At 51.1% G+C, this 261186-nt stretch overlaps 4 protein-coding genes and 1 long non-coding RNA gene across 9 annotated transcripts; 2 read left to right on the forward strand and 3 right to left on the reverse strand.

Annotated features, from left to right (window-relative positions):
• Positions 1-4237: 4237 nt before the first annotated feature.
• MCOLN1 (mucolipin TRP cation channel 1) lies at positions 4238-35310 on the reverse strand. Of its 4 annotated transcripts, none has more exons than XM_074979569.1 (14): positions 35209-35310; positions 31268-31485; positions 22031-22198; positions 21591-21750; positions 20742-20853; positions 17835-17931; positions 16945-17044; positions 16240-16346; positions 15485-15634; positions 13477-13578; positions 12397-12519; positions 10685-10891; positions 9567-9697; positions 4238-7734 (listed from the first exon to the last, which is right to left on the reverse strand). In XM_074979569.1, the coding sequence occupies exons 1-14, from the start codon at positions 35231-35233 to the stop codon at positions 7698-7700; spliced, it is 1737 nt and encodes a 578-aa protein (XP_074835670.1). In that variant the 5' UTR covers positions 35234-35310; the 3' UTR covers positions 4238-7697. The 4 variants fall into 4 exon arrangements, 3 of the variants coding, with proteins under 3 accessions (XP_074835670.1, XP_074835671.1, XP_074835672.1); XM_074979570.1 differs by lacking the exon at positions 35209-35310 and adding an exon at positions 35028-35151; XM_074979571.1 differs by lacking the exons at positions 4238-7734; positions 9567-9697; positions 10685-10891; positions 12397-12519 and having other exon boundaries at positions 13483-14972; positions 15073-15634.
• Positions 35311-44098: 8788 nt separating this feature from the next.
• LOC142002966 (uncharacterized) lies at positions 44099-103400 on the reverse strand. Its single transcript, XR_012642755.1, has 3 exons — positions 103351-103400; positions 102034-102251; positions 44099-45916 (listed from the first exon to the last, which is right to left on the reverse strand). It is a non-coding gene; the product is annotated as an uncharacterized LOC142002966 (long non-coding RNA).
• Positions 63404-72873, forward strand: LOC142002965 (macrophage mannose receptor 1-like). The gene is made up of 8 exons (XM_074979516.1): positions 63404-63491; positions 63772-63864; positions 64205-64309; positions 66297-66359; positions 67064-67465; positions 69677-69822; positions 71881-71993; positions 72554-72873. Exons 1-8 carry the CDS (start codon positions 63404-63406, stop codon positions 72678-72680), a joined length of 1137 nt encoding a protein of 378 aa, XP_074835617.1. The 3' UTR covers positions 72681-72873.
• On the forward strand, positions 103028-125511 carry SYDE1 (synapse defective Rho GTPase homolog 1). Of its 2 annotated transcripts, none has more exons than XM_074979515.1 (8): positions 103028-103774; positions 113196-114083; positions 114501-115274; positions 115624-115847; positions 116097-116223; positions 118002-118168; positions 121912-122143; positions 122638-125511. In XM_074979515.1, the coding sequence occupies exons 1-8, from the start codon at positions 103687-103689 to the stop codon at positions 123075-123077; spliced, it is 2940 nt and encodes a 979-aa protein (XP_074835616.1). In that variant the 5' UTR covers positions 103028-103686; the 3' UTR covers positions 123078-125511. The 2 variants fall into 2 exon arrangements, with proteins under 2 accessions (XP_074835616.1, XP_074835615.1); XM_074979514.1 differs by having other exon boundaries at positions 103029-103774; positions 113196-114119.
• A 3497-nt stretch (positions 125512-129008) lies between these two features.
• HACL2 (2-hydroxyacyl-CoA lyase 2) lies at positions 129009-182436 on the reverse strand. The gene is made up of 16 exons (XM_074979460.1): positions 182283-182436; positions 152848-153006; positions 150592-150793; positions 141368-141495; positions 140459-140597; positions 135779-135890; positions 135605-135704; positions 134929-135026; positions 134144-134280; positions 133583-133717; positions 133083-133197; positions 132572-132741; positions 132068-132138; positions 131596-131667; positions 130754-130859; positions 129009-130286 (listed from the first exon to the last, which is right to left on the reverse strand). The coding sequence occupies exons 2-16, from the start codon at positions 152971-152973 to the stop codon at positions 130108-130110; spliced, it is 1890 nt and encodes a 629-aa protein (XP_074835561.1). The 5' UTR covers positions 152974-153006; positions 182283-182436; the 3' UTR covers positions 129009-130107.
• Between the last annotated feature and the right edge of the window lie 78750 nt (positions 182437-261186).

Here is a 261186-nt window from a genome sequence, read left to right on the forward strand (position 1 = left end):
GCCGCCCCCCGCTGCAGGCACCGCCCCGGGCACTGTCCCGCCCCGCCCCAGCAGCGCCCCCATCCCACTGCAAGCGCTCCCTTAGGTTCGCACACAATCCCCCCCCCGTGGCTCTTCTGCGGCCTCTCACCTGTCCCCGGCCACCACAGTTGCTGGCTCATGGTCCCTTTAAATGCTCCCTCCTTCGCTGCCGCCGTCCGGCGCACTCGGTGCGTCATTGGCAGCGCGACGGTGAGGTCATTGCCGCCAGTCAAGGGTGCACTAGCGTCGTCCCTTTTCCCCGCGCATGCGGCCGCCATGTTGGGAGAAGCCGTTGGGCAGTCGAAACGCGCCAGTCACTTTCCTACCGCGCAGTTCGATGACGTTCCAGACACATCACGGCCCCGCGGCCATCTTGAATGCGGCAGGAGAGGTCGAAGGTGGAAAGCGGCCTCGGGTCGCACAGAGCTTAAAGGGCAGGACGGGGCGCTGTGGAGGCAGCAGATTCTAGGGGAGAGGCCCAGCTCCAGCGCACCAGCTTCTCGGGGCGTCAGCCGGCTCTGCCGCTCGTGCCCCGGAGATACCGGCCTGCTGCCTAGAGGCCCTACTGGCAGTTGTTCGGGCGGGGCAGGACCGCGCCCCACTGCAGAGGAGGCAACGCACCAGTGGGGCTGCCCGGAGCAGCAGGTTGCGAACGCTTTTCTTGCTGCCCCTGGCTCGTCTCCCCGCTTCGCCAGTGTACCAGGCTCCTTACGCCAGACACCACAACTAGCTGGAGCGGTGCCAGCAGCCACGTGCAGCAGCACAGCCGTCCCAAATCCACATGTACCACAACCCCCTGCTCCTCCCCAGACAGCCGTGTGCGCATCGCAGGACTACATGAGCCCCTTCACTAGCATTACACACGGAATTCGTATGTAGCTGATTAGCCACCACCCTGCAACTCTGGAAGTGGTAGCTCAGAGAGCAGAGGCCCTCACTTCATAGCCAAGGAAGTGTCTTGTTCTGAGTGGGTTTGTGCCCCTGGCCACCTTGATGCCTGCCCCCCCCCCCCCCCAGCCTCCCACTCCCGGAACCTCCAGGAGGCCCAGGAACCCTCTCATACATCTTAACAAGAGCTAAAATCTGCTAGTTTTAAAAGGGGCTCTTGCTGTTTGAGGAACACAGAAGTTGCTTGGGTGATGGGTGGCTTTTTCACACCCAAGCACAAGAACATGAGTGCTACAGGGCTCAATCTCACATGGTAGTTTATTGTAGTTAGTCATGCAGGCTAGCTGTAAACATTTCCGCAGCAGCAGATAGCACTGCCATGATAACAGAGGGCTGAGGCATTGGCCTTTGCACAGTAGCTCAGGGCACTACTGAACATCCTAGCCCCACCCATGATTTTATATTCTAGAAAGGAAAAAGTTAGGTTAAACAAAGTCCCAACCCACTTCTCCCTGAAACCAAAATTGGAGCAGCAACAACTGCCTTCACACCCTCACCAACAACACAACCACTTCTCCAAGACTGTGTGTATTTGCCAATTACCAGTAATAATCTCTCTGCACTATTTCCACCCATTCTACAGCCTTAGTGTGGCCCACCACTGTAGGTAGAAGTGCAAGGGCTGCGTTAGCTTTTGCAGCCTAATCCACACCCAGACATCTTGCGATAGGTAAGAGAGGTCCATGGGCAGGTGCAGCCTGGCACAGCTGAAGGTTTCGCTGACTGGGCACAGTTTGTGTACTAATAATTACATTGCAGGACAGGCAGCCCTCCACCCCTCCACTGTGCCTGCCGAGAAACTGCATATGCTTATGTGAGAGGCAGTATTCTGGTCCTACGTTACCAGGAAAGCAGGTGAAAGGTCATAGTAAGTAACACCCAAAAACACAGTTCATATAAGTTGTTGAGAGATTTACAGAAAGGTCCATTCCCAACCAGGATAGTTCTGACAGGGACTTTTTCCACCAGCCTGCTGTGCTGAGTCTTTGAGCTTTTCTTCACTACCAGGAAAGCTAAAAATGTTCCTTAAAACAAAAGTTGATATTCCTCACAGCATATGATGCTGCTACAAGCTGGGAATTAAGAGGTGGAAAAAAGTCACACCAACTATTGTAGCAAAAAGCAGTCAAGTAGCACTTTAAAGACTAGCAAAACAGTTTATTAGGTGAGCTTTCGTGGGACAGACCCACTTCTTCAGACCATAGCCAGACCAGGACAGACCTATGGCTATGGTCTGAAGAAGTGGGTCTGTCCCACGAAAGCGCACCTAATAAACTATTTTGCCAGTCTTTAAAGTGCTACTTGACTGCTTTTTGTTTTGATAGTGTATAGACTAGCACGGCTTCCTCTCTGTTACTATTCAACTATTGTAGGGCTCACACTAAAGTCACAGATGAGCACCACCACTAATCCCTACAGAAAAGGGCTGCGTGAGCAAAACAATGCAGACAGCAGCAGGAAGCTAGGATCATTGTCTGTAGCCAGAGCACAAAAGAAAGATGCATCTCACCATTGTCTTCCCCCAGTACCACCTACCACCTCCTCACTGCTAAGATTCTTGTGATACACTCATTCTTTCAACAGTAAGAGAGCACAACCAGGCCAGAGACTGGGGAGTACAGTGGAAATACTTTTCCCAAAAGTTTATCCTCAGCCCAGAGTGAGCCCTATAGCAGGTCTAGGACAGGTGCTTCCTGTAGAGACTGGAACATGGACTGAGGCACAGTGGCTGCACGTGCTACCCAGAGCGTGGTGAAAGGGTTTGCCATAAGCTCATTACAGACATGGCCAGATTGCAGTATGTGGAGCCACTGAAAGGGCTGACTGCAAGGGGCTTGCTAGACACAGGGCCCACTTCCTTCCCCGCCTGCAGTAGCCCCTGCAGAAAGCAGGACAGTACAGTTTGCAGGAGGCAGTGGAGCAGGTTTTCAAGTGGAGCTTTCCAAGAGGAAGAGGGAACACTAATTGTGCTGCACTGTCACCACACCAGAGTCTAGAAGGAAATTGCTGCTTGTGTCACAAAACATGCCCATGTCCTGTCTCATCCAACAGCCTGTAAGACATCCCAAACAACATTAACAAACCCTTTGGACAGCTTCAGCAGCACAGACCTCTGCCAGCCAGAGAGGAGACACTGTGGGTAGCAGTCCCCAGGGCCTAAGCCAGCTATGCACCAGACATTTCAGTGAGAAGGATGAGACACTGTGGGTAGCAGTCCCCAGGGCCTAAGCCAGCTATGCACCAGACATTTCAGTGAGAAGGATGAGACACTGTGGGTAGCAGTCCCCAGGGCCTAAGCCAGCTATGCACCAGACATTTCAGTGAGAAGGATTAGACACAGCAATGGAAGGGCCAGTGGAGCTGTTCAAAGGTGCTCCAGTCAGCCTAATTTGCTTCCCAAAAACATAGCAGCAGTGAGATTATGCTCACACTGGGAAATTTCCTTCCCCGCAGTTCATGTCTGGCTCCCATGATACAGAGCACCAGCTTTTCACAGAGCTGGGACAGATCCACTGCAGCCCCGGGACACCAGAGTAGCACACAGCTGGCATTATGCTAGGACAGGGATTCCCAACCTATAGGTTGCCATTTATTTTTTCTAAGGGTTCCTGGCTGGGTAGCTGAGCTGCAGGTGGCTCTTAAAGGAACTGTTTGTACCTCCAGCCGCTGCCACCATTCACTCCTCCAGCTCTTGCCCTGCCACGCTGAAATGGAACTCAGTTTAATTGGTTTAACAGCCATCAGGAGGGATGTGGCTGTTAAACCAATTAAACTGAGCTTCATTTCAGCAAGACAGGGCAGGAAACTGCCCACGGTGCAGGAGAAGAGTAGGAGGGCTTGGGGGAGCCAGGCAGAGGCAGCGGCCCAGCAGGGGGCAGCAGCAGCACTTGTGAGAGATAGGTGGAAGGGTGGTTTGGGGCTGCGATGGGGGTTAAGCCTGGGGGTAGGGGAGGGGGGCGAATGAAGATTTATAAATTTCTTTCCCCAGGGGAGAACCTTCTCTCTCTCCCCCTCCCCCGTGACCATTTTCAACTGCCTTGGGGCACAAGGTCTTACTGAATTGTCAAAATGGGCTGCCATCGTGAAAAGGTGGGGAACCACTGTTCTAAGTCAAACAAAATAGGTACAAGTATCTTGGCCTTCTGCCAGTCAAGAGAAATGCCACACCTTAAGTTGGGGGTGGTGTGGTAGGGAGACACCTCACTTGAGATGCTGCACATATGGCGCTGATGGGCAGCCTATGGAAACCCACCTGCCTGCTGCAGTATGAGATGATTAGGGTTAAGGGAACAGTCTGATTGAAGCACAATTTATCATTGTAAACAGCCCTTGGGCATTAAAAGTTGAAGCCCAGGCCACCAACACCAGAGCTAGCTCCCAGCCACACTCACCTGCCACCCATGCAAACCCCTCTGCATTCAGCAACCTGAGGACCTGCTTGAACCTTGATCTTCCTCAATGCTGTTGGCATCACCAGCCTTAAAAGTCCTGGCTATGGAGAAGGGCTGCAGCCAGATCCCTGCAGGTTTAGGTTTACAATGACCCCAACACCACAATCCTGCAAAGCACAAGGAGGTGCCAGTTTTGACAGGGAGAAAGATTTAAATTTTAGTGCTATTGCCAGCCCACAACATAACCCTTTCCTGTCGAGTCCCAGGTGTTATGGACAGGGTTGTGCTTCCACAGGACATAAAGGCAGGACATTAAGTATGTCCCAAGAAAATCCAGCTGCTGCCTAATTTCTCTACAGATCTTGCCCAGCCCCAGAAACCATCCCTGTCTGAACAGGGCACAAGCTCCATTTGGTGTTGGGACTGGAGGGCTGGCCCACACTGCACACCATAGATCAGTCAGTGTCCAACACACTAGGCAGTTGGCAGACATGATGTTCTGGCACTGATTACAAAAAGCCAGGGTCTACAGCTCAAGCTGAACAATGATGCATGGGCGATGGGGCAAACCAACCCAAAGAAGATTTGGTCTCAGTACCCAGCTAGAGATTATGTGGGCCTTCCTCTGGGCCCACTCTCACTGTGCTTTCGGCTACACGGCCTTAAAAGGAACAGAGGCTCTGCCCCCACTCTCAGTAGACTTCCCCCCCCTCCCCCAGCTGTTAAGCAGTGTAGACAACAAGGCATGGCTTAACCCATGTCTACTCTACAAAAGAAATTTAACTGAAGATAAGCAACTCCAGCTAGAAGAATTGCATAGCTGGAGTTAACATATGTTAAGCGTGGTCCCATTGCAAGGAGTACCAGAACTGAGGAGAGCACCCTCAATGTTCCACTGAATGTGTCCCTACAAGACATGCTAAATCAAACCCCAAAAGATTGACCTCTGGAGTGCCAACCTTCACGTAAGTATAGAAGCACCATTAGGCAAGGAAAGGCACCTGAAGAGATGGGTATGCACTCAAGTACATACGCCACACAGCTCTGCACACCTAAGTGTACCTCTCTACTGGGGCTGCAATTTTTAGCGGGATCATATCCTGTTGCTGCAGCCCTTCCTCCACCGCAGAAAATGTTTCCAGCAGCAGGGAAAGGCCCTGCCTCCTCTGTCATAACACTCCCATGCATAGCTACACTGTGTAGACAGCATGCTTTTCACTGCGGCACTAGCTACACATGCAGGACACTACATCACCAGGGGTATGTGTAGTGTAGCCACAGTCCAAGAGACTCCATCGCATCAGATCATGCCTTTCTAGCTGCCTGTTTCATACCTGCAACTGTTAGAAGTCACACTAGAGCTGTCTGGAAAAGGGGGAGGTCTCCTAGTCCACTTTCCTTTGACAGCTTTGTGCTGGGGAGGGGCAGCTGCACTTCCTCATCACCAGTAACAGCAGAAGCCAAGCACACCAGGGAGGTGGGTTTTGCTGCAGCTTGTGGGGCTATTCACAGTGACTTGCACAGCAGCAGGGTGCTAGAGACCCTGGCAATGAAAGATTTAGAACAAGCAGCAGGCATTGGATAAGATTCAGAGTGGTTCTCGGGGGATGAATGTTGACTACACCCCTTTAAAGCCCAGGAAGAAGGTTCTGACTGATCCAGCCGAACAGGCCCTTAGCCAGCAGCGTTCCCCACACACACGCTAGTGCCCAGCTGTGAATAATGCATGGGAGATGCTGGCAACACCACCACAGTGATTCCTAAGAACACAGAATTTAAAACTGTGGTGTCCAACCAGTTCTAACCACATTATTCTGAAAATATATTTATCATTCAAGCCAACTAGCCATACTCAACTGGCCAAATACCCACATGTGGCGAGTGACTAGCAGGTTGGACGCTACTGACTTGCAGAGTATTAAAACCCCAAGGTGCCTGGCCAAGGGCACTGGGCCCAGTAAAGAACATCCCTTTCCCACAGCTATTTCCATCATCAGAAACCGAGGCTCCCCTCTCTTCTGTGTCAAAGGATTCTAGAGGTCTTAGAGATTAGTAGAATTGTGACATCAGAGAGCAAGAGCCACAGCCCCTGGAGGGAAAAAGGGATTGGGACAGAATCCAACACTTTTCTAGGCACCCCAGGTGGAAGAGTTCTGCGCAAGGCCCCAGCGTGCCCCACTCTCCTCAGGAAGCAAAAGCCATAACTACCCTCCCTCCCCCCTGCCAACACACACACACACACCTTCTGCTCCTCCAAGGAGACCTCCAGTAGGATCAGAGGAGAGTAGACTGTTTCTAAAGGTAACAAAATGTGACAAAAAATAAAAAGCCTGAAAGGCTTTTTAAATATCCTGAAGCAGCAGGAAGGGCTCAGCCCAGAGACCCCACATACTCCTTCCCAAGCAGGTCATGCTAGGGGGTGGCCTTAAAACATTTAAAAAAAACCTTCACAACTCAAGCCAACTTATCAAGAAACCAGGCTGCAAACTGCACCCAGCATAGCATAAGGGCATCTCTGCAGCTGTCAAAGCAGAGCTGAGACTAGAAAAAGCCTGCAAAGAGAGACAACAGTTCCCAGGACACAGGCTCTGGGATGGCACCAGTTCCCAACTGGGAGAGGAGGGATTAAGAGCACCATCTTCCCGGAACTCTTTGTCCCTTGCAGAGCTCAGCTTCCCCTGCCTCAGGGGGAAAAGGCTTCACTGTGGGAACTCCTTCCACTACACAAAGTCAACGTTGTCTGTTGTGCTCCGAGAATGGAAAGGGCAGGAGAGGATGCTGCTAAAGGGTGGCATTGCCATGGGGCAGAAATACTGGCATTTCTGCAGTGCCCATCTCATTCAGAGAGCCATGCAGAAATGGAGCATGTGAAAAGCCACAACCTCTTTCCTCGCAGCCAAGGTAGTGACAGTGGAGGGCTCAATCCATTTCTTCTTCCTTCAAACCTCTCCTCTACTTAACCCCCACCCCCAGAATTGTACAGCCTGGTGGAAAGCCTGAAAAGGTGCTACAGAAAAGCTGTGGCTCAAGGTTCCAGCCCATGTGGCCAGCGCAGGCTGTGTGGTGTCCAGCTGGTGCTATAGGGTAAGTTAGGCTGACTCAGTAGATCCAGGGTTGTTCTTGGTGTGCAGCGCTCACCCACGTCTCTGCTTGTGGCCCCCCACAGCGCCCTATTCCTGCTACCAGTCCTTAGGAGTCTAACTGGGGAGCAGCTGCCATTGGGTGTGGTCACTGGGCTGGTACTAGTCTCTTCCAGGCAGTCCCACCTACAGGCTCTGCTCCCCAGCAGAGGGCGCACTCATACACAGACCAGGCTCTCCAGAAGCAGCTGCTTTGTCAATTCACCACCAGGGTGTTGTCCTGCAGTGGAGCCCTGCAAGGTGAGCAGAAGAAACAGTTCAGTGCTACATCCCTCGCTGGTTTCACGTGCAGAGATAGGGCTGCCCCGAGGGGAGCACAGGGCATGGGGCAACCCCCTGAGGCCCAGACCCCACCTTCACTTTACTTCTTTCCCCAAGCTCCACCTCTGCCTCATTCCCAAAGCCCCTTCTCCCAAGCTACATGACCCAGGAGATTGCTTGGGGGATGGGGGGACAGGACTGGCATGGGACAGAAGTAGGGTACCCCTCCTCCCCTCTGCACTTATTATGGGACAGGAGCTGAAGCGACACATGCAGCAGCCTGCACAACTCCACCCATCATGACCCAGCCAGGGTGTTCCACTTCACCACCCTGGCTGCCCCGGGCCCCATGGTCCACCATGAATATGAGGGGGACCAGCATGTCCACAGGACAAGTGGGGGCAGCCACTGCAGGGCCACCCAAAGTTTCCAGAGCTGGTCACTCCAATATCTCTTTCTCAAGTGGTAACAGCAAAATGGGAGCTCATCATTATACAGATGTAATTGGGACTTTTTTTCTAGGACTCATCTTGAATAATATTCCATGATCTGCAAACTTTGCCATTTCTCTTAACACCTCTTCCAGATTGTTAACAGATGCTGAACACCACAGGACCTAATACAGAACCTTAGGGGATTCTACTGTTTAACACTCTACATTTAGAACAGTGACCATTTAATTAACACCATTGGCGTTCTTATTTAACCAGTGACTGATCCATGAGGCCACCCACCTTCCCTATTATCCAATATCAACTTAGCTCCCAGAAGAGCCTGTAGTGGGACCTTGCCAGTTGTTCTGTAAATCCAAGTACGCTATCCACTGGCTTGCTCTTATCCACATGCTTGGTGACCCCTCAGTCATGCCTCACTATTTACAAACATCATGTTGACTCTTCCTCAACCCACCATGTCTCTGTCTGATCATTCTGTTCTTTATCACTGCTTGCCAAAAGCAGAGGGTGGGGGATCCCAAGGGGGCCAAGCCCAATATGTATTCCACCTTGTGCCCACAGCCCGCAGGGGACATCAGCTGGAGGATCCTTCATGATGCAGTGAGCATGGGTGTGTACTTAGCACAGTTCATCCCTGTCCATGACACTTGTTCCTTTTGTGGCACAAGGGAGGCCCTGGCACATATCTATCTGGAGTGTGCCAGGTTACAGCCCTCTTCTGGCTCCTCCAGACCTCCTGTCAAGGTTCTGGTTGGACTTCTCCCCATACCTACTGAACACTGCACACCCCATGAAGTCACAGGACCCTATGACCTCCATGCCTGTCCGTTTCTTTTAGTTATCATCATCCCCATAATTATTTGGGTCGCTGAGCCCAGTGGAACCCCTCTCCTCAGTTGGGAGGGGTGCGGGGGGCGGGAATTTTATAGCTGAGGGCAGCCTTGTGCCCACCCACTTCTTGGTTCCTAATAGGGCCACTCTTTCCACCAACCTGTCCAGGACCAAAGTAAGGTTTACCGGCCAGGATCATCCTGGCTTACGTCAGTGACAGTTTAGTAACACGGCCACTTCATATTTCAGTTTCAGGGGGTCGAGGGAGAAGAGACAGGCTAGTCCTGGTTACTTACTATTGTTTAATCAATGTGTTCCAAAGCCCCTTCTACTGACTAGGGTACAATGTGTAGTTCACTTTCTGCTTTGCACATGGGGGGCAAGGAATGGTCCTTAATTCCTAACAGCCACCCTCAGGTCAGACCCTAGCGAGTGACTACAAATGTTCAGCTTGTCCTGTCCCTACAGCCTGCTGGGCCCTACCTAAGAGCATTTTGGCTCCCACCGTAGATACGTACTGCTCACAACAGCAGAAGACCGAGCAAGAGGAGGTGCTCCTACGGCGGAACTTGCCAGACCTTGGGCTGTCTTTGCACTCGGAAATGTATGCGTGGAGCTGAGTGATGGGCATGTCATCCTCACACTGGTGCTGGAGAAATGGGGAGAGTGAGTCAGCATGCTGCTTGCCCACCAAGCCTGGGCTGATAACTCTGCAAACAGCCTCCTACCTCCTTGAGGACGCTGGGAGGGGAAGACAATGAATGTTGCCTCTAATTTTATCCATCCATGTGCAAAATAAATTTTTCTGAATGCACCAATGTGCACATGTGCAAATGTGCACCATCAGCAGAAACAAAAACTTAGCTGTGTGCACCATGCTAATCAGCTGGGTGGCAGTGGATCTTTCCTGAGCAGCTACACAAGCACTCATATTACAGGGTACACTGGAACACTCGTAGCTGTGTGGGCATGCTGGAGTCTTCATCATGGCCCGAAATCCTGATGATCTCAGAGGCCAAGGATCCGATGGGCCAGAGATAATCCCCTCTGTTGACAGGCAGCCCTGTCATGTTCAAGTGCAGCCTACGGAAACACTGCCCTGTACTGAGTGTTCCAGGACTAGAAGGAAGAGTTCCACAGACTGAAGAGAAGGCTATAGCTCCCACAGAAAGGGCTTTCCTACTCAATGAGGGCAGGCTCCAGGGCCCTCACACCCTCCCCCACTGTCCTCAGGAGGGCTGCTATGCACTGCTAGACATGCTAGGATCAGAGGGGTCAATACTCAGTGGTAAAACTTTGGATTTAAATTGGTGGAGTCTGGGTCATGCTGGGAATAGGCAAGCTCAGGCATACAAGTGAGTATGGTCTCAAGCAAAACTGTTTCCAAAGCATGTCCTAGGGGATGCTTGCCAGTTGAAGCCAGGCCAAGGGAGGTCCTGCCCCAGGCGCCTGTCATTAAATCACCAAATCCACCACTGGCAACACTGACAGCCCATGGAGCTCACTGCTGAACGAATTCCCCAGCCAAGCTTTTCATGCTCTACCCCAAGATGGACCTGAGATAAGGTCCATTTCACACAGGTTGGACATAGCCCTCGGGCCTTGACCCTGCAAAGGCAGCACTCCCCAGACTGACCTTGATAGTCTCATAGGAGCCAGTGATGAGTGCAATGAAGAGGCTGAGAACCATGTAGATGAAGAGACTGATGAAGGTGTAGAGGTACAGCTGGCTGAAGAGCCACACCAGGTAGCTGTTCTGCTGCATCTCAGCGAAGGTCACAAACATGTCATCCCCATTGATGAGGGAGAAGAGGCACTCGGACACCATGGAGAGGGAGCGGAACTACACATGGGGTACAGAGAGCCAAGCCCCTGAGTACTGGTATGGCTGGGCAGAACCTGGAGTGGCAATGCATGACCAGCTGGGCTACCACCATGACACACCTTCCCCTCCTTACAGCACAGGATCCTATGCTCTATGCCAGGCACGTGGAACCTTTTAGGGGCTGGGGGCCACTGACCCACCAAAAAGGGGGCACAAAAGAGTGAGAAGCAAGTAAATCCACAAACTCACTGATGTGGCCTGAGGGACACCTCTCCCTCCTCAAGCCCCTCAGTTGCCAGCCCCATAGGCAGTGGGTGGAGAAGGGGAGCCTGAGGTTCAGGGCTTTCCCCAGGCTTCTGGGACCCCAAAGTAGGACCAAAAATGGGAGTTCAGGATTAAGTGTGTAGTAGGGGGCTACCAAGGAGCAGGTGTGGGCTGGGGTTTCAGGATTTCCCCCCGCAGTGCCTGGGACAGATGGGGAGAAAAACCTCTCCATGGAGCCATGAGCTGCTGTTCCCTCTGCTAGGGTAGGGAAATCAGGAGCAGTGGCAATACCCCTGCTGCTTCCTGCCCAGCACAGCCTGTGGGCCAGATCCAACCCTGCCTTGCCTGATCCAGCCCACAAGGCTCAGGGCTTCTCACCCCTGCCCTGCCACAGACCAGATGCAAGGAAGGGGAGCCCCTTCCTTCAGGGGCCAAATCCAGACAAGTCATCTGAGGGCTCCCCAGTCCTGCTCTATATGGCCATTAGCCACCAATCCCAGATGGGCACATAGAAAGGACTGAAAGCAGCAGGCTCCTGTAAGCTCCCATTTCCTGTTTGTCTCACTTCCTCCCACCCTTCTTCCCATCCACTGCTTGGCACTGCCTGACCAGGAGCAGAGACCCTGGCAGAGTTGAGCCAGGGCAAGCCAAGTCCCAGACCAGAGATTCTATTGTAGCAGCCTCATCTGCTCCAGGCTCTGTGTTGGATTCCTCAGTGCTGCTACCCACTGCTTAAGGACAGGCTGATGCCAGCTGCATGTTGGGGAAGTGCTGCTGTATCCCTTGCATTTTTGCTTCTACTGGGAGGTTCCTTAAGGATTCCGCACTCCCCTGCACTGAAGGGACTGGGTGGGGATCAAGACTGGCTTGGTTCCCCCCTAATGCAGAGCAGTGCTTGGAGAGGTCACTGACATTTTAACAGGCAGGGAGAGAGGCAGGGCTGAGCTACCACAACAGGAGACGCCAGGCCCCTAGCCCTGGCAGTAATTCAAACCAGAGATCCTGAAACCTTGGAATTCCACTCAAGAAAAGGCACAAGGCCAGTGCTCCAAGCCACACAGATCTGATCCCTCCCACACATGGTACAGTCCTCTCTGCAATGCTCCTAGGCAGACCTAGTTCCACCCCCACCCCTGGCTCCCCAGTACACGGCACAATCCCCTCAGGCCCCTACCTGCACTCATCAGTGCCCACAACACTCCCAGCCATGGCCTTGGTCTCCGCAGTCAAGCCCAACACAGCACAGTACCCCCCGGTACCTTGACATGGTATGGCCCCAGAACAATCCATCCACAGAAGCAGTAGCCCAGGTAAATGACTGCCACACAGCAGCAGAAGCGGATCACATTGGGAAGGGCGACCCTCATGGTCACAATGAGAATCTGGGGGAGACAGATGTGATCGTGAAATGGTAGTAGCACAGGGACTCTTCCTCAGGATGCTCAGAGTCAGCAGGAGATGCCTGGCTTCTTGGGAAAGGGGACACAAAGATGGCACAGGGCTGAGATCTGTCACCACAGAGGTGAGAGGGGAGCAACAATACTGCGGGGGCTGCAGGAAGGGCTGGGAGAAAAGGGGGTAGATGCAGAGACCTGCAGACAGTTAGCAATGCCACAACTACTCTGCGCTGCATGTTCAGAGGCATCCAGTCTTGGAGCAGGGAGGCATGAGGATTGCCAGAGCCCTGCAAGAACAGAACCAGTGCCCAGGCCAGCAGTGTTCCTCCAGAGGAAAGGTTCAGGGAACTGAGTGTGCACAGCTGGGAAAGCCCAGTGTCCGCTGGTGCAAAGGCTGTTCCCAGGAATAGGAGGGACATGTCAACCTGGGAGCAGGGGGTATTTAGGTGACCAAGGGAGAGAAGCAGGTGCAATAATGTAACATATCAGGGCAATGAAGCAGAGTATCAGGGTGTGAGATCAGGCTGCTGAATAATTCTCCAAGGCAGAGCTGGGAGCTCCATTCTTTTGGAGGATTTGTGTTGAGTAGACAGAATATTCATTAGTTTTCCACTTCACTGCTCCACTGTTTGCTGTGAGCAAGGCTAGAATATCTGGGGATTGTGGGTCAGCACTGAGGGGCACTGTCAGAGCTGCGGGGTAGCGGAACCCCACCTAGAACAGCAGGAGCATGGCTGCAGATCAGGACTGAGGGGCATCAGCAGAGCTGTCTGAGATGAGCCAGGGGTAGGAAGATGCAGTGGCACGCTGCAGGTCAGGCCCGAGGGGCAAAGTCTGCCCAGGCCTCCACTTTGAGCTGAGTAGCCCAGGCAGCATTGCTACTCCCTGGGACAGAGCTCTCTCACTATGCACTGCATGTGTCTGCACACAGGCACCACTCACATTGTACTTCTGGAAGAAGCTGAGGTAGCGGATAACACCGACCCAGACTAGGAGCGTGGATGTGCCCAGGAGGATGCTGCATACATCATAGCTTGCGAAGTTCTACAGAGAGACAGACACATCAGGTGGTCCCTGCCCCTCACAGCAAACATGGGCCTCCCATCATTAACAAGAACTTCAGTGCTTCATGTCCCAGGCTACCTGCCACTCCCCACCATCCTATGCAGGGTTGTGATGGGTTCTCCATCAAGGGTAAATCTTAATTCAAGCTTGGATCTTATTCAAAGGGCTCTGCTCTGGTGAAATCTTCTGGCCGTCTCAAACCAGATGATCACGAAGGTCCCACCCAGGGAGCAGAACACAGCTGAAAGCTACCAGCAGGTGGACAAGTGACCAGGGAAGCCCCAGTATAAGATGCTACAGGCAGCATGCAGCCCACTACACGTTTGGGACAGGATGGACTGGAAGAGGGAGGCCTCCAGCAGGTAAATGCCCTGCGGCATCTAGAGTAGTGACACTGGGCAGCTCAGTGATGTCTGTGGCAGCATGGCACTTTGTGCTCTCAGGGGCCAGCGATGTGAGGGAAAAGCAACAAGACCAGCCAGAGGGGAGAGCAGGAAGCTGACGATGCCCAAGCCTGGCTTCAGGACAAAAGCAGCAGCCTGTCTGTCCTAACCAGGGCAGGAGTCTCCTTTGGGGTGAGCCTAGGGCCAGGAAGTGTTGGGTTCAGGATCAGCCGAGGGTTGGCTAGAATACTGGCATGGTTTCCCAAAGGAAGAGAGAGTGAGCCACTTGGTCCCTTTGAAATTGGACAAAAACCTGGCATGGTGATCTAGTGCCCATTATACAAAATAGCTGAGCATTTCCCCTATTTCATCTTCTGCTGTCCCTGCAATGTACCACCCCTTTTCCCCAGTTCCTCTCTGCTTGCCCTTGTAGCTGTAATGAAGTACAGGACCCCTATATCCCTCTTTACTTCTCTGCTGTCCCTAGGACCCTTTTGCTCAGCCCTGCTGTCCCGAGGGTTGGATTCTCTACATCTGTTATGATCTGTGCTGGGGAAGAAGCTGTACACTGGAGGGGCATCATTGCTCAGGGTCTGGTACAGATCTGTGCAGACCAGAGCAACACTAAACACTCAATCATCCTCAGTAGCGGAGATCACTCCCACACTGCAAACCATGGGAAGAGCAGAAGTACGTCTCTCATATACAGCTACTGAGCCACCCAGCCACAGAACGGGTCCTTTCCTGTCCTCTCTTCTGGGGTGGGAATGAACCAGGCCAATGGTGCCTCAAGCTCCGCAGGAGGCTAGGGTGCCACAGGATCACCGTACTTACCTGACACACAGCTCTGAACTAGGAGGGAACTGACCCAAGGCAGGCATGGTTTGGCAGCACTAGGCTCAGAGCTCCATCCCCAGCAAGCTGCTGCCAATTCTTAATTCCAGATTGGATGTTTTTCCTAAGGGCTCTGCTCTGGGGAAGTTCTCTGGCCTGTGTCAGAACAAATGGTCATAATGTCCCTTCCGCCACTGGAATCCATGAATCCGTTACAACCAGAGGAACAGGGCTGCTTCCCTGGTTTGTGACTCACTCCCTCTGAGAGGCCTTCTGATGTTGTGTAGCTGGTTCTTCTAGTTCCTCAGTCCAAATCCCCTCAGACTGCAGCTATTAAAAGCTCTGGCAGGGGCAAAAGGTGCATTCCCAGAGAACCAGCACCTCTCTTTCTTCCTCTGGCCTGTCTGAAAAACATCCTTGCCCCTAAGCCTCCCACAGAGGAATCCCAGGACCCCAGCTGTAAGAGAACAGCAGTCACCTGCCAGGAGCAAATGTATGGCCTTCCAGGGGCCATGCACTCTCCTGCCAGAACAGAACCCTGGCCCTGGCCTCATCTCCAGGTTGGAGAGAAGAGAGGTTTTGCCACAGATTCTCTGGGAAGATTCCCCAACACGGCCCCAAGGGAGAAAGGAGACAGCACACACACAGGAATGGATGCCTGGCCTCACCTTTGACTCAATTCCGATCTTCATAATGGTCCCAGACACTGTCAGGATATCACTCACCACCAGCAGGATGTACCAGCCATTCACAAACTCCATGCGGTCTGACAGGCAGACCTCCTGATTGTAGCGTCTCTGGAAGAAATGGCCCAACTCCTGCAAGCAGGATGGACAGAGGTGAGACAGGAGTCTGAGGTGCACCCCCGAAAGGATATCTGGTTTGGATCATGGCTGCTGGGCAGAGAAGGGAATAGCAGGGCCCCATCCCCAAGAATGTTCACACTTGCAGAAGGAGGAATAGACCAAGCCAAACTCCAAGCTCTACCCAATGCTCCAGGAGTGTGAGATTGTCACCCAGCTCAAAATAAATTCCGACTTGCCTTTGACCAGGTCAGATTCTCTCACTTCACTGGTCTGATGCCCTGCCCACTTGCCGGGACAATCAGCTGACAGCACCAGCCTCCAATAGCTCCTTCTTGGACTGACTGCATCTCCAAGGAGCAACTCCACCCCCAGAGATACCCACAACCCTCAGGTTTATGGAGCGGTTGTGTGCCTCACGACACTCCTCCCCTCCTGCCAGTGAGGGCCCTTCAAAGGGGTTTGCTGCAGCAAGCACAGACTTACACCCAGGTGGAGGCCCATCCTTCCTGTGTGGCTGCAAGTGTGCAAGGGGCTGTGCTGTCAGACCCCAATGTTTGCATTCAGTTGAACTCAAAGGTTTAATGCTTATTAGAGCAGCAGGCCAGGCTGGTACTCACGTGCTGCAGCATCAGGCCCCGGATGATAGAGCGGGCACACAGGATGAAGGACAGCACACAAACGAGGATCACAGCCACATCAAAGAACACACGGAAAGTGTTGTCTCCTGGAAGAGCAGTCGATCCCCTCAGCAAGGTAATGCCAGGGTGGCCAAATGGAATCCAGAGTGCAGTGTGGGGAAAGCCCCAGGGCAGAGAACCAGCTAAGGAGACAGACTCCTTCACAAGAGCTGAGCACCCCCAGGTGTGAGAACAGAGCCAATGGTGCCCAGAGCCCACATACAGCAGCAGCCTAGAGCACCCTGCAGAAGGCAGCCACCTCCAGCCTGCTACATAGCAGCGGTGACAGCCGGTGCCCATCCTGAAGCCAGGTTTTTATTTTCATTGGGCCAAGAAACAGTGCATCTCCTCCAATCACAGGAGTGGCACTGGTCTTCCAGGGACCTCTGCCCACAGTCAGCTCACCCAGAGACCACCCCAAAGCTGCTGAACCAATCCCCCACCCACCCAAATCATCCCCTGGCAGAGATCTAGCCAAGGAAGACTCAGCTCAGAGGTGCAGTTGGAAGTACGGGGAAATGTGTAGAATGGACAAGCCTTAATGGCGTACAGCAGTTCTAGTACAGCCCCACAAACAGCTCATTCCAGCAGGGCCTAAAGCGGGGGAGAGTGCCCCGCATTCTGTCTGCCTGGCCCAACCGCTACCTCGACCATAGATGCTGGGGTCTTTGCACTCTTTAATGTCGGCTTTGTTGTCCAGGCTGATCTTCACACGACCGCTGTGAGCCTTGTTGTCAAACGTGATCTGGGGAAGGAAGAAGACGACTGCTACTTCTCAGCAGGGAAGGGCCAGGACCCCCTCTGGCTGGATAGTCCTCACCAGCCCCTCCTCAGGATTCACCCCTTTAGTGCCACTCTGCAGAGCAGGACTGGACGTGCCATCAGCACTCACCCTGTGAAAGAGAACTTGCTCAGCTTGCACCCGTGCAGAGAGAGTGCACCTGGCAGCCCCACAGGGCTCAGTGAGCCTGCTGCCTGGGCTCCTCTGGGAAGAGCTCATGGCTTGGACTCATGAGCCAATGGGAGTCCAGACCCTGAACTTATTCTGCAGGGTTCAGAGGACAGAGGCAGCAGACTTTGCCTGTGCTGGAGTCTGCAGATGGCACTCCAGAGTAAGGAGAATTTTAACAGTTGCTTTCCAGCTGACACACAGGCGCACTGGAGCCGCACTTTGGCCAGAAACCTTGGCCTGCTCCCAGGTCCCTCTGATGTTGTGGCTGCTCACCACCCAGGGACACAGCCCAAGGAGCTACCTGCTATCTGCCTGCACAGTGCTGCAGCTTCGCATGCCACCCTAGGGCATCAAGCTAGAAAGAATTCAGCCTCAACTCTCCTTTTTTTCCCCTGACAGCAAGAGCAACCAGCCTTGGGGTGGTCTCCCAGGAAGCAGGCAGTGCAGTTTAGCAGGGCTTGTTTGTCGCACATACTTCCCATAGGCAGCTGCAGCCCTGGAGCAGGGAGTGCTAGTCATCTATTCCTCTGATACAGTGAGGCCTTGGGCCGCTCTGGCTCAGAGTTGGGCCATGGTTACTCACAGTGATGGTGAAAGTGTAGCAGTCTGGGATCTCATTGTTAATGATCGTCTGGATGTTGATGGCCTTCAGTTTGAACTGGATGGTGACGTTTATGAGCCTGCAGAAGACAGTGATCATACTAACAGGACAACCTCTGACTGTTACATTCCATTCCATTGCTCAAGGGGGAGCTGGGCTTCACAGCAGCAAACTCCACACTGTACAGTCCCTTTCAGCCTAGAGCTACACCTACAAAGTGGGTGTTGGCTCATTCTACAAATGGGGAACAGATGCAGTGACTTAGCTGAAATCACTGATGCAGTTTCAGAGCCAGAAACAGAACCCTGAATTCTGACTCTCTGCTCCATCCCAACTAGTAAATAACACCATCTCAGGTTCCCTGCAGGGTAGCTCTTGCAGCTATTTTGAGTGTCAACTTGAGTGCTGCACTTGACACACTTCCCTGCTGCACCTCAGATGTATCCTTAAAGGTAAGGCCATAAACGCAGCTGGTGGGATCTCTGAACCTTCCGTTCCCCCACCAGTACTGCCTCCTGCTTGCTAGTGCATGGGAAGCATCCCCACCCTGGTTCAACTCAACAGGGAGCCCTCACCTCGAGTCTCGCCCTGCTAGAACTAGAACATACTTCTTTCAGCCTGAGATGGTGATATCTTCCCCTGACCTGTGCTCTCTCAATTTACACAGTGGTCAACATACATCTTCAACAGCACAGAGCTCCTAGGTTCCTATCATGCCATACTCCAGAATTTGCCCAGTGAGCAGCTGTGCTGACTCAACTGCTGAGTCCCCAGATTTAGCAGTATGTTGCGTAAACCCTAGGGAAGTGGGATTTCTTGTCAGTGACACAGCAATACATTACTGTGCTAGCACAGGCTGGAGAAGATCTCAGTGCCCAGCCAAGAAGGGGAAAGGACAAGAAGAACTCAAGGCACATGAAGAAGAAGAACAAGAACAGCTGGTTCAACATTTTGGAGCCCTGCCCCACATGTTCAGCGGCTCCTAAGATATTGCTCTTGCAAGAATCCTTTTGAGGATACTGAGCTGTTCTGCTCAACTAAGCCTCTGCTTCATCAGCCAGCCTGCCCACCTGGGTCTCCCAATCTGTCTCCTGCCCCTCACCAACTCTGCCCTGCCAGCCAGCATATCAGCACATCTGTCTTCCCACCAGCACCCAGTGCCAACAGCCAGCCCACCCACCTGCGTCCTACCCTCCCAACTCAGCCCTGCCAACCAGCCTGTGTAGAGCCCATGCCACAGGGTCTAGCCACTTTCAGCTCCTCTCTCCCCAAAACCAGGTCGCCCCACTGAGAAATACGAAGACTGTCCTTGTAGTTTCACACTGAAGCCTGGGGTGGGGGGTGACAAGGGTAATGCTTGCTTCTTACACTCAGTAATCATTCAGCATGCACTATGGTCTAGTGGATAGAGCACCAGTCTGGGACTCTCCCACTGGCCTGTTGGAGTGTGGCAGAGTCACTTCTCTCCCACACCTCTTCCCCTTCTCCTTTGTCTATCTTGTCTGCGCAGATTAGGGGCTGTGCTAACTAAGCATCTGCACAGCAACCACTCTGTGATGGCTCTTGAGCAGTGCTGCAGTGGGGGCCGGGGCCAGGGCCAGCTCAGCTGAGCCCACAGGAGCAAGTGACACTTGTATGTATTTGGGGAACTGAGCTGTATGCTGTGAAGCTCAGGTGGTGACTCAGCCACTCTGGCCGAGGAAGTTAATTCATCTGTCTGACAGGTGGACTAGGCCCTGAGGTCCCCTGCTGGTGGCCTTGTGGTCCAGCCACACCCCTCTCAGGAAAGGGCAGTAGAGAGGTTCTCCAGAACAGCTGGGTGGGATGCAGCTGATCAGGGGCAGCAGGGCAACATAAGAAGGCCAAAGCAAAAACATTTCCTTTCTAGATGTGGGGGAGTCGATGGTGCTCTGGGCTGGCTGCTGGGACTCCACAGGAACAAGGCCCTGAACTGAAGTGAAGAATAGGCTGCAGCCATGGGGAAGTAGCTCAGAGAATAATAGTAGTAAGCAGTTATTTAAAGGACATTGCAGACAGCTGTTATCTACAGGGTCCCTGAGCTGAACCCCACAGTGGAGGCAGGTCTGGGTCCCACTGGGGGAAGGGGCCTGCATTTAAGGGCACACAGGCCCCTGTTGGACTTCTGCCCCACAAGGAATTTGCATTATTTCACATACCAACTGTGAGGATTTCAGCCAGAGGGCTGAGTCACTGAAGAGCCACCACAGCAGGCATGTGCAGCCACATGCACTCAGCCAGGTGGTGCCTGTGAGAGACGAGGGCGCCCCATCACACTGTCCAACAATCTTTTTCAGGAATAAGAGCTGTTTCCACTACAAAGGCCCAAGATGTGAAATCAGAGCAGGAAACTTTGAAGAGCTGAAGCCATACATGATACAAGCTGCCCCCAGTGTCATGCTGCCAGCATCAAAACCAGCCACTGCCTCAGTTTCACCCTCTTTGTCTCCCGAATAGTTCCCAACAACCAGTCTAGCCCCCTTCCCCTCCTCAGCAATGTGTGCGCCCTGTTGGTACAGGGCAATGTACACGGATACACTTCCAACCAGCCTAGGCCCCCATAGCAAGTGCAAAGCCAAATACTTTTCAACCCCTGCCCAGTCCTAGCCAAACTGCTTCTCAAGACACCTTCCAAGAGCCCTTCCACTCCCCTTCTTTGGCTTGTTCCTGCCCAGCAATAACCACCAGATCATCTCTTTTGATATATTACAGGCCACCAGCATCAGGAAGGCCGGGAACTTCCATGAGTCGACCTGTCACAGCCATCTCCCCTTTTCAGCAGTTAGTCATGCACGGCCCTTGGTAAGAAAAGTGACCCCAGCTCACTCTCAATCTCTCCACTGCTCGTGCCTGGAGAGATAAGGCACTTACTTGTGAAATTTGAGCGTGAAGTTCCGGTAGCTGTGGTGAGGCTGAAAGGAGAGCGACTCCACAGGCTGCAGGGGCCATGGCATCTGCTCCATGGGGTCCACGCCCAAGCAGTCTGCAGAGTAAGCGGAGGCTATCCTCAGAGAAGCAGCCCAGCCAGCATTCACACACAGGTCCTGCTGTTTCCTTTCCCATCTTCCAGAAAGGAGGAAGACCCACCCCACAAACACAATGGCTTCATTTGCTACAGCAAAAACTAGCCCTGACCCCAGGATGGAGCAGAGAATGAGGACTGAATTCTGTTTTTCAAACAAAAGGCAGAAGCTGGTCAAAGCCAAACCACTCCTCACATGTTTACAGAGCACATAACATTGCATCTCTCGCACTACCGAGGGACAATCATCACAGCTGGGTGCAAAGGATGGAGCCTCCCAGAAATCTTAACCATGTCCCTGAGGCCAGGGCAAGGCTCCCAGGAACTCACATGCCATTGGAGAGTCCCGTCCCCCGCACCTTGGGTCTAACCTGAGCAAAGCCTGGGGGTGTACTCTCCTTCCCAGGCACCACTTGGGACTTGCTCTATCCCCAAAGTGTGGGGAGCCCCCATGAGCGGTGCAGAACAAGAGCCAGGGTAGAGAAAGGCACAGACAGCAGCCCACACGTCACAAGGCATTGCCCCCACGCCCTGCTAAACCTCAGCTCCGCCAGCCAATGCCAGTTGCCAATACTTACCAGGCCAGGGTGAGGGGGCAGTAACCGGCATCAGCCCACGGGGCCCAGAATAGAGGTCCATCAGGGAACCTGACTGCACTACTGGGACCGAAGGAACCAAGCAGCCTGGGGCTTGCTTACCTGTGATGATCTTGGGGTCAATGTTGAAAGTGTCATTGGCAGGGTCAATCTGTCCTTTGCGGTAGTACTGTTGGCACAGCATGAGGGCCGACTGGTTCGCACCACACTCCCCACGCACGTAGGCATAGCGTCCAATAGTCTCGTTAGGGATGGCCAAGTACTGGGGAAGAAGACTACTTTACCATCTGGCCCTAGAGCCCCAGGTCAGCAGCGCTCCGAGACATGGAAAGACCTCTTGCCCAGCCCTGCACCACTGTGCCCCTCCCAAATGGTTCCTGCCCCGCAAATCCACAGCTACTTGCTTTGTACTCGTGGATAGCCCATGTCATGTTTGCAGATTGTAACCAGAAGCAAATTTGGTATCCACACAGGGCTCTACTGGTGACTTCCTCCCCAATCACCTAGGACTATCAAGGACCCCAGCATGCTCCCCCTCTCACCTTCTCCACAGCATAGAACATGTGATCGTAGAGGTCCCTCTGTGTATAGACAGCATATGTGTCCTCTGACCCATCCACATAGTCCTTCAGGAACAGGTGTTTGAAAGCAATGGTGTTCTCCTCCTTGAACGTCACCACCATCTGATTGCTGAGGCCAAAGAGGATGAGCTGCAAAATGGGAGAGGATAAAACCAGCTTAGAACAGTGGCCCTGGCAACAGCTTACCGATGGAGTCTGTTATTCTGCAGTAACACAGACTTCAGTCACTCCCACAACCTCTATCACACAGCAGCAGCATTCTGAATATCAATCTGCTCTCAGTCAATCTGACCCAGAAGCTGAGCGCTAGTGATTCTAGAATTACTTTCTTGACTAGAAAATTAAGAGCTCGAGAAGAGAAGCAATCATAGAATCATAGAACACTAGGACCAGAAGGGGCCTCAAGAGGCCATCGAGTCCAGTCCCCTGCCCCGGCGGCAGGACCGACCACTATCTACACCATCCCTGATAGACATCTATCTAATCTGTTCTTAAATATCTCCAGCGAGGGAGATTCCACAACCTCCCTTGGCAACTTATTCCAGTACTTGACCACCCTGACAGTTAGGAACTTTTTCCTAAAGTCCAACCTAAACTTCCCTTGCTGCAGTTTAAGTCCATTGCCTCTTGTTCTCTCCTCAGAGGCCAAGAAGAACAAGTTTTCTCCCTCCTCCTTATGACACCCTTTAAGATATCTGAAAACCGCTATCGTGTCCCCCCTCAATCTTCTTTTTTCCAAGCTAAACAAGCCCAATTCTTTCAGCCTTTCTTCATAAGTCATGTTCTCTAGACCTTTTATCATTCTAGTTGCTCTTCTCTGGACCTTCTCTAATTTCTCCACAATTTTCTTGAATTGGGGTGCCCAGAACTGGACACAATATTCCAGCTGAGGCCTAACCAGCGCAGAGTAGAGCGGTAGAATGATTTCTCGTGTCTTGTTCACAACACACCTGCTAATGCCTCCCAGAATCATGTTTGCTTTTTTTGCAACAGCATCACACTGTTGACTCATATTTAACTTGTGATCTACTAGAACCCCTAGATCCCTTTCTGTTGTACTCCTTCCTAGACAGTCTTTTCCCATTCTGTATGTGTGAAACAGATTATTCCTTCCTAAGTGCAGCACCTTACATTTATCTTTATTAAACTTCATCCTGTTTACTTCAGACCATTTCTCCAATTTATCTAGATCATTCTGAATTTCGACCCTATCCTCCAAGGTAGCTGCAACTCCTCCCAGCTTGGTATCATCTGCAAACTTAATAAGCGTACTTTCTATGCCAATATCCAAATCATTAATGAAGATATTGAACAGAACTGGTCCCAAAACAGACCCCTGCGGAACCCCACTTGTTATGCTTTTCCAGCAGGATTGAGCACCATTAACAACTACTCTCTGGGTACGATTAGCCAGACAGTTATGCACCCACCTTATTGCAGCCCCATTTAAGTTGGACTTGCCTAGTTTGTCGATAAGAATATTATGCGAGACCGTATCAAATGCTTTACTAAAGTCTAGGTATGCCACATCCACTGCTTCTCCCTTATCTACAAGTCTCATTATCGTGTCAAAAAAAGCTGTCAGGTTGGTTTGACATGATTTGTTTTTTTTACAAAACCATGCTGGCTGTTCCCTATCACTTTACTACCTTCCAAGTGCTTGCAGATGACTTCCTTAACTACCTGCTCCATTACCTTTCCTGGCACAGAAGTTAAGCTGACTGGCCTGTAATTTCCTGGGTTGTTCTTATTCCCCTTTTTGTAGATGGGCACTATATTTGCCCTCTTCCAGTCTTCTGGAGTCTCTCCTGTCTCCCATGACTTTCCAAAAATGAGAGCTAACGGCTCAGCTACCTCTTCTATCAGCTCCTTGAGGATTCTAGGATGCATTTCATCAGGCCCTGGTGCCTTGCAGACATCTAATTTTTCCAAATGGTTTTTAACTTGTTCTTTTTTTATTTCAAAAACTAACTCTACCCCTCTTCCACCAGCATTCATTATGTCAGGCATTCCTTCAGACTTCTCTGTGAAGACCGAAACAAAGAAGTCATTAAGCATCTCTGCCATTTCCAAGTTCCCCGTTACTGTTTCTCCCTCCTCACTGAGCAATGGCCCTACCCTGTCCTTGGTCTTCCTCTTGTTTCTAATATATTTGTAAAAGGCCTTCTTGTTACCCTTTATGCCTGTAGCTAGTTGGAGCTCATTTTGTGCCTTAGCCTTTCTAATTTTACTCCTGCATTCCTGTGTTATTTGCCTATGTTCATTCTTTGTAATTTGTCCTAGTTTCCATTTTTTATAGGATTCCTTTTTTAGTTTGAGATCATGCAGGATCTCCTTGTTAAGCCAAGGCGGTCTTTGCCCATATTTACTATCTTTCCTACATAGGGGAATAGCTTGTTTTTGGGCCCTTAATAACGTCTCTTGGAAAAACTGCCAACTCTCCTCAGTTGTTTTTCCCCTCAGTTTTTCCTCCCATGGGATCTTACCTACCAGCTCTCTGAGTTTACCAAAATCTGCCTTCCTGAAATCCATCATCTCTATTTTGCTATTTTCCCTCCTACCAGTCCTTAGAATTGGCTGACAATGACTGACAATCTCATCTGGCAGCAGCAGAATGCTCTGTGAGCTTCCACTGAGTTCCACAGAGGACATGCAGTCTGTGACAGCAGTAATAAGTAGCGTTATATCCAGCTCTTTGGGTCTTGCAGAGATAGCGCATGGGGATGGCTCCAATAAGCTTCCTTGTCATATTTTTAGAAATAAAGATGGAAATCTCTCTCTCTCCTCAAAGATAGCTCCTTCATGCTATGCTTCCTGCTTTAATACAGCTGTCTTCCATCAATAAGTAGGAACTGGGTAATCTCTGGAGTAAGGAGAAATATAGACATTTACCATTATTAAATATCAAAGATGTCATATTTCCCCATGCATGTTGAATAGTAAGAGAGGAAGCCATGCTCATCTATACACTATCAAAACAAAAAGTAGTCAAGTAGCACTTTAAAGACTAGCAAATTAGTTTATTAGGTGAGCTTTCGTGGGACAGACCCACTTCTTCAGACCATAGCCAGACCAGACCAGACTCAACTCATTATTTAAGGCACAGAGAACCAAAAACAGTAAGCAGGGAGGACAAATCAGAAGAAGATAATCAAGGTGAGCAAATCAGAGAGGGGAGGGGTGAGTGGGGGGGAAGGTTGAGAATTAGACTGAGCCAAGTATGCAGACGAGCCCCTATAGTGACTCAGAAAGTTCCCATCACGATTTAAACCATGTATTAATGTGCCGAATTTGAATATAAAAGCCAGCTCGGCTGTTTCCCTTTCCAGAACGGTGCGATAATTCTTCTTCAGTAACACACGTACCTTTAGGTCATTGACAGAATGCCCCATTCCATTAAAATGTTGACTAACTGGTTTGTGGATCTGGAGTGTTTTGATGTCTGTTTTGTGCCCATTGACCCTTTGTCTAAGGGAGTTAGTCTGTCCAATGTACAAAGCATCTGGGCATTGTTGGCACATGATGGCATATATGATGTTAGTAGAGGAGCATGAGAAAGTGCCCGTGATTCTGCGAGTAACCTGGTTAGGTCCAGTGATGGTATTTCCAGAGAAGATATGTGGACAAAGCTGGCAGTGGGCTTTGTTGCACATGTGACTAGATCCATTGTTTACAGTCAAGCTCTTAGGTACAATCGCATTTGCTCTGATCCAACTGACAGAGACCAAAAACTACAAGAACTTTACCAAATATTCATAAACCTGAATTACCCACCAGGAGAAGTAAAAAAACAAATCAACAGGGCCAGACAAATACCCAGAGACCAGCTACTCCAAGATCGGCCCAAAAAAAGCCAAGAACAGAACACCACTGGTCATCACCTACAGCCCCCAACTCAGACCACTGCAACGAATTATTAAAGACCTACAACCTATCCTTAATCAGGATGCCACACTCCAGGCAGCCCTGGGTGACATGCTTGTTCTCTCCTACAGACAACCTCCCAACCTTATGAGGATCCTCACTAACAGCCACAGTCTATACCCCAGGAATACCAGTCCTGGAGTCTTTCCCTGCAACAAAGCCCACTGCCAGCTTTGTCCACATATCTTCTCTGGAAATACCATCACTGGACCTAACCAGGTTACTCGCAGAATCACGGGCACTTTCTCATGCTCCTCTACTAACATCATATATGCCATCATGTGCCAACAATGCCCAGATGCTTTGTACATTGGACAGACTAACTCCCTTAGACAAAGGGTCAATGGGCACAAAACAGACATCAAAACACTCCAGATCCACAAACCAGTTAGTCAACATTTTAATGGAATGGGGCATTCTGTCAATGACCTAAAGGTACGTGTGTTACTGAAGAAGAATTATCGCACCGTTCTGGAAAGGGAAACAGCCGAGCTGGCTTTTATATTCAAATTCGGCACATTAACACATGGTTTAAATAGTGATGGGAACTTTGAGTCACTATAGGGGCTCGTCTGCATACTTGGCTCAGTCTAATTCTCAACCTTCCCCCCCACCACCTCCACTCTCTGATTTGCTCACCTTGATTATCTTCTTCTGATTTGTCCTCCTTGCTTACTGTTTTTGGTTCTCTGTGCCTTAAATATTGAGTCTGTTCTGGTCTGGCTATGGTCTGAAGTAGTGGGTCTGTCCCACGAAAGCTCACCTAATAAACTAATTTGCTTGTCTCTAAAGTGCTACTTGACTGCTTTTTGTTTTGATATTTCCCCATGTGTAGCTAGAGCTACTCAAACTGAAACATGGACGGCTAGGCTCAATCACAACTAAGATGCCTCTCATCAAGCAAGAGACGCTACAGAAGAGGGGAAAGAATCCTGCAGCAGCAGCAGAGGCAATATCCATCCCTACGTGGGGCTCACATGAGTCTCTGGTAGCTGTAGATTGGCTACAGATCTGAAGCAGGAGGTTCCATACTCCTTCCACAACATTACTATCAGTTACAAGTCTGCATATTATTGTTAGCTATATAAGCAGCCAATCACTTTTCAAATATTGGCTTCAACAACTCAAGACAGAGCTACGGCACAGAGCTCCACAGTCTGATCTCACACTGAGAAGTGGGATATTCAAAGCAGAAAAGAAGGTGTTTTCAATCGTTTTAGATTTATGCCCCCCATCTATATTAATAACCTCTGTTTCAGTCTCCCTGAATCAGAGAACTTTCCAGGCACTTGATCATTCTCAGTACCCTTCTCTGAATCTCCTCTAGTTTTTCCAGTGTCCTATGAAGTTTTCACCCCTGCACAGTGTCCATATGAAGCTGCACCATTGATTAGATGAATACATTAGCATATTTGCTGATTATTCACTGTCCTACTCTTTATGCAACCGTTCATTTGGTTTTTAGACTACATCTGCACTTTGAGGACTCTTCTCTGCATTGTCTAACTGCGGGTAACTAATTTATACCCACCAGGTGAAGGAGTTCAGAGTTTTCCTTCAACGTGCTTTGCACTTAATCACCCTGCTGTTGTCTACTCATTCTGGCTAGTTAAGTGTCTCTGAACCTCATCAACAACAAAGAGGAAGTCCACAGAGACACACAGAAAAGTTATTGGTGCTTAAATATATTTGTATAAAAGCAATGGAACTTTCTTCTGCAATGCTCAGACTGACTAGAAAGAGGAAGACGTGTGCTCTTTTGGGCAAAAACTCCTCTCGAGTCACAGCTGATTAATGTGAACAAAAAACAGAATGGAGAATTTGCAGACAGCTCAGAAGATCATCTTCAGATACGTCCCGTGCCTTGCAGTTTTCCACAACACATCATCAGAACATAACAGCCACACTGGGTCAGACCAAAGGTCCATCCAGCCTGGGACCTTGTCTTCCAACAAAGGCCAATGCCAGACGCCCCAAAGGAATGAACAAAACAGAACATCCTGATATACTGTGGTCTCTCACTGCATCTCCCAGGCTCTCTACACTGGGGTGCATTTCCTTTACAATCTAGTAATGTCTTGGATCTCATTCGACTCAGACTAGGCCTGGCAACACGGTCAATCGACTGCCTATTGTTTGACCACAGTAAACTACTGTCAAATATCACGGCAAGAACAGGCAGCAGCCTACCCTTCTAGTGCATCAAGGAGCTATTCTTCCATGTTTTAGAACTTCATTTCTTTGTTATTTGCACCTTTTCCTGAGCTAAAATCTCAAGTAGACTTTTTTGTATTTAAGCATAAGTATCTAATGCTGAGACCATAAAATCTTACTTTTTTAAGTGTCCCTAAAAGTTAGTGATTTAGAATATTTTACCAATGCCTGATAGAGAAACTGACCGTTTACTTTTTGACTGCTCAAATCAGGCAGCTACTCAGTGAGGAATGGCATTCCTCTTGAAAGGGCATTTACTCTAGCTATCATTTCCATTTAATTGTGTGTTCACTGTTTGCTCACTAAAATTTCATCAATGGCTATAAGGGATAGTGATTTTTTAAAGAGTGCTCAAGTACCAAATGGGGTTTCTGTACGCAGCAGATGTGGGGGAAGGAGTCAGCCAGATCTGATGACTTCAGAGAACACAAGTTTGTTTTTTATATAATGCTTGAATAGGAAACTATGGCAACGTCTATGCTACAGAGCCCATGCTGCCATAGCTATCCTGGCTCAACCTTTAGCATAAAGGCAGCACACATCCTCAAAAGTCTCTCTCCCAGTAAAGGATCAGCAACTTGCCAAACATTAGCTACTTAAGAGAAGCTTCATTCTGTGTTATCTGTATACTGGGGATACTGTGGGCATTGATCTGTGGCTGGGGGAAGTGCTTTTTCCACAACCTGACTGCTCCCAGTACGCCAACACAAATTTTAAGTCCAGACCAAGTCTAGAATAATTGGTCCTCCCTCTTGCACCTTCAGGAACAGTCACTCTCACCCAATGACAGTGGCATCCTTATCCAGCTGTAGAATCCCAGCCCTCCTTTTACATCCTCCTTGGTGTCACTGTCCAGGGAAAGCCACCAGCTCAGTTTATTCAAACTGCCTGCTAGATGCTGAAAGCAGAGAACTTTCCAATCCATCTAAGCGAGCAGGACAGCAACAAGCAGGAAAGAGAAGCCTTCAGAGAGCTGATTGTAAGAGGCTGAAGAGTAGGAAAGGACAGTACTCAATGTATGGAGTGTATTGGGACACCAGCCAGCATGGGGGCAGCAAAAAGAGGGGTAGATCTGAGGAAGTGAGATGACAAAGGGAGATAGTAGAAGGCAAGGACATCTTTGGGTGAGTCTGTCGGGGTAGGATGCGGGTTTGCAGGGCCCAGGGCAGAACTGACAAATCAATCAATTCCAGGACCAGGGAAATGCAATTCACACTGGCCCCAGGGCCCCTCAAAGTGGCTCTAGAGGGGGAGTCTAGATGGGACACAAAGATGTAAGATGACAACTAGGCAGGATGGGAGGAAACAACCTTGAATCAAATGGGATTATTTTGGGGACTGGAAGCAGAAGACAGCAAGTTTTACCAACCCCTCAAAGATCTAGACTCCAGCACCTTACTACTAGGAGAAGACCTGCTTAAGAGGGAGGCCTTCCTAGACATGAGGGTTCTCACCTGGAAGTTGCTTGGTCAGCAGTAGTTATTCCCCTTGTACCAACTGTTTTTCTCCCTGCTCTTAAGTGCTTTGGATATTCTCCTTGACAGTCACACATTAAATACAGAGGAATGGTCTCAATGAACAAATGATGCAGAACTCACTGGGTGAAGATTTTCTGGCTTATGCGTCAGATGAGATCATCACCATGAGCAATTCACGTAGTTCAGCCTCAGCAAGGGCTACTGATGTGCAAGCTTGGGAAGGGCTTGGAACAGCAGCTTGAGAAGCAATTCCAACATTGAGATGATTCCCAAATAGCTAATGGAAGTTTTTAATTACATTTCTGTCTGCACCCAGGAGTTACCCAGCAAACCTGGGGATAGGAAAGTATTTGTTTATCTAGAACCTGAGGTACTTTCAAGCCTACTGAATTGCACAACTCTATTGTGCAACTATGTGGAGTCGCAGTTTCAGCCTCATTCAACTCCAGTTCCTAATATAAACTTAAAGTAGAAAGGGGAAAGAGTTAAATCCCCCACCAATACAATGCTGAGGCTGCACATTCGAAACACAAGGCAGGAAATGCACACACTGAGGTTACAATAGCAGCACATATGCCCTAATCTCACGTAACATTATAACAGCCATACTGTTTCAGACCAAATGTTCATCTAGCCCAGTGTCCTGTCTTACAACGATGGCCAATGGCAGGTGCTTCAGAGAGAACAAACAGAACAAGTAATCATCAAGTCTTCCATCCCTTGTTGCCCATTCCCAGTTTCTGGAAAACAAGGTTAGGAACACAATCCCTGCCTATCTTGGCCAATCGCCATCAATGGACCTTAAGTTCCATGAACTTATCTAGTGGTTTTTTTTTTTCAAACCCTATTACAGTCTTGGACTTTGAAACATCTTCTGGCAAGGAGTTCCAGAGGTCAGCATGAGTTATGTGAAGAAACACTTCTGTTTCTCTTAAACCTTCTATTAATTTCATTGGTGACGAGTATTCCCTCTAATTTTTCCCATGCCTGAAAGGATGGAATTTTCTTTTGTGCACCGAAGTGGAGGTGATGTGCAACACAGATGATATACGTCATCACCTACATACTGGTGAACATAAAATTCAGGTTGCAGGAGAGGGACCCAGGGGTTCTGAGTGTGGGAGGGGCCTCAAGACTGGGGCAGAGGGCTGGGGTGCAGCAGTGGGAGGGCTCTGGATGGGGGGGTAAAGGCTCTAGAATGGGGCTGGGGCTGAGGGGCTCAAGGCTGGAAGAGAGGCTGAAGATGCAAGGGCTCTGAGGCAGGGCTGGGTACGAAGGGTTTAGGATGCAATGGAGGGCTCCAGGTTTGAGGAGCTCATGGCTGGGGGTTGGACTGTAGGAGAGGGTACAGCTTCTGGGCTGGGGCCAGAGGTGAGAGCTTTGGGGTTCAGGAGGGTTCTCAGGGATGGGAGGCCCAAGGAGGGGAAATGTGTACCCCAAGCTGCTCACTGCACAGCTGGAGACGGGAGTTACCCTAACTGATGGAACCAGAGTGACATAGGCTGCAGGTGACCACGGTCCAAGAAGAGTACAGTGCTTTGCTGAGCACATCCTCATATCTGTGCCCCCAGCCTCCACACACCTGAATGGTGACAATGATGATCTTGATGATCTGCAGCACCAACTTGAAGGGTTTGCGGCCCTTGGCACGGAACTTGTCACATGGGCTCATGAAGAAGTACTTGAGGCGCCTGCGTAAGTCTTCCTCCTCAGGCAGGAGGGAGGCAGAGCCCACACCAGGCCCAGCCCCCATATCCTGTGATCCATAGCTATTCACAGGGGTCAGCAGCCTCTGTGTCTCTGCAGGGTGGGGAAGGAGAGTAGGCAGAGGTAGAAGAGACAAGAACATAAATATAAATCACCATGGCCCTTAACTTGATGACATACTTTCTGCACCAAACTCTAGGAGAGATTTCAGATCCTAGCCACATTTAGCCCCCTTGCTCTCTTTGCCCACCTGCCTCCCATCCCACAACCCAGTCCCTTCAGCACAATGGTTTGTCTTGTTGGCCTAACTTAATTCCAGTTTCTAAACAAAGATCTGAATAGCAGGTGGTTGGAGGAGGGCATGATACCTATCCTTCCATGGGCTCAAATGTGGGGTGCAGCCTAAACCCCCAGGCTCAATAATCCTTATGAACTGAACACCTCACCGTCTGCACAGCCAACAACAACAACAAAACACTTCTTCCCCCATGACCCTGACAGGAGCAATATGGATCCAGCCATTTTGGCTCCTCAGATGATTCAGAGAAGACTGGACTTGAGGGCTTCTTACCTGGCACTGGCCTCAGCAATGACCTAGATACCAGCTCACCATGGGCTGGCCAGATGATTTAATCTCTTCACAGGGTTTGGAGGAAGCAACAAGATCATCATTTAAACACCATCCTGTTTTTAAAGTGCTACATGACTATTGTTTTGTTTTGTTTGAATAGGGACTAACATGACTACCTCTCTGTTACTATCCTGAAAGTTATTAGGTGCTCTTCAGAGGTAACGACAACACTAACCCTGCCCTAACGAGCCTACAGCCTAGCTTTAGGCTGGAGTGTAACAAACAAGGAGGGAGGGATTAGCATTACAAGAAGAAGATCTTATACTTAAGCATTCTAACATTATAATAAATCAGCTTCAATAGGGCAATGTTAGTAGGTACAGAGAAGTTAGAATAATTTTTATAGGGGGCTTTTGAGAATCACTGAACCAAACTATTAATCATCTACATAATCGAAGAGACTTCCAAGTCTGGGGGTGCAGCAGCACTTCCAACACCAGTGGTTTCAGCACCTATATATAGGTGACAGGAAAAACAGGGCCTGGATGAGGAAGGAGCTGAACACATGTAAATGGTTACAGTGGAGTCTCCTATTCCACATTCATTGCCTTCATTCAGCAGGAAGAGAAGGAACAATTCTGCTCACTACAAGTCATCTAGAGTTGACTCAGGAGCAAAGATGGAACAGCATGGACAAACATGGTCAGCATAAAGAATGCAAACACTGACAACTCCAACACAGGAGAGTTCCCCAGCTTGCAAACATTTCCTCACCCAAGGACCTGGCCACACTAAGGCTCTGGAGAAACATGGAGGTTGTGGGAGCTAAACATCTCCTTTTATCATGCTGACCCAGAATTTTACACTCCAATCTCCAAAAGGCATGTCAGGTCTTTGGCCTCAAAGGGGCTTCAGGGGTTCCTTCAACTCTACCCTTGTATCAACAGCAAAATTACCAGCCAGCAGAGCTAGACACAATGACTGAACAATTGTCTCAGATCAGGAAAATACATTTCTGGGAGCTACCTCTCTATTAGTGAGGTCCAGACTTTACTGACTGCAGATGCTGCCTGCATTTCATTTAGAATCACAGTTGAACTTTGATCTCCAAGGTAGTCAAGCCACCAAGGTTGTAACCCAAACAGAAAGTTTTGCAAGGAGAGAATTTGCTGGCTGTTTGGCACAGTCTTTTGGGCGATTGCCAGGCCACATGGCATTTCACAAGATACCAAGATGAAGAGTTCCCTCAATTCATTCCACTTCAGGAAATCACTGCTGCCCTAAAACCTACAGGTAAGAGACCCTGTAGGATCAGACCACTGTTACCAGGTGTGTGTGTTCTGTTCTGTGACAGAGTCCCTTTGTCAAAGGAGCTTATTATATCAGTCCCAGCAGGGAAAACAGGTGTAACCGCAGTTAATACAGCACGTATGATACATGGGGATAAGAGCCTGTGCACATGGAACCTTGACCCTAGCATCCACTTAAATTCTGCCAGGCCTTGCCCCACAGCAGCAGTGAGCAGGAAGTGCTTTCAGAGGCATGAGGGGCGTACAGGAATGGGGAGAGACTCTGGTCATCCATTTCAGCACCCCTTTCAGCCTTCTAGTAAAATATCCAATCCGTCAACTTGTGAAGAAAGTTTCCCACATGTCCAAGGAAGCCATGCTGGCAGGCAGCTCCTGCACCACTACAGCTCTCAACTTCCCCAGCAATCACAGCAAGATTAATAAGCTGTAGAGAAGGACTAGCTCTGCTATTCAAAATTGTGGGGCAGCAGAGAAATTTGCTTAGCTGCTGCTTGAGGAAAAGTTCTGGAACCACAAGCACTGGTGCACACACAATTCAAAGGGTCCACCACCACCAAAAAAAAACTAAAGACAAAAGCCATTAGGTTGAGGAAGTGGTAGGGTAAATGATACCCCCCCCACATCTCCTCCTCCACCGGAATCAAGAAAATGAGGAGCAGCTCCCTAGCCAGCAGGAATCTGAGGGCTGAAGAAGAGATAAAGGAGGGGTTCTCAACTTCATTGCACCAAGGCCCCTCCTGACAACAATTACTAAACCAGGGGTCAGCAACCTTTCTGAGGCAGTGTGCAGAAATTTGACCTTTTGTCCTCTATGTACACTCTGAGTGCCAGTGATACTTTTTAAACGCAGCTCTACTTACAACAGCTTCATTAATAAAGAAAGATGCAGAACTTTACTGTTTAGTGGTGGTTGGTAGCATTAGTAGTCTTTTGTTAGTCCACAAGTAGAATGGCTTTGAGCAAGCTCGACTGCGCGTGGAAGGAGGGGCAGAGCTGAGCTCCTGTCTCACATGCCCATGAGAATCAGGTCATGTGCCACTCTTGGCACATGTGCCAGGGGTTGCTGACCCCAGTATTAAACAACTGTAGGAGGAGGAGGAGCAGAAGCCAGAGCGAGCCAAGCCCTGCCACCCTAAGGCATTGGGAGGCCAAAGCCAAAGGGTAGCCTGTAATCCTGGCCTCAACAAGTCTAAGGCTATGTCTACATTATGCAGCTCTTAGACACAGTTCTGCAGCAAAGTCAGCACACCTGCACGCTGTCTGCTGGCACTTTTGTCAACAAAATGTTTTCAGCACGCAGGAGCGCACCCGGTGAGAAAGCAGCATTTACACTGGCTGCAGAAAAACTTTTGTCATTGGGGGATCAGGGAAAGGGGACAGATTTCAGCACCTGCGAACGAGGAAAGTTTTGTTGAGCCATTGCAAATGTTGACAAAGTTTAAACCAACCTAGGCAACCACTTTAAAACAAGGTCACAAACTGCTCTTGGGTCTTGAGCACCATCAGATCCAGACTAAAAGCCACAGGCGAAACACGAGCCCACCCAGGAAGCTGGGAAAGTTGCGGGGAAACATTACAGATCCCCTGTGAAAACCAGCCCCGCCCCGCCGATGCTCCTCCGCAGGGGAGGGGGCAAAGGTAAGGCGGCGCTCACCGCTCAGGGCCACTGACAACAGAGACGGCCGCGCGAGAGGGAGCAAACCAGGGCGACCCGCCGGCACGACAGGGGAGGAGGGCAGAGGAGCGAGGCCCACCCCGGCAGCTGCGAGACGCGCTTGTGCCGGGCGCTGGGACGGCCAGAGGAGGCGGGACGGCCAAAGCCCCCGGCGCGCGGGGCAGGAGCCACGAGGGGACTGAGGGAGGCGCCCGCCGAGCAGAGCCGAGGGACGGGGCCGCCGGCAGCGGGCAGCAGAACTGGGCCCCGGGCGGCCTCACCTGCGGGCGAGCGAGGCGCTGCCATGGTGGGAGCGGCGACCCGCTCCGCCGTGTCCAGCCGGAAGTGACGCAGAGTCGCGCCACGCCCCCAGCACGCGACGGCTCCGCCCGTCACGTGACTCTCCTGGCCCTGCCCGCGCTCGGACAGCGGCGGCTGGTCCCAGACTGCAGCGCCCGGCTGGATCCAGTCGCTGCCCGCATGTGCCTCCGGCCCCGGGTCCGCCTGCGAGCCAGGGGTCACAGTAATGCTGATCGCTTCCGTGGGCGGTGCTACGGCTGCCCTGAGGGAGCTCAGGTTGGGCGGGGGTGGTGTGGGGGAGCTCGGGCAGGGGGTTGGGGGTGTGGGAGGGAAGCCCTGGGCTGGGCGTGCAGCAGCTCTGCCGGGGCTGGCAGCCACACTGCTAGGCCACCTGGGATGCTAGGCATCCTCAGCACCCTCCTGTATGGCAGCGAGACTTGGACCCTGTGTGCCCGCCAGGAAAAGAGGCTGAACGTCTTCCACTTGCGCTGCCTCAGGCGCATCCTTGGAATATCGTGGAAGGACAGAGTGACCAACACCGCTGTCCTGGAGCAAGCTGGAATCCCAACCATGCACACCCCCCTCAGGCAGCGTCGACTCCGCTGGCTTGGCCACGTCCACAGGATGAACGATGGAAGGATTCCAAAAGACATCCTGTATGGTGAGCTAGCCTCTGGCAAAAGACCTCCCGGACACCCCCAGTTGTGCTACAAAGATGTCTGCAAGAGAGACCTCAGAGAGGTCGACATCGAGCTGGACAACTGGGAAGAACTAGCAGACGACCGCAGCAGATGGAGGCAGGGGTTACACAAGGGCCTTCAGAAGGGCGAGATGAGGATCAGACAGCTAGCAGAGGAGAAGCGAGAGCACAGAAAGCACACTAAGGACTTGCCAGACACCCACCACACCTGCAAGAGATGCAGCAAGGACTGTCACTCTCGTGTGGGTCTTCATAGTCGTAGTAGACGCTGTAAATGAAGTCCTCAATGGAAACTTTAAAGGGCGTGATCCATAGTCTATGCAGACTGAAGGATGCCTACTACTACTAGGCCACCCAAGCACTGGAGCTGGAGCATGGATGTGCTGTGGCTGTGCCACCCAGGGTTGTGGGCGCTTGCTTGGTGGCTGGGGCCTCAGCCTGGGGCTGGGGCTTGGGTTCATGGGGGCTGGTTTGGGCTCCTGTGAGGGAAGGAGGCAGAGGAGGAGAGATTGAACACCCATGCCCAGCACTGATACAGGAACCTTACTGGTATACAGTGGCTACCAGCAGCATCCAGAGCCTTTTACCCAGCCAGCCACACCCTTACTGGTGCACTGGCTGGCTTTAACTTTTGCCACTGAACCTATAGCTGCTATAGTCCCCTGTGACCCTGAGGGCCATGGACACTTGCTCCTGCCCCACTGTGTCACTGATCTCACAGGCAGTAGACCCCAGCCCGTACCTCAAGCCCTACATCTTCATGCCCTTGCCCCACTCCCACAAGAGTACTAGTGACAGGCAGTTCTGCATGGGACCCCCAGGCCTCTCTATTTCCTTGGCCACATGGATCAAGTGTTTTTGTCTGGTGCCTAGTCCAAAAATAGGGGACAAGCTCACTTCTGGTGCCTCCTAAGGGATTGGTTGGGTTCAGATCAGCTGGGAGAAGCATGCAGTAGTGACGGAATCGGTGACTTTGAGCTCCTAGAGTGACGATTGACATCCGTAGACCTGCCTTGGAATCACACACACTGACTTTAAAGTTGTGTGTGACGGTAAAGAGACCCATTTGAAACCCTTCCCCACACAACACAAAGCCATCATGATTCAGTCACTGTTTCCCTCCCACTCTTCCTTTTTTTTGGCTGGCTGCAAGTCCATTGAGCAGCTTGATGGAAGTCCCTGAGTCCTCTGTCTGGGTCAGCAGCTCAAGCCAAAGTCCCACCCAGAGCAGGGGGAGCTTCACTTGGAGAGTCAGGGCTGGTGGCTTAGCCCCTACTGCTGGGTTCATCAGAAGGACATCACCTGTCTCCACTCCTCTGAGCTGGGCTGGCTGCAGGATATATCTGGGAGAGAGCCTGGGACAAAGCCTGGAAGACAGAAGTGACAATCAGGGTCAAGGCACCCCACAGGGAGGACAGAAGCTCTGAACCCCAAAGACTAAGCACCAATTCCATAGAGAATTCTGGTACCATGCGGGGGCATCAAGTCAGGTCTGTAGGAAAGCTGTGAAGCTGCTGGTAGAGAAGATCCTGGTGTGACGTAGGCCTGGGAGGGTGTCATGACCTGTGTGCGGGTTCTTCAACTGCGTTGTAGAGTTAGGCTTAGCGCAGAAGTTCGGCTTATAGACAGGAATGTGGGTCATGTGGGCCAAGCTTGGTAAGCCCAAGGCCAGTGTTCTGCACTGCCAGGCCTGGGAGCCATTTCCATTTCCCGTCAGCCCAAAGTGAGGAGTCCTCCCCAGAGCTCTGTGCTAATTGCTGGCAGGGGGCAAGACAGACCCTTCCCCAGAGTTAGCTGCAGCCTAGGGAGGTAGTTGGGGAGAGACCTGTAACCCCAACTCTGGGGGAGCCTGTGTGCATCCCAAACTCCTCATTCTTGGCCCCTCCCCAAAGCCCTCACCATCACTCCTTTCCTTTCCCTTGCACCCCAACCCTCTCCCCCAGCCCTGAGCCCCCTCCTGCACTTTGAGCTGCTCAGCCCCAGCCCCGCACTGCAGCCTTCAGCCGCACATGTACCCATTGGCTCTCACATTCAAGGCTTTTTGACAAAGTGGCCGCCGTCTCTAAAACTGTGAAGACCTCTGTGACACACAGTACTCCGGACACACCCAGCAGGATCCCACTCCAAGCTGGCCCTTCTCCCCCTACGTCCCCTCCCAGCATCACAGCTTCTGCTCCACTGCAGCCTCAGCTGCACCTCCCATTTCTCTGTTGCCCCACCTCTCAATTGCAGACTGTTTCCGTTATGAGTCAGGCTTGGAACAGAGTCACTCACTGCTAGGCCTGGGTCAGGCCTGGGTTCACAGCTTTCCCACTGGGCTGGCCCCTCTTTGGCAGCCCCTCTGGCAGTATGTCAGTGTGCTGGCTAGGAACTCAGCCCTCCAGCCCAGTGACCAGCCTTTGGGGCCTCTCTTTCCTGGGTTGCTCTCATCCCATCCTGAACCTCCCAAAATTTCTTTAACAGAAACTATGTCTTCCTCTCTGTTGGGAGCTCTTCCTCAATCTGACTCCAGCTTGGCCTGCCTTTACTGCCCCGGACTCTCGGTTCTGCCCCAAAGTCCTGTGCCAAACAGCTAGGCCTGCTCATCTGTTTTAGCTGTGGTTTCCCCTGAGGTGGTGCTTGCTCTGTTATCCATTAGGTTGAACCCCAGGTTCAGCAGCCAACAGGCCAAACCAACCTGTTATAAACCTCTGTAGAACCCAGCCTGCACAAAGGGCAAGTTTTACCCTTGTCCAAACTCCTGTCCTTGCCATCTCGTCCCTGTGAATGGCTGGCTGCTGGTACCCCTGGGAGCTAGTGTCTTCAACTCTCCACCAACTCGATCACCAGAACTGAGAGGCGATCCGCCTCTTCCACAGTATTCCAATGCCTGTCCTGCAGTTACACTTTCTCAGTGGCAGTGGCTAGCATAGACTCTTTGGAACCATTAGCTTTACTACAGCTGCTGCATCCCCCAAAGCCTTTTCTGTCAGGGTCTGAGAACCCACCATTGGCAGCTCCACTCCTGTGTTTGTCCCTGCTCTCCTGGGCTAACCTTCTCAGCACAGCCCAGACATGCTCTTTTTCTCGCTGCTTTCTGTCCAGGTGCAGAAAAGAGCACTGGGCTGATTTCCCTTTGCAGGATGTCACACGGGAAGTGTTGCTGCTTCCATGCAGGTACCATCTCTAGCTCTGCCTACCTTTCCCCCGGCTCTGTTGCGTGTCTCAGAGCTACTGGAGAAACACTTCATCCTAGTTAGGCTACTTAATCCACCCTTAAACTGAGGTGGGAAATCCTTGGCTCAGTCCCTCAACACGCTTACTTCAGGGGACAGAGCTCCCTTCAGCTACTCAGACTTCCTGCCATGCTTTCAGATACCTGGGGAGAATTCAGTCCTCTGGACTATGCCAATCATAAGTAAATCTACTCATCATTGGGCCCCCTTGCAGCCAGGCCTGGAATCACAGCCCTCTTGCCAGGCTAGTGTCTCCAATCAACAATTGCTCCAGCACCAGGACACTTCTCTAGCTGGTTCCTCAGCCTCCAGCTGGGTCATCACGTTCAGTCCACCCTTCCGGGGCCCAGTTTGTCTCAGATTGGGGATCCAACAAGGTATTTGCACAGAAGGAAGTCCTTCTGCCCTGGGTGGGGCTCTTGCTCAGCCTGTGGCCTCCTTACATACACCCCCTTCTCTGGGGCAGGAGTGAAACTTAGTCCCCTGCCAGTGGTAGCAGCCCAGGCCCCTCTACCAACCACTGAGTCTGCTCCTTGCTCTTTGCTGCAACTTTTCCTGGGCATGTCCTGCTTCTCCTAAATTCCCCACTAGGCTTTCCTTGCTGCTCTGAACTCAAACCTTGTTCTTACAGTGCAGAGTCCAGCTGGGTTTTATTACCACTGCTGCCTGGCTCTTTGTGGGAGGTTCATCATGTCTCTCAGGCAGGGCTCATCCTTTCATTAGTGAAGCTAGGCCCTAGGCTCTGCACCCCAGTGGGAAGTCCCCTCTTCCAGGTCTGCTCTGTTCAGTCCTGCCACTCCTGGTTTGAGGTTCTTGCTCACCATTTCCCAGCTGGTTCCCAGAGGGGCTGAGGACATACAGGCTTCACTGTCTGGAACCAAAGTTGGCTTGTTATGGTGACTCGTGTTCAGGGCCTTCCTCATTCTGAGTTGAGAAGAGAGGTGAGGCCTGGGGAAACCCCACTGCTGATGGGAGGGAGGTGAAGTTTGTTAGGCTGGAGAGTGAAGAGACCCTGGGAAGGAGACTGCAGGATACTCTCTTCATGCCTGAGGGGCTGGAGCCTCCTGCCAGAAAAGGCCATCACTGGGGACCTCTTCCTGGGATGTCTCTATCCCAGGGCTGGGATCCAGGGACGGGAGTAGTTCTTTGCTAGGCTATAGTACAAGGATCACATTGCTCCCCAATAGACCCACATACAGGGCCATCCCAGGAAGGATAAGGGGCCTGGGGCAACCCCACCCCACCACCAACGCCCACCACCCCTGCTTTACTCTTTTGCCAAACTCTACCCCTGCTTCATTGCAATTTTGCCATCTTGCCCCGCCATCCTACGAAATGTGACCTGAAGGTCACAGGGGCCTTGCGTGGCAGCATCAGGGGCCACCTCACCCCACTCAGCATGCAGGCAGTAGGAGACGGAGTAGACGGGCAGCCTGTTGTGCCCCTGCAGCTCTGCTGTGCCCCACTTCAGCTCTGCCCACCTGTTCCAAGGATTCACTGGCCCTTACCTCCATGAAGGAGCAAGGTCTTCATCCCCGCCTCTGAGACCCAGCACTGCCTGGATGAACAGGACGAGGTGACTTGGCCCTACTGGGAGTATTTTAAAGAAGTCTGACTGAAGGCATGGGAACAAACCATCCTGCTGCATGGTAAGAAATGTAAATGTGGTAGGCAATCAGATTGGCTTAGCAGGGATATCCTTGGTCAGCTTAAACTCAAAAAGGATGCGCATAAGAAGTGGAAATGTGGACAGTTTACTAAGGAGAAGTATAAATACATGGCTGGAGAATGTAGGGCAGTAACCAGGAAAGCAAAAGCACAGTTGGAACTGCATCTGGCAAGGGATGTGAAGGGTAACAAGAAAGGTTTCTACATGCGTGTTAACAATAAGATTATCAGGTAATGAGTGTGGCTGTTACTGGATGAAGGAGGTAACCTAATGACAAATGATGTAAGAAAAGCTGAAGTACTCAATGCTTTTTTTACCTCAGTTTTCACGGACGAGGACAGGTCCTGCACTACGGTGCTAGACAATGTTGTACAGGAAGGTGGAGGGCAGCCATCAGTGGGGAAGGAAAGGGTTAAGAGCTACCTAGAAAAACTAAATATACACAAATCCATAGGTCTGGATTTAATGCACCAAAGGGTACCGCGGGAATTGGCAGACATTATTGCTGAGCTTTTGGTCATTATCTTTGAAGACTCTTGGAGATTGGGAGAAATCTCAGGTGACTGGAAAAACGCAAATGTAGCGCCCATCTTTAAAAAAGGAAAGAAGGACAATCCTGGGAACCTGGACAAGGACAAGACCAGTGAGCCTTACCTCAGTCCCTGGGAAAATAGTAGAGGGGATCCTCAAGGAATCCATTTTGGAGCACTTGGAAGAGGGGAAAGTGATCAAAAGTAGTCAACATGGATTCACCAAGGGCAAGTTGTGCCTGACCCATCTGATCTGCTTTGATGATGAGGTAACAGGCTGTGTGGACATGGGAGAATCAGTGGATGTGATATACCTTGAGGTCAGCAAAGCTTTTGATACAGTCTCCCACAACATTCTTGCCCATAAGTTAGGGAAGTATGGATTGGATACATAGACTGTAAGATGGATAGAAAGCTGGCTTGACGGTCGGGCCCAACGGGTAGTGGTCAATGGCTCGATAGCTGGATGGCAGTGTTTCAAGTGGAGTGTCCCAAGGCCTGGTTCTGGGGCCGGTGTTGTTCAACATCTTTATTAGTGACCTGGATGAAGGACTGGATTGCACCCTCAGCAAATATGCAGATGACGCCGAGCTGGGGGGAGAGGTAGACACGTTGGAGGGTAGAGAGAGGATCCAGAGTGACCTGGATAAATTGCAGGATTGCGCCAAAAGAACTCTGATGTGGTTCAACAAGGAGAAGTGTAGAGTCCTACACCTGGGGCGCCAGAATCCCAAGCGTTGTTATAGGCTGGGGATTGACTGGCTATGCAACAGTATGGCAGAAAGGGACCTAGGGATTATGGTGGATGAAAGGCTGGATTTGAGTAAATAATGTGTCTTTGTAGCCAAGAAGGCTAACGACATATTGAGGTGCATTAGGCAGAGCATTTCGAGCAGATCTAGAGAAGTTGTTCCCTTCTATTTGGCACTGGTGAGGCCACATCTGGAATATTGTGTCCAGTTTTGGGCCCCACAGTATAGAAAGGATGTGGATGTGGTGGAGCAGGTCCAGTGGAAGGCAACAAAAGTGATTGAGGGGCTGGAGCACATTACCTATGAGGAGACACTGAGGGATTTGGGCTTATTTAGTTTACAGAAGACAAGACTGAGGGGCAATTTAATAGCAGCCTCCAACTTTCTGAAGGGGGGCTCTAAAGAGGATGGTGAGAAACTGTTCTCAGTGGTGACAGATGGCGGGTCAAGGAGCAATGGTCTGAAGTCACAGAAGGAGAGGAGTAGGTTGGATATTAGGAAGAAGTATTTCACCAGGAGGGTGGTGAAGCACTGGAATGCGTTGCCTAGAGAGGTGGTGGAATCTCCATCCCTAGAGGTTTTTAAGTCCTGGCTTGACAAGGTCCTGGCTGGGATGACTTGGTGGGGATTGATCCTTCTTGAAGCAGGGGACTGGACTAGATGACTTCCTGAGGTTCCTTCCAGCCCTGTGATTCTACGGTACTGCTCTCTGAGGGGGCTCAGCTGCAGGCTACACCCGTTGGGGAAGCTGGGACAGCACCCAGGCCCAGCAGATAACTGGGAAGAAGGCTCCTCTTCACGGCATGCACCAAGACCCTGTAAAAGTGCAAAGGTCAGCACACAGGGCAGGAGGTGAAGCTGACCCTGAGCCTCTGGCCCTTCCCCACCAGCTCCAGAGTGGAGGTCTCTGAGCTGCAGCCAGGCAGTCAGGAGGCTGTACTCCAGCTACAAAGGCCCTTGTGCAACATGTGCGCAGGGAGATCTCTGCCTGGGAGCAAGGGAAGGGGATGGGAACAGGCCAAGCAACATGGGAGGGGAAGTGCTCCTCCTACTGATGAAGGGATCTGTGGGGAGAGGGAAGGATTCTGCTCCACAGAGAGGGGAGAGAGTTTTGGCAAGGACCAGGGGCTCCATCTCCTTTCTGGTCGCTCCCCATGGTCAGTCAGCCAGCGGATGCGTGGGAGTCACTGGCTCCCTCACAGCCACAGTCCATGCAGGGCCTCGGGCAGTTGGCACAAGTGGCGGATGAGGTGCAGCTGGTGCAGCACATTGGTCCTCTGGCTGCAAGGGAATGAGAACCTGTCAGAGACTCGGCCGCCCCCAGGAGTCAGGGGGCAACTGGCACCAGCAGCATTTCCACCGCCGTCCCCCACATCAGGGACAGATTAACCCTCCTAATCTCAGTTTGGAAGCCTGTTCTCTCTATTCACCTCTCATGTCAGCACCCCCCTCACCCTGTAGGGTGGTCTCCCCCGTCCCCTGTGCCCTGACAGCTCTTCCACCTCCCACCCCACTGGTTGAGAGTTGGAATGTTCTCACCACAATTGAGTGGAGGGGCGGGGGGTCTTTGATTTTCTTCTTGTGCAACAAGTAGCCCCAACTTGGGTCAGTGACGAGGTGCTTCTTTGGAAGAGCAGCTGAAAGCCAGACACGGCCGTACTCTGACCAGCTTCGGAGATGTGAGGTGGGTGCATGTGGCCCATGTTGGTCTGGAGGTCGCTGGATCCCTCATGCAGTTCCCACCTGGGCCTTCTGCTTCCTGATTGGCTTTGGCTGTTGGCCAACCCACCTCCTTCCTCTTTCTTTGACAAGGAACAGGGAATCCTGGGCAGGCAGTAGTGACTCACTGATCCAGTGGTCTCCTCTCAGACCCTCAGCTCTCAGCCAGGAAGACAAGGAGCTAGGAGTCTCCCGAAGCCCTCATCCTACTTTAACTCCTCCGCCCACTGTGACCTGACTGGATAGGAACGTGAAGACAACCGTTGCATCACTGGGATATGTTTGCCCCAAACTTTGCACATCATGGGACAAGTGAGATGTCTATGGAAAGCTGAGGCCTCACTGAGTCTGTGTATACTCCTCATAGGTCTGTCTCGTGTGTGTTTGAAGAGATGAATATTGACTTTTTACTTGTTTTGCAAATGTTTGCTTCTGGGAGATTATCAGCCAGCCTTGCCTATCAGTTGTGAAAGGCTGGACAGTCAAGTGAGTCAGAGTACTTGGGAAGGGGCCTTGTGCGGTGCAATCCACATCTAAGGAATGTTGCCGTAAACCTGCAGATCAGGTGGGTAATGGCTGCTTTTCTACGAAGGACATGAACAAGTGACTTCTCATGCAACAAGCTCCATTTTGGGAGGTACTTTCATACAGCAAGAACCATGGAATTCCATCCACAGGAGCAAGGTTCTGAGGACCCTGGGGGTTCTTCCAGGTGGTTCTCACTCCAGCTCATCTCTTCAGGCATATCTGTGAATTGAGCTTGGAAGGGTGGTGACCCAGCCTAACAAAGATTGTTTTGTAGGGACTTTTAAGAGCCCATACCAGGCACTTTCTAACTGGTGTCTGTAATTTGTTCCTTTAACAAGTTTACTCGTAACCAGTTCTTCCTTTTATTATTGAACCTTTAGGTTTTAAATTCCAAATGACTGACACTGTGGCTACGTCTACACTAGAGCGCTACGTCAAAGTAGCGTATTTGAAAATAGCAACATCAAAATACACTACTTTGACACGTAGCATCTACACACTCGCCGAGGCCGGCACCGTCAATGTTTGATGTCGAAGTAGCAGCATGGAACGTTGAAAGGGGCCACCCAGATGTGGAAAGGGAATGTCCACACACACTAGTAGCCCCTTTTGAAATAAGGGGCCAGGAAAGCCTGCGGACGGGGTCACAGGGTGGACTAGCCCTTCTGGGGCAACAGCAAGCCACTCCTTTAAAGGGCCCCTCCCAAACACACTCGGCCTGCATAGCATGAGTTCTGTGGTGGTGCCACTAGCCTCACAGACCCAGTGCCTGCAGTTATGGATGCCCAGCAGCAGAAGCAGCTGGAAGCCCTGCAAGCCATCACCCAAGGAGCTGGTGCCCTGCTAGATGCTGCTCAGGTGGCTGCCCAGCAGCTGCTGGCAGGGGAGCCCTCCCCAGGAGCAGAAGGGGATGCCCCAGACTGTGGGGCCCACCTGGTCCCCCCCACCAGGTGCTCTGCCTGCTCCAAGTGGTGGGAGAACCTGGTCATGAGAGAGTGGGACAATGACCAGTGGCTGCAGAATTTCCACGTGCAGCAGCAGACCTTCATGGAGCTCTGCCAGTGGCTGACCCCAACCCTGAGGCACCAGGGCACATGGGTGCGGTGCACCCTCACTGTCTAGAAGAGGGTCACAGTTGCTGTCTGGAAGCTGGCACCAGTTCAGTAAAGGCAAGGACACGGACAGGGCAGGTCCTCGGCCCAGGCATCAGCCCCAGTGGGTTCCTGCCCTGGAGGACTGGCAGGAAGGGCAGCAGGGAGGGTGGTGGGGGGCGGCAGCTGGGCCACCAGCTCTTCAGAGAAGGCAGCCACCCTTTTAGAGATGGCCAAGTCCCGCCAGGCTTCCTGGCACCAGGTGGCCTCCTGCTCCTTGAATCATAGCTGCCACTCCATGATGTCCACCTGGCACCAGGGGGCGGCAGCCACCTCGGGGTCCATGGTGCTATGCCCCTAGCCCCAGCAGGGGTGGGTCTGTCCTCGCGCTGATGGTGCCCCTGGGTGGTCACAGTCCGGGGACCTGGGGGGGCTGTCCAGGACAATGGATGGTGCTGTGCTGTCCTGGCCCTCAGATGGTGCAGCTGCGGAAATGGGGGAAGAGAAAGGGAGGCCGTGAGTACCAAACCCTGCCCCTTGGCCCACATCCCCCATGCCCCCGTGGGCGTCAGGTCCCCATCCATGCGTGCAGTGTCCCTGTGGGTGGCCCCTTGTCGTCCGCCCCCTCACCTTCCTCCTGGGGGCTGGGTGTGGTGCTGTCTATGGGTGCAGGTGCTGATGGGCACTGGGGCTGTGCTGCCGTCCTGGGGCCGTGGTCTGCCTGAGTTCTGGTGAGCTGGGGTCTGCTGGGCGTGTGGGGAGCCCCCAGTCACGTATGGTGCCCCCCCACCATGGGTGCGTGCCTTGTGGGGTACGTACCTGATGGTCCACCACCATGGTCGGGGGAGGCCCATCGGGTGGATGCCTGGCTGGAGCTGCAGGAGGGGAGGTCAATCATGAGCTCCCCCTCCTCACTGGACCACTCGGATGGTGCCGGCTCTGGCCCTGAGAGTGCAGGGCTGGCCTCCAGTCCCGACTAAGCTCCATGTCGCTTGGGCTCTTTGGCTGTGGTGTTGAGGACGGCCGGTGGGGAGGAAGTGTCCTGGGGACCCAGGATGGCCCTGAGCTCCCAGTAATAGGGGCAAGCAGTGGGGGGTGGCCCCCAACTGGCTGGCTGAGTCCTGCATCTGGGTGTAACCCTGCCGCAGCTCCTTGACCTTACTGTGGATGCGGTCAGGAGTGTGGGCAGGGTGAGCCTGGGAGGTCAGGCCCTTGGCCAGCTGGCTGAGTGCATCTGCATCCTGCCGCTTGCTCCCATTACGTGGAGCACCTCCTTCTCACCCCAGAGCCCCAGCAGGTTGTGGAGCTCAGTGTCGGTACAGGAGGGGCCCCGCTTCCTGCCCTGCCAGCTGGAGGCTTGGGAGCCCTAAGATGGCCTAGAGGGGGAGCCCTGGGTATACTCGGGGGGGGGCGCTGGCTGGCTGCCATCAGCTTTCTCTGGACTGTGCAGGGGCACCACATGGTGCAGCTGCTGCCTGCACAGTCTCAGCTTCCTGCTAACAGGTTTTCCGGGTCCGTGTGGCCTTAAGAGCTGCTAGGTGCAGAGATCATAGAGCCCTGCAGGGGCTGGGCAGCACATCTCTGCATCCCAGCTGATTGCCGCCATGGCAGACCCCGCTATTTCGAAGTAGCGCCACATGGATCGTTTATACGTGTCCTACTTTGGCATTAGACATCAAAGTAGGCTGCTATTCCCATCTTCTCATAGCAATAGCAGTTTCCATGTCTCCACACCTAATGTTGATTTCAACTTCGAAGTCGCACATGGCACACGTAGACATGGCGCGTGCTATTTTGAAGCTGTGCCTGCTACTTCGACGTTGTGCTTTAGTGTAGGCAGATGTAGCATGTTGTTTTGGGTAAGATCTGAGGCATAAATTGAGCTGGGACTATGGCTGGTCCTTTGGGATGAGAAGAGCCTATTCGGGTTTGGAGAGACTGGTTTTCCTAACCTCTTATTTGTGTTAGGTGTGGTACTGGTTATGGCACAGGAGAAGCTGGAGTATGTAAGGGGATTGCTTGTGTGGCTTCTTGCAGCCAGTGTGATAAACATGCAAGCTTTTTGAATAGTAACAGAGAGGAAGCCATGCTAGTCTATACACTATCAAAACAAAAAGCAGTCAAGTAGCACTTTAAAGACTAGCAAAATAGTTTATTAGGTGAGCTTTCGTGGGACAAAAAATCTGGATCTGGGCGAGTTTTTTCATGTAGTTGATGGATCTCCATTCAAAACGGCTAAATGTAGTGCCTTGCATGTTGAATAGTAACAGAGAGTAAGCCGTGCTAGTCTATACACTATCAAAACAAAAAGCAGTCCCACGAAAGCTCACCTAATAAAACTATTTTGCTAGTCTTTAAAGTGCTACTTGACTGCTTTTTGTTTTGATACAAGCTTTTTGTGACTGGTTTAGTGCCTTATAGAGAAGGACCTGTAGTCTTCGGCTGTAAGTAGCCCCAGTTTCTCAGCAATTTGCCCTGATTTGTTCCTCTTAGCAGTTAATCCCCCAGAGCCCTTTATCTTACACCTGATAGTTTTCTTTATGCTGGGTAGCAATGGGTCCCTGTCAGACACACAAATCACAGCAAATAGCGAGATTCCAATGTGGGACCCTTAGTACCAGCCTCCCCCTCCTCCCCATAATCTAGACAGTGAATTCTGAGCTGGGAGTAAGGTCTGGGACTTCGGCTTGTCCCCAGGCGCTGCAGCGGCAATGGCAAGGCACTTCTCAACTGCCACCAAGCTGCTGCAGTGACAGAGGGCTGGGATAGTCCTCTTGACCCAGGGCAATGTGTGTACTTAACCTCTCCACCCCAGTCACACTCAGGACAATGATTTACATGAAGGAAAGCAAAACTGCTGTGAGTTAAGGACCTGAGTAATGGCAGATAAATTTAGTAATGAGTAAACATGTTTGAACTGACTCACCAGGTGCAAGGTAATGGCTGGTATCAAGGTAATGTCAGAGGGAGGCAACCAGCTTCGTCGGAGTGAGATGGATCTTGCTTGTATCTGTGTGTAGAGATGTGACTTGCCAGGGCTGTCTTTTTCCATGCCAGGTGGCTGTAGGTGGTGTGGGCTCTGTGACAGAATCTGAGTGCAGAAGGGGTTTCAGGACGTGGGAGGGGTGCAAGGCCTTAGATCCAGCCCCATCCCAGTCATGGAACCAAGCAATCTGGGGCCAAGGCAGAGAGAGCCCTTAGTCCTGGCTCCATCTCAGACATAGGGCCCAGCACTCTGGAAGCAGGATGGCCACAGCACCATTGCAACTGCAGGGCAACACTGTAGGCCAGGTTAGACAGAGCACTTAGTTCCAGCCCCATCCTAGCCATCAGACCCAGCATGCTGGGGCCCAGGTGGACAGAGCCCTTAGTATCAATTCCACCCCAGCTGTACGATTCAGCGTCCCAGTGGTAGGGCAGGAAGAGTCCTTTGTGCCACTTCCATCCTAGCTGAGGGACCAAAAACCCTGGGAGCAGGTGTCAAAGTCAGACTCAGGACTGACAGATTTGTCAGACCACTCCGTTTATTGGCAAAGCTGCTCTGCTAATGCACCCAGAAAATGTTATACAGATGAAAGAAAGCAAAATTAACAGGAGCAACGAGGGTCCTTTGGCACCTTACAGACTAACAGAAAGGTAGGAGCATCAGCTTTCCTGAGCAAAGACCCACTTTGTCAGATGCAGGTCAAAATTAACAAGATTACAAAAGGGGCAGGACTCACATGGTTCCCATGAGACTAGTTGCCGTATCTTCATTTCCATATCAAGCCTCAGCAATCTCCCGTCCCTATCTCCCTGGTTATCTCAATTACTTTCTGTCTAACACCTAATGTTCCTTTTTCTGTTATCCCAGACACACCTGGCTCCACTCTGATCCATCCTGCATACCTACAAACAACAGTAACATAATCGTCTCCTTCCTGTTCAGGAACAAACAGTATTCCTTGAACTTATACTATACTACAGTATAATTCATCTTTTGACTTTCACACAGGGCATACAGAGCCCTTAGCACCAGCCCCATGTCAGCTGTGCGGCCAGAGCTACAGGAGCAGGGGTGGCAGAGCCCTCAGTTCCAGCTCCATCCCAGCCATGGGGCCCAGCACCTCATGGACAAGGCAGGCAGGGCTCTGAGTGCCAGCCCCATAAGGAGCCATGGGGTCCAGGAGCAGTGTTCCTTGTAAGCTGAGTGCTTTGTTGGCCACCCAGGAGAGATCCAAATGCTGCCCAGCACAGTACTTGTGGCTGACAGCCTGTGTTTCTGCTGGTGGTGCACATCTGCACATGCCTTGGCACCACACCACTAACTTTATTCTTCATATGGAGGGAAAAACGAGAGGAAAAATTGCTCAGGATGCTGGGGGCAGGTGCCAACTGCAACCCAACCATGGGAGCTGGAACCCCAGGGGCAGGCAGGGAAAGTCCTTAGTGCCAGCCCCATCCCAGCCATGGGACCCAGGACCCCAGGGGCAGGGCAGGGAAAGACCTTAGTGCCAGCCCCATCCCTGCCATGGGACCCGGGACCCCAGTGGCAGGCAGGGAAAGACCTTAGTGCCAACTGCAACCCAGCCATGGGATCTGTGACCCCAGGGGCAGGCAGGGCAAGTCCTTAGTGCCAGCCCCATTCCAGCCATGGGACCCATCACCTCTGGGGAAATCAAGCAGTGCCCTTAGTGCTTGCCCTAGGCAAGCTGTGAGGCTCAGTACCCTGGAGGAAGGGCAGGCAAAGTCCAAAGTCCATTCCCAGAAATAGGGCCCAGATCCTCTGGGGTAGGGCAGACAGTGCCCTTCATGCCAGCCCTATCCCAGCTGTGGGGCAGCATTGAAGAGCAGAGCAGGAAGAATGCTTAATCACAGCCCCATGCCAACTGTGGGGGCAGCACCATAGAGTAGGCAGAGCACTTAGTCACAGCCTCATCCCAGCCAAGGGGCTCAGTACCCAGGGGCTGGGCAGGGTCCACCTTCAGTTCCAATCTCATCCGAGCTGTGGCACCCAGTCACCTGGGAGCAGGATGGGCAGAACCCTTAGTGCCAGCCTCATCCCAGCCATGGTGCCCAGAACCTGGGGAGCAAGATAGGCAGAGCCCATAGCATTAGCCCCATCCCAGCCATGGTGCCCAAGACCCCAGTGTAGAGTGGGGAGAGTCAGATACCAGCTGTAAGGTTCAAGACCCCAGGGGCAGGGCAGGCGTAGCCCTAAGTGCCAGCTTAATCCCAGCTGTGGGTGCCAGGATTCCAAGGGCAGGGCAGGCAGAGCCCTCTGAATTAGCCCTATCCCATTTGTGGAGCCAGCAACCTGGGGGCAGGGCAAGCAGATCCTTCAGCACCAGCCCCATCCCAGCTGTGGGTCCCAGAATCCCAGGGACAAAGTGGGCAGAGCCCTTTAGGACCAACCCCACACCTGCCATGGAGTGTAGAATCCTGGGAGCAGGGCAACAGAGACCTTAGCACCAGCCGCTTCCCAGACACGTGCCCAGCTGTGCTTTGGCTTGTCAGAGTGAGCGCAGTGAGTGTGTAAGGCTCAGATAAGAGACAGGACATGAGCTAAGCATGGGTATGTCCACTGCCCTGATGCCGATAGGTCTGTAGTGACATTGGGACCCTTGGTCCAGCTGTGTGAAGTGACAGGCGGTGATAACTTGTGGGGCCTTCCTCTTGCAGGCCCAGAAACAACAGCACATGCAGAGTCTATGCTCCTCCTTGGTTCTGGTGCTCCTGGCTACACCACCATTGCTGCTCTGTGCCATCCCACTGGGCTTGCCAAGTCTGAGGTACAAATGCCAGGACATTTGAGCTGGTTCTGAGCCCACACTGCTGGCCAGCAATTACTGGAACTGTTCATAGTGAGAGTAGATGATGACAAGCCTATGGTGGTATGCAGCAGGGTTCTAGGCAGCTAGTCATGAGACAAGGGAGTTTTGGCTTCTAGCACTACTTTTTATGTCCTGTTTTACAATACTCTATGATAGTCAATGGAGACTGTTATAAAAGAGAGCTGCACATGAGAGAAACTGAGTGCATGCTTTGTATGTTCATTAAACACCTTAGGAGAGTTGTCCTAATACCTGGCTAGCATTAAGGCTGATTTGTATGTTGCTGGCTCGGACACTTGGGAATCTTAAAAAAAGAGCCCTCCCAGAAATTCTTATGCATTTAGTCATTTGCTTCTTTGGTGTGCCCACTGCTACGTCAAAATAAAGTGCCAGATACCAGCCACCTGTGTTTTGTGAAGAAATAAAATCCTAGCACAACTGTAACTTTAACCTTCCCCAGTATCATTGTACACTTATTACTGCTACATACAGAACTGAGAACTCTATACGAGTCAAGTGCAGTTACTGATATACTTGGTATTGGTGATATAGCTTTCTTTCCAAATTCAGTTGTCTTTCTGCCATTGTGCAAAGTTAGTAATGAGAACATTATTAAATCAGATCAGTTTTAATCTAGACTGTCTGTGAACCATCTTTTCAGGAAAACTAGTAGAAAGCATAATAAAATTCCAAGGCCCAATGAACACGTTTGCACACACGCGGACACACACACTCTGCAAAAGTTTAAGTAATGTGAAAACAATTTTTAATCAGACACAGGCTGATTCTGTTACTAAAGTTTGAGGCTATGTCTACACTAGGACACTACGTCGAAGTAGCCTATTTCAAAGCAAGAACATCGAAATAGGCTACTTCAGCGATTATCATCTACACGTCCTCCAGGGCTGGTGACGTCAATGTTCAACATCGAAGTAGCACCGGGGAACGTTGAAAGGAGCCGCCCCAGGAGGAAATGCGGAGCGTCCACACACACAAGCCCCCTCTTTCGAAATAAGGGGCCAAGAAAGCCCACGGATGGAGTCACAGAGCAGACTAGCCCTTCCGGGGCAGCAGCAAGCTGTTCCCTTAAAGGGCCCCTCCCTGACACACCTGGCCTACACTGCACGAGCAGCCCTGCGTTGGTGATACAAGCCTCACAGACCTCGAGGCCGCAGACATGGATGTCCGGCAGCAGCTGGAAGCCCTCCAAGCCACCTCCTGCAGAGCAGGTGCCCTTCTAGATGCTGCCTGGGCAGCTGCCCAGCAGCTTCTGGAATGGGAGCCCTTCCCAGGGGCACCAGGAGATGCCCCAGACCATTGTGCCCTCCTGCTCCCCCCCCGCCCGCCGGAGCTACCCCTCCAGCACCGAGTGGTGGGAGCACCTGGTTATGGGGGAATGGAATGATGAACAGTGGCTGCAGAACTTCCGCATGAGCTGGCAGACCTTCATGGAACTCTGCCAGTGGCTCACCCCCGCACTCAGGCACCATGACACCCAGATGCGGTGCGCCCTCCCCATCGAGAAGAGGGTCGCAATAGCTGTCTGGAAGCTGGCCACTCCAGACAGCTACTGCTCCGTGGGACAGCAGTTTGGAGTGGGAAAGGTCACAGTTGGGGCTGTCCTGATGGAGGTAAGGAGGCCTGGGTCTGAACCCCCTGCGGAGGGGACCTGGGTGAGGGGGGCCTGGGTGAGGGGGTCACACTCTGCAAACCCTCACAGGCACCCATGTTCCCTCTCCACAGGTGGTGCATACACTCAATGCCCTGCTGCTGAAGAGGGTCATCCGAGTTGGGGACCTGGACGCGGCCGTTGAGGGATTCGCTGCCATGGGATTCCCTGACTGCTTTGGAGCTCTTGATGGGACCCACATCCCCATCCGCGCCCCAGACCACAGCGGTGGCCACTATATCAACAGGAAGGGCTACCACTCTGTGGTCCTGCAGGCCATAGTGGACAGCCGTGGCTGCTTCCAGGACGTACACATGGGGTGGCCTGGCTGTACCCATGATGCATGCATTTTCCGGAATTCAGGACTATGCCACCAACTGCAGGCGGGGACCTGTATCCCCCAGAGGGATATCCCTCTGGGGGATACCACCATCGTACCCCTCTGCATTGTGGGGGATGCGGCTTACCCCCTCCAGCCCTGGCTTATGTGGCCCTATATAGGCCACCTCAATGCTAGCCAGGAGCACTACAACGCCCGACTCAACCATGCCCGCCAAGTGGTCGAGCGAGCCTTCGGGTGCCTGAAGGGCTGCTGGCATTGCCTCCTGGCACGCCTAGACCTGGACCTCCAAAACATCCCCCAGGTTGTGGGTGCCTGCTGCACGCTCCACAACCTGGTGGAAAGCAAGGGGGAGGCCTTCGTGCAGGGCTGGGCACTGGAGGCTGGAACAGCCTACCCCCAGCCAGCCGCTGCCCCGAGCCGCCAGGCCCACCAGCACAGGGTCTGGGTCCGGGAGGCCCTGAGGGAATACTTCGACCAGGGGGCCTAGTGAGCGACACCCAGGCCATCCCTGCACCCCGCCCCAGGACCCACACCCCACCCTCACCAAAAGCACATGGGACACAGGTTTTTTGAAAAATAAAACAGTCATTATTTACATAACCAAAAATTTTGCCTCTTTTTGGCATGTATAAACCAATAAAACAGAATCATTGAAAATAACTATATACAGGTGGGGACATCTATAATAAACTATGTACAGGGGGACATGAAGGGCTGGTTGCCATCATGAATAGAACAGACTACCAAAAGGAGGCTGCCAGGCAACTCTCCAATACCACATTCTACAAGCGTCTGTCAGAGGATCCCACTGAGGAATACACAAAGAAACTACAGCATCTGCTCAAGACCGTCCCTATAAAAACACAGGAACAGATTTACACAGACACACCCCTTGAACCCAAACCAGGTTTATTCTACCTGCTACCCTATCCATAAACCTGGAAATCCCAGATGCCCCATCATGTGAGGCATTGGCATCCTCACCTCAGGATTGTCTGGATATGTGGACTCTCTACTTAGACCCTATGCTACCAGCACGCCCAGCTTTCTTCGAGATACCACCAACTTCCTCAGGAAACTACAACCTATTGGTGACCTTCCTGAAAAAACCATCCTGGCCACCATGGATATAGAGGTCCTTTACGCCAGTATCCCACATGAAGATGAACTCCAAGCTGTTAGGAACATTATCCTTGATGAGACCAAGGCACAAATGGTGGCGGAGCTTTGTGACTTTGTCCTCACCCACAACTATTTCAGATTTGGGGACAAATTATACCTTCAAATCAGTGACACTGCTATGGGCACCTGCATGGCCCCACAGTATGCCCACATTTTTACGGCTGACCTAGAACACTGCTTTCTCAGTTCTTGTCTCCTCGTGCCCCACCTCTACCTGCACTACATTGATGACATCTTCATCATGTGGACTCCTGGGAAGGAGGCTCTTGAAGCGTTCCACCGTGATTTCAACGGTTTCCACCCCACCATCAACCTTAGCCTGGACCAGTCCACACAAGAAAGTCACTTCCTGGACCGCTATGCTTATCTACACATCTCCAGCTTCCATCCAGGGCATACTACTTTTTGTTGTGAACATATGACAGTTAGCAGTCTTCCAAAAATCACAGTTTTATTTTCCAAAGAACCGGAGACATGTGCTTGTTGCGGGAGTGGCATGTGGGTGTTGCGGGCGGTGTGTGGCGCAGTCCTCCGGGGGAGGCCAGGGAAGTGTTCAGGGGTCTCCCTGATTGAAATGGGCCCACAGAACCTCACAGACCCTTACCCCCTTGTGGTGGGCCTGGCGGCTGGGTGTGGTGGCCAGCTAGGGGGAGCACATGGCGGTGTCGACCACCCACCCGCGGATGAAGGCCTCCCCTTTGCTCTCGACAATGTTGTGGAGTGTGCAGCACGTGCCCACAACCTGGGGGATGTTCTGGAGGCCAACATCAAGGCAGGCAAGGAGGCACTGCCAGCAGCCCTTCAGGCGGCCGAAGGTCCTCTCCACCACCTGGCAGGCGTGGTTCAGGCGGGCATTGAACCGCTCCTGGCTGGCATTGGGGTGGCTGGGGTATGGGCACATCTGCCACGAGGCAGAGGGGCACACATCCTCTGGGGGATGTAGGTCCCTGCCTCCAGCCGGCAGCACAGGCCCGAGTTCTTAAAAACACGGGCGTTGTGTGTGCAGCCGGGCCAGCCCATGTACACATCCTGGAGGCAGCCCTGGCTGTCCACCATGTCCTGCAGGACCACAGAATGGTAGCCCCTGCGGTTGATGTATCTTCCTCCGCTGTGGTCTGGGTTGCGGATGGGGATGTGGGTCCTGTCCAGGGCCCCGAAGCAGTTCGGGAGCCCCATGGCAGCGAACCTGGCAACGGCTGCATCCAGGTCCCTGAGTCGGATGACCCTCTGGAGCAGCATGGCATTGAGAGCACGGACCACCTGTGGGGAGGGAATGCAGGGGCCCATGAGGGTGTGCAGGGTGCCCCAGGACCCTCCCCCCCAGGCTCCCCTCCTGGGCATCTGCCCGGGTACCCCCCTGTCCAGCCCCTCCTTCCCTGGCACCCCTCTCTTCACAGCCTCACCCCCAGCCCCCCCACCCCCCAGTGGGTGCAAGCCCAGGCCTCCTTACTTCCATGACGACAGCCCCGACCATGGCCTTTCCTGCTCCAAACTGGTGTCCCACGGAGTGGTAGCTGTCTGGAGTGGCCAGCTTCCAGATGGCTATTGCGACCCTCCTCTTGACGGGGAGGGCGCGCCGCATCCGTGTGTCCTGGTGCCTCAGTGGGGGGGTGAGCCACTGCCAGAGCTCCAGGAAGTTCTGCCGGCACATGCAGAAGTTCTGCAGCCACTGGTCATCATCCCACTCCCGCATGACCAGCTGCTCCCACCACTCAGAGCTGGTGGGGGTAGCTCCACAGGTGGGGGAACAGCCAGCAGGGGAGGAAGAGGGGAGCCCGGTGGTCAGGGGTGTCCCTGTCTGCCCCTGGGGAGGGCTCCTCTGGCAGGAACCACTGGGCGGCCTCCTGGGCAGCACCTAGCAGGGCGCTTGCCCCCTGGATGACTACCTGGAGGGCGTCTTGCTGCTGCTGCTGCTGCTGCTGCTGCTGCTGCTGGGGGTCCATAGCTGCTGTCATGTGGTCTGCGAGAGTGTGGAGAGTACTCTGCGGGCCTCATGCTGTGCAGGCTGGGTGTGTCTGGGAGGGGCCCTTTAAAGGAGCGGCTTGCTGTTGACCCGGGAGGGCTAGTCCAGCCTGTGACCTGGTCCGTGGTCATTTCTGGGCCCTTATTTTGACGGGGAGGGCTTGTGTGTGTGGATGCTCCATGTTTCCTTCCAGGGCGGCTCTTTTTGACATTCCCCGTTGCTACTTCGATGTTGAACGTCAATGGCACCAGCCCTGGAGGACGTGTAGATGATATGTGTCGAAGTAGTCCATTTTGATGTTCTTACTTCGAAATAGGCGAATTCGACGTCGTGTGCTGGTGTTGACGTAGCCCAGATGTTTTTCATGATTGCTGCATCTACACTAGGCAAGTCTTTTGAAAGAGCAGGCCCCAATTCGAAGTAGCGTGCAGTGCGTCTACACACGCTGCGTGCTCTTTCGAACATGAAATCGATGGCAGGTGCAGCAGGAATTGAAATCACTCTTCCAGATGTAGGGAATGTGGCAGAAGGAATGCAGTGCTGCTGAAGGCTGGGAGGAATGTGTCTCCCAGAGATCATTTGCATGAGAATGCAAAGGTGTGCATGTGTAATACCTTTCAGGCAAAGCCTAATGGGTAGCAAGTAAGCCATGAGATTTGGTCTATTGTAAACGTAGTTGTAAAATCACAATTTAAGCTGAAACTTAATGCGGGAGTTGTGAGGTCTCACCAATGCTCTGGGTTGTTGTGGGGGGCAGGGCAGTCGCCTTAGCTGTGTAAGACATTGATTACACAGGGCTCCCTGGTTTAAAGCATTGTAAGAGAGAAGTGGAGGGGCACTGGTTGAGCCAGCTTGTGGCCTGGCCTGTGCCTTGGCCACATAGCTCTAAGCCTGGCTTGATTAACCCTCCCCACCTGTTGAAAGGTAGAGCTGGATACTACAGTGTTTGTGAAACCCCAAAAGAGAGATACCAGGAGCTGAAATCACAGAGTGGCAGCTGAGGTCACACAGAGCTGAAATCACAGGGCTCTGCCTTAGGGTGATCCTAAGCAGTGGGGTTGGGAGCGACAATGGTGGGCAGCTGGTAGGAGGAGTGGCTGGTGGCAGCAAGGGGAGGCTGCAGACAAGTGGACAGCTGGTACTGCCCTGGTGATGTGTCTGCGGGCTTTGGGTTTGGGACTGCAGCGCGGAAGGTACATCCTGTAACTGTGTGTGGGGTAAAGGGCCAAGAGCCCCAGCAAGAGACTGGGTTCTACTGCATATGGGGATGGTATCTGGGTGAAGGGGGTTTGTTTCTTCTTTGCTTAGATATACTGCATTTGTCGCTGTAACCTTGGGGTAGGTTATGGTCATTAAACAAGCCATTTCTATCTCAGACTCTGTGCTTGCGGGGGGCGGTGGGGGTGGGGTGGGTGGAGAACCACCTTACAGGCACCCAGCACGGGGTTGAAATTGTCCCAGGCCACTGGGTGGGGGCTCGAGCCAGTTGGTTGTATCCTTGACAGGAAAACCCCACAAGAGTTTAACCCGGCCCTTCTGGCAGGCATCTGGCATTAATAGAAGGGATACACAAACAAGAAACAGGAAGAGGCCCTCCTTTCGACAGCTTTGTTTGAAAAAGGATGTGTGTAGATACTCTGTGTTCTGCTTTTTCAAAAGAGTGGGGTCCGCCATGGCAGTGATCGGCTGTCAGGGAGAGACGTGTTGCCCAGCGCCTGCGGGGCTCTATGGTCTGTGTGTGCAGCAGCTTTTAAAGCTGCACAGACCCAGAATCCTCACTGCAGGAAGCTGACAGCATGCAGGCATCAGCTGCTACACATGCTGTCCCTGCACACCTCAGTGTGACCCTGAGCAGCCCCTGCGTGCAATGGCCAGCACCTAGGCAGGTCAGGAGCCCCAGGGCCCCCCCAGTCCAAGTGCACCCAGGGTTCCAGCCAGTGGGGAGAAAGTGCGCCCTCTGCGGAATGGAGCACGAGCTCTGGGACCTGCTGGGGTTCTGGCAGGAGGAGGCAGTGCTCCGGGTCATGGGCATGAAGTGGCAGAATAGAGCTGCTTTTACCCGGGGTCACCCTGCCTGCACTCTTGACCAAGTCAGGAGTAGAGTCAAGAAGCTGCGGCAGGGTTAAGCCTGGGCTTGGGACTCGGCCAGCTGGTTGGGGGCCGTCCCCACTTCGTTCCCCTTCTACCGGGAGGTCTGGAGCATCCTGGGCCTCTGGGACACCTCCTTCCAGCCTTGTAGAACCAGAGACAGAGACAGTCACAGCTGGGGACTGGTTCAGCGAGGCGGGGGACCTGCTCATAGACTTCTCCTCCTGCACCTCCAGCTGGGCATTTGCCAGATGGCCATCTCAGCTGCGTCTACACGTGCACGCTACTTCGAAGTAGCGGCACCAACTTCGAAATAGCGCCCGTCGCGTCTACACGCGTCGGGCGCTATTTCGAAGTTAACTTCGACGTTAGGTGGCGAGACGTCGAAGTCGCTAACCTCATGAGGAGATAGGAATAGCGCCCTACTTCGACGTTCAACGTCGAAGTAGGGACCGTGTAGACGATCCGCGTCCCGCAACGTCGAAATTGCTGGGTCCTCCATGGCGGCCATCAGCTGGGGGGTTGAGAGATGCTCTCTCTCCAGCCCCTGCGGGGCTCTATGGTCACCGTGGGCAGCAGCCCTTAGCCCAGGGCTTCTGGCTGCTTCTGCGGCAGCTGGGGATCTATGCTGCAGGCATAGGGTCTGCAACCAGTTGTCAGCTCTGTGTATCTTGTGTTGTTTAGTGCAACTGTGTCTGGGAGGGGGCCCTTTAAGGGAGCGGCTTGCTGTTGAGTCCGCCCTGTGACCCTGTCTGCAGCTGTGCCTGGCATCCCTATTTCGATGTGTGCTACTTTGACATGTAGACGTTCCCTCGCTGCGCCTATTTCGATGTTGGGCTGAGCAACGTCGAAGTTGAACATCGACGTTGCCGGCCCTGGAGGACGTGTAGACGTTATTCATCAAAATAGCCTATTTCGATGTTGGCTGCACGTGTAGACGTAGCCCTCCTGACCTCAGCAGTGGATCCTCAGGTACGTACCCCACAGGGCACATACCCCGGATCATGGGCCAGAGGCACCATAGACAACTGGGGACTCCTCCCTGCAGACCCCGGCCTGCCAGGGCCCTGCTGGACCACAGCTCTCAGGATGGCAGCAAAGCTGCCAGTGGCCATCAGCACCAGCTCCCTCTGACAGCGCTGTGCCCCACCCCCAGAGGGTGGACTGCACAAGGGCCACCCCACCCATAGATGAGGGACAGGGGATAGGGACCTGCTGTCCACGGGGCGATGGGGGGCATGGGCCACAGGGCAGGGGTCAGTACTCACAGCCTGTTCCCCTCTCTGCTCCTGTTTCTGCAGCCACACCATCCAAGGGCCAGGAGAACCTCACCCCATTGTTGGTCCTGGACAGCCCCTTGGAGGTGAGGGACAGTGACCAGCTGGAGCCATCCCCAGCACCAGGATGACCCTAGTTGCAGAGGGGCTAAAGGCAGTCAGCGGCGGACCCCCACCTCTCTGCCTCCATCCAGTGGCAGGTGAAGCTGGCAGAACGGTGCCTCTGGTTTGAAGAGGGGGAGGCCACTTGGTGCCAGGAGGCCTTGGGGGAGTTTCTTACCATTTTCCAAGACATGGTGGCTTCATACTGGGAGCTGCTGGCCCAGCTGTCACTTCCTGCCACGCCCCCCCCGGCAGCCCCCCCATCAACCCCCCCCGGCTGCCCCCCTTCTGCCCCTCCTGCTGCAGCACCACCCACCAGCCCCCTGGAAGAGGGTTCCACTGGCCCAGACTGCTGGGCCAAGGCCAATCCCATGGCCCTATATCCCTGTCCTCCCTGCACCCTCCCAGCCCCACCAGGGACCTGGACAAGGTTGAGGGGGGCACATCCCAGGGCTGGTGTGGGTCATGGCCCTCCACCCTTGCCCCAGAGTGATGTCTCACCCAGGCTTGCCACCTAGGTCCCCCTCCTCCTGTACGTAGTTAGCCCCCACTGCAAATAGTTGGATGTTATATTGTTCTTAGCACACATTATCCACACGTTTTCTGGTACACACTATAAACCTTTATTTTTCCAAAACCCCTGAGTGCTCTGTGCAGGAGGTGAGGGGTGGTGTGCGGGAGGTGAGGGGCAATGTGCAGGAGGTGGTGACACAGGGTGTGCAGGGTTGGGATGAGTGTGCAGGAGACCCACTGGGGTTGGCCAGGGTGGCACTTACTGGGGCCTCTGATTGAAGTAATAGCACAGGGCTTCCTGGATTCAGAGCCCGGCCTGGTGAGCCTGGTGAGCCTGGTGGCTAGGGGCAGTGGCCAGCTGGGAGGTAGTTTGTGCTGGCTTCGGCCAACCACCCCTGCACAAAGGCCTCCCCTTTACTCTCCACAATGTTGTGGAGAGTGCAGCAGGAACCCACCACCTGGGGAACATTTAGGATGCTCACCCCACAGGCGGGCCAGGAGGCAGCGCCACCGCACCGTCAAGCAGCTGACAGGTCACTCAACCACCTGTTGGGCTTGGTTGAGCTGGCTGTTGAACTCCTCCTGGCTGGGGGTGGGCTGGCCCGTATAGGGCCTCATGAGCCAGGGCTGGAGTGGGTATGCTGTGTCGGCCACCAGGCAGAGGGACACTGTGGTGTCCCCCAGAGGGAAATCCCTCTGGGGTATGTAGGTCTCTGCCTCCAGCTGGCAGCACAGGCCCAAGTGGCAGAAGACCCACACGTCATGCATGCAGGCAGGCCAGCCCACATAAGCGTCCTGGAACCAGCCCCAGCTGTCCACCACTGCCTGCAGAATCACTGACTGGTAGCCTTTTCTGTGCATGAATTCTCCTCCGCTGTGCTCCGGGGCACGGATGGGTATGTGGGTCTCGTTGAGGGCCCCAAAACAATTCAGGAACCCCAGTGTAGTGAAGCCCACGATGGCCATGTCCAGGTCCCTTATGCAGATGGGATGGGGGGGGGGCATAGGCATCCACGAGGGCATGCAAGGTGTTCCAGTCCCCATCCCAGCCCCACCCTGGGCACTCCAACCCCAGTGGGTGCATGCCCGGGCCTCCTTACCTCCATCATGACAGCCCCAAATGTGGCCTTGCCCACACCAAACTGACGGAATGGTAGCTGTCTGGAGTGGCCAGCTTCCAGACAGATATCATGATCCTCTTCTCCAGAAAGTGATCTGGATCTTGGTAAACTAAGCCGAAGCACACAATATGCATATGCTAAACGTATATCTTTAGGAGCAAGGAGTGTAAGCCATACTCACAGGATGGGGACTGTGTCCTGGGAAGCCAAAACTCTGAAAAAGCTTTGTGAGTTGTGATGGATAGTCAGCTAAGCATGACCCCCCCATTGTGATGCTATGGCCTAAAGGACTAATGTATACACGTGGGTCAGAGTGCTGTTTCTTAAGTAGGAGCAGAGAGGTTATTTTATCTGTCTCAGGCACTTGTGTGGTTGTTCCTGGAGTGCTGTGACCACTTCTGGTGTGTCTGGTTCAGGAAGGATGTGCACATATTGAAGAGGCTAAGAGAAGCACCCAAAGAATAATTAAAGAATTAGAAAACCTGCTTTATAGCCTCAAGCAACTCAGTCTATTTACATCAACAAGCAGAAGGCTATGGGGAAGGGCCTTATCTTAGTCTATACATAGCTACCTGAGGAATAAACATTTAATAATGGGATCTTCAATCTAGCAGAGAAAGGCATAACTTCACCCAACAGCAGGAAGCTGGAGTGACACAAATTCAGACTGGCGCCAAGAGCTATATTTTAACTGGGAGCGTAATTAATCGTCAGAACAATTTACCAAGGGTCATGGCAGTCTTCTTCACTAACAAGTTTTAAATCAAGTCTGGAAAGGGTGGATGTTTTTTGCTGCATGTGCTACTGGAGGGATTATTTTGAGGCAATCCTTGGCCTGTGTTAATGCCAGAGGTCAGATTATCTCAGTACAGTCTTCCCCCACCTTATGAAGGTAATTCGTTCCTGAAAACCCCCCTTAGGGTGAATTCTCGTAAGTCAAAAATGTAATTACCATTAATTTCAATGGGAAAAAATTTTATGCATTCCTGAGCCCCAAAATTTCCACCCATTTATGCTAAAACACCACCAAATCCCATTAAATCCGGTGCAAGGGGGTGGGCAGGGCAGGTGGAGGCGGCCTGGCCTGAGCGCAGCTTAGGTTAAACGTGGAGAGGGCGCTGCCAGGGGCTGGCCGCGTGGGGAGCTAGGCAGGCACAGGGAGCCCCCAGCTGGCGACGGGCAATGCCTCACTCGTGTGGGACTGCGCGGTGGAGAGGCCCTGCCGGTGGCAGCTGAGGCGGCAGTGGCAGGCGAGCCAGGCGCTAAATGGGAGGGAGCACTGCAGACGGCGAGCGGTGCCCGAGGCACAGCTGCGCAGGGTGGGCAGCGGCGGCCCCCTAGCCGCCCAGGGGGTAAGCAGCAGCAGTGGAGCTGGGATGGGCTGCGTGCCCAGCATCCACGTCTCTCAGAGTGGCATGATATACTGCCGGGACTCGGCCAAGTCTACCTCCCCACACCAGACTGCCGCCCTCTCGCAGGGCACTGCCACCCCCCCTGCACGGCCTCTTCATCAAAACCAATGTGGCCAACTCCATCTACCAGAGCCACCAGCCTCTAAATCGGTCCTCGTAAATGTGAAGAAATGCCTCGTAAGCTGAAGTGGGGGTATTAAATGAAACTCCTTGTGAAGGCGAATTCCCATAACTTGAATGGGCTTCTCTCGGGGTATGACTGTGGTACCTCTGAGCTCACACTCTAAGAATACGGGAGCAGGCTGAGAGAAGTGCCTGAACTCTGCAGTGTTCTCAGCGAAGGACTGCCTCTTTAAGGAGTTGCCCCCTCTCCTGCTTCTTTTCTTCCTCCATCCTGGTGCCTTTATCAGCCGGCAAACACATGTTAGCAGCCCAGTTGGTTTGCTGGGTTTTGACTGCAGGGGACTCCCAGCTGCAAGGTCTGGCCCCATGGCCTGCATGGCAACCTACAGCAATGTCGATAGCATTCAACCAGAACAAGATGACCTGTGGGGCTTAGAAGCAAGAGGCAAGGCAGGTATGGAGCAGTTGAGACTCACCACATATCTCTGACTCAGGCGTCTAGGTCCTGCAGAGCACCCACAAGGAGCCCTCACAGGGTGCTGCAGGGAGTGCATTCAAAGGGGGAAGCTGCTGTGCTGCACACAGAGGGTGGGATTCTGGCTCCTTGTGATGTGTTCCAGGTACTGTGTAGTGCCAGGGGCACTGAGGAAGCTGTGGAGGGAAGGGGACTGTGGGGACACAGGGGTGTTGATGGAACGGGTGGGGGAGCCGTCACTCTGTCCTTGCCCCTGCAGCCGGCAGTGATGTGTACATTGAAGAGGAGAGCCAATATGAGGCTGTCAATCCAGCTGTTGCAGCAAGGAGCAAGCAGCTGCCTCAGGCGCCAGGTAATGGATTTTGGATTGGCTGGCAAGGAGAGGGTGTGTTCTGTTTCTGGCTCTGGGAGGAAATTCTAGTCTAGTCGATGGGGGCAGGGCTGGGAGTCAGGACTACCGGGGTCCATCCTGTGGTCTGGTGATTTAGAATGATTGGAAATGGAGACAGGGGAGCTGAGAGGCAGGACTCTTGGGTTCCCAGCTCTGCTTCTAGCTTGCCACATTCACCACTCTGTGACGATTATCCTCCAAAGACCGAGGGATTCATTCCTGGAGAGAGTTGTGCCCTCTGATGGAAGCTCTGGCTATCGAGGCAATGTACCGTTAACATGTCCATTTCCCATCCCCCTAGAATGGGAGTGGAGATGGGGCCAATGGCGGATTTTGGTCACCATGACTGTCCTGGGAGTCTCTGTTCTGCTGAACCTGCTGCTGCTCACACTTGGCATTGTCCAATGTAAGTACTTGCCTCCCCTCACCCGCACTTCCATGCATGTCTCTCCCCTCTACTGTCAAGACGGCACCATTAGCTTCTAGCACCCTGCTTGGTAGATGGGCAAACAAGGCCCTCCATGCTCTCTCCCTGGCTGCTCTCTGTTCTCCCTTCCTGTCTGGACCCACGCCTTGGGAATCGTCCCATAAATACCCACAAAGTATTATCCTCCTTTGTGTCCCACCACATCCTCTGCTGAAATGCCTACAGAACGCATGACAACACATCACTGATATGCTGAGCCCACAGTCTGAAGTTGACCAATGTCGTCTCACTGTTTCCTGGTACCTCCCTGTCTGCCTGGCATCATCCCTTGTCCTTGACTTATACTGATATTGTGAACACCATACCTTCTGTCTGCTGTGTGTTTGCACAGCACCTCACATCATGCTGAAGCCTGGGACTCTGTAACACACCTAATAAATAATGGCCAGTGCCCAGCACAGTGGGTCATGATGGGCTCTAAGGCACTACTGGAATACAAAGAAAGTACCATTTCCACCCCCAATTTCTGGCTGTGAAAGGGACAATGACTATTAACGGATTGTGTGTATGCTGCAGAACTGGAAAGGACCTTGAGCGATTATGGAGTCTAGTCCTCTGGCTTTACGCCAGGACCTATCACCTCCCTAACCCACTTTTTTAAAGTCTGATCCACCCTAAACCCATGAAGGCCCCCTTAAGGAGTGACCTCACAACCTGGGTTCAGGGGTCCCCAAGCACTGCACCCCATCCGCAGGCAGGAGTGACTCTCACTCAGCAGGTAGAATAGGAAGTTTATTAGGCGACAGAGGCACAGCTCAGCACAGAGGTGTCAGTACAGCAGGCAGAGACAGTCATTTCAACCCATCCTGGCAAGAGGAGCCCGAGGGGTGCCCCTCTAGGGTGTAGGTTTCCCCCTTGCCAGGCTGGCTGCCTTCCAACTCTCTCTCTCTCCCCTCCCACACAGCTTCTAATTGCTGCCTCCAGTTCAAAGCCAGCTTGGCTCCTCCCTGCTCTGTGTTCAGGGCAGAGGTGTTACCTGCCAGCTTAGGTTGCAGCCCCAGGGGACAAGTAGCAGAGAGGTAGCTGTGTTAGTCTGCAGCTTCAAGAACAAAAAAAAAAAATCCTGTGGCACCTTATAGACTGACAGCTATTTTGGAGCATAAGCTTTCGTGGGCGAAGACCCACTTCATCAGATGCATGAGTGGGGGGGTGGTTTCAGACGGGTATTTAAAAAGTGGGGTCCTAGTAAGAGGGAGGGCCAGAGCTGACAAGATCTATTCAACAAGGTGAATAGGTGGCCAGTATCTGGGCCATTTCCACCTTGCTGAATAGACCTGTCAGCTCTGGCCATCCCTTTTACTGGGACCCCACTCTTTAAATACCCCACTGAAACCACCCCCCCAACTCCAGCATCTGATGAAGTGGGTCTTTGCCCACAAAAGTTTATGCTCTAAAATATCTGTTAGTCTATAAGGTGCCACAGGACTTCTTGTTGTTCTCGAAGCCCAAGGGCGGGGGGGGGGTGTCATCCTTAGCTGCTGTGAGCTGCTCTGCCTGTTACACACACATCCAGCCTGAGTCTCACATGCACCCCTGCCCTCATTCCATCACACTGGGGTTCACAAGGCCAATGTGCTAATTCCCTCCCCCGAAGCAGCCCATTTTCCACTGAGATTTGAACTCAGATCACTTGGTTCAGAGTGCTAACCATTACACCATGGAATCTATGTGACCACGGTCACTAAGCCTGACAGTGGCAGAACTGTGACTAGAAGCCAGGCATCCTGACACTGAGCCTCCCAGCACACACCCATGCCCCTGCTCTAACCTTTGCCTTCCCAGAACTGGGAATGGAGTTCTGGCTCATATCTCCCAGCTTTGACCACTCCCCTCCCCACCCTTCCCCAGTACCTGGTGCATGTGACATGGCCAACTCCATTGGCGATGTGTTTCCTATCTCCTGCAGACATGGAGATGACCAGCACCCTTGAGAAAATGCAAGTGAAGAACCAGCTGCTCCAGCACGTGGGTGAGTGTCCGTGATGGTGAATCCCAGGCCTGTAGCCCTACTATGCTCTGCTGGCTCCACCTGCTGAGGTGCCAGTGGCCTTTGCCTCCAACCCTTCATGAAAACTCAAGGCTCTAGACGAAGGTGGACTAGTCATTTCTCCTTCCCCTCACTGCTGGCCAGACGCTAAAAGTCTGGTTACTAGAGTTCAGCCTCCACATTGAAAGAGTGCGAAAGCAGCAGCTGCTCAACTGCTGAGGAATAGCACTGGCCTCCAGACCCTGTCTCCAGCGTCTGGCTCTGGAGTCCACCCCACTGTGCCCAGCTGCACCTGCCCCAACCCCTCACTCTAGGGTCTGACACCTGTTCTGACCTACTGTGCCGATTGCCCCTGCCCCTTACTCTAGGAACTGACTTTTTCTGAGCCAGAGTTCAGCTACTGTGCCCTGACTGGGTAGACTTGAGGGCAGCTCCTCCCAGCCCAGGTCTGCTGATGGTAGGTGAGTTCTGGGGGAGGGGAGAGCTAGTGACAGGAGGAGAGAGGCAACAGAGCAGGGGATGTGGCCTGTGGGGACAAGGTGGGCCAAGTGTGGCCAGTTTTCAGCAATTAAAGAATTGGCAACATTTTGCTGAGACTGGCCCCTGGATCATGCCAGCCTCACAGGCTGCCTCCCATTGCTTGTGCTACCCTGCCCACCCCAGCACTTACATCTCTATCCCACCAGCCTCTGGCTCCTTCCTGATCTACAGTGAGGCTCACCAGCGCTGCGTGAATGGAGCAGCCAACAGGTCTCTGACAGCTGTGCCATGTGACCCTGGCGCCCCCAGCCAACTTTTTCAGTGGCTGTCCCGGGGCCAGCTGTTGCATATGGCCAGCCAGCAGTGTGTAGCTGTGCCAAGGAATCAAAACCGGGTATCAGTGTGCCTGGAGCCCTGTGAGGCCCACACGAAGCTGCAGCACTGGGAGTGCCGGAACAATGGGTTGCTGGCCCTTGCTGGGGAGAACCTCTACTTCAACTATGGCAACAGCGTGAAACATGTGGTGATGCTGTACACAGGAGCTGGGCCCTGGAGCCGTTGGGTCGTGTATGGTAGCCATGAGGACCTCTGCTCCCGCTTCTGTCCTGGTGAGTTCTGCAGGACGTACCTGGCCCTGCGACCTTCACCGCAAATGAGCCTGTTTCCCTCCTTGCTCTGGCTCCATGCCACGTGGTGCTACCCTTGCAGGAGGCTGGAGCAATTTGTATAATGGTGGTGCTGAGAACCATTGAACTAAATTGCATCCCTGCTACTTAACGGAAATGACTTCAAGCCAAGGGATGTGGCTACATCCCCAGCATTCCTACCTCCAGCACCTATGAATCTGGCCTGCTCCCATACTAACCAACACTCCCCCACTACCATCCCAGAGCTGGGAATAGAACCCAGGAATCTTGTCTGGGATCATTCTGCCCCCTGGGACTCTGGGACTCCAGCTTAGGCAGCTCGTCCTCCTCCTTTTCCTGAAAATGAGGACAAGACTCCCTTGGCTGAGGAGTTTTTGCCCAACAGCTGCAGATTCTCCCTACAGAGCTGTGTTCTGGGGTCTGAGTTTCTAAATGTGACCCAGCTGTTACAGTTGTCTACCAGAGTCTGCAGAGAGCCTGAGATGGTGGCTCTGTGAGGAAGGAAACTGACCACACAACATCTCTGAAATCTTATGTTTGTGTAAGGCCTGGTCTGGCTGTGCTGGAATCCGTGGAAGCCTTTCCAGGGAGCTCAGTGACTGAAGCCAACCTTTTCCTCATTGTTTTTAACTTGTTCATCCTCACAGGGCTCTGTCCTGGTGCCTGGTGCCATCTAAATGGCTTTGAGTTGTGCTTGCTGAGCCACCATGTGATAGGCCATCCCACTTGGCTCAAACTCAGTACAGGGGGCAGACGCAGGGGCAGCCCAAATCCCTGCTCCACCCTGTCCCTTATGCCCCTTACTTACAAATTCCCATCCTTGTGCTGCAGTCATTCATGTGGCTGCCTGCTAGCTAAGCAGCCTATAGGGCCCCTAAGCTGTGTCTACACGTGCACGCTACTTCGAAGTAGCAGCGCCAATTTCGAAATAGCGCCCATCATGGCTACACGCGTTGGGTGCTATTTCGAAGTTAACTTCGACGTTAAGCGGCGAGACGTCGAAGTCGCTAACCCCATGAGGGGATGGGAATAGCACCCTACTTCAACGTTCAACGTCAAAGTAGGGAACGTGTAGACAATCCGCGTCCCGCAACATCGAAATAGCGGGGTCCTCCATGGCGGCCATCAGCTGAGGGGTTGAGAGATGCGCTCTCTCCAGCCCCTGTGGGGCTCTATGGTCACCATGTGCAGCAGCCCTTAGCCCAGGGCTTCTGGCTGCTGCTGCTGCAGCTGGGGATCTATGCTGCATGCACAGGGTCTGAAACTAGTTGTCGGCTCTGTGTATCTTGTGCTGTTTAGTGCAAGTGTGTCTGGGAGGGGCCCTTTAAGGGAGCAGCTTGCTGTTGAGTCCGCCCTGTGACCCTGTCTGCAGCTGTTCCTGGCACCCTTATTTCGATGTGTGCTACTTTGGCGTGTAGACGTTCCCTCGCAGCGCCTATTTCGATGTGGTGCTGCCCAACGTCGACGTTGAACGTCAACGTTGCCAGCCCTGGAGGATGTGTAGATGTTATTCATCGAAATAGACTATTTCGATATCGCTACATCGAAATAAGCTATTTCGATGTAGCGTGCACATGTAGACGTAGCCCTACTCAGCTCAGCCCTGCCACAGGTCCTGGTGGCCAATTTTCTAGTTATCCAGTTTCTTTCTGTGGCTCAGGATTGGGCTAGGATGGAGTTAATTCCCTGGGACAGCACTCTGTGATGTGTGAAGGTAGAGCTGAGTAGGCAGAGCATGGCTGCCCAGAGCTAATGGCCCCCAAAGCCACCAAAGGCCATGCCAGTTGCTTGCCCTAGTTTCAGAGGCTGCATCTGGTTGGCATGAACCACTGAGCTTGGGTGCAGCTTTCTGTGATTGTACCTACATGTGTGGGGATCCCAAGAGGTTGGGGCAGGGAGCAGTGCATGATGGGACTTCCAGGCTCCTTAGGTTGCACCTCCACAATGTGGCTTTGCAGAATCTTTTCTTTGGTCTCAGGAGCCAGGAGGATCAGAGACCTGATGGAGAATACTGGGGAGCAGGCAGCAGAGAGGCATACTCAAGAATCGAGGCTCCCAGTCCTCTAACTTCTGGGCTGCCCCACCAGTCTCTGCAAACTGCTCTAAATTCTGAAGTTACCCAGCTATTCTGCTGCCCCAATGACTAATGCAGTCTCTCCTCCCATGCCCCAGTCTGTGCTCCATGTCCTTGGGGCTGGACTTTCTTCCAGGATAAATGCTACTTCCACTCAAGCTCTTTGGGCACCTGGGATGTTGCCAACCAGTCCTGTACCTCTCTAGGTTCCCTGCTCCTCCAGGTGACCAGCTCTGCTGAGCAGGTGAGAGATGTTGGGCAGCAGCATGTCCTGTGGGTTACAGGGCAGTGGGGTGTAGGAGGAAGTCTGGGAAGGAGGGAGGTGGGTGGGATGTGCTGGGGAAGGAAGCCAGGAGCAGGGTGGGAGCCAGAGTGATTGCAGCCTCAAAACTGACTCAGCACTAGGGAAGGAGGCCTGGTTGGAGGCAGCAATTAGAGTGGTCAGAAGAGGTGAGAGCCAGATCAGTGGATGGGGAGGGGATAATCCCCTTGTTTTTGCTGTGGACCCAGCTAAGGTGTGAGACCAAATTGCCAGCAAATCAGTGAAACCAGATCACTTGCTAGTGCTGTAGCCTTGCCCCTTGCTGACCCCACAGGCAGCCCTTGGAACCTGTGTCTCCCTGAAGTGCAGGAGCCCCTAAACATAGGAGTCAGGGTAGTTGCTCCAGTCCATCCTATGGATGGGATAGTATTGGGTACAGGCAATGAGTTACAGAAATGAGTTACAGTCTATGGGTTCAAAAGGTGGCAGGGCTGTGTAATCGGTCCGCTGAATGTCTTATAGGGCCAACTCTGGTTGACTTGGGGACCTCTGCTCCTTTTTCCTACCTCCAGCCCTGTGACGTGTGCAAACAGAAGATAAAAAATGTTCTTGTGTCCCTGTTTTATCCCCCTCTTCCAGCTGATGGGACAGGCACATACAACTCCTTTACTGGTGTGAGAATTCCATTAACTGACACAGCTTTAAAAGTCTGTCTTGACCAATACTAACATACAGGTGAGCTGGTCTGGTTTCCAGCCATGTGTTGGTGCTCATGTGATGCCTACGGCCTTAATAAGAGCTGGACTCTGGTCTGTCAGCATCAGCTAGCCCTGGCTAACTTGCTGTGTCCCACTCTCTCAGCCTCTCTCCAGTTTGTTTTGTTGGACAGCAGGAGCAGTGAAGCAGAAACCTCCTGCATTGTAGGGAGGGTTGTTGGGTGGCCACAGGTCAAGTGGAGAGATGTCTGTTATGGCCATGAGCAGGCGTCTGCAACTGCAATAGCGAGAAGAGCCATTTTTTCGAATTTGGTTACAAAATCAGTACTTCAAGAGCCACAATGCATGTGAATACAAGACAGTCCTTAATAAATAACGTAGAACCCTAATTTTGTCACCCCCTAGTTTAAGAACAGCCGCACACAATGATTTGTACCAGTTAGAAAATTTAAATTATGGTTGGAGAGCAAATGAGGACAATGAACCACTGCACCTGGGATAGGTGCTTAAGCAAGAGGAAGCAATGTTCACATCAACCCTCCCTGCCCCACCCCCGCTCCCAGGCTCTACCTCTTTGGCCCCCCAAAACCTCCCCCGATCTACAGGTGTTACTCACCTCAGCCCTCAAATTCAGGCCCCTATCCTCAAGGTTTAACATCCCCTCATCCTGAACCACCCCCCCCATACCCAGAATTAACTCCACTCAGCCTCAAACCCGACCACCCATCCCTAGGCTTAACCTGCCTTAGCACCAAACTGGCCCTGGGACTAACCCCTCCATGGTGCTTTCCAGGGCTGTGCAGAGAGCACAGAGCAGAGGGAACCCATGCAGCTGCACACGCCAAAAAAATTTGTTAGTCTATAAGGTGCCACAGGACTTCTTATTGTTTTTGCGGATACAGACTAACGCAGTGACCCCTCTGATACTTGTCATATTGTCCTTGAGTGCCCTTCAGCATCTCGGTCATCCAGGGGCTCCACTGCTTATTTAACAGGCTTCCTGCTTCTGTCGTACTTAATTTTTTGTTCGCTATTGCTTTGTGAGTTTTGGCTATCAGATCTTTACATTCCTTTTTGGACTTTCTAATTATATTTTTACACTTCATTTGACAGAGTTTATGCTTCTTTCTATTTTCCTCACTAGGATTTAACTTCCACTTTCCAAATGATGCCATTTTATTTCTATCTGTTTCATTGATCTCTGTTGAAACCAGGAGGTAGCACCAGGGTCTGTCCATGTCCAGTAGCCTCCATGCTGAGGGGGCGAAGGGGACTGGAACACTGGAGATCCACCCCAGAGTAATGCTGCTCTCTCTGACCTCAGGCTCATGTTATGGCCTCCATGGAAGCACCAGACTCCTGGATGGGCCTCACGGACCAGGCGCTTGAGGGGACTTGGATGTGGGTGGACGGGACTCACCCAGCAGCCAATGCCAGGTACTGGAGATTATATCTGGGGTGAGAAACCTTTGATTACGCAAGAATAGCTGGAGCTGTAGAGAGGGTAAATGTCCCTCAATCCTGACCCACCTTGGGTCCTCTCTACTACCTGCTCCCTCAATGTGAACCCACAACCCTCTCATTCTAGACATGAGATTCCTGCCCCTCTCCCTGATCTACTCCCTCAATCCCCACACAGCGCTTCTTACTGCTTCAGCCCTTACTCTCCACCCCAGTTCTGCTAGTGCATCTCAGTCCTGAATTGAGATCAGCAACTTCCCTCACAGCCCGCAACCCCCCAGTCCAGACCTGGGCTCAATCCCACCCACCTTCCTGAGCTTCCCACTCAATAGCAATCCACAGCTGCCCATCTTCCACTCCACAAGTGGAATTCCCTTCTCCCCAGTCTGTCCCAACCCAGATCTTCAGGCTTTTAACTTGCCTTGTCTAGTTGATCCTAGTATTGGGGCCATCTCTAGAAGTGGGGGCTGTGGGTGTCATGGGGGCTGCAGCATTACCATCCCTGCTTTATCCTTTTCTTTCTGTTTTGCTTTCAGCTATTGGCAGACAGGGGAGCCCAATGGTGGGCGCAAGGAGAACTGTGTCCTGGCACGGCAGGACGGGCACTGGTATGATGCCCCATGCACAGCACAGCATCACTGGGTGTGTGAGAGGAAGCCCTGAAACTGCTTGGACAAGGAACCAAGCAACCTGGCCTTGCCTTGGTCCTCCCTCTGCTCCTGCTCCATCCCTCTGCTTCCCACTGTGACCATGGTTCTCTTGATGCCCACTGGCAGAGGGCATGGTGGTACCTGGGATGCAGGGCTCCTACTGGTTCATCAAAACAGATCATGAGATGTCTATAATAAAAGCTTGTGTCACACCTCTGTACTTAATCCTTGCAAGCTATATGGACTGGTGATATTTAAGGAATTGCGTATATGTTCTTAAAGTCAGTGTCAAGGTACTGGCCACCAAAAAGGGGGAAAGGCAGATGTGTTGATATCTCTGCCTGTTTTTATGCAGTAGTATGGTTCATAATGGGCATCCACTAAGAAGTCTGAGCTAACTGCTAATGAAGGACTCTGAAATCTTCAAAGACAGGAACAGCAGGAGTTATAAGCACAAAAGAACAATCACAGGGAGGCTTAGCCTACACTACCGAGTTTTGTTGACAAAACTTATGTCAGCACCCAAAAGTTCACAAAACAAAGTGTTTACACTTGCTCCCTCCGTTAACAGTTTATGTCCACAAGGGGACATACACCATCACGGACAGTGTGAGCAAAGTGTTGTGGGCAAGTACCCCACAATGCAGTGTTGTGAGAAGGCGGAGCGGATCACATTTTGGGATTACCTGTAGGTTTGCCCCCAGACTCATCAGCTGCTGGGAGCAGCGTCATGAGTAACTCTGAGCTCTCTCTGCTGAGGCATGTCAAAGCAGCACAGCAATCTTTCTCCTCCCCCTGCAGCAGCCGTCTGCCTGAGTTGTGTTCCTAGTACAGAGCAGAGCAGGAGCATGAGCATTCATAGAATCATAGAACACCAGGACTGGAAGGGACCTCGAGAGGCCATCGAGTCCAGCCCCTTGCCCCAATGGCAGGGCCAACTACTATCTAAGCCATCCCTGATAGATGTCTATCTAACCTGTTCTTAAATATCTCCAGCGATGGAGATTCCACAACCTCCCTTGGCAATTTATTCCACTGTTTGACCGCCCTGACAGTCAGGAACTTTTTCCTAATGTCCAGCCTAAATCTCCCTTGCTGCAGATTAAGCCCATTGCCTCTTGTTCTATCCTCAGAGGCCAAGAAGAACAAGTTTTCTCCTTCCTCCTTATGATTCCCTTTTAGATACCTGAAAACCGCTATGTCTCCCCTCGCTCTTCTCTTTTCCAAACTAAACAAGCCCAATTCTTTCAGCCTTTCTTTATAGGCCACATTCTCTAGACCTTTAATCATTCTTGTCGCTCTTTTCTGGACCCTCTCTAGTTTCTCCACATCTTTTTTGAAGTGCGATGCCCAGAACTGGACACAATACTCCAGCTGAGGCCTAACCAGCGCAGACTAGAGCGGAAGAATGACTTCTCGTGTCTTGTTCACAACACACCTGTTAATACATCCCAGAATCATGTTTGCTTTTTTTGCATCACACTGTTGACTCATATTTAGCTTGTGGTCCACTATAATCCCTAGATCCCTTTCTGCTGTGGTCATTCCTAGACAGTCTCTCCGCATTCTGTATGTGTGCAACTGATTGTTTCTTCCTAAGTGGAGCACTTTGCATTTGTCCTTATTAAACTTCATCCTGTTTACCTCAGACCATTCCAAAGATTTGCTCTTTGTTCCCCACAGGGACCAGCACACTCAGCTGTCAGATACTTCCTCTAGTTTTGAAAGGAGAGGATCAGGGACACATGCTGCCAGGAAAGTAGAGATCAAAACACTGACCAGAGTTATCAGGGCAAGCATTGTAGGATATCGACAGAAACAAGTTCTGTCGACAAAACAAACAGCAGTGTCTACTATACCGGCTCTGAGGCCACAAAAACAACGAGAAGTCCTGTGGCACCATATAGACTAAGAGAAAAATTGGAGCATAGGATTTCATGGGCAAAGACCCACTTTATCAGATGCAACTGGGGTCTCTGCCCATGAATGCTTGTGTTCCAATTTTTCTGTTAGCCTATAAGGTACCACAAAACTTCTTGTTGTTTATATTGGCTTTTTGTCAGGAAAAAAGGTGAAAAGAAAAAAAAGCCTCTTGTAAAGGTGAAAGATTTTTGTTGCCAAAACTGGGCATTTTTCTCAACAAAAGTTGCATTGCAGTGTGTATGCTCTCACTGTGTTGTTGCCAAAAGCTGCCCTTTGGCAACAAGACGTCGTAGAGCAGCCAAAGCCTGAGTCGGACCAATGGTGCATCTAGTCCAGTATCCTGTCTTCCAGCAGCAGCCATTGCCAGGGCTTCAGAGGTAATGAACAGAACAAATAATAATCTAATCATTATAATTATAATAATAATCGAAACATCCACACCCAGCTCCTGGCAAACACAGGCTCAGAATTTGGGATTATATTCCTGCCAGTCCTGGCTAAGAGGCATTGATGGACCTGTCCTCCAGGAACTTATCTAGTTCTTTTTTGAACCTGTTATAATTTTGGCTTTCACAACATCCCTTGGTGAAGAGCTCCACAGGCTGACTGCACGGTACCTTTTGTCTGTTTTAAACCTGCTGCCTATTAATTTCTTTGTGTGACCCTGTCTTGGGTTCTCCTTGTTATCCTGTTTAGGAGCAATATTAGAAACTTTTGAAACTATATTAGGGGTGTGGATTAGCTCCAGGGTAGCCTTCGCTCTGGGAAGACAAGCGGAACAAGCAGGAGGCTGGGTGGGTGTCTTAGGAGAAGGGGTCTCAACCAAACTGGTTGAAAACACAGAGAAAGAATTTGAGATAAGTTATCTTGTAGGCAAGTTAACTTTAGGCATGTGATGAATTTCCTTGGAGTGCAACTTGGAACTGGAGTACCGCTGAGCCTTCTGATATAGCAGTCTGACCCCCTCTCACACTGTGACAAGCTGCAGACTACTCTCAGTCCTCCACTCACATAAACACATAGATAGGGACACGTGCAGCTGAAAATGCATGAATGTTTCTCCTCAGCTCCTTATAAACTAGCAACAGAAATGCTCCACCCAGCTCCACAGCCTAGGATCCTAAAGCTGTGCCACCTTGCCTTGGTCAAAAGACTGACCAATGTAAGTTTATTACCCATGTGCCACTTCTTCAATGTGGCTTGGCAGGACTTGGCACGGAGGGGTTGGGGTTGTCACAGGCCCTGCACCCCACTAGGGAAAGCTCTGCCTGTAAATAACTCTAATTTCCTTTCCCTAGTTAATAAACCCTTAGTTGACTATTGGATTAGATTACCTTTTATCACTTTTGGTGTGAAGTTTGAAGTATGAACAGATGAGAGGTAAGTGATTGGTCTCTTCGGACTGGAAGCAACCTGAATCTGTTCTGATCTTAGTCCAGGTCACCTGACTGGCAAAATACATTAGAGAGCCCCACAGAAGACTTGGTGGCCCTGTGGTAAGGCTGCTTCAGGAGTTCTCATCTGTTGCTGGGTTGGTGAAATCTAATGATTTGACATACAGCCTGTTGCAAGGAGGGGGTGCCCTGCTATTTTAGTCTGCCCAGAGCTCACTTGTGATTGTCAACCACCTGCAACATCATGGAGATCTCATGGAGCTGGAAGGAACCTCAAGAGGTCATTGAGTCCAGTACCTGGCACTCACAGCAGGACTTTTCTCCATTCTTTATAGATTTTTTTTAAACTACTTGCCCCAGACACCTAAATGCTCCCCTCAAGGATTGAGCTCACAACCATGGATTTAGCTGGCCACAGCTCTAACCACTAAGTTATCTTCCCCCCCCAAATGTTGCATGGCTGTGGGAGGAGACCCAGTATGGGGAGGGGCTGTTGCATTGGTGGGGCAGGGATCATTGCAGCCAGTTGTTTCTCTGATCCATTTCACTGATTTGCCGGCACTTTGGTTTTAGGGATTAGGGTTTGAGTTAGGGTTTGGATTTAGGGATAGGATTAGGGGTTGTTGTGGGTTTGAGGTCGAGGTTAGTGTTTAGAGTTTATTGTTAGGGTCTGGGTTATGGTTTGAGAAAGTTTTGGTTAGGTGGGGTTAGGGTTTGGATTAGTGTTAGATTTAGCGATTGGGTTAAATTGTAAATTTAGGTTAGGGTTAGGGGTAAGAGTGAGGGTTAGAGGTAGGGTTAGGATTTATGGGTTATGGGTTAGGGTTTAGGGTTAGAGTTAGGGTTTAGGGATAGGGTTAGGCTTAAAGGTTTGGCTTTGGGTTACTGTTAATGTTAGGGTTTAGGTTTAGGGTTAGGGTTATTATTAGGATTATGGGTAGAGTTAAGGTTTGGGTTAGGGTTGTGTTAGGGTTTGGCTTTGGGTTAGGGGATATGGATTAGGGTTAGGGTAATATGAGGGTTAGGATTGAGGTTGGGTGGGGGCTAGGGTCAGGACTGCGGTTAGGCTGAGGGTTAGGGGTTGGGGTTAGTGTAAGGGGTTAGAGTTAGAATTTTATGTTAGGTTTATGGTTTGGGTTAGAGTCAGGGATAGGGGTCAGGTTCGGGTTAAAGTTTGGGTTAGGGTTTCAGTTAGGGTTAGGTTTAGGGTTGGGTGGGGGTTTGGGTTAAGGGGTGAGTTTAGTATTGGGTTTGGGGTTAGGGTTGGGTTTAGGTTCAGGGTTAAGTGTTAGCAGTAAGGGTTAGGGAGAGGGTTAGAATTAGGGTTAGTTTTAAGATTTGGTTTTGGGTTAGGTTTTAAATTTAGGGTTAGCCTCGGCATATAGGGTTATGGTTGGGGTTAGGGTTAGTGTTGGTGTTGAGGTTGGTGTTATGGTTGGGGTTAGGTTTAGATTTAGAGTAAGGGGTAAGGGTGAGGGTGAGGGTTAAATGTTAGGGTTAGGATTTAGGGATAGGGTTGGGTTTAATGGTTAAGGTTTAGGGTTGTGTTAGGATTGTTAGGGTGAGGGTTGGGGTCAGGGGCAGGGTCACGGTTAGGTTTAGGATTAGGGGCTAGAGTGAGGTTTAGAGGTTTAGGTGTAGGGTTAGGATTAGAATTTAAATTAGCATTAGAGTTTGGATTAGGGTTTGGGTTAGGTTTAGGGTGAGAGTTAGGGTTAGGGATAGGGTTATTGTTAGGGTTAGGATTAGAATTAAAGTTTATGTTAGGGTTTGGAATAGTTCTTGGGGTTAGGGTTCAGGATTAAGGGTAGGGTTACGGTTAGCCTTAAGGTTTTGGATTTGGATTATGGTTTGGGACAGGGATATAGTTAGGATGAGGGTTTAGGGATAGGGTTAGGGGTTCATGGTTAGGGTTAGATTTAGGATAGGTTAGGGTTACAGTTTGGTTTAGGGTTGGGGTTAGGGTTTGGGTTTAGGGTTAGGATTAGGGTTAGAGTTTGGGTATGGGTTATTTTTAGGATTTGGATTGGGGTTAAAACTAGGTTTAGGATTAGGGTTCAGGATCATGTTAGGGTTAGGATTAGGGTTAAAGTTTGGGTTAGGGTGAGCCTTAAAATTTGGATTTGGTTTATGGTTTTGAATAGGGTTAGGGTTTGGGTTAGGGTTTAGGTTTGGGTTAAGGTTAGGATTAGGGTCATGGTTTTGGGTTAGTGTTAGGGTTACAGTTGGGATTAGGGATAGGGTTAGAGTTGTGTTAGGGGTAAGGTTATTGTTTAGTCCTAGAGTTTGGTTGGGGTTAAGGGTTTGAGTTGTGTTTGGGTTCGGAGTGGAGTTACAGTTGGTGTTTTTGTTTGGTATAGGGATTAGTTTTATGTTTAGAGGACAGGGTTTGGGGTTAGTGTTTGGTTTAGGGTTAGGATTGTGTTTGGTGTGGGGGTTAGGGTTGGAGTCAGCATCCGGGTTAGGGATAGTTGTCAGATTTAGGGTGAGGGTTGTGGTTAGGGTTAGTGCTAGTGTTAGTGTTAAAGTATGGGTTTAGGTATAGGGTTAGGAGTTAGAGGTAAGAGTTTGGGCTAGGGTTAAGATTTAGGTATGAGGTAGGGGGGTACAGGTTACAGATTAGGGGTTAGGTTTTGGGCTATGGTTTGGATTAGGGTTATGGTTAGGGTTGGGGTTTTTGTTAGGTTTAGGGTGAGGGTTTGGTTTAGAGGTTAGGTTCAGAGTTAGGTTTAGGGTTAGTGTTAGGCTTAAAGTTTAGGTTTGGGATAGGGCTATGGTTAGGGTTAGGTTTTAGATTTAGGGATGGGGTAAGAGTGAGGGTTTATGGCAAGGGTTAAGGTTAGGGTTAGGATTAGGGTTAAAGTAAGGTTTAAGGTTTGTGTTTGGGTTAGGATTAGGTTTTAGGTTTTGGGTTAGGGTTTATGTATGGTTAGGGTTTGGGTTTAGTTTAGGGTTAGTGCTTAGGTTAGGGTTAGGCATTGGAGTTGGGGTTGGGATTAGGTTAGGATTAGGGTTTGGGTTATTGTTAGGGTTTGGGACAGGTTAAGGGTTTAGCATTAGGGTCAGGGTTAGAGTTTAGGGTTCAGGCGTAGGATTGTGGGCAGAGTTAGGGTTAGGAGTTAGGATTAGGTTTGGAGCTAGGGTTTAGGGTTAAGGTTGTGTTAGGTTTGGGTATAGGGTTTGGGTTATGGTTCCAGTTTAGGCTTTGGGTTAGGATTTAGGGTTATGGCTAGGATTAGGGTTAGGTTACAGTTAGTGGGTTAGGGTTAGGGATAGGGTCTGTGGTTGGTGTTTGTCTTAGGGTTGGGGGATTGGGTTTAGGCATTAGTGTTAGTGTTTTTGTGGTTGTGGTTGGGTGGGGGATTAGGACTGGTGTTGGGTAAGTGTTAGAGTTAGTGTTATTGCTAAGGTTTGTGGGGTTAATGTTTAGAGGTTAGGGTTGAGGTTTATGTTAGGGTTGGGGGTAAATGTTGGGTTTGGATTACAGTTTGGGATAGGGTTACCTTTATTGTTAAGTTTTAGATTTAGGGTTAGGGTTGGGGTGAAGGTTAGTATTAGTGTTAGGGTTTGATTTAGGGTTAGGGTGTAAGGATAGGGTTTGGATTAGGGTTAAGGTTTGGGATAGGGTTAGGGTTAGCGTTATGTCCTGGGTTAGGGTTAAGGTTTAGAATTAGTGTTAGTGTTAGGATTTGGGTTAGTATTATGGTTTGGGGTTATGGTTTGTTAAGGTTAGGATAGAGGGTTTGGGTTATTGTTTGGGTTAAGAATTAGGGTTGGGGTTATGGTCACGGTTGTTATTGGGATTGAGTTTGATGTTGGCGTTTGTGTTGGGATCAAGTTCAGGTTTAGGCATTATGGGTTGGGGTTAGTGTTAGGGGTTACTCTTAGTGGGTAGGGTTCTGGTGAGGGTTAGGTGTTAGGATTAGGGTTTGGGTTAGGTTTTGGGTTTTGGTTTAGGGTTTGGGACAGGGTTAGGGTTTTGGTTTAGTGTTAAGGTTTAGGCTGAGAGATAGGGTTAAGGTTAGGTTTAGGGTTGTTTTAGGGTTAGTGTTTAGAGTTAGGGTTAGGATTAGGATTTGGGTAAGGGTTGAGGTTAGAGCTTGTGGTCAGGGTAAGGGTTTGGGTTAGGGTTAGGGGTTGGGGTTAGGTTTGGTGTTGGGGTCAGGGTTTGGGTTGGGGTTAGGAGTGAGGGAGAGGTTAAGGGTTAGGATTAGGGTTTAGAGTTAGTTTTGGGGCATAACGTTTGAGTTAGGGGTTGGGGTTAGTGTTTGGGTTTGTTTTAGGGTTAGGGTTAGGGTCAGTAGTTAGGGTTAGGATTAGGATTATGGTAGGGTCAGGGTCAGGGTTGGTTTAGGGTTTGAATTAAGGTTAGGGTTTAGGTTAGGGTTAAGATTAGGTTTAGGGTATAAAGTTTGGGTTAGGGTTGGGGTTAGGAGTCAGAGTGAGGGTAAGGGTCAGGATTAGGGTTTATGGTTAGGATTAGGTTATAGGGTTTGGGTTAGGGTTCATTTTAGGGTTAAGGTATGGATTTGGCATAGGGTTATTATTAGAGTTAGGATTAGCATTAGCAATAGGATTTAGGGTTAGGGTTATGCTTAAGGTTTGTGTTTGGGTTAGGGGCTGGGATAGAGTTAGGGTTAGGATTTAGTTTTAGAGTTAGCATTAGGGTATAGGTTTTGGGGTAGCTATTGGAGTTGGGATTGGGATTAGGGTTGGGGATGGGGTTGATGTTTGGGTTAGGGTTGTGGTTCATTTTAGGGTTAAGGTTAGGGTTTGAGTCAGGTTTACTGATAGCAGTTAGGGGTAGTGGTAGGGTTGGGGATTGGGACTTAGGGTTGGTGTTGGCCATGAGAGTCGGGATTGGGGTTGCAGTTGAGACTCTGGGTTGGGGTTGGGACTCAGGGTGTGGATTGGTGGTTCAGCGTGGGAGTCATGAGTGGGGCTGCAGTTGGGACCGTGTGCTGCATTTGGGATTGGGACTCAGGGTTGGGACTGGGAGTTGGGAATCAGTCTTGGAAGCTGGGACTCAGGGTTGTGGGTTGGGACTCAAGGCTGGGGTTTCATGTTAGGAATCTGGTTTGGGATTGGGACTTGGGATTGTTGTTGGGGTTGGCAGACAGGGTTGGGGTTGGATTTGGGAGTCGAGGCTGAGGCTGGGACTCAGGACTGAGGTTAGGAGCTGGGAATTTGGTGTTGGGGCTTGGGACTAGGGGTTAAGGTTGTGATTTGGGATTGGGGTTGTTACTCGGGGTTGTTACTCAGGGTTGAGGTGGGGTCGGGACTTGGGGTTTGGGACCTGGGACTCAGGGTTGAGTTTGGGATTCAGGGCTGGGTTGTGGGTTATGGACTAGGGATTGGGGGTGGGGTTGGCAGGGAGCTGGGATTGGGACTCAGTGTTGGGGATGGAACTCGAGGGAGAGAGTTGGGACTTGGTGTTGGGGGGGTGGGATTTGGGATTGGGTTTGGGACTTGGGGTGGGACTCAGGGTTGGGGTGAGGATGTAGTTGTTACTTGTGGTTGGGGTGAGGATGTAGTTGCAACATGGGATCTTGGGTTCTGACTGGGGGTTGGGATTGTGACTTGGAGTTTGTGCTGGGGTAGGGGTTGGTACTCAGGTTTGGGGGGTGGGACTTCAGGTGTGGGTTAGGACTCGGGGTTGGGTTTGGAATTTGGGTTTGGGTTGGAATTTGGGATTGGGATTGGGAGTCGGGGTTGGGATTCAGGATTGAGATTTGGACTTGGGGTTGGGGGTTCAGATTTGGGGTTGAGTTTGGGATTCAGGATTGGGTTGGGGGTTGGAGGTTGGGAGTCAGGTTTGGGGGTTGAGGGGTGGGACTCAGGGTTGGGATTGAGATTTGGATTTGGGATTGGGGTTGGCAGTTGGGATTAGGGTTGGGGTTCAGGGTAGAGGTTTTGAGTCAGGTTTGGGGTTGGGACTTAAGGCTGTGGCTGGGATTTGGCACTTGGGCTTGGGAGTTGTGACTCGGTGTGGGGGTTGGGATTCCTGGTTGAGGTTGGAATTTGGGGTGGAGTGTATGGTGGGGTTGGGACTCAGGTTTAGGGCTGGTGTTGGGAGTCAGGGTTGGGATTTGGGAATGGGGCTGGGAATCAGGGTTGGTTGGCAGTTAAGATGTGGGATTAGGGTTGGGATTCTACATTGGGGTTTTTATTCTGGGTGGGGTTTGCATTTGGGAGCTGGGAGTGGGGTTGGAGTTGGGACTCGGCATTGGGGTTGGAGATGGGGTTGGGAGTCGGAGTGGGAGTTTGGGTTTGGCTGTTTTGACTCAGGGTTGGAATCAGGGGGTTCAGATTTGGTGTTGGGGTTTGGACTCAGGGTGGTGGTTGAATTTGGGATTTGGAAGTGGGGGTTGAAGCTGGGACTTGGAGGTGCGGTTGGGGTTGCAACTTGTGCTCTTTGGTTTGTGCTCAAGGTTGGGGTTGGGACATGGGGTTGGCATTGGGGTTGGAGTTAAGGTTGGGAGTTGGGCTCTGGGGTTGGGACAGGGGGTTGCAGTTGTGATTCAGGGTGGGGACTCAGGGTTGGGGTTGGGAGTCAGGCTTGAGGGTACAGATTTGTGTTTAGGGTTAGGACTTGAGGTTGGTGTTGGCAGTTTTGACTTGGGGTTGGGGTTGTGGGTTAGGATTTGGGATTGCAGGTTGCGGTTGGGGTTGGGGTCAGGGCTGGGGTTGGGACTCAGGTTTGAGGGTTGCGGCTTGGGGTTGGGGTTGGGAGTCAGGGATGGAGTTGGGGATTGGGACTCAGAATTGGGGTTAGGGGTCTGGGTTGGGGCTGGAGGTTGGTACTCAGGGTTGGCATTGTGACTCAGGGTTGGGGTGGTCGTTAGGACTTGGGCAGGGGTTGGGACTTGGACTGTGGGTTGGTGGTTGGGACTTGGGGTTGAGCTTGTGACTCGGGGTTGGTGGTGGGGGTTGGGAGTTGGGTTTGGGGGCTGGGATTTGGGATTATGGGTTGGGATTTGGGATTGGGGTTGGAGGTCCTGGTTGGGTGTTGGGACTCAGGGATCATAGAACCATAGAACAATAGAGCTGGAAGAGACCCAATAAAGCCATCAAGTCCAGCCCCCTGCCCTAGGCAGGACGAAACCCATCAGATCAGCCCAGCCAGGGCTTTGTCAAGGCGAGACTTAAACACCTCCAGGGATGGAGACTCCACTGCTTCCCTGGGTAGACCATTCCAATGCTTCACCACCCTCCTAGTGAAGAAGTGTTTCCTAATATTTAACCTGGACCTTCCCAGCTGCAACTTGAGACCACTGTTCCGTGTTCTGCCATCCGTGACCACTGTGAACAGCCTCTCTCCAGCCTCTTTGCAACCTCCCTTCAGTGAGTTGAAGGCTGTTATCAAATCCCCCCTCAGTCTTCTCTTCTGCAGACTAAAAAGTCCCAATTCTCTCAACCTTTCTTCATAGGTCATATGCTCCAGCCCCCTAATTATTTTGGTTGCCCTCTGCTGGATCCTCTCCAGTGTATCCACATCCTTCCTATAACTGGGGGCCCAGAACTGGACACAGTACTCAAGATGTGGCCTCACCAAAGCCAAATACAGAGGAATAATCACTTCTCTGGATCTACTGGCAACACTCCTCTTGATGCAACCTAATATGCCATAAGCCTTCTTGGCTACAACGGCACACTGTTGATTCATGTCCAGCTTCTCGTCCACTAGAATCCCAGGTCCTTTTCTGCAGAACTACTACTGAGCCAGTCAGACCCCAGCTTGTAACAATGCTTGGGATTCTTCCGGTCCAAGTGCAGGACTCTGCACTTGTGTCTATTGAACCTCAACAGATTTCTTGCAGTCCAGTCTTCCAATTTGTCTAAGGCTACGTCTACACGTGCAGCCAACATCGAAATAGCTTATTTCGATGTTGCGACATCGAAATAGTCTATTTCGATGAATAACGTCTACACGTCCTCCAGGGCCGGCAACGTCGATGTTCAACTTCAACGTTGCTCAGCCCAACTTCGAAATAGGCGCAGCGAGGGAACGTCTACACGTCAAAGTAGCACACATCGAAATAGGGATGCCAGGCACAGCTGCAGACAGGGTCACAGGGCGGACTCAACAGCAAGCCGCTCCCTTAAAGGGCCCCTCCCAGACACAGTTGCACTAAACAACACAAGATCCACAGAGCTGACAACTGGTTGCAGACCCTGTGCCTGCAGCATAGATCCCCAGCTGCCGCAGAAGCAGCCAGAAGCCCTGGGCTAAGGGCTGCTGCCCACGGTGACCATAGAGCCCCGCAGGGGCTGGAGAGAGAGCATCTCTCAACCCCCCAGCTGATGGCCGCCATGGAGGACCCAGCAATTTCAACGTTGCGGGACGCGGATGGTCTACACGGTCCCTACTTCGACGTTGAACGTCGAAGTAGGGCGCTATTCCTATCTCCTCATGAGGTTAGCGACTTCGACGTCTCGCCGCCTAACATCGAAGTTAACTTCGAAATAGCGCCCAACGCGTGTAGACGCGACGGGCGCTATTTCGAAGTTGGTGCCGCTACTTCGAAGTAGCGTGCACGTGTAGACGCAGCTTAAGTAACTCTGGACCCTGTCCCTACCCTCCAGTGTATCTACCTCTCCACCTAGCTTAGTGTCATCCGCAAACTTGCTGAGGGTGCAATCCAACCCCTCATCCAGGTCATTGATAAATATGTTGAACAGAACAGGATCCAGAACTGAACCTTGGGGCACTTCACTAGAAACTGAGAACCATCCCGACATTGAGCCATTGATCACTACCCGCTGGGCCCTACCTTCCAGCCAGCTTTCTATCCATCTTACTGTCCATTTATCCAATCCACATTCCTTTAACTTGCTGACAAGAATATTGTGGGAAACCGTATCAAAAGCTTTGCTAAAATCAAGATAAATCAAATACACTGATTTTCCCCTACCCACAGAGCCAGTTATCTAATTGTAGAAACTAATCAGATTGGTCAGGCATGACTTGCCCTTCATGAATTCATGCTGACTATTCCTGATCACTTTCCCCTCCTCCAAGTGCCTCAAAATGACTTCCTTGAGGAGCCTCTCCATGATTTTTCGAGGGACTGATGTAAGACTAACCGGCCTATAGTACCCTGGATCATCCTTCTTCCTGTTTTTAAAGATGGGCACTACATTTGCCTTTTTCCAGTCATCCGGGATCTCTCCCAATTTCCACGACTTTTCAAAGATAACAGCCAAGGGCTCATCAATGACATACACCAACTCCCTCAGAACATTTGGATGAATTAGGTCCAGGCCCATGGATTTATGTATGTTTAGCTTTTTTAGATAGCTCCTAACCCGTTCTTTCCCCACCAAAGGCTGTCCACCTTCATCCCACAGTCCATCACTTATCGCATTGGTCTGGGAGCTGTCCTTGTCCGTGAAGCCAGAGGCAAAGAAAGCATTAAGTACTTCAGCTTTCCCTACATCATCTGTCACTGGGTTACCTCCCTCATTCAGTAGGGGCCCCATGCTCTCTCTGATCACCTTCTTACTAACATGTCTGTAGAAACTTTTCTTGTTATAAGAACATAAGAACATAAGAATGGCCATACTGGGTCAGACCAAAGGTCCATCCAGCCCAGCATCCCATCTGCCGACGGTGGCCAATGCCAGGTGCCCCAGAGAAGGAGAACAGAAGACAATGATCAAGTGATTTATCTCCTGCCATCCATCTCTTGCCCTTGTTCTGAAGGCTAGGGGCACCATACTTTATCCCTGGCTAATAGCCATTTATGGACCTAACCTGCAAAAATTTATCAAGCTCTTTTTTAAACCCTAATAGAGTCCTGGCCTTCACAGCCACCTCGGGCAAGGAGTTCCACAGGTTGACTGTGCGCTGTGTGAAGAAAAATTTCCTTTTATTAGTTTTGAACCTACTACCCATCAATTTCATTTGGTGTCCCCTAGTTCTTGTATTATGGGAAAAGGTAAATAATTTTTCTATATTCACTTTCTCCACACCATTCATGATTTTATATACCTCTATCATATCGCCCCTCAGTCGCCTCTTTTCCAAACTGAAAAGTCCCAGTCTCTCTAGCCTCTCCCCATATGGGACCCATTCCAAGCCCCTAATCATCTTAGTCGCCCTTTTCTGAACCTTTTCTAATGCCAATATATCTTTTTTGAGCTGAGGAGACCACATCTGCACGCAGTACTCAAGATGTGGGCGTACCATAGTTTTATATAGGGGAAGTATGATATCTTTTGTCTTATTATCGATCCCTTTTTTAATAATTCCTAACATCCTATTTGCCTTACTAACTGCCACTGCACACTGCGTGGATGTCTTCAGAGAACTATCCACTACAACTCCAAGATCCCTTTCCTGATCTGTCGTAGCTAAATTTGACCCCATCATGTAGTACGTGTAATTTGGGTTGTTTTTTCCAACATGCATTACCTTACACTTACCCACATTAAATTTCATTTGCCATTTTGCTGCCCAATCACTCAGTTTGCTGAGATCTTTTTGTAGTTCTTCACAATCCCTTTTGGTTTTGACTGTCCTGAACAACTTGGTGTCATCTGCAAACTTGGCCACCTCACTGCTTACCTCATTTTCTAGATCATTGATGAACAAGTTGAACAGGATCGGTCCCAGGACTGACCCCTGGGGAACACCACTAGTTACCCTTCTCCATTGTGAAAATTTACCATTTATTCCCACCCTTTGTGTTCTGTCTTTTAACCAATTCCCGATCCATGAAAGGATCTTTCCTCCTATCCCATGACCACCTAATTTACATAAAAGCCTTTGGTGTGGGACCGTGTCAAAGGCTTTCTGGAAATCTAGGTATATTATGTCCACTGGGTGCCCCTTGTCCGCATGTTTATTAACCCCTTCAAAGAATTCTAATAGATTAGTTAGACACGACTTCCCTCTGCAGAAACCATGCTGACTTTTGCCCAACAATTCGTGCTCTTCTACGTGCCTTGCAATTTTATTCTTTACTAGTGTTTCTACTAATTTGCCTGGTACTGATGTTAAACTTATCGGTCTATAATTGCCAGGGTCTCCTCTAGAGCCTTTTTTAAATATTGGTGTTATATTGGCCGTCTTCCAGTCATTTGGTACCAAAGTGGATTTAAAGGATAGGTTACAAACCACTGTTAATAACTCTGCAATTTCACATTTGAGTTCTTTCAGAACCCTTGGGTGAATGCCGTCTGGTCCTGGAGACTTGTTACTATTCAGCTTATCAATTAACTCCAAAACCTCCTCTAATGTCACTTCAATCTGAGTGAGTTCCTCAGATTTGTCACCTAAAAAGGCTGGCTCAAATTTAGGAACCTCTGTAACATCCTCAGCCGTGAAGACTGAAGCAAAGAAATCATTTAATCGCTCCGCAATGGCACTGTCTTCCTTGATCGCTCCTTTTATATCTTTATCGTCCAAGGGCCCCACTGCTTTTTTAGCGGGCTTCCTGCTTCTAATGTATTTAAAAAACATTTTACTATCGTTTTTTGAATTTTTGGCTAGCTGTTCCTCAAAATCTTTTTTGGCTTTTCTTACTACATTATGACACTTAATTTGGGAGTGTTTATGTTCCTTTCTATTTTCCTCACTAGGATTTGACTTCCACTTTTTAAAAGCTGCCCTTTTCTCTCTCACTGCCTTTTTAACATGGCTGTTTAGCCATGGTGGTTCTTTGTCAGGTCTCTTACTGTGTTTTTTTATTTGGGGTATACATTTAAGTTGGGCCTCCAGTATGGTGTCTTTAAACAGTTTCCATGCAGCTTCCAGGGATTTTAGTTTAATTACTCTACCTTTTAGTTTCTGTTTAACTAGCTTCCTCATTTTAGTGTAATTCCCCTTTTTGAAATTAAATGCCAGAGTGTTTGACCGCTGCGGTGTTCTTCCCAACACAGGAATATTAAAAGTTATTATATTGTGGTCACTATTTCCAAGCGGTCCAGTAACAGTTACCTCTTGGACCAGATCCTGCGTTCCAGTCAAGACTAGATCGAGAATTGACTCTCCCCTTGTGGGTTCCTGTACTAGCTGCTCCAAGAAGCAGTCATTTAAGGCATCAAGAAATTTAATCTCTGAATCCCGTCCTGAGGTGACATGCACCCAATCAATATGGGGATAATTGAAATCTCCTATTATTACTGTGTTTTTTATTTTGATAGCCTCTCTAACCTCCCTTAACATTTCAGCATCACTATCACTGTCCTGGTTAGGTGGTCGGTAATATATTCCTAATGCCATATTCATATTAGAGGAATGAATTGTTATCCATAATGATTCTATGAAACATTTTGATTCCTTTAGGATTTTTACTTCATTTTTTTTACTTAGGATTTTTTTTTTTACTTAGGATTTTTACTTAGGATTTTTACTTTACTTTGATTCCTTTAGGATTTTTACTTATCCTTCACATTCCTCACGAGTCGCAATTCCAGTTGTGCTTCACTGTCCTTCACTTCACTATCACTGTCCTGGTTAGGTGGTCGGTAATATATTCCTAATGCCATATTCATATTAGAGGAATGAATTGTTATCCATAATGATTCTATGAAACATTTTGATTCCTTTAGGATTTTTACTTCATTTTTTTTACTTAGGATTTTTTTTTTTACTTAGGATTTTTTTTACTTAGGATTTTTACTTAGGATTTTTACTTTACTTTGATTCCTTTAGGATTTTTACTTATCCTTCACATTCCTCACGAGTCGCAATTCCAGTTGTGCTTCCATCTTCCTGACAACTGCCCTACATTCTTGCGCTATACATTTATATCCCTCCCTAGACATCTGTCCAAGTTTCCACTTTTTGTAAACTCCCTTTTTGTGCCTAAGTTTTCCAGGGACTTCCCCAGTAAGCCAGTCTGGTCTCCTACCATATTTACTTCTCTTGCTGTGCGTTGGGATGGTTTCTCTCTGTGCCTTCAATAGGGCTTCCTTAAAATACTGCCAATTTTCCTGGACTCCTTTTCTCTTCATGGTAGCATCCCAGGGGATTCTGCCCATCAGGTTCCTGAAGGAGTCAAAGTCTGCTTTTCTGAAGTTCAAGGTGTGTAATTTAGTGCTCTCTTTCCTTCCTTTGGTCAGGATCCTGAAGTCTACCATCTCATGATCACTGCTTCCCAGGTTGTCACCCATCTCTACCGTCCCTATTAGTTCCTCCATGTTTATAAGCAGCAGGTCGAGCTGCGCACGACCTCTGGAAGGTTCCTTCAGCACTTGTACCAAGAAGTGATCCCCAACATTCTCCAGAAACTTCCTGGACTGCTTGTGTACCGCCATATTGGTCTCCCAACAGATGTCAGGGTAATTAAAGTCCCCCACAATAACGAGAGCCCGCAATCCGGAAACTTCTCTCAGTTGTCCAAAAAAAGCCTCATCTACCTCATCCTGATTTGGTGGCCTGTAGCAGACACCAACCACCACATCTCCAGTGCTGCCTACACCACTAAGCTTGACCCATAGATTCTCAACGGGCTTTTCTCCCTCTATGTACTGGAGTTCCAAGCAATCATAGTGCTCTCTTACATACAGTGCAACTCCTCCTCCTTTTCTCCCTTGCCTGTTCTTCCTGAACAGTTTATACCCTTTCATGACACCACTCCAGTCATGCGAGTCATCCCACCAAGTCTCTGTTATCCCAATCAAGTCATAGCTCTTGGACTGGGCCAGGGCTTCTAATTCCTCCTGCTTGTTACCCAGGCTTCTGGCATTGGTGTACAAACATCTTAGATAACCAGTTGATCTCCCTGCCCTCTCTACTGGAACCAGGGGTCCACTTTGGTTGTACACTCCTCTTTGTATTTCTTCCCAGCCTCCAAGTTCCTTTCTCCTCTCAGGATTTTGGTCACCGTCCCCCAGCGAACCTAGTTTAAAGCTCTCCTCACTAAGTTTGCAAGCCTACTTGCAAAAATGCTCCTTCCTCTCTTGCTTAGGTGGCCCCCATCTCGTCCCAATAATCCTTGTGCCTGGAACAGCATCCCATGATTGAAGAATCCAAAGCCCTCTCTCCGACACCACCTGCGTAACCATGCATTGACTTCCTCAATTCGACGGTCCTTACCTAGCCCTTTCCCTTCGACAGGAAGGATGGATGAGAACACCATGGCTACGTCTACACGTGCAGCCAATTTCGATGTTGCGACATCGAAATAGTCTATTTCGATGAATAACGTCTACACGTCCTCCAGGGCCGGCAACGTCGATGTTCATCTTCGACGTTGCTCAGCCCAACATCGAAATAGGCACAGCGAGGGAACGTCTACACGGCAAAGTAGCACACATCGAAATAGGGATGCCAGGCACAGCTGCAGACAGGGTCACAGGGCGGACTCAACAGCCAGCCGCTCCCTTAAAGGGCCCCTCCCAGACACAGTTGCACTAAACAACACAAGATCCACAGAGCTGACAACTGGTTGCAGACCCTGTGCCTGCAGCATAGATCCCCAGCTGCCGCAGAAGCAGCCAGAAGCCCTGGGCTAAGGGCTGCTGCCCACGGTGACCATAGAGCCCCGCAGGGGCTGGAGAGAGAGCATCTCTCAACCCCCCAGCTGATGGCCGCCATGGAGGACCCAGCAATTTCGACGTTGCGGGACGCGGATGGTCTACACGGTCCCTACTTCGACGTTGAACGTCGAAGTAGGGCGCTATTCCTATCTCCTCATGAGGTTAGCGACTTCAACGTCTCGCCGCCTAACGTCGAAGTTGGTGCCGCTACTTCGAAGTAGCGTGCACGTGTAGACGCAGCTCATGTGTGCTCCAAATTCTTTGACCCTTCTTCCCAGAGCCAAAAAATCTGCAGTAACCCGCTCAAGGTCATTCTTGGCCGTATCATTAGTTCCCACATGCAGAAGTAGGAAGGGGTAGTATTCTGAAGGCTTGAGCAGTTTTGTAAGGCTCTCAGTCACATCCTGAACTCGAGCTCCTGGTAAACAGCACACCTGACAAGATTCCAGGTCTGATCGACAGATGGATGGTTCAGTCCCTCTTAGGAGGCAGTCCCCAACCACCACCACTCATCTTTTTCTTATGGGGGAGTTCTCGTTGAACACCACCCCCCACCCCTCGGACTACACATCCTATGTCTTGCAGTAGAAGCAGTTCCCTTCCGATTTTTTCCCTGTGAGGCTCCTTCCAAAGCATTCACCACTGCAGAAACAGTGAAGAGAGCCTGAAAGCGATTACTTATCTCTATATTGATGGGGGACTCATGTACCAGCCTTCATTTCTTCTAGAAGTTACATGAAGCCAGTTCTCTGCTTCATCCCTTACTGCCCTCCCCGGTTCTTCTGCCTGCCGTGCTTGCAAGATTAAACGCTTCCTCCTGTCAAGGAAATCTTCATCCTCCCTGATTGAGCATGGGGTCAACACTTGAGCCTCCAGTCCTCTAATTTTTTCTTCTAAGATGGAGACCAGCTTCCACTTAGTGCAGACAAAATCCCTTCTTTCCTTGGGGAGGAAGACAAACATGGCGCATCCCAAGCAGGTAACAACAGCAGACCTGTCACTATCCATGCCTGCCACCCTAGAACAGGTATTTAAAAGAAAGGCAAGGGTCCCTGGCCCCTTCCAAACTCCCTCTCTAAACTCCCTGTTTGCAATCCCTTGTTCACAAGCTCACCTTTTCACTTGGACACTGCTTTATAAAGCCCTGAACTGCCTCAAAGTCCCTCCCCTTACTGAGGCTCAGCCATTCAGCAGAGGCTTCTAGATATCAAGCTTATTTAGAAGCCAACAGTTTCCAGCTGCCCATCCCAGTCCACCCTTTGCGGGTGGCTGGGGCCAGGAGGAGAAAAAACACACACACACACACCACAGAGCAGAAGAACACCACAGCCACAGCCAGAAAGCCCCAAACACAACACACCCCCAGACAGCCTCTTACTTAAGAGTCCTGTATTTGCTTCTCCTCTACCTGGAGAACTCCTCTCTAACTCCCTGTTCACCCTGAACTGCCTCAAAGTCCCTCCCCTTACTGAGGCTCAGCCAATCAGCAGAGGCTTCTATATATCAAGCTTTTTTAGAAGCCAACAGTTTCCAGCTGCCAGTCCCAGGTCACCCTCCGTGGGAGGAGGGGCAGGAGGAGAAAAAAAAAACAAACCACACACCACAGAGCAGAATGGAGTTTGGGGGTTGAACTGGGGATAGGATGCTGGGACTTGTGGTTGTGCTTGCGGTTGGAACTCACGATGGGGGATGCATTTGAGAGTTGGGATTGGGGCTGCAGTTGGGACTCAGGTTTGGGGTTGGTGTTGGCAATTGGGGTTGGGCTTGAGAGTTGGGATTGGGACTGCAGTTAGGACTTGGTGTTGAGGTTGGGGTTGGGACTCGGTGTTTGGGGTTGGGACTCTGTGTTGGGGTGGGGTTGGGACTCAGGCTCTGGGGTTGGGATTTGGGGTTGGGGTTTGTGATTTGTGTTTTTTGTGGGGCTGGGGCTTGAGACTTGGATTTGGTGTTTGGGAGTCGGGATGTGGGTTGGGTATTGGAATATGGGGTTGAGCTTGGGATTTGGAGTTGGGCTTGGGGTCGAGATTTGGGGTGGGGGGTTGTGTGTTGGGACTTGCGTTTGGGGTTTGGACTCAGGGTTGGGGTTGGGTTTGGGAGTTGGGATTGGGAGTGTGGTTGGGACTTAGTGTTGAGGTTGGGACTTGGGGTTGAGGTTGGGACTTGGGGTTGGGTTTGGGACAGGGGTTGGAACTTGCGCTCTAGGCTTGGGACACAGGGTTGGGAGTTGGGGTTGTGGTTAGGGGTTTGCACTTGGGATTGGGGTTGAGGCTGGTGGGTGTAATATGATGGGGTTTCTTGGCACAGCTAGAGAAATCACTCCAGGGTAACTTTGCTTAGAATCGGGGCCACTTGCAGCCCCAGGCTGGGATTTCCTTCTCACTAAGGCAAATCTAATCAGCCATAAAACTGTCTCTGCCAGCTCCACTGGCCAGCCAGAAGCCACACAGGCAAACCCACACACTTCCCAGCTGCTTCCCCGCTGCTAGGATCCCATCCAGATCAACAAACCCCAAATTCAGGTGAGAGCTTATTAAACCTATTTCACCAACTCCACACAGATTCTTCCAGGCCCCAAAGGGTCCAACCACAGTCCCCGGGCAATATACACTGGGATCTTACCCAAAACAGCATGTTTACCAGTCCTTCACATATAAACCTAAAGGTGTATTAACAAAAAAGAAAGAACAGGGTTAGTGAGAAAAATTTTTAAAGCAATATTTTACATATGTCAACAATAGCTATTGATGTAGGCCAGAAATGTTATTTGCTGATTCTTGAAAGTCTCTGAAAGTCCATTTCAGGTTACATCGTTTTAGTTACTGGAGAATTGTAGATCTGGCCCACTGGTGTCAACATGCTAGAACACTGACCCTTGGAGACAGGCACAGGTACCAAAAGACAAAAGATCCAAGATGGATACAGCTAAGTCCACCTCATGGTCCTCTCTTCTTTGTCCAGGGACAAAGCCCTTTCTCCTTCCTCTAGGCTCTTGAGAGTCTGCCCCACCTGACCCAGCTGGGCTGTTGTGGCAAACTGACATTGGTCACTGATTTTACTAGCATGCCCCAGTCATTTACATGGCAGGTGGAATGATGTCTACTCATCTGATTTCAAATTCTTTGCTCAGCCCAAGTCACCTGACCAGTGGGCTGCATTCCACTGACAAGTCCCAAACATCTAGAATGTGGATTCAACATCTTAGCACTGGGTTTCCAGTCCATTGTTTAGCCCAAGATCCTGGCTTGAGCTGAGTTTACACCCCTTATTAGCTGCGTCTACATGTGCACGCTACTTCGAAGTAGCGGCACCAACTTCGAAATAGCGTCCGTCGCGTCTACACGTGTCGGGCGCTATTTCGAAGTTAACTTCGACGTTAGGCGGTGAGACGTTGAAGTCGCTAACCTCATGAGGAGATAGGAATAGCGCCCTACTTCGACGTTCAACGTCGAAGTAGGGACCGTGTAGACCATCCGCGTCCCGCAACGTCGAAATTGCTGGGTCCTCCATGGCGGCCATCAGCTGGGGGGTTGAGAGATGCTCTCTCTCCAGCCCCTGCGGGGCTCTATGGTCACCGTGGGCAGCAGCCCTTAGCCCAGGGCTTCTGGCTGCTTCTGCGGCAGCTGGGGATCTATGCTGCAGGCACAGGGTCTGCAACCAGTTGTCAGCTCTGTGGATCTTGTGTTGTTTAGTGCAACTGTGTCTGGGAGGGGCCCTTTAAGGGAGCGGCTTGCTGTTGAGTCCGCCCTGTGACCCTGTCTGCAGCTGTGCCTGGCATCCCTATTTCGATGTGTGCTACTTTGACATATAGACGTTCCCTCGCTGCGCCTATTTCGATGTTGGGCTGAGCAACGTCGAAGTTGAACATCGACGTTGCCGGCCCTGGAGGACGTGTAGACGTTATTCATCGAAATAGACTATTTCGATGTCGCAACATCGAAATAAGCTATTTCGATGTTGGCTGCACGTGTAGACGTAGCCATTGTGAAGCTTAGCACTAAAACATTGCTAATACATCTGGGCTACATCTACACTAGCCCATATTCAGTGCCTCATTAGAATGCCAGTAGCTGTGGAACTTCGAAATTGATGCGGCTCGCCGCCACGCAGCTCGTCCAGACGGGGCTCCTTTTCGAAAGGACCCTGGAAACTTCAAAATCCCCTTACTCCTAACAGCAGATAGGAATAAGGGGATTTTGAAGTTGCCAGGGTCCTTTTGAAAAGGAGCCCCATCTGGACGAGCCCCGCGGTGGCAAGCTGCATCAATTTCGAAGTACTGCAACTGCTGGCATTCTAATGAAGTGCTGAATATATATTTCAGAGCTTCATTAGTAAACTTCAAAATGGCCATTTGCATGGCCATTTCTGAGTTTTGGGCTAGTGCAGACACAGCCCTAGAGAGCTAAAAGGCATAACTCAACCTACAAACATGATACAGACTTATAAGTAGCATACATAAATTCAGGACATCCTCAGCTTTCATTAGACACCTCACATGGCCCCCCCAGCACAATATTGGGGCCAACAGATACACTGGACACATAAAATGGTCTCCATGAAAATCCAGTTGTGCAACACCACCCCCCATGCAAAATTGATGCAAGAAGGGATGTCAGTTACATCACTGAATGCATTACAGGGGCTTCCCATGAAGGGCTCTGGGTCACTACAGCTTCTAATCCAATATTAGAAGTATCAGTGATCAATTTGAATGGCTCATGAAAATATTGCTTGTCCAACACAAGCTTCTTCAATGCAGTTACAGGCTTAGCATATCTTGCAACCAATTCAAAACAGTCCTCAGTTAGAACAATAGTGGACAGGATCTGCTTTTCCAGCATGGTGCCCACATATCCCATGTGCTCACGCCCAGAGCTACACAAAAGAGTGAATTTACCCATGCAGGCTCTGGAAAATGTTCGGACTTTAGTCACTATCCAGTAAATGTACATACAAATGTCTCCCATAGTGTGTGATCCGTGTTTCTTAGCCATACAAGTAAAATAGATGCATGCCTCTGGTTTCCCTTCCATGTCACACAATAAGTTTGGAATGCTTCTCCTCATGTGAGAAGTTACAATTCTGGTTACCAGCAACAACTGTGAAATTTCAGAATTACAAAGTCCTTTTACATACAAATCATTCCTATACATCAATGTTGACATGTTACAGTATTCTTTCCAGACATCATGCACATTGTACAATTTTATAGCTTTTGGTAACAGCAACACATTAGTTACAACAGTCTGGAAACTTGCATTTTCACAGCCTGCTTCCTGACAGGTGCTTTCTGAGGAGACTCAGGATCCACAGGAAGAAGAAATTTCTCTTTTAACCCTAACCGGCCCTCCTCACTCACAGCTCCTTTGTTCTTCCACCTCCAACTTGTTCCCACAGAAGAGGAGTCTATTAAAAGAGTACCAGTTTCCACAGTGTCTGGAGGTGGGACATTGCTTGCCCTCTCCTGCCTTTTAGAGAAATCAGCTCCACAGCTGTTCTGATCCCCACATTCAGCCATACAGTTTCTCTGAACCTGACACCCATTCAGTCTACTTACAACACCAGTCTGGAATAACACTACATTCCCAGTAAGCTGGTCACACACGGTCACTTGGTGATCACAGGGCTATTCAAATTCCTTTGCAGTTTCCATTTTACCTGGACCACCTCCCCAGTAACTCTACCATGAAGCCTCTAGGAGCTCCATGCTAGTCCCAAGCCTGGATGAAGGAGGAGGGTTGGTCAGATGAGTGTTGATGCGCTGACCATCAAACAATACGAATGAAATCTGATGCCAGTCCAACTAAATGATAAAAGATGCTGGCTCAGACATCGCCTGGATAAACAAGGTCCGTGATACCAATCGGGCAATCAGAGTTGGGTCGATAAGTTGGCTACAGAAAGAAAATTACAACTAATACATATGTTATCCATTGGAACATGGAACATCTGAACACTGTGGGCAGCTGGAAAATTAGAGCTGCTTCAGAAGGAGATGGAGGGATATCGATGCAATATACTTGGACTGGCAGAGATGCATTGGATGACATCAGGAAAGATATGTGGTCGTGAAATCATTTGGTCAGGAAACAAAACAAAGCATGAAGCAGGAGTCAGATTCCCTCTTAGCAAAACACCTAGAAAAGCATTATTAGAATACAAACCGGTGAGTGAAAGAACGACAGTAGCGAGATTCAAAGCAAAACCGTTCAACATCTGTCATTCAGGTGTATGCACCCACGTCGGACAGTATGGAGGAAGAGATTGGGATATTCTACAAAGACTTAACAAAGACAGTGGAGGAGATACTGACGAAAGATACGTTGATCATCAGAGAAGATTGAAATGGGAAGGTTGGAACAGATAATGAAGGTTGGGAGAGTCATGGGAAGGTTTGGATATGGAGAAAGAAACGAACGAAGTGAGAAACTGCTAGAGTTTGCTACAGAGCATGAGATGGTGACCTGCAACATGAAATTCCAACAAAAAGGACTGTAGGAAGTGGACATGGCGATCAAACGATGGGAAGTCCAAGAACATGATAGATATGATTTTGATAACAAGAAGATGGATAACATAAGTACAGGAGTGCTGAACTTTCCAAGGAGTGGATATAGACTCAGACCACAGTCTAGTGATCGCAAACATCAAGATAAAACTCAAAAGAAAGTGTAAGACACAGGTTAAGAAAAGAAGAGACATGGCAAGGCTATGGGAGGAAGAAACTTGGCCTACAGAGCAGTTCTCAAAGAGAAGATTAAGAATATCACCACAGAGAAAGACCTAGATAAGAGAGTCGCAGGGATAGCCACCACTATAGAAGAGGCAATTGAACAGACTGTTCCAGAAGAAGAAAAGATCAATAACAAGTGGATTACACAGAAGACACTGAAGTTGGTTCAAGAGGAGAGAGCATTGAAGATCAGAAGAGATGTTTCTGAGTTGGTGGAACAGCAATATAGGATGAAATGCAATGAGGTAAGGAAAGCAGCCAGAAAGGATAAGGAGAAATGGTTAGAGGAGCAATGTGAAGATATCGAGAGTTATTACGGCGAATGTAAGACCAGGGAGGTGTATAAAACAATTAGGAATATTAATAGGAAATGGCAACCGAAGCAAATGGCGATCAAAGATGAGAATGAAGAAGTGCTCATGAACACTCATGGGGTGCGTCTACACCAGCCGGCTACTTTGCAGTGTCCAGCACAACGTTGAAATAGCACATCGTGTCTACATGCGCCGTGTGCTATTTCGACGTTCAAATCGACGTTAAGCGGTGAGACGTCGAAATTGCTATTCCCATCCGAAGACGGGAATAGCGCCGTATTTCGACGTTGAACGTTGAAGTCGGGTGTGTGTAGACGATCCGCGTCCTGCTACTTTGAAATAGCGGGGTCCGCCATGGCGGCAATCAGCTGTTAGGCGCAGACGTGCTGTCCAGCCCCTGCGGGGCTCTATGATCTCTGCGCCCAGCAGTTCTTAAAGCTGCACAGACCTGGAAACCCCGTAGCAGGAAGCTGACACCGTGCAGGCAGCAGCCATGCCACGAGGTGGCCCTGCACAGCCCAGACGGACACCATGGCAGCGAGCCAGCCTCCCAAGCGCCCCCAGAGCTCCCCCTCCGGGCCATCCAGGGCTCCCAGGCCTCCAGCTGGCAGGGTACGAAGCGGGGCCCCTCCTGGACTGACCCTGAGCTCCGTGACCTGCTGGGGCTCTGGGGTGAGGAGGAGGTGCTGCATATCACAGGGAGCAAGTGGTGGAACGCGGAGGCGTTCACCCGGCTGGCCGAGGGCCTGGCTGCCCGGGGTCACCCTGCCCACACTCCTGACCATGTCAGGAGTAAGTTCAAGGAGTTGCGGCAGGGTTATGTCTGGGCCCAGGACTAGGCCATCTCTGGGGCTGCCCCCACTGCTTGCCCCTATTACCAGGAGCTCAGGGCTATCCTGGCCCCCCCGGAGCACCTCCTCCCTCCCAGCCACCCTTGACACCACGGCCGACGAGCCCCAGCCGGCCTCGGAGCCAGGGTCAGGTTCGGAGGCCAGCCCTGCCCCTCCCCCCCCCGGGTGAGAGCCGGGACCCTCCACCCCGGCCACTGAGTGGTCCAGCGAGGAGGGGGAGCTCGTGCTGGACATCCCATCCCGCAGCTCCAGCCGGGTGTCCGCTAGATGGGCCTCTCCTGATCCTGGCAGTGCACCGTCAGGTACGTACCCCACAGGGCACAGACCCCCTGAGCATGGGGCGGGGGCACCACTTGACCGGGGGCCCCCCACATCCCCACTAGACTCCAGCCTGCCACGGCCTGGGCAGACCACGGTCCAGGGATGGTGCCACAGCCACCAGTGCCCAGCAGCACCTCCACCCATGGACAGTGCTGTGCCCCACCCCCGGTGGGAGGGGAGCGGGGCGGACCACTGGAAGGGGCCACCCACAGGATCACTGCACGCACCAATGGGGGATGGGGGGGACCACAGGCCCTTGGGGGATGGGAGGTGGGCCACGGGTCAGAGCTGGGTACTCACAGTCTCCCTTCCCCCCTATTTCTGCAGCCGCACCATCCGTAGTCCCAGACAGCCCCCCGAGACCACCAAAGCCTGGGGTCGCCGCTTGCACTGGGACGGGCCCACCCCCGCCAGGGCCACCGCCGCAGCACACATGACCCAGAGGTGGCTGCTGCCCTCCGGCGCCAGGCAGACATCATGGAGCGGAGACTCCAATTTGAGGAGCGGGAGGCTGCCTGGCGCCGGGAGGCCTGGCGGGAGTTTATGGCCACCTTCAATCGGGTGGCCAACATCTTTGAGGAGCTGGCGGCCCGTCTGCCCCCCCGATGTCCTCCGTGCTGCCCTCCCCGCTGCCCCGCCTGATGTCTCGCCTGCCGCCCCACCCACCAGCTCTGCAGGGCAGAAGCCACCCAGGGCCGATGACCGGGCCGAGGACCCGCCTCGGCCATACCTCCCCGTCCTCCCGGCCCCCAGCCGGGGACCCCAGCTCGGGGGGGGACTGGCCACCCGAACGTGCTGGGGGTCGCGCCCTTCCACCCCCGCCCCGGAATGATGGGCCGATGTGTGGCCTGCCCACGTCTCCCCCTGTATATAATTGTCCCCGCCCTTGTATATAGTTATTTATAGTTGACCTCCCGTACATAGTTTATTATAGATGTCCCCACCTGTATATAGTTATTTTCAATGATTCTGTTTTATTGGTTTATACATGCTGAAAAGAGGCAAAATTGTTGGTTATGTAAACAATGACACTTTTATTTTTCAAAAAACCTGTGTCCCGTGTGCTTTTGGTGAGGGTGGGGTGTGACTCCTGGGGCGGGGTGCAGGGATAGCCTGGGTGTCGCTCACTAGGCCCCCTGGTCGAAGTATTCCCTCAGGGCCTCCCGGACCCAGACCCTGTCCTGGTGGGCCTGGCGGCTCATGGGAATAAGGGGACTTCGAAGTAGGCAGCATCCTTTCGAAAAGGAGCCCCGTCTGGACGCGCCGCGCGGCGGCAAGGAGCGTCAATTTCGAAGCGCGGCTGCCGCCCGCATGCTAATGAAGCGCTGAATATGCATTTCAGCGCTTCATTAGTAAACTTCGAAATGGCCATTTGCATGGCAATTTCGAAGTTTGGGGCACGTGTAGACACAGCCCAGGGCAATACTAGCTGTCCACTTGTCTGCAGCCTCCCCTTGCTGCCACCAGCTGTCTGCCAGTCACTGTTGTCCGCCGCTGCTCCTACCAGCTGCCCGCTGGTCTGCCACCGCTGCTCCTACCAGCCGCCCACCAGTTGCCCTCCTCCCCCGCTTCTCTTACCAGCCACCCACCAGTCGCTGTCCTCCCTCACTGCTCCTACCAGCCACCCACCAGTCGCTGTTGTCCACCACCACTCCTACCAGCTGCCCACCAGTCCTAACCCCACTGCTTGGGATCACCCTAAGGCAGAACCCTGTGATTTCAGCTCTGTGTGGCCTCAGCTGTCACTCTGTGATTTCAGCTCTTGGTATCTCTAGTGTGGGATTTCACAAACACCCTAGTACACAGCTCTATCTTTCAACAGGTGGGAAGGGTTAGCCAAGCCAGGCTTATAGCTATATAGTCAAAGCATAGGCAGGGCTAAAGCACTTAGCAAGCTGGCTTAACCAGTATCCCTCCCCTATTCCTTGCAATGCTTTAAACCAGGGAGCCCTGTATAATCAATGTCTTACACAGCTAAGGCGACTGCCCTGTCCCCCACAACAATCCAGAGCATTGGTAAGATCTCACAACTCCCGCATTAAGTGTCAGCTTAAATTGTGATTTTACAACTACATGTTTACAATAGACCAAATCTCATGGCTTACTTGCTACCCATTAGGCTTTGCCTGAAAAGGTATCACACATGCACACCTTTGCATTCTCATGCAAATGATCACTGGGAGACACACTCCTCCCAGCCTCAGTATCACACCTGCCACCCTTTGCATTTTCATGCAGATGACCTCTGGGAGACACATTCCTCCCAGCCTTCAGCAGCATTGCGTTCCTTCTGCCACATTCCATATATATATATATATAGTAACAGAGAGGAAGCTGTGCTAGCCTATACACTATCAAAACAAAAAGCAGCCAAGTAGCACTTTAAAGACTAGCAAAATAGTTTATTGGGTGAGCTTTCGTGGGACAGACACACTTCTTCAGACCATAGCCAGACCAGAACAGACTCAATATTTAAGGCACAGAGAACCAAAAACAGTAAGCAAGGAGAACAAATCAGAAAAAGATGATCAAGGTGAGCAAATCAGAGAGTGGAGGAGTTGGAGGGAAAGGTCAAGAATTAGATTAAGCCAGGTATGCAGATGAGCCCCTATAGTGACTCAGAAAGTTCCCATCCCAGTTTAAACCACGTGTTAATGTGCCAAATGTGAAATACTTGACTGCATACTTGGCTTAATTTAATTCTTGACTTCCCCCCGAAACCCTCTGATTTGCTCACCTTGATCATCTTTTTCTGATTTGTCCTCCTTGATTACTGTTTTTGGTTCTCTGTGCCTTAAATATTGAGTCACTATAGGGGCTCGTTTGCATACTTGGCTTAATCTAATTTGTGGCTGTGAGAGGGTTAAACCTGGGGCAGGGGCTGGTTTGGGGCTGTGAGGAGGTTAAGCCTGGGGATGGTTTGCGGCTGCAGGGGCTTAAGCAGGGGGGCAGGGGGCAGTTTGGGGCTTCATGGCATTAAGTCTGGGGGCAGATTGGGGCTTTGGGGGGGTTAAGCCTGGGGGCAGGGGGCAGTATGGGGCTTCACAGGGTTAAGTCTGGGGGCAGTTTGGGGCTTGGGGGGTTAAGTATGAAGGCAGGGGGCAGTTTGGGGCTGCAGAGAGTTAAGTCTGGGGGCAGTTTGGGGCTGCAAGGAAGTTAAGCCTGGGGACAGTCTGGGGCTGTGAGGGGGTTAAGCCTGGGGACGGTTTGGGGCTGTGAGGAGGTTAAACCTGGGGATGGTTTGGGGTGGTTTGGGGCTGTGGGGGTGTCCTCAGATGGGGTTTCAGGGCACAGCTAAAGAAATCAATCCAGGGTAACTTTGCTCACAATCCAGGCTACTCACAGTCTCAGGCAGGGATTTCCTTCTCACTAAGGCAAATCCAACCAGCAGGAAGAAGCAGAGCTACTCCACTGTGATCCACTTGAGGCATTTCGTCCAGAGCAGGAGTGTTGGCTGCAGAACTAACTCAGTGTTCTCTCTTCCATGGCTGGAGGGAGCGCGCTTGAGGTCAGAACAAAGTTTGCAGATTCCACTGCCAGGCAGGTGCATCCCGCACCGCACTGCAGGGAGAGAACTGTCAGAATGGGTGTCACGCCCTCTCCCCAGCTCTGACTCAACCACAACTGGCTTGAGCAGATCGCTCATTTGCTTCACCAAATCGACTCTTTCCTTGGACATCTGGTAGCACTTATGAAGCACTGACTAATCTTCCTTTTCAGGCTGTTTCCCAGCAAGCTGGACACCCAGATTAGATCAAATAACCACTGTGCCTAGCAGGCTGGAAATAACTGAATGTACTGGACAGACAGCATGATGGGGAGGTGCCATGAATCTTGAGAGGGCTCTACCACAGCTTTCAGTAGATGGACTGCTTGCTGATGTCAGTGATACCCTTCCTTTGTGTGGAGACTCCACCCTGCCAGGGAGCCCCAGCGGACAGCCTCCGGTAGCCTGGGTCGCTGCTGGTAGCTGCATGGGGGAAGAGGGGCGGGTCAGGACTGAGCTGAGCTCCCGCTGTGTGCTCCTACCAGGCCTGTCGTGGGGTTGCTGACCCTGGTCTCAGACCATGAGGTAAACATGAGTCAACAGTGTCAACCTGCTGCTGCTAAGAAGCACAGTGAAGATCAGTGTTGCCAGCCAGCAGCTGCTCTGTGACCGGCAGCTCAGTTAGGACAGGGGCTGGACTTGCAGCCTCCTTCCAGCCCTGGCACTGGCTGAGCGCTGGTGAGACTGGGCTGGGCCAGAGCAATGGGGTGGCTGCGGTACACATGCGCGTCTCCTGGAGCTGGAAGGGACCTCAGGAGGTCACCTGGTCTGGTCCAGTCCCCAGCCCCCTCGGCAGGACCAAGCACCATCCCGGACATCTATTTGCCCCAGTTCCTAAACGGCCTCCTCGAGGCTTGAGCCCACGACCCTGCAGCCAGCAGGGCAACGCTGGAACGACTGCGCGGTCCCTTCCCCCGGGAGGGGCTTTCTCGCACCGCGCCCTGCGGCAGCGCCTCCCGGCACAGGGCAGCGACTGGAGCCGGCCCTGCCCCGCACAGGAGCAGTAGCTGCGGCTGCTCACCGCCGCCGCCCGCCCCTGCCCCTCGGTGCCGCCCGCCTCCCCTCGCGCGCCAGGGCCGCTCCCCCCCAGGCCGGCAGCCGCGCGGGGCCCACCCTAGTGCGCGGCTGGCCTCGGCCGTGACCTGCCCGGTCGCTGGGGCCGTTGCTCGGCCGGGGAGGGACGCGCGACTCGGGGCCGGAAGGGGCGAAGCCCAGCGGCGGGTGGGCGCGAGCCGCGAACTACAGCTCCCAGCAGCGCGCTGCGGCGCGGCGGGGGCAGCGCCGGCCGAGGCCGAGCTTGGGAAAGCATCCCTGGAATTCGCTTCCTGCGGAGTCCTGCCCGGGGCCGAGCCGCGGGATGGCGGGGCGGCGGCGGGCGGGCGGCGGCGAGCCACTCCCGGGCCCCGGGGGCAGCCGGGCCGCCTGAGGAGGAGCCGCCCCGGCCGGGCCATGGCCGAGCCCCTGCTGCGGAGAACCTTCTCCAGGCTGAGGGGCAAAGAGAAGCTCCCCAGGAAGAAATCTGATGCGAAGGAGCGAGGTGCCGCCGGGCGCGCCGCGCTGGGACGCGGGGCGGGGCGGGGGTGGGGGGGAGGAGGAGTTGGGGTTCGCTCAGGCGGGCGGGGGAAGGAGCCGGGGTCCCGGGGAGAGGAGCTGGGGCTCACTGAGGCAGAGGTGGGGGAAGAAGAAGAAGAGGAGTTGGGGGTTTGCTGAGCTGGGGCTCGGGGAGTGGGGGTGTGTGTTTCGGTGCTTGCTGGAGCTGCGGCCTGGAGGGTGGGGGCCTGGGCAGGACAGGGCTGCGCAGTGCAGAGCAGCACCCATGTTTAACTTGGCCAGCGTTGCACAGCTGGAAGAGCACTGGGTGGCTGGGCTCCTTCAGTCCAGTGCTATGGCCAGGACTAGCTCCCCTCCCTCTCCCCAGTGGAGCTTCTGCAGGTGCCCCCAGAGGGGGGTCTCCTAGATAGGGCAGATTGGTGCTGTTGCTGCTGCTGCTGGCGGTGGCGGTGGTGGTGGTGGTGGTGCTGTTGCTGTGGTCCAGGTTGTGGCTGTCAGAGAAGGGGGTCGTGACCCAAAGATGCTTGAGGCAGAGGAGCACCTTGCCTGGGGTAGGGACTTGCAAGGGCCCAGGGCCATCGAGGGCTCTAGGGGAGTTTGGATAAGGGAGTGGCACTCAAGTCCCACCCATTGCCTTGCTTGTGGGGAGAAAAGGTGGATGAAGGAAGGATAGAATGTGGGGGAAACTGCCTGGGAGGGATAAAGACAGGACCAACCCGCACCCCTACAGCCACTAAGAGAAAGAAGATCAGATCACTCTGTCCCTCCTGCTTCCCTGGGCAGAGCCAGCTCCTTTCCTCCCAAACTTAGGCTCTCCCTGCCACACAGTCCCTAGTGGCAGAGCTCACACCCAGCTTCCCACAATCCTCAGCACAGGGCTGACAGAGCTGCCCCCTGGCTCACCCCTCCACTGCCTGGGGTTTGGTTGTGGAGCCCACGGTGCTGTCAGTTTTAGCACAGGCTTACTCTCTGCTCCAGCTTTGGTCGGTCAGGAGCCAGCTTCTCTGCTTGTGCCTCTGCACTGTGGCCTGGAAAGTGAGTGGTTTAGGAGGTGGGTGAGTGGATTTGGCTGGGAGCTGTTTTAGGGTGGAAGGGTCTGGATGTGAGTGCCAAGAAGGCTCTGGGAGACAGGGCCCATCAGTGACAGAGGCACTAAGTGCTGGTTGGGGCTGCAAGGGGAGGCTGTGATGAGGGGCCGAGAAGGGGTAGTGGAGAGATGGGGGAGGAATAGTGAGAGCCAAGGAACAGCCTGACCAAATCTTCCCAGTATGTGGAGTGTTGCAAAGCCCCAGCTCTTGACTGGCAGCTTTCATTAAACAGGGAGTTTTTAGCTTTTATGGGAGCAGAGATAGGCTGGAGCCATGATCCCAACTGGCCCCAAGATCCAGAGACAAAGATTCCACCCCTGTCCTGGCTGACTGAGCTGTTGCCAACAGTTGGAGCCGGTCTTTTGGTTTTGGGGCCAGACTTGGTAAACTGAGCCCTTGGATTGGTGATTTGGAGCTGCAAGGTAAGGAGCTTGCTATGAATCCAGATGGGATATTTTTGCAATAGATCTGCTCAAGGTATTATTGTGGGACAGGTTTCCAGCCTATGCTCTACAGAGAATCAGACAGATTACATTGGTACTAGATTATGAACAGGGTGGAGCTGGGTGCCAGCCTGTGGTCCAAGCTGCGGTGATTGGGACTGGATGGGAGCACTGGCCATGTGGATGGAAAGCACAGGGCAGCTGGAAAAGCTGTGAAGGAAGAAGCAGCAGGATTTGAACGTGACACGGATAGATGAGTTAGAGGAGTGGCCAGGTCGGAGACAGGGACAGACTTCCTTGAGTCATGCCCTCTTTCCCACACGAGACAGGAGGAAGTTCAGGAGGTAGGTTTAGGCCATGGTGAATCTCAGCTGGTGTCTGCACCTGACTGAAGAGATCCAGGGGGACTGGAAGGGAAGTGTGGTAGAGGGAGGCAAATCTATGAGTAACCAACAAAGAAGAAAGTCAAAGCAGCTGAGACCCCTGAGAATAGGAGGTGGGAGGGATCCCCACCACAAGAAGAGGAGGGTCTCCTGAGGATCGGTCAGAGGGGAAGAAGGAGCCAGAGAGCCATGCCAACCTGAGAGGGGGGACTCAGATAGTCATAGGAGCTGTGACTAATGGGGCTGTGCTGGAGCAAGATGTGTCACATGGCAATGGAGCCCAGTGCTGCTGGAGGCCACCAAAGTCCTTAGCTAGTGCTGAGCTCAGCTGCAGCCATTTCTGACCCAACACATTGGTCTGCAGTTGAGTCATCGGCACTGTAACAAAATCAACCCCCCACTGTTTTGCCCCAGTCCAGCTCAATAGAGAAAAGGTAAAACTTCATCTTCTTCACTCCCCATTTGGTAGCTCTGTGGCTGAGGCTGCCCCAGGCGATTACCTGACAAGTGGAGTGAAACTTTGCACCCTGGATCTGAGAGGATCTGGATGGGACAGAGCTCATGCTGGGTGATTTGCTGTTGCTGCTTCCTGGAGCACCTACAGGATGTTCTAGAGCAGTTTCTTAAACTTTTTGAGACCACGGAACACCAAGCAATAATAATTTATGCGGAACACCTATTAAAATTTTCTTCAAATTTCTCCCATCACCCCTCTAAAAAACAGACGGCAACATATTGAGCAAAAGCAAAACAAAGTAATTTAATCAGGTATCAGCAAAGAAGAGGTAACATTGTATCTGTTTTTAATTACAGAAATATATATGCCATCAGTGTATAATATCAAAAAAAATGTCAGATGCTTATGGCATGCCTGCTAGTTGTTCACAGAACACCAGTGTTCTGCAAAATGTAATTTAAAAAACACTGCCTAGAGGGACACAGAGTCAGTGGTATATGCAATGAGGATGAAGGGGATTGCAAGAAGCCTCTACCCCAAAGGACCCACTTCCTTCACTATTCAGAAACAGGAATTGTTCATGCTTGAGCCAGTCTCCACCAAGACTCTCAGGATATAGTAAAGGAGTAAGACAGTGACCCAGCAAGGAGCCTCTGACAGAAGTCAATAACGGCCGTCCTTGAGTGGTTTCCTGCAGTTGGAGCTGTTACAGTTTCCAGTTCCTGGTGGCTTTATGGTATAGAACAGCCCGCAGTCCATGTTCTGGCAATTCCCTTTGCTAGATCAGCTCCTGGTCCCTGTGCTCTCCTTGCTAAGCAGTCTGTGGTTCTGCAGAATGGACTGTACTGATAGTCAGAGGCCAAGAAAATGCATTCAAAACGGCTGATTTATCCTTAGCCAGGTACTTTCTATGGGTCGTGATAGGAAATTGCAGATGTGTAGAGCCCCCTCGTCTCTCCACATCTAGTTGCCACAGGTTCAGTTCATTATCTGCATGCAGCCACAGGGAAAGAAAGTTTGTTTCCAAGACTATCTGTCCTGCATGCTGCAGGGAGCCCCATGACAGCCCACAGAAGCAGTACAGTCCCCACCAGTCTCCTTCCTTGAAGTGAACAGTGCGTGGGTGAGGGGACGTTGCAGAATGGAACATGGAACTCCCTCTGTTGGCAGAAAGCTTGTGGCCAACAGAGGGATGGGCAACCATGGGTAGTCCACATGAATGGCTATCTTTCAACTCAGTGCGCTGCAACAACTCTCTTCTGAGAGATGGAACATCTGGAATCAGCTGTTCTCAGAGAGGAGCATGAATCTGGCAATTTGTGCTCTTTGAAAATGCTGGGAGAGAGGCATAGGAAGTGCAGGTATCCTGTTCCCTGGTGCACAAGACGTGCATGGGGGACGGGCACAGATGGGATTCTGCAGGCTGCAGGTGGATCCCCAGAGTGCTACATGTGGCCAGCAGTCTGCAGGTTGCCCACCTCTGGTCTAGGCTTTCAGGGTTCCATGTGGCCCTCATCTCTGACCTAATACCACCTACAAACAAGACTTCCTGCCATCCCCTATGGGCTGAGACTGCATCCTGTCCTAGCTACTTGTGCTTGGCAGTCGTGCATCAAGGTATTCTGGTCCACATAATGCAACAGGGACAGGGGCTGGGGGCCAGTCCTGTGTCCAAACACACTCAGCACAGATGAGGGATGCTCACCAGTAACTGCCCCTTACCACCCGCAGACTCTGCTTTGTGTTCCAAATGTTTCCCTACAGATTTGCTTCCAGGAGAGTCAGGAGAGTGTTTTCCAGGTTTGCCCTGTGTCTCAGCAGGGTGAGGCCACTGGCGTAAATTGGTAATCGAGTCCAGGCAGAAAGGGAGTGGACAAAGGGCTGAGGGCAAGACAGGGAAGGTCAGATGCTGGCAGGCAGGGCAGAGAAGATGTCTTTTGCACCTGAAAAGGTGGTGTTGAGTTAGTAGTGGGGAGTGGCTCTGAATCACTGGCTGGCATTGAGGATGAGGTGATGGGTGGGGACTCTGGAGATCTAGGTGTGTACAGAGGTGTGGAGGGAGGTCCTGATGCTGGCAGGTTTGGGGCATTCATGCAGTGGGATCAGGAGGCAGGGAGCTGTCTTAGGGCAGGTCACTCTCCCTGCCACCAGGGAGTGACCCGTAGCCAACCCCTTGGCTCAGCCTGACCCTGGAGCTGTGCTGTTCTTGGGATTCTAGTCAATGGGTCAACCACATGAGTGGGAGAGTCAAGGTATTATTTCCTGTGGTGTTGCCCCAGGCACATGGTGCTATTCTTTTCCCTCATTGGCTCTTGGTCCTTATGCTTCTGCTGGGCCAGTGACATCAGCTCACTTGTCCCAACTCCACTTCCCCACCCTGTCCAGCCCCTTGCAAGACCAGTGGCCTGGAGCCTGCTCCATCTGCTCTGCCAGCCCCCCAACCAAATACCCAAAGGCCCCATCCCTGCTTCTTGAGCCCTGCCTATCCCTGCCATGCTGCTTCATCCCTGCTCATCCTCCATGGCCTCAGCCCTGCTACTCGCACCCTAGCATCCCTAGCCCTACTCCAAGTCCCCGTCCAATGGTCCCAACCTTACCTACCCCACTGAGTGGTCCCAGCCCCACTCCTTTGCCCCTCCGATTCCACTGAGAGACCCTAGCCCTCCTCCCCTCACCCTATATACTATCCTCCAGCACCATCAACGCTGCAGTCCCACTTTTCCCCCACCAATTCAGATCCAGTGGGCCCAGTCTCATCCATCCCCACTGTGTGCAGACCCAGCGCCTCCCCACACATCTTTCCCCGCATCAGGCCTCATGTGGCTGTTTGACTGGTTGAGTGTAGCTAGTTGCCTTGAACAATGACTATAGAATCATATAATTATATATTTTCAGTTTGCTTCAGAACTGGTTGGATACCACAGCTCTGTTCCTTCCAATCATCCCATCTTTCCCAGAACTAGTTCCCCAGCTCTTCCTGTCTCCATGCAGATGCAGTGGCTCCAGGCCTGCCTATCATCTCTGTGCAGCTCCAAGATGCCTCCCATGCCCCACTTGTACCCCCACTCAGAGCCAGCAGGCCCAGCGCCCAGGATCTGGGGGGCTGAAACCTGGTTGGTGTGGCTCAGCCCCCCTGCAGGGTCTGTCCTGAGTATGGCTCACATACTATCCCTTTTATCGAGTCCTGGGGCTCTAAGAGTCTGGGGGAATCTATCACCTCTCAAATGAATTATGGCGTCTACATCAGCCTCTCCGGCCCATGGCTGCTAAGCCATCCCCCTGCCAAACTAGTTGGCTGTTCCCCACTGTCCCCCTTTGAACCCACTTTTGGCTCCTCCTTGTTTCTCTACTCTCCCCCAACTCTGGTTTCTCATCATTCAACCAGCCTCATTCTGTCCCTCAACTCGCCAGCAGAGATCTCACCCAGCCCCAGCAGATGTGCGGGTGTCGGGAGTGAGGTGTGTGCCCATATGTGTGGAAGAGGGAGGATGTGGGTGCATATGAGCAAGGAGCAGGGAAGATGTAGGTTGGGGCAGGATGTGTGTATGGGGACCTCAGTGTCATGCACTTGTGTGCGAGGGGAGGGGAGGGGAGGGGAGGGGAGGGAAGTGAGTGCTGTGGGGTAGCAAGCAAGGCAGTGGTGTGTGTGTGTGAGAGAGAGAGAGAGAGAGAGAGAGAGAGAGAGAATCAAGGAGCTGGCACAAGGTGAGGGGGCAATGGGGTTGTGTTGGAGAGAGGAGCTAAGGGGTGTCTGAATGAGGACTGAGGAGTTGGGAAATGTGAGGAGGTGCTGGGGTCTGTGTGTCGGAGAGAGTGGCATGTAGGGGAAAAGAGGGAGAAGAAGGTATGTGTGAGGATTGAGGAGCAAGGTTTGTGGGGCTAGAGTGAGGAGTTTGGTTATGTGCAGAGGGAGCAGCGTGTGTGTGAGAAATGGGGAGCATGTTGTGGGGTGGGACCAGAGTGTGTGGTAAGAGCAGAGGGAAAGTGCGGGGGAAAATGAGGAGCAGGATGCACAGAGAGGGGAGAGTGGGGTGCACGGGGAGAGCATGGTTTATGTGGTGGTGTGTGTGAGGAGTGGGGAGTGTGAGGAGTGGGGAGCAAGGTGCATGTGGAGCGTTTGTGAGGGGGACAGCATGTGGGAGGGAGCAAGGAGTGGGGAATGTGTGTTTGTAGGGGCTGAGATGAGTGGGGCTTGTACTGGGAGGACTTAGCCCCTACTCTGCAATCCTAGGTTTGGTGTGCCCATGTGATACTGCTCCAAGGGCTTGTTCTGTGGGAGGCAGGTGCTGTACATAGGCCCTTCCCCACAAAAGGCCTTGTGTCCCTGCAGGGCTGATCTGAGCCAGGCTGGGAGGAGGGAGTGCTGTCCTGACAGCCAGGCAGTAAACAACAGGAAATCCAACTTGGCAGGGGCTGTGAGCAGCTGTGTGTGTGCTGGGAGCTTCCCACCCACCCAGCCAGTGCTCCCACAATGACGTCTCTGTCAGCCCTGCAACGCATACTGAGGCAGCCAGTCACTGGGGGCCAAGGGCCAGGGCTGAGGCTGTGCCAAGGGACTCTGCAAGTGTGGGGCTCAGGCGCTTGGAAGGAACAGCTATCCCCTGACCAGGTTTGCAGATGACCCATCCCTCCCCCCTGCGCTACAGCAGACCGAGCAGGAAGTGCCAAGAGCTGCCTCCCACATAACGTCAGAAAGCCATACTGGGTCATACTGTTGGTCCATCCAGCCTGGTGACTTGTCTGCTGTAGCATGAAATTAACAGAACACCGAAATTATTGAGTATCAGAGGGGTAGCCGTGTTAGTCTGGATCTGTAGCAGCAACGAAGGGTCCTGTGGCACCTTATAGACTAACAGAAAAGTTTAGAGCATGAGCTTTCGTGAGTTAACTCACTTCTTCGGATGCATCTGAAGAAGTGAGTTAACTCACGAAAGCTCATGCTCTAAACTTTTGTTAGTCTATAAGGTGCCACAGGACCCTTCGTTGCTGCTACGAAATTATTGAGTGATTCATCCCCAAACAGAGGATTTAGGGACACAGGACAGGGTGTTTCATCCTTGCTCATGTATTAGCCATCTTGATAGAACTATTCTTCATGAACTTATGTCATTCTTTCTAGAATCCAGTTATGCTTTTCGTTTTCAGAACTCCCCACTGCAGTGAGTTCCATGGGCTGACTGTGCATGATGTAAAGAGATACTTCCTTAGGTTAATATTATCCCACTACCTATTAATTTCATCGCATGACCCCCTGTTCTTCTGTTATGTGAAGGGGGTTGACAACGTGCCCTTACTTTCTCTGCATCATTCATGATTTTATAGCCTTCTAGCCTATCCTCTGTTAGTCATGTCTAAACTGAACAGTCCTGGTCTTTTTAATCTCTCTTCACTGTTCCATACCCTTGATTGCTTTGTTTTATTTATAGATTCATAGATTCTAAGGCTAGAAGGAGCCAGTGTGATCCTCTGCCTTCAACTTCTGTATAACACAGGCTCAGGGACTTCCCCCAAACAATTCCAAGAGCAGAGCGTTTTAGAAAAGTGTCCAATCTGATTTACAAATTATCAGTGATGAAGAACGTGCCACAGAGCTTGGTACAATGTTCTGGTGGTTAAGAACACCAGCTGTTAAAATCAACGCTTTATTTTCTGGTCTGAATTTGTCTAGTTTCAACCTCCAGTCATTGGATCATGTCAGACCTTTCTCTACTAGATTGCTAATCCCATTGTTGAATATTTATTTTCCACATAGGTGCTATGATCATGTCACCCCTTAATCTTCCCTTTGGTAAAATAATAAATTGAACAACAAGAAGTTCTGTGGCACCTTATAGACTAACAGATATTTTGGAGCATAAGCTTTTGAAAGCTTTTGAAAGCTTATGCTCCAAAATATCTGTTAGTCTATAAGGTGCCACAGGACTTCTTGTTGTTCTCAAAGATACAGACTAACACTGCGACCTCTCTGATAATAAATTGAGTTTCTCACATCTGTCACTATTAGGCATATTTTGTAAACCTTAAGTCAGGCTCTTCCCTGAACCCCTTGCAGTTTATCAACATCCTTCTTGATGTGGCCGCCAGAGCTGAACATAGGATTCGAACAGTAGTCACATTTGTGATGGAGTGGGGGTGGGTGTGAGAGAGTCCGGCCGGATGTGTATGTGACAGGCTGAGCACCTCACACCTGCTGGGGATGAACCCCTGGGACTGTAACCTAAGCTGGCAGATAACACCTCTGTCCCTGAACAAAGAGCAGGGAGGAGCCGGGCTGGGTTTTGAATCTGAAGCGGCAGTTGGAAGCTGGGTAGAGAGTTGGAAGGCAGCCAGCCTGTGGTGAGGGGTGGCTAGACCCCAGATGGGGCTCCCCTCGGGCTCCTCTCCCCAGGATGGGTTGGAATGACTGTCTCTGCCTGCCGTGCCTTTGTCGACCAATAAACTTCCCATTCTACCTGCTGAATGAGAGTCACTCCTGCCTGTGGATGGGGTGCAGTGCCTGGGGACTCCAGAACCCCATGACAACATCAGTGCCAAATACAGAGGTAGAATAACTTCTCTGCTCCTATGTGAAATTCCTTAGTTCACACATCCCGGGATCAGGTTAGCTCTTTGGGCCATAGCATGACCTTGGGAGCTCGTGTGCTGAGGTACATTTCACTATGATATTTTATTACATTTTTATTTGAGCCCTCTCCTGACAGAATCAGGGAAATGTGAGTGACCCTTCTGCATCCCCTTGTCAGTTGGCTGCCATTCAAAGGGCTGTGGATCACAGTGTACCCTGGGGGGTGGTGTGTCTGTTGTAGGTGTGCTTCAAGCGCATGTTGGGCTGTGTGTGCTGTACGGCATTTAGTGCAGTAGGTGTGTAACCACTGGCTATGGGGTGTGTACTGAGTGCATACTGGCTGTGCGTGCACTGAGTACTGTGCATGTGTGTGTATGCTGGATAGGCACCTGGTGTATGCACTAGGTCTGGTGTGTCTGCACTGGGCACATGCTGATATTAACACTCAGCTCACATTTCCTGTCCCCACAGAGCACTCCTTGAGGATGCCAGTCTCTCCTGTGGAACTGGAGCCAGTCTCTGGGCCAGAGCCAGCATCACAGGACTCCAACAGGAGTTGTCGGAGAGAGGCAGCCATCACCGTATCCAGGAAGCAGAGCTGGGCCAGGTTCTCTTGTGGCATCCGGGACACTCCACGCAGCAGGAAGGTGCCTGCTCACCCCATGGCCTCCACAGAGCTACATGATGGGGGTGAAGGGGTACAACCAGCTGCCTGTGGACGAGAGACTGATGACAACCTCCAGTGTCCTGTGCAGCACGAGGAGCTGTTCTCCCCAGCCCGCACAGGGGAGCCAGTCGTTGGGAATGAGGCAAGGGTTGTGGAGAGCCCCTCAACCTCAGCAGTCCCCAGCCTTTGTCCTGGCCTGGCCCTGGTGACCCCATCCCCTCAGCCCAGCTTCAGCCCTGGTGACAAGGAGGCTGAGTCGATGTGCAGCTATGTGGAGCTCTGCACCTCTGGCAATGCTGTGAGATGTGCCAGCCATGGTGCCTACCTGCAGAGCCTGGAGAGGAGCAGCCGCCACTGGGTACTATCCTCGGGCAAGGCCCAGGGCCCAGAGGAGCCGGCTCCCAGCACTGGCACAGAGCTGAAGGAGATGGGTGCTGCAGGCAATGAAGGGGAGATCTGGTACAATCCCATCCCTGAAGATGAGGATGTTGTGGGCACCAGGCAAGGTGCTGAGCCTGGCAGGTCCTTGAGGAAGTGGGGCAGTGGCACAGGGAGCCAAGAGTCTGACGGGGATAAGGCCAGGTCTGGCAGTGCAGAGCCAGGCAGCGAAGGGCCTCCCAGGAGTGTCACCGGACAAGTGAAGAGTCCCAGCTCACAGAATGAATCTACCCCAGCAGGGCCAGTGGGCCGAGGTGAAGAGCTGGGTGACAGCAGGACACAGGCCTGTGGTGAGGGGTGTGGTGCTAACCGTATGTGGCGGGGGGGTGAACAGCATGGCAGAAACACAAGTGCTTCCACATGTCCCCCTGATTTCAGGGGCTAATTCCCTTACGGGGGCCCCTTGCTTATTCCGATCCCATGGAGTTCCCCTCTTCTCATAGAGCCCCTCCCCAAGTCCCTGCCCCCACGTCTCTATCCCTACTGCAGCCTGATTCCCACTATAGGGTCAGCCCCTCCTTCCATCCCCAGCAAGTCAGTCTTGGCTGCTCCAGGCCGCCCTCCCTGTAATGACGCTTCCTTTCCATGCCCCAGACGAAGGGGCTCCTTTCCCTAAGTGTGCCAGTAGCCACTGGGGTGGGGTGCCCATCTCATCGGGTCTCTTCCTGCAGGGAAGTTGCCGATTTCATGCGTGAGTGCAGTTGTGGGGTTGGCTGGCCCATCTCCCCCACTGAGCCCTGAAGTCTCCAAGAAGGGGCGCTCCCTGGGCAGGGTGAAGTCCCCAGGCACCGTGCGTCGTCTGTCCCTGAAGATGAAGAAACTGCCTGAGCTGAGGAGGAAGCTGAGCCTGCGTAGTGCCCGGCCCCGGGGGCAGGAGGCAGAGGGCAGTGGTAGCACCTCACCCCGAGATGCCCACAAGGAGCCTGGCAACGTTATCAGCCGCTACCACCTGGACAGCAGTGTGGCGTCCCAGGAGGGCCCACCCCGTGGCAAGGCAGCCAACAAGGGTGGCTACCTGAGTGATGGCGACTCCCCTGAGCTGCTCGCCAAGGCAGACAAACATACCTGTCCTGGGCCAGAGGGCCATGAGCTTGGGGCCAAGCTGGACGTGGGGGCCTTCCATCCCTACAGCTCCTTGGAGCAGCCACACTGTGCACAGCTTATCTCAGGTTTAGTCAGTGTTCACCTGTATGGCGTGGGAGACCTTAAGCTCCCCAAGGCTGAATCCAGGGAGGTGTTCTGCGTCCTGCAGGTAGACACAGCCCCCAAGGCACGCACGGCCCTGCTGCCCTGGACCGCTGCCTTCCTCAGCCTCAACCACACCTTCAACTTGGAGCTTGAGGGTGCCCAACACCTCAAGGTTATTGTCTTCTCCTGGGACCCAGCTTCCTGCCGGAACCGTGTGTGCTGCCATGGCACCATTGTCCTGCCCCACATCTTCCGAGGTAACAGGAGCAGCTGGTGAGGTGGGGGTCATGGTGAAGGGGCAAGAGTCTGAATGGGGACAGTGACACCCAGGCAGGGCCCAGTGGGGCTTAGATGTACAGGGCACTGTGTGGCACATACAGATGGGCAGAGAGCAGCACCACATGGGGTTCAGCTGGGCAGGTCTCTGGGTGCATATATAAATGGGCAGGAGGCAGGGTCCCATGGTACTCAGATGGGCAGGCCTAGGGGGGGCCATGGGGCAGGAATAAAGGGAAGGGTGCAGATGCTGTAATTTCTGAGCTGACCCTTGCTGACCTTGCACATCTCAGTCCGGTCTGACACATGCTGGTGCCTTCTGTTCTTCAGGGTACAGGGCCCAGCAGCTGGCAGTGCGGCTGGAGCCGCGTGGGTTGCTCTACTGCAAGCTGACATTGGTGGAGCAGTGGGACATGCCCAGCAGCTCCGGTGACCGGGAGCCGCGGGTCTTTGGAGTGGAGCTGTGTCACTTGGTGGAAAGGGAGAACACTGTCATCAAGGTGCCACTTCTGATCCAGAAATGTGTCTCCCAGATCGAGAAGCGAGGATTGAAGGTGAGTGGTCGGGGAGTGGGCTCTGCAGGGCAGCTGGCACTCAGGCCCCATGCCATGCAGCTAACACAAGCACAGCAGGTACATGGCGAGGAGCTGGTGAACACAGCTCCTGAGCAGGCAGCGTCCCAGCAGGCCATGGATCTTGTGTTCTCTTCCCTCCTGTATCCCTGTCTCCTGCCTATGCTCTTTGGGTCTTGGGGCAGGTGGGGAGGGCTGGGTTCTCTTGCTGACAGCACCCCCTGTGACCAGGTTGTAGGGCTTTACCGGCTGTGTGGCTCGGCAGCAGTGAAGAAGGAGTTACGCGATGCTTTTGAGAAGGACAGCGCAGCTGTGATGCTGTCCGAACAGCTGTATCCAGACATCAATGTCATCACAGGTCAGTGCTCAGCCACTGCTTAGCCCCATGCCACACTAGCCCAGCACCAGGATTGCCACCCCTGCATGCACACTCAGGCAAGTCACTGCAACACCTAGACAGAGACAAAATTTCTCCCGCAGGACCGAGTGTAGAACCCATCCCAGCCCCCTGATTCTTTCTCAGTACCATTCCTCTCCCAGAGCACAATGAATCACCCAAGAGTTCTGTCTCCTGGACCCGTTTGAATCTGGTCCAACTAACTTGATATCATTTTGTGATGAAATTACAGATGAAATGGTTGATAAAAATATAGATAATAGTGTAGATGTAATGTACCTTTGCAAAGTGTTTGCCTTGATACCCCCTGATATTTTGACTAAAAACTAGACTATAACATGACACACATTAAATGGATTAAAAACTGACTCTCAGATAAGTCTCAAAGGGGGGAATTGTCTTGAAGCAAGCATACATTCACCCCTTGTTAAATGAGGACTTCACTTACAAGTACTCGCTAAAACGAGAGACGCATATACCTACCTTTGTTCACTAGATGAATGAACTCCCCCCTGCTAATACGAGCCTTACCTCCCTCCCCGCAGACCCAATCCGCCACAGTCTGACCCCCCCACCGGCCCACAGACCCAGCCTTAACACTTCCACCCACCCCACGGATCCAACCCACTGCAGCCTTAACACTCTGCCCTCCCCATGGACCCAACCCGCTGCTCTTTTGAAATCAAGCGTCTGTATGTTACTGCTCAGCCTTCTTCCTTTTGTCCGGATCCTGAAATCTACAATCTCATGGTTGCTGCAGCCCAGGTTTCCACCCACTTCTATTTCTCCTACTAGTTCTTCCCTGTTTGTGAGCAGCAGGTCAAGTTGCGCATAGCCCCTGGTCAGTTCCTTCAGCACTTGTACCAAGAAGTTATCCCCAACATTCTCCAAAAACTTCCTGGATTGTCTGTGTGCTGATGTATTGGTCTCCCAAGAAATGTCCGGATGATTAAAGTCTCCTGTGAGAACCAGGGCCTGTGATTTGGAAGCTTCACTTAGCTGCCTGAAGAAATCCTCATCTACCTCATCTCCCTGATCTGGCCGTCTGTAGCAGACACCAACTACAACATCACCTCTGTCACTTCCGCCTCTAAGCTTAACCCAAAGACGCTCAACTGGATTTTCTCCCTCCTTATACTGGAGCTCTGAGCAATCACACTGCTCCCTCACACAGAGCGCAGCTCCTCCTCCTTTTCTCCCGTCTGTCCTTCCTGAACAGTTTATAACCTTCCACGACCGTGCTCCAGTTATGCGAATCATCCCACCAAGTCTCTGTTAGTCCACCCATCTCATACTTGTTTGACTGTCCCAGGGCCTCTAATTCTTCCTGTTTGTTCCCCAGGCTTCTAGCATTAGTGCACAAGCACCTTAGAGAAGGGGCTGATTGGCCCACGTTCTCCTCTTCACCCAGGAAACCCATTTGATTGTTCCCTCCTCCTGTTATGTAGGAGTTCACATAAAATGATCATAATAGTCTGTCCTTAGAGACTCTGAACCCACTGGATCCCATTCCCCCACCAGAACTAGGGGTAGAGCCAGGAGCCCTGATTTCTACCTTCATCGGCTCTAGCCACTAGACGCCCACTCACCTCCCAGAGCCAGAGATGGAACCTGGGAGTTGTGGCTCTTTCTGCGTTGCTTTAGTCCCATTGGCCCTGTGCCCCGTAGGACCTCGCAGGGACAAGTGTGGGAGACAAGCCTGCCAAAGAACTGACCAGAGCCTAGTCTTTCTCTTACAGGAATCCTGAAGGACTATTTGCGGGAGTTGCCTACACCCCTCATCACCCAGACTCTCTACCAAGTAGTGTTGGAGGCCATGACCCAGCGCCCAGCCCAAGACATACTCAGCAGAAAGGATGCAGAGGAGACAGTTGCTCTGCTGGACTGCCTGCCAGAGGTTGAGAAGGTGAGTGCCTGCCAAGGGGAGAGGAGAGGAGACCCAGCTGTGAAGTCCACCCATGGTGCCCTTGAAGCAGTCCCTGGAGGCTGTTTGGTGCTGCTGAAGTGATGTCATCTTGGACTGGTACAGCTTGATTTCGTAAGTTAGAGGCTGGAGTCAATATGGTATGGTGATGACAGAGCTGGATACACAGGGGCTGGTCACTCCCCTGGCAAAGGCCCAGGCATATAGCTAGTGCTGCTAACACAAAGGTCTGAGATTGTGGGCTGGGATCTTGGGATTGGGGGATTTCAACACTGAGAGATGAGAGGAAGTAGCCCAGATTCAAAGACTTGAAGGATAAGAAGGGACCATTAGATCATCCAGTCTGACATTCTGGGCAGCATTTATATGTCGCCCAGTTACCCTCCCTGTTGTGTATGGAGCCCAGGAACTTGTGTTGGCTAAAGCATCTCCCAGCCTGGCTTTGGAGCCATGAAGTGATGGTGAATCACCACTTCCCCTGAGAGTCTGTTCCAGTGGTTCCTTCCCTCTCCATGGAAAACGGTGCCTGATATGTAGTTTGAATTTGGCTGGCTCTGGTGGCCAGCCACTGGGTCATTTGGCATTTCCTGCAAGAGCCCTGCAGTCTCCAGTGTTGTCTGCCTGGGCAGGTCCTTTTTCACCATCAGCAAATCACTGCTCAATCTTTTCTGTGATAAACTAAACCGATCAAGCTCTTTAAGTATCTTGCTGTCTGGCACCTTTTCCAGCCACACTTAATTTCTGTGGCTCTTTCCATTGCCCATTTTTGTGCGTGCTTTTAAAACTACGTATGCTAGAACTTGATGCCATATGCTAGTGTTTTGAACAGAAGAAAAATTGCCTGCCTGTGCTCCCCTGTTCACACATCGAAGGGTAGTATTTCCTTTTTGGCCACAGTGTCACGGTAGCCCAGGAGTTTCTGCAGTGATGTTTGTTCATTTTTCGTTTTGAGTCCCTGCTCTCCATGATGCAGCTCCCACACTGTAGGTGTGGCTGCATTCCTTTGCTCTACACTGAGTGCATTAAAATGTATTTTGTTTGAATCACAGAATCATAGAATCCTGGGGATGGAAGGGACCTCAGGAAGTCATCAAGTTGAGCCCTTTGCCTAAAGCAGGATCAACCCTAACTAAATCATCCTGCCCTGGACTTTTTCCAGCTGGGACTCAAAGACCTTTAGGGATGGAGATTCCACCACCTCTTTAGGTAACATATTCCAGTGCTTTACCACCCTCCTGGTGAAATAGTTTTTCCTAATGTCCAACTTAGACCTCCCCCACTGTAACTTGAAACCACTGCTCCTTGTTCTGTCATCCCTCACTATTGAGAACAGCTTCTTTCCATCCTATTTAGATCCCCCCTTCAGGAAGTTGAAGGCTGCTATCAAATCACCCCTCACTTTTCTCTTCTGCAAACTAAATAAGCCCAATTCCCTCAGCCTCTCCTCACAGGTCAGTGGAGTTTGGATGGAATTTCTCCAACTCATTGTGTAAGAGGGCCTTTCCTCATCATTTCCAACTCTGTGTCTTGTGGGTCCATTGCATGTTTTATCCTATTGGAACCATTTAATAAGCATCATGGGGGACTCACCATCACTACTACTACTACTACTACTTAATCCATGTACTTTGCATGGAGCACAGGTCATCTACAAGTCTCTTCCACTTCACTCTGTCTGGGGACAAAACTTCCAGCTGGCTCCAGGAATATCCCAGTTGTCCTTCAATCTCAGCAGACCTTCTCCACATTGTCCAAAGTCTTCCTCTTTTGCATTTTCCTTGCAGGTTCCATGTGAGAGCTTGACGAACTACACTGGATGCTGGTTTTCTGAGAGTGTGGCCTAGCCATCTCCACTTTCTTCTCTTGATTTCAAAGTCAGTTGGTTCTTGTCCTGCTCTGTTCCAAAGCTCCTTATTTGTGATGAAGTCTGGCCATTTGATGTGAAGGATGCACCTCAGACATCCGTTTATGAATTGTGATTTGAAGACTTTTTAGTATGCCAGGTCTTGCGTCCGTACAAGAGCACACTCCTTAACTTTGTGTTGAAGATGCACAGTTTCATCTTCACAGATATGATTTGTGAACTCCATATGAGATGGAGAATCTTGAACGCAGCTGTTGCTTTCCCTGTCCTGGCATTGGTATTTTTGTGTGTTCCTCCATCTATACTTATAATACTCCCCAAGTAGGTGAACTGCTCCACATCTTCCAGGTCATCCCCTTCCTGTGTAATGGTGTTACTGTTGGATTTGCTGATCCTCATTGTCTTGATCTTTCCCTTGTTAATGCTCAGTCCAGTCATTGAGACAGCTTTGTCTAGTGTTGTGGCCTTTCCTTTCATGCTTTCATATTGGTGTGACAGGAGGGCAACATCATCAGCAAAATCAATGGCCTCTAGCTGTTTGTAAAGTGTCCACTGAATGCCTCATTGATGGCCATCTGTTGTCCAGTCCATTGTGATCAAGAACAGGAAAGGTGACAATAGGCACCCTTATCACACTCCTGACAGCATGCTGAAGGATTTGTTTGTTAGCACACACCCCTCTTTCTCCTATACTGGCTGATCCACTGTACACTGTGACCCAGCTAGCTTCCATGTGACATTATAGAGAAGAGACTGGATTCAGAAGCCAACAAAGAAGTTAAAAAGGCTGTAAAATGGGACAAGAAGAACTTTGTGGAAAACCGTGCACAACAAGCCAAACAAGCTGCAGGACAGAGAAACTTGAGAGCTCTCTTCACCATCACTGGTGATTTTGAAATAAAGATTTGATGGCCCTATGTTCTGGTAAAACAGGAATCAGCTCAGGTCAGTCCTGCAGCCTGTTAGTCAGCCCTGACTGGGATGATTTAGTTGGAGTTGGTCCTGCTTTGAGCAGGGAGTTGGATTAGATGACCTCCTGGGCTGTCTTCCAACCCTCATCTTCTGTGATTCTAAGACAGGAGATGAGACTATGGCTATGTCTACACTAGCCTAAAACTTTGAAATGGCCATGCAAATGGCCATTTCAAAGTTTACTAATGAAGTGCTGAAATACATATTCAGTGCCTCATTAGAATGCCGGCAGCTGCGGCACTTCGAAATTGATGCGGCTCGTCCAGACGGAGCTCCTTTTCGAAAGGACCCTGGCAACTTCGAAATCCCCTTATTCCTAAGGGTATTCCTAAGGGTACACTAAGATTGGGGTAGTGTACACGTAGCCATAGTATTTCAGTGCTTCATTAGTAAACTTCGAAATGGCCATTTGCATGGCCATTTTGAAGTTTTGGGCTAGTGTAGATATAGCCTATATGGTCCCTTCCAGCCCGGGAATCCATGAATTTATTGATGAAAATCCTAAACAGCATCAGGCCTAGAACCAATCTCCATAGACTCCCACTGGACACCCTGCCCCCCTTTGAAGAGGATACCCCATTATGACCGTTGGGGCTCTAGCCCATTTAACAGGGATTCTGTTTACAGGGTGTAGTGCTGACTTTTATTGTCAAAGGCCTTCCCAAGGTGAAGCATGTTGCTTTTGTCCTGAAGACAAGGCAATTTCCAGGTTACCTGGGCTTCAGATTTGGGCCGTCTCCCCTGCTCATCTGTCACGTGCTTTCCCTGGGCACAGACTAGGGCTGTGACCTCTGAGGTACCAAAACTTGGGACACAGATGATCTTGAGCCCATAAAACTTGATGGGTGTTGCAGGATCAGGCCCCAGACTGACGCTCACCTCTCCCTAGGCTACGCTGACTGTGCTGTTGGATCATCTCAGCTTGGTGGCCTCTTTCCATCACTTTAACCGTATGAACTCCCAGAATATTGCTGTGTGCTTTGGGCCAGTGCTGCTCAACCAAAATCAGGATCCCTGGCGCCAGGGAACCTGCAGCTATGCCCACTGCGAGGAGATTGCCAGTGCTGTTGACTTCAAGAGGCACATTGAAGTGCTGCACTACCTACTGCAGGCCTGGCCTGGTGAGTGCGGCTCAGGGGAGGGAGTGTGTGACCCCAAGGCTGCTCTGGGGTGGAGAGGAATGGGAGTGGGATTGGAGGAAGTGCACTGCTGGGGGGGGTTTGCTGTGGGAGGGGGTTCATGTACTGCTGCAGGCTTGCTGTGGGGTGGGGACGTGCAGAGAGCATGCCCCAGGGGCCTTCTGTTGCAGGGATGGCGGCTGAGTGTGCAGGCAGGGTTGTGCTCCATAACTGGGGGTTGGGTGAGCATGGAGCCAGGGACTTCCTCAAGGGGATCGTAGTCTCTGACTGTTCCCTGAGTCTCCTTCTCCATCAACGGGGCGCATCCCCTTGGAATTGCAGACCCAACTGGTCTCCTGTTGGTACTGACCCATGGAATCTTTGCCCTCAGTTAGTCAGTCTGTACCTGGCTCCTTTGCTTGGGATCAAATCCCCCAAATGGCCTGTCTGGGTGTGGGAGGAAAGCATTGTGGTGACTGAGATCCATGTCTCTCCAGTACCCAACAGGAAGGGGCATGGAGTGGAAGGCCGGGACATCGGCCAGTCCACCGGTTTGCAGCAAAAACGCCACCCTGCGCTACGGCTGGATGTGCTGGAAAGTGAGGTGGTCGCTCGACACCGGCCCCGGGGCCTGGAGAGCCCCCCTAGCAACCGCTACGCTGGGGAATGGAGCGTGTGCAGCCAGGAGTATGGTCTGGTGGCAGGGCCAGGGCCTGAGGCTGACTATGTTGAAGTGGCCGGCAGTGACAGTGAGAATGAGGTGCTGGACTTGCGGGAGGGGCTGGGTGGCCACAGCCAGACAGTTTTCATGGGGGACTTTGCCCTGGTCGATGACTCTGAGGCACCCTTCAGCCCCCGCCTCAATCTCAAGGACTTTGATGCCCTCATCCTGGACCTGGAACGAGAGCTCTCCAAACAGATCAACGTGTGCCTTTGAGTGACCATCCGTGTTCCCCACCAGGCTCCAGTGTCACCACAACATGAGCCAGAGGATAGGAGCTTTCACCCCAGCAGGAAGGTGGTAGGCATTAGATGGTGGAGCTTCTGTTAACCAATTTTAGGGTCCATGCCCAGGAATCCAGCTGAGCCCTGTTGTGGGCAGTGACTCACTCTCTCAGCCTTAATTTGGCAACCTTCTCAGGAGCAGTAGCCCTCAGCAGCAGGTACAGCACGCAGGCGCCAGGACCTGCTGCTGTCTGGGCATGGCGCTCTGTAGGGGGACCAACACAGTACATGCCTGGGAGTGTTCACCAAGCTCACAGTATTACCATCAACCCAGAGATTAATCCAGAGCCCTTTAGAGAGTGACCAAATGTGTGTTGAAATCTTTTGATTTGCACAGCATGGATGGATGATTGGAGACCTCAGGTGTGTTCCACCAGAGCAATGTGTGGCAGCCCACTGAGGCTGGGGCTCTGGGACTGGAGTACGGATTGGGGGGTGGGGGGGGGGCATGTTGAGCTGGAGGCTGCACTCAAGGACACTCACTTCTGCAGTGTGTCACTTTCATCCCACTGTCTCTCTTAGCTACAGAGCAGCATCCTGGCTCTGTACAGTAGGCCACAGGCAAGAGCGCTCAGTGTCACTGCCTGTCTGCAGGGCAGCATCCACCTTGAATGCCAGTCTGCAAGGAGCTTAGATCCTGGGGCTTGCTTGTCCTCATCCTCTGCCCTGGTGCAATACCATGTGCACGGCAGGGGGAAGGGTTCCCTGGGCCTTCTCCATGCCTCTTTATTTCAGAAACCAAATAATCAGCCTGTCCCCTGGCTGGGCTGGAGCAGAGAAGATTGTGGGTGCTGCTTGTGTGACCGTGGTACGGGGCTTCCCAGTCCTTAGAGGCCAAGCCAATATGGTGTTTCATGCAGGCTGGTCAGGAAGGCAGTATCAGGCCCTGGGCAGGGCATAGGGATGTATGTTAGAAGCATCACATGCTATCCTTCCCTGGACTCGTAGTCATCAGGGCACCTTCCAGTCCTGCCCCCCTGGAGGCATGACAGCCCTGCCAGCCCCAAGAGTGAGAGGTTTGATGCCCTTCCAGTCCCCTCTAGCTGGAGGCTTTCTTGCAGGTGTGTATTTGACTTGGTTCTCACAAAGCTGGGCATCAGGGCTGCCCTGGTGGGGGGGGGGTGGTGTCTGACTGCAGCAAGCTCAATTCAGTCTACTGTGTGACTGGCCTTGCTCTTTGTGTTTTGCCACTAAGTGCCAACCTGTATGCCACTTGGAGAAGGGGCCAGCTGAGAGCCAAGGCCTGCTCTTTCCCTCCCATGTGGGGCATCCCCCCCACCCCACACAGTGTTGAGTATTGACAAGGGTTCCTAATGTCCATCACACATGCTGTGCTCTGGGACTGCTTCACAAAGGAGCCACTGTGCCCTGCCAAGAGCTCTGTTAGTGGTGACACTTGCTCTCAGCTTGCCACAGCATTAATCTTACTGCCACATGTATGTACTCCCCATAACCTGACAATATTCAATACTTTTCCTTCTGGCCGCCCCATTCCCAGGCTGGCTACTGCTGCCTCTGATCCTGCCTGGCTGAAGCTTTTGGTGGAATAGTGATGGGAAGACAGGTTGCAACCCCAGGATCCTGTGCCACCTGGACACCCTAGCATGAGCCAAGAATTTTGAGCTCTGGCATGTGTTGTGGCTGCTTCTCATTGGTGTCTTTGGTCCTAGCCTCATCCTGGAGCCAGCTGGCACTGAAGACCCTGGGGCTGGCAGCCACAAGGCAGCTTTGGCATTCCCTGAGCCTGTTGGACACACCAGGCCTAGCAAGGAGGCCTTGTATACGTGCTGGACTAGCAACAGCAAGCTTTGGCCTGGATGTGATCTGGAGGTCCCCCATCTCACTGGCTGCCACTTCCACCCACTGCATTACAGAGTAGGGCAGCAGCTGCAACAGGCCCTGGGCTTCAGTGTGAAACAGTCACCTCAGACAGGCGCCAACCTGCAGCCCTACTGGATGGGTGCTGAGGGTTGGTGGGGAACAGGTCATTTCCTGGATGTGCCTTTCTCCATAGGGATCCCATGAAAGTGAAGCATATCAGCAGACTGGCCCCAAGCTGAGCACAAGGTAGCAATTGCCCTCTCACACCCAGGACAGCTCTGCCATTTCCCTACTAGGTACTGCTGGGCCCGATGCTGCTGCACGGACTGGCCCAGCTGCCTCGCTGAGCCTGTGGTGCTAGTGCCAGTGACAGACCCATGCACAGTATGTGTGTGCATGCCCTGCAGAGCCTCATAGCAATGCACCCAGTGTCCCTGGCCAGCTCTTCTTCAGTAAGCCCAGTAGTGGAGGAGCCAGCATTATTTATGGTGTGTGTGCACACACATTTGAATGTCTGAGTAGCTGTTTGTGTAAGGGAAGCTATACTGGGGGGGCGGGGAGGGGGTTGCAGCGTGCAGGAGCCTGCGGTTTATGCATGCATGCAGGGTGGCATATGGAGGTCCGGGGGGGGTGGATGTGTGCGTGAGAGCAGTTGCAGGGTGCAGAATGAGTGTGTGTGTGTGTGTGTTGGGGGGGGGGATCTTGCAGACGGCTGCCCTTTGCAGGCATTTAATGTAGGGGACATGTCCCTCCATTGCCAAATTTTCACCATATTTATGCAATTATATGAAACCAAACAAAAAAAAAAACCAACCCCACCAAAAACCAGTTCACCCAGTCCTCAAAGCACAAGGGCCAGCAGGCAGGTTTTGAGCTGCCCTCACAGAGAAGGCACATGGCCAGCATTTGGGGATGCCTCACCGCCCTTAGTATTAGCTTATGGGCACTCCAGTGAACATGAAGATGGGGCTGCAGTGCCTTCTGCCATGGGTGGGCCTGGGTCTGAAGAAGGGGGGCCACAGTAGAGTACCACCCTGTTATAGAAGCAGCTGTGCTTGGCACACCCTGTCTATGGCAACAGCAAGGCTGCATGGTCCAACCTTTCCCCTGCTCTTGCCTGGTACTCACCCCGCCCCCGCCCCCCAGCTGTAGGGAGTTGGGGATGGCTACTTAAGTGCACGTTAAGGAAATGTCCATGCCACACTGGGAATCGGCCGGTACCTATGCACTCATGCCAGGATGGGCTGCCTACTGTCAACACCAGCAATAAAGAATACATGTGCCCCTCAGTTCTGTCTGTGTCTGCCCTATTCCCCAGATAAACGGTGTGGCTCTGTCAGGGCTCCCACTGTCGCCAATCCACTTGCTGTGGGTGCAAAACACTCAGGCCATGGCCACAAGGGAGAGGGGGGCAGGCTGGGGCATGAGGTATCAGTTGGGGTGCTACAGCCTGGCTGGGGGCAGGCAGAGCTGTCCTTAGGTACCAGCTTCACCTGCCTGCTGGGCAGCAACCTTTTACTAGAGCTGGGGGCTAACACTGCCTTTCCCTGAGAGGCCACCGGCAGGGACAGGGGTGTCTACTTCTGAGGAATTCTGCACCAAAATGATCTGTCCACTACTTTAAAATTGTGCTTTTGTCACCATAATCTCAGTGGAATCATGCCAGTTTCAACTATCTTGGTAATTTATTTCAAAATACCTGGCAGCAGCTGTGTCTGAAATAATACAGATGACAAAATGAACTTCCTCCAGGGGTAGAGCTAAAGAAACACCTATGACAAACCATTTCCTTATGGTCTCTCTGCCCCTCCCTCTTCAAGACCAGCAGCTGTGTGCATGTGTGGACACTCCTCACCATTCCCTCCAGCATTCACCAGCAGGGTGCTCCCCAATCACATCACTGGCACCTTTCCTTAGCAGATCCCAGCCTTAGAAAGCCACATCCTCTACTCTCCAGTGGTAGAAACAGCCTGATACAGGGTCCACACTTGTATATCTTCCTGTACACCACTCATTCCTTCAGCGCAACAGTTCCCAAACTCCATTCTGGCAGAACACTGGTGTTCTGTGATCTTTGGCAAAGTGGTCCGCCCTTGTTCCACAACCAGAAAAAGTTTGGGAACTGTGGCTTCAGCCCCTGCAGCTGCTGGGACTTCCCTCACAACCTCCTCTGTCTGCTGGGCTCTGCTGTAACCAGCAGCCAGCAAATCTGTAGAGCTCTACAGGCACTAACAATTTTCTGTGCAGAACATTAATTCTGCACAGTGCATTGCACAGTGGCACTGAATTCCTCCCCCCCAGAGTAGAGGTTCCCTGTTTCCAAGCACCACATGCCTGTGTCCAAAGCCTCTCTATGTAATGAGAGAACTACCTCTGTGCTAGCACCCGTACAAGTTGCTGTAGCGCCATGAGGCAGAAAGGATGCACAGAGAGGTGAGGCCTGCTCCTGCCTCAGAGACTGTGGCCCCCCCCACACTTTGGGAGCTGGTTTTGCTAGCTTTTAACTCTGGCCAAGCCAGATCCCTGCCTTAGTAGGCAGCAGCTCTTGAGCCTGAAAGCAGCAAGGAGAGTGCTGACAGAACAGTGAGTGTGCCCGTTCTACAGCCTGACCTCCAGGAACTGGGCACGAGTAAGCCTAAGAGGGCAGGAAACAGCAAACCTGGGCTGGTAGGACAGACCTCCCCCACCCCACCTCAGTAGCCAATCTCCTCTCCCCAGTCCTTGCCCCAGGCTGGATGAGGGAGAAGAGGGCTCCTCTTCTCAATGTGCTGAGCAGGTTGGGGCCTGGGGCTTCAACTGGGTAGAGACCTTGGCCGAATTATGCACCTGCTGACAAGGCAGTGCAACAGCAGAGGTGGCTTATATCTGAGGCAGAAGCTAGAAGCCACATGCTGAGCTCTGCTTTCTCATTTGCTAGCAGTACAGACATCCATACCAGTGCCACCAAATTACAGAAATATAGGGCTGGCTCTTGAGAGGTACATACCAATCCAGGCCCCTGCAGTCAGGCACGACCAAATTAATTCAGACCATTTGAGATGGGTTCACTGAACCTGTTTTTAGAATCTTCCAATGACAAGAATATCACAAGTGGCAGAGCTCGACTGCTGTCTGCCTGAGAAAGTTTGTTCTAGCATCTAACTTCAAGCTCCCTTAGGACATGCTAAACCCAATACTACTGCCTTCAGGGACCTCCGAGAACCACCCATCACAGATGCCATCGCAGTAGCTCTGAACACATTTGAAGGCTGATCGTCTCCCCTCCATCTTCTTTTCTTACAACTCAACCAACCCAATTTTTTAACCTTTCCTTGTAGGTCTACGTTTCTAAACCCTTATGTTTGTTGCTCACCTCTGGCCTCCTTCCCTCTGTCCACATCTTTCCTGAAGATGACAACTGGAATTCGATACAGTGCTCCAGCTGAGATCTCACCTGTGCTGAGTGGAGCAGCACAATAACCTCCCATGTCCTACATACGCCATTCCTGTCTATGCTACCAGGCTACTGCACTTGTCCACAACTGCATCACATAGTTGGTCATGTTGTTTGCGAACCCCTGTAACCTGCCAGGTCCTTTGCAGGGGTACTACCACGTTGCCAGTCATTCACCCTTTTGTAGGTGTGTATTTGATTTTTCCATCCTAAATAAAGTAGGTGGCACTGGCCATTCTTCAATTTCATCTTGTTAATTTCAGACCAATTCCACAAATTGTTTTGAGTTATTCTCCTACCCTGCAAAGTGCTCGCAAGCCTGTTAGAAGCCTATTATTCAAGTACCACAGGCAGGACTGGCACTGCAGGACCTCACTAATGGTGTTCCCCTCCTCAGTTCAGCACAAACCACTGAATTACTCTGCAGTACTGGCTTTCACTCTGTTGTGCACCTAACTTACAGTCCTTTCTTGACTTTCCCCATTTCCCCAGTTTGTGTATGAGAGTGGCACATAGGATTGTGTGAAAAGATTAACTAAAGATCAAAACATCCATCCTTTATCCTCCAAGACACTGACCCCGTCAACACATGCTCTATTAACCATTGGATGGGGTACCATCATTCTCTTTATTGTGGGGGAAATGCTGTGTGGAGAGGTGTGCATGTGCTGGGAGAGACAAAACAAACCACTCTGTTAACATCCCTGCAGGGCTGTGCTACCCTGATCTAAGGCAATATGGAGCTTGGCATGGGGTGCTGGGAGCAGCAGCGCACACAGCTCTGGCTGCATCCTTCGAGTATGCAGGCTCCTAGGTGTGGCAGGGGCTGGACACCAGCAGGGAAGTGTTAGTGCAACAGCACCAGCTATGGGCTGGAGAACATAGGGGGAAACAAGCCTTGTCCAAACCTGCGTAGGAAATCCATTTCTGAGCAACAGGGCTCTGTGCAGCCAGGTCCAGCCAGGGAGATGCCCTGGTAGTATAGTGGGTGGGGCTGGAGGAATCGTGGGGTGGATGTAGATTGAAACCTGCTCATTATCCCTCAATCCATACTCACAGCAGGGCCCAGCAGCTCCACTTCTGCCACCACTGGTCCAAACCTTAGGATTAAGCCAGACTCCTGCCCCCAGAGAAAGGCACTTGCCCATGGTCCTAGCTTGCAGAGCTGGGCAACACGCCCCACTTCTCCACAGCACTGCAGAAATCCAGGCCCAGGTGCCCAGTTGGAAATGAAGCCCATCTACTATCACAAGAACAAGATCCCTGCAGTTGCTCTCACTGCTACCAGGAACTTGAGAATTGCCCTTTGCAGACAATGCTTTACCACAGACATAAGCACCTGCCCAGTGCCGTGTCATTGGGAGAAGCTTCTTTGTCTCTGCTGGCTCAGAGTGCTTCTAGCTATCAATCAGTGTAGTTGTCTGGCAAAGACGGGAACACTTCCTCTCTGAAAGCTGGTGCTGGCTCTGCACTTCAGAGCTCTGTGCTGTCTTCAGGTTCACTCCCCTGGCTCAGGTGAAGAAAAGGACTGACCCCTGTCCTGGCACCAGTTTCCTGCTAAGGTTCTTCGACTCTGGTTGGAGTGCCAGTGGGGATAACTGAGTCAGTCTGCAGCAGGTCTGGGGCAGAACAAGGAGGATGATGAAGTAAGTGCTGAAAGGGGTACTGTTCTGGTGTTTGCAGAGGTCTGGGTCAGGCTGCCCCAGCCCTACATGGAGATGGAGCCTTCGCGAAAGCTGGTTCTGCCAATCAGGGCATTGATCAGAGCAGGGTATCCCTTTTTACAGGCCTCCTGGGCTGCCTGGATGATGTTGTCCATGTGCGCCTCATTCTGGCGGTTGAGGAGGAAACCTTTGCCCCCCAGGCCTTCAGCCACTAGGTGATAATCTGCTCAGGGAGGAGACCAGGTATTAGGCAAGGCTAGTATGGGCTGCAGCGGGGTCCAGGCAGAGCGCTGACAGCCCACATAGGCAGAGCCATTTCCAGCCCGGCAACACACAAGGAGTGAGGCAGCAGGGAGGGATGGAAGGCAGGCTGGAATCTGTAGTCCCACCATGAAAGGAAGGGGCTATTTCAAGTTCCCTTTCTCAGATGAAGTAGGCATCAATGCTAGGCCATGAACCCAGAGAGGTGGTGGGACTCTCACCAATTTTGGGAACCTCCTATGTTGTGTTCCTTGATAGGAGTGGCCTGCAGGGAACAGCACACAATGGCTATTCTTCATGAGGACAGGCTACACAGGCACCCAGACCTGGAGGTGCCCAGAGCCCATGCTGAGCAGGCTGCTGCCATTACCATGTGGTGCCCTGGAGTTATGTCCCTAGGGCAGCTGGATAACACCTACCAAGACTTACCCACATAGGCCAGGCCACAGGCCACATTGCTGCCCAGCAAAGGGACCTGCTCACGGGCGATCTGACTCCAGCAGGCATCATTCCCCACCAGTGCAATGACGGGTGTCTGAAAGAGAAAGGAAAGTGCTGCTCTCCAGGCATCAGAAAAGAGGGACAAGGACCCAGTTCCCCAACCACCCCTCCTGTGCCCCACTGCACTGAGCCCATACCAGCTCCTGCTGCCTGAATCCATTCTCTGGTTTGTTGCCCTCCCCACTAAATCAGTCCCAAGGTTGCACCTTGGAAAATGAACAGTAATGAAGGGGAGAGCTATAAAGGGGCCAAGTCATGACTGCTACCTGGACTAACCATGTGGCTCCAGACCAACATTCCCTCTAATTTTTAACATCCATGCACAGAATAAATGTTATGTGCACCAAGGCACACGCTGACATGCACCACCAGCAGAACACATCCTGCTGGCTCTGGGCACTCTTCTGAACAGCTGTGTGGCATTTAAATCTCTCCTGGGTGGCTGCCCAAGTGCTGCACTTACAGGGAACACAGCTCTAGAGCCATGTGTAATGGTGAGAGAGGGGCCCAGCAATTCCCTAGGCAATGGGACCCCAGAACAATTTGCAGTGCCTTCTGGGCTGTGTCCATTCCCACATGTGCAGGGCTCCCTGAGTCCTCCATTTGTATATGCATTTGGGGCAAAGTGATAGCAACTGACAGTGAGCCCCATTGGTGAGGGGTGGCTGGGCTTGGCCTCCAGTGGTATCTGTGGGCAGGGACCTCACTGGCACAGGGTGGCTGGGCCTGGTCCCCCAGGGACTCCATTGGTGCAGTTGGTGGGAGGTTACCTTGTGACGGACGAAGGTGTCAAACTCCATGATGCTGTAGCCAAGGGAGCCGTCTCCATAGATGATCCAAACCTGAGGGTGGGGGAGGGAGCTGAGGTTGCCCTGGCAGAGCCTGGGGTGAACACTTCCCCCATATTTAATGGAGCAGGAGGGGCGAGTGCTGGCCACTGCAGCCCATAGGGCTGGGCCTCAGCAGAGGGCTGATGCAGCTCAGAAAGAGGCCTCTGGCAGGATGCAGACAACGTGAGAAAATCAGAGATTGGGGCCACATGACCAGAAAACCTAGGACGGTGGCATTCTCCATAGCCTCCCCATAGCCTCAGGATACCCTGCCCCAGTTGTAGTTCTGGTTAAAGTGAGCCTCCATCAGGACCAGGGAGCACTTGCCCTCCTCATGACAGCCTGTTAGAGACCCTCTGGCAGGCCACAAGGCACCCACTAGAGCAGCTCCTATGGCTGGCTGGTTACTGACCTCAGAGTCTGGCCGGCAGAGTTTGGCTCCAAGGGCAAATCCTCCTCCAACGCCCAGTGTTCCGAAAGCTCCTGGGAAGAGAGGACAGTGCAGAGGGGATGCTGGGCCCTGACAGGGCATACCACAAAAAGCAAGGGCATGAAAATGTCCCTTCTTCAGCCCAGCAGAGGGCCTGCTCAGTAGCTCAGCATCCCCTCACCCGTTCCCATGGGGTCAGCAGCTCAGGGCACACTTGGCTGCTCCCACCCCAGTGAGGTTGGCCAACCAACCTTAGGACCTTCTGGGTCCAGGCTGCGCCAACCCCGTCCTTCTTTACATAGGGCTGCAAGCTGCCAGGGGTACCAGGTCCACATCCACGAGGCAGGAGACCATATCTTGGAACTGCCAGTCCGAGCTCAGAGCTGTGGAATGGGGTCTCTGGGCTCAGCTGCACTGCTGTAGGTTTGGAAGGGATCTGCAACTGTTTCAGCCCCCAGGCTGGATGGGGAGCAGTGCCCACATTACCTGGGTCAAGCCAGTGCAGGGGACTCCGGGGTCGCATGATGTAGGCAGCGCTTCCCACAAAGTCGCCTCCATCTGCAACTAGTAGGCTGTTCTCAGGCAGCAAATCATCCACATGGTGCAGGAGTTTGAGTGGATTCAAGTGTTGTTCCGTGGGCTCCTCCGATTTCTCCCTGCACAGACCAGAGGGCAGTTGCTGCCACACCCTGAAGCCTGGCCAGCCCTTCACAGCATGACCAAGACAGTGAGTACCTGTGTGTGCTCAGGCACAGGGAGCATGCTCAAAGCTCAGCCACCCCCAGAGAAACTCATTCACCTCACTTCTACTATGCAGCACAGGGCTGAGTGCTATGGCCCGGGGCTGAGTCTTATACTTCTCTTGGGGTGGCGCTGCCCCATGCCACCTGGCTCTGAGCCCTATAGCCCTCCCAGGGTGGCGCTGCGCCCTGCCACCCGGCCCAGGGGTGGGCTAATCAGACCCTCCTGATGACATTGTGGGGATGATGCCACTCACCGGTTGGTTTTCTCTTTCTGTTGGTCGCCATCCTTCAGACTCACGGCCCAATCCTGAGGGGGCGAGTAACCTTTGAGGCCTTGGGAGAGGCTGAGCAGAAAAGAGCTGGCATCTCCTGCAGAGAGTGGGCAGCATGAGATTGTGACTGGCCAATATGAGCAGAAGCCAGTCCCACGGATACAGAGGGGCACTAGTATCAGAGCAGAGTTGGCCCATGGAGGCACAGCTGAAGAGCTGGGCTCATGCCTCAGCTTTCCGCCAACAGCACAGTGGACGGGCTCTGCTTCCCATACAAGTCACTCACTCATTGGTGTCCATCCCGGACAGCTCTGGTGGCAACTCTGTCATTCTCTCCCCAGGCCCACTCTGCTCCCAACAGGATACCCTGGGTGCTCTGAGTCTGATGCATCCAGGAGTCCAGGCACTGAGACATGGCACAGGCAGGAGCAGCTGTAGAACATGACACAACTGAGGCAGAGCGCTCTGCGCCACCCTCTCACCTTGGATAGCCACATGAGGCTTCCAGAAGACATCGGAATTGCGCAGCAGCTGGGCGCGGTCCCGGTTGACGGCAATAATTGTGCTGTGTCGGCTCAGCACACGACCGTAAGACAAACGGAAATCACACACAGTACCTGCCAGGAAGCAACCCAGGGGTGAGGGGACAGGTCATCTCCCCACCCCTCAACTCACTGAGAATTAGCCCCCACACCCAGCATCAGCCTCCTCACCCACACAGCCCACCCAGCCTGTAACCCTGTGAGCATTATCCACTGCCCAGCCCCACCTAATTCCCATATCCAGCTCCCCCATCCCACAAGTCCCTATCGCCTTAAGCATTAACTCCTGCACACCCCCACACCATGTTACCCCTCCACTGCAACTGCCCACTGCACCACACCCAACATCAAGCTCTTGGAGCTCTGAACCACAACTCACCACCAACCCTACTCCCAACCCCTGACGTCAGTGATGCGCCATCCCAGCTCTTGTCACTCAAGTCCAATGGCCCCAACCTGTGACAGCCTGCAGGCCAGGTCCCCACCCTGCAGCCCACACACCTGCTAGAATGACCAGATCAGCCTCCTTCAGTGCCTCTCGGCGGTTTTGGCGGATGTGTAGTGGGCTGTCTCTGCCGAACATGCCCCGGGCCATCCCACCCAGGAAGCAAGGGATGCCGAGGGCCTCCAAGGCTTCCCTGCAGGGCACAGGGAAGATTAGCTCTCAGCAGCAGCTGAGTCACCTCACTGCAAATGGCCATTTACAGTGGTGGTGCAGAGCCCTGCTGTGAACAAAGGCACTACCAGAGCAACCCACAGGTGTGCATGCGTCCAGGTGGGTGAGCAAGTGGCAAAGCGTATGAGGACAGTGGGACAAGGAATGCGGGGTGCGAAGAGGGTATGCATGTGAACACATGCATGAGTGCGGGGAGTGAGTGCGGTGGAAGGACACACCACATGCTTGTTTCTTGGGGGGAAGATTATTTTTGGTTCATTGAAGTACAGCCCCATTGGACCCAAAGGAAGAAGTGCCAAACACGGCTCTGCCAGTGAACTGCAGCCTTGTCCTGCAGACCCTGTGCCATCCAGCTCCGCTGGTGCCCCTCAATCCCAGGCTGCAGCCCCTACTATTCCAGCTCTTCTGAGGTCCCTCTGTCTAGCCTCAGACTTCTCTCAGTCAAGCCAGGACAGATGATGGCACTCACCCTGTGTGCACATGGCCAGTGGGAGAAGGCCAGGTGACTAGCAGATAGGCAGAGCTGGAAACAGAAGGTAAGAGCCCCCGCACCTCAAAGAGCTAGGGGGACAGGGCAGAGGCAGGACTCTGGATGATGTTAACTCTTCACCTGAGCTTTTCCACAGGTGTCGGGGGAAGGGTCACTTGGCTGCCCAGGAGCATGACTGGCTTCTTGGCACGGCTGACCAGCTCCACACACTGCTGCACCTGTACACAAATGGGTAGCACCATCAGAGCCTGGCAGGGCCAGAGGTCATTGGGGTCTGTGCACCTTGGCAGGGTCAAGGGATCAATGCAAGTGGTTGGGCAAGGTTAAGCAGTAAGTGGGGGCAGTGCCAGTGGCTGAGCAGGTGCCACATGGCCCTTGGAACTGCTCCTGAGCAGAGTTCAGTCAGTGGCACAAGAATGAGGAAAGAACTGGCAGAGAAGCCAGGTGGGAGGATCTAGTTAAAATCAAAGAGCAGCAGGGTAAAGAAGCTATGCCCAGCTCTGAGAACATGATAGGGCCAACACTAAAGGAGGCGGCAGGCAGAGAGAGATGAAGGGCTGGTGAAGGGGCTGGGGGTGGCAGCAAATGGAGCTAAAGAGATTAGGGCTGAACATGAGTGACATGGGCCCCAGGGACCTTGGTCCTGCTGCAGTATAGCAATGCTCCTCCCCTTCTTCTCAGGGCGAGGCCCAACAGGGACAGGCTTCACCAGGGCAGTGCACTAACAAGGAGCTCCCAGTGGAGGGAGGGGGGCATTCCCTGGAGGGCAGGAGCACCAGGCCCCAGGCAAACTCACTTGCTCTGCTGTGGCCTGTGGCACCTGCACTGGAAGAGGGGAGAAGTCCCTTGCCTTCCAGGCCCCTGCAAATAGGTTCTTGAGATGGTTGTGCAGGTACCTGCAGGTGAGGTGGAAGAACAGCTGTTAGCTCTTAGCTCAGTGCTGCCCTTATTAAGACAGGGCTGTACTCACCAGTTGATGATGCCACCCAGCAGCCCCCTGGGGGTCTTTTTGAAGCCCAGCTCCTTCTCCACCAAATGGTAAGGATAGAGAATGTCAATTGGGAACTCGACAAATACAGGCCCTGTAGCACAGAGAGTGTTGGTTAACCAGCTGTGGCCCCACAGGACATGTGCAGCTGAGAATCATAGAATCCTAGGCTTGGAAGAGACTGCAGGAGGTCATCAAGTCTAACCCCCTGGTAACTAAATAATCCTGGTCAGGTCTTTGTCAAGCCAGGACTTAAAAAGCCCTAGGGATGGAGATTCCACCACCTCTCTACGTGCTTCCAGTGCTTCACCACTCTCCTGGTGAAACAGCCTTTCCTAATATCCAACCTACACGTCCCAAACAGAAACTCGAGACCATTGCTCCTCATTCTATCATCTGTCACCACTGAAAACAGCCTCTCTTCATCCTCTTTGTAATCCCCCTTCAAGTAGTTGACGGCCACTATCAAGGCCCCCCTCACTCTTCTTTTCTGTAGACTAAATAAGCCTAAATCACACAACCTCTCCTCACGTATCACATGTTCCAGCCCCCTAATAATTTTTGTTGCCCTCTGCCGGACTCTCCCCAATGCAGCCACATCCCTTCTGTAATGTGGGCCCAGAATTCACCAGTGTTGAATACAGGGGAATAATCACTTCCCTACATCTGCTGGCAATGCTTTCACTAATGCAGCCCAATATGCTATTAGTCTTCTTGGCTACAAGGGCACACTGATGACTCATGTCCAGCTTCTCATCCAGGTCCTTCTCTGGGGAACTGCTGCTTCGCCAGCTGGTCCCCAACATGTAGCAGTTCTTAGGATTCTTATGTCTGAAATGCAGGACTCTGCACTTCTCCACGTTAAACCTCATTCAGATTTTTCTTGACCCAATCCTTCAATTTGTCTAGGTTACTCTGGATCCGATTCCAACCCTCCAGTGTATCTACCTCTCCCTTGAGACTCTGGCCCTGCCCAGTGCAAACATTCCACAAGACGTGGGCATCTAACATACCACCCCTGCTCAATACCGACACTTTCCACAACATGGGCAACAGAGGCTTCTACCTTATTCATTGCCAACACCACAAATTAATTGCCCCACACTGACACCCCATATAGGCAACCCTAACCAATGCTGAAGCCCCATAGAACTTGGGTTCTGCCCAGTGCTTATGCCAGTGCCCCACATCATGAGCCAGCAGAGTCAGGGCAGCCAGACACAAGATATTTCAATGCAAAGGAAAGAGACAAAGAGCTCTAAGACAGGTTTCACAGAAGATCTGCAAGAATGATTAAGGGGTTGGAAAACATGCCTTACAGTGAGCAATGCAGGAAGACAATTTAATCAGCTTAACAAAAAGAAGATTAAGAGATGACTTTACTACAGTTGTGAAGTGCCTACAAAGGAACAAAAAACTGATACTGGTCTCTTCAGTTCAGCCGAGAAAGGCATAAAATGATGGAAGAGCTAGAAGCTGTAGCTAGATAAATAATTCAAAGACTGGATCATCTACTGGAACAATTTAACAACGGTGGATTCATCATCACTGTCAGCAGACATGCTCTAGTTGTACCAGCGACTGGACTGGGAGCAGCAATCCTTTCAGGGAAGTTCTCTAGCCTGTGCCAGGCAGGGATCAGTTGAGATAAAAAACAGTTACTCATCTTTGTAACTGTTGTTCTTTGAGATGGGTTGCTCAGATCTATTCAGGTCAGGTGTGCGTGTGCTGCATGCACACCCGTTGGAAAACCTTAACCTAGCTGCTACCCACTGGGTCAGCTGTGGAGGCCCTGGAATGGCGCCAGTATGGAGCCCTACATATGACGCTGCAAATCCAACCATTCCTCAGTTCCTTCTTGCCAGCTATTCTGACAGTGGGGAAAGGGGATGGGTGGGTTTCAAATAGACATGAGCAACATATCTCAAAGAACAACAGTTTAAAAAAAAACGTTTTTTCTTCTTCGAGTGTTTGCTCATAACTATTCAAGTTAGGTAAATTACAAGCCCAACCCAGGAGGAGGGGTCAGAGTCAATGTGTAACTGACCCAAGGACAGTGGCCCTGAAGGTTGCATCCCTTTTAGACTGCTGCACAATATCATAGTGCAACATAAAAATGCCAAGGTCTGGTTGGCAGAAATGACCGTGGTCCTGTGTGATGAAGTCTGGAAGTGGAATGGGAGGAAGCACTGACAGTACCGCCAGTGTGGGATACCAATGGTGATAAGCCCAAGTCAGGCTATCAGGATAACATCTATCTGGTCTCCGCAAAGCTTGAGAAGCGCCTTGTGCACGACTGGTGGACATGTGCATGCCCAGGAACTTCACCATATTGTGAGAGTCCTTTAACCTGGGAAGACTGGAGTTCATCTGCTCTGTGAACAACAGAGTCCCACTGATAGGAGGTTCGGAATGGTTTGCTGGACTTCAGGCAGGATACTAGAAGGTTGTAGCCCAGGCCACAGGATGCATGGCAATGCCTGAAGCCACGATCCTGGCAGAGGCATCCCCAGAATCCAAGAAAGCTTGGAGACAGGTGTGTGACACTGGTTTACCCTCCTTTACGTTGGCATCGAACTCCTTTTGTGATTCCTCAGGCAACAACTCTTTAAACTTGAGGAGGGAAGCCCAGGAGTTATAGTTATAGCAGCTTGAAGCCCTGGAACTTTTTCATGCCCCACATCCCTGAGAGGAAAGAGATCCCTTCCCCACCTGCTATTAACACTAACTACAACAATCACTACTCTAAAGGAGAACTATTTACTCAACCAAGAGCCAGAGAGTCCTAGCATGGCAACAGAGTATTCAGCCACAGTTCCAAAAGTCACTGGCAGTAAGAAGGAACTGAGGGGCGATTGAGTCAGCGGGGTCACATACAGGGCTCTGCATTGGTGCCACTCTAGGGGGATCCCCAGCTGATCCAACAAATAGCAGCTAGGGGACAGTGCTATTGCTAACAGTTATGCATGCAACACACAAACACCTAACTCAAACAGATATGAGCAAGCACCTGAAGAATTACAATGGTCCTTTCTGTGAATATATACAGGGCAAGGGTATTAAGACACCCTGGGCCTCACCCAAGGCTACTGTTCTGCACTCTCCCCCATGGGGCAGGAGAAGGCCATGCACCAACTCTGCATGGCTTCCACTTTTGGTAGGTGGAAGCCCAATACTAGCTCCCCCCTGCATAGATGGGCACCGCCCACATCCAGTGTTGACTCAGAAGCCTAAGGAAGATTTAAACACTCTCTCCCATCCCACTCTCTTGGCTGCTCCCCTCTTGGCCACGACCACCTGTTTCAAGTATCTGAGTTGTATAAGCTCTTCTGGTTAGAACACACCTGCACAGTTTGCTTGTCCCTGTTCTCTGCCCACATCAGGGAGCCTGTATTTCTGAGATGGATCCACTCAGGAAGCACATGTGACCTGCACATTCAATAGGTGTTTTCATCCTGGGACAGATATGGCCATTTCCTGCAATATTCTCAATAAATCTTCCTGAACTACATTTAAGTATTTTAGGAGTTCCTTGTATTCCAAAGGCCAGTGCTTATATGTAACGGCTCCAGGGGTGCTGGGACTGATCTAAACCTTGCAAGTTTTCTGTGTTACATGGCTCAAAGCTGGCCCAGACAAAAGTGAACATTCACTTGAGTGGGGTTCCTAGCAAATACTTGGGAAGAGGGAAATGCCTCTGGATCCAAAATTTTGAAACTGCACTGTGAATGGAAACCCATTGTCTGGCTGATTCATGGTCTCTTCAAACACCTAGACTAGATAGAGGCATGAGTCTCGATTCCTGGGATCATAAACCCCAGAGAAACCCCTTGAAGGGGTATGAAGGACTATTCACTTGCTAAGGCTCTTGGACCTGGGGTGATCTCAGGTAAGCAAATTAACACATGTACAATTTTTCAACTGTTTTAATGTATTTTCTCTGCTATGCTTTCATCTTAAGAATCAAAGTACTTGCTGAGAAGGAATTGCGTGGTGCTTTGGACGTGTGACAGCTATGCTGTTTATAAGCCCATGAGGAAAAGCAAAGCAGGCGCGTTCAGGCAATCTGGCTTGCTGGGGAACTTGCAGGGAACCATGCAGTCTGAGATACCTCAGCCAGGAGGCAGAGAGAAGCTGGCTCAAGAGACTGGGTGCCCTTGCTGGACCAGAGGGGAAATACAGGTTCAGTTTGCCTCAGCCCAGGTGCTAACAGTCCCCAGCTCCCCAGGAGCAGTCACATTGTACCTCCTCACCCTGGGGGGCTCGCATCCACAGTGGAACATAGATTGAGCTTCACAGAGAGATATTTAATCCAGTACTCTGAACAGGGCAAGTGTTCTCCTTAAGGCAGGTGCTTGTATGGCTGCACAGAAGAGAGATTTAAATGCTGCCCAGATGATTAACAGTGTTCACAGCTACATTTTTTTTTTTTTGTTTCTACTGTTATGGCACATTTGCATAAGCTTTGGTACACAGAAAATATTTATTCTGCACATGGACAGAACAGATTCGAGGGAACTTGAACAGGGCTGAGACCTACATTTTGATAGCAGGAGTTACGGTGAGAGAATGGGCCTAGTGAGACCTGGAGTAGGAAAACCTCCTAGACCATTAACCCTTTGCTGCACAGGAGGGTAAGCGCCGGGAGAAAGGTTTTTTTACCTGGAGTACCGGACTGTGTGGCCGCAATGGCCTTTCGCAGTGTGGGGACGATGTCCCGCACAGTCCTCACCGAGGCACAGAACTTGCAGAGTGGCTTGAAGAGGCACAGCTGGTCAATGTCCTGGAGAGCACCTCGGCCCTGTGTAGACAGACAGTACTGCAGTCCATACTCAGATGGCCCTGCAGGACCTAATACCTGAGGATACCCCCAGCCAAGCTGCCTCCTCTGCAAGGACCAAAAATAGCCTCCTGTTGCCATGACCATGCCCTGCCCATTGCTGCGGTGAGCTGGTCACTGCCGCCGCGTCTATCCGGCAGTGGGGCAGCAGAAGTGCTTGGGATGTGGGGACGAGACCTCACAACCAACAGGGACGTGCTATCAGCTCCAGAGGGGAGTGAAAAAATGCAAGTGGGACTGTCTCCCCTCTTCCTCAGTAGCAGGATCTTACGGCAGGTCTACACTTAAGGAGAAAGTCGACTTAAGGTATACAGCTCCAGCTATATGAATAGCATAGCTAGAGTTGATGTACCTTAAACTGAATTTCCGTGGCATCCCTACAGCAGGAGGTCAATGGAAGAATCTCTCCTGTTGATTTCCCTTACTCCTCATGGAGTATCAGGGTTGACCGAGCGACAAGTGGACAATTTAGCACGTTTCAACTAGACTTGCTAAATCAGCCCTCAGGGTGATCAATGTCTGGAATGTCGATCTCTGGTTAAGTGTAGACAAGCCTTAAGTCAAGTTGCTCCTGCTCCAACACACAGGCACCAACTGGCCCTTCTGTTTGGGCAGCTCCAGCTGCCTAATTCTGGGGCAGGAAGGGATGTCCTGCTGCGGTTTGGCCATAATGGAGGCCATCTACTGCAGCGTGGCAGCCACCACTGCTATTGGCAGCACCAGGGACTCACTTTCTGTAGTGTTGCAGCTGCCCCACCAATTAGCAGCACCGGGGACTCGGCCATCTGGGCATTCTTCACAGCTGTCACGGTGTTGGTAACTCCAGGTCCCGCTGTTACTGCAGCGACTCCGACTGTCCCTGAAATGCAGACAGAACCACCAGCCCACAGTAGGGCAGATAAGAAACTACTCTTCAATAAACCTTTAGCAGATTAGGGGGTGAGCCAGACAGCAGTGGGGGAAATAGTGGCTAGGGCAGGTGTCTGGAAGCCAGATTGCATAGGACGTGTTCCCCCAGGCAGAAAGAGGACTCATGCAATGATCTGCCCATTGCTCAGATGAGCTGTCATTGGCCCCCTGCTGGGGTGAACAGGTCACCATCTCTTGTTGCCCTGGCCATGCCCCATCCATTGGTGGGGTGAGCTGATTGTGACAGATTTACAACCCTCGCGAGCTCCCGTCATCATTCGTATAAAACTGTGATATTATATATAAATCAGGCCACGTAAATTATCATGGGAAAAGATATTTACTGTTTCCATAACTGATTTTCTTCAAGATGGGTTGCTCATGTCCATTCAACGTAGGTGTGTGCGCGCCAGAAGATCTTCCTCGGCAATATCTGTAGGGGCAGCCCCAATACCCCTGGAGTGGTATGCGCATGCTGTTCTACACAAGGCCCTACCAGACCTCCTTCAGCCTCAGTTCCTTCTTGCTGGAAATTCTTGACAGTGGGGAAGGTGGGCAGGATGTTGAATGGACATGAGCAACACATTTTGAACACCACCAGTTACAGAAACAGGTATTTTCTTCTTTGAGTGGTTGCTCATTTCCATAAGGTCACAATACATGACTCCAACCAATATGATGGGTGGGTAGGAGTTCTGGACATGACATTCACCATATTGCTCTGCTGAACCCAGCATCATCCCGGACGTGCTGCTTAATGGTGTAGTGCATCTTGAATGTAGGAACAGAGAACCATGTTGCAGCTTTACATGTCTTGGACTGGAATAAAAGTTAGGTAGGCTGAAAAGAGGCCTAAGCCCTGTTTGGGTGTGTGTTAACCAGGGGCAGCAGCTGGAGTCCTGCCAAATTGTATCACACACAGTGGAGATCCCCTGCACAGATACTGGGAGCCCTTTCATCTTTTAGCATATGCGATGAAGAGCTGGGACAAAAGCACTCTTCTTACGTCCGGGGCATGGAAAGATGATGTCTTGACACATGTGGAATGCGGAAACCAACCTGGTCAGGAAGGCTGGGTGGGGCCACAGCTGCACTTTATCTTTACAGAAGACAGTGTATGGCAGCTTTGAAATCAAGACACATAGCTCAGAGGCTCTCCTGGGTGTCATGATCATCTCCAGGAAGGCTACCTTCCAACACAGATGTATAAGGGAGAACAAGACCCAGGGCACAAAGGGCAGCCCCGTAAGCCTGAAGAGGATCCTATTGCAGAATAGGCACGCAAATGTGCAGAAATATTTTCTCAGGACCTGATGTTTTAGATGAAGAAGGTAATTAAGATGGTTTGTATAGGGGCCTCAAAAGAGAAAACCCCTTTCTGTGTGGCCCACACCAAGAATATGGTTGTTGGCTTACAATGCTCCAGAAGGACTCACTGCATTCCGGGCACAGCAGGACTTTTCACCCAGATTCAGCCATGAAGCAGCCAAGCTGAGAGACAGAGAGATGCCAGAGATGACTGTAATCCTGAAACAGCAGCATGATACTATGCCTCCATATTTTTATGGAAATATGTTTTGGAATATGAATATGCATAACTTGAATACGCTTTAAGCAAGACAGGGCAAGTTATCCCTGAATGTATGTATTCTATTTATGTGCATGTATCGTATGTGAAGTTAGAAGGATGAAGTGAAAACCTGTTAATGTAAGTCTTAGTGAAAGACTTAGTAGTAAGTACAGGTTGAATCTCTCATCTGGCATCCTCAGGACCTGACAGGTGCCAGATGAGAGAACTTGCTGGACAACAGGAGGTCAATATTTTTCTAGCACATTAACAACACCTCTGCTGCTTACTGGGCTCTCAGAAGACATTTAGGGGTAAATTACCGCAAAGTAACAGCACAGAACACTGAGACCCACGACTGGTACTTTTAAACAAACTTCATGGGACGACTGGAAACTTGGACACACCCACGATAAAATGGTCATCCAGCTAACAAATCATGCCGGATTACAGAGTTTGTTGGCTGAGCAAGTTCCAGATTAGAGAGGTTCAACCTACAGTAGGAGTACTCAAAGGCACATAATGGTCTGGTGCTCAAGGCAACAATCTGTAAATAGTAACAGAGAGGTTGCAGTGTTAGTCTGTACTCCAACAAAACAAAGCAGCAGAAACGTAGCACTTTAAAGACTAACAAAATGATTTATTCAGTGATGAGCTTTTGTGGGACAGACCGACTTCTTCAGATCAATTTCATTTCCATATACAGACTGATATATAAGTACAGAGGACAAACAAGAAAAAAAAATTGCAATAAAAACTGACAAATCAAATACGATTGAAGGAAGCAAGTGAGAGGCAGGGGATATTAATTGTCCTGGCTGAGATAATTACGATCTTAAAGTGGGTCGGGGGGCCCCCTCAAGAACGGCAGGGGGAGAAGGGAGGGAGGGAAAGAGAGAGAGATAGCAGTCCCAGAAGGGCTTTCCCTCCATGTGTGCCCGGCTTCCGGGATTTTGGGGCCAGTTCTGTTGGCAAAACTGCTGGAATGCGTGGCCGCTTTCTGTCGACAGTGCAGACTGAAAGAATAACGCACTTTATGTGTACACACAATCTGTCAACAGAAGTTTTGCTGGAACATCTCGTCAGACAGACACTTCTGTCAACAGCTGCTTCACTTGTAGACGTAGCCTAAGTTGCTACAGAACTGCCTGTTTTTTGTAACACTACGGACTAACACAGCTACCTCTCTGAGGTCAGAAGAGAAAGGCATTCAAGAAGGACCTCTTGCATGGAGCAGAAATTGTGGTACTTTCTGCAGCAAACAGATCCACCTGGGGACTGAAGCACTTCTGGAAAAGAATGGAAGCTACCTTTGAGTGGAGAACCCACACATAGTGAGAGGAGGACACTCTGCTCTGTTAGTCATGGAGTTCCTGGTAGGTGATGCATCTTTAGTTAAAAGTTATGGAGCACACAGAAGTCCCAGAGATGGATTGCTTCCTAACAAAGAACTGAGGAATGGGTTTCTCCCTACCTGTTGATGTAGAATGACATGGGCCATGTTGTCTGTGAGGACTCTGTCCATTCTGCTTGTCAAGTGAAGTAGGCAGACCTTGCAGGGCTGAGCTCCTTGACATTTATGTGGAAGGCTGTTTCCTCCAGGGACCATGTGCCTTGAGTTTGCAGGTTGCCAAGATAAGTGCCCCATCTGAGGTCTGAGGCACTGGCCACCATCTCAGCTGATATGGGATGTCCTGAAATGGGACTCCTGCCATGATGTTTCCTCTGCCTACCAGGTGAGCGAGGCAATGATTGATGGTGGGATGGTCACAACCCGATGCAGGAGGCGCATGGAGGGCAAGCAGACTAACACCAGACACTGCTGGAGGGGGCACAGTCTTAGCCTGGTCTGGTGTACCACATAAGTATTTTAGCAGACCACAAGAAGCATGCCATAAGAGCCTGGGGGAGGCTAATATACTTAGGAACTGGGTCAGTCCCCACCTCGGCTCATAGAGTGTGGCACAGTAGCCAAAGTAGGCAGCTTGGGCTCATTAAGAGGCAGGCTGCATCAAAAAGGCTAATCAAACACTTGCTGCCAGTTAAGGCCTGTTGGTTTGCAGGGGAAGAGGAATAGGCCACAAAGTGCTGATGGAGAATTGAGATTTGAAAAAAAGAGAGGAGACTCAGCCAGGTAACAAGGGAGGAGGATCTAGAAGGAAGTGGTAGGAGAAGTGGCTCGTAGAAAGGCTGCTGTGATTGGGGTAGGGCAAAAGTCTCAGCAACTGCCACCAATCTAAGGTCCCTGGTCAGGGCCCAGAGTAGTGGGCAGGCCTGGGCTTCTCCCCACTGGACAGCTGCCCCAGCAGAAGGGTGGAGCACCAGGACCATTTGAAGGGGGTCTTGCCCCCTTATTATGACTTGCCTATGTTGAGTGACTCAGTAAGTGGAGACCCTTGCCTCTGGAAAGTCTGAAGGCGGGGGAAGGGCCAAGGTGTGTCTCTGAGGCACACAACAAAACTCACCAAAAAGCACTGTCCCCCGAGGGGTTTTGCAAGGGATTTGTCACAGAATACACAGCCTTGTAATCAGGGAGGCAAGAAAAGACCCTGGGTCATGGCGAGCTGCAAGGAAGTGATGTGTGACGCAATGCCCTTGTCAAAACTGAGTTGCCAATAAACTTGATTCTCTGTACTTGCACTAATGTTGACTTCGCATTGTGTATCAACAAGATGACTGCACACGCTGAGCAGCAGCCCTACGTCTCTGGACCCCACAGCTGGAGCTGCCCTTGATAAGCCAGTCATCTAGATATGGATAGATGTGAATTCCCTGGTGCCAGAGGCAAGGCACCATCACAGAAAGGACTGCAAAATGATAAAGCTTGGCACCTACCATAAACCACAGAAAACAGCCATGTCAGTCAAAAACCATGACAGCAAATGTGAAAATAAATGTCCCCTGAGATCAAGGGCAGCACACCAATCTTGTATCCAGCAAAGAAATGATGGAGGCCAGGAAGACCATGCAGAACTTGAGTTTCACCAGGTAGCAACTGAGGCCTCTCAGGTCCAGGAGGGCCTTAGGGATTAAAAAGTAACCGGCATAAAACCATGGGTTCCAGTAAAGAGATGGAACCTGCTCCACTGCATCTATCCGCAGCAACCCTCCAACCTCTTGTGAGAAGGGACCCTGACGAGGCAAGGCAAGGCAAAGCAAGGGGGCGGATAACATTAATTGAAAGATATAGCCCTTCTACAATGTACTAATGACCAAATGGTCAGTGATTATGGAGTGCCGTTCACAGAGGAAAGGGTGCAAATGGCAGGAAAGTGAAAGAATTGGAGGATCCTGTGTACTGAGAGCTATTTTGTGCTTGGGAATACTCTCAAAGGAAACAAGTTCCTCTGGTTTGCACTCTGACTTGAGCTGGAAGCTTGGGGCTTAGACAACAGAGAATTAAACTTTTTCCAGGTTGTGTGTAAATCTTTCAACATAAATAACTTTTTGCCCATTTGCTCAGCGAACAAGATGGCTTCACTTTTGTGGAGAGACGCAAGAGGAGCAGACAAAATATCACTTGCATGGAAATAGAAGCCTGTTGCATGGCAATAACTGAGTCAGCTGCATCAGATGACTCCTGCAGCGTCACTCTGGTGGCTGTGGCACCCCTACCTCCGAGAGCCCTACATGCCTTTTTTTTGAAGCATCGGGAAGGATAAGCTCAAATTTAGATATTGCATGCAACATGTTGATGTTGTGGCAGTCTATTATGACCTGGAGATTCACCACGCCATTGGAGGCTTGAGGATGAACAAACATTTTGGCCAAACAAATCACGTCTTTTAAGAGTCTATTCTTTGGAGTGGTAACTGGTTGTTTGCTGACTCCACAACCTGTGTCTTGGGGGCTGCATGGGTGTACTTGCACCCCTTAGCAGGGAGAAGTACTTAAATTCTGCCCATTTGGAGATGAGTGGTGGGAGGGGGAAGAGTCTGCCACAACGCTTCTGTGATCCTTGTGACCCTGCCACGGTAGGGGCAAGTCCACCTGGACAAGAACCCTGAAGAGGATATCCATAGCCTCTTCCAGCTCCTCAGACTGGATGCTTAGGTTGGAGGCCAATGTTTTCAAGTAGTCCTGGGGGGTTCTCAAGTCATGCTGAGGTACTACAGGTGGGAATTTGGGTATGAGGAGGCGGCAGCGGCGGCTTGTGCTGATGGGCCCGCCTCTGGTACAAGAAGTTGAGCCTCCACAGTCTCTCTGGTAGGGGAAGGGTAGTGGTCTGAGGGGCCTCCAGAAGCAAGAGCTGTTTGGTAAAGGAGGCTGGCAGAGTCTTCAACATCCCAGCCACTAAGGGAGGCGCCTAGGGCAGCATGGGAAACCCCCACAGGTTCCATAGACACCACTAGATCAGCCAGCAAGTCTCAAGCCACAGTATTGATCGTGGTCCAGCCTGCAGTATTGGTCAAGTGACATCAGAACCGGAACCTGAGTCAGTGGCACTGAGGGAGCTGCCAAGGAAAGGCTTACAGATACCAGGACAAGGACAGGTAATGGTGCCTATCAGAGAGATACTGAAAGCTCCCAATCATAATGCTCATTGGCCTCACTGGATCAGCCTTGATCGGCTTTTCAGTGATTGACAGAGATCAGGGGAATCTGTGCTGGATGCAGGCAGGCAACAGATGCTGTGGTCAAGTGCTGCTGAGAAGCAGAACAGGACCACAAGTGATCCCAATGCACTACAGGCACATGTGTCAGGGAGGCCAGTGCCAGCAATCAGTGCAGATGTGGGGAGAGGTGCCATGGGACGGGGACACATCCCTGGAGAGGCAGCTGCACATGGGCAGAACTATTCCCAGATATGCTGACTGTACTGGTGGGCACACGCCTTGCTGGGTCTATGCCTGGCTACCAGTAAGACATGCCTCAAATTACTGAGAGACCTTGGGACACCTGGGGTCTGCATCAGGTTGTAGGACTTTTGCCTACTGGCAAGAGAAAGTGATCTGTGGCACAGTGTCCACTGGAGAGAGGACTGCCTTGGTCCGCCCTCACAGCAAGTGCAAGTATGTGCTTTTCCTTCTGGCAAGGAAGTGCCACAAGCTGGCTGTGCACTATGTGAAAAAAATATTTGTGTCCTGTCTTGCTGCTTATTAATTTCTTGTCTTATGACAAATAAAGAACACTTCCTTACCTAATTTCTCCAGACCAGTTATGATCTATAGACCTGTATCATATCCCCACTTCTGCTGTATTTTTCCAAGAGGAATGGTCCCAGTCTCATTAATCTGTCATCATATGAAAGCTGTTCCACACCCTTAAAAATTTTTCTTACCTTACTTTAAACCTTTTCCAACATATCTTCTATGAGATGGGGCAAACATTTTCAAATAAGTATCCATAATATGGGTGGGGACTCATACAGAGGCGATAAGATATTTTGTTTTATTATCCCTTTCTTAGTGATTCACACTGGTAGTTTTGATTTTTTTGTTTTTAAACTGACACTGCACATTGGGTAGATGTTTTCAGAGAGTACATCCACAATGACTCCTAGATCTCTTTCTTAAGTGGTAACAGCTAATTTAGAACTACTGATTTATATAGTTGGCTGTTCTCTAATGTGCATAAATTTGCATTTATCAACTTTTAATTTCATCGGCCATTCTGTTGCCCAATCACTTATGTTGTAAGCAACAAGAACATTCAGAAGACTAAAGACTCCAGCAGAGGAGACTAGCCCACATTGCAAGGATGGAACTTGCGTGGCATGAACTGCAGTATCCACTGGGGTGAGAAAAGTGCTGGATCTAAATACTGTTTACTGTCTTTAAAATTTAGATTGTGAGCTTATTTTGTTTCCTTTGGTAAATAATTAACTTTTTGCCTATCACTTAAAAATCTATCTTTTGTAATCAATAACCTTGTTTTACTGTATATCTTTACCAGTAAATATTTGCCTGAAGCATCTGGTAAATCTGTTCAGGTATACAAAGGAAGGCATATATCCACTTTCCAACTAATAAATGTGCACTGTTTAAGATGGCATATTCCTGAAATACAGTGTTGTGGGAACTTGGCAGGTGCCTTTTTCTGTGTGATTAGAGTGGACCTGGAAGCAATCATGAAATCTAGCTGTCTGTGGGGCTTTACATGTGGTTCTACTGAGTAGTAACAGCACATGGAAGGATTTGTTGCTTGGCAATAGCAAGGCATTGAGAGAGAGAACCCAGGCAGAAGGGATAAGGGGGCACATGGGTCCCCACACTACCAGGTTGCACCCCAAGATTCAGTTACACTGGTCACTACTCCATTGCCCAGCAAAATGTTCCTGTGCAATGCTAGGATGAGCTGGTCACTGACCCATTGCCCATGGCTATGCCCAGGGCTCGGCAATCTGCAGCTCTAGAGCTGCATGCGGCTGTTTAAAGAGTCAGTTGCAGCTCTTGACGCTGCCACCGCTGACTCCTCTTGCAGCTCCCTGCCCTGCCACTGCTGAAATAATGGAACTGAATTTAGTTGGTTTAAATGACCAGATCTCTCTTGGTGCATGTTAAACCAACTAAATTTACTTCCATTATTTCAGCAGCAGCAGGGCAGGGAGCCACCTGGGTTGCAGGTGGGGGAAGGGCTAAACCCGCAGAAGAACCGGGGGAAGGATGGCCGAGTCTGCCCCTAATGGGGCCGTGCAGCTCTGCTGAGTAAGCAGCAGTGGTAGCCGGGGGTACCAGTGAGGGGGTGAGGAAGAGGTGCGGGCTGCAGAGGACCAGCAGCAGCAGCGTGCACAGCTGGAGAAGCTTGTCAGCTGAGGTGAGTTAAGCCTGGGTTTGTGGGATAGGAGCAGATTTGGAGGCTGAGGTGGGTAAAGTCTGGAGGTGGCGGGGCAGGTTTGTGGGCCAAGCGGGAGTAGGGCCTGGGAATGGAGGTGTATGGAGGATCAATGCGAATATTGCTCCTTCCTGCTTAAGAGCCTGTCCCCAGATGCAGCATTTTCCTTGTCATCATTTGCTCACCAAGCCAGGGGTGAAAGTAAAACTTTCTAACTGGTACAAATCATTGTACGCACATTCTTCTTAAAACAGGGGTTACAAAAAGTATGGTTTGACATTATTATCTCATTCACATGCATTGCTGTTCAAGAAGTATTGATTTTGTAACAGAATTTGAAAAAAAAATGGCTCTTCTTGCTATTTTGGTTGCAGACCCCTGACCATGCCCCTTCCTGCTGTAGCATAGAAGGAACAGTCTTAAAAAGAAGATCCCATAGTGTAGACCACTGTACCCGCTGAGGGCGGAACATGGAGTCAGTCCATCTGTGTACAAACTCCCTGTTCCTCAGACATTGGGCCAGTCTGTCACAGTATGTCCCCACTAGCAGAGACAAACAGGTGAGCCAGGTACAGATGAACTAAGTGAAAACAGGGCAGAGCCCAGTCTTCAGGAGACACTGCCTTGCTAAAGGACTTGCCTGCAGGGGAGAAACCTAGGTAACATCCAGTAGGCCCTGAGCAGATATGCTAGTGTGGTTCATACCTGAGAGCCTTGCAACTGCATCAGCAGCGAACACCGCAGTGGCCTCATGTCTCGTGTCCACCACGCGGATGCCCAGCTTCTCACTGGCCACCAGGATGGGAGAGATGTGGCCTCCTACCAGTGTGAACAAGCAGCGTACCCCATGGGCCTTCAGGACCTCTGCAACAAGCTCCCCACCATGCCGGGTACTCTTTGGATCTGCCTGAGAAGAACATGAACCATCAGAGCCCCAGCCCTTTGAAGCAGGCCACAGGGGCTGGGCAGGATGCAGACCAGCAGAGTGCTGACCCGGAAGGACTCTGTTTGGGTGACCACCCACAGATGCTGTACAGGGACATTGTGCAGGGCAGGGATGGTGCTACAGTCAGAGCACACATTCTAGCACATTCTATCTCCAGCACACACTGGGGATCCAGGGATAAACAATTTGTGACCTGGCTGGCTCTGAACATGTTTTATGCTAACCCCCACCCAATTGGATCCTTGGCAGCTTGTGGAGAATTGTCATACAAGGAGTGTAAGCTGACATATGGCCTATATCTAGTCCAGCATCATGGGGCTCTACAGGGCAGACAGGACCCCTGGACATACTTGTATAAGGAGACTTGTTGGCTTTTTCCTTCTGGGTGGTAGGGCATCCCAGAGAGCTGTTGGGGCAGCTCAGAATGCTGAGGACACATGCAGACATGCCCTGGTTAAAAGAGGGTTGAACAGCATCCTAGACTTCCCCAGAATACACTGCTGCAAGATATCGGGATAAAGGAACGTGATATACCTGGACTTTAGCAAAGTCTTTGATACGGTATCCCACAGCATTATTGACAAGAAGTTAAAGTAGTATCGACTGAATAAATATAAGGTGGATAGAAAGCTGGTTAGATCATTGGGCTCAATGGGTAGCAGTCAATGGCCTGATGTCTGGTTGGTACCAAGAAGAGTGCCCCCAGGGGTGGTTCTGGGGTCAGTTTTATTCAACATCTTTATTAATAACAATAACCCTCGGCAGGTTTTTCAGTCCTAGCTTGACAAAGCCCTGGCTGGCATGATTTAGTTAGGATTGTTCCTGCTTTCAGCAAGGAGTTGGACTTGATGACCTCCTGAGGTCTCTCCCATTCCTATGGTTCTATGAATGCTCCTGAATGGCCAGGCCTCAGCTATGCTTGCAGGGACCAACTGAGCCAGGAGGGTCTAAAACTGGTCATGAAGCCCCTACGTCCCTTTTGTGTGGACAGTGTATTATGCTTCCCAGGGCTCTCATGGACATGGACCTAGCAAATTTGGCGTGGTAAAATACACATAATGGACCATGGGATATGATCTTCACTGTGAAATCCAGCAACCAGTCAGGGGCTCCTGAGAATTGAAACTTCCCCTTCCCATGCAGGGGATGCTCCTGGGTCATGGTCATATCAGACCCCACCTCCGGGATCTTCCCTGAATACAAGAAGCTTCAAAGCTCCCGCTGTCACCTCCCCATGCTGTGGTGGGACACTGCTGGAAAGCCAAACCTATAGTAATCCAACGTCCTACGTTGTGACTCTCACTTCTGTGCTGCTGCTAGCAGCAGCACTGACTTCAGAGATGGGCACCCAGACAGCAGTGTTCTGCTCTGGCTGCCCAGCTCTGAAGGCAACACCTTGGCCAGCATCAGGGCAGAAATAGGTATGGCAATCCCACAAGCCCCCTTCAATAGCCTTGTAACCTGCCCTTTGGGTCAGCACACTGACAGTTACAACATCCTGAAGTGAGGGACGTAAACATGTGAAACTGACTTGATTTTAAAACTCCCTTTCAGAAATGGATCTGAACAGATCCTGAATTTATTAGGGCCCTACCCATGGCTCTTTGGTATCCCTCTCCCTGGGTGGGAGCCAGTGCAGGTGCCAAGTCCCTTGAGAATTGGCATGTGATTATGGGACATCTTAAGGACACATACTCTTGGGCAGGGAGACTTCCACCAAACTCATAAGGTGGTGGGAGTTCCTGTGTGAGGTCCTCAGCCATGGAATCACAAGAGCAGCGCAGGGTTCTGCGCACTCCTGAGAGCTTGCGATGGGAGCATCCTCACCATGTGCACTTCTGCTCTTAGCAGTCTCTTTGGCATATAATCCTGATCAGCCAGTGCAGTAAGTCTGTCCTGGGATCTCTGTGCAGATGCTACCCAAGCTCCCCTCATGCACTTGCATCCCCTCCCGCTCTGTTTAAGCCATACATGGCAGGAGTCGCTGTGTAACCGTCTTACAGTCTCAACCTTACCTTATGCCAGAGCTGGTAGATCAGCCCCAGTCTGTGAGCTGCCCCAATCAGAGCTGTTCCCAGAAGCACAAGGAGCCAGGCACAGTAGCAGGAGCAGCTGCTGAGTGAGTCAGGAGCAGAATCCATGGAAGCAACCCGAGGGACAAAATCCACACACTCCTATTGTAAAAGGCATGCACAGAACATAATCAGTTGCTCCCCCACATACTACCAGTCACTCCCCCTTTTCACAGTGGCCAGTCTCTGCCAGAATGGCGAGATCCTTTCCAGCTGCTATGGTGGACAGGACTTATTCCTTCTGCCAGAGCATCCACCTCCTCTCCCTGCTGAGGGAGCAACTAGTCCCTCTTCCTCCCACCAGAGCTGCCGGACCTTCTTCTGCCCCAAGCAGAACAGCCGGCCCCTCTTCCCTCCCATGCCAGAGTAGTCAGACCCTTCCCCACCATCTAGCCCCTCTTCTGGTGCCAACTAAAGCCCCATGCCCCTTGTTTGTTTTTTTTAAAAATTGTGCATAACTTAGAGACAGTACCACAATGGAGACATGGCAAATGACCAGAGCTATCTAGCAGAATCATCTGTCACCACAGTAGGCGTCTAACCCTGATGTAACATAAGATGTAGTGCTGCCGCTGGCTTTAGATATGGTGTTCCAGAGTAGCACTAGACTTGCCCAGCAAAGCTCTTAGCCTCTTCGGGCTACAAACCTGTAGATATTGGATGTTCCTTGGTGCTCCCAACTGTGGTGTGCCTCCCAGCCAGACATGAATTCACCCTTCCAATGCTATGAGAGGAGCCAAGGTGCATCATCCCCACATTACAGATATGGAATTAGGGAAAGGATGAAGGGGTGGGGCCAGGAGCAGAAGCAGGATGAGAAGGGGAGCTTGAGGGAAGAGTTCAGATGGAAGCTGGGTCTGGGGAGGAGCAGGGGGTGTCCAGCGGAAGACAGTGCCTATGGCAAGCAGCATTTAGAAATGCAGGTTTCTGTTCTTGAAGATACACTTTGCATATTTGCCTCCTCAGGAACGTACCAGCTCTGCAACCTGGACTCATCTCGCAGCAATGCTCACTGGAGCTCTCGTTTACCTCTACCCCTTCCTTCACCAGTCCTGAACCTTCAGAGATGCTGAGGCTATAAAAGGGGGGGTTTGGCATACTGTTTGGCTCCAACCCTTTCCCCACCTCCTCAGGCCAGACTGTAGGTAGGACTCTGAGCAAGAGGGAAAGTGGGTAAGGAACATGAACATGCAGGATCTATCTTGGAAAACCACGGCGTGTGGAGTGGGATGAGTAAGCCTGCTTAAGTAAGAACTGAAGTGCTGCCTCATCAAATTTGGCAGCCAACCTAGCTGCAAAATTTTGGGATTAACACTCTGGGAAAGTATGACCTGAGCTTCAGGGAGCAGCTCTGTAGCACTCCAATATGCATAAGATAGACCTAAATAAGTCTGCCCTGTGGAAGTAGAACACAAGTATGTTTATAACCGTCCACATTATAGTGTCTAATTTACTTGGAAAGGCACTGGGATGCAAAGTTCCTTTCCCCTGTAAGAGACAAAGAGTCTAGATGAATCCCCGTACTCTAACAAAAAGCAAATGATTTCTTAGTGTCTAAAATGAGCAGCTTGGCTGAGGGAGAGCTGAAAGCGAGCAGCTTGGCTGAAGGTCACAGGGAAAATACTGGCAAGATTACGGACTGATTAAGATGGAAGTTTCTGTCTACCTTGAAGAGCAATGCTGAATAGGGCTGGATAACAAACATTATCTTTGTGAAAAATCATATAAAGACGGGTGGGCAATAATTTTCACAGAAAAGGCACTCCACAAATTTTGTTACTGGTCATGGGCTCACTTGGGATCCATGGAAGGGGCAGGGTCTTGGGGCTAGGGGAGACAAAGAGATAGATTGCGTGCATGAAAGAGAAACAGTGTGTGACAGACTGACACAGTTTGTATGTGTGCTGCAATATATATGTGACAGCATCTGAGCGCATGTCACAGTCTAGATATGTGTAATATTCAACAGTGTGTGTACTGGGTGCAGCTGGATAAGTTTCTGAGAAGCGACCCTCTGTCATCTTCCTCCTCCCCTCGGCTACACTTCTGAGTCACTTACCACTCATGCTTCAGACTTGACCAGGGCTACGTCTACACGTGCACGCTACATTGAAATAGCTTATTTCGATGAATAGTGTCTACACGTCCTCCAGGGCTGGCAACGTCGACGTTGAACGTCGACGTTGGGCAGCACCACATCGAAATAGGCGCTGTGAGGGAACATCTACACGCCAAAGTAGCACACATCAAAATAAGGGTGCCAGGAACAGTGGCAGACAGGGTCACAGGGCGGACTCAACAGCAAGCCGCTCCCTTAAAGGGCCCCTCCCAGACACACTTGCACTAAACAGCACAAGATACACAGAGCCGACAACTAGTTGCAGACCCTGTGCATGCAACATGGATCCCCAGCTGCAGCAGCAGCAGCCAGAAGCCCTGGGCTGAGGGCTGCTGCACACGGTGACCATAGAGCCCCGCAGGGGCTGGAGAGAGAGCATCTCTCAACCCCTCAGCTGATGGCCGCCATGGAGGACCCCGCTATTTTGATGTTGCAGGACGCGGATCGTCTACACGTTCCCTACTTCGACGTTGAACGTCGAAGTAGGGCGCTATTCCCATCCCCTCATGGGGTTAGCGACTTCGATGTCTCACTGCCTAACATCGAAGTTAACTTTGAAATAGCGCCCAACACGTGTAGCCGTGACGGGCGCTATTTCGAAGTTGGCGCCGCTACTTTGAAGTAGCGTGCACATGTAGACGCGGCTCAGGTCTGCTGTGTCTCCCTCTCTCTGCTCTCCAGAGATGGGGTACGGGGCAGGGAACACCCTGACTTCAGCACTACCCTCTCCCCTCCACCCACTTCCTCCTCTGCACAGCTAGCAGGGGAATCCTAGGAGCAGCTTTGGTGCAGACAGAACAAGGTGGGGTGGGCAGGAGAGGCAGCTGAACACGTCGCTGGCTCTAAATATGCATGCTCTGCTAATCAGCTGTGAGGACGGGAGAGAAATACTTGGCAGACCAGATCTTGCTCCCCAGGTCTGATGATATAAGGCAGCCACCAGAACCTGCAGCTCCCTCCACCTTTCATAGTTTCTTTACTGAAAGATGAAAGGCTCAGGAAAGCACCAGAAGCTGTGAGTGTATGGGGGCAAGGGGAGCTGAGGCAGTAGTAGGCTGATATCACATGTTACTAATCATATTCAGAGACCCCAGGATTTCAAATGGTGCAAGCACTCCAATGTAAATTGAAGAGAAGTTTGTGTTGTGAGTTTGTGGTGTTGTTAGTTGCCCGCTATTTCGATGTTGCAGGACGCGGATCGTCTACATGTTCCCTACTTCGACGTTGAACATCGAAGTAGGGCGCTATTCCCATCCCCTCATGGGGTTAGCGACTTCGACGTCTCGCTGTCTAACGTCGAAGTTAACTTCGAAATAGCGCCCAACATTTATGACCCTAACTCACTCCGTTTATGACCAGGAGGGCACACTGAAGCTGGTCTTGGGCAATATAGAAGGTGTAGGAGCAGAACAATTTGCATCCCGCAGTTGGAAATCTTGAGACACAAGGGCCATTTCTAAAGAGGCCACTTCCTTCAGAAGTGGCATGCTAATAGAGGGTGTGAAAGATGGTAATGAGGCACAGATGCAAATTCCCTGCGCCGCGTTAGCATAAGGTCATGTGATTTGGAGTCCAGAAGACCGTTCTTCTGGACTCCAAAATGCCATGTAGAAGCACGGACTGGGAGGGGGCGGGGGGGCGGCTTCCAGAAGGCCCCTTCCCAAAAATTTTTGTAGAAATGGCCAAGAAGAGGCTGCTTCCTAAGTTGAGACTTGTCTCTGAGTAGCTCCAAAACACTGCACGCAGCATATGACCAGGCAAAGCCAAGCTACTGAGGAAACCAGCACAGAATGACTGACAGAGACCCAAATGTGATGATAAACAACTTAAACATTTCCCAAGCATAAACCTTGCAAGCAGAATTGCTTCTACGGGGGAATGGCCCCATCACATCACAAGGAAGGTGAGGGGAACAGAAATGAGGGAGCCAGGCGTAATGCAAAGCCCCTATCTTTGCATAAAGAAGGTCCCAGCACTGCAGATGCCCAGTGCATGGCAGGCAAGTGAAGCTCACAGGGCCATTTTCTGCTGTTGGGAGGGATTCATAACAGGCTCATTAACATGGGGAGAGGATCACATGTGTGCTTCCTAATACAAGGGGAACATCAGGTCTATCCTTACAAATCAGGGTGGGGGCAGTTCAATATATGCTCATTTGCACAAGTGGGTGGGTGGAGCTCTTCCCTCTTTGAAAACCTGACTAAAGGCAGATCTCAACTTGCCCTTTGGACCACATATCTGTATCACCCTTCCCAGCAGCATACAAAGGGCACAGCTATCTTTAGCGCAATTAAATTTTCAGAATCCCCTCCCTACACCACAGGACAGGTGTCAGCTTCCTAAGTGTTTGCAAAGCTAAGGCAGTGGTGGGTCTGAAAAAACAGACTTCTGTAGCATTAGGCTCTGTACAGGTGGGGCTTTGTTGTAGTAACAGGAGCTTTACAGTACAACTCTGCCTTGCATTGACCCCTGGTGCCCGGGTTGCTGAGTCACAGCCTGCTCCAGACCCCAGGATGCTAGCGACAATCTGCATCAATGCAAGTTTTCAGACTATGACACAGCACAGTGGGTGCGTCTACACGACCACTTTATTTCGAAATTAATTTCGAAAGTGGGCCCAATTTCAAAAGAGGCTGCGGAGCGTCCACATGCTCAACAGCCTCTTTCAAAATTGTTTTCAGTGCAAATGGGCCCAAATTTCGAAACCGCTCTTCCCATCTGGGATTGGGAACAGCAGCCCCTTTTGAAATAAAAGTTCGAAATAATGCACGTGTAGACACTCCTGCGGGTCCGTCCTGGTGGCAGCTCCAGGGAGCACGGGAGACGCGCTAGCAAGCCCTGGCAGGGCTCTATGGTCCCTGGGCCAGCCCCTTAAAGCTGCATGGCTCCAGAAACCCCGTGCAGGAAGCTGAGCATGCACAGGGCTAGGGAAGCATAAACTCAGCCATATACATGCTCCAGCAGCCAGACCGAGTACCACCTAGCTCATCAGTGGGATGGCGAGCCCCCCGCACTCTGGGGCACCCCAGAAGGCCCCCTCTTCCCCACCCGAGGGGTTGCCGGAGGACAGCCAGGGCCAGAGAAGGAGAGAGCCCATCCTAGACAGAGGCCAAGGTAAAAGACCTTCTCAGCCTCTGGGCGGATGAGGAGGTGCTGCTCCACAGCACCGGGAGGCCCCGCAACACAGCTGCCTTTCAGCGGCTGTCCTTGGGGCTGCGGAAGCAAGGACACCCCAGTGCACAGCCGCTCAGGTCCACTCCAAAGTAAAGAGCTCAGGCAGGCCTACAGCTGGGCCAAGGATGCCCGCAGCCAATCGGGAACCGGAGCCGGTCCGAGGTGCCCACACTACCGGGCACTGCAACAGCTCCTCGGCCCGAAGGACGTCCCAGAGCTGGCAGTGCTGGTGGACACGTGCGGGCCACACACCAATCGGGAGACAGACCCACTGGAGCAGCTGCGACCCTCCAGCCAGACCACACCTGCAGGGCCCGGGAGCGACTCGGAGAAGGGGGGGCCCATTAGTCATTGCAGTGAGCTCCAATACCTCCAGCCAGGTACCCTTGAGGCCGGTGTCCTTGGACCTGTTCTCCGGAGCGCCAGGTAGGTGACAGGTGGATCAGTTGGCCTGGGTGGTGGGGCCTATCCCACGGTACCCTGCCCCGTCCCAGACCCAAGCACAGCGCCATCCAGCACCTGCACCCATGGACAGCACCCTAGCCTGCCCAACCGGGGAGGGATGAGGGGGCCAGGCTGAAGCCAGCAATTGCCCCACAGATGAGGTCCCAGTGGGCACACAGGAGCCCCAAGGGGGGTCGGCAGGGGAGGCACCACCTCGGGGAATGGCCCGGGGATGACGTGGATGGAGACTCTGGGCCTGGGCGACAGCAGTGATGGGTGGTCACTTTCCCCTTGTGTCTCCACAGCATCATCCTCTGAGGGCTGGACCACACCTGTGCCACCATCAGATGGAGCTGGAGACCCCTCCTCCCCATTGCCCCAGCTGCCGCCTGGCCAGACCCGGACGGCCCAACGCCCAGGAGGTGGTGAAGGCCTACACCGCAGCCATCCGGGAGCAGACCGCCGTGCTCCAGGAGTGGCTGCTCATGGAGCAGGAGGACAGGGCCTGGCAGAGGGAGGTCTGGGCCAAGGTGGTCACAGCCCTGACGGCTGGCCCCCCCAGCTGCTCCTAGATCCATGCCCACTGCTGCCCCCAAACACATCACCCTCATCCCACCCACCGTCAGCCCATCCACTCATCTTGCCCTGGCCAACAGGCTGGTCGCCAGTGCCAGCCAGGAGGGGGGTCCCCTCCCTGGCCAGCCACCCCCGCCCCTGCCCCGCCTCACCTCACCCAGCCCCCCGTTCTTCAGCCCCTGAACAACCCTACCTCCCTGTCCTTCCAGGCCCCCTCCCAGCCCCAACAGGGCCCCCGCACTAGGGGCAGCAGGGGCACCTGTACCCGCCAGGGATCTCGCCCCTCCACCCCGTGGGGGACTAGGCCTGCCTGTGGGGGCGGGGGCCTGCCCCATTGTATATAGTTCTCCCCGTTCCCCCCATATTTAGCCCCAATAGGAAGACCCCACGCCCTTGTTTAACAGCCATTTATTTACATATAGCTAGTCCCCAGTTAATAAACCCTTTCGTACACCCCAGTGTCCCCTGGGGGGCGGGAGGGGGCCATGCTGCAGGGTGGGTGAGAGCCATGTGCCAGGTGGAGGTCAGCATGGCTCCTGCTCAAAAGCCTCCCAGAGGGCTTCCCATACCTTAACCCCTTCATGATGTGCCTGGAAGCATGGGGCCGTGGGCAGCTGCTCCTAGCCAGCCATGGTCCGCAGCCCAGCCGGGCAGGTAGCGCTCCTGTTCTCCCTCCACCAAATTGTGCAGCGTGCAACAGGCCGCGACCACCCCGGGGACGTTGGGCAGGCTAACGTCCAGCCGCGCGTTGAGGCATCAGCAACACCCTTCAAGGCGTCCCAAGGCCTGCTCAACGGTGTTGCGGGCGTGGTTCAGGCAGTTGTTAAAAACGTCCTGGCTGGTGGTGGTGTGCCCAGTGTACGGGCGCATCAGCTACGGCCGTAATGGGTACGCCCCATCGGCCACTATACAGGGTGGCACTGTTGTGTCCCCCATGGGGAGCTCCCGGGCAGGGATGTAGGGGCCGCCCTCCTCCATGCGCCGCCCCAGCCAGGAGTTGCGGAGTACCCAAGCATCATGGGTTCAACCGGACCAGCCCATGCATATGTCACTAAACTGGCCCCAGGCATCGACGAGCGCTTGCAGTGCCACCGAGCGGTACCCCTTGCGGTTTATAGAGCGTCCTGCACCATGGTCTGGGGCGTGGATAGCAACGTGCATGCCATCAAGCGCGCTGAAGCAGTTCAGGAATCCGAGGGCTGCGAACTCGCCATGGCGTCATCCAGGTTGCCAAGGCAGACGACCCTCCGCAGGAGGCAGCGGCTGATGGCCTGGACCACCTGTAGGGAGGCACCGACACGTGGGCCTGCGCATGGGGGGAGCCGCCTGGCCCTGCAGGCCCCCCACCTGGAGGCCCCCTGCCCCTTCCTGGGGAGGGCGTGGGGCCCTTATCTGACTTACCTCCAGGAGGACAGCTCCCACGATGGCCTTGCCCACTCCGAATTGGTGCCCCACTGAACGATGTTTGTCCAGGGTGGCCAGCTTCCAGAGGGTGATCCCCACATGCTTCTCGACTGGGAGCACGGGCCACATGCGGGTGTCCATGGGCTGCAGGGCGGGTGAGAGCCACTGACACAGCTCCATGGATGTCTGCTTCGTCATCCTCAAATTTGCGAGCCACCTTTCATCGTCCCACTGGCCCAGTACCAGCCTGTCCCACCACTCCCCACTAGTGGGGTGCCTCCAGAGGCGCCGTGGGGGATGGGGAGCGGCGGCTGCCCCCTTGGCAGGGCCTGCAGGACCCATGTGGGTGGGAAGGTGGTCTCCAGGGCATCCACCATGTCCAGGATGGCGATGACCACCTGGGTCCCAGTGATGGTGCCAGCATCAGACGCTGGCAGCTGCTGCTGCTCCATTCTCCCCTCAGTTCTTGGTGCACAGTCCACGCAGTGCTGTGTACGGCTCTGCTGGGCTGTGTGCGTGCGCAGGGTGGATGCTTTTGGGAGGGGCCTTTTAAGGGCTCTGTTGGCTGTGTGACTCGGAAGGGCTTGTCAGCCATGTGACCCCGTGTGTGATGTTTCCGAGCTGCTTATTTTGAAATAGCCCGTTTTTCCTGTACAGATCCTCCATTTTTTGAAAGAGAGTGTGTTCTTTTGAAATAGCAGAGCAGTACAGCGATCCGTCTTGTGTGTGGAGCTGCGCTATTTTGAAATCCCTTATTTCCATTTTGTTTTTCGATGTTCCCCCTTTCAAAATTTCTTTGTAGTGTAGAGACACCCAGTGGTTTTTAATGCTGCTTTGCAATAATATTTGACTACCTTACATGACACAGTGGGACTCTTCTGGAATATTTTTTATAATTCCCATGCACACCTTGGTTTCCATCTATACTCTGGTTTCCATTGCCACTCAGTGATTGCAAGAGGGTTAAATCTACTACACAGAAGAGCAGGAGGGTAGGATGAATAAGGCGGGGGGGCGGGTCTCAAACTCCCAGCTGGGGGGTTGGGGGGGGAAGTCATCTGGAGATCAAGCACTTCCCTAATCTTGTCCACAAAATATTTGGGGTGGGAGGGGAGTTTAGTCACACTTGTGTGGCTGGTGGCGGGGGGGAGGGGCAGCACACAGGGACTTACCCACACATACATCTCCCAGTACCCACATGATACCAGCCACAGAGGACACTGCTTGGTCTGGGAAGCCACGATGGCTGCCTCCGCCACAATGCAAACCGCACTGGCCAGAGAGCTGCCCAAGCTGACATGCTTCTGAAGCCAGGAGGAAGGGCAGAGGGCTTTGCATTTGGTTACCCTGTGGGGCAGGGGTGGAGGATTCCAGTGCAAAGGTGCAGCTGTTAGCCGGTGGAGGTGAACCAGTGTAAGGAAACGGCAATGTCAAAGGACTCAGTTTCTTATCTTTTCTAGGATCCTGGCCTCTGTCTGGGCTTTTGGACATGGACAGAGACACTCTCAACTGGTATGTACAGCACTACCAACCCCAAGAGTTCAAAACTATGAATCTGCCCCCACAATGCACAAAAAGCGTATCCTCCTTGAAATCACTGATAATACATTTTGGGATCTTTATATTTAGCTTTTGGTGTCTGAGGTCTTTGGCTGAACATAAGAATGGCCATACTGGGTCACACCAAAGGTCTATCCAGCCCAGTATCCTGTCTGCCAACAGTGGTCAATGCCAGGTGCCCGAGAGAGAGTGAACCAAACAGGTAATGATCAAGCCATCTCTCTCCTGCCCTCCATCTCCAGCTTCTGACAAACAAAAGCTAAGGACACCATCTCTTACACATCTTGGCTAACAGCCATTAATGGACCTAACCTCGATGAATCTATTCAGTTTTTTTAAATGCTGTTATAGTCCTAACCTTCACAGCCTCCTCCGGCAATGAGTTCCACAGGTTGACCGTGTGTTGTGTGAAGAAGTAGATGATGTGTTGTGTTGTAAACCTGCTGCCCATTAATTTCATTTGGTGTCCTCTAGTTCTGGTATTACAGGAACAAATAAATAATTTTTCCTTGTTCACTTTTTCCACACCACACATAATTTTACACACCTCTCTCAGATCCCCCCTTAGTCTCCTCTTTTCTAAGCTAAAAGGTCCTAGTCTCCAATTTCTCTTCACATAGGACCCTTTCCAAACCCCTAATAATTTTAATGGCCCTTTTTTGAACCTTTTCTAATGGCAATATATCTTTTTTGAGATGAAGAGACCACATCTGCATTCAGTATTCTAGATGTAGGCATATCGTGGTTTCATATAAGGACAATAAGATATTCTCCATCTTATCCTCTGTCCCTTTTTAAATGATTTCACACATGCCGTTTGCTTTTTTGACTGCTGCTGCACACTGCACGGCTCTTTTCAGAGAACTATCCACAACGACTCCAAGATCTCTTTCCTGATGAGTTGTATCTACTGGATCCCCCTTATCCACATTTGCTGACCCACTCAAAGAATTTTAATAGAGTAACAGGACATTATTTCCCTTTACAGAAACTACGCTGATTTTCGCATAACACATTATGTTCTTCTAAGTGTCTTACAATTTTATTCTTTACTATGGTTTCAACTAATTGGCCTAGCACTGATGTTAGACTTACTGGTCTAATTGCCAGGATGCCTCTAGAGCCTTTTTTAAATATTGGCATTACATTAGCTATCTTCCAGTCATTGGGTACAGAAGCTAATTTAAAGGATAGATTACAAAGCACAGTTAATCGTTCTGCAATTTCACACGAGTTCTTTCAGAACTCTTGGGTGAATGCCATCTGGTCCTAGTGACTTGTTACTGTTAAGTTTATCAATCAGTTCCAAAACCTCCTTTAAATGACACTTCAATCTTGGACAATTCCTCAGGATCTGTCACCTGCAAACGACAGCTCAGGTTTGCTAATCTCCCTAACATCCTCAGTCGTGAAGACCAAAGCAAAAAATTCATTGAGTTTCTCTGCACCGACTGTCATCTTTGAGTGCCCCTTTTGTAACTTGATTGTCTAGGGGCCCCACAGGTTATCTAACAAGCTTCCTGCTTCTGATGTACTTCAACATTTTGGTATTGTTTTTTTGAGTTTTTGGCTAGCTGTTCTTCAAACCCCTTTTTGACATTTCTCATCACATTTTTACATGTAATTTAGCGGTGTTTATGCTCATTTCTATTTTCCTCATTAGGATTTGACTTCCACTTGTTAGAAAGATGCCTTTTTATCTCTCACTACTTCTTTCACAACAACAAGAAGGCCCATGATACCAGATAGACTACCAGATATTTTGGACATAAGCTTTCGTGGGCAAAGACCCTCTTTGTCAGATGCACGAAAGCTTACGCTCCAACATATGTTAGTCTATAAAGTGCCACAGGACTTTTGTTGTTTTTGAAGATATAGACTAACATGGCTACCTCTCTGATACCTGCTTCTTTTACATGGTTGTTAAGCCATGGTGGCTCTTTCCTGGGCTTTTTACTACGTTTTTTAAATTTGGGGTATACATTTAAATTGGGCTTCTACTATGGGGTCTTTGAAAAGCTTCCATGTAGCTTGCAAGCATTTTACTTTAGTCACTGTACCTTTTAATTTCTGTTTAACTAACCTTCTCATTTTTGCATAGTTCCCCTTTTTGAAATTAAATGCTCCATTACTGGACTGCTGAGATGCTCTTCCCACCACAAGAATGTTAAATGTTATTATACTATGGTCACTGTTACAGTTACCTCTTGGACCAGATGTTAAGAGGGACTGAGGCATCCATCTGCTGCCCAGACCTAGAATCCCGGCAAGTTTGCTGCTTGCCTGGAGCTAGAGTTCAGAATATTACAGAGTTGCTGCCAAAAATTCTTAAACCTGTAGACTATTACCCCTTCCTACTTCTTCATGGAGGAGCCAATGACACAGCCAAGAACAACTTTGACTAGATCACAGCAGATTACGTAGCCCTTGGGAGAAAGATCAAGGAATACGGTGCACAGGTGGTCTTCTCATCTATCCTCCCTGTGGAAGGAAGGGGTCCGCATAGGGATCGTCGAATCACAGAGGTAAATGTGTGGTTGCGTAGGTGGTGTAGCAGGGAAGGATTTGGTTTCTTTGACCATGCGATTCTGTTTCGTGAACAAGGACTGCTGAGAAAAGACAGGATCCACCTCACTAAAAGAAGACGGATCATCTTTGCGGGCAGGCTTGCAAACCTAGTGAGGAGGGCTTTAAACTAGGTTTGTCGGGGGAAGGTGACACAAGCCTGGAGGCAAGTGAGGAAGGAGGAGGGAACAATCAAGTGGGTTTCCTGGGTGAAGAGGAGAAAGTGGGCCAATCGGCCCCTTCTCTAAGATGCTTGTACACTAATGCCAGAAGCCTGGGGAACAAACAGGAAGAATTAGAGGCCCTGGCACAGTCAAACAAGTATGAGGTGCTTGGCATAACAGAGACTTGGTGGGATGATTCGCATAACTGGAGCACGGTCGTGGAAGGTTATAAATTGTTTAGGAAGGACAGACAGGGGAGAAGAGGGGGAGGAGTTGCGCTCTGTGTGAGGGAGCAGTATGATTGCTCAGAACTCCTGTAGGAGGAAGGAGAAAATCCAGTTGAGTGTCTTTGGGTTAAGCTTAGAAGTGGAAGTAACATAGGTGATGTTGTAGTTGGTGTCTGTTATAGACCACCAGATCAGGGAGATGAGGTAGACGAGGATTTCTTCAGGCAGCTTAGTGAAGCTTCCAAATCACAGGCCCTGGTTCTCATGGGAGACTTTAATCATCCAGACATTTGTTGGGAGACCAATACATCAGCACACAGACAATCCAGGAAGTTTTTGGAGACTATTTGGGATAACTTCTTGGTACAAGTGCTGAAGGAACTGACCAGGGGCCATGCGCAACTTGACCTGCTGCTCACAAACTAGTAGAAGAAATAGAAGTGGGAGGGAACCTGGGCTGCAGCAACCATGAGATCGTAGATTTCATGATCCAGACAAAAGTAAGAAAGGTAAGCAGTAACACATAGACCTTTGATTTCAGAAGGGCAGACTTTGACTCCCTAAGAGACCGGATAAGCAGGAGCCCTTGGGAAACGAAGATGAAGTGGAAAAGAGTTGAAGAGAACTGGAAGTATTTTAAAGAAGTCTTACTGAAGGCACAAGGACAAACAATCCTGCTGCGCAGTAAGAAATGCAAACTTGGCAGGCAACCAGCTTGGCTTAACAGGGAAATCCTCACTCAGCTTAAATTCATAAAGGATGCATACAAGAAATGGAAACATGGACAGTTGACTAAGGAGGAGTATAAATATACGGCTGGAGAATGCCGAGCAGTAATCAGGAAAGCAAAAGCACAATTGGAACTGCAGCTGGCAAGGGATGTGAAGAGTAACAAGAAGGGTTTCTACAGGCATGTGAACAATAAACGGGTTATCAGAGAAGGTGTGGGGCCATTACTGGATGACGGAGGTAACTTAGTGACAGATGATGCAGGAAAAGCTGAAGTACTCAATGCTTTTTTTGCCTCACTCTTCATGGACAAAGTCAACTTCCACATGACGGTCCTAGATGATGCAGTATGGGAAGGTGGAGGTCAGCCATCTGTGGGGAAGGAACAAGTTCTGAGCTATCTAGAAAAACTAGATGTGCACAAGTCCATGGGTCTGGATTTAATGCACCCCAGGGTACTGAGGGAATTGGCAGAGGCCACTGCCGAACCTTTGGCCATTATCCTTGAAGACTCTTGGAGATCAGGGGAGATACCAGATGACTGGAAGAAGGCAAATGTAGTGCCCATCTTTAAAAAAGGAAAGAAGGACAATCCAGGGAACTATAGACCCGTCAGCCTTACCTCAATCCCTGGGAAAATAATGGAGGGAATCCTCAAGGAAGCCGTTTTGGAGCACTTGGAAGAGGGGAAAGTGATCAAAAGTAGCCAACATGGATTCACAGGGGCAAGTCCTGCCTGACCAATCTGATTAGCTTCTATGACGCAATAACACGCTCTGTGGACATGGGGAAGTCAGTGGATGTGATATACCTTGACTTCAGCAAGGCTTTTTATACAGTCTCCCACAACATTCTTGTCCATAAGTTAAGGAAATATGGATTGGATCCTTAGACTATAAAATGGATAGAAAGCTGGCTTGATGGTCAGGCCCAATGGGTAGTGGTCGATGGCTCAATATCCGGATGATGGTCTGTTTCAAGCAGAGTGCCCCAAGGCTCGGTTCTGGGGCCAGTCTTATTCAACATCTTTATTAATGACCTGGATGAGGGACTGGATTGCACCCTCAGCAAGTATGCAGATGACACAAAACTAGGGGCAGACGTAGATACGTTGGAGGGTAGAGACAGAATCCAGAGGGACCTGGATTAATTGGAAGACTGAGCCAAAAGAAATCTGATGCGGTTCAATAAGGAGAAGTGTGGAGTCCTGCACCTGGGGCAGAAGAATCCCAAATATTGTTACAGGCTGGGGACTGACTGGCTCGGCAGCAGTACGATAGAAAGGGACCTAGGGGTTATGGTGGATGAAAAGCTGGATATGAGTAAACAGTGTGCCCTTGTAGCCAAGAAGTCTAACAGCATACTGGGGTACATTAGGAGGAGCATTTCGAGCAGATCTGGAGAAGCAGTTATTCCTCTTTATTCGGCACTGGTGAGGCCACATCTGGAATATTGTGTCCAGTTTTGGGCCCCCCAGTATAAAAAGGATGTGGATTTGCTGGAGCAGGCTCAGCAAAGGGCAACAAAAATGATTAAGGGTCTGGAGCACAAGACCTATGAGGATAGGCTGAGAGATTTGGGCTTGTTTAAGTTTACAGAAGAGAAGACTTAGAGGTGATGTAATAGCAGCCTTCAAACTTCCTGAAGGGGAGCTCTAAAGAGGAGGGTGAGAAACTGTTCTCAGTGGTGTCAGATGGCAGAACAAGGAGTAGTGGTCAGAAGTTGAAGAGGGAAAGGTGTAGGTTAGCTATTAGGAAAAACTACTTCACCAGGCAGGTGGTGAAGCACTGGAATGCGTTGCCTAGAGAGGTGGTGGATTCTCCATCCCTTGAGGTTGTTAAGTCCTGGCTGGACAAGGTCCTGGCTGGGATGACTTCGTGGGGGTTGATCCTGCTTGAAGCAGGGGACTGGACTACATGACTTCCTGAGGTCCCTTCCAGCCCTGAGATTCTGTGATCCTGCATTCCACTCAGAACTAAATCAAGAACGGCCTCTCCCCTTGTGGGTTCCTGTACTAGTTGCTCCAAGAAGCAATCATTTAAGGTATCAAGAAATTTTACCTCTGAATCTCATGCAGAAGTGCCATGTACCCAGTCAATATCAGGATAACTGAAATCCCCTACTATTATTGAGTTTATTTTGAATGCCTCCCTAATCTACCTTAACATTTCATAATTACCACCGCTGTCCGGGCCAGGCGGTCAATAGTATATCCCTACAGAACTCAGAGCATGTTTTCTAGCTTATTCTACAAATCTTAAGATCTAAAGTGTTTTTAAAAAAAAAAAACAGAAAAAGAAGGCTAGGATTCTCTAATACTACGCACCACCACCAAGAATAATCCACTATATCAAATAATCACAGTTGACAGCAGTGCAGGAGACATCAGGTACTGAAGTTTCTAGATTAGGCTTAATTTGAATCCTGCGGCTGGGACTCTCCAGGAAAAAAAGAAAGTCACCATCATCAGGAGAGTCATCACTGATCTCTAGTCAATTTCACAACATGGGTTAACAGCTTCACAGCTTGTACCAATGGATGGGATGGCTCTGCACACTCTTCACTTCCCCAGGGCTACAGGGACATGACAGCAGTGCTGTGGAGCTAGAACAGGAAGTTTCTTCAGTCCTGCTCTACTGCTGGTAGTGGCAGCAGGTTTTAAATTGCCTGGGGATGGGTAGCAGTCAGGGCTAGAGGATGCCCAGGGGAGGGGATACATGAGCCAGGAGGGACCAGGAGACACATGGCAGGGCGGGTCGGGGCAGGAAATGCTCAGAGACCCCTGCTCCCTCAGAAGCGGGCACCTGTTGGCCTACTAGGAGGATCCGAGGACTGACACTGGCCCTAAGATAAACTGAGTTTGAGACCTTGGGAGAAGGCATTAAGGCTTGGCTGAAATTCACATATCAATGAACTGACAAGAATAACTGAAAAACTGACACCTATCCCTGGGAAATTCCAGCAGGCAAAACGTGAACTCAGCATGGGTCTCTGGAGGATGACAGAAGACTGACAGCATGTTTACACTATGAACCTAAGATACGCACAAGATTGATGTATTATATTACATGAATGTAGCTAAAGTCAAGGTTGACTACCTGTGGCATCTACACAGCACAGGGTCAAACAGGAGAAACTTTCCTTTTGACTTACTTTAAACTTCTTGCTCTGGTGGGAACCCATTCAGCAGTTGATTTAGGCTGTGTCTACACTAGGCGATAAATTCGAATTGAAGGAAGTTAGTCTCATTGTAATACCAAGCTATCGTCACGGTTAGGGAGCACTAATATCGATATCATAACATCATTGAAACTGGCTGGGTGTAGGGTCAAGTTCAAATTTAAAAGTTCAAAAAGTCTAGCATGAAAGCACCATGTTTTAAAATTGATTTTATTAGCCTCTAGAGGTGTCCTGTAGGTACTCAACAATGCCTCACAGTGCTCCACTCCATCTCCACTGCTCTCCAGGGCTACGTCTACACGTGCACCCAACTTCGAAATAGCTTATTTCGATGTTGCGACATCGAAATAGGCTATTTCGATGAATAACGTCTACACGTCCTCCAGGGCCGGCAACGTCGATGTTCAACTTCGACGTTGCTCAGCCCAACATCGAAATAGGCACAGCGAGGGAACGTCTACACGCCAAAGTAGCACACATCGAAATAAGGGAGCCAGGCACAGCTGCAGACAGGGTCACGGGGCGGACTCAACAGCAAGTCGCTCCCTTAAAGGGCCCCTCCCAGACACACTTTCATTAAACAGTGCAAGATACACAGAGCCAACAACTAGTTGCAGACCCTGTATATGCAGCACGGACCCCCAGCTGCAGCAGCAGCAGCCAGAAGCCCTGGGCTAAGGGCTGCTGCCCACGGTGACCACAGAGCCCCGCAAGGGCTGGAGAGAGAGTATCTCTCAACCCCCCAGCTGATGGCCGCCATGGAGGACCCCGCTATTTCGATGTTGCGGGACGCGGATCGTCTACACGTCCCTACTTCGATGTTGAACGTCGAAGTAGGGCGCTATTCCCATCCCCTCATGGGGTTAGCGACTTCGACGTCTCGCCGCCTAACGTCGATTTCAACTTCGAAATAGCGCCCGACGCGTGTAGACGTGACGGGCGCTATTTCGAAGTTAGTGCCGCTACTTCGAAGTAGCGTGCACGTGTAGACGCAGCTCAGGTGCGCAGGAATTAGGTAACAGGAATTCCATGGCTGTGTGGTCATGTTTGTATAACAGGCGTTTTTCTTTCTTTGCTATTAGCACTGTGAGCACATCTACCCATTACAAATAGCCCCAACACGGAGTTTGTGGTTCTGTCTCTACCTCTGCTAACTGAGCATTTGCTACTTTTTTCCCTTCACTGCCTGGCACCAGTCACTGCCTTGCCACAACACATGGCAGCAAAGCTGTTGGGGCAGGGGTGTTGTGTTTGTATGAGAGGCCAAGAAACTCCTCAGCTGTTTACATCTGTGCAGGCTCTCTGTACCCTACAGGTGCCACACAAGTTGGGGTCTCTCCCGGACCCAACCACATTACTTGGCTGGCCCCTAACCCAATGCAAAGACATGCCTGCCATTCAGTGCTAACCATGCTACGAGGCAGCACCATATCCTGACTTACGCAAAATGAGGGCTCCAAGAGCAGGAAAGATTTTCAGGGACTGCCCAGGGAGTCTCTGCCAACAGATATGAATTGCAGGGACTGGCTGCTGCCTGTAGTGGGGGGGTGGGGGACAGTTCAAGTGGCCCTTGAACCATGGACCCCACACCCCAAACACCAAAAAAGATTTTCAGGGACTACGTCAACTGGCCATTCAGCCTCTCAAATGCCACCCCATTCCCACACAATGGCAATGAAATTTGGCAAGCCCCATCCCCCCATGTTGGCCCGGTCTGTGTAGTGAAGAGGGAAGCCAAAAATATTTTTCCTGGCTTCTTGTATTATTTTTCTTCTAACTTTGGACCCCTTAAGTACAGGGAAGCGTGGGTGGAGGACCAGCTGAGAAGAGACACTATACAGGTTGTGCGCACAATGAACTGGAAAGCCAAAAAATCCTCACCAAAAAACTTTTTTTCAAAACAAAAAGCAGTCAAGTAGCACTTTAAAGACTAGCAAAATACTTTATTAGGTGAGCTTTCGTGGGACAGACCCACTTTTCAGACCATAGCCAGACCAGAACAGACTCAATATTTAAGGCACAGAGAACCAAAAACAGTAAGCAAGGAGGACAAATCAGAAAAAAAATGATCAAGGTGAGCAAATCAGAGAGTGGAGGGGTGGGGGAAGGTCAAGAATTGGATTAAGCCAAGTATGCAGATGAGCCCCTATAGTGATTCAGGAAGTTCCCATCCTGGTTTAAACCACGTGTTAATGTGCCGAATTTGAATAAAAGAGCCAGCTCAGCTGTTTCTCTTTGAAAAGTGGTGCAAAAGTTTTTTTCAGTAACACACATACCTTTAGGTCATTAATAGAATGCCCCATTCCATTAAAATGTTGGCCAACTGGTTTGTGGATCTGGAGTGTTTTGATGTCTGTTTTATTCCCATTAATGCTTTGTCTGAGGGAGTTAGAAGTCTGTCCAATATACAAAGCACCTGGGCATTGTTGGCACATGATGGCATATATGACGTTAGCAGGGGAGCATGAGAAAGTGCCCGTGATTCTGAGAGTAACCTGGTTGGGTCCAGTGATGGTATTTCCAGAGAAGATATGTGGACAAAGCTGGCAGTGGGCTTTGTTGTAAGGAAAGGTTCCAGGACTGGTGTTCCTGGGGTATAGACTGTGGCTGTTAGTGAGGATCCTCATAAGGCTGGGAGGTTGTGTGTAGGGGAGAACACGCATGTCACCCAGGGCCTTCTGGAGTGTGGCATCCTGATTAAGGATAGGTTGTAGGTCTTTAATAATTCGTTGCAGTGGTCTGAGTTGGGGGCTGTAGGTGATGACCAGTGGTGTTCTGTTCTTGGCTTTTTTGGGCCAATCTTGGAGTAGCTGGTCTCTGGGTATTCGTCTGGCCCTGTTGATTTGTTTTTTTACTTCTCCTGGTGGGTAATTCAGGTTTATGAATATTTGGTAAAGATCTTGTAGTTTTTGGTCTATGTCAGTTGGAGCAGAGCAAATGCGATTGCATCTAAGAGCTTGACTGTAAACAATGGATCTAGTTACGTGTGCAGGATGGAAGCTAGAAGGGTGTAGGTAAGTATAGCGATCAGTAGGTTTTCAGTACAGCGTGGTACAGATCAGGCCATCCTTGATTAGTACTGTAGTGTCCAGGAAATGTATCTCTTGCGTGTTGTAATCGAGGCATAAGTTGATGGTGGGGTGTAGATTGTTAAAGTCTCTGTGGAATTCTTCTAGAGTCTCTATACCATGGGTCCAAATCATAAAGATGTCATCAATGTATCTTCAGTAGAGGAGGGATAATAGGGGACGAGAGCTGAGGAATCGTTGTTCCAGGTCAGCCATAAATATATTAGCATATTGTGGGGCCTGCGGGTGCCCATAGCAGTTCCACTAATCTAGAGGTATAAATTGTCCCCAAATCGGAAATAATTGTGTGTGAGAACAAAGTTACAGAGGTCAGATACCAGAGTGGCTGTGATGGCATCAGGGATGGTATTCCTGATTGCTTGTAATCAGTCTTTATGTGGACCTCTGAAATCCAAATCTGGTGAAGTCATCACTGACAAAGCCAAACAGATGGAGTGCTGGGTCGAGCACTACTCCGAGCTGTACTCATGCAAGAACACGGTGGTTGATACAGCCCTCAATGCTGTCGAGCTCCTACCAGTAATGGACGAACTGGATCAGGAACCAACTGTGGAAAGCCATCGACAGCATTGCAGTAGGAAAGGCCCCAAGCCAGGATGGTTTACCACCAGAGGTAATCAAATGTGCCACAGACACCCTCCTGGAACCCCTACATGAGCTACTGTGCCTGTGCTGGATAGAGGAAGAGGTTCCACAGGATATGCGCGATGCTAACATCGTAACCTTGTATAAGAACAAAGGAGACAGAAGAGACTGCAACAATTACTGTGGAATCTCCCTCCTAAGCATCACTGGTAAACTGTTCACTTGCATCATCCTCGGCAGACTCCAGAAGATTGCTGAGAGGGTGTATCCTGAATCACAGTGTGGATTCCATGCAGAGAGATCTACCATTGACATGGTCTTCTCTCTGAGGCAGCCGCAGGAGAAATGCAGGGAGCAGAGGAAGCCTCTCTATATTGCCTTCATCGACCTGACCAAGGCCTTCGACTTGGTCAGCAGGGATGGACTGTTCAAACTGCTCCACAAGATTAACTGTGGTGGACAGCCTCTCAAGACGATTCAGTCTTTCCATGAAGACATGAGAGGAACAATTCAATATGATGGCACATTATCAGATGTTTTCAGCATCAGGAGTGGCATCAAACAAGGATGCATCCTTGCTCCGACATTGTTCGGGATCTTCTTCACACTCCTCCTGAAGCACGCCTTTGGATCTTCAACAGAGGGCATATTGTTGCACACAAGATCTGACAGGAAACTGTTTAATCTGGCAAGGCTGAAAGCTAAATCCAAGGTGCAGGAAGTCCTCGTCAGAGATATGCTGTTCGCAGATGATGCTGCTGTAGTGTCACACACAGGAGACCAGCTTCAGAAGCTGCTGGATCAGTTCTCCAAAGCGTGCAAGGACTTCGGGCTTTCCATCAGCCTAAAGAAGACAAACATACTTGGTCAGGATGTTGCGCAACCTCCATCAATCAGCACAGACAACAATACATTAGAGGTCGTCCATGAGTTCGTTTACCTCGGGTCCACCATCACTGACACCCTGTCATTGGAGACTGAGCTAAATAGTAGGATCGGAAAAGCAGCCACAACTCTGTCCAGACTCAGCAAGAGAGTGTGGAATAACATCAAGTTGTACACCCACACCAAAATGCAAGTCTACAGAGCCTGCATCCTTCATGGCAGTGAGTCTTGGACCCTGTACGCCCGCCAGGAAAAGAGGCTGAACGTCTTCCACTTGAGCTGCCTCAGGCGCATCCTTGGAATATCATGGAAGGACAGAGTGTCCAACACCACTGTCCTTGAGCAAGCTGGAATCCCAACCATGCACACCCTCCTCAGGCAGCAGTAGCTCTGCTGGCTTGGCCATGTCCACAGGATGAATGGTGGAAGGATCCCAAAAGACAACCTGTATGGTGAGCTAGCCCCTGGCAAAAGACCTCCCGGACGCCCCCAACTGCGCTACAAAGATGTTTGCAAGAGGGACCTCAGGGAGGCAGACATCGAGCCGGACAGCTGGGAGGAGCTGGCAGACGATCGCAGCAGATGGAGGCAGGCACTACACAAGGGCCTTCAGAAGGGCGAGGTGAGGATCAGACAGCTAGCAGAGGATAAGCGAGCCCACAGAAAGCACAGTAAGGACCTGCCAGACACCCATTACACATGCAACAGATGCAGCAAGGACTGTCACTCTCGTGTGGGCCTTCACAGTCACAGTCGACACTGCAAATGATGATTCCAAATGGAACTACGAAGGGCGCGATCCATAGTCTACGTAGACTGAAAGATGCCGCCTACTACTACTACTACTAGTGTACAGAGCCTCTACATCCATTGTGGCAAGGATGGCATTATCAGGAACTTTTCCAATGTTTTGTAATTTCCTCAGGAAGTCGGTGGTGTCTCGGATATAGCGGGAGCATTGGTGGCATAGGGTTTGAGGAGGGAGTCCACGTAACTGAACAGTCCAGTGGTAAGGGTGCCAATACTCGAAATGATAGGGCGTCCAGGGTTTCCAGGTTTGTGGATTTTGGGAAGTAAATAGAATAATCCAGGCTGCGGCTCAGATTGCGTGTCTGAGTGAATGAGGTCCTGAGTAGCAGCAGGGAGTTCCTTAAGTAACTGTTGTAATTTCCTTTGGAATCAGCGGAGAGAGGTCTGTAGAAAATGTGTTATTGGGGAGTTGTCTGGCTGCCTCCTGTTCATAGTCTGACTTATTCAGGATGACAACAGCACCCCCTTTGTCAGCTGGTTTGATTATGATGTCTGGGTTATTTTTGAGACTCTGGACAGCATGGCATTCAGCATAGTTGAGACTGTGTCTCATTTGGCATTGTTTGTGTATAATGCCAGCCTGAGCATGGTTGCGGAAGCATTGTATGTAGAAATCCAGACTTTCACTATGACCCTCGGGGGAGTCCACATAGAGTTCTTCTTCTTTTGTTGTTGGGGAGCGGGGGGGGCGTCGAGAGAGTCAGACTGTTGTTCATAGGTGTGCTGGAAAAATTCCTTGAGACGGAGGCGGTGAAAGAAGGCTTCAAGGTCACCACAGAATTGTATTGAGTTCGTGGAGGAAGTAGGGCAGAAGGAAAGACCCCGGGATAAGAGAGACTCCTCTGCTGGGCTTAGTTGGTAGCTTGAAAGTTTAACAATATCATTAGTTGAGCTGTTATTGTGGTTGAAGTATCCTGAGGAATGAAGTAATGTAGAAAATGTATTCTCTTTTCTTTTTTGTAGAAAGTGGAAGTGTGTTTTATAAATTTCTTGTCTGGCACTGGTAAAGCCTCGTACTGTGGGGTCTGGCATGGATGCCCATTTGTTGATTATAATTTCAAGTTCAGAGAGTTCATTTTTTTATCATCTTTTGTTTATCGTAAAGTATTTTGATCAAGTGGTTCCTCAGTTTCTTAAAGAGCATGTTGCATAGATGCTCGCTGTAGTTAGTGTAGTAAGTTCATTGTAATGGGTTTTTCACTGTCAGTCCCTTGGGTACAATGTCCACTTTCTCGCATTTGGAGAGAAAGATGATGTCTGTCTGGATCTCGGCGAGATTTTTCATGTAGTTGATGGATCTCCATTCCAAACGGCTAAATGTAGTGTGTTGCATGTTGAATAGTAACAGAGAGGGACCCGTGCTAGCCTATACGCTATCAAAACGTTTACTGTATACTCTTTCTTCTACCTTTGCATTGTGCCTATATTATTTTCAGGGATCAGATGTACTCAAGGGGGAAAAGTGAGTGGAGGGCCAGCTGAGACACCACACACCTGCTGCTTTTTATAAAATATTTGATAATTCAGTTACAGCTACAGTTTTAATCAGTAATTCAGTTATAGAAGAAAGATTTCTGTTAATTTGGCACTCTTTTTTTGAGAAGTAATTTGGTCAGGGGACTAAATGAAGCATGAGGCAGGAGTTGGTTTCTTTCTTAGAAAAAGAACTAAAGCAGCATTGAGAGACTACAAACCAGTGAGTGCAAGAATGATGGTGGTAAGATTCGAAGCAAAAACCATTCAAAATCTCTACATTCAGGTGTATGCACCCACATCAGACAGTACAGAGGAAGAAACTGAACTATTCTATAAAGACTCGACAAAGACGCTGGAGGACATACTGATGATGGATGTGTTGACCACTGGCGGAGACTGGAATTAGAAGGTCGGAACAGATAACGAAAGTTGGGAGAGACAGTCATGGGAAGGGTTGGATATGGAGAAACAAATGAACGAGGCTAGAAACTACTAGAGTTTGCTACGGTGCATGAGATGGTGATCTGCAACACGAGATTCCAACAAAAGGACTGTAGGAAGTGGACATGGAGATCAAATGATGGGAAGTGGAAGGATATGATCTTGATAAGAAGATGGGTAAGGTCAGTACAGCAGTGGTGAACTTACCAAGGAGCGGATATAGACTAGGACCACAGTCTAGTGGTTGCAAACATCAAGATGAAACTCAAGTGTAAGACACAGTTTAAGAAAAGAAGAGACGTGAGGCAAGGTGAGGAAGAAATAGGGAATGTGTACAAAGCAGCACTCAAAGAGAAGATTAGGAATGCAGCCCCAGAGAAAGACCTAGATAAGAGAGTCAAAGGGATAGCCACAGCAATAGAAGAAGCAATTGAGCAGACTGTTCCAGAAGAAAAGATCAATAAGAAGCAGATTACACAGGAGGCACTGAAGTTGGTCCAAGAGAAGAGAACGCTGAAGATCAGAAGGGATGTTTCCAAGATGGCAGACCAGAAATGCAGGTTGAAATGCAACGAGGTAAGGAAAAGGGCCAGAAAGGATAAGGCAAAATGGTTAGAAGAGCAATGTGAAAATAGAAACGTCTTACAGAGAACGTAAGACCAGAGAGGTGTATAAAATGGTTAGGAATATTAATAGGAAGTGGTAGCCAAAGCAGCTGGCTACCAAAGAGAATGAAGAGGTGCTCATGAACAAGGAGATGATTGGTGCAGTATCTATACAAAGCACAGTTGGACATGAGTGTCTGAGATTCATTGAAGAACTGAAAGAGAGAGCTCCATTAAGCATGGAGAGCAAGACTGATATTTCGAAGGAGGAAGTAGGAAGAGCAGCGAAACTACTAAATAAAAACAAGAGCCCTGGAAACAATAAGATCAAGGGAGAGATAATCAAATATAGTGGAGAAAATACGATTCAGAAAATACACCAACTATGGAATATAGCATGGAAAGAAGGGAAGGCACTTAAGGAATGGACAAGATCTGTGCTAGTGACAGTACACAAGAAAAAATACATTGGCGTGCAAAAACTATAGAACGATTGCCCTAACGAGTCACCTAGGCAAGGTGCTGATGATGATACTGATGGAGAGACTAAGATCGCAGATAGAAGAACATCTACACTTGTTTTGTCGATTTTCAGAAGGCATTTGACAAGTCTAGATCAGAAAGTGACGTGGGTGCTATTGGAGTTGTACGGAGCGGATAGCAGACTGATACAGTTTTTGAAGGACATCAGTGACAGCATGGAGGCAGTGGTGAGAACATGCAGAGAGTTGGGAAGTTGGTTTAGAACAAGTAGAGGTACGAGACAAGGAGATCCAATATTGCCAAGCATCTTCACCACACATCTAGAGGGAGCAATGGACAAAAATCAAGGAAGAGGTAGAAGCGATATCAGTGCATGGGATACTAATTAGCAGCTTGAGGTTCGCGGATGATATAGTTATCATTGAAGAAGATGATGAGAAGATAACAAAACGGTGCAGGTGCTAAACAAGCAAGGGAAGGGGTACAGACTGACTATGAATGTTGATAAAACAAAAACAATGGTATTTGGAGATAAGGAAATAGGAAGGAAGATCCGTGAAGATGAGATTGAACTAGGGAATGTAGAGATGTTCATGAATCTTTGGAGCAACAGAACATAAGATGACTGTAAGAAGGAAATAGCGACTAGAATAATAATAGCAATAGCAACAAGAAGTCCTGTGGCACCTTATAGACTAACATTTTGGAGCATAAACTTTCCTGGGTCACATTTCCCCTGACTGATCTGACTTGCTTTTTTTCTCCTCTCTTGATGTATACTACTGATAATAGGCCATTTCCACTATGACGGAACAAACCTTGTCAGCTCTGGCCCTCCCTTTTACTGGGACCCCACTCTTTAAATACTCCCCTGAATCCCCTGCCCCCACTTATGCATCTGATGAAGTGCGTCTTTGCCCACAAAAGCTTATGCTCCAAAATGCCTGTTAGTCTATAAAGTGCCACAAGACTTCTCGCTGTTCTTGAAGATACAGATTAACATGGCTACCTCTGATAAAAGCAACAGCGCGTTTGAGGGTGATGGATAAGAAAAGCAAAGTGATCAGCCCACGAGCGAAGTTTAGCATCTTGGAAATGTGTATTCAGCAGCATGTTATATGAATGTGAGACATGGGTGATCACAAAAGATTTGAAGAGAAGAATATTGGCATTTGAGAGAACTTGTGGCGTAAAACAGGAGTGCTGGGAATAAAGTGAACAGCAATAATCAAGTGAGCCATTTCCTGTCATCTACTCCCAGCTTCTGACAAACAGAGGCTAGGGACTCTCAGAGCACAGGGTTGCATCCCTGACTACTACCCATTGATGGATCATCCTCCAGGAACTGATCTAGTTTTTCTGAGTTCCACAGGCTGATTGTGCATTTTGTACGGAGTACTGCCTTTTGTTTCTTTTAAACTTGATGCCTACTAATTCCATTGGGTGGCCTCTTGTTCTCACATTATGTGAGCAGTTCCTTACTCACTTTCTTCATGCCAGTCAGAATTTTATAGATTTTTTTTTTTTAAAATCATACTCCCTATTAGATGTCTCTTTTCTAAGCTGAAACGTTCCTGTCCTTTTAATCTCTCCTTAGATAGAAACTGTTCCATACCTATATTTTGCAGCCCTTTCCAGGACATATTTATTTTGAGACAGGAAGTCTAGAACTGCACTCAGTATTAAAGGTCTGGATATACTATAGATTTATGTAGAGGAATTATAATGCATCTTCTGTCTTATTTATTCCTTTGATAACTGTTAATCTGAAACACTGTTCACTCAATATGCAGAGACAGTCAAAAAAAAGCTAACATTTGCAGAGAAGACGTGAATCCATGACACTCTGAATGCAGAGTATACCTTGTACCTCCCTGCACAAAGCCTCCAGATCAGTTGCTTATGGAGCTTGCTAGTCCTTGCATTCTGGTTAAACTGGGCCTCCTAGGTGCCATGCTAATACAAAATGAACAAACAATAACAAACATCAAGTTTCTCTTATTGCTCTTTCTGCTGAGTTATGGGTGCTACAGGAACCTTGGCAATCCCTGAATTCATCAACCTAACTGTGTAAATACAAAGTCCCATCTCTAATCTCTAAACATAGCACTTTGCCCATCATCTCTCAGTAACTCCAAAGCAAGCTTGCTCACCTTGCAAGTAAAAAGGTTGTTTTCTGACTTGTTGGCTCCAGAGGCTGGAGACTCAAACTGGGTTTTTTCCTTCTCATGTACCATTTGGTGGGGCAGGCCAAATTCAGCCTTCACTGACACCTGTCCAACATGTTTGGCTTCAGCAGGTTTGCACAATTACCACCAAAGGCTACAAAAACGAAGACTGTGTCTATACTACCTCCCTACTTCGAAAGTAGGATGGTGAGTAGGGCTTTGGGAGATTATTAATGAAGTGCTGTGACTTCTTTAAGCTAATTCTCCCCCATGGCAACTCTGAACTGTTAAACTTCGAAGTGATGGCTCACATGTAGCTGCAGCTAACCCACCGTAACTTTGAAGTGCCTGGGCAGCTTTGAAGTCTCTTTACTCCTCAAAATTTACCCGTCCTTAGGCATGGAATTCTCCTCACACAGCGTATGGAGATCATGACCACCTACTTTGGGACTGAATACCATGAGGTGGCAGGGTGCTACGGATTAGGCACTGTAATGCCTAGGGAACAGCTGGATTCAGCCCCATGGGGATTACCTCATTTCATATTATGCTGACATATTATTGAGTGCACTATCACTGCATGCCCATCAGCACTTTTCATTAGCATCTCAAAATGGAAAGAAATAGTACTCATCTCTGAGCAAGGGCAGAGAGGTGTGTTGAATCCCAGGCTGCTGACATATTCTTTTCATACATTTACTCATTTCAAGGCCGGAGGTGACTTTGTGATCATCCGATTACAATAGATTTACAATCACATTTTCTTATTTGTGACCTCTCATAGCACAGGTCATTCAATTTCTCCAAAATACTTCCCAAAGCAGACCTTTTTGGAAAAATCATCCAATCTTGATTTAAAAAAAAACTTCCAGTAATAGAGAACCTTCCACAACACTTGCTAAATTGTTCCAAAATGTTAATTACTTGCTCAATCAGAAATTAACCCCTTATTCCCATTATAAATTTGTCTAGTTTCAATTTCCCAATCACTGGATAGTATTAGACCTGTATCAAGTCCTACCCCTAACCTATCCCTGTGTTTCCACTGCCAATTACAATGGATTTACATTCACATTTTCCTATAAAGTTCTTCTCTCTCCCATTGCTGTGTGATGAACCCATATAAACTGACAATGAATGCATGTATGGCTACCAACAGCTCACAGCAGACAACTGAAAACACATGGACTCATAGGTCCTCATCTCTTTCCGTTATTGGACTCATTTGTGACTGGCAACAGTAGCAGATGAAACACCGCCACGCAGAAATAAAAATACCTCCTTAAGTAGTAACAGAGAGATAGCAGTGCTAGTCTATATACTATCAAAACAAAAAAGCAGTCCAATAGCACTTTAAAGAGTAACAAAATAATTTATTAGGTCGTGAGCTTTCGTGGGACAGATATTATTGAGTCTGTTCTGGTATGGCTACGGTCTGAAGAAGTGGGTCTGTCCCACGAAAGCTCACGACCTAATAAAGTATTTTGTTACTCTTTAAAGTGCTACTGGACTGCTTTCTTCTCTTTAAGTAGGGATGATAGAGGGCAGAGGGTTTTGGGGAAACTCCATGGGACAGACCAGGAGAGATAGCAATGGAAGGCTAGTGGAGCCTGACTCGGCACAAGGGGGAAGTAGGAGGACGAAGGGGTCTGGGGAGAACTTTAAGAGAAATGTGAGGGAAACTCAAAGGGATGCCAGCTGGGGTGATGGTGAGAAATGATGGGACTTGATAAGGCAAAGGTATTGTATTGAACTGACAGGAAGCTGAAGCAAGGAATTGACAGATGATGCAAATTCATATATATGGGCACCGCATGCTCTCTGTGAAAGTGGCACCCTTTTCAGGCCTGATGCTTACTGCTTCTCTGTCAATAACAGCACCTGCTTCCTCCCTTAAGAAGCTGTGATGTAATGCAGCATCTAAACATCTTTGCAAAATCCCCCCCTTTCACCCTGTCCCAAGCACTGTCACCAATATGCTCAGCCACCAGCTCATAGCCAGAGGAACACTTACACTTCCCACATGCTTCAGCCCTGTGGAGAAGGGGAAAAGACCACTTCTGAAAATAGTACAAAAACCTCTCTCTCTTCCTTGTAACAAACTTTAATGTGACCCCTCCCATATGATCCCACTCTGCAGTGCTGCCCTATACCCTAAATGTAGGCTCTAGGTTAACAGACCCCAAACTTTCGCGGGTCATACCCTGCTTATCACTATCCAGACTCCCAGAGTTTTTGTGTGGGAGGAAGGGGGAAAAGGCAAAGACAGAAGCAAAGGCACAAACCAGGGGCAGGAGCAGAGCCACAGCTGGGTTGCAGTGGGGGGAATCAGCAGTCAGGCCGACAGCCAGGTGGAGTTCTGTTCCTCTTCTTCCCCCAGCCTCAGCCCCAGATTGGGCAGAGCTGCACCAAACCTGGGAATGGGGGTAGGAGGCTGAAGCCAAAACCAGAGCAGAGCTGGGGGGCGAGGGCCACGACAGCCCTCTCTCCAACGCCCAAGGCGGTTAGCCCACACAGGGGCGACTGGTGCTGCTCCCCACGCTTTGGGGTCGGGGTCTCTGCTCTAGCCGAGAATGTCCCGCTCCGAGCCCCTCTCTGCCTCAGGCTGGGTCGGCCCCAAGGACTCCGCAGCGTTGGCCTGGCTTGGCCCGAGCCGCGATGCCGCCCGCCGCGCCCCCCGGCGGCTGCACGTACCTGGCTCGCGACCAGGGGAAGGAGGAAGGGGAGGATCTCGGCTGCAGCTCTGCGGCCCAGGACCGCGTCGCGGCACGTGAACCTCGCTTCTGGATCGGGGCTCAGGCCCAGTTGCGTCGGGGCGGGAGCGGGGACGTTCTCGGTCACGTGGCTGCTTTGCGTGGGCGCGGCCTGCACACAATCGTGATGACGGGCGGGCGGAGTCAGTGCCCCGCCCCCCCCCCGCCGCGTGACCTTATCAACGGTCTCAGTGAGCGGGTGCCCCCCTCCCGGCGCTGGGGTCGGTAACTAGTCGCTCTTCCTTCCCCCCGTGCCCTGCAGGCGCGGTCCTAGAAGGAGCCTACGGACGGGACGGGACCTGCAGCCTGGCGATGGTCCCCTCCCAGGTGCCGTCATGGAGGTGACGATGTGCGACCCACAACAAAATTCACCTGGCAGGTGTGGGGCTGAGGATCCCGAGTGTGGTTGTGGGGGGAAGGATGCAGCTGGGTGTGCAGGCGCTGGGGTGGGGGTGGGGACGAGGGGTTTTGGATGCAGGCTGCCATGCGATTGTGGCCAGTGGACCACTGCCCCCCTGTGTCTTCCCTCAGCAGAACCTGAGCAGAGGAGTGGCGGGGGGGCGGGGGGGATAGATACCTCTACCCAGCTTCAGTGGGTGAGGGGCTGGACTGGGTTGCATGTTCCCCAGCTGTGGTAGCAACTGGCTGTGGGGAGAGGGGCCTGTCCCCTGGCTCGGGCTGTACCTCTACCTCAACTGCAAAATGGGTTGTGACTGGGTTCCCTGAGTGCCTGCATAGCAATGCAGTCACACAGTTTATTATGCATCTAAGGAAGTGGGTCTTTGCCACTGATGCTCATGCTCCAAAATATGTGTTAGTCTATAGGGTGCCACAGGACTTCTAATTGTTTTTGCAGCTGCAGACTAACACAGCTACCCCAATACAGTTTATTAGAAACTTAGCTGGCAACTTCTTGATTCATGCTCTCTTGCCATGTTTCACAGCCCTGGAAACAGAACTAATGATAGGGTACCTCTGCTCCGTGGGTGCTGCCCTATGGTCACTGATTGCGTTCACCTTGCCTGGCAGCTGATACTCTTGCAGTGAGGTTGGTGTCTAGGTGTCCCCTCTCTTTGCCACTGTTCTATGTTCTGGAGGTCTTGCACCTGGCACCGGAGCCAGTGATAAAATGCTATCCACGTGGCACGCATAGCAGCCTTGTTAGGAGCCCTTGCAAGCAGTACTAAGCAGACAGAAGTTCACTAGTAACAGAAGTAGCCGTATTAGTCTGTACTCCACCAAAACAAAGCAGCAGAAATGTAGACTAACAAAACAATTTATTCAGTGATGAGCTTTACAACTCCTGGTTTCATAGATGGCCCCACTCTCCCCCCGAGCCTCTGCCCCAGAATTGTCCTAGCTTCATGGCCTATTCATGTAGAAATGCCAATAAGGCTCATCTTGGTCAGCACCTTTGTCCCTTGCACCAGTGTCTGCTGTCAAACCAATCAAGTTGGTGACTGGCACTAACCCAAAAATGACATGTGCACTTATCATCTATACACACCTTTCACATGAGGCACACAAACATACACCTCCCACCCCCAAAAATGTAGAAGCTACATCCTGTCTTTGTCTAGTAACCCTTGGCAGTGCCTTACGCCTGGTCTATGCTAGGAGATTAGGGTACGTTCTTCCCACTTTGAGGGCTCCTAAGGTTGACTTTTGTGCTCCTGCTTTTCATGAGTAATGCTGTGGTTGACTTTAGGATAGTGCAGACAGCATCGTGAAATTTGACGTTCTTGAACTGGTGTCACAGAGTGCCCACTCTGGCCCCCACTTTCAGCTCCGCTACTCTCCAGGTGTGCAGGAAAGTTTAAATTTCATTTCTTGTTTGGCCAGTGTGGCAAGTGAATAAGGCAGCACACCTCAGCAGCGCATCTGGTCAAGAATTCCCAGGGTTACAAGTGGGCATGGAGTGTGCAGGAGCCTCAGAACCTTATTGCTAGGGGGCAGGGGATGAATCTGTGCTGGCAGAACTGTGAAACAACAAAAGAAATGCAGACATCTATGTCAAGATCTCACAGAGACTGGCAGGAAAACGGCATACTAGCGACTCCCAGCAGTATCATGTGAAAATGAAGGAGCTCAGACAGGCATATTAGAAATCAAAGGGAGCAAATGGATGTTCTGGGTCATTGCCACAAACATGCCACTTCTATGAGCAGCTGCATGGGAGTCTAAGGGGGAACCCAACCACTGCCCCCAAACAGTCCAGTATAGAGCAGAGTCTCCCAAGGGTCACTTCTGCAGCCAGTTTTTTTCAACATCTTCATTAATGACTCGGATGAAGGGGTGGATTGCACCCTCAGCAACTTCACAGATGACACTAAGCTAGGGGGAGAGGTAGATAAGTTGGAGGACAGGGACAGGGTTCAGAGTGATATAGACAAATAGAGGATTGGGCCAAAAGAAATCTGATGAGGTTCAACAAGGACGAGTACAGAGTCCTGCACTTGGGGCATAAGAATTCCAAACACTGCTACAGGTTGGGGAAGCTAACCAGCAGTTCTGCAGAAGAGACCCTGGGCATTACAGTGAATGAGAAGCTGGACATGAGTCAACAGTGTGCCCGTGTAGTCAAGGAAGCTAAAGTATTTGACTGCTTTAGTAGTAGCATTGCCAGCAGATCTAGGGAAGTGATTGTTATCCTTTATTGGACACTGGTGAGGCCACATCTGGAATACTGCATCCTCTTTTGGGGCCCCTATTACAAAAAGGATGTGGACTCAGTGGAAGGAGTCCAGCAGAGGGCAACAAAATTTATGAGGGGTTGGCGCACATGACTTATGAAGAGAGGTGTAGGATTTAGGCTTATTTAGTCTACAGCTGTGAAGAGTGAGGAGGAGTGGATAGCAGCCTTCAACTAGCTGGAAGAGGATTACAAAGAGGACAGAGAGAGACTGTTTTCAGTGGTAACATGACAGAATGAGGAGCAATGGTCTCACTTACAAGGGAGAAGTCTAGGTTGAATATTAGGGAAAACTATTTCATCAGGAGGGTGGTGAAACACTAAACTGCATTACCTAGAGAGGTGGTGGAATCTCTATCTCTAGAAGTTTTTAAGTCCTGGCTTGACAAAGCCCTGACTAGCATGATTTTGTTGGGCTTTGTTCTGCTTTGAGCAGGGGTTGAATCTGATATCCTCCTGAAGTGTTTGTCTTCATGAGCCAACAGAGCAAAGCATAAGCTAGATCTCTCAGGATCACTATTAGCCTCTCCACATTTCCAATGGTGATTTTTCTGGTCTGGAAAGAAAGTTGCATTTTGCAGGTATCAGAACAAACCAGAGTTCCTAAAGATGCTTGTGTCATGCACCTTTCCTGACCATCCCAAGCTGATGTTGGTGAAACGGCTCTTGTGATCCAGAAACACTTGCAACACCATGGAGAAATACCCCTTGCAGTTCATGTACTCTGTGGCAAGGTAGTCTGCTGCCAAGATAGAGATATGCATTCTATCTATCTCCCTGCCACATTTAGGGAACCACATCTACTGTATCCTTGGCACTGATTACAAATTGATTTTATCTGCCCCCCTCCCTAGATCTAGAAAAGGGAAATGTATATTTTTTGGTGGTAATGGACCATTTATGGGTGGAAACCTATCCAACCTGTAATGCCACAGCAACCACCACCACCTAGGCATTGATGGAACAAACAAACATTCCCAATATTTGGCCTTCCCATGGAAGTAGATTTGGACAGAGGCCCACTTTTTGTTGGAAGAGATTACCAAAACCCTTTTCATGGCTTTGTGAACAAAACAGTGTTTACAGATAGCCAGCCCCTCTCAAAGCTCAGGTGTGGTGGAGTGGATTAATAAAACTATTAAGTTAGCACTGAAAGCTTATAGATGTCTGTGTCCAAAATGGGATCAGAAATAGCCTTACACTGTAAGACCTCCAAATGCATGATTTCAAGTTGTGCTTAAATGCTAGGGCGTTTGGATTGTGCTTAACTTGCATTAAAGTGAGTTAAGCGCAACCCAAAATCCCACTCCCTGCAGCCCTGGCTCAAACCCCACAGGCCGTGCAGCCCCTGTTCGGCCCCTTCCCCACCCCCAACCCCACGCCTGGCTCTGGCTGCCACTCACCACCCTCACACATGGCTCTGACCCAACTCCTCCACCCCAGGCCCAGTTCAAACCCCTGTACCCAGCTCCAGCTCAACCCCTGCTGCCTAGGTTCAACGCCCCCGGTTCAAACTCCCCCGCCAGCTCCCCATCAGAGCACAGCTCTGGCTCACTGCCATCCCTGCTCACAGCGCCGGCTCAACCCCATCCTGTGCGCATGGCTCCAGCTCAATTCCCCCTCTCCCGAGTTCAGCCCCCCGGCACCACCCCACCATGCATGGCTCCAGTTCCATCCTCCTGCCCTGGTTCAAAATTCCCTGCACATAGCTCCAGCTCAAACCCCTTGTGGCCTGGCTCACCAACCAAGCATGGCACCAGCTCAAATCCCACCTCCCCCACATGTGGCTCCGGCTCAACTCCACCCCCCACCCCACAGCCCTAACCCACCCCAGGCTTAACCCACCTGCTGCCCTCCCCTGGCCCCAACTCACCACCAGGTTTAACCCTTCCCAACTACCCCCACAACTGAGGACTTACCTTTCAGAAGATGCTGCAGGTACTCCTGTTGCCTCCCAGCTGCAGAATGTGCATTGCACTGGGGAGAAAAGCCACCCCTGAATTACACACAATTCAAGGGAATGGAACCCTCACGTAAATCGAGGATATATTGTATATTTATGTCCATGCAGTCCTTTCAGACCACTCATAGGTTTTTACCCCACAAGGTGATAACTGGCCATGTCAAGTGTACAATGGAGCTCTGGTGGGCGGGCAGCGTTCGCCCTAATAATTATCAACTGCTGGTGCATGTGGATGAACATATGCAGCTGCTATTAAGCAGCCTTTAAGACCAAGCGGTAGTAAAACTGAAAGCAGACAACCAAACAATCCCTGAATAGCTAGGGCATTTAGACAATGTAGGATGGAAGTAGGGAACAAGGTGATGTTTAGACTCAACTATAGTAAGGGCCATATATTAAGTCCACATTGGGTGGGACCAGCAGTGATAGTAACAGAGCTGGTGCATCTGTATATCAAATTAAGGTCCCCACTAAAAAAGGCTCTAGGCTTAAATAATATCACCGTAGTTAAAAGAATGGAAAGGTATCACTTAGTGTATGTATCAGAGAGGTAGCCGTGTTAGTCTGTATCTTCGAGAATAACAAGAAGTCCTGTGGCACCTTATAGACTAACATAATTTGGAGCATAAGCTTTCATGAGCAAAGACCCGCTTCATCAGATGCACGAGTTGGGGAGTTGGTTTCAGAAGGGTATTTAAAGAGTGGGGTCCCAGAAAAAGGGAGGACCAAAGCTGACAAGGTCTATTCAGTCAGGGTGGAAATGGCCCGCTATCAATAGTATGTATCAAAAAAGGAAAAAAACAAGTCAGATCAGATGGGGGATGTGGCCCACTGTCAGAGTCCAATGTGGAGATGTTAACACCCAGGGCAGAGAAGCAGCCTTTATAAGGGGCCAGCCACTCCCTGTCTCTGTTTAATCCTTGGTTGATGGAGTCAAATTTGCAAATAAATTACTGCTCAGAGATTTCTCTCTCCATTTGATTTTTGAAATTTCTTTCTATAGTTGTATTTGCATAGTTTATTGATAAGAATATCATGCGAGACTGTATCAAATGCTTTACTAAAGTTTAGGTATACCACATCCACTGCTTCTCCCCTATCCACAAGGCTCTTTATCCTATCAAAGAAAGCTATCAGATTGGTTTGACATGATTTGTTCTTTACAAATCCATGCTGGCTGTTCCCTATCACCTTACCACCTTCCAAGTGTTCGCAGGTGATTTCTTTAATTACCTGCTCCATTATCTTTCCTGGCACAGAAGTTAAGTTGACTGGCCTGTAGTCTCCTGGGTTATTATTGTTTCCCTTTTTATAGATAGGTACTATATTTGCCCTTTTCCAGTCTTCTGGAATCTCTCCTGTCTCCCATGATTTTCCAAAAATGATAGCTAAAGGCTCAGATACCTCCTCTATCAGCTTCTTGAGTATTCTAGGATGCATTTCATCAGGCCCTGGTGACTTGCAGACATCTAATTTTTCCTAAGTGATTTTTAACTTGTTCTTTTTTTATTTCAACTTCTAACCCTACCCTTTCCCACTAGCATTCACTATGTTAGGCATTCCTTCATCAGACTTCTCAGTGAAGACTGAAACAAAGAAGTCATTGAGCATCTCTGCCATTTCCAGGTTCCCTGTTACTGTTTCTCCCTCCTCGCTGAGCAATGGCCCTACCCTATCCCTGGTCTTCCTCTTATTTATAATGTATTTATAAAAAGCCTTCTTGTTTCCCTTTATGCCTGTAGCTAGTTTCAGCTCATTTTGTGCCATAGGCTTTCTAATCTTGTTCCTTCTTGCTTCTTGTGTTGTTTGCCTATATTCATCCTTTGTAATTTGTCCTTGTTTCCATTTTTATATGATTCCTTTTTTATTTTGAGATCATGCAAGATCTCCTAGTTAAGCCAAGGATGGGAACCAATTCCCCTTCTCTGCCCTGAACCAGGACCACAGGCCTGGCAAACCCTGTTCTTGGGGGCCTCCTGTCTTCCAGGATAGACCCCTGAAGCTCCAGCTGAGTGCCCTCCCCTTGCTAAGGCAGAGCACCGCACGCTTCCTTTGGCTATGGGTCAAGACCAGGACATGGGGATGTTCATTCAGCCAGTTCTCCGGGTCACCCCCCCATTAGTACATCAGCAGGCATATGATACTGCACACCCACCTCCTTGGGGGTCCTCCTTATACCCACCCCCATTTCAAGTGCACCCTATCTACAGGTACCTTGAAAGGGGTACCTTCTATACCTGTCAGAGTCAGGCATCACTTGGTCTGGCACCACCACACTGGTCTGGGCCAGCAACACATCTGCATCCCAGAACCCCCTGACCTTCCTCCCATCCACCTCAAGGGATATGAGGCACTTGCTGCACAGAGGCAGCCCTGCCCCATGCTGTAAACTGAGCCCTGTGCATCTGGGCCCCAGAGGAGCTGGTCTGTGGATCCACCTTGTCCCAAACTGAGGGCAAAGTTCCAGCCCCTCCTGCCTGGCCAGCTGGTCCTTCCCGCAGCTGAGTCCCTACCCATTTATCCCCCTGAGACATCTTTTGGGGCATTGGACCTGTTTGTGGCCCTTCTGCTCACAGCAATAACAGATCAGGTCTTGTTAGGTCCCCTAGGTTTGCTGGTCTGCCCTGGTGTTAGCTATTTCCCTCAGGAGGGTGAGGGGTTTACCTGGGTAACCCTTCTGGGGATCTTCAGGTGACTTCCCTTGTGCACTGCTGTGATCTGGTCCCTCTGGGGTTCCCCTTCATACCCTGAGCAGCTGTCTGCAAGGGTATCAGCCCTTCCAGTCCATCAGCCACGTTATTCAGTCAGGTAGGCGGAGTTTATAGCTGCTTCAGCACCATCAGATCAACAAGCCCCTTTCTGGTCCGTGTCCTTGCCCCGTCTTCCCATCTGCAGGCATATTGCACCCCTCTGAAGTACCACGTTCTGGTAGGTCTTCCCAGGGGCATTCTGTGAACTCCAGAACTTTTTCTGATACACTTCAGGGATCTCCCCGGATTTGTGCAGCAGAGCTTTTTGGAGCCATTCATAGTCCCCTGCTTGTAACCCCCTCCAGCTGTCTGAATGGCCCTATGGCTTTGGGATCCAGTAAAGGGGTGAGATGCCATAGCATGCCTGGTAGGGCAATCTGGTGCAGATCATAGGCTTTCTCAAAAGGCATTAAGGGAAGCATCTATGTCACCACCATGCTAAACTGGGACAGGATGTTCATAGGTCCATGCAGTCTGGGGACCCATAGCTCCATCTTGACTCACCACCACAGAAGTTTCTTTAACTCTCAGTTCTGCCATCTCATGTTCATGTTTGCTTTGAGTTTCCTGGTACCTTTACTCCTTTGCCTGGTCATTGAGATCTTTTAGCCTCAATTCAATTTATAGATGCTGCAGCTCCACAGAGGAGTTGCTGAGCAGGGAGGTGCTGTAATGGACTGAGTGGTTTCTAGCAACCCTCAGGTTTGTCTGACTGCCCCTAGCTCCTTTCAGGCCCTCAGCCAGGTGGGTGCCTGAAGTGCTCCCAGGGGCTGTCTGGTGGCTCCTTGTGGGGACTGGCCTCAGCTTCAAGGAATGATCACACTCTTCCATCTGAGCAATGAACTGGGCTTTGGTGGATCTACCACTAGGGAACCCTCTCGCCTTGCATAGCTGGACAATGTCCTTTTTAAGGCGATGAGTATATGCTCTCTGCTGTTCGCAGGGGTTGCAGACTCACAGGACAATGCTTGCAGCTCCCCACAGGAATCCATTGCTACCTAGCATAAGAAGAATCCAAGGGTGTAATATAAAGGGCTCTAGGGAAACTGCTAGGAGGATCAAATCAGGGCACATTGCTTAAAACTGGAGCTACTCGCAGCCTAAGACTGTGGGTGCTTCTATAAAGGCATTAATTCAGTCAAAGAACACTTCTGTTTACCACACTGGCTGGCAAGAAGTCAAACATGCAATCCCTTCTCCACTTCACTGCAGCTTCTCCTGTGCCACAACTAGAAACCACTCTTCAAATCCAAACAGGTTCTTAAGTTCCCAAACGACCCGCCACAGTCCCAGGTCAACTGATGCCTCTGATCTTACCTAAAAGAGCATGCTGTGCTGGTCCTTTGGAATTTAAAATCTAACAGTTCAATACTAAAAGGAAGAAATGGTTAAGAGAAAACTTGTTAAAGGAACAAATTACAGACACAATTTACAACATCCCTGGTGGAAGCTCTTAGCCCAAGTGGAACAAACTGCTATCTTAAAAGTCTCTAGGAAACAATTTTGTTAAGTTGGGTCATCGTCTTTCTGGGCTCAATTCAGAGATGCTTCTGAAAGGATGAGCTGGAAAGAAGAACCACCTGGAGGAACCCTCTGGGTCCTCTTTATACCCTTGCCTGTGTATTTGGAATTCCACAGTTCTTGCTGTGTGAAAGTGCCACCCAAAATGGAGTTTATTGCATGAGAAGTCACCTGTTCATGTCCCTTGTAGACAAGCAGTCATTGCCCACCTGCTGCAATGGACAACACTGTGAGCAGCTGGAGTAGACACAGGAGATTGGGGCAGGGCAGGGCCTCCTTCCCACACTCTTGCCATTCACTGGCCTGTCATCTTGGAACCTGATAGGAATAAGTCAGAGCAGGTGCTGCTGGGAAGTGAATGCTCTATCGCTGCTGGTGGGGAAAGGTAGGAATGCCCCCTAAGGGCCCTCTGGGAATTTCTCCTGCCTGCCCCACCCAGGTCCCAGAGGCCATGTCCTGTCACCCGAGCCACCACAGTTACTCCTACCCTGGCAAGGTGGGAGACCCAGGAGTGACTGGCATTGGTGACTGGCCAGGCCAGGCTAAGGCACAAGGGCAGAAGGAGTTCGTCCTGCTGCTGTTAGGGCTGGGCTTGTGCTAGTGAGAACTGGGGATTCAATCAGCAGGGGCATCCAACCTGCCCCATCCCAGGGCTGCCATCCTGCGGTTTCAGCATTAGTCCTTGGGGTGACCTGGAGAAAGGCCTCAGCCTCCCCCACCCCACTTCCCTGCTGGCAGAGTACCTCCTGTTCCCAGCTAGCACTGCTGGGAGGGTAAGGCTCTGATCAAAGGGGCTTTGCTCCAGGGGCATGGGAGGTGGAAGAGCTGTTGGGGCTGGAGGAGAACTCACCCTACAGGAGGAGGGTTGACACAGGAGGTAACTAGAAGACAACAGGCCTCCAACCTGGGACAGGTGGAAGTGCTGCTGGTACCAGGTGCCCCCAGCCTCTTGAGGGCAGCTGAGTCTGACAGGGTCTCATTCCCTCGCAGCAGGAGGATGTCACAGCCAATGTGCTGCACCAGCTGCACCTTGTCCACCACTTGTGCTAGCTACAACCACTGAAGGGCTCAGGCATCTGTGAGGGAGACAGTGACTTGCAGATTCATAGACCCCCATAGGGCTGGAAGGGACCTCAGAAGGTCATCTAGTCTAGCCCCCCGCCCAAAGCAGGTTCAATCCTAACTAAAATCATTCTGGCCAGGACTTTGTCAAGCTGTGACTTAACCTTTAAGGCTAGAGATTCCACTCCATGTCTAGATAATGCATTCTAGTGCTTCACACACTTCTGGTGAAATAGTTTTTCCTGATATCCAACCTACACTTTTCCCTCTGTAACTTGAGGCCATTGGTCCTTGTTCTGCCATCAGCCACTACTGAGAATAGCCTCTCTGCATCCTCTTTAGGACCCCCCACCCTTTCAGGAAGATGAAGGCTGCTCTCAAAATCACCTCTTACTCTTCTGTTCTGGGAACTAAAGAAGCTGAAATCCCACAGGCTCTCCTCATAGCTCATGTGATCTAGCCCCCTAATCGTTTTCATTGCTCTCCATGGGACCTATTCCAATACATCCACATCCTTTATGTACTGAGGGGCCCAGAACTGGACACAATACTCCAGATGCGGCCTCACCAGTGCCAAATACAGGGGGAATAGTAACTTCTCTAGATCTGCTGGAAATGCTCCTCCTAATGCACCCCAACATGCCATTAGCCTTCTTGGCTACATGGACCAACTGTTGACTCGTATCCAGCCTCTCATCCACTGTAATCCCCAGGTCCTATTCTGCGGCACTACTACTTAGCCTCAGCCTGTAATAGTGCTTGGGATTCTTCTGTCTCAAGTGCAGGACTCTGCACTTGTCCTCGTTGAACCTCAGGTTTCTTTTGGCCCAATCCTCCAATTTGTCTAGGTCACCCCGGACCTTATCCCTACCTTCCAATGTAGCTATCTGCCCCGTAGCTTAGGTCATGTACTCCAGCCCCCTAACTAATCGTCCTCTGGCTGACTGGCCATGGGGAGTGAGTGGAAGGGAAATGGAGCCTCTGGCCCTGGAAGAAATCCTCTTTCTCTCTGTGGAGCAGGCTCCTTCACTCTGCCCCCAAATCCCTTCATCACAAGCAGGAGCATTTCCCCTCCCCCAGGCTACTCCAGTTCCTAGTGCCTGCATGGTACATGGGGGAAGGTGACTCCTGCTGCTCCCACACCAGGCCCACCTAACCCCCAGGCCACATTGCTTGGAGTGCAGGGGGGGCAAGAGGGTGAAGTGAGGATAAAGCAGGGTCAGAGCATGGGGAAAAGTGTGGAGCAGGGATGGGCGGTGTCTGTTGCCCCAGACCCCATGTCGTTCCTAGGATGGCCCTGCATGTGGGTCTGTTGGCGGGGGGGGCGGGAAATAAATGAGACCTCTGATCACTAGCCTGGCTGAGAGCTTCTCACATCCCTGGATCAGAGACATCTCCTCTATGCCCTCACCTCTTGTTTTTTTCATAGGAAGAGCCTCCCCAGAAATGGCCTTGAACCTGGAGCTTTTCTGTCAGAAGGCTCCAGCCCCTCAGGCATGAAGTGATTATCCTGCAGTCTCCTTCCCAGGGCTGCTTTGCTCTCCAGCTCCACTTCCTACAGCAGAAAAAACCTTTCAGCTCTCAGCATCCTAACACTGTCACCTCCCTCCCATTGGCAGTGGGGGTTCTCCAGGCCCTTCACCTCCCTTCTCAGCTCAGAATAAGGAAAGCCTGAAATGCCAGTCACCTTCACAAGTCAACCCCAATTCCAGGCAGTGTCCTCAGTCCCCCTGAGAACCAGTTGGGAAATGGGGAGCAAGAACCTCAACCCAGGAGCACGTGACTGGGAAGAGCAGACCTGGAACAGGGGACTTCGCCCTCGGCTGCAGGCCTCACTAGTGAAAGGGATGAGCTCTGCCTGAGAGACACCATAGACCTCCCACAAAGTCAGGCTGCAAGTCATGATAAAACCCAGCTGGGCTCTGCAATGGAAGGAGAACAAGGTAGAAGTTCAGAGTAGCAAGGAAACCCTAGTGGGGAACTTGAGAAGAGAGGTAGGAAGTGCCCAAGGAAAGCTGCAGCAAAGAGGAAGGACCAGACCCAGCTCCTTCCCAGGTAGAGGGGCCTGGGCTGGTACTAGATTCCACTCCAGCCCCAGAGGTGGAGTGACCATCTGTCCATTCTGGGTGGGACAGCTGTGTATTTCAGGTACCATCCCAGCACCCTAATTTTTCTAAAGGGGCTAATTGCCTCCTATTCCACATTTTATAGTGCAGGTGGCTGCACCTGGTTCTGGCTTCCCAGCTGGATGGAGCCAGGAGGAACTGGCATCCCATCTCGCTCCTCAGCATGGACTACAAGATTATTGCTAAAGCCATCTCCCGTCGCTTGGGGTCTGTGCTGCAGGACGTGGTCCACCCTGACCAGACCTACACCGTCCTGGGCCGTACTATCCTCCACAATCTGTACTTGGTCCGGGATTTCTTAGAGCTTGGGTGTAGGGACAGCCTGTCATTCACCCTCCTGTCCTTGGACCAGGAGAAGGCATTCGACAGGGTGGACCACGGGTATCTCCTGGGCACCCTGCAGACCTTTGTCTTCGGGCCCCGCTTTGTCGGGTTTCTCCGGGTGCTGTACCCTACCTCGGAGTGCGTGGTCAAGCTCAACTGGACCCTGACCACTCCGGTCAGCTTCGGACGGGGAGTACGACAAGGCTGTCCGCTCTCAGGACAGGCCTACACCCTGGCCATTGAGCCCTTCCTCTGTGTCCTTCGTCGAAGGTTGATGGGATTGGTGCTTCGAGAGCCAAGGCTGCGGCTGGTCCTGTCAGCGTACGCCAATGATGTGCTCCTCATGGTTCATGACCCAGGAGACCTGGCATGGCTGGAGGCTTGCCAAGCTGTCTACTCGGCAGCCTCCTCCACCCGGGTCAGCTGGGTCAAGAGCTCTGGCCTGGTGGTCGGAACTGGAGGGCAGATGAGCCGCCTCCCACCCGTGCTTCAGGCCATCCGGTGGAGCACGGGCCCGCTGTCCTATCTGGGTGTCTTTCTATCTGCCACGCATCCCTCTCTGCCGGAAAACTGGCAGGGTTTAGAGGGCAGGGTCGCTGAGCAGTTGCAGAGGTGGACGGGGCTGCTCCAGTGTCTCTCCCTACGAGGGAGAGCACTGGTGCTGAACCAACTAGTCCTGTCCATGCTTTGGCACCGCCTCAGCACCCTGGTCCCACCCCCGAAGTTCCTGGACCAGCTCCAGAGGTTAATCCTGGAGTTCTTCTGGCCAGGACTGCACTGGGTCCCTGCAGGGGTACTCCATCTTCCCCCAGAGGAGGGGGGACAGGGCCTGACTTGCATGCACACTCAGGTCCATGTCTTCTGCTTCTGGGCCCTGCAGGGACTCCTCAACACCACCAGTGCAGATAGTCCGGCATGGAGTACGCTGGCGCACGCTTTCCTCCGCCGTTACCGAGGGCTCCGATACGACTGGCAGCTCCTTTACTTGTCCTGGAGAGACCATCCACGAGGCCTCTCAGAGCTGCCGGACTTCTACCAGGACCTCCTCCGCACTTGGCAGCTGCTTGCAACCTCCAGGTCCTTAGGGGCCACCATGGGGGAAGACCTCCTCACAGAGCCCCTGCTACACAACCCCCACCTTCGTGTGCAGGCGGCGGAGTCTCCCGTGGTGTGCCGGAGGTTGGTCCAAGGTGGAATCACCAGGGTCAGAGACCGCCTGGACTATGACCGGGGGGACTGGGTGGAGGCCCCACTGCTCGCCCGGCGCATGGGGCTCTCCACCCTACGCTCCCCCTGACGCATACTTGAGGAGGTGAAGGCCGCCCTGCTGCCCACTGCTCATACCTACCTTGGTCAGGTCCTGCGAGAGGGTACGCCCCGCCCCCCCCTCACTCCTAGCCCTCCAGACCTCTCCGTGGGCCCCCAGCTTCGTGACCCTGCCCACCCCCCCCATCACCACCGGCTCCATACCTTGCAGCCGGTCCCCTTCAGAACCGCGCCCAGACATCTTCTGTACACGCTCGTGTTTCTCACGCTCCACTTCCCCACCCTTGTGTCCCGCCCCGACCACAAATGGTGGGACCTCTTACCACCGTCGGAGGGTGGGGAGCCCCGGTGGGCCAGCCTTTATTTCACCTTGGTTCCGCGGCCCTCCGGGGACATCAGTTGGAGAATCCTCCATGGAGCGGTGAGCACGGGGATGTACCTGGCGCGGTTCACCCCATCCCAGACACCCGCACCTTCTGTGGCATGAGGGAGAACCTGGTGCACATCTACGTCGAGTGCGCCAGGCTGCAGCCCCTCTTCCGGCTCCTCCAGAATCTCCTCTTGAGGTTCTGGCTCCACTTTTCCCCACACCTCTTCATTTTGTCACACCCTATCTGCGGCCCCACAAAGTCGCAGGACCTCCTCTTCAGCCTCCTGCTGGCCATGGCCAAAATGGCCATCTACAAAACCAGGCAGAGGAGGCTGGCAGAGGGGGCAATCTGCGACTGTGGGGCCTACTTCCGTTCCTCCCTTCGGTCACGAATCTGAGCAGAGTTCCTCTGGGCAGCGTCCACCGACTCCCTGGACACCTTCGAGGAGCGGTGGGTGCGGTCTGGGGTCCTCTGCTCGGTATCCCCTTCTGGCTCCCTTATTTTAAACCTCTGACCCTCGCTCCCACCCCTGTTTTTTCCTTCGTTGTCCTCCAAATTCATTTGGGACTGGTTGCTTTTAGTAGGTCCCCCCTCACTGTGAGAGGGGCCTTTTAGTCATGGGCAGGCTATGCCTGCCCACTCCCTGGCCTCCAATAGGTGGATGGAGCCAGGAGCCAAACCCATGCGGTGGTGCAGCTGCCACCCGGCTTCCCCCAGCTGGTGAAAGCCAGGAGCCAGACCCATGCACCAACACTACTGTTGCATGGCTTCCTCCAGGTGAGGGGAGGTGGGACCTGGACATGGCTGTTGCCCAGCTTCCAGTGGCAGAAACTGGTTTGGTGTGGCTCCCACCTAGCTCCCTGCAGCTGGTGGAAGCCAGGAGCTTCACTGGCAGGGCGACAGCCCTGTTTCTGGCACCCCAAGTCATGGGCAGCCAAGAGCTGCAGCTGCCCCCCAGCAAGGTGGCAGCCCTCACAGGGCAGCCACCTCCTAACTCCCCGATAGGGTGAGTGGGGCAGGATGGCATCATTCCCCCATGTCCCATATGTCACTGGGGGAAATATGGTAACCCTACCCGGTTAGGAGGGTCCCAAGCCCAGCAAGCGGGCTGCAGAATGTGCAAGAGCTCCAGCCAGGGAACAAGGACTTCTTTCCATGCAAAGACGTCATTGATCAATCAATGAGACAAGCTGGGCCCCAGAAGGTGGTGACCCAGATCTAGGCTGAATGACCAGGCAGAGAAAGTATCGGGGGGGTAGCCGTGTTAGTCTGGATCTGTAACAGCAACGAAGGGTCCTGTGACACCTTATAGACTAACAGAAAAGTTTTGAGCATGAGCTTTCGTGAGCACAGACTCACTTCATCAGATGCTGGTCTTGTGACGAAGTGAGTCTGTGCTCACGAAAGCTCATGCTCAAAACTTTTCTGTTAGTCTATAAGGTGCCACAGGACCCTTCGTTGCTGTTACAGGCAGAGAAAGCGTTCTGGTGCAGCAGCAACAGTCATTGGGGATGCTAGCCCAGCAAAGGGCGCCAATTCCAGGTCTGGCCACAACAGTGGGTAGATTCACTTACAATTGGCATAGTCCAGAGGATAGAATTCCTCCTGGCATCCAAAAGCACAACTGGAAGTCTGGGTGGCTGAAGGGAGCCCTGTACCCTCAAGCATGTTAAGGGATTTCCCACTGAGTTACAAGCATGAGTTAACACAGCCAAAGCAGGATGAGGACTTTCTCCAGCAGCTCCAAGATACCCAGCAGAAGCAGGGGGAAGGTCAGGCAGAGACAAAGAGGCAGCTTGTACCTGCATGGAGCAGCAGCATTTCTTGTGTGAGATCCTGTAAAAGGAAATCAGCTCAGGGTTTTGCTCTGCACTGGACAGCAAGGTCCACGAAGGACAGCATGCCTGGACCTTGTGTAGAAGGTTAGCCCAGAAGAACAAGAGCCCAGGAGAGCAGGGACAAACAAGGGTAGAGCAGCCTAACCCATGGTGGGTTCTCAGACCCTGATGGAAAAGGCTCCAGGAGAGGCTAATGGCTCCAAAGAGCCTGTGCAAGCTGCTGTCACGGAGAAGGAGTGGCTGCAGGATGAGTGTTGGGATACTGCAGAAAAGACGGATTCACCTCAGTTCTTGTGAGCGAGCTGGCAGGGAGCTGGAGATACTAGCGCCCAGGGTACCAGCACCCAGGCATTGACAAAGATGGTATGGAGAGGGAATCAGCTTGCACAAGAGTAGACCTTGCTCTTGGTGCAGACCAGATTCTGCAGAGAAGGGTTTATAACAGTGGCTTGGCCTGTGAGCTACTAAACCTGGGGCTTGATCTAATGAATAACATAGCCTGAGGACACCCCAGTCACAATACAGGAGCAGTCATAGCTGTTTGGTACTGGCCTTTGGGGCAGAACAGAGAGTCCAGGGCAGGAAGATTTCTCTCCCCTATTCCCAAGGAAGGAGATGTACAAGGCCAGAGAGAGGGCCACCAAACCCAGTGAGGGAAGGGTCAGCCGGAGTCAGGCTGAGGAAGTGTGTCCCCAAAAGAGGAGGAAGGCTTTCATTCTGTTACAGACATTTTGGCTGTGTCTATACTGGCACAGAACTTCGAAATGGCCATGCTAATTGCCATTTTGAAGATTACCAATAAGGCGTATTCATTGCCTCATTAGCATGCTTTTGCTCTTTGAAATTGCTCATATCCTATCAGCTCATAGGAATAAAGGGAGTTCAAAGTTGGCGGGGTCCTTTCAAAAAGGATCCCCATCTGGAGGAGCTGCATGGGAGTGAAACCAGCGATTTTGAAGTGCCGTGACCGCTGGCATGCTAATGAGGTGCTGAATATTCATTTCAGCACCTCATTATAATGCTATTTGAAATGGTCATTAGCATGGCTATTTTGAAGATTTCTGTTAGTGTAGACAGGGCCTTTAGGGTGTTCAGACTGGGCTGGAGTGACCCAGGAAGGAGAGGCCTAAAGGTCAGTCACCTGGCTGGAGGGCTGAGTTCCCAACCAGCACACTGCCAATGGGGGGCAAAAAACACTCAAAGCTAAGGAGCCTCAAACATAGGTGGCAAGATAGAGTGAAAACTGAACTACAGTGAAGCTAGGGAGAGAAATAGTATAAAACATGGTCAGACAGATAGGGTTAAAACTGAATTACATTCAGAGCTAGTGAAGGGAATACATTCAAAGTTAGAGAAAAAGAAGTTTCAAACATATTAAGGAATGTGCCAGCAGGTGCTCAGTCCTGCTGAAGGAGTTGGGGAATGAGTTCTACAGAGATCATTTGCATGAAAATACCACCCCCCCGGCAGATGAGACTGCACTCACTGCCTTAAAGAACTTTTTTGTGGGTCAAAAGTGGACTAATGACTAATTGCTACAGGTTTTTGCTCATGCAGGCAAAAATCAAGGGAAACTATAATGCAGTATATTTCTTCTCTGAAGAGCCTGCTTCTAACTTGTGACTTCGGGAATAGGGCAGATGAGAGGACTAGCGATCAACTCATTTAATCCATCTATTTGGATTACTTTAAAGTTGTGCCTCTTATTGACCCCAACCTTCACTTGGTGTGCTAGTTAAAAAAACAAATTCCAGCACGTGGCTACCTGCCAGCAACAGTGACTTTTGATGATTGCTGTGTAACTGCAGAGGTCTACATTGTCCATAAGGGCACACCAATCCTTGGCAGAGATTTATTTGCTGCTTTAAACCTCACGGTGGTTAATGAACAAATTGATCACCTTCAGCAAAGCACTCCTGCAGAACACACACCAGTTTCAGCTGGGACCCAAGGCCAGGTTGAGGAGAAACTTGGCTGTGCTTATGGCTTTGTGCACAAAGTTAAAATGCAAGATGCCCGTGCCACAAGTTAAAGTGCTTACCATTTTCAGTCAATGAAGCTGTTTCAGAGAAACCATCTCATGATCACAGCAGCCCAGGTTACCACTCACTTCTATTTCTCCTACTAGTTCTTCCTGGTCTGTGAGCAGCAAGTCTCCTCCTACCCCCTAGGGCTGCCCCCGGGAAACCCAGACCTCTCCCACACATACCAGGTTCTGGCCCAGGAACCCTATGCAACTGCAGCTAAAGAAGCTTTCCTCCCTAGTCCCCTGCAGTACAGCAACTATCTGTCTCTAGGCCACATCTACCAGATGTTACCCCAATACCTTCCTCAGGTGATTGCAACAGCCTACTCTTCCTAGAAATTCCCCTTTCACACTCACTACTTCTTCCTTATCTATCTCCTTCCCCACTAATGAGAAGAGGGAAACCCTTTTAAAGGGGTCCGCAGGGCTTAGGTGTTGAATTAGCAACAGGTGTTGGATTAGCCCATTGCTACAGGTTGATCCTGGATGAGCCTCAGTCCCTAGGAAACATAAGGGGGACAGACCCAACTGCCCATATATTTGCTCTTCATGTGTCTACTGTAGCCTGCATGGTGGGGTGCTGGTGTGGGGAATATTTCTGCTTGCCCCCTTGGGCCAGTTCCCTGCTCTTTCACATATTTTACAGGCTGCTGTCCCCCTGTTCCTCCAGCTAGTTGTGAGGGTCGGGGGGGACTTGTGCTGACCTGCTCTTGGGCAGGGGAGAGGGCAGACCCCCCCCCCATCTTCTTGGAGGTTTGCTGGCCTTTTCACCTTTGTTGCAGGCCTTCCATCTCTGTAGCTGCTGCTTTTTGCTGCAGAGGAGGTAGGGGGCTGCTTCAAGGTAGCAGCTGTGTTAGGCTCCACAGCTTGCTGTGGAGAGGTGTGTTTGGAGGGAGGGAGTTTGTGCAGAACCCTTTCCACCATTGCTCCCAGATCATGGCTGTGTAGTTGAGTGGGGTGCTGAGGTATGGTCCAGCCTCTCCCCAACCTGTTCCCCTCCCCCCCTACAATCCCAGCCCCAGTCTTAGCCATTTCTGGGGCCTTTCCATCTAGGCCCACCAATTGCCCCCAACTCCTCTGCTGTAGGCCTGCTTCTCAGGTGCCTCTACGCGCACCTGTCCCTTAGCAGTCCCCTCCCCTTTCCTTACTGCCAGTCAGCCCTTGTTGACTGCCCCCTTCCTTCCTGTTGCATTTCCCCTTCTCATGTGCCCATGCCTCCATTCTGATTTTTTTTTTGCTTTGTTTGATGCCTGAGGCTCCCCACTTCCTTAAGTCTCCTCCCTCACCTCTTCTTCCCCTCATCTCCCTAGTGCAGCAGCAGGAGCTGGTCATACCATCCTGTGCTGGGAGTTATGGCCTTTTCTTGGTTTTCTCCCCTCCTTTTCTGCACTCCCACCTGGCCAGGCCCACAGCCTGGTGGGTGGGAGGAGGGATAGCTCTTCATTCTTTACCCTTAGTCCCCTGTTCCCTCTTCTACCTGTGCTGTGGTGGTTCCACCTGAGGCTGCTGGGTCATCTGCCTCCATAGTGACGAAGCGTATGGGCTCTGAGGCCTCTGCCACACTTGCCGCAGCACCCTTTGCCAGTTCCACCTCTAAAACAGTCCCCCTAAAGTGCAGGAAGGGCCAGGGGACCAAAAAAGGGGAAGAGCCCTTCCTGGGAGGTGAAAGTCTACCAAAAATGCTGCCCCTGCTTCCCACCCCTCTGTGCTCACCACAAGCCCTGGGGGTCTATCAACCTGGTTCCCAAGTTGTATACCCAGGCAGCTGCTGCCTTGCACTCCACTCTGGCTGCATCCAGGAATACCATCCCTAATAGCTTCCCAGCTCCCCACCCTACCACCTCCCTGGCTTGTGAGGGGGGTGTATTTTCCTGGTACATTTGCTGCTTAGGCTCTTGAACCCCCTCTGGTCCCTGTTCTTTGCCCCATTCCCACTTCTGGCCCTGCTCCTTTCTCTGGTGAATGTCTTGCTCCTGACCCTGACTCCCGTCACACCCATTTCTCCTCCTCTTCCCTCTCCCCCTTTCTCCACATGAGCCTCTTCCCTCTCCTGATACCCTCCCCGTTCCTATCCCCTATGTTGCTCCTGCTCCTATCCCTATTGTCTGTGCTTCCCTTCCCTCCTCCATACCCCATCATGACTACCCCTAGGGCTGCAGACTGACGGGAGGTGAGTTTTTTTTGTTTCACCCTCTCCCAGCATGTCTGGGGCTGTTTTCCCTCCACCACCTCCCCTTGCCCCGCAGCAGGGATTCGACCCTCGCCTGCCTACCGTTGTTGGCCATGGAGCCTGCAGAGGGGTCTAGCCTGAGTGTGTTTGGGGTCATGAGGCCCCAGCACGCTAAAGGCCAAGATGCGCAACTCCTGGGACAATGGTCACAGATCCAAGAGCAATTCTCGCCTTTCAGCACTGGGGAGATTACCACCTTATGCCTGAGACCATGAGGGCCATCTTGAAAGAGGGTAAAGGGATCAGGAGGAGGGCTGCTACAGCCTACTAGAGGGTCTGTGGCTTCCATAATGCCCTGCTCACATTTGGGGTAGTTCATGGACTGCTCTGAGGCCCTACGGGGACTCCTGGCACTCCCTCCGGGGCGGATCCTTCCCAGCCCTTACAATGACACCATTCATCTTTGCCACTGTAGGGTGCGAGAAGACTTTGTAACGGTAAAGGGTGCAGTCCAACCCCTCTGTGAACCCTCAGGTGAATTCCAAACAGACCAGTGAAGGCAAGGTGAAAAGCTGCATAACAAGTAATCCTGCCAAGGCGAACAGCAGTAAAACAAAGTACGCTTGCCAAAACCTTCAAGGCTACTCTGGCAGTAGGCCACAAGAGATAGTAAGAGTCATGCATAGGCAATTTTAAGCAATCTTATGTAAATGAGTTTAAGCTTTATTAGTTAGTGGTAGGAGGCCCGCTGCAGAGCCTCTCCCCCGAGCGAAGCTCCGATGCATCAGGTTTTCCCCCACTGGTGACTGCGGTGGTCCTGGGGCTCCCATCACGGGTGTCAAGCTTTCAAAAAACCAAATATAGCACTTGCCTTCTGGGTGCAGCCTCATTTCTGGGGAACCCAAGCCTGGTTGGTTACAGCCCCTTTAAACACCAGGGGCTTCAGGATGGATCTCTGGCAGTGCTGGGTGCTCTCCTTTCTCTGGGAGGGAGGGTACTTGGTCTCCTTCTTGAAGGAGACCCACACTGCTTCAGCCACCAAAGCCAGCTGGCAGCAGGAGTGGGGAGACAGAGTCTACTTTAGCCACCTCTCAGCCCATCAGGCTGGGGTGGCAACCCTGTCCTCCCTGGGTCTGCAGCCTGAGGTGCTGGGAAGCGTCAAGGTCATGCTGGGTTGCCTGCTGTACCTCCAGGTCTGGGTGGACGGGCACCCATTGCATGCAGTCAATATTTATGCCCAGGCCTCTGGCCCAGAGCGGGCTGAGTTCGTCCAGCAGGTGTCAGCCTTCCTTGACGCAGTTGATCCTCACAAGTGCCTCGTGCTAGGTGGGGGACTTGACCTGCACCCTTGAGGAATGGGACCATATGGGGATCGAGCAGTACCTGACTGCCACAGGCATCCTCTGAGAGCTGATAGACTGTCAGTCCATGGTGGCCATAATGGTGCAGCCTGTCACATGACTGGATTTTTATATTGGGTCTGGAAGCGCAGTGTTGGTCCCAAATATTGTGCCGGGGGGCAGGGGGGCAGGCTTGTGAGGTGTCTAAGGAAAGCTGTTGATGCCCTGAATCTGTGTATGGTATTTATGTGTCTGTATCATCTTGGTAGGTAAAGTTATAGCTTTTAGCTAAGTAGCTGTGTTAGAAAATGTTTCAGTGCTAAACTTCACAATAGGAGGTGTGAACTCAGCCACATCCAGGGCATAGAGTGGAAACCAGGTGCAGGGACACTGAATCCACATTCCAGATGCTTGGGAATTGGTCAAGTGACCTGGGCTGAACCAAAGGAACAGGTCCATTTCAGAAACTTGAGACTGTCTCCTGGGATTCATCCATTGGCAGTTTGCCACAGCAGCCCACCTGGCTCAGGTGGAGGCAGACCCTCAAGGGACGAAGGGAAAAAGAAAGGACTTTGTCCCTAAACAGACATGGAACACAAGAGACAAAAATGAGAGAGGGCCATGCTGTGGACTTAGCAGTGTCCATCTTGGATCCTTTGTCTTTTGGTCTTCAAAAGATCAAAGTGCCAGCATGTGGATCCCAGTGGGCCGGACCTACAATACTTTAATAACTGAATCTATTTAACCTGAAATGAACTTTCAGAGACTTTTAAGAACCAGCAAATAACATCACTTGCCATAATCAATAGATATGATTATGCATGTAAAATATTGCTTTAACAAGTCTTCTCTTTAACCCTGTTTTTTCATTTTTATTGGTAACACTTTAGCTATTTAGATCCAAAGAACTGGTGAGTGTGTTGTTTGGGAAAGAGCCAAGTATATATTGATAAGGGTCTGGGGCTTGGCCCGTTGGGGGTCTGGAAGACTCTGTGCGGTGTTTGGTGAAACAGGCTTAAGAGCCTCTCACCTGAACTTAAGGGTTGTTGTTCTGGGCTGGTAGAGCAGCTGAGACGTCTGTGAGTTTGCTTGTGTGGTTTCTGGCTGGCTAGTGGGACTGACAGCGGTATTGTTGTGGCTGGTAGGATTTGCCTTAGTGAGAAGGAAATCCCAGTCTGGGGCTGTAAGTGGCCTGGTTTTTAAGCAAAGGACTCTGGATTCATTTCTCTAGCTGTGCCCAGAAACCCCATCCTATCACACAGCCACCACCCAGCTGAGGACACCAGGTTCACCTTTGTCCAGATGGTAGGTTGAAGGTCATTGCATTCTCAGTTTGTGGGCATCTACATTTCCCAACACCATCTCTTGTGGGCCTGCTTGTCCAGCATGTGGCTGGCCTCTGTCTCAGACCACCACCTGGGGGCCATGAAGGCTTCCCACTCCTCAGGGAAGCTGGGGCTGGCCTATGGGCACTTCAGCAAAAGACTGCTGGAGGATGTGGACTTTGTGACCTTCTCTCGGGCGTTTTGGTTGGCCTGGCATGGGCAGGGGCATGCCTTACCCTTGGCATGGTGGTGGTAGGATCTGGGAAAGTGTGCACATGGCTCTTCTGCCATGACTATATCCGTGGCAGGCTGGGGGGTAGCAGGTGGCGGGAAGCAGTGATCGGGCAGCTGGAACAGGAGGTCTTGGAGCTGGAGAGGTGTCTGGCCACCAGCCCCAGGGATCCATCCCTCTGCGGCATGTACCAGGAGAATTGCGTGACACTCAATGACTTTCGGGCTTGTGATGCCTTTGTGAGATCGCGCATCCACCTTCTTTGGGTGATGGATCATGGCTCCTGCTTCTTCTATGCCCTGGAGAAAAAGAGCGGGGCGAATAAGCACATACTCTGCCGGCTTGCAGAGAACAGCAAACCCCCTCATGAAGCCAGTGGAGATGTGTGAGAGAATTCATGCCTTCTACACCACCCTTTTCTCCCTGTATCCGACTGACACTGATGCCTGCAGAGTACTATGAGATGAACGCCCAGCTCTCACTGTGCTTGAGTTCTCAGAAGCCCTCCATCTTGTGCCCAGCAATAAATCCCCAGGCACAAACATGCTGGCTGTGGTTTTACTATGTGTTTTGGGATGGCCTCAGCCCAGACCTTGTCACCACTAAGCAGGATCCTCCCCTTGTCATGCAGGTGAGCAGTGCTCATCTTACTACCTAAAAAAGGGCTCCAAGTCCTAGAATCCAGCAAGATTGCTGCTTGCCTGGCGCTAGAATTCAGGATATTACAGAGTCGCTGCCAAAAATTCTTAACCTATAGACTATTACCCCTTCCTACTTCTTCATGGAGGAACCAATACAGCCAAGAACAACTTTGATGAGATCATGGCAGATTACGTAACCCTTGGGAGAAAGATCAAGGAATACGGTGCACAGGTGGTCTTCTTGTCTATCCCCCCTGTGGAAGGAAGGGGTCCGCGTAGGGATCGTCGAATCACAGAGGTAAACGCATGGTTGCATAGATGGTGTAGCAGAGAAGGATTTGGTTTCTTTGACCATGGGAGTCTCTTTCGTGAACAGGGATTGCTGAGAAGAGATGGGATCCACCTCACTAAAAGAAGACAGAGCATCTTTGCGGGCAGGCTTGCAAACCCAGTGAGGAGGACTTTAAACTAGGTTTGTCAGAGGAGGAAGTGACACAAGCCCGGAGGCAAGTGAGGAAGGAGGAGGGAACAATCAAGTGGGTTTCTTGGGTGAAGAGGAGAAAGTGAGGCAATTGGCCCCTTCTCTAAACTGCTTGTGGACTAATGCCAGAAGCCTGGGGAACAAACAGGAAGAATTAGAGGCCCTGGCACAGTCAAACAAGTATGCGGTGGTTGGGCGATTCGCATAACTGGAGCATGGTCATGGAAGGTTATAAATTGTTTAGGAAGGACAGATGCAGAGAAAGGAGGAGGAGTTGCGCTCTGTGTGAGGGAGCAGTATGGTTGCTCAGAGCTCCAGTATGAGGAAGGAGAAAATCCAGTTGAGTGTCTTTGGGTTAAGCTTAGAGGTGGAAGTAACAGAGGTAATGTTGTAGTTGGTGTCTGCTATAGACCGCAAGATGAGGGAGAGGAGATAGATGAGGCTTTCTTCAGGCAGCTAAGTGAAGCTTCCAAATCACAGGCCCTGGTTCTCATGGGAGACTCTAATCATCCGGACATTTGTTGGGAGACCAATACATCAGCACACAGACAATCCAGGAAGTTTTTGGAGAATGTTGGGGATAACTTCTTGGTACAAGTGCTGAAGGAACCGACCAGGGGCCGTGCGCAACTTGACCTGCTGCTCACAAACAGGGAAGAACTAGTAGAAGAAATAGAAGTGGGAGAGAACCTGGGCTGCAGCGACCATGAGATCGTAGATTTCATGATCCGGACAAAAGTAAGAAAGGTAAGCAGTAACACACAGACCCTTGATTTCAGAAGAGCGGACTATGACTCCCTGAGAGAATGGATGAGTAAGAGCCTTGGGGAACAAAGATGAAGTGGAAAAGAGTTGAAGAGAACTGGAAGTATTTCAAAGAAGTCTTCCTGAAGGCACAGGAACAAACAATGCCGCTGCATAGTAAGAAATGCAAACATAGTAGGCAACCAGCTTGGCTTAACAGGGAATTCCTTAGTCAGCTTAAATTCAAAAAGGATGCATACAAGAAATGGAAACATGGACAGTTGACTAAGGAAGAGTATAAACATAGGGCTGGAGAATGCTGAGCAGTAATCAGGAGAGCAAAAGCACAATTGGAAATGCAGCTGGCAAGGGATGTGAAGAGTAACAAGAAGGGTTTCTACAGGCATGTGAACAATAAACAGGTTATCAGAGAAGGTGTGGGGCCGTTACTGGATGAGGGCAGTAACCTAGTGCAGATGATGCAGGAAAAGCTGAAGTACTCAATGCTTTTTTTTGCCTCAGTCTTCATCGACAAAGTCAACTTCCACATGACGGTCCTAGACGATGCAGTATGGGAAGGTGGAGGTCAGCCATCTGTGGGGAAGGAACAAGTTCTGAGCTATCTAGAAAAATTAGATGTGCACAAGTCCATGGGTCTGGATTTAATGCACCCCAGGGTACTGTGGGAATTGGCAGAGGTCATTGCTGAAACTTTGGCCATTATCCTTGAAGACTCTTGGAGATCAGGGGAGATACCAGATGACTGGAAGAAGGCAAACGTAGTGTCCATCTTTAAAAAAGGAAAGAGGGACAATCCAGTGAACTATAGACCCATCAGCCTTACCTCAATCCCTGGGAAAATAATGGAGGGAATCCTCAAGGAAGCCATTTTGGAGCACTTGGAAGAGGGGAAAGTGATCAAAAGTAGCCAACATGGATTCACAGGGGCAAGTCCTGCCTGACCAATCTGATTAGCTTCTATGACGCGGTAACATGCTCTGTGGACATGGGGAAGCCAGTGGATGTGATATACCTTGACTTCAGCAAGGCTTTTTATACAGTCTCCCACAACATTCTTGTCCATAAGTTAAGGAAGTATGGGTTGGATCCATGGACTATAAGATGGATAGAAAGCTGGCTTGATGGTCGGGCCCAATGGGTAGTGGTCAGTGGCTCAATATCTGGATGGCGGTTTGTTTCAAGCAGAGTGCCACAAGGCCCGGTTCTGGGGCCGGTGTTATTCAACATCTTTATTCATGACCTGGATGAGGGACTGGATTGCACCCTCAGCAAGTTTGCGGATGACACAAAACTAGGGGAAGAGGTAGATTCGTTGGAGCGGAGAGAGAGAATTCAGAGGGACCTGGATAAATTGGAGGAATAAGCCAAAAGAAATCTGATGCGGTTCAATAAGGAGAAGTGTAGAGTCCTGCACCTGGGGTGGAAGAAGTCCAAATATTATTACAGGCTGGGGACTGACTGACTCAGCAGCAGTACGATGGAAAGGGACCTAGGGGTTATGGTTGATAAAAGGCTGGATATATGTAAACGGTGTGCCCTTGCAGTCAAGAAGGCTAATGGCATACCAGGGTGCATTAAGAGGAGCATTTCGAGCAGATCTAGAGAAGTAGTTATTCTTCTTTATTTGGCACTGGTGAGGCCACATCTGGAATATTGTGTCCAGTTTTGGACTCCTCCCCAGTATAAATAGGATGGACATTTGTTCAGGCAGGTTCAGCGAAGGGCAACAAAAATGATTAAGGGTCTGGAGCACAAGACCTATGAGGCTAGGCTGAGGGATTTCGGCTTGCTTAGTTTACAGAAGAGCAGACTTAGAGGTGATTTAATAGCAGCCTTCAACTTCCTGAAGGGGAGCCCTAAAAAGGAGGGTGAGAAACTGTTCTCAGTGGTGTCAGATGGCAGAACAAGGAGTAATGGTCTGAAGTTGAAAAGGGAGAGGTGTAGGTTAGATATTGGGAAAAACTACTTCACCAGACAGGTGATGAAGCATTGGAATGCGTTGCCTCGAGAGATGGTGGATTCTCCATCCCTTGATGTTTTTGTCCCAGCTGGACAAGGTCCTGGCTAGGATGACTTAGTGGGGGTTGATCCTGCCTGAAGCAGGGGGCTGGACTATATGACCTCCTGAGGTCCCTTACAGCCCTGTGATTCTATGATTGGGCTGTCCATCCTCTGCACTTCTTGGCACATTTTTCTGAGATGTAAGGGCTGCTTGATCGCTCACTGCCCAATCTACCTCAGCCAGGTACTGTGTTGGGGTAACCCCGTTCCCCTGGGTGTACAGTGTCCCCGAAAGTCCGAGGCTGGAGGTCAAAGCAGTGAGGCAAGAGTGAGATCTAAAAGGAAACTTTATTATGCATGCATGCAGGCTGTCAGCTTCCAAAGAAGTGGGAGCCCTTAGAACCAGTCCAAGGACTCTTTATACAGTTTGTTTAGACAGTTCAGTCATTAATTGTCTTCCTTAACATATGAAAGTCTCAGCAGAATTGCTCTGAGCCGTGGCTGTAAGCAGCAGATGTGCTTGAGGCCAGTCTACACTACAAAAGTATATGATAACCCAGACAGAAGAGCCTACAGGATAAATTGTCGACAAGGTAGGACCTTGAAAGAAGTGGAGATGACCCCTAGTATGCTGTTACAGAGTGAAGCATGGTTAGTGTGAAAAAAAAACTCTTTTCACCCTTACAGCAGTTTTTCCCCCCACACATCGCTCTGCCCTCTCACCCCAGGCCTCTGGATCGCTCCTTAGGCCCTTGGCCTCACATGCCTTCCTGACCACCTCTCCCTCATCACCCAAGCTGGCTTCACGCTCTGCAGCTGGTCCCATTTTGAACCGTACCAAAACATCACCTGTACGTGCTTGTGCTCCATATGCTCCACTTCCCCACTCTTGTGTCCTGCTTGGACACCAAGGGATGGGACCTTTTGCCACCCGCCGGGGAGGGGTGTTGCGGAGCACTGGTAGCCCAGGCTGTACTCCACCTTTGTCCCAAGGCCCATTGGGAACACCAGCTGAAGGATCCTCCATGGAATGGTGAGCACGTGTGTGTACGTGGCCCACTTCACCTCTCGTGACACTTGTTCCTTCTGTGGCACGAGGGAGACCCTGGCACACATCTACCTTGCGGTTCTGGCTGCACTTTTCCCCACATCGAGTGATCCTCACACCCCATCCATGGCCCCACAGAGTCATGGGACCTCCTTGTAAGCCTTCTCCTGACTGTGGCCAAGGCAGCCATTTAAAGCTCAGGGACAGGAGCCTCGCTGGTGGGCTGCGACTGTGGGGACTACTTTGTTCTTGGATCTGTTCATGAATCTAGGTAGAGTTCTTCTGGGTAGCATCCCTCAAAAGCTATGGCGAGCAGTGGGTGCTTGTGCTTGTCCCCTGAATTTGTTTGGGGAACTGTGTTTTCAGTGGATTACCCCCGGCCTCCTTTTCAAGGGTGATCTTGTATCTGTGTCAGTCCTCAGTTCACAATAGGCTGCAGTTACTGTAGCCAGTGTGGTGGGCTGTTGGTGTGGGGAGCAGTTCTCATTGCCTTCCGGGCCAGTTCCTCTTTCCTGCTTCTTGCAGGCTGCTCTCCCCTCATTCCTCCAGCTAGCGCTTGGCGCTGCTGTGAGAATGGTCAGGGGGACTTGTGCTGAGCTGCCCTTGTACAGGACGGGGGTAGATTCCCTCCCTTCTCCATCTTCTTGGGGGGTTTGCTGGCCCCCTTCATCTTTCTTGCAGGCCTGGAGTTCCACCTTTGCATCTGCTGCTTTTCTTTGCTGCAGAGGAAGTAAGGGACTCCTGCAAGGCAACAGCTGGGCTTCCTGCCACACTTTGCCATGGAGTGGCATGTGAGGTTGTGCAGCACTCTTTCCACCAGGGCTCCCAGAGGGTGGCTGTGCAGTTGAGGCACTGTTCTGGAACTTCGTCCACCCCTTCCCCACTATTGCACCCTCCACTGCTGCGCTCCCCTCTTCCGCCCCAGCCTTTGGGCACAGGCTCCAAAGCCCTGCTGTAGCATGTTGGAGCCACCCCATCTCCTCCCCCTCGACCCTTGGGGGTGGGGGCTGTCAACACCGCTCAGGTGCTGACGCCTCAGCGTGCAAAGAAGCAGGGCCTGTGGAGGAGACGATGGGTGGGGCCTGCAAGAATACTCAGAGAGGGCCTACCACAGGAGGCGTTCTTCCCTTCCTTCACTTTCCCGTCCTCCTCCTTCTTTCCCCTCTCCCTGCTGCCCGCATCCCCTGGCGTCACCTCTGTCCCACAGGCTGCCTAACAAGAGGGCTGGGAGCTTGTACAGGGGAAGTGGAAGAAGCGGCGGGGGAGGGGCCCCTCGGCATTCCACACTGCCCCGTGATGGGGAGTATGTGCTGCTGTGCAAGGATCCAAGGAGAAGCAGCCTTCCCAGTGCCAACACTGCACCCCTCCCGCCATTGACCAGCAGCTGAGGGTGGCTGAGGTTGCCACGGCGGTTACGGAGGATGCCATCCCCGCCTCCCTGGAATCTTGGCTCATTGAGATGAGGATGAGCGACCCCTCCAAGCCCATGCTTGCTTCATATTCGGAGGTAGCTGCTGCTCCAGCCACTGCTGAGGTTAGCAGTAACAGATGGGCACTGGCCTTGCCCTCCACTCCCTGGAAGTCGAGGACCTTGGCCTGACTCCGTCTTTCTCAGTTGTGGATCCCCTGCTCCTGAAAGACTGTGAGCATGATGCGTGAGCCCAGTCAACCAGCATGTCCCCATTTTCTCCAGCCTCTTCACTGCCCCTGCACCCTCCAACAAGTCATCCCAGGGTGCAACCACCTGCTCGTAATATTCCAGCTGTGGCGGTCACACCCCTGGGTGTCTGTGATGGGTTGGAGCTTCCACTGCTCCCAGCAATGAGGCCTATGGGGCTGCACGTCCTGCAGTGCCAGCGCCTTGCACTGGGGACAATCACTTCCCATCCCCCATCCCGACCACCTCCCAGGCCTGTAAGGGGGTGTCTCTTCCCAGCACGCTTGCTGCTTGGGCTCTTGAACCCCTTCCAGTTCTTGTTCTTTGGCCCATTCCCACTCTTGGCCCTGCTCCTTTCCCTGGTGAAAGTCCAGTTCCTGGTCCTGATTCCCTTCACACCTATTTCTCCTCCTCTTCCTGCTCCCTGTTCTTCTATTCCCCCTCATCGTCGTCCATCTGAGCTTCTTCCCTCTCCTGATACCCTCCCCATTCCTATGCCCTATGTTGCTCCTGCTCCTACCCTATTGTAGTTGCTTCCCCCCCCCCACCCCATTATGACTACCCCTGGGGCTGTAGATGCCAGGAGTTCTACTTTGTTTCACCCTCTCCCAGCATGTCTTTGTCTGTTCTCCCTCCACCACCTTCCCTTTTCCCATGGCACGGACTCGACCCCCCGCACCTCCCCTGCCGCCCCACCTTTCCCACCCTTGCTGGCCACGAGGCCCAGGGGGGAGGTCTGGCCCAAGTGGATATAGGGCTCTGAAGCCCCAGTGCCTGACACACTGAAGGCCGAGATGAGCAGCTTCTTAGAAGACATTTGGAGCTCCAAGAACAAAGTGACGCTGGTGCTTCAGCATTGGGGAGTTTACCACCTCATGCCCCAGACCTCGAGGGCCATCTTGAAAGAGGGTAAAGGGACCGGGAGGACGGAAACTATGGCCTACAAGGGGCCTGTGCCGTCTGTGACTCCCTGCTCACATTTGGGGTGGGTCACGGATTGCTGTGAGGCCCTACAGGGACTGCTGGTGCTCCTTCCAGGGGGGCATACTTCTGATCCCTCAGAATGCTGCCATTCATCTTTGCCCTATTAAACACCAAAGATGTAGGCTGGGTCTCCACCATTGCTGTGTGCTCTCCTTGCTCTCAAAGGGAAGGGTATTTGGTCACCTTCTTGCAGAATACCCTCATTGCTTCAGCTGTTGAGTCCAGCCAATGGCTAGAGTGCAAGGACAGGGTCTACTTTAGCCCCTGCTCAGCCCATGAAGCTGGGGAAGTGACCCCCCCATTTCTCCCTAGGTCTGCAGACTGAGTTATTTGGCGGGGGGGTGTGGAGTTAATGCCAGGATGTCTGCTGTACCTCCAGATCTAGGTAGCTGGTAGCAGTGTCTAGAAACAAAATTAAAGGCTAAGCAGTCAAACTAAATTGAAATCTTTTTCAATTCTACGTTCCAAGACAAACTGAACTTTTCTATAACTGGGGGGTAAAAAGGAAAACTGAGAAACTTTCAAAGAGAGTGCATGACCTGTAGAGTCAGTAGTTCAAACCAGTTTGAGACAAAGGCAGGAGGCTAGGCTAAATATTAGCTACATTCAAACATAACAAGCGTACTAAATATTAACAAAAGGTACACGAAGGGAAAATGCTGATCTTCAATCGCAGCTGCATTCAAAATTGTCCAGAACATTTCTGTGGAATATGAATTGAACATGTTCAATTCGAACGTTGCCTGGTGTCTGAGCTAAAAATTGAGGTATATTCAAGTGTGTATTCCAAGGAAGAGAGACTTCTGTATTCAAGACAAGACTAAACATTTGCCAAAAAACTGACATGTTCAACTGTGGCGAGAGTCCTAAAATCGATGGTATACAGAAAACGAGCTGTAAAAATGAGCAGGTGGGTAGGTTAAAAATGAGCTACATCAAAAACCACATTCAGACATATCAAATGTACAAAATCCAAAGCGAGGCTAAACAATACCTAGAAGTGAAGAAAGGGTATAAGCTCAGCTACATTCAAAAAAGACAGAAGTCTACATTCAATGATAGGAGGAACATTAGCTACAACCGTGGGTTAAAAGGAGAGCTGAAAACTGAGAAACAGTCAACGAAAGGGAATTAACTAAAAGTCAGTGGTAGACAATTTGAAACATAAGTAGGTGACTAGGCTAACATATTGAGCAACATTCAAAGCCACATTTAAACATAAAGACTCTTAAGCAAATTAAAGAATAGCTAGAAACGAAGAAAACCCGCTTTGCTAAAATCTCACCTAGATACAAATCTATTGATAGGAGTAAAGTCCAAGCCAATCTGAAAATTAGCTTCAAACTTTGACTGGATTTGGCGGTAAAAATTGAGCTACATACAAAAGAATATTTAAAAGAAGAGAGGTCCACAGCCCAGGACAGACCCTGAACATTATCTATACACCTCGGTAAAAAGGAGAGCTGTAAAAGTTCAAATGTGTTTGATACCTTGAGAACTACGATGAACGGTGCATTGATTAAATAGTTCTAACATAGGCTTGAGGCTACTTTAAAAAGTGAGAAATATTCACAGGTACCTAGCTAGAGAACTAAAGGCTAAAAAAGCTAAACGCTGACTAGAAGCGAAAGAAAAACTGATCTACAATCCCAGCTACAATAAAAGAGATCGAGAGCACTACCATCCACAATAAATTGAAAAAGAGCTTCAATAATCAAAGGGTATAGGAAAAAGAATAAAGGTTTCCGCATTGATCAACCTACCTGGTTTGCTACAAACGACCTGGTTTGCTAGAAACCAGGGCCAAAAGGAGAGCTGAAATCTTCGATATAGGCAAAGATACCGAGAGAAACACAGTCAACGGTAGACATAACGTTTCAAATATTGGCAGGGGGCTATGCTTGAAAAATAAGCCAAATTCAAACACATTCAAACATAGCAAGAGTACTGAATCCTAAGGAAAAACCAATATCTAGAATCGAAAGACAAATGCGAAGGTACAAGCTCAGTTAAATTCAAAGCTATTAAGAGGACAACCGTCCAAATGAAATTGAAAACTAGTTTCAAACATCAACCGGAGTTTGCGGTGAAAATTGAGCTGCCTACAAACGTGTATTCAAAACAAGAGAGACCTACATGCAAACAGCATCTGAACATTAGCTACAAATCTGGTTAAAATGGAAAGCTGAAAAATGAGATACATACAAAGGTAGGGAGAGAAACACAATCAAAGGTTGAATTATACCAATTTCAAACATAGGCAGGAGGAGATGCTAAAAAAAATGCCCCACATTTAAGCTACTTCAAACATTGGAAGAGTACTAAGCAAGACTAAACCACAGCTAGAAACGAAGGAAAATCGTGAAGTTACACTCAAAAACCATGCTACAGTCAAAACTACACAGAAGGCCACTAGCCAAAATCAATAGAAATCTACCTTCAAATATTGATCCGAGTCTAGACTGGAAATTGAGCTAATTCAAAAGTATTTTCAAAAGACAAGAAGGTTCCATATTCAGTGACAGACGGAACATAAACTACAATCCATGGTGAAAAGCAAACCTTAAAAACAAGATACTTTCAAAAATAGTGAGAGAATTCTAACAAGGGTAGATTGAGAACACCAGTCAAATATAGGAAAGAAATTAAGTTAAAAATTAGCTTCATTCAAAATTTCATTCAAACATAACAAGAGTTATCCACAACCAGCCTAAACTCCACAATTTCAGCTACATTCACATTTATCGAGGATGGAAATCTAGGATAAACTACTCAGCGGACTCCAGGAAAATAAAAGCTAGAAAGAAGAAAATATACTAAGCTACAAGGTAACCTTAAAGCAACGCTAAGTTCAAATTTTGAACGCAGCTTGAGCTGTGACTTGAGCTACATTAAAAAGGCATATAAAAAAGAAGAGTATATTCAGAGGAGGAAAGATTTCGGCATTCACAGATTTACTGGAAAGCATTGAGGAAAGTAAGATATGTTTAAAGAAACCTTCGGATTTAGAACACTTGCTGTAGCTGACTTTTTTAAGCCTACTCTAGGCCGCTCCTTGTATTGCTCCCTTATCTCAGTTTTTGTGTCTCCTTTCCCAGGTTTGTAGCTTATGATGAGTCTGTCTTTGACTGTTTCTCTTGTCTTTTTCTGTATATACAGTTGAATGTAGTTCAAATCAAAGCTCACATGCCGTTCAAAAGTTGAACTTAGTTTTCAATTTAGTTTGGATGGTAGTCCTCTGGATACCGTTGATTGTCAATTACCTAGTAGCATCGCGGTTTTCCTGTCTTTCCAGCTTTTGTTTAGCCTTCTCAGCTTTTTGTGCTCTTGTGATATTTGACTGTAGCTCATTTTTCTTAGCCCGTCCTCCCGCTTACGTTCGAAACTACTATGTATACTGGTTATAATAGTTCTCTCCCTGTGTTTGAACATATCTCAGCTCTTTGAAAGTTTTCATCTCTGCTTAACCCAGGTTGTTAATAAGTGATCAGCCTGTCTTTGATTGTGGAACTCTCTCTACTTTTAAGTATGTATTTGCCTGTAAGTCAATTTTCACCCCAAACTCTGGCGTCAACGTTTTATATCATTTTCAGTTTAGTTTGGATGGTATCCATCTAGTTACATTTGAAGGCACTGAAATTGAAGCGCAGCGTTTTTTCTTCATTTCTAGGTCCGGTTTAGCCTTGTTTGGGCTTTAGTGTTTGAATGTAGCTTTGAATCTAGATCATTTTTAGCCAGGCCTCCTGCCTGTGTTTGAAGCTGGTTAGGAATATACCAATGATCGTAATTCCCTTGCTATTTTTGACCGTATCTCAGTTTCCAGCTCTCCTTTTTACCCAGTTTGGTAGCACATTTTCAGTCTGTCTTGGAATGTGGACCGCTCGCATCTCTTTCATATATTTTTGAATGTGCCTCAGTTTTCAGACCAACATCCGGTCAACATTTCACAGCTATCTTTCAATTTTTTTTGGATGGTAGTCCTCTGGGTATCTTTGAATGTAGCTGAGCTTGTAGCTCAGTGTTTTTATTTGTTTATAGCTACAACTTAGCCTTGTTTAGTACTTTGTTCTCTTGCTAGGTTTCTATGTACCGTTGAATGGCTCAGATTTTTAGGTATGTCCCTCGCCCTTTTTTAAAAAATAGCTCAGCTTTAAGCTTTCTTCTACATCTGTTGCAGAATATCATTCATTGTCTAGATTTCAATGTAGTCTGCAAGCTAGTCTTGCATTTAGATTTGAATTGTTCTCCACCTTTTGTACGAAGCCTTCCCTAGACATCAAGCAAGCATGTAATGGGTCTAGGTTTTCACCTATTTCAATTACCGTCTTTGAATTAGTCTAGCCTTTGTTTTAGTTCTGCAAAAAGATAGTTCGTAGTAAATATATTAGTGTAGTCATTTATCTATTTTTGAAAGTAGCTTTAAATGTTGCTTTCCTATATTTCAAGGTTGTTATAAACCTATCTATCAACGTAGTTCTGTGATTAGCGCGGTATAGAGTAAATTTTCTCGTAAAGCATGGTTTCTAAGTCTGAAACTAGTTCTGCGTCTATCTTTGCACATAATCCTCCTGTAACTTTAAATGCAGCTCACTTTTTAGAAGACCAAATTGCATAAGTTTCTACCTGTTTCTCCTGTAGTCTTAAATGCTAGACTCTCGCCATCTTTTCAATAAGCTAATTTTTTTCAAGTTAGGGTTACTTTTATGTTAGAGGATAGTGCTTACTCTATACTTTAATGTAGGCCCTCCTCGCTATCTTGCACTGTAGCTTTGAATTTGTGTCAGTTTTCAGCATAATGTCTTCCTTATATTTGAAGCTCCTTAGCAGCCTCTTTTCCTCCTGCCACATTTGAGTGTGGCTCAAGTTTCAGCCTCTTTTCATTTCTGGGCAAGAAGTTCCTTCCTGGTGTTTAAAGGTAGTACGTTTGCCTTCGCTGTAGGTGGGTTTGATTTTTTTTTTTCAGTCTAAACTCTTCCCTTCTTTTGAAGCTAGCTAGCAGTCTAGCTTTCATCGTATTCTCCCTGCTATCTTTGAATACAGTACAGGTTTTGAATCTCGCAACGTTCCTATGTTTGAACATTGGTGTTCGTCTACCTTCTCATGGAAACCTCACGTATTCTTTGACTATAGATCACTTTTCACCTTGTTTTCTTTCCTATACTTGAACAAAGGTAGCAGTTACACGTTTAATTAACCTTTGAAAGGCGCTTTATTTCCATCCTATTTTGCCTTTCATGTAAGAAGATAGTTCTTAGTGAATATTGTTATCTAATGGTTTTGCAACTTTGAAATCCTCTTTTAATGTTGCTCATTTGTTTAATTAAAAGGTTTCCCTAAATGTGAGCTTGTCATGGACTGCTCTCGCCGTCCTTGAACGTAGCTCAGATTTCAGGGTATCAGTTCTGTGTAAGAAGATAGTTCTTTGTGTGTATTTTTATGTAGACGGTTTGCCTTCTATGAACGTAGGTTTGACTTTTGCTCCTTACTTCCATACATATGAGCCCATTACTTAGCTAGCTTTCAATATAGTCTTCTAACTATCTTGGTACATAGCTCAGTTTTCAGTCTAACATCGTTCCTATGTTTGAACCTTGTTGCTCGTCTCTGATTTCATGGACTTCTGTGGTAATCTGTGAATATAGCTCAGTTTTGCACCTTGTCTTCTTTCCTATGTTTGTAGCGAGTTGCCAGTCACACTTTTAATGTAATTTTCTTCCTCATCAACCTCAGCCTGGAACAGTCCACACAGGAGATCCACTTCCTGGACACTACGGTGCTAATACACGATGGCCACATCAATACCACCCTGTACCGTAAACCTACTGACCGCTACGCCTACCTTCATGCCTCCAGCTTCCATCCCAGACACACCACACGATCCATTGTCTACAGCCAAGCACTAAGATATAACCACATTTGCTCCAACCCCTCCGACAGAGACAAACACCTACAGGATCTCTACCAAGCATTCTTGAAACTGCAATACCCGCCTGAGGAAGTGAAAAAACAGATCAACAGAGCCAGACATGTGCCACGAAGCCTCTTACTACAGGACAAGCCCAAGAGAGAAACCAACAGAACACCACTAGCCATCACCTACAGTCCTCAGCTAAAACCTCTACAGTGCATCATCAGGGATTTACAACCCATCCTGGACAATGATCCCCCACTTTCACAGGCCTTGGGGGGCAGACCAGTCCTTGCCCACAGACAACCCGCCAACCTGAAGCAAATCCTAACCAGCAACTATACACCGCACCACAGTCACTCTAACTCAGGGACCCATTCATGCAACAAACCTCGTTGCCAGCTCTGCCCACATATCTACACCAGCAACACCATTACAGGACCTAACCAGATCAGCCACACCATCATGGGTTCATTCAGCTGCACATCTACCAATATAATTTATGCCATCATGTGCCAGCAATGCCCCTCTGCTATATACATCGGACAAACTGGACAGTCTCTACGTAAAAGAATAAACACACACAAATCAGATATCAGAAATGGCAATATACAAAAACCCGTAGGAGAGCACTTCAATCTCCCAGGCCACACAGTAACAGACTTAAAAGTAGCTATCCTACAGCAAAGAAATTTCAGGACCAGACTCCAAAGAGAAATTTCTGAGCTACAATTCATCTGCAAATTCGACGCCCTCAGCTCTGGCTTAAACAAAGACTGCAAATGGCTGGCTAAATACAGAAGCAGCTTCCCCTCCCTTGGTGTTCACACCTCCAGATCAACTGCTGGTAGTAAGCCTCTCCCTTGCTGACTGAGCTAACCTTGTTATCTCCACCCTTGCTCTGGCTTATTTATACCTGGCCCTGCAGATTTCCAAGACCAGCATCTGATGAAGTGAGTCTGTGCTCACAAAAGCTCATGCTCAAAACTTTTCTGTTAGTCTATAAGGTGCCACAGGACCCTTCGTTGCTGTTACTTCCTCATCTTTGTTTTTCGCTCAGTTTTTCAGCCCTTGTTAGTGACACTGTATAAGTCGTGTTCCGGCTCTTTATTAATTTAGTTCATCTAATCTTTGCATATAGGTGAGTTCTCAAACTTGCTCCGTTCCAAGCTTAGCAGCTGTTTTCTAGACATCCTATGATGAAGATATTTGTCCACTTTGAATTTAGATTTGAATAGCGATCATTTTGAAGTCTGATGACAGCCCTATGTTAGACGGTCATTCTAAACCAGGCTTCTACTGTAGTCATCTCACCATTTAGACAATAACTCAGTTTCAGCATAAGATGAGCTCTGTGCAAGAAGTTATGCCCTACTCCACATTTTATTGTCTTCGTCTCGCTTTCTTTGACTTTAGCTTTTACTAATGTTCATTTTTAGCCTAAGGACCCCTGTAGTTGAAGCTCCTTACCAGTCTACTGTTTCATGTACTCCTCTCCGCATCTTTGAATGTGTGTCAAATTATATCCTGCACCCTTTTTGTGTCTGAAATTAGTTCTAAGTCTATATTTTAAAATGGTCCTCTTGGTATGTATCACGTAGGCCAGTTTTCATCTCAGTGTCCTCCCTATGTTTGGGGCTCGTTCTCCATCTTCATTGTTCAATGCTTAGCTTATACTATAGTTTAGTGTTGGCCTCTTGCCTTCTTTGAATGTAGCTCAGTGTTCAACCTAGAAGCGTTGTGATATGTCTCAGCCTGCATTTTCATATACTCTGCTCGCTATCATTGAATACAGCTCTTTGTTAAACCTAGTGTCCTGCCAAGTTTGAACTGAGTTCGCAGTCTAGCTTTTGAAGTTTTTGTCTAGCCAGCTTCCACTGCACCTCAGTTTTCAGCCTATTGTCAAGCCTATTCTTGAGCATTAACTTCAAGAATTAATACATTTAATATGCCCACTGCTGACTCTGGGCTGACTCTGCCCACAGTAGAGCAAGTGAATGACCCAAAGGCTGGGGGGGTGGGGTAAGTGACCTGACCTAACCCCCCCTCCCCCCCCCCGCGCCAACTATCAGGTTAAAGACTCTGCCTTGCTAGAGTCAGATGGTATGTCACGACTCATGGTCCAGGGAGCCCCACAACCCTCACCAATTTCTAGCTACGGTCTGAAGTTCACCCACGTCCTAGATACATGCTAACCAAAAGAGGACTCAGCGTCTGGAGCTAAGCATAAACTGAAGGTGGCAGTGCAGCCTGTAATCTGACGGCTATGCGCACAATCAAAGTTCAAACAACTTTTGCTGTGTCAGTAGACAGAGACCAGGCTGGGACCAGAGCAGGCTGCTGCTCATGCTGTATTGTGAGGTCAGGTGCTGGGTGTTGAGGGGCAAGGGCAGGAAAGGCAACCCCCAGCCACTTTCAACACTTAGCCCTTCCACTCATGACCTGTGCCAGATAATCCTCCCCATTCCCAGCCATGGTATAAGTGGGGAAGCTGCTATGGGGCCAGAAAGTGCAGGACATGGGGCAGCTGTCGCACCTTCTCCTATGATCAGGCTGACTCTGGTTACAGCCTTAGCCAACACTTTTAACAGGGGCTGTGACAGTTTAAGGCATTGTCTGTCTGTCCTATTACTCCAGAGCCGCTGCCAAAACAAGTGTCAGAAGCCAGAGTTAACCTGCTACACCATGCAATGGCTGGGGCTCTTGTTCTCTGAAGTTAATTCTGCTGTTGCCCCATTTCCATAAACCATAATGGCACCTGTGAACATTCTTCTCCTCTCTTCTGTGACCATGTTTGCCTCAGAAAAGGCCCAGAGTGTGAGAGATTCCCCCAGAGAGAGAACATGGAGTGATACTCCACAAGTATGAAGGGACATAAATTTCAGCTATAGTCAAGAAAACCTCTTGTCCCATGGCTTGCATTTTATCCTTCAAAGTCAGCCTAACTTCTGGTAACCATGGGTCTGCTGAATATTTCTTTTGAAATCCATGTCAGAGAACTGTAACTCTTTAACCCTTAGCTATTTCCCTAGGATCTATTCATTTCCTTCCTTTGCTTGTCTTTACAGAGGTATAGCAAAAGTCATCGTTTCCTCTCCTTTGTCCCAGTTTTTGAGTTTGCTGACCTGATCCAATCCAGTTTGTTATGTATTTCTTTTTAACGAAAGGAGTTGTGGAAAACCATCAACCACAACTCCCCACCACCCATCTCTTATTTCTCCAGTAACGTTTTAAAGGGAAATTTTCAGATTTATTTGACTCAAAAATATAAGTCATAAAATACTATGATTTTTAAAGTTTTATCATCTAGTGCAGGAAATTCAGCGGCTTTACTTTCTCCACACTGTCTCTCATCATTCCAAGGACCTGTTTGAGGTTGAAAGAAACTAACTGGTTGAAGCTGGACCCGTAGTAGACTTTGGTAGTGGTCATGAGTGGAAGAATGAATAGACAAAGCCGTAGCTACATTAAATACCGCATTTTGCTTTGTATTCCGTTGCACTGTACTCCTTTGGGGGGCAATGCTCGTTATGTAAGCCCAGGAAAAAGTTCAGAGACTGCTTCAGAAAGCACGGTAACCGTAAAGCAACGATAACCGTAAAAACCTCTTTGCTATTTCCCTCCCCCCCACGTGCTGGTGGCCTTGTCTGACTTCAGTGGACCCCCCAAGTGAAGTATTTAACCCTAACTCCTCACCCGAATCCACAACCTAATCCTAAATTCTAACCTTAACCCAAGCCACACCAACACCCTAAGCCCCACTCCTCACCCTCACCCTCACCCTATCTCTCACGCTAAATTTAAACCTAAAACACCAGAACCATAATCTTAATCTCTAAACATAATCCTAACACTAAACCAAATATGATCCAATAACATGGATGCGTGATCATAACCCTAGCTCTAACCCATCAAAATTAGACTAACGTATTAAAGTTCATAGAAGACTAAGATGTGGGCAACACAGAAGAAAATAGTCAAAAGGCCTCTTGCAATGTCAGAGAATTAGTTAATATATTCATAGATTCCGGGTCCATTGTGTATTTCACAGGTCAGAGCACTTCCAAAAGCAATTTCTGTAAAACTACTGCATACCTTTTTCAGAAAATACAGTCTTGATTTAAAAATTACCAGGTTTCACCAAAGCCTTGGTAATTAATCCAGTGATTAACTAGCTCACTGTTAAAATTGTTTTCCATTTTTTCAGCCTAGCCTCAGCTTCCAGCCATTGGATTGTGGTGTATCTGCCTCAATTAGACTGCGGAACCAGCTAATTGATATTTGTTCCTTATGTAGTCATCTGTAGTCTGTGATCATCATTTCTTAACTTTCTCTTTATTATACTAAATAGATTGAGCTTGATTAGTGTATCACTGTAGGGCAGGGGTTCTAACCCTGTAATGTATCAGAAGGGTAGCCGTGTTAGTCTGGATGAATGAATCTGGCACCTGATGAAGTGAGTCCGTGCTCACGAAAGCTCATGCTCAAAACTTTTCTGTTAGTCTATAAGGTACCACAGGATCCTTCGTTGCTGTAACCCTGTAATGATTCTTGTGACAATACTAAATTATCAACATCCTTTGGCATAGTACAAAAACACTAAGCAGCACTCTATTTCAGAGTTAGTTGTGCCAGTGCCTAATACAAAGGTAAAATAATATCTCTTCTACTTGAGATTCCTTCCTTATGCACCTAAGGGTTGAATGAGCCCTTTGTAAGGCTAAAAGACCCAGAATCACACTGGAAGCTTCTATTCAGCTGATTCCCAGGATCCTTACCGTCATTGTTTGACATTTTTTGGTCCTGAAAGTATTTTGTTTAGTACCTGGCAAAACAAGGAGTCCAGACTAGTCTGTGTTCATGACCTCTTTTCTGCATTATTTACCCTTTCCACAGTTTTTCTGAGGGTAGCCATGTTATTCCGTATCTGCAAAAACAACAAAAAGTCTTCTGGAACCTTAGACACTAAAAGATTTTTTTGGAGCATAACCTTTTGTAGGCAAAGACCCACTTCATCAATTCCACCTGTTACTTGTCATTCTTCCCCAGTGGAAACTCAAGCATGTGGTAAGTTAAGAAAGACTTTGGTTCAATAGGGCTCCATAAAACTAACTGCAGATTTTGGGTGTGTTTAAATCTGGGTATGTTCTTTATTATGGCTCCTCTGTACTGCCTTAAAATAAATGTAGTTTAAGTAGCTAAAAATAAATGGTGTAGCTTACAAGGAGCTTTGTGATAATGCTCCGAGCTGGGTAGTGCCTAGCCTTCTAAGAGAAAACAAAGCATCAGCAGCTAGGAGGACGAAGCGGTTGGGAATACCACTTTGTGAGGCAGGGAACAGTGCAGCTTTAAATACCCTAGTACAAAGGAAGTTGCACAATGGCTGTTGCCCAGAGACAAGTGACTGCAATAGAACTGAAAAAAAGTGTACTACAATGGGTAGGAATACAAACAGGTGCAAATCTGTGACACCTCTGCCCCACCAGAGGATAGGTTAGATAAGACCACAGATATCCCACCCACCAGTTTTTGTGATGCTGTGTTAGCACTGTCCCTTTTTTCCATAGATATCCCCCTCCTAGATGCAAGTGGTATTCCTAGGGATCCCCAGGCAGGAAACGACTAACTCTTAGAGTTTTGCTGATATTTTTTTTTTCCCCTGTATTTGTCTCACTTTGTTGTCTGAGTTTCCCTATAAAAAGGGAATGTTCATCTGAAAAGTAGTCTTATTCTTCAGAGACCAAACTCAAACAGGTGCAAAGCTAATAGAATGAGGCTGAGTTTGCTGCTTTCACAGGCTAGACAGGGTGGGGTGAACAATTTAGCCACAAGCTCACCATGCAAGCTACACCTCGGTTGGAGGCCCATTTCCTCATAGATGTATACCTTGATCTCAACTCTCTCCTATGTCTCTTCATCACCTCAGCAGCCCTGTGGGGTCTCTTGAGACCTGCACACCTGATGCTGATTGCTATCAGCTGCTGAAACCACAGCTTGAAACCAAGAAAACTTTCACTCTTTCTCCCTCAAGGCATATTTGTAGCTAATTAAAAGAAAAAGCCACCACACTGTTCTCAGTATTTCTCTTCAAATTTAATATTTAGCCCAATAGGCAAGAAGTTATAGGCATTTAGTGAGAGGAAGCTATAGCCATTCGTTAGCCAGACTCACCATCTAATTGTACTTGGACGAAAGCTATGGCTAGGTGAACTGAATGAATGCACTTTGAGCTAGCTACAGTACATAAAAACAGCTCCAGGTGATTTGACAGTAGCATATGAAATACTCTCCCTAGGGTGCTCTGTGAGCATGGTAGCTGGCCAGCTGAAACACTGACTTGCATATCTTGAAAAGCTGAAGGAATTCAAGGAAGAAATGGTTTGGAATTTTTTCAAATCAGCTATACAAAAAAAAAGATCAAAATTTTTGTCAACAAACTCGAACCTACTTGGGAAAGGATTCATAGGGGAAAAAAATCATAGAATCTTGGGGTTGGAACTGACCTCACGATGTCATTGAGCCCCGCCCCCTGCCCAAAGAAGGCTCAACCCTAACTAAAGCATCCCTGTCAGGACTTCATCAAGCCAGAACTAAAAAAAAAAATCTCTAGGATTCCACCGCCTCTCCAGATAACACATTCCAGAACTTCACCACCTCTCCAGTGAATTTGTTTTTCCTTATGTCCCACCTAGACCTCCAACATCTATAACTTGAGACCATTCCTTCTTGTTCTGCCATCTCTCACTACTGAGAACCACCTCTGGCAATCGTCTTTAGCGCCCCGCTTCAGGAAGTGAACGATTGCTATAAGCTCGCCTCTCACTCTTCACTTTTCTGAACTAAATAAGCCCAAAACCTCAAATGTCCTCTTAGCTCACATTCTCCTCAGGTTCTCCTCTTCCAAGTTCTATAAAATGGGCTCCATGAGGATCCCCACAATATTTTTCTAGGGCCCTGAGGTAAGGCTGACTAATCTATAGTTCCCAGTATTGTCTTTTTCTTTCTCTTTTTTTTAAAGAGATGGCACTTGCCCAACTTTCACAAATTTTAAGAGATACTGGTAAACGGCTCTGGACTGATGCATCTGTGTATATTTAGCTTTCTAAATAGCTGTTAACATGTTCTTACCCAATGAGTGATGCTTTCCACCTTTTCATACTGCATTGCCAGGTGCAGTAGTCTGGGAGGTGACCCTCTCTGTGAAGAGCGCGGCCAAGAAGCAGTCAGTACTTCAGGTTTTCACACATCATCTGTCCCTAGCTTACCTCCTTCATCCAACAAACATGTCTCATCAAAATTATTAGAACGAAATCAAAGAAAGCAAGATTGTGAAGATTAGAAAATGTAAAAATAAACTGGGAAATGCTAAAAGTCCAGGTGATAAATGCTCCTTCCAAAAAAAAATTGAACTAAATATTGAGGGCTTTTAATGTCATACATATGCAAGGAATGTGCCAGCAGGCGCTCAATATTTCTGAAAGATTTGGAGAATGCAAAGGTTTGAAGATGTAAACAAGCCTCATGGGCGCAGATGACGTAATGAATTTTCGTGTATTGTAAACAATGTCCTTGTGACAGCACAATTTATGCTATCACCTGGTGTAAGAACTGTGGAATCTGACCAAAGCTTGAAGTTTGTTTTTGGGGTTTTTTTTTGCGGGGGGGGGGGGCGGGGCGGTGCAGTCATCGCTGTTGTGTAAGGTATCAACTGCACAGTGCTCCTGCCATTCAAGCATTGTTAGGTTGCAATGGGGGGCAAGGATAGTGGTTGAACCAGCTGGTTGGGTGGCGCTTGGCTGCATAGGTGTAAGACTGGTTTGACTCCCTCTTGTTCTTGCTCCCCTTCCCAATTGTTCAACGATAGCTCTTAACCAGGTTCTATAGTTATTCTGAGAGAATCCACCTTGGTAGATATTGACATGCTGTGCCTAGGCCCACACCTAAATGCTACTATAAGCTGACATCCCTGATAGCTGAAGCCACAGAGAGGTGGCATCACAGGCTTTTGCCCACAGCAAAAACACACAAGACAGTAGCGGGCAGCTGACAGGCGTGATCGGTGGGCAGCTGCTACTTCTGTCACAGATCACCTGCAGCTTTGGTGACATTTTTCTTGTTGTCGTTAATATGGTGTATCCTTTGATATTCATGCCGTCCAACTAGATGATTTAGTGGTCACCTCTGTCACTCCTCTGGACTCTGAAGAACTGGGGTGTGCTTTTTCCCTCTTGATACGTTCCATCTTAGCAATCTGGCAGCTGAGCCGGTAAACTGATGTGCCACCTGCTGTTGCAACAGTCGCTCTAGTACACTTACTCATTTTGCTGTTAGCACTATGGAGCAAAGAAGATGAGGGCTAAGCAGTATGTCGCAGACATCAGAAAAGACAAGCCATCAACTTCTCTTAAAAAAATAAAGGTCAAGTTGGTGGTAAATGGCCAGTACTGACATTAGTCATGTAGCTTAGTCATGGCAGTGGACAAGGCAGAAAAATATGAGGCTTCCTACTGCCTCAAGTAGGGCAGGCAGCCGTGCAATCCTGCTTACAGTGCTTTTCCCAAAGATCATTTGTCTCTCAATACTTGCCCTAGACAACATACTTAGGATAGGAAATATCATCTCAGGTAACCCAGCCTCCTGCTGGAGGGATCGGGAATGGGCTTTCAAAGAGCACTTCTACCCCTTGGTAATTGTCGACAAGTATCATAAGGGTGTAAGCACCTGGGCTCGCCGGGGGTCGGGGGTTGGGTAATGATAACTGGACAGAATGGGATGAAGTTTTGTTTACAACAAAAATTGGCTGAAAATGAAGAGAAAATGCCACTTGCAGTTATGGAATGCTAATCCCATAGACATGGGTTGGAGAAAAATTACATCAGCATCAAAAATTACATCAGCAAAAATAACCAGTCCAGTTAACCTGGTGCAAATCTATAATTCGTACACATTTACCTTATCATTTATTTAGCTCAATTTTGTCTTTGTTGGCAAGTTACTGAAGGATGATAAACAGATTAAATGCCGGGTTTAATCCAGTTTTATATATATGCATCTCCCTGTCATCTCCTCTGACCCTGACTCTGAAGGCGCTGGCTGAGCGTATTTCCAGCCATGCACAGAAATATTCATTTTTAATTATTGGGTGATTAGTCAGGGCTCACAGGTTTTTTTTTTTTTTTTTGGGTGGCCCTTTTGTGCAAACTCTGACCATTATTGCTGCCAGCCCACCAGCACGCAGGTCCGTTTTTCCAAAGGATTGTAACCATGACGCGGCGGATCCTCTACAAGCCCAGATCAGGGAGTCGCTACAGCAGTGTAATACTGCATACCGCCAGTGCACTGGCAGTTGCAGTTCATATCGTCTTGGTCCTCATTGTGCATTGCTTCAATAATGAAGGTGAAGGGCAACAATGAAACCATCTCTCATGCTTTTAAATGCTCTTTGCCACGCATTCCCACTAGAACAAAAGGGCTGGGGGCGGGGCGTGGCCAAAAGGCCTGCCACGCTTGCTGGTTCAGAGATTTCCATTAGCCAAGGTTAGAAGTTTAGTTCAATGGCTCTCAGCACTCCCACAATGCAAATTGTTCCAGCACACCTGGTCTAGAGTCTTTACACTTAAAATTGTGCACAGAAAAAAAAATCATAACCATATAACCTGGGTTGGGCCCCCAAACCTGACTGCCCTGGCGCGTAGCATCAGGGAAGTGTTAACATATAGGTTACAAAATATGGCAGCATCTAGCCAAGGACCTGGGAAGTCTGTTGTGTCATAACCCAACTCTCCGAGCAGCCAGTGGAACTGACTCAGAAATGGGCTTAAGGAGCATGGGCCTTACTCATGGGTTTGGCTGTTATTAGCATTCAGTCTCTTCTGAGTTCTGCCCTGTGTACATTGGAATTACCAGAATAGTTGGGGTGCTGTGGGCGGGGGGTGGGGTGGGTCTTTGCACCTGCACAGAGAGCAAATGTGGCTTCTTTACTAATCTGATAAAGTGCCTCCCTTGAGCAGAGCATGCAAGGGAAGGCGTGTTCAGCCTTTTGATCTTTCTTGGCGATGTTACATTTCCTGCTCTGTTGTTTTCTTTTAACCCTCAGGGCTCTGAGGCCCTCAGGCTCAGACACCATTTTCTCTTCTTCTCCCCACCATGCCAAATAAACTCTCTTGCTTGCACTGTCCCCAACAACCCACACACCTTCTTAAACCTTCTCGTGCAGTTCCAGTATCACCTGCTCTACATCGGTTGATCACAACCCCCCAAGAAGCTAGGTCTGTATTTACAGCTGAGGAAACGAACACACAGAGAAATGTTCAGCACTAAGACATGCCCCACCCCCCAAACCCATTGAGAACACCTCAATTCGCATGGGCTAGGACAAACAGTGCCTTCCCAAACAGCCAGGAATACGCCCCCATTTCCATCCCCAGACTTCTTGGGATGATTTAATTGGGGTTGCTCTTGGTCTGAGCAGAGGGGTTGACTTGATGACCTCTTGAAGTTTCTTCCAACCCCATGATTCTATGATTCTTCCCATTTGACCTGTACTGCAGCCCTGGCTTGGGCTGAAGCTGGCATTTGGGCAGCATGCGCTGGCTACACTCCCAGGTTGCGGCGGGTGGGGCAGGGGGAGCACACCACACATTAGCGTGGCGCTCTGGGACTATGAAGGCTGCCAGTTGATGTTTTAATTACACATTGACTCCTTGACTTGAAATAAGTTTCAAAAAAAGGATAAGTGACTGTGCAGACCAGCTTCAAGTACATTATTACCTATAGCACAACACGTAATCCCTGTGGCACTAAGTGCTAAATACAGGTACACCTCTGCCCCCGGAACACCTAAATAAGAGATTTTGGTGATGACTGGCTGCTTCTGCTCACTGTCTGCACAATGGGGGGTGGGGTGGGGAATGCTCCTTTTCCATTCTGTGACAACTGAGCAGCCCCCTATGTGCCACTTGGAATGGGAGTTGACTGTGTCACCTGCTTTCCTCCCGCACACTGAGGCCTGGAAAAGAATGAGCCTTCAGCCGTTCAATGGAGGTGTTTCCACTTAGATAACACTATGCCTGCATTTGCAATTTGTCAGTAAAACGTTTAAACACACTGGGGACCGGCTCATCTAAACTCAAAGGCAAATCTTGTTAGTGAAGAGCCTTTTTTTTTTTTTTTTTTATTTTAAAAGGGTGGCACTATGGATTTAGACCCGAGGACCACATGAGCTATAGTCAAATACCCTACCATTAAGCTATATCAAGCATGAACAGCAGCATCTTTTTGGAAAGGAAAGCCATCACCCTGCCCCTCCTTTCCTGCACCTATACTGATTGTCAGGGAGGAGCAATTTTGCAGTATTCTGGAGAGAATTTTAATGGCTATTGACAACCAGGCATTGCGCTTCCAGTTATAGGTTTGTCAGGTATATTTCAATCTGTAAAAGAGATGGATGCATCCTTTGACTATTGGGGCACAGTTCCCTGACTCGTCATTGACAGGAAAAAGTCAGTTTCAGAGCCATGTGCAAACCTCAGCACCAGGCCTATGCTGTTTCATAGTCAATTGATCTCCCAGTTGTAGTCAGTGTTGAGGGATCAGCAAAAGACATCTTGATACATCTGGGGCAGAAGATCAATTACCATTTTGTTAACAGACAGGGCCAAAGCTAAGGTGGAGGATCCAGCAGCAGGAGTAACCCTGAGGAGCAGGAAGTTGTCTTGTGGAACCTTGAGGATATGATTTGTTTATAAAGGAGGGCAATGACCCTTCAGACCACACAGGTAGCACACATGGAAAATATTAACCTTTTTTTTTATCAGATCACAGAAGTACTACCAGTGAGTGCATCTGCCATGCCAGGCAAGCAACTGACACTCTTGCAATATAATTTAAGGCCTGGCAGAATACCTCTGCCAGTCCTGACTCTACTGGAGCAATTATGCCTCACATTCCAGAACTGAACCTAGATTACAAACTGTGGCCAGAAATACAAGCAGGAGCTGACAATGGACTAGTGATAGATATGAACTTCAGATAAATAATAATATAAAGTACCTAATGACACCTGTGGCAGTGGATTTAACTAACTTTACCTTAGTATACCAATTCTGTCACACCTAGGCAAATAAAACCAAAAGTAGTGCAACATTTCAGACTATGCATACAGTAAAAATGGAGGAAACATGGTGGCCTGAAAAGGGAAAGACAAAGGATAAGAGAGCTACAGAGGGTACATAAACAGTATTAGAAGTTGGGGTTTTGAGAATTGTTCCATGGAATCACATGGATAGCACAGCATTCTCGGGTGAGACTCAGAGAACAAGAGTTTGGTTTGTGACAAAGTCCCTTGTCGACAGCGTGGATTCCTGCAGTTCCTGGTGGTTTCTTTGGTGTGCCTCAGAGACTCACAGAAAACCCCATATCTGCTCAGTACTTTTCCGAGGCAGAAAGTCTCTGCTTGGCAAGCCATCCTCATCACAGGCAAGTCCCAACTGGGGAGGACAGGACCAGTCCCCTTGCAGGCCTGCACCTGCTCCAATGTGGTAACCCTCTGGGGAAGGGTGGGGGGAGTCCAGACCTCCCCTCTACCCTGGACTCCAGCCCAGGGTCCGTACAAGGTCAGGTAGCTGCTGGCAGGGCCTTCTCCCCTGCCCCAACATAGCAACCTACCCCTGGGCCACTGCTTCCCTTTGTAACCACTTGCTCTTGCTTGCACCTTCCAAAACTTGCCCCCTGCAACCAGCTAGGGGAACCTTTTATAGGGAGTGCAGGGCCTCAGCTAGCCAATGACTGCTGACTGTGGCTACTAGTTAATGAGGCCCCCCAGCTGTCTGCCTTAATTGGGAAACAAGGCAGCATTCCCCCATCAGCCAGTATACCTGCCCTCTCACAGGATCCTTGTAGGCCTCCTGGGAGGCTGCTGCAGGGCTGTTGCCGAGGGACCACCCCCTCCACTTAGAGCTCCCCCCACAGTTTGGAGGTGCAGTGCAGGGGACAGACAGCCCTTGGCTGTTTCAAGCCCCCGTGCGGCTGTCCTTTTGCCCCCCCCTCCCCCTTCTTGGGCCAGCTTCTCTCCTGCCTTGAGCAGGCTGCTCCTTCCGCCCCCCACTCCACCCTTTCCAGCTATTTTCCTCTAGAACTGCTGGTGGGTGGAGTGTGGGGGACTCTTGTCCCCTGCCCCTTGGCAGGAGGGCCCTCCCACCTTTTCCATCCTTGCGGGGAGAGACTGCTGGCCCCCTATTCGGGCCCACCTTTTCATCCAGCAGCTCCTGCACCCTCGCCGCTTCGGAGGATGTAGGGGGCTTTCCTCAAGCGGCAGTTGGGCTCCCTCCACAGCCTCCTGTGGAGTGGCTTGGGGAGGGGTAAAGTTGGGCAGGGCCCCCTCCATTGGGGCTCCAGAGGGGTGGCTGCATAGCTGGGGGTGGGGTGTTAGCGTGTGGTCCCCGCCCCACCCCTGCAGCCACCACCTCCTTCACTGCCCCCCCACACCTAGCTGCCGCCGGGGCCCTCCCCATCTGGGCCCCACCCTAACCACCTGCCCCTTCCTGCTCCTGTGAGGCTCTGCAGCAGCTGCTGTGGGCCCACCCGTGGGCACACTCTTCCCCCAACCCCTCCCTTTGGTTGGCTCTGCCACCCTTCTATCTCCCCCTCTTTTTTTCTGTTAGGTGCCTAAGCCCCTCCCCTTCCACTCACTCACCTCCCCACACTTCCGTATATTGTACTCCCCACACACACATCCCAGTGCGGTAGCAGCAGCCGCTCACCATCTTGTGCTGGGAGTTGTGGCCCCCTTGCACCTCTCTTTCCTCCTTCTCTCCTCCTGCGTCACCCCCACCTGACCAGGTGCTCAGCCTGGCTGGTGGGGGAGGGGTAGCCACTTCCTCCTTCCTTCTCCTCCCCTCCCTTGCTTTTTCTTAAAGTGCCCCAACTTAATAAATTCCCTCACCTTGCACCCCTCATTATGGCTTCTATAGCCAACGGGGGTCATCTGGCCATGCCCCCCTCCCACCTCTGAAATGGCACCCCCCTTGTCCGGGGCCGCTGGGGTCCTTGCCATCCTGTCGGCCGAGGGCGTGGGCGCAGGCTCTGGGGTTCCTGTCTCCCCCGCCAAGGCGCCCTCTGGCAACCCCGACCCAAACTGAACCCCCCGAAAGGGCAGGAAGGGCCAGGGTTAAAAAAAGGCAAGAGCCCTGCCCGGAAGGCCAAACCTCCCGTGGCAGAGGCTCTTACCCCAGCTGCTGCAACATCCGGCCCAGCTCCCGCTTCTCCCTGTCCCCCTGTTCCCAGCACCACGCCTGGGGGCTCCGATTCTTTGGCCCCCAGGTTGTATGCCCAGGTAGCGGCCGCTGCCTCGCACCCTGCTCCTTCCACCTCCACCAGGACTACCACCCCCGACAGTCGCGGCTCCTTCCCTGCACTCACCAGGAGGCATGGAGTCCACTGCCTCCTGGTGGCTGCCTCGCCCCATGTAGAAACCTACATGCAGGCATTGGCACGGGTGGTGGGGCCCCCGGCCGTGGTGGCAGCCTCCCAGATGTTCGGGGGGATCGTCTTCTTCCTGGTTTCAGAGGCCGCCGCCCAGGAGACATTGGAGAGGGGCTTGGCGGTAGGAAGCGTGGACATGGCCCTGGAGCCGCTGGAAGGCTTGGGCATGCGGGTGGTGTTCTCCTCCGTCCAGCCCTTCCTCCCCAACTCCACCCTTCTGCCTTGCCTTGCCGCCCTGGGCTGGCCTCTGTTGGTCCTGCGCCCCCTCCCCCTCGGCTGCAAGGACCGCACCCTCTGGAACGTGCTTTCTTTCCACTGGCAGGCTCGTGTACAACTGTCACCGGTGGCAGCACAGGCAGGGTTGCCCAGGAAGGAGTGATACTGGTGCCCTATCAAGGGGCCCAGTACTGGGTCTTTTATACGCTGGGGGAGGCCCGGTGCTTTGTGTGCTGGGCGGTGGGGCACGTCTGGAGGGATTGCTCCCTGGCCCAGCGCGAAAAGGAGCCCAGGAGTTCCTCTGACCTGGCGGGCACCAGCCACAAGACCGGCGGCGCCCTGACCGGGACAGGCCCTGGGACCAACCTGCCTCCTCTCACCACGGACGGATCCATTGCCTCTCGGGTGTTGGAGGGCGCCTGATCGCATGGTGCCGGGCAGGAAGAAGCGGGCGCCAGCGCCCGAGCGGGCACAAGAGCCGGGCACGCAGAGGAGAGGGAGGCAGGGCTGGCGGCAGGACCTGGGCAGAGCCCAACCCCGGGTGGGCCATCCCTTCCCCCTGCTGTCCTGGCCCCTCTTTTCCGCCCTCCCTCCTTGCTGCCTCAGTCCCCTGGCCCTTCCTCCTCTGCCACCCAGCCCCCCGCTCCCCTTGGAGGACTGTGTGCTAGTAAGGGGAAAAAGGAAAAAAAGAAGTGCGCGCGACCGGCACCGCACCCCATCGGAGGACAGGGTGGGCGTGCCCTGCAAGGCACCAAAAAGAGCCACCAGCCCCAGCCCACCCCCCGAACCTCCGGTCACTGACCACCTGCTGCGGGTGGCCAGGGTCGCTGCGGCGGCCATAAAGGACACCACGCCTCCTGCCCCAGAGCCGGAGCCTCAAAAAGCGGAAACGGCCTCCGTTGTCCCCTCGCCCTCCTCCGACACCTCTCCGGCCGCTGCCCAGCTTGCCCCTGTGGAGCGTCCAGAGGAGGTAAGCCTCGGCCTCGCACTCCTTTCACAGGAGGTCGAGGCCCTGGGTCTCACCCTGGCGGCCCTGGACGCGGACGGCCTTCTACTGTAGGCCTGCAGGCCGTCACTCTACTCCCCACCCCCCTCACTTCCCTTCTGCTCGCCCACCAGCGCCTGTCTAACTGGTACCCCTCCCTGCCCTTGGACACTGCAGGGTGCGGCCCCCTCCTCAATTGGGGATGATCTCCCGGCAGGGGCTGGCCAGCCCCTGGATGCCCCAGGAGCACTAGTGTTCCCCCTATACCCCCTTTCCCCTCTTGAACCTGAAGACCCTACCACCATTCCCCCTGCCCCATCGGTGCCCACTGCCAAGCGCGTGGGCACCTTGCCCTTAACCCCAATTCCTCTTCCACTGCCTGTGGAAGTCTCTCCTCCTGAGATCCCCTCCACACCCATCCCGGCCCCTGGCCCCACCCTGGCTCCTCCCTCCACCCCCACCCCTACTCCCCTCTCCAATCAATGTTCCACCCTAGAAACCGCAACCCTCCCGCTTCCAGACCCTCCCCCTCCCCCTCTCCTGCCACTCCCGCCCCTTCCTCCTCCCTGTTTCCCCCCACCCCCTCCCGACCCTTCCCCTCCCCTTCTACTCCCCATCCTCCCCACCTCCACCCTTCCCCTTTTCACCCCTCCCCTTAACACTTGTCCACCTATATCTGCCCCCGAGGCTGTGATCGCCCAGGAGGCCTCTGCTGCACTGCCCTCTCCCAGCACTTCCAGGGCTGCTCGCCCTCTGCCACCTCCATCCCTCCTGAACTTAGACCCCACTCACCGCTTCGACCTTTTTTCCGGCCGTGGGGCCCATAAGAAAACGGGGCTGATGGGTCCTCGGCACCCCGAACCCCAGCACCCCATGCGCTGGCGGGTGAGATACACCAGTTCTTGGAGGATGTTCGTGGGTCCAAGAGCAAGGTCGCTCTCACCCTCCAGCGCTGGGGTGACTTCCACGCCATCCTGGAGTCCGTGAGGGCCCTTTTAAAAGAGGGCAAGGGGACCGGGAGGAGGGACGCCGTGGCCTACCAATGGGCCCGCGGCTTCCATGATGGCCTAATTACTTTCGGCGTCAGTCACAGCTTGCTGCGTGGCCTCACGGGGACTGTGGGCGCTCTCTCTGGCGAGGATCCTCCCCAGCCCTCAAATGGCACCGCTCATCCTTGCCACATTAAATGCCAGGGGCTGCGGGTTGGGGCTCCACAGGTGCTGAGTGCTCTCCTTCCTCCGGGAGGGTGGGTACTCGGTCATCTTCTTTCAGGAGACCCACACTACTCCAGCCGCTGAAGCCAGCTGGCGGCTGGAGTGGGGAGACGGGGGCCACCTTAGCCACCTCTCGGCCCATTGGGCTGGGGTAGCAACCATGTTCTCCCCAGACCTGCAGCCTGAGGTTCTGGGGAGTGTTGAGGTCATGCCAGGCCGCCTGCTGTATCTCCGGGTGCAGGTGGAGGGGCTGCTCCTCCACCTCACCAACGTTTACGTCCCGACATCCGGCCCGGAGAGAACATCCTTCTTCCAGCAGGCGGCGGCCTTCCTCCACTCCATTGATCCTCGCGAGTGCCTGGTCCTCAGCGGGGATTTTAACTGCACCCTCAAGGACTGGGACCGTACGGGGACCGAGCAGTGCCAGGCTGCTGCGGATGTCCTCAGGGAGCTTGTCAATCATTGCTCCCTGGTGGACGTCTGGCACAGCCACCACCCCAACGAAGACACTGTCTTCACCTACGTCCGGGTGGTGAGCCATAAATCCATACATTGCCGGTTGGACCGCATCTACATTTCCCGACACCGTCTGTCTCGGGCCCACTCCTCCAGCGTGCGGCTGGCCCCTTTCTCGGACCACCACCTGGTGGCCGTGAAGGCTTCCCTCTCTCCAGGGAAGCGGAGGTCGGCCTATTGGCATTTTAATAACAGCCTGCTGGAGGATGTGGGCTTTGTGGCGTCCTTCCAGGAGTTCTGGCTGGCCTGGCGCGGGCAGTGACACGCCTTCCCCTCAGCATGGCGGTGGTGGGATTGGGGAAAGGTGCGCACGCTGCTCTTCTGCCGCGACTATACCCGGCGGTCCAGCTGGCGGCGGGATGCGTTGATAGGACAGCTGGAGCGGGAGGTTCTTAAGCTGGAGAGGCGCCTTGCCGCCAGCCCAGGAGATCCATCCCTCTGCGGCACGTACCGGGAGAAGAGGGACGAGCTCAGGGCCCTCGATGCCCTTAGGGCACAGGGGGCCTTTGTGAGGTCACAGATCCAGCTCCTCTGGGAGACGGACCGCGGCTCCCGCTTCTTCTATGCCCTGGAGAAAAAGAGTGGTGCCAAAAAATATATCCTCTGCCTTCTTGTGGAGGATGGCACCCTCTTATGGATCCGTTGGAGATGCATGAGAGGGCTCGCGCCTTCTACGCCACCCTTTTCTCCCCGGATCCGACTGACGCCGACGCCTGCAGGGTGCTTTGGGACCAACTCCCTTTGGTCAGCATGGGCAACCGGGACCGGCTAGAGCTTCTTCTCACTCTCGCTGAGCTCTCGGAAGCCCTCAATCTCATGCCCACCAACAAATCCCCGGGCATGGACGGGCTGACTGTGGAGTTTTACCGCGTGTGTTGGGACGTCCTCAGCCCAGACCTGGTCAGCGTCTGGGCCGAATCCTTGCAAAGCGGGGTCCTCCCCCTGTCATGCAGGCGGGCTGTCTTCACTCTGCTGCCGAAAAAGGGGGACCCCGCGACCCTCGGTTCTGGCATCCCATCTCGCTCCTCAGCATGGACTACAAGATTATTGCTAAAGCCATCTCCCACCGTTTGGGGTCCGTGCTGCAGGACGTGGTCCACCCCGACCAGACCTACACCGTCCCGGGCCGCACCATCCTCCACAACCTGTACTTGGTCCGGGATCTCTTAGAACTTGAGTGTAGGGGTGGCCTGTCATTCGCCCTCCTGTCTTTGGACCAGAAGAAGGTGTTCAACAGGGTGGACCATGGGTATCTCCTGGGTACCCTGCAGGCCTTCGGCTTTGGGCCCCACTTTGTCGGGTTTCTCCGGGTGCTGTACGCTTCCTCGGAGTGCGTGATCAAGCTCAACTGGACCCTGACTGCTCCAGTCAGCTTCAGATGGGGAGTACGACAAGGCTGCCCACTCTCAGGACAGCTCTGCGCCCTGGCCATCGAGCCCTTCCTCTGTCTCCTTCGTCGAAAGTTAACAGGATTGGTGCTTCGGCAGCTGAGGCTGCGGCTGGTCCTGTCGGCATACGCCGATGATGTGCTACTGGCGGTTCAGGACCCGGGAGACCTGGCGCGGCAGGAGGCTTGCCAAGCCGTTTACTCGGCAGCCTCCTCCGCCCGGGTCAGCGGGGTCAAGAGTTCTGGCCTGGTGGTCGGAGCCAGATGGCAGACGAGCCGCCTCCCACCCATTTATTGTACCCCCCCACACACATCCCAGTGCAGTAGCAGGAGCTGCTTACCATCTTGTGCTGGGAGTTGTGACCTTCTTGCACCTCCCTTTCCTTCCTCTCTCCTCCTGCCCCACCCCTACCTGACCAGGTGCTCAGCCTGGCCAGTGAGGGAGGGGTAGGCAGCCACTTCCTCCCTCTCTTCTCCTCTCCTCCCCCGCTCTCTCTTAAAGTGCCCCACCTCAATAAATTCCCTTGCCCTTGTGTGATGGAGTGGCGGGGGGAGTTGCATGGGTGAGACTCAGGCTGGAGGTGTGTAAGACAAGCAGAGCAGCTCCCAGCAGGTAAGGATGACCCTGAGGCGAAAACCTAGGCTGGCAGGTAACACCTCAGCCCTGAACAAAGAGGAGGGTGGAGCCGAGCTGGTTTTGAATTGGAGGTGGCAGTTAGAGGCTGGGGGGGAGAGGGAGCTGGTAGGCAGCCAGCCTGAGGAGGGGGGAAGCTACACCCCAGAGGGGCACCCCCGAAGCTCCTCTCCCCGGGACGGGTTGGAATGACTGTCTCTGCCTGCTGTAGTGATGCTTCTGTGAGAAACTGGGCATCTGTTGCCTAATAAACCTCCTGTTGTACCTGCTGAGTGAGAGTCACTCCTGCCAGTGGAAGGAGTGCAGTGCATGGGGACCCCTGAACCCCATCACACTTTGCACCCCTCATCATGGCTTCTACAACCACTGGGGGGTCATCTGGTGACGCCCCCCTCCCTCTTCCCTCCACTGGCACCCCTCCCACCTCTGAAATGGCGGCTCCCTAGTCCACGGCCGCTGGGGTCTTGCCATCTCGTCAGCTGAGGGTGTGGGCATAGGCTCCAGGGCTCCTGCCACCCCCCGCCGAGGCGCCCTCTGGTGTCCCTGCCCCAAACCCAACCCCCCGAAAGGGCAGGAAGGGCAAGGGGAAATAGAAAGGCAACAGCCCCGCCCAGAAGGCCAAACCTCCTGTGGCGGAGGCTCTCACCCCAGCTGCTGCAATATCCGGCGCAGCTCCCCCTTCTCCCTGTCCCCACCACTGTGCCTGGGGGCTCCGATTCTTCGGCCCCCAGGTCATACACCCAGGTGGCGGCCACCGCCTCGCACTCTGCTCCTTCCGCCTCCACCAGGACTACCACCCCCGACGGTCGCGTCTCCTTCCCGGCGCTCACCAGGAGGCACGGAGTCTGCTGCCTCCTTGTGGCTGCCTCGCCCCACGTGGAAACCTACGTGTGGGCGTTGGCACGGGTGGTGCGGCTCGCGGCCGTGGTGGCGGCCTCCTGGATGTTCGGGAAGATCGTTTTCTTTCTGGCATCGGAGGCCGCCGCCCAGGAGGTGGTAGAGAGGGGCTTGGTGGTAGGGAGCGTGCACGTGCCTCTGGAGCTGCTGGAAGACCTAGGCATGCAGGTGGTGTTCTCCTCCGTCCCGCCCTTCCTCCCTAACTCCACCCTTCTGCCTTTCCTTGCCGCCCTGGGCTGGCCTCTGTCGGTCCTGAGCCCCATCCCCCTAGGCTGTAAGGACCCCACCCTCCGGCACATGCTTTCTTTCTGCCAGCAGGCTCATGTACAACTGTCGCCGGCGGCAGCACAGGGTGGGGTTGCCCAGGAGGGGGCTATACTGGGTGCCCTATCAAGGGGCCCAGTACCGGGTCTTTTATAGTCTGGGGGAGGCCCAGTGCTTCGTGTGCTGGGCGGTGGGGCACGTCTGGAGGGATTGCTCCCTGGCCCGGAGCGAAAAGGAGCACAGGAGTTCCTCTGTCCTGGTGGGCACCAGCCACGAGACCGGCGGTGCCTCGACCGCGACAGGCCCTGGGACCACCCCACCTCCTCTCACCCCGGATGGATCCATCGCCACTCGGGTGTCGGAGGGCGCCCGATCGCATGGTGCCGGGCAGGAAGAAGTGGGCGCCGGCGCCCGAGCGGGCACAAGAGCCGGGCCCGCGGAGGAGAGGGAGGCAGGGCCAGCGGCAGGACCTGGGCAGAGCCCACCCCAGGGCGGGCCGTCCCTTCTCTCTGTTGTCCCGGCCCCTCCTTTCCTCTCTCCCTCCTTACTGCCTCTGTCCCCTGGCCCTTCCTCCTCTGCCGCCCAGTCCCCCTCCTCGGAGGTCTGGGTGCTGGTAGGGGGAAAAAGAAAAAAAAAGGAGTGCACGCAACCGGCACCCCACCTCGCTGGAGGACAGGGTGGGCGTGCCCCGCAAGGCACCAAACAGAGCCTCCAGCCCCAGTCCACCTGCCAAACCCCTGGCTACTAACCACCTGCTGGGGGTGGCCGGGGTCACGGCAGCAGCCATAAAGGACACCACCCCGCCTACCCTGGAGCCGGAGCCTCAAAAAGCAGAAACGGCCTCTGTTGTCCCTTCGACCTCCTCCGACACCTCTCCGGCCGCTGCCCTGCTTGCCCCTGTGGAGCATCCGGAGGACGTAAGCCTCGGCCTCACCGTCCTTTCACAGGAAGTTGAGGCCCTGGGTCTCACCCCAGTGGCCCTGGACGCGGATGGCCTTCTGCTGGAGGCCTGAGGGCTGTCTGTCTACTCCCCAACCCCCTCTCTGCCCTTCTCCCCGCCCAACAGCGCCCCTCTAACTGCCACCCCTCCCTGCCCTGGGACATCGCAGGGTGCGCCACCCCCCCGCCTCAACTGGGGATGACCTCCCAGCGGGCGTCGGCCAGCCCCTGGATGCCCTGGGAGAACTAGTGTTCCCCCTATGCCCCCCTTCCCCTCTCAGACCAGAAGACCCTACCACCATTCCCCCCTCCCCGTCGGTGCCCACCGCCGAGCGCGTGGGCACCTTGCCCTTTACCCCAACTCCTCTTTCACTGCCCGTGGAAGTCCCTCCCGCTGAGATCCCCTCCGCCCCCATGCTAGACCCTGCCCCCACCCAGGCTAACCCCTCCAACCCCACCTCTACTCCCCTCTCCAATCAATGTTCCACCCCAGAACCTGTAACCCTCCCCCTTCCAGACCCTCCCCTTCCCCCTTGCCCTGCTGCCCAAGAAGGGGGACCCCCGTGACCTCAGGTACTGGCGTCCCATCTCGCTCCTCAGCACTGACTACAAGATCATTGCTAAAGCCATCTCCTGCCGCGTGGGGTCCGTGCTGCAGGACGTGGTCCACCCCGACCAGACCTACACCGTTCTGGGCCGAACCATCCTCCACAACCTGTACTTGGTCGAGGATCTCTTAGAGCTTGGGTGTAGGGATGGCCTGTCGTTTGCCCTCCTGTCCTTGGACCAGAAGAAGGCGTTCGACAGGGTGGACCACAGGTATCTCCTGGTACCCTGCAGGCCTTTGGCTTTGGGCCCAGCTTTGTCGGGTTTCGCCGGGTGCTGTACACTTCCTCGGAGTGCATGGTCAAGCTCAACTGGACCCTGACTGCTCCGGTCAGCTTCGGACGGGGAGTTCGACAAGGCTGCCCACTCTCAGGACAGGTCTATGCCCTGGCCATCGAGCCCTTCCTCTGTCTCCTTCGTTGAAGGTTGACGGGATTGGTGCTTCAGGAGCTGAGGCTGTGGCTGGTCCTGTCGGCTTAAGCCGATGACGTGCTACTCGTGGTTCAGAACCCGGTAGACCTGGCGCAGCTGGAGGCTTGCCAAGCCGTTTACTCGGCAGCCTCCTCCGCCCGGGTCAACTGGGTCAAAAGCTCTGGCCTGGTGGTCGGAGCTGGATGGCAGACTAGCCACCTCCCACCTGTGCTTCAGGCCATCTGGTGGAGCGCGGGTCCACTGCTCTGTCTCGGCGTTTATTTATCCGCCACTCATCCCTCCCTGCCAGAAAACCAGTGAGGTTTGGGGAACAGGGCGGCTGAGCAGTTGCGGAGGTGGACAGGACTGCTCCGGTGTCTCTCTCTGCGTGGGAGGGCACTGGTTTTCAACCAGCTGATCCTCTCCATGAGCTGGCACTGCCTCAACACCCTGGTCCCACCCCCAGAGTTCCTGGTCCAGCTCCAGAGGTCAATTCTGGAGTTCTTCTGGCCAGGACTGCACTGGGTCCCTGCAGGGGTACTCCATCTCCCCCCGGAGGAGGGAGGACAGGGCCTGACTTGCAAGCGCACTCAGGTCCATGTCTTCCACCTCCGGGCCCTGCAGGGACTTCTCAACACCAGCAGTGCAGAACGTCCAGCATGGAGTACGCTGGCGCACGCTTTCCCCTGCTGTTACCGAGGGCTCTGATACGACCGGCAGCTCCTTTATTTACCCTTGAGAGACCGTCCGCGAGGCCTCTTGGAGCTGCCAGCCTTCTATCAGGGCCTCCTCCGCACTTGGCGGCTGCTTGCAGCCTCCAGGTCCTAAGGGGCTGCCGCGGAGGACGACCTCCTCGCGGAGCCCCTGCTACACAACCTCCACCTTCGTGTGCAGGCAGCGGAGTCTCCCGCAGTGAGCCGGAGTTTGGTCCTTGGTGGAATCACCAGGGTCGGAGACCTCCTGGACTATGACTGTGGAGAATGGATGGAGGACCCGGCGCTCGCTCGGCGCATGGGGCTCTCCACCCTACATTCCCCCCGGCGCATACTCGAGGAGGTGAAGGCTGCCCTGCCGCACACTGCTCACATTTACCTTGGTCAGGTCCTGTGAGAGGGTGCACCCCGCCCCCCTCTTACTCCTGGCCCTCCAGATCTCTCTGTGGGCCCCAGGCCTTGTGACCCCTCCCGCCCGCCCCGCTCCTCACCATCCCAGCCGACTGCACACTTTGCAGCTGGTCCCCTTCCGAACCACGCCTAGACTTCTTTTGAACACGCTTGTGCTTCACACGCTCCACTTCCCCACCCTCGTGTCCCTCCCTGACCACAAATGGTGGGACATCCTAACATCTTTGGAGGGTGGAGAGCCCCGGTGGGCCAGCCTTTATTCCACCTTGGTTCCACGGCCCGCCGGGGACATCAGCTGAAGGATCCTCCATGGAGTGGTGAGCACGGGGGTGTACCTGGCATGGTTCACCCCTATCCCAGACACCTGCACCTTCTGCGGCATGAGAGAGACCCTGGCGCACATTTACGTCAAGTGTGCCAGGCTGCAGGCCCTCTTCCGGCTCCTCCAGAACCTCCTCTTGAGGTTCTGGCTGTGCTTTTCCCCACACCTTCTCATCCTGTCACACCCCATCCGTGGTCCCACTCCCAACCCTATTTTTTCTTTCGTTGTCCCCCGAACTCATTTGGGGCCGTGGTTCTTCTTAGTGGACACCTCCTCAATCCAAGGGGGGTCTTTTAGCTGTTGGTGGGCTGCGCCCGCCCACTCACCCGGCTCTCCAATAGGCACAGGATCCTGTAGGCCTCCTGGGAGGCTCCTGCAGGGCTGTTGCTGTGGGACTCCCCTCCACTTGGGGCTCCCCCCACGGTTGGGAGGTGCAGTGCAGGGGACAGACAGCCCTTGGCTGTTTCAAGCCCCTGTGCGGCTGTCCTTTTGCCCCCCTCCCCCTTCTTGGGCCAGCTTCTCTCCTGCCTTGAGCAGGCTGCTCCTTCCGCCCCCCACTCCACCCTTTCCAGCTAGTTTCCTCTAGAACTGCTGGTGGGTGGAGTGTGGGGGACTCATGTCCCCCGCCCCTTGGCAGGAGGGCCCTCCCCCCTTTTCCATCCTTGAGGGGAGAGACTGCTGACCCCCTATTCGGGCCCACCTTTTCATCCAGCAGCTCCTGCACCCTCGCCACTTCGGAGGATGTAGGGGGCTTTCCTCAAGCGGCAGTTGGGCTCCCTCCACAGCCTCCTGTGGAGTGGCTTGGGGAGGGGTGAGTTTGGGTGGGGCCTCTCTCTATCTCCCCCCCTTTTTTCTCTGTTAGGTGCCTGAGCCCCTCCCCTTCCACTCACTCACCTCCTCACACTTCCATATATTTTACTCCCCACACACACATCCCAGTGCAGTAGCAGGAGCCGCTTACCATCTTGTGCTGGGAGTTGTGGCTCCCTTTCCTCCCTCTCTCCTCCTGCCCCGCCCCAACCTGACCAGGTCCTCAGCCTGGCCGGTGGGGGAGGGGGAAGCAGCCACTTCTTCCCTTCCTTCTCCTCCCCTCCCCTGCTCTTTCTTAAAGTGCCCCACCTCAATAAATTCCCTTGTCTTGCACCCCTCATCATGGCTTCTTCAGCCACCGGGGGGGGAGGGGGTCATCTGGCAATGCCCCCCTCCCACCTCTGAAATGGCGGACTCCTCGTCTAGGTCCCCCGGGGTCCTTGCCATCTTGTCGGCCGGGGGCATGGGCGTAGGCTCCAGGGCTCCTGCCACCCCCGCTGAGGCGCCCTCTGGTGACCCCATCCCAAACCCAACCCCCCAAAAGGGTAGGAAGGGCCAGGGTTAAAAAAAGGCAAGAACCCCGCCTGGAAGGCCAAACCTCCCATGGTGGAGGCTCTCACCCCAGCTGCTGCAACATCCGGCCCAGCTCCCCCTTCTCCCTGTCCCCCTGTTCCCACCACCGCACCTGGGGGCTCCGATTCTTCAGGCCCCAGGTTGTATGCCCAGGTAGTGGCCGCCGCCTCGCACCCTGCTCCTTCTGCCTCCGCCAGGACTACCACCCCCGATAGTCGCGGCTCCTTCCCTGCACTCACCAGGAGGCACGGAGTCCGCTGCCTCCTGGTGGCTGCCTTGCCCCACGTAGAAACATACGTGCGGGTGTTGGCACGGGTGGTGGGGCCCCCGGCCGTGGTGGAGGCCTCTCGGATGTTCGGGAGGATCGTCTTCTTCCTGGCTTCGGAGGCTGCTGCCCAGGAGGTGGTGGAGAGGGGCTTGGCGGTAGGGGGCATGCACATGGCCCTGGAGCAGCTGGAAGGCTTGGGCATGCGGGTGGTGTTCTCCTCCGTCCCGCCCTTCCCCCCAACTCCACCCTTCTGCCTTGCCTTGCCGCCCTGGGCTGGCCTCTGTCGGTCCTGAGCCCCTTCCCCCAAGGCTGCAAGGACCCTGCCCTCCGGCACATGCTTTCTTTCCACCAGCAGGCTCGTGTACAACTACCGCCAGCGGCAGCACAGGCGGGGTTGCCCAGGAGCGGGTGATCCTGATGCCCTATCAAGGGGCCCAGTACCGGGTCTTTTATACTCGGGGGGAGGCCCAGTGCGTCGTGTGCTGGGCGGCGGGGTACGTCCGGAGGGATTGCCCCCTGGCCTGGCGCGATGAGGACCCCGGGACCTCCTCCAACCCTGGGGGCGCCAGCCACGAGACCGGCAGCCCCCCCAACCACAACAGGCCCTGGGACCGGCCCTCCTCCTCTCGCCCCGGACGGATCCATCGCAGCTCAGGTGTTGGAGGGCGCCTGATCGCATGGTGCCGGGCAGGAAGAAGTGGGCACCGGCGTCCGAGCGGGCACAAGAGCCGGGCCTGCGGAGTAGAGGGAGGCAGGGCCGGTGGCAGGATCTGAGCAGGGCCCACCCCAGGGCGGGCTGTCCCTTCCCTCTGTTGTCCCGGCCCCTCCTTTCCTCCCTCCCTCCTTGCTGCCTCAGTCCCCTGGCCCTTCCTCCTCTGCCGCCCAGCCCCCCCCTTGGAGGACTGGGTGCTGGTAGGGGGCACAAGGAAAAAAAGGTGTGTGCCCACTCACTCGCCCAGCTATCCAATGGGTGCAGGATCCTATAGCCCCCAGGCAGTGGTCTGTCACAGGTTACAAAAGTTGTTAATGAAGTTAAATAAACAGAAACAGAATACAGGCATGGGGGAACTTGAAGAATGCTGAGAATGCTAGGATTAAAAAACGAGCCATTTCGGAAAGTGAAAGTAGCAATCAATGAGACGGAAAAATTGTGAACAAATCTTACATTTCAAAAGTGATTATCCTGTTTATGATCTGACAGCTTTGGTACAGGAGTTACAAATGTGATGAAAGGAAACGCAAGGTGGCCTGTGCCTGAGGTCATAACAACTAAGATGTTTGAAGAATGGGTGAAAGAAAAGTAGTTCAGGGTCAGATGTCAAGGGTGAATAATACTGAGGGGGTTATCCAACCCTATATTCTATGAGTCTATGACTCATAGGCTACGTCTACATGTGCATGCTACATCGAAATAGCTTCTTTCGATGTAGCGACATCGAAATAGTCTATTTTGATGAATAACGTCTACACGTCCTCCAGGGCTGGCAATGTCGACGTTCAACGTCGACATTGGGCAGCACCACATCGAAATAGGCGCTGCGAGGGAACGTTTACACACCAAAGTAGCACACATCGAAATAAGGGTGCCAGGAACAGCGGCAGACAGGGTCACAGGGCGGACTCAACAGCAAGCCTCTCCCTTAAAGGGCCCATCCCAGACACAGTTGCACTAAAAAGCACAAGATCCACAGAGCTGACAACTGGTTGCAGACCCTGTGCATGCAGCATAGAGCCCCAGTTGCAGCAGCAGCAGCCAGAAGCCCTGGGCTAAGGGCTGCTGCACACGGTGACCATAGAGCCCCGCAGGGGCTGGAGAGAGAGCGTCTCTTAACCCCTCAGCTGATGGCCACCATGGTGGACCCCACAATTTCGATGTTGCGGGACGCGGATTGTCTACACATGCCCTACTTCGACATTCAACTTCGAAGTAGGGCGCTATTCCCATCCCCTCATGGGGTTAGCAACTTCGACGTCTCGCCGCCTAACATCGATTTCAACTTCAAAGTAGCGCCCAACACGTGTAGCCGTGACGGGCGCTATTTCGAAGTTGGCGCCACTACTTCGAAGTAGCGTGCACGTGTAGACGCAGCCATAGATGGAAAAAAACCCTAGACCATTGCCTGTCACCCATTCCCAGCTCCTGACAAACAGAGACACCATCCCTGCCTATCCTCGCTAAAAGTACAGAAAAATAGTTTCTTTGTTTTTAAGCTTGCTGCCTATGAATTTCCTGTGGCATCTACTAGAACTTGTGGTGTGAGACGGAGTCAATATTTGCTTATCTCCTTTCTCCATCCCAGTCATGATTTATAGAACTCCTCATATCTCCAATTAGTCATCTCTGTTCCATGCTAAAAGTCACAGTCTTAGTAATCCTGCCTCACATGGCAGCCATTCCTTATTGCTAATAACTTTTGTTGCCCTTTTCTGAACTTTTTCCAAGAAAAATTGCCAAGATATATTTATTTTTGGAGATGAGGCAACCACATCTGCCTGCAGTACTCAATATACAGGCATACCATGTATTTATATAGCAGTAGTAAGATATTCTCTGCCGATTTGCTATCCTTTTCTTAATGATTCACAAAATTCTGTTTGCTTTTTTGACTGCCCCCGCACATTTAATGAAAGTTTTCGGAGGAAGGGCCTATGCTGGTGACTGGAGGCAGAGACCAGTAGACCTCTCCCAGAGGGAGATCCTGCTGGGGGCACATCCACTCCAGCCCTGGGTCATGTGGCCCTATGTAGGCCACCCCACTCCCAGCCAGGAGTGGTTTAACACCCAGGTCAATCATGCATGCAAGGGCTGGTGGTGCTGCCTCCTGCCATGCCTGAAGGTGGGCATCCTCAATGTCCCCCAGGAAGGAGATGCCTACTGGTGCTCCATAACATCGTGGAAAGCAAGACGGAGGCCTTTGTACAGGAGTGGGTGGCCAAGGCTGACATGGGTTCCCCCACCCACCAGCCAGCTGCTGCCCCTACCCACCAGGCCCACTGGGTGGGGTCCACCTCTGGGAAGCCCTATACCAGTACTTTGACCAGACCCCGATGAACATTGCCCAGGCCACACCGCCGCCCCCGCCCCCAGTGGGTCCACCACACAGATCCCCATGCACCCCCCATTGGCACTTCCCGCACACCACCCTCCCCAATGGGCACACTGGGATATGGGTGAAACACACTGATATTATTTGACCACAACAATGATTTTTTGTTTTCAAAATATGCAGAATGCAAGTTTGCAAATATTAATATGTTGGGGGAACAGCCTGTATACAAGTGGGAGAGGGAAATTATATACAGGTTGGAGGGGCAAACTATACACAGGAGGAGGGGTCATGGGTGGCCTGCTGGAGGGGGGGGGTCTTACTGTGGGGCAGTTGTGGCCTTGACCCTTGGTGGCCCCAGGAACCCACAAACACCCTCCTCCCGGTCTGGGGTCCCCAACAGGCTGGGAGGCAGGAAGGATGGGAAGGTAGTTCTGGGGGTCCGCCACAGCTGGGCAATCGGACCCAGCAGAGACCTCTCCAGGGGGGCAGCAGGAGGGGGCATCTGGGCCAAGAGCTCCTTGAAGGTGCCTGCCACAGCCTTCAGGGTGCCCATCAGTTCCTCCCAAGCTGCCCGGCGCAGGTGGCCTCGTCCTCCTCCAGGTGAAGGGGCAGCTCCACCATCTCCACCTGCCAATGAATGGAAGCGGTGAGGTGCAAGTCCTCTGCCATCCGTCTTTAGCCCCTCTAGGAGTAGGGTCACCCTGGTTCTGCTGGTGGCCCCGCATTGTGCTCGTCCCTCACATCTGGGGGCGGTGGGGGGGCTGTCAGGCACTATGGAGGGTGTGAAGTTCTCCTGTCTTCAGGTGGTGCAGCTTCAAGAATACGAGGAAAGAGGGGGACAGACTGTGAGTACTGATCCCTGCCCCATGGCCCATGCCCCTCTTCCTCCATGGGCAAAGGGTCCCTGTCCCCCATCCCTTATGCGATGGTGAGGTCCCCTTGTGCTGGAGGCTCATGGTGGTGGTGGGAGGTCCCCATGCACGGGGGAGAGCCCGTGTAGTCTGGCCCTGGTCATGCCCTCCCCATGGGAGGGGGCTGTGGTGCTATCCAGAGGAGTGGGTGCAGAAGGCCACTGGCGGCTGGGCCACCATCCCAAGTGCTGCAGCCCGGCTTGGTGAGTATGCAGGCCTCAGCCTGTGATCCGGGGTGTGTGCCATGCTTGGTACATGCCTGATGCTCTGCTGCCGAGGCCAGGGGATGCCCGGCTGGATGAGGCACAGCTGAAGGTGCGGGAGAGGAGGTCTATGACTAGGTCCGCCGCCTCGCTGGACCAGTCTGCTTTTGCTGGCTCTGGCTCTGGCCCTATTGGCATTGCACTGGCTGACGGTCCCATCTCTTCAGGATCCTCCACCTGGGGCTCCTCCACGGGGGTATTGAGGATGGCAGGTGGGGAGGTGGTGTCCCATAGGCAGAGGAGGCTGTGGAGCCAAGCCTGGGCATACCACTGCTGCAACCACTTGACCTTGCTGCAAACCTGATCAGGTGTGTGCAGGGTGTCTACGGGTAGCCAGGCCCTCAGCCAGCCAAGTGTAAGCAGCTGCATTCCGCTGCTTTGAGCCCATCTCGCGTAAGACCTCCTCGTCCTGCCAGAAGCCCAGCAGGCCCTAGAGCTCATTATCTGTCTAAGAAGGGCTCTATTCCCCACCTCTGCCCCTGGCTGGACCTCTGGGAGCCCTGGGTGTGCTCAGAGGGGGGCCTTGGGGCCCTCACACCGCTGGCTGGTGGCCTTGCTGCTCCAGTAGCTTCTGGGGCTTTTGCTAAGGTGTGCAGGGGCACCATGTGCTATGGCTGCTGCCTGCACGCTCTCAGCTTGCTGCAACAGGTTTCTGGGTGCGTGCGTGCACAGACCATAGAGCCCCTATGGCGCTGGGAAGCCTTTCTCTTCCTAACAGCTGATTGCTGCCATGGCAGACCCCACTCTTTTGAAACAGCGGGTTGTGGAGGAACCTCACACACCTACTGTTGAAATAAGCTTTCAAAAGGGGCGGCTTTTCCTATTGCATCCTTGGAAGATTTCAGAAGCTGAGTCGCATTCCTTCGATTTCATGCCTGGACTTTCAAAAAATAATGGCTAGTGTAGGTGCAGCTAAAGACGCCGAGATTTCTCTTTTGAGTGGTAAAAGCTAGTTTAGTCCCCATCATTTTATACTTGTAATTGGGAATATGTTTTCCAATATTTCTTTGTATTTATGAACATTGAATTTCATCGGCTATTTTGCCCAGCCAACTACTTTTGTGAGACCCTTTTGAAGCTCTTCACACTCTGCTTTGAGCTCAATTATCTTCAGCAATTTTGTAGCTCTTCAAATTTTGCCTCCTCACTTTTTACCCCATTCTCCAGATCATTTAAGAATGTCCAATAGGATTGGTCCTTCTATGGGTCCCTTGGGGACACAATCAGTTACCTCTCCCCGTTCTGGAAAAAAAAAAGACTATTTATTCCTATCCTTTGTTTCCTACCTTTTAATCAATTGTCAGTCCATGAGAGGACCTTGTCTCTCATCACCTGAAAGCTTACAATACCATCCCTGATGCTACCACAGCCACTCTGGTATCTGACCTCTGTAACTTTGTTCTCACACACAATTATTTCCGATTTGGGGACAATTTATACCTCCAGATTAGTGGAACTGCTGTGGGCACCCACATGGCCCCACAATATGCTAATATATTTATGGCTGACCTGGAACAACGATTCCTCAGCTCTTGTCCCCTATTACCCCTCCTCTACTTAAGATACATTGATGATTTCTTTATGATTTGGACCCATGGTACAGAGACTCTAGAAGAATTCCACAGAGACTTTAACAATCTACACCCCACCATCAACTTATGCCTCAATTACAACATGCAAGAGATGCATTTCCTGGACACTACAGTACTGATCAAGGATGGCCTGATCAGTACCACACTGTACCGAAAACCTACTGATTGCTATACTTATCTACACCCTTCTAGCTTCCATCCTGCACACGGTTAGATCCATTGTTTACAGTCAAGCTCTTAGATACAATCACATTTGCTCTGATCCAACTGACAGAGAACCAAAAACTACAAGATCTTTAGCAAATATTCATAAACCTGAATTACCCACCGGGAGAAGTAAAAAAACCAAACTGACAGGGCCAGACAAATACCCAGAGACCAGCTACTCCAATATAGGCCCAAAAAAGCCAAGAACAGAACACCACTGGTCATCACCTACAGCCCCCAACTCAGACCACTGCAACGAATTATTAAAGACCTACAACCTATCCTTAATCAGGATGCCACACTCCAGAAGGCCCTGGGTGACATGCTTGTTCTCTCCTACAGACAACCTCCCAACCTTATGAGGATCCTCACTATCAGCCACAGTCTATACCCCAGGAATACCAGTGCTGGAACCTTTCCCTGCAACAAAGCCCACTGCCAGCTTTGTCCACATATCTTCTCCGGAAATACCATCACTGGACCTAACCAGGTTACTCACAGAATCATGGGCACTTTCTCATGCTCCTCTACTAACATCATATATGCCATCATGTGCCAACAATGCCCAGATGCTTTGTATATTGAACAGACTAACTCCCTTAGACAAAGGGTTAATGGGCACAAAACAGACATCAAAACACCCCAGATCCACAAACCAGTTAGTCAACATTTTAATGGAATGGGGCATTCTGTCAATGACCTCAAGGCATGTGTGTTACTGAAAAAGAATTTTCGCACCGTTCTTCAAAGGGAAGCAGCTGAGCTGGCTTTTATATTCAAATTTGGCACATTAACACATGGTTTAAACCAGAATGGGAACTTTCTGAGTCACTATAGCGGCTCATCTGCATACTTGGCTTAATCTAATTCTTGACCTCCCCCCCATCCCTCCACTCTCTGATTTGCTCACCTTGATTATCTTTTTTCTGATTTGTCCTCCTTGCTTACTGTTTTTGGTTCTCTGTGCCTTAAATATTGAGTCTGTTCTGGTCTGGCTATGGTCTGAAGAAGTGGGTCTGTCCCATGAAAGCTCACCCAATAAACTATTTTGCTAGTCTTTAAAGTGCTACTTGACTGCTTTTTGTTTTGATATTCTTAAAATAGGGGTTACAAAAAGTATGGTTTGATGTTATTTATTAAGGCCTGTCTTATAGTCACATGCATTGCAGCTCTTGAATTATTATTTTTTTAACTGAATTTGAAAAAAAAAAGGCTGTTTTTTGCAATTTTGGTTGCTGACCCCTAGTGACATTCTAGTGGGATGATGCACCCCACGAGAATGCTCAATTAGGGCACACTGCAAGAAAAGGGACAACTGCTCCCCAGGGCTCGTGGTTATTACAATATTTACAGACACAAAGCCAACACAAAATAGGTTCTGTAACACCTCCATCCACTATCAAAGATTTCAGTTCTTGATTTGTAGTTTTCTTTCTCAATGGAATTCCTCTTTTTAAAACCAAATATTTTTCTTTTCCAAACTAAACAAACCCAATTCTTTTACTCTTCTCTCACAGGTCATATATTTCTAGACTTCAAATTATTTTGATTCCTCTTCTCTGAACCCTCTCCAAATCCTAAAAATGTGATGCCCAGAACTTGACATAGTGCTCCAATTGCATGAATGTTTCTTTCCTGTGTGCGATGTTCTAAACATAATATATAAACCTATTTGACTCATCTAGATATGCTAAATAGTAACAGAGAGGGAGCCGTGCTAGTCTACATACTATCAAAACAAAAAGCAGTCAAGTAGCACTTTAAAGACTAGAAAAATAATGTATCAGGTGAGCTTTCGTGGGACAGACCCACTTCTTCAGACCATAGCCAGACCAGAACAGAGACTATGGCTGTGGTCTGAAGAAGTGGGTCTGTCCCACAGAAGCTCACCTAATAAATTATTTTGCTTGTCTTTAGAGGACTACTTGACTGCTTTTTGTTTTGATAGAATGAGATGGATTTGTCTGGGGTTCTGGTTCCACTGGGGCTGTGCAGCTGGGTGCCACAGCAAGTTTGTTTGTCTCGAGCCTTCCCACAGCTGAGCTGATCTCAGTATCTATATTACTCTGCTGTGGGCTGTGATCCCCATCTCCAATGGTGATTGGTGAGAGACCTCTCAGGAAGGTGGGAGCACAGGCCATGTGCCCACCCGCAGCCCTCCTCTGCCCCAGCCACCCCCATCCACCCTTGCTCTGTCCCTGCTTCTCCCTTGCCCCCTCCCTCATCCCCACTCCTGCTCTGCCCCCATCTGCTTCTTCCTCTGGAAGCACTGTGAGCTGCTATCAGGCTGTACTGCTCTGAGGGAGGAGTTAGACCTTGCCTGTACTCACCAGAAGCAGGGCAGTGCAGTGTTGACTGCTGAGTGAGGGGAGGGGAAGCCAGGCACTGGGGCAGGGTGTGTGTGTGTATGCATGTGACCCCACCTATCATGCCTGTCTATTTCTGTGCTAGTGCTGTAGCTGTCATGTCTCTGACTGCCTTGATCTAACTAGAACCTGCAGTCAGCCCGTCTTGAGTGAGCAGCCAGGCAATGCTTAGCACCTCATGCTGTTCACATCACATTTTCCTGGTTCAAGTGTCATGCATTGCTGTAGAAATTTTGCACTTTTCTGTCATGGCCTCATACACCTTCTGTACTATTGCTCCCTTCACCCATAATGAGGATATCATCTGCAGTTATTTCCTTCAAGTGCTTGGGGGTGTAAGGAATGTGGCAGCAGGAACACAATGCTGCTGAAGGCTGGGAGGACTGTGTCTCCCAGAGGTCATCTGCATGAGAATGCAAAGGGCGGCAGGTGTGATACTGAGGCTGGGAGGAATGTGTCTCCCAGAGATCATTTGCATGAGAATGCAAAAGTGTGCATGTGTGATACCTTTCAGGCAAAGCCTAATGGGTAGCAAGTAAGCCATGAGATTTGGTCTATTGTAAACATGTAGTTGTAAAATCACAATTTAAGCTGACACTTAGTGTGGGAGTTGTGAGATCTCACCAATGCTCTGGGTTATTGTGTAGGACAGCAGTGTAAGACATTGATTACACAAGGCTCCCTGGTTTAAAGTATTGTAAAAGAAAACAGAAAGGGTATTTGTTGAGCCAGCTTGCTTAGTGTTTTGGCTCTTGTAGCTATAAGAGTGGCTTGACTGACCCTCCTCACATGTTGAAAGGTAGAGCTGTATACTAGAGTATTTGTGAAACACCACACTACAGGTATCAAGAGCTGAAGTCACAGGATTCTGTCTCAGGGTGATCCTGAGCAGTAGCAGATGATGGTGGGCAGCTGGTAGGAGGAATGGGGTATGATGGGGGTTGGTGGCAGCAAGGGGAGGCTGCAGACGAGTGGATAGCTAGTACTGCCCTGGTGATGTATCTGTGGGCTCTGGGTTTGGAACTGCACCGCAGAAGGTACACCCTGTAACTGTGTGGGGGGTAAAGGGCTGAGAGCCCCAGCAAGAGACTTGGTTCTACTGCATATGGGGATAGTAACAGAGAGGAAGCCGTGCTAGTCTACACCCTATCAAAACAAAAAGCAGTGAAGTAGCACTTTAAAGACTAGCAAAATGGTTTATTAGGTGAGCCTTAAATATTGAGTCTGTTCTGGTCTGGCTATGGTCTGAAGAAGTGGGTCTGTCCCACAAAAGCTCACCTAATAAACCATTTTGCTAGTCTTTAAAGTGCTACTTGACTGCTTTTTGTTTTGATTGCATATGGGGATGGTATCTTGGTAAAGGGGTTTGTCTCTTCTTTGCTTAGATATACTGCATCTGTCACTGTAACCTTGGGGTAGGTTATGGGCCGTGTCTACACTAGCCCCAAACTTCGAAATGGCCATGCAAATGGCCATTTTGAAGTTTACTAATGAAGTGCTGAAATGCATATTCAGCGCTTCATTAGCATGGGGGCGGCCGCAGCGCTTTGAAATTGACGTGCCTCGCCACTGTGCGGCTCATCCTGACGGGGCTCCTTTTCGAAAGGACCCTGCCTACTTCAAAGTCCCCTTATTCCTATCTGCTCATGGGAATAAGGGGACTTTGAAGTAGGCGGGGTCCTTTTGAAAAGGAGCCCCATTGGGATGAGCCGCGCGGCAGCGGGCCGCATCAATTTTGAAGTGCCGCGGCTGCCCGCATGCTAATGAGACACTGAATATGTATTTCAGCGCTTCATTAGTAAACTTCGAAATGGCTATTTACGTGGCCATTTTGAAGTTGGGGGCTAGTGGAGACACGGCCATGGTCATTAAACAAGCCATTTCTATCTCAGACTCTGTGCTTGCGAGGCGGGGAGAACCACCTTACAGGCACCCAGCACAGGGGTGAAATTGTCCCAGGCCACTGGGTGGGGGCTCGAGCTGGTTGGTTGTATCCTTGACAGGAAAACCCCACTGGAGTTGAACCCGGCCCTTCTGGCAGGCATCTGGCATTAATAGAAGGGTTACAGGGGGAATCCCCTCTGGAACATGTGTGATGCTGAGTTTATGCTCATCAGCATAGGCAGATAGATGTAGCGATGAAATGGTGTTGCAGTATTGTTACCAGGCTGGACCCTTTGTGCAGGTTTGTCATGATCATGAGGGTTAGCCAGCAGCCTGGGAGTAAAAGGGTTAACCTCCTTAGCCAGTAACAGAGAGGCAGCCTTGCTAGTATATACACTATCAAAACAAAAAGCAGTCAAGTAGCACTTTAAAGACTAGCAAAATAGTTTATTAGGTGAGCTTTCGTGTGGTTGGCCTATAGGAATGTAGGTAAGAATTGAATTTTGGTTCCTCCCTCTTCTGTTCTCTGTCTTTGTTTTTCTTCTTCTTTCCAGCCATGAGGGAGAGAAACACAGAATATCTCCCTCCAAAAAACAGGCCCTCCAATCTTCTGTAAGTAGGTGAAGTTTAGATAAATCCATTAGGCTTTATTATTTTATGGTTTGGGAAGTGGGATGTGATGTCTGTGCACTTTTTAGGTATGTTCTTTTACTCTCCTTGTAACTAAGTTCTAGGCCCATGGTGGAGACTCCCCATGTGTTTTACTTTGTAACTCTTCCATCTAGTCATGAGGCTTGCAACACAAATATTGTTGTAATAATAAAAGTTCTCTCTTTTTCTTTTTATTAACCTGGTATTGGTTAATGTTTGTGTCCGGGTTTTTACTTTTGGGGCTAAAATTTCCCAAGTCATCTCTCCCTGGTTTCCTTATTATTACTTGGGTGGTGGCAGCGAATTTCATCCCCAAAATCTAAGGTTTTTAGGATTTTTGAGGGGAAGTTTATACCAAAACCTAGTAGATAAGGTTTTGGAGGTACTTTTGCTGGCCCCCACTTCTGCATTTATCTTGCTAGAGTGGGGAAGGAGCCATGACATGGTGGCAGCGGTGTTGTTTATATTCCAAAACCATTCCTTACATCACAGAATGCTCTTTGTCAAGATGTGTCAGCAGCTGCGGACAGATACGTAATTTTCCTGATGGTTTCCTTATTACAATCATGTTACTTATCCAAGCTGTTCGGATCTCTGTAGGTGCTATGAGACACCTGCTCTACTGGAGGGTGATGAAGGGAAGTTATACATAGCTGATGCCTCATTAGCTGTTTCAAATGCAGCATCTATGGCTGCGTCTACACTAGCATTTGTTTTCTAAATTAATTTTGAAATACAGCATCTACACACGTAATGGCCCCTTTTAAAATCCAGTTTCAAAAGAGGGCATGTGTAGACAATTCTCAGCCTGCTCAGCCTGTATGTTACTGCCTCTATATAAATCTATGGTACACCCACACCTTGAATACTGTGTACAGATGTGGTCTCCTCACCTAAAAAAAGATATCCTGGCACTGGAAAAGGTTCAGAAAAGGGCAACTAAAATGATTAGGGGCTTGGAACAGGTCCCGTATGAGGACAGGCTAAGAAGATTGGGACTTTTCAATTTAGAAAAGAGGAGACTGAGGGGGGACATGATAGAGATAGATAAAATTATGACAGGTGGGGAGAGGCTGAATAAGGAGAAGTTATTTACTTGTGCCCATAATACAAGAACTAGAGGACACCAAATGAAATTAATGGGTAGCAGGTTTACAACTAATAAAATAAAGTTCTTCTTCACTCAGCGCATAGTTAACCTGTGGAACTCCTTGCCAGAGGCGACTGTGAAGGCTAGGACTATAACAGACTCTAAGAAAGACCTACATTAAATTCATGGAGGTTAGGTCCATAAAAGGCTATTAGCCAAGGGTAGGAATGGTGTCCCTGGCCTTTGATTGTCAGAGGCTGGAGAAGGATGGCAGGAGATAAATCGCTTGATCATTGTCTTCGGTCCACCCCCTCTGGGGCACCTGGCACTGGACACACTCAGCAGACAGGCTACTGGGCTGGATGGACCTGTGGTCTGACCCAGTATGGTCATTCTTAGGTTCTTATCACCATTACTCCTTGTTCTGCCATCTGACACCACTGAGAACAATTTCTCACCCTCCTCTTTAGAGCTCCCCTTCAGGAAGCTAAGTCTTCTCTTCTGTAAACCTAACAAGCCCAAATCTTTCTCCTCATAAGTCTTGTGTCTCCGTTGTTCCCTGTAACTAGTCTTGCAACCTCTCATATGAGAAGGCACATTCCAAACTTATTGCGTGATATGGAAGGGGAAACTGAGGCACACAACCATTTCAGTTGTATGGCTAAATGCCAAGGGTGGAAAGCATTTGTAACTAAAGAGCTTTATTTTCATGCGCCCCCATGTCCCTTGTGCTTTTGGGGGCAGACGTGGGGGGGGGTATGTGGGTGGCAGCAGTGCTGGGTGGGTGTGGGCTGGAGTGTGCCTGGGTAGGGTCACTGGGGCTCCTGTTGAAAGGCCTCCCGGAGGGTGTCCCTAATCCTAACCACATCCTCGTGTGCCTGGAGGCAGGGGCTACAGCTGGCTGCTCAGAGCTGGGACTGGCCTCTGCAGCCCAACCCTGCAAGAGCTGTTCTTGCTTGCTCTCTATGATGTTGTGGAGAGCACAGCAGGCCACAAGCACCCCAGGGACACTGGGAAGGCTGACGTCCAGGCGCATCTGCAAACAACGAAAACACCCTTCAAGCACCCAAACGCCTGCTCTCCAGTACTGTGGGCGTGGTTCAGGTGTTCATTAAAAACGTCCTGTCTGTGGGTGGTGTGTCCTGTGTATGGGCACATCAGCTGTGGCTGCAGGGGATACTCAGCATCGGCCACGATGCAGGGTGGCATCATGATGGCTCTGATGGGGAGCTCCCAGGTAGGGGCAAGAGTTGGGCATCATGGGTTTGTCTGGATCAGCTCATGCAGATATCAATGAAGTGGCCCTAGGCATCAACGAGGGCCTGCAGAACCACGAAATGCGACCCCTTCCTGCTTATATATTGCCCTGTGCTGTGGCCTGGGTCCTGGATCACACTATGGGTTCTGTTGAGGGTGCCAAGGGATGCAAATCCTGTCATGGCAGCGTCAAGAGCCCCAACCCAGATGGCCCTCTGCAGTAGGACATGGTTGCTCACCCATATGACCTGCATGTGAGGTAGGGCATTTACAATTGGGACCGCACAGCAAGGTGCCCCATAGCACCCCCCTTGCCCAAGCCCAATCCCCTGCAGTGCCCCCCAGCCCAGGAACCCACTCCTCCCTCTCCAGAGTTGGTGTGAGACCGCAGGTTGACTTACCTCCCGGAGGACGGCCCTAACAGCAGGCTTACCCATCCTGAATTGGTGTCTGACTGAACAGTGGCTGTCCAGGGAGGCCAGCCTCCACAATACGATGGTTACACTTTTCTCAAGAGGGAGTGCGGGCCGCATGCGGGTGTCCTCATGCTGCAGGGCAGGTGAGAGCCAGTGGTACAGCTCCATAAAAGTCTGCTTGGACATGCTAAAGTTTTGGAGCCACTGGCCATCTTCCTACTGGCCCATCACCAGCTTCTCCCACCAGTCTCTGCTGCTGGGGTACATCCAGAGGTGCCAGAGGGGATGGGGAATGGGGCACTCAGAGTGCCCTGTGGCAAGGGCCTTCAGGACCCTGCTGGGACGGTTTGTGAGCTGGAGGGCCTTCATGAGGGCCAGGATGACTGTGGCTAGCTGAGCCCTGGGGTCAGGGATGACATCGCCATTGGGCAGCTGCTGGGGCTCCATGGAGGTGGCTGTGATGAGGCCTTCTCTCTGGGCTCAGAGTCTGCACTGCTGCCTGCAGTGAAGCAGCCCTCTGCATGTGCAGGGTGGATGTGTGGGAGCAGCCTTTTAAGGGAGCAGGTGGCTGCAAGCCCCGGAGAGGCTTGCCAGCTCTGTGACGCCACCCTCAGCGTTTCCTGGTTCATTCTTTTGAACGAGTGCGTGTTTCTGTCTGGATGCTCCCTTATCAAAAGAACGGGACAGTCTTTTGAAAGAGCAGATTGCAATTATGATCTGCTTTGTGTGTGTAGACGTGGTGTTTCGAAATTCTTTCTTTGGATCCCCAAATTTTGAAACTCTACCTTCAAAATTTGGGGGCAGTATAGATGTAGCAATAGAGCCTATTTTGAAACAGAGCTATTGGACACACTATGGCTTATTTCAAAACAAGTGCTATTCCCTGGCCGCTTCTACACAGGCACAAGCTTCTGGAAGATGATGCTCTGGAAGACAGCTTTTGGATAATCGTCTTCTGGATGATTGTGTCTATACGTAAAACACAGTCCAAAAGAGCTGCTCCTCTTCCAGAAGATCACATCTACACATGCATGCATGTTTTGCCAGGAGAATGGGGCAGGAAATGCCATGGATGGGGTAGCATGGCCGGAGAACCATTCTGGGGCTGCCGGCCACATAGCCCTTTAAAGAGCCCCATTCAAACAGCCTCTCCCTGAACAAGCTGCCAAGGGCAGGTCCTGGTCCTGACTGCCCCAACGAGCAGGCATAGACCCCCAGCAGCCAGAGACCAGCAGGGTTGCCCTGGCCCACATGCTGGCTGTTCTCCTGGCCCCGCTTCCCGCCCGTGGGTCCTGACCCCACACTGCCCCTGCCGGGCTACCCCCAGGCTGTCTTGTGAATCTGGACCCATGCCACCAATACTGACTGGTGGGACAAGGTAGTCATGGGGGAGTGGGACAATGAGCACCGGCTGCAGAATCTCCGGATGTCAGTTACTTCCTAATGTAGACGCACCCTACATATTTTTGGAAAGGCTGCTTGATGCATGAATGGATGTAAACAAACAGGTTAAAATATTCTGTTGTAACTGTGTCCATCAGAAAATGCCAGTTTGGCTAAGTTGAAATGTTTCACAGGAATACATCAGTTTCATCAATATATTCAAAGAGAAATTATTAAACTATTTCATTAAGATAAAACACATTCTGTTTTGACTTTACTGTTTACAATACAACTTTCAAACATTATTATACTACAGCAACGAAAAGCTGAAACAAAAGTTCTATAAGGCTGAATTGACATTTCAGAAAAATCCCAAGATTTCAATGTTTTGTCTCACTTGGGGGCAAATCCCTATTTCAAACTCTCAGACTTTCTCAGGCAGTGAATATTCTATTGCTCAGACAGCAGTTCTATGCATAGACGTTTAGTTTCCTGACTTGTGGCCTGACTCTGCCACAGAGTTTAGCCATAGCGATGCTGCAGATGTGCCAGAGTGTGGCATATTATTATTCTATCTTCGAAGACAGATGGAAGCAAGCAAGGATGAGGGGCAGTGTTGTGAGTTTGCTTCTGTATAGCACACTAGTGAGATCAATACTGAAATACTGCATCCAGTTCTGGTGTCTATATTTTTAAGTCTGTTGAAAAATTGGAAGGGGTGCAGAGAAGAGTGACAAAAATTATTTGAGGGCTGGAAATAATCCATTGCAGTGAAAGACTTGAGCACAATCTGTTTAGCTTATTAAAAGAGAAGATCAAGGGGTAATTTGATGACAATATGTAAGTACCTTCATGAGAAGGAACTACTGCATATTTGCTTTATTGTATTGGAGAAAGGCAGAACACATTTCAGCGTCTGGACCTTAAACCCAAACATATTCAATCAGAAATGAAGCTCGTTTTTTTTTTCCAATAGTAGCGGTGATTACCCATTGTAACTACCTGCAAAGGAAAGTGGTGGAAAACTCCATCTCCTGATGGCTTTAGATCTGGGATGCTTTTCTGTTAGAGTTGCTTTAGCAAACACAAGTTCGCAGGCTCAATCTCGGGGGTAAATGGGCAAGATGTTTTCGCCTGTATTATGCAGGAGGTAAATGACTAGATGATCACAATTGCCTTTCTGGCCTTCCAGTCTATAAATCTTGTGAATGAGGGCATGAGTTGTACAAGCTCTGAATTCAAACCTGGCTGTGCCCTGGATTTCCTGTATCATCTTGGGCGAGTCACTTGATCTCTCTCTGCCTCAGTTTCGCCCATCTGAAATATAAGGATAAAAACAACAAAACAGCAGTTGTGTAGCAATTTAAAGACTAACAAAATGATGTATTAAATAAAGAGCTTTTGTGGGACAGACCTACTTTATCAGCTCTATAGCACAGAGGTCCACACATAACTATATATATATATATATGTTATATAACTGAGTCTGGACTGGAAGTGCTATAGATCTGATAAAGTGTGTCTGTCCCACAAAAGCTCATCACCTAATACATCATTTTGTTAGTCTTTAAAGTGCTACACGACTGCTGTTTCGTTTTGTTAGAATACAGACTAAGAAGACTTTTACTCTTCCTCTG

The sequence above is a fragment of the Carettochelys insculpta genome, chromosome 29 (assembly GCF_033958435.1).
Source record: "Carettochelys insculpta isolate YL-2023 chromosome 29, ASM3395843v1, whole genome shotgun sequence".
NCBI classification, from domain to species: Eukaryota; Metazoa; Chordata; order Testudines; family Carettochelyidae; genus Carettochelys; species Carettochelys insculpta.

Coding starts and splice junctions, on each gene's coding strand:
- MCOLN1 (XM_074979569.1), bottom strand. CDS start 35,233: ATGGCAGCGCCTCGCTCGCCCGCAG. Junction 12,520..13,476: donor GCTTCTTCCAGAAGTACAAT/GTGAGTGGTGCC, acceptor TGTCTCCCCCAG/ATTCTCATTGTGACCATGAG. Junction 10,892..12,396: donor TGGGGCCATACCATGTCAAG/GTACCGGGGGGT, acceptor CCCCATGTGTAG/TTCCGCTCCCTCTCCATGGT.
- LOC142002965 (XM_074979516.1), top strand. CDS start 63,404: ATGGCCTGCATGGCAACCTACAGCAATGTCGATAGCATTCAACCAGAA. Junction 64,310..66,296: donor CACACTTGGCATTGTCCAAT/GTAAGTACTTGC, acceptor TATCTCCTGCAG/ACATGGAGATGACCAGCACC. Junction 71,994..72,553: donor CACCCAGCAGCCAATGCCAG/GTACTGGAGATT, acceptor TTTTGCTTTCAG/CTATTGGCAGACAGGGGAGC.
- SYDE1 (XM_074979514.1), top strand. CDS start 103,687: ATGGCCGAGCCCCTGCTGCGGAGAACCTTCTCCAGGCTGAGGGGCAAA. Junction 115,848..116,096: donor TCGAGAAGCGAGGATTGAAG/GTGAGTGGTCGG, acceptor CCCTGTGACCAG/GTTGTAGGGCTTTACCGGCT. Junction 122,144..122,637: donor CCTACTGCAGGCCTGGCCTG/GTGAGTGCGGCT, acceptor ATGTCTCTCCAG/TACCCAACAGGAAGGGGCAT.
- HACL2 (XM_074979460.1), bottom strand. CDS start 152,973: ATGGATTCTGCTCCTGACTCACTCAGCAGCTGCTCCTGCTACTGTGCC. Junction 134,281..134,928: donor ACACCTGTGGAAAAGCTCAG/GTGAAGAGTTAA, acceptor TGTGCCCTGCAG/GGAAGCCTTGGAGGCCCTCG. Junction 131,668..132,067: donor TCTGCCGGCCAGACTCTGAG/GTCAGTAACCAG, acceptor CCCCACCCTCAG/GTTTGGATCATCTATGGAGA.